Here is a 247,555-nt window from a genome sequence, read left to right as displayed (position 1 = left end):
CAATATGGGCCCACTATGTTTTTGGTCGGCGGACTAGAGATGAGATCTTAATTAGCATTGATAGTGAATGGTTTGGACCGTCCAAACAATGTGGGCCCACTTTGTTTTTGGTTGGCTGTCGACCGACTAGAGATGAGATCTTAATTAGCATTGATGGTATTTCAAAAGAGCAGGGGGTCTACCTTATTGAAAAGTGAGGGGGGTGTATTTGATGAGTTTGAAACTAGAGTTGAGGGGGTGTAACTGTAATTTTTCCTAAATTTCAAAATGTTAATTAAATAGAGAACAAAAGAGAGAGGAGGTTTTCTCACATGGGCAAGAGAATAGACTTGAGAAGGGATTGAGTTGAGATGAGAAGCCCATGTTGGAGGATTATAGGGTTTCTTGCTGAGAAATCCAACTTCCACTATCCCTCTCTCCATTGAAATATGGGTTTTCTTTCAGAGTCAATTCCTAACCTCTCAAAGCTCTCAAATGCAGAAGAAGCTTTCCCTTAAACTTTCTCAGGAATGCATATGAAGCCATGGAAAAGGGGGAAAAACAATATAGAATAAAACAGGAGAACCTTTGGTATTCCCACCACCAAACCGAAGCAGCCGAACAGGACGGATGACAACTGGGGTCGTTACGAAATGAACAAGGCTTAAAAAAAGGCTACTGATATTGGCACTATCATGTTTTGATAATTGCACTAACTCATCGAAAACACAAGCTTGAGCTTGTGCGATTATTAAAAGGGAAATCATATATTCTCCCCCTTTTCTTCCCGGGCCACCCTTTCTAGTGTAAAAACTAAAAAGAGTGTTCTTAATGGGCGGGCGATGATTTCTTCACCTCCTGTAGGACGGATGGGCGTCCCTTTTAATATGATTTGACGTCCAAAAACATTAAAGTTGCCCACAATTCACGTTAAAGGGGGGTGCATCGCTCCTAAGGGGGAGTGAAAAAATCATCTCCCTTTCTAATTCTTAAATACATTGGAGGGTGGCCCGGGGAAGAAGAATAGGGCATGAATATATCACTAGCGGAGTGATATATTTCCCCCCTTTTCTTCCCAGGCCAACCCCGTCAAGTGTCTTTATGACTACTCTTTTTGCACTACAAAGGGTGTCCAAGGAAAAAAAGGAGGTGAATGTATTATTTACCAAAAAATTACTGTGGGGTCCGCATATTTGCACTCCTGGCTGTTCCCTCGAAAACCATGGGATGATCCCAACCCTCCAATTCTCTCATAAATGCCTCGCTTGCCTCTTTGTATGATCCAAAAATTACCCTTTTAACATTGTTTGTTAAAAATATCTTTCTTGCAATCTAAACAAGTTGGAAGCCCTTTGGATCTTGGCGAGTAGGGGTGCAACTAAGGTCGGGTGGGGTTGCGTTGAGGCTGACCCGACCCGAGGAGCACATTTTCCAACCCAAACCCAACCCGACCCGATTTCCAACCCGGCGAGGTTCAACCCAACCCAACCTGACCTGAGGAACCCTTTTTTCCAACCCTAACCCGGCCCGACCTGAGTTCAACCCGACCCAACCCTAGTTTTTAAGCTTTAAAAAATAATCATAAAAAATGCCAGGTTTTACTTGGGTCGGGTTGCCAAACCCTCCACCCGAACCCAACCAAACTCAACCTAGGTTTCGAAAAGTCAACCCGAACCCAAACCCGACCTTTTTTCGGGTTGAATCCGTCGGGTTCGGACTGAACCCAACCCGAGTTGCACCCCTATTAATGGGAAGTGATATATTCATTCCTTTTTTTTTTTCACTTGGGAAATCTCCCTTCAGTGTATTTATGACTGCTCTTTTATACTCAGTCTGGCTGTCCCAAGTAAAAAAAAAGGGGGCGAATATATATCATTCCCAAAACATAATTATGGAAAACAATCCATGGAGAAAAAATTCTAGGGTCTTTCTAGGTTTGTTTTCCTTGAAAACAGAGAACATTTCAATCCACGGAATGGACAAGACAGTTGGATCATCGGATGAGCACAACTTTCAGGATGTATTGATGGACCCCCACGATTTTCTTGTGGGGGTCCTACAAGATTTGATATTAAAAATCCACTTATCTTTTATATTAAAAATTCATGTAAATTCATATGCAGGCCAACCCAAAAGAGGGGCCATATGTACGGCCAACCCATAAAAGAGGGGCACACTTGAGGGGGAGTGTTGAAGTATAAAATTATTAAATAACACCAACTCTAACAGCTTAAGCTTTTGGAGTAATTGGTTGTTTCACAAGGAATTGGCATAAAACAAGGATAAATTGGCATAAAACAAGGATCAATCATAGACTTCGCCCAAGTCAATTCCCTATTACGCAAGTCCTTATACGAGTCCTCATTCTCATCCGAGTTTTAAAACACTGCATATTACATACTCTCTCCTCTATATGACTAGATGATAAGAGCCACATACAACAATACATAATAAGGATAACAATAGCCATTAGCCAACCATAAACTGCCAAATTAATAAGCAAACAAACACAATGAGCCCTCTTGAAAGCTTATTAGCAAGGGCCTGTCTTCTTGCGTCGAACACGCTCCAGCCAATATTTGGTGATCTCTTCTTGTATGTCTCTCTCACTCTTCTTCACAACCTCAGTTTCATGGGCAGTTATGGACCGAGATGGAAACATATCTATCTCTTTCAAAACCTTCTCAATGTCGGAGATAAGACGCTCGGCTAAGGTCCTGCTGAAATCCTCTCTAATCACAACTCGGAGAACGGCAATGTGTTGGGCGTCCGCAGGCATTGTGTAAGCAGGGACGATCCATCCGAACTTCCTCAGACTCTCGGCTATCTCGAAGACAGTATGCTGGCTGCTGTCTTTAAGGGAGAAAGCCACAAGGGGCACACCCACCTCTTTAGAGACTACATCAAAGCGGCCCATCTTCTCTATCCCTTCTCTCAGGAATTTTGCATTGTCCATGCAGTTCACCATGATGTTCTTGTATCCCTTTTAACAGAAAACATATAATACATATTCATTTAGCTAGCTAGCCAGATAGATATAAACAGGGTTTTCTAAAGATAATGGTAGAATATAAGGATATAGAGTGGATCATCTTCGTAAGCGCAACATGTGGATTATTGATTGTGAGCTATGTGTGGACGCAAGAGGGTCAATGGACCATATTCATTCATTGTAAGAAAGCCAAGTGTGTGTGGAGCAAAATTCATAGTAGATTTGGAATGCGTGTTCCCGTCCAAACTTTTGGAGCTTTTGGAAAGTTGGCCATATGCTCCTTCGCGGCTAAAAGGTAAAGCTCTATCGAATGTAGTTTTTCTCACTAGATTGTGGGTGCTATGGAAAGAGCGGAATGCAAGGGTGTTTAGAAAAATCCCTTACTTTCTCTACACTAAGGTTCTAGCACTCACAATCTCATGGGTTAGGGCCCTTCACAACTTCAGGTTTGTCTCGGTGCGTGAGCTGTGGAGTGGTTAGTCAGAGGTGTGATAAACTTTTTAGCACAGGCTTGGCACACCCCCCCCAAAGCATAGGAGTCTTCAAGTTGAACTTTGATACATCAAGCTTGGGAAATCTTGGTCCTGCGGGAATAAGGGGTATCCTTTGTCACTACGAGGGCGTTACGAGTTGGGCATTTTCACGACTCATTGGAATCTGGACTCATTGGAATTACAGATTCCAATGAGGCGGAGATCCAAGCAGTGCATCAAGGAATAAGGCTACTAGATCCTAATATCCTTGATCAGGTAATTGTGGAAGGTGATTCCCTTAATGTAATAAAATGGCTAAGTGGAATTCTCGCTCATCCATGGAGGTTTGCATAGTGGTTTGATGAGATTTTGGATCGAGTGGCGGGATCCTGCATCTCAATTCACCGTGCGAGAAGATTGGCAAACAGGGATGCTAATCGTCTTGCCAGGGAGAGAATGGCTGAGGCGTCCTTGGATACTTTTGACTTTCTCCCCCCTTGTTGGTTGATGTTTGGTCCTGGTTTTTTCATTCTTTTTTATTTATTTATTACTTGTACTTTCCTGATCATCTCGATTGTCGGGTGTCTTCCGGTTTCCTTATTAATTCAATTGTTTACCATTAAAGAAAATAAGGACATACAGTGGGCCTTCCAATTTTGAGTCCAGTAATAAGTCTTAACTGATTATTGGACTCAAATTTACATTTAATTTTGAGTATAATTATCAGTTTTGTGACCTTCCACCCAAAATCAAGATCCCACATCCGAAAAGTGAAATAAATGGGCTGGCTTATAAGGACTTGGGCGAACTAGCTTTCAACAGTGAGTCCTACTTAGGTCTCAACGTTTTGGACTCACAATCAATTATCAAAATCCAAAACAAACCGGGCCTTAGCAATCTAAAATAGTGAAATTTCAGAACTAGTAAATTATATAAAAGAATTACCTCAAAGCCAAGTCGTATAAGCTGATAATACTGAGCAATTATCTGACTAGAGCCTGCAAGAAAAAAAAGCACAACATCCTCAAAACTTTAATAAATGGGTTTTCTTGCAAACTTTCGGCATTAAGAATGCAATTCCAATAGAAATGTGAGAGGTTTTGAGGGTGGTAATTTAGTTACACCTTTGGAGAAGTTGAGAGTGAAGGTGGGTTGATCTGCTCCGAGATAGTTGATGTGGAAAATAAGCTCATCAGGTAAGTCTTCTTTGCTCCTCCATACCACCCACCCAACTCCAGCATAAACAAGGCCATATTTGTGTCCACTGACATTGATGCTCTTCACCAATGGGAGCCTGAAATCCCATTCCAATTCCGGATAAAGGAATGGTGCAATGAATCCACCGCTCGCTGCATCTACATGGATTGGCGTATCCCATCTGTCCAATAATAACACAAATCAAGACATGGACCAACAAAAAAGTATACTGGGGCTCACATATTTAGATAATCTAAACCATTCAATTAGCAGTCCCCAACCTATTCCTCAAAAATCTTCTTCACATTAGCACTCCGATATTTTAAATTTAAAATGAATGGATTATGAAGTTTAAAATAACAATATAGAAATCTCCACAAATGAAATGGCTAGGATCATGCTATGGAGAAGATTTTCTTGAACTGGAGTGAGAAGATGAACATAGCTATTTTGGGAAAGGAAGAAAAATTAGAACAAATCACATCCAGAGGAATAAAAAAATGAGGCAGGTCACATGTATTGGGACAGGGGGCCAGGAATCTGACAAGGGTGTTGGGAATTCCTGTCCAAGTTCAATGAGACCAAGGTTTTAACCATTAAAAAATTGTTTTCTATGGTTGACAAAGAAGCTTTATAATTAACAATTTTCTTAATGACATGATTATCTTCACCAATAGAATAGACACAATTAAAGGTGACAGAAAAGAGGTTGTTGAAGGGGCTTTGAAGCATGACCCATTCATGACAAGTAATAACAGATAAATGGTCTAGATCATTTCACAAGTTGGCCCCACTTGAACTTGTATGGTAGTTCTTCACTAGTTCTTCAATTAATTATTACCCGGTTTCCTTGTTCTTTTGAGAGAGAAGATCATGGAGAAGCTTAACATCTTCAAACTCTCCAGTAAGAGTAGAACCCAAGATAGCTGCAACACAAATAGTATTCTCATCTACCATTGCCACTGCTTTTGTGGGGTCCATCACGTAATAACCCTCTCTAAGCTTCACTTCCTTCAATTCCACTTCGAAATATCTAGCAAATTTCTCCCAACAAACCTACCCAAATATCAAAATAAGCCAATCAAAGCCCAAAAATGGGAAATAATAATAATAATAATTGCTAAAATGCACAATGGTACGTAGTACACACCTGGACGTTTGCACCTGTAACTATGTTAGGTTTGTCGTAGGGTTTCCCTTCGGCCTTTCTCTTGTTCTGCCATTTCCTCTTGAATGCAAGTCCGGCCAACATTATCGCCTCCGACGACCCCACCGTCCCGACTCCGACTGCCGTTTCTCCGTCGCCGACAGGAGCGTGGAATAGGTTGGCTATCATATTCACGCACCGGTTCTGATAACATTAAAATAACACCCAATTAAAACAACCAAAATGCCCTCGTCCTCTCCAGACTTCGAACGGGGGTGCAACTCGGGTTGGGTTGGCCCGACCAGAGGAAGCCTTTTTCTTCCAACCCTAACCCGACCCGATTTCCGATCTGACGAGGTTCAACCCGAACCAACCGGAGGAACCCATTTTTCCAACCCGACCTGACCCAAGTTCGATCAACCTGATCATCCAACCCAAGTTTTTAAGCTTAAAAAAACAAATTTCATAAAAAAATGTCAGGTTTCACTCGGGTCAGGTCGCCAAACCCTCAACCTGAACCTGACCGGAACTCAACCCAAATCTGAATCCAACCCGAGGAACCCTTTTTCCCAACCTGAACCTGACCCGACCCGATCTGAACCCGGGTTTTTAAGCTTAAAAACAGAAATTTCATAAAAAAAAATGTCAGGACTCACTCGAGTCGGGTCGCCAAACCCTCAACGTGAACCCGAACTGAACTCAACCCGGGTTGGGAAAACTCAACCTGAACCCAAACTCAACCCGACTCGACTCTTTTTGGATTGAACCCGACCGGAGTTGCACGAACCAAAGTAGTGGTCCAAATGAGGTCATTCCGGTCATTTAGGAGATGAAATGGGGACGATTAAAAGCACGATGACAGGAAAGAAGATGGTACGCGGGGGAAAAAAAGAAAATGGGCCCATTTTCTTATCTTTATTCAAGAGAGACCAGATCGATTGGGTCCCACACTCCCACTTGCTTACAACTGGTCAGATCATGATAAGATTTCCGATCTTACTAAAATGGCACCAGGATTTGAAACACCGGAATTAAAATCTTGTTTTGTTATCTTTTTTCCCCTAAAATCTATTAAGATGATGAGAGAAAATCACTAACCTGGAGCTCAGTAGTGACTGGATATTCATCCATGTCTACATAGTTCTTGTTAGTTGAAGCCATGATGAGTTTATCACATTCGGGTTCCATCCAAGTAGTCACAAAGGAGGCCAAATTCAGCCTAGGATTCCCATCCAACATTAACTCATCGTTGATGATCTGATACGCAGCCTCCTTAGGAATCGAATTCTCAGGCATCTTGAATCTTTACAAATAAAAAACAAAGATAAAAGAAAACCAAGAGGAAGAAGAAGAAGAAGAAATCTATGAATGATTATAAAGGAAAGGAAAGAAAAGAAAAGGAAAATATGGGAAACGGAGAAGAAAAAGAACCTGGGTAGAGAAGTTTGGACATATCTTGATGCAAATGTGGAGTTCAAAGACTCGTTGGGTTGTGTGACCGAGACCACCATTTTTTTTTCCTCTCCTCTTTGTTATTCTTCTTCTTTCTCTCTAGGTTGAGTTAACCTGTTTTCTACAAGGGCTTGAGATCTGTTTGGTGTTTTACAAAAAATCAGAAAAGAGCTTCTAGGGTCGGAATCATTGAGTGGTGGATAATATATAATAATCGTGACCAACACGTAACGCGGTAGGTGTGGTTTAGACTTGAAGACATTATACTACCGACACCTGAAAGGAAGGTTATAGTAAAACCACAAAAGAGTTGAAGTAATTCGTGAGAATTTATATGATCGGTGGCAGTGAAAATACGTGAAGTCTGAAAAAAGTAGGTACGGCCCACTTTTTCCATGAACCAAACCCTTCATCTGGTTGGGCACAACATAAATAGGTTGTGCCCCAAAAATCATTTCCATAGGATGATCCTAACCCTCCGATCTGTAGAAGATTCCATAAATGATTTTGAAAATCTCCATTTTCAGATCAGTTAAGATTGGAGGGTTAGGATCATCCTATGGAAATGATTTTTGGCCACACCCTATTTACATTGTGCCCAAACAGATGAACGGTTTGGATCATAAAAAAAAGTGGGTCGTACCTACTTTTTTAGACTTTATGGAATCTTCTACAGATCGGAGGGTTATGATCATCCTATGGAAATGATTTTTGGCCACACCCTATTTACATTGTGTCCAAACAGACGAACGGTTTGGATCATAAAAAAAAGTGGGCCGTACCTACTTTTTTAGACTTCACGTGTTTTCACGGCCACCCATCATATAAATTCTAGTAATTCTTTACGTTTAAAAGAAAGGCAAACAAAAACAGTAAAGTGGGTGAATTTATCCTCAAACAAGGCATCATTAAGAAGGGGATTTTATTCGTTTGTGGGGATATCATTTCCCAAGAGTTTTGTTAACAAGGAGGGTCACAAGGGACATGGTGTATACACGTCTCCGTGAAATAGTGAGCGAGTATTGTCCCCTTCCTCCCTCAAGTCTATGTGGCAAGTAATATCTGATGTGGAATTTTGTTTGAAAAGTTAATCCTAAATTTTAGATTTTTCACCGCAAGCAAAATCGGAACGTTTCTCTTATAAGTTTTTCAGAATACGCAATTAACAGAATTAAGATTTCTAATAAAGGATCCATTAATACAATTAATACAGGAACGTTTCACAAACCTCGAATACTGTTAATAAAGAATCCCATTATATTTATAACATGAGGTATGATAGATGCAAGGGCCTTCTTTGTGCAAGGGCCGGAGGTGGATCTATTCAAGGGCGCTTCTTTAGCACTTTGCATAAAGAGGGTCCTTGCATCTATCATTCCTCTTATAACATTTCTAGATTTCTTTCACCAAGAGTAATTCGTCCTATCTTTTCTAACACTAAACTCACCCCCTCCTCTTCTCCTCTATTGCGTTATGGTAATGGCTATAATGGCTATATGTTAAGGTGGAACGGAGGGCGTAACGACAGTTAGGAATAAAGGCCATTCCCTCGAATCAGTGGATTGAGGATGCCTTGAATCACAAAGGAAATGCCCCAAGGATTGATCGTGTAGGCCACTTTCCATTTCAAATCTTCTTCATTCTCTGATTTCCATCAATGTTCGCCAAGCTTTCTCACATTAGATGGGGTTTTGAAAGGCCCTTTGAAATCTGTTGTTGCTGATAAATGCTTGGGAAGAACTTTGAGCGTGGGAATAAGCTAGAGCCTGAGAGGAAATGCGCCGGCTAAATCTCTTGATATGTGACCAAATCTCTGTTACGTGCCTAGATGGGTCCCACTATAGTAGAATAAATTAGTTTGGATTTAGGATATGTCAGATCTTACAAAGATCTGTTTATTTGATTGCTTGTACGGTAGATTAGGCAAGTAGGGTGGATTAAGTAACTAGAATTGATTTGGATACTAGCAAAGATTAGATTAGTCTTTATTAGTTATTTCCATTATTATCATAAGATCTTTCTAGATCTTTCTATGTTTATCCTTTGAGTGTTTTATTTAAACACTCATTTGCTTTTCTATAATTTATTGAAGAAATCATCTTATAAATTGTGTCTTTTTGTCCCTCGAAGTGGATCAAGAGGCAATCTCTAAAATTTACATTACTCCTTTTATTCCTTACTCAATATTTAAAATTAACTGCATTGATAATCAGTTTTTAAAATCGGAAAGAGATATTGCTACTTTTGTTTTGGTTTATGAAGAAATTATATGGTGACCCTCAAGTCCCTTGTTGGTGGTACATCAAAAGTACCAATCCAACACCAGCCTCTTAAAAAGTGGTTTGTAGTTGGATCGGACATCAAGGGTGGTACCGCCCACAAGGGATTTGATGGTCGGGCACTATATAAAAACTCTTGCTTTGTGTTTCCCTCTTGATTTCATTATTTACTAGTTGCACTCCCGTGCGATGCACGAGGCAAGGAAAAAATATGTTTTTAAATTGTTTTTCAAATTAAACAGTACATTGAAAGAGGAAAAAAAAGCATTGAAATTGTTCAAGAATGAAAAAAAAAATCCTCGAATCAATCAATTGTTTTGTAGAAAATCATTTTTGAAGAAGAAACATGGTGTACCTCATATAAAATAGAAATAAAAAACAGTGAGCAAAGATATTGCTGGAAACATAAAAAGAGAGATATTATAATACATGCAACATTATTATGGGGAGAGAGTGAGCGGTGGGCGTGATACAAATTACCTTAGATCAATAAATAAATAATCAAGTAATAAAGCCACCATAATCAGCATGCAAGATGAAACAAATCAAAGGTCCTAATGTCCACAGAATAATTTATCAGTATTAGTCTCGGTCAAAAGTTCTGAACAAAGTTTTGAACATTTGACAATAAATAATAATAATTAGATCAAAAAATAATAATTGCACTCAACCAAAAACAAATAGATGTTATCAAGTTTATAAATGACTTTCTAAAATGGCATAACACAAATGAAACATTAGTTTGGATTTCATGAAGAATACCCAATTCGTTGTTGATCTCTTATTGATGCTTCCTCATCTCCAACAGATTATGCAACTGCAGAAGTGAATATCTTAGCCATATAACTTTACGGAAAAAATTGTACAATTTCAATTCAAAACCCAATATCACACAACAGACTGTGGAGTTAAAAGGTATAAGGGAAAAATTATGGAGAAGAAACCCATAGAAACTAGAAAATTTGGGAATAAACCATGTCTTCATCAAAACAAATAAATCAAATATCACATCAGAATTGTCTCAAAACATTAATGAAAGGAAATTTAAAACGAACATACATTGCACCTTGTATTGTCGCCAGTTTGTTTCTTCTCACTGGAGGAGTAAAAAAAAAAGTTACAATGTAAAGGGAGAGGGAAAAAATGGGAGAGGAAAATTGAGGGGAAGAATTTGTTGGTGATTTTAAGGGATTTAGGGGGTGTTTAAGAAGGCTATAGCTCAGTAATAAATTGTGGGGTGGAAGAGGAAATGTTTTGAAGATAAACATTTTAGTCAAGAGAAGCCTTTTCTTATTCTTCTTTTAATAGAAAATCCAAAAAATTCCAAAATATCAAAAGAAATCGAAAAAAATATAAAGAAGGCCACGTTGAGCACTCACAAAAGCCTTTTCGCATTCTTCTTTTAGTAAAGAGAGATTTTGGAGGTTTTATCAATTAAAGGAGTATTAATGCCTAATTGAAGGAAAGATAGATTTTTGGAGGATTTATCTGCAAAATTAAAGGGGTGTTATTGGCTATTTAATGCAAACGTAGATGTGAAGAGAGAAATCAGCGATCTATATCAGTTGAAGAGACGTATACCACAAATTTTCAATGTAGACGATATAGGAGAGAGAAAGAGATATAATAGGATATTTAATAGCTTTTAATAGGAGATTTAATAGCTTTCTTCGGTATAATAGATGCTTTTTAAAATTGTGAGATGGAGGGGCTGACATGTGGCAGCACCACGGGCTTTACTTATATATATATAGGATTTTACCAGGCATCACACTCCTAATTTTATCCACATTACAATGCCTGGTTGTTAAAATTCTCATCTATTATGTATGATTTAATTAAGGGTTTACAAATCTATAATATACCAATTTCTTTGATTTAATGCCTTCTTTACAGGCTCAGTATCTACATAAACTTCCACCCGTTCTGACTTCTAACCCTCCGACGTCGGTACAATAAATTCTTGATGGTAAAGTTCTCTGTACTAAGTTTTCCATTATTTGAATGCTTTGATAAGCAATAATTACTAAGTTCTTCTATTATGTATGATTTTTAAGGATTTATAAATCTATAATATATCAATTTCTTTGATTTAATACCTTCTTTACAGGCTTGGTATCTACATGAACTTCCACCAGATTTGTCTTATAATATATCAATTTTGTCACGGCTGATTGTTTTAACAATTGATGGTTGTCATAATTAGTTGCCATAATCACCATCACTTGTTCCATAATCCCAAACTAACAAGGCCAAAGTGTCTAATAACAAAAAATAAAGATTAAAACACAAAAGGCTGTTTATAAAGGGCGATGATTTACGCACCCCTTGTATGTCAAAAGTCTGCCCACAATTCACGTTAAAAGAGGTGCTTATTACCCTAAGGGGGTGTGAATTTATCATCTCCCTTTATAAATTGTAGCGATGGAATTGACATCTTTTCACGTCAAACAGCCTCGGTAATCTCTAGAATTATAGAAAATCAGAGAGAGAGGGGGAGAGAGAGAGAAATGCCTTAAGGCAAGGAAAAGAAGGAAAAATTGAGAGAGAGAGAGAGAGAGAGAGAGAGAGAGAGAGTACCGTAACGTAACGTAACGCTTGAAAAACTTGTGTGAACTTGAGATGGAGATCCAAGAGACCGAGAGAGGGAGGCAGACCTTGACACAGTAAGATTGAGAGATTGAAATGGAGATAGAGAGAAAAGCATTCCAAAATCGACGAAATCTGTAAGAATCCCTAAAAAATCTCCTTGAAAAAGTCGAGTCGGTTGAGTTTGGTTGAGTTTTCCCAACCCGGGTTGGGTTTGGGTTGACGATTTGGGCAAGCCGGCCTGAGTGAAACCCGAACTTGTTTATGGTATTTTTTTTCGTAAGGTTAAAAACTCGGGTTGGGTCAGGTTGATCTCGGGTTGGGTAGGGTTCGGGCTGGAAAAAAGGGTTCCTCAGGTCGGGTCGAACCGAGTGGCACCCCTAGACCAATTGCGATATTGGAAAGGGATGCTGAATTGTGTCTTCACTAAAAGGGTAACACAATTGCATTAAAGTCATTTGCTCCCCTTCAAGAAAAATATGGAAATGGAAATTTAAGGGGACAAAGGGTAGTTTTGGAATTTTAAGATGCTTTGCAAGATTTTTTGAGATTTTTCAGAGTAGGCAATTGGCTCCACGCCTCCCTTGGCTCCATCTCTGCCTTGAAATGCATTCTCCGAAATTGCCTATCAAATCCCATATTTCAAAGAGAGCAGGTAGTTTGCGAGAAGGGGTTTGCTAGCGACCATTGCAGAAGGCATTTTGCGGACCAGGTGTTGCATGAGAGAGCAGCCACAGAGGCTATCTTTTTGTCTTTATTGATTTATTCGTCCTATGTGGTTGTCTCTCCTGCAAATCCCTTATGCGATGGTCTCTAGCAAATCCCTTGCGAAAACAGACCGCGCTTTGTAGTGACACCGAAAGAAAAAAAAACAAAAAAGAGAGTATGGATCCCCACCAAAGCCAAAAATTACGGTGAAAATGACAACATTGATGGTCATTTCTTCGACCAAATTGATGGGCATTTTCACTTTACTCATTTCAATTACCAAAATCATGGTCAAAAAAGGTTTTGTGTTGTTTGTCTCCCTATGTGTTATAGCTTCAGATTAGCTCTTTATCTTTAGGAAAAATTGTCAATGGGGGATATCAAAATACGAGAATTGCCACAATTTTTAAAAATTGTTAAGGAGGGTTGATAACCCCTTTTTAGAGACTTGATAACTCCATTTCGTCCGTCTCTAACAATTTTTCAAAAGTGTATCCGCCGTTGGCAATTCTCGTATTTTGATGTCCCCCATTTGCAATTTTTCATTATCTTTGAAACGGGATTGGTGGGATTCTTATATGGTTCAACTTTTGAGTCGTGGATGAGACAAATTAAGTAGACGTTGAGACCGTGATGGTACTCGTAATGAGGGGTAGGGCCAGCTAATTTTGGACCCTTTTGGATGAGATTAGACGTGGACGAAGACTCTTAGGTGCGAATTAGGGGTGCAAGTTTGGCCCTGACCCGCCCTGAGCCCGAATAGGGTCAGGGCTGGATTTTCTAACCCTGAGGGCGGGTCAGGGTTCATTTTTCTTTTTACCCTGACTCAGGTCGGGCGGGTTTTGGGTTAATGCCTCGGGTACAGATTTTCTAACCATCTGTGCATGTTTCTTTTGCTAAGGTTTTCTATTATCTTGGATTGATGTTTCTTTAGATTATTATTATTAATTGTCTCTGTTGCCCGCATGTTGATGAATTCATATTGTCTTATTTTGTTCCCTTTCTCTGTTTATTGATCATTTTGTTCCATAGATAAGTGGTTGCTTTATTTTTGGCACTCTTAACGGGTATTTGCACTAGGGTCAATTAGGGCCGGCCCTGCCCATTCAGGGCCAATCAGGGCGAGCCAAGGCCAGCACAATACCCTGTAGGGCGGGTAATGAGTTGAGGTTTTCCGGCCCTGACTCAAGGTCAGGGCGGGTCAGGGCCGAGATAATGGGATCCAGGGTTGGGCTAGGGTTTTGAAAAACCCGACCCAACCTGACCCTGTTGCAGCCCTAGTGCGAATGTTAGGTGATTGACTAGTTGTTTTGATAAACTAGATGAAATGATAGAATGATGGAAGTTCAGATGTATTGTACCCGAACAAGAAAATGGCACTTTTGCCCTTCGACTCCGTTTATTTGTTTCATAATTCTGGAAGGGAAATGTTATCTACACTACTGTATTTTGATGAGGGCACTCCTCACTTAATTAAAAGTACGGTATGGCCCCCACCATAGGATGATCCAAACAATCCATTAGATGGGCTACAGCCTAAATAGGTTGTGTGCCAAAAATCATTTCCATAGGTTGATCCTAACCCTCCGATCTACAGAGGGTTAAGATCAACCCTCTAACATTCTGATCGGAGGGTTAGGATCAACCTATGGAAATGCTTTTTGGGGCACAACTTATTTAGGCTGTGAACTATATTAAACAGAAAAGTAAAATAGCACAAATCAAGCCACAAGATAAACACCAAGATTTTACGTGGTTCGGCCAAGACTATTCCACTATGAAAAAAACAAAATATAAGGATTACAATGGATTAATCTCCAACCCACAAACCATAACCCTTTCCTTGCTTCTCAAACCTAAGACCATACACCAAGAGAAAACTGAGAAGAAAATCTACAAGAGGAACCCAAGAGCAAACCCGAGATAACTAAGAAGAACTCTCTCTCTCTCTCTCTCTCTCTCTCTCTCTCTCTCCTCTTCTCTCTCTCTCCCTTCTCTCTAGAGGTAGCCGACACACCTCTCACCAAGAGAAAACCCTCACTTGCAGCCCACGCAAGATAGGAACCGAGAGTCCTTTTTTTTTTTATGCCTTAGGTTTTTAAAAAACCTAAAAACATTACTATTTTGGTTTGCCTTCCCACCCAAGCAACCCATCCGGGTGGGAAATAAGGCAACTTTCCAACAATCTCCACGTTGGCTTATTTCCTAGCCACTTGAAGATTTTTCGTTGATGTCGCCACCGGTACGCTATTGCCGCAAACCACCATTGGCCTTCTAAAGTACCAGCTACACACCCTCGAATCACCTTGGTTATGACTCCTCCCGATTCGATCAACACGGCCAATGCATATGTGTAGCTGCCAACCCATTGACTCACCTAGTCAACCTTGGAGAGGGATCTCGATCCATCCTCCTCAACCCAGGTACTGTCATCCTCTCACCATCGTCTGCAACTTAGAAACTTGTATCTGCACCAACTGCGAAAGAGACCATATGTGTGCGTACGCCATTACCCTGTTTCCATCTAGCCATCGAGATCTTAGGAACACTAGTCACCGTGTCCCCAACCAGACAATATAATCCACCAAACTTCTCTCCTTTCATCAGAACCATATAGCCACGTGTGATTTTCATGCCTCCACCTACAACTGAAAACCTGCAACCCCTGGAATCCAACCGGCCAAGAGACACTAGATTATTCCGTAACTTTGGGACATACGCCACACCACGCAAAGTACGAACCACTCCAACTCCCATGACTTCACAAGTAGACCTATCACCCAAGGACACTACACCCCCCCTTGTCTCCTAGAACGTATCAAAATATTCCCTCCTGGAGCATACATGAACAGAGCACCTTGAATCTAAAATCCACTCATCATGAGGAGAAGCATGATTACTCGTAGAGATTGTGAGAATGTCTCCAAACTCTTCGCTCTACTCATCCGTTACCACCGCCACAGCATTCGTAGCACCATTGTCCGCCCGGTCAGCTCGCTTTGGACAATCCCGCTTGATGTGGCCATATTCCTTGTAACGGTAACATTGCACGCCCTTTCCGCCGATCCTGGATCTTGACCTACTGCCTTTTCCAGATCCCCTGTCAGACGACCTTCCTCTTTGATTCCCACCATGAACAACCAACCCGTGCTCTTCACTTACACCAAGAACAGGTTTCTCTCGCATCTCATTCGATAGAAGCGATGCCGTGACTTCCTCTAACTTTATTGTATTCTTACTATACAGTAAAGTTGTCACCAGGTTGTCATACGAATCAGGAAGTGAAGTAAGAAGCAAAAGGGCCATGTCTTCTTCCTTCAACTTTTCGTCAACCTTGTGGAGCTGATCCACAAGCCCGTTGAACACCGTAATGTGTTCCAGAATATCCCCGCTTTCGTACATCTTCAGCCCGTACAATTGCCGCTTCAGATATAACTGGTTGGCCAAGCTTTTTGACATATAAAGCTTTTCCAACTTCTCCCATAATTTAGGCGCATCTTCCTCTTCCATAACGTTAAACATAACGCTATCTGCAAGTCATAGTCGAATCATGCTGACCGCCTTCGACTCTATGTCTTCCCACTCGGCACCCGTCATCTTCTCCGCCCTCCAATCCTTTCCCTTCAACGCCTTCGCCAAGCCATGTTGAACTAGGATGTCCTTCACCCTCATCTGCCATAGGGTGAAACTACCCTTTCCGTCAAATCTGTCGATGTTGAACTGGGTAGAACTCGATTTTATCGCCATTTCAGATTACTTCGCACTTCTCAGTGTAGTGCTCCACCTCGAACAAGAATCTTCTTTGATCATCTTTCCTCCCCAAAAAATAGCTCTAATCGCGATCCAATCACAACACCCACGATTACTCCACCCGGCCTCGACGATCGCTCCACCTGAGCTTAGATACCACTTTGTTGAGAAAATCTGCCGGGCAAATCAATCCAATCATGCACAAATTAAACGGAAAAGTAAAATAACACAAACCAAGCCACAAGATGAAAACTAAGATTTTACGTGGTTCGGCCAAGCCTACTCCACGGGCGAGAAACACGATCTTCCACTATGAGAAAAACAAAATATAATGATTACAATGGATTAATCTCAAACCCACAAACCGCAATCCTTTCCTTACTTCTCAGACCGAAGACTATACACCAAGAAAAAATTCGAGAAGAAAATCTACAAGAGGAACCCAAGAGCAAACCCGAGATAACCAAGAAGCACTCGCTCTCTCTCTCTCTCTCTCTCTCTCTTTTTCTCTCTCTCTCCCTTACTCTTTCTCTCTCTCTCTTTCTCTCTCTCTCTCTCCCTTACTCTTTCTCTCTCTTCCTCTCTCCTCTTTTCTCTCTAGAGGTAGCCGACACACCTCTCACCAAGAGAAAACCCTCACTTGCAGCGCACTCAAGATAGGAACTGAGAGTCCCTTTTTTTTATGCCTTTGGTTTTTAGAAAACCTAAAAACAAAGAAAACCCTCTAAATAATCCCAGCTTTCATTACCGAAGGAATTTCTTCACCTGTTATAAAATCCAGGGCAAACCTTCAAAGGCGAGTGATTGGCACCCATCACAGAAGTTGTGTACTGAATAGAAGACCCAGGGCGCACTCCGGCCGGAGGCATTCATAGAGCCAGTACTCTCTCCAATGGCGAGATAACCACCGGAGAAGATGGCCCGAATCAGAAACTGACTTTCCGTCAAACGAAATAAACCAAACATGGTGACAAGCTAGCTGCAAACTTCATTTTTTGTGAAACCATATTTTTCAACGTTGATCACCTAAGGTCAATATTTACAATTTTTATTTTATGTTAGAAACGTAAACAAGTTCCTACTACACAAAAAGGGGAACATATGCACAAACTGCAATATTCTTAAGTACAAAAGAGACATCATCACTTGAAAGCTTATTAACAAGGGCCACAGGTCCTCTTTCGCTCGACACGCTCCTTCCATGTTTTGTCAATCTCCTCTTGGTTCTCTTTCACGCTCTTTTTCATCACAAACCCTTCTCCCTACCCACCATCTGTGAGATGGGCAACTATAGACCGAGAGTGGAGCATGTCGAGTTCTTCTAAGACGTTCTCCATGTTCGATACGAGACGCTCAGCTAAGCTCCGGCTGAAATGGTCTCTGATCACTGCTCGGAGAACGGCATTGTGTTCAGCGTCCGGTGGCAACGTATACGCAGGGACAATCCATCTGAACTTCCTTAAATGTTCGGCTATCTGAAAGACGGTAAACTGGCTGCTGTCTTTAAGAGAGAGAGCCACAAGGGACACACCCACTTCTTTAGAGATGATATTGAAGCGACCCATCTTCTCTATGCGTTCTCTCAGCACTTTTGCATTCTCCATCCAGTTCGATCAGCATGATGTCTCTGTATCCCTTTTAACAGTAACACACATTGTCATTTAGCAGCACACGAGAAGGGAGGGAGAAATTTTTAGGGGCAGGGATTATGAGTTATGACCATCTTAGACCCCACTTTTTTAGTCTTTTATACTACAAGAAATCTGTAATATACACTAATCAGTTTCTTTGCATTGTCATTAGTTTTCTTTCCAAGAAATTTTCTTATTTGAACTCCCTCCCTCCCCCGTTTCCAGTTTTTCAAACTTATGTGACTCAAGCATGATATGGTTGGACTATTTTAAACCTGATAGTCCTGATACTATGGTGGGTGGGCCTAACAATTTATAACCATGCCTAGCATGGATAAGGCCTACCATTTACACTTCATGTTTCTATGGGGTGGGGCCTATTTACATCTCAGGTTTTGATGGAGTAGGCCTAACAATTTATAACCATGCCTAGCATGGGTAAGGCCCACCATCCACCTCATGTTTCTATGTGGTGGGGCCTATTTACATCTCAGGTTTTGATGGAGTGGGCCTACCATCTCTACCGAACCATTTGCATGGTGGACCCACCATTTTACAGTCATGTATAGCATGATCCCAGAATATAGTCTTACGCATATACAAAAATGATAAATGATAGAATAGATAGGTAGATATTAGGAGATGAGGTGAGACTTGATTTCTAATGACTAAATAAGGGTGTGGAATATCTCAAAGGTGGTGGACACTCTAATGATGAATGGTAGAATAATATACAAGTTAGCAAATCCAAAGCAGGCAATATCAGAATCCAAAAGACTACCAAAAATTGTATTACCTCAAAGCCTAAGCGGATATGCTGAGAATATTGAGCAATTATCTGACTAGACCCTGCAAAAGGGGGGAGGGGGAGGACGGAGGGAATTAAAAACAACATTCTTAATTTTTTTTTACCAAATAATATATGGTGGTCAACTGGCTCTGAAGAAAGAGAAAAAAAAAAAAGTAGTCCTGTTTTGCTATTAGGATTAATCTCTCTTTCTTTTCCTTCTATTTTTCATTGAGGCAACTAAAGGGAGCTGATGGTCGCATTTTCAATAGAAATATTAGAACTTTTGAGGGTACCTCTGGAGAAATTAAGTGTGAAAGTTGGTTGATCAGCACCGAGATAATTGATGTGGAATATGAGCTCATCAGGTAAGTCTTCTTGACTTCTCCAAACCACCCACCCAACTCCGGGATAAACTAGACCGTACTTGTGTCCACTTACATTGATACTCTTCACTAATGCTCTGTTTGGATGCCGGTAATTCGTTGATACTCTTCACTATTGTCCACTTCCCAGCGGTCAAAGGGAGGATTAAAGGGAAGATCTAAAGCAGATCAGTCAACGGGGGATTAGGGGTGGAAGAAAGAAACATTGTTTGGTTTTTCTTGCAAATATTGGGGGGATTTGGGGTAAGGGCAAAAAGATCTCCCCAAGATCTTCTCCAAAAATTTCATCGATTTGAAGAAATTTGGAGAGAAGATCTTGAGCGTGCCACATCATTGCCCGACAACGCTAGTGGTCAAAGACCTTAAAAGGCAACCAAACAATCTCAAGAAGATCTCAAGAAGATGTTCTCCCCTCAATCTCCTTAAAAATAGGCAACCAAACAGAGCAAATGGAAGCCGGAAATCACATTCCAATTCCGGGCAAATGAAGGGTACAATGAATCCACCGCTCGCTGCGTCTACATGGATTGGTGTTTCCCACCTGTCCAATAGCATTACAAAACATGTCACAGACATGGGATGGTCTGGGCCCAATTAGAAGGGCCCACCATGGAGATCATATAGCATCGAAATTGTAACACCATTTTTTAGAAAGGATGGAAATTGTTACACCATTGAACAATCCCAACCATTCACTTAAAGAGGATTTGAAATGTTGATTACTGCTTAATTTTTTTTGGGAAATGAAATATTCTCCCGCTATTTTCTTTCCTGGGCCACCCCTTGTAGACTCACAGCCACCTCCATCACCGCCAGTCACCTCCATCTCTAACCCAATCATCATCTCCATCCCCATTTCTCTTCATCTTCCACAATCAGCGCTCCCACTTCTACTGTTCAAAATAGCCCAAACCCATTCCATCATATACATAAAAAAAGAAAAAACCCAAAGACCACTACCACTACCATCATCCATCCCCACTGCCTCTCTCTCTCTCTCTCTCTGCCTTTGTTGTAAAAGGAAGAAGAGAATCTCATATATTTTAGGGTTTGAGAGTTAATTTTGTGAAGAGAAGGTAGAGGTATGGTTTTAGGGTTTGAAAAATTTATTCGAGGAGTAAGAATGAGAAGAAAGATAAAGTGCTGCAATAAAATGTTTGAATTTACCGGATAAACGAATACAGATAATATCCGAATTCGAAAAATATCCGACGGATACGAATTCGGTAATAGATATTAAATATCCGTCAAATTCGAATCCGAATCCGAATTCGGACAGTGTATACTGTAATCGAATTCGGATATAGCCATATCCAATTCGAATTCGATCCATTTACACCCCTACTACTAGGCTTCATTGTATCTTGGAGGCAATTCGCGGATCCCCTTTGCACACTACTGGTGGGGGCGAATCTTGTCTTAAGGAAAGTGATATCACGCCTTGAAGCAACAGTCTTTAGTTTCTGTTTTCTATCACAAACAGTAGCCTCAAATTCTCCAACATTCTCGTCCACCATTTCCACTGCTTTTGCGGGGTCCATTATGTAATAACCCTCTCTGAGTTTCACTTCCTTCAATATAATCCACTTTGAAATATCTCGCAAATTTCTCCCAACAAACCTACACAAATATCAAAATAAGAGAATCAAACAAAGGAAACAAATAAACTGCCAAAATGCGCTTGGTGCTTAGTATGCACCCAAAGATACCTGGACATTGGCACCAGCAAACTATGTTTGGGTTATTGTAGGGTTTTCCCTATGCCTTTCTCTTGTTTTGCCATTTTCTCTTGCATGCAAGTCCGGCCAACATAATGGCTTCTGATGACCCCACTGTCCCCACTCCGACTGCAGTTTCACCATCTCCAACGGGTGCGTGGAACAGGTTCGCTATCATATTCACGCACCGGTTCTGAAAAAATCATTTGATCGGAATAGTGGAAGGTTTTGTGAAACAACCGATTACTCCAAATGCTTAAGCTGTTAAAGTTGGTGTCAAGTTATCTCAAAAATAAGGAAGACGATCCTCCTCATAAAAGGAAGAGGATCCAACGAACACAAAAAGTTCGAAAGAATCTCAAAAAGAAAAAAAACAAAACAAAAATATCCTGGGCGGATGAATGTAATCTAGTCCACCTAATCTGGTACGGTCCTGAGTGGGCATTGCCTAGGTATGGACTGGGTGGGACCCAGCCTGGTATGGGATAGGTTAAAGGGCCTGGCCTAACATGTTCTATCAGCTCTGGAGCTTTTGGTCGATACCTGACATTTGGTATTACAGCAGCCACCACGTCCTGTGTTCGAGTCACAGAAGGGGTGACCTGTGAAAAGAGCTACCTGAAAAAAAGAAAAAAAGGTGAGAGTGAACGCCGTCACCCGAGGACAGCGGATGTGGAAGCTTGGTGGACCCAGGCTGGTATGGGATAGGTTTAAAGGGCCTTGCCTAACGCGTTCCATCAGCTCTGGTGCTTCTGTAGTATAAGGTACCCAACATGATCCCAGTCGAGCAAGAGGATAGTTGTGAAAAAGAGAACACTGGGATTTAATGAATCATGGCAGAAAGTTAGAAGAAAATTAAATTGGCGGAAAAGCTCACAAAGAGCCCAACATACCCCTACGAAATTAAGTATTGAGCATTTTGATCTCTTAGGCTTAGTGTATGTCGCTTATGCTAAGCCTTAGTTCTTCTATCTTACAAGTTCCGAGTTAGGGATGGTTTTGAGCCTATTATTGCATCATCTTTCTATCTATAAAATAAAACCATAGGGGTCCCACCAAACCCCGAGCTTACCCATAAAAAAATAGTACTTGTTTCTCTTTTTAACTATCAGCTCTGGTGCTTCTGTAGTATAAGGTACCCAACATGATCCCAGTCGAGCAAGAGGATAGTTGTGAAAAAGAGAACACTGGGATTTAATGAATCATGGCAGAAAGTTAGAAGAAAATTAAATTGGCGGAAAAGCTCACAAAGAGCCCAACATACCCCTACGAAATTAAGTATTGAGCATTTTGATCTCTTAGGCTTAGTGTATGTCGCTTATGCTAAGCCTTAGTTCTTCTATCTTACAAGTTCCGAGTTAGGGATGGTTTTGAGCCTATTATTGCATCATCTTTCTATCTATAAAATAAAACCATAGGGGTCCCACCAAACCCCCAGCTTACCCATAAAAAAATAGTACTTGTTTCTCTTTTTAACTATCATGTCCTTACTAGGAAATGGCACCAGATTTGTGTGATAACAGAGGTAAAATCTTGGTTAGAATAAAAAAAAGAAAATATGAGAGAGGATGAGGTGCCTGGAGCTCAGTGGTGACTGGGTATTCGTCCATGTCGATGTTGAATCTGTGGAGAGAAAAAGAGAGTAGAATGCTTGAAGCATTTCGTACAAGGCATCAAAGTGGAATGCCGAGATCGCTGCTCCCAGCCCCTATTTACGTTGGTAAATATTGAAGGGTTTGAGTCGGTGATTGAGTCGGTTAAGTTAATGGGCTTAAGCCCATAACGCCCACTACACTTAGGTCCATTATCTATGGGCTTATATTGAACATATATCCAACAATCTCCTCCTTATGTTCTACATATAGCACGATCCATAGATAGAAAGTGTGATGTTCAAACAATATATTGAACTATCCACATTACATTATCATAAAAGATCTGTAATCCAATTGAAAAAACACAAATACTTTTATGAACAAACAAGAGTTTTATATACAATAAACTCAACCAAAATGAAGTTTCATATATACATGAACCTCACTCATCAAGATCCAAAAATAAAGTTTCACATATAAGTGAACTCTATACACATACGGAAAGAAGGCACTCAGTCTTTACAACTTTAGAAGATTTACTCATCATCAAGTAAGTCATCTTCATCAAAGTCAAAATCAAGATGCGCTCCTCCTTTTTCGCCAATCCCTGTGAATTATCACAATATGGATTTCATGAGAATGAATCCAACCAATTGTGTAAAACATAAATTACACACATGAATGGCTGAAAAAGTATCAGTATCACTCTCACCATAAGCATCATTGTCAAGTTTCAATAAAGAACAAGACCAAAATAGCTTGTTTTGCAAAGAACCATTCAATATAATTTTCAAGTTTCAATAAAGAACAAGACCAAAAAAGCTGGTTTCTTTTGCAAACAACCATTTCATGTTTTCATAAAATGTTAAGTCATCTTATCCATATTTGAGTCAAGTTGAATCATCAAGTGTGGAAAGTTCAACCCTTCCCAAACAGGCTAACCAAGTTTGAGTTAAATTGTATCATCATATGTGGAATGTACAACCTATCTCAAAAGAGGGTATATCATCAAGTGTGGAATGATATACTACAACTTTAAACATAAAGAAAAACATATCAAGTGCTTATCTAGGGCCATACAAGGAATATTTGAAAATTCAAATGAACATGGAGAATGTAGATTAAGTCCATAACCTGGATAATATAAGTTAAGTCTTTTCTATAAACGCTTTAACTTAATTTTCCTCTATCATTACAGATTTTAATCCCATTTCCTTTACAATTTTGAATGTTCGATCTTTATTCAATCCTTTTGTGAGAGCATCGGCCATATTATCATTCGATCTCACATCAATCAAAGTGATAATCCCTTGTTCAATGCGATAATTCAGCATGGCATGTTTCAGCTTAAGATGTCTCTTCTTACCATTAAAAAGTGAGTTCTTCACAATCGTAATTGTAGCTTGATTATCACAGAAGACACTTAAGGAATGAATCCTTAACCTAGTAAGTGGAATGTCCATAATCAGATTCTTTATCCACTCTGTTTCATCTGCAGCTGAAGCTAGAGCATAAAGTTCTGATTCCATAGACGACAATGCAATGCAAGTCTGTCTCTTTGACTTCCACGCAACAGCAGCTCCACCCAGGGTAAATACATAACCACTGGTAGACTTATTGTCTCTTAATTCTGAGCCCCATGATGCATCAGAATATCCTTCCAAAACATGAGGATGGCCACCGTAACAAAGAGCATAGTTTTGAGTACCCTTAAGGTATCTCATCAGCCTCATAAGGGCATCCCAATGCTCATGGCCAGGATTATTAGTAAAACGACTCAGCATGCCAACTGTAAAGGCTATGTCTGGCCTAGTGCAACTCATAACATACATGAAACTACCAATCAGCCTAGAATAATCTAACTGATTCACACTATCTCCTTCATTAGAGATCAGCTTCTTGGTATAATCAAATGGTGTCTCAATCGGTTTGCACTCACAACATCCCATATAGAAAGTAGTTTTTCAATATAATGGGCTTGGCTAAGGGAAATTCCTTGCCTTTCAAAACTTACTTTCATACCAAGAATGGTGTCAACAACACCCAGGTCTTTCATGTCGAATTCTTTACCCAAGGTTAGTTTCACGTCACTCACTACAGAGAGATCGGAACCAAGAGTCAACATGTCATCTACATACAAGCAAATAATTGCGACCTTATTCGACACAGAACGATAATAAAGGCATTTATCTGAGTAACTTGACAGAAACCCAAGGCTCTTTACTACTTTGTCAAATTTCCGATGCCACAATTTGGGTGCTTGTTTAAGACCATATAAAGATTTGTTTAATTTACAAACTTTATTCTCAAAACCTTTTATGACAAACCCTTCAGGTTGATTCATGTAGATTTTCTTTGACAGTTCTCCATTGAGAAAAGCTGTCTTTACATCCATTTGATGCACAACAAAATGCTCAATAGATGCCAAAGCAAGAAGAATTCTTATTGTAGCCAAATGACAGACCAGTGAGTAGACATCAAAGTAGTCTATCCCACTCACTTGCGTATAGCCCTTAGCTACTAAACGTGCTTTATATCGAGCTATAGATCCGTCAGGATTAAGTTCCTTCTTCAATATCTATCTACAGCCCACAGTCGTGGCCCCTTCTGGCAAATCGATTAGCTGCCAAGTTAGATTTTGTAACAGAGAGCTCATTTCATCATCAATGGCTTCTGCCCACAACAAAGAGTCCCTATATCTCATCGCTTCCTTATAGGATGATGGATCATTCTCTAAATGGTAGGTCACAAAGTCCTCACCAAAATTTTTGGGTACTCTATCTCTTGTAGAAACTCTTACAGGAACTGACTCAGATATCAGTTTGGGACAAGTGTCAGAAGTAACTGGTCCAGACTCAACTGGCAATTCTGTAACCACCTCTATATCGCCTGGTATGGTCAAACCCTGATCTCTGAGAAATTTATTCTCAAAGAAAACTGCATCTCGAGATTCTATAACCATACTGGTTGATAGATCCAAAAACCGATCAGCAGCACTACTTCTGCATCTCCTAGATAAACACAAGTGTTTGTTTTAGGTCTCACTTTAGGTCTCCTAGGATCTGGTATCCTTACATAAGCAATACAGCCCCAAGTCTTAAGAGTATCATATCTACAAGGATGTCCATGCCATAACTCAAAAGGAGTGGAGGAACAATTTGAGTGTGGCAATCTATTCAGGATGTGATTTGCAGTCAAAGCTGCTTCTCCCCAATAGCAATTAGGCATGCCGGCTGTCAATAACATGGAGTTTAACATTTCTGTTAACGTCCTGTTCTTACGCTCAGCTACACTATTAGATTGAGGCGAGTAAGGAGCAGTAGTTTCAAGTATTATGCTCTGAGAAGCACAGAATTCCTTGAACTCTGTCGAAGTGTATTCTCCTCCTCCATCACTCCTAACTCTTTTAATTTTCAGGTTCAGTTGCAATTCAACTCGATTCTTGAAAACTTTAAACTTAGCAAAAGCTTTATCATTTGATTTTAACAAATAAATATGACAATATCTTGACATATCGTCTATAAATGTGATCAAATACTTCCGACCACCTCTAGTAGTAAAACTTTTAAAGTCACAGATGTCAGAATGTATCAATTCAAGAAGTTGTGTGCTCCTAGAAACCTGACGAAAAAGTTTTCTAGTGATCTTAGTCTGAGCACAAATCTCACACTTGTCAAAATCATTTGACATATCTAAAGGTATACCATAAGTTTTAGCAAGTTGGACCATTTTCTTATAGTTCACATGTCCCAGTCTGTTATGTAGCAACTTAGGAGCAATCAAAGGTGGACTCACTTGACTAACAATCTCATTTGCTAAACTCAATCTATACATACCATCTATCAAGAAAGCACATCCAAAATAATAAGAGTTAACTGTTAAAGTTACTCTACCACCCAAGAAGGATGTACACATGCCAGCATTGTCAAGCAAACCAATGGAAATCAAATTCTTTTGAATAGTAGGAACTACTTTAACAACTTTTAAAGTTAGTATTTTACCTGAAGAAAGGGCCAGGTTCGCAGTACCAGTGTGAGTGCCCTCTACATCTGCTCCACTAGCCACTGTAACAGTCTCCTTTACTTGGGTAATATCAGTGAGAAGTTTCTTTGAGTTGCAAACATGACAAGTGGCACCTGTATCTAACCACCACTCAGAAGAAGTACTGGCCTTCCCTTTGTCCAACATGGCAACAAAACTTTTAGGCTCAGCCTTATCTATTATCATAGTAGCTTGCTTCTGTGGTGTGTCAGATTTAACCTTTTTAAGTTGCCTACAATCTGCAGCAAAGTGACCCCACTTCCCACAGTTGTGGCACTTGCCATTTTTCTTCTTAAAGATAGGCTTTTTGGCCTCCAACTTAGGGGTATCACTTTTGGTTGACTTGGATGACTTAGGAACTTTCTTGGGATATATCACAGTGTTAGCAGCTGACTGTTGCTGTCTAACAATTTTCAAGTTATTCCTAGCTTTATTCTCATCTTCGATTCGAATGAATCGTTTGAGATCATCCAATCCCACTTGCACTTTCTTTCTGTACATTTCTGTTTTGAAAGAGTACCATGCAGATGGTAATTTGTATATAATTGCACCCACCAGAAAAGGATCAGGTAAAGGAATGTTCTCATTGGCCAATTTAGATCTCAAAATTTCTAAATCAGATACTTGAGGAGTGATTTCCAGGTTCTCTTGGAACTTGAAATCCATGAATTTGTCCACAAGGTGAGTCTTGGACAATTCCTCCTCTTTCTTGAATTGAGTATCTAAATGATCCCAGATTTCTTTAGCAGTGTCTTTCGCTTCCAGGAACTGAACTCGGATCCTCCAAATGATTGAAGTTTGATCATCTCAAAGGGAATAACAGTCTTTTCCATTTTAATATTTACGAAAATAAATTGGAAATAGTGCACCTGATTGGCGAATCGCAAGAACCCAATCCGAGAATGGAATCTGCGCAAGAAACAGATTCTAGGCCGAGTTACAAGAACCAACTTTCCTTTTCAAAAAGGGTTTCAACAAGAATTTCAACCCAAAGCCACGGATGAAATTTGACAAAACCCCCAACGGTCCGCCCAGCTTCACCAATTTGGGTAGAATAGAACACGCCAAAACGAGTTTGAAGTGAAACAAACCCACGGCCAAAAAACAAGGGTTTCAACGAGAGTTCCTAACGGTCCTCGGGAGAGGAAACCCACTTCCAAATACGAATTTTGAGGCTTTTCAAAGCCAAGATATTTCAGCAATTATGTCTGAAATTGCAGAGAAGAAACCCCCAATTCGTCCGTAGTTGGAAGAACATTTGCAGAGAAGAAACCCTCAATTCGTCCGTAGTTGGAAGAACATTTGCAGAGAAGAAACCCCCAACGCCCTTTTTCAATCAAACAAGAATTAGGTTCAGATGCTTCAAGAATGTTGAATCTGTGGAGAGAAAAGGAGAGTAGAATGCTTGAAGCATTTCGTAGAAGGCATCAAAGTGGAATGCCGAGATCGCTGCTCCCAGCCCCTATTTACGTTGGTAAATATTGAAGGGTTTGAGTCGGTAATTGAGTCGGTTAAGTTAATGGGCTTAAGCCCATAAGGCCCACTACACTTAGGTCCATTATCTATGGGCTTATATTGAACATATATCCAACAGTCGACATATATAGTTCTTATATAAAGAAGACATGATGAGTTTATCACACTCAGGTCCCATCCACGTAGTCACGAAAGATGCCAAATTCAGCCTTGGATTCCCATCCAACATTAGCTCGTGGTTGTCAATCTGATACGCAGCTTCCTTCGGAATCCAACTCTCCAGCATTTGGAATCTATACAATCAAACAAAAAAGGAAAAGAAAAAGAAACCCATAACTGATTATGAAATAGAGATAAAAACAGAAAGACAAAAAGAAAGGAAAACGAACCTGATATTACTCTTTTTCAGTTTCTTTTCTTCTCTAGATTTTTTACTGAAAGATGAGAGAAGGGTCTTTTGTTGGTTGTTTTGGAAAAGAAGAGTGAAAAACGAATTTTAAGTCTAGTCGTGACGAGACCCTTTGAGCGAATCGAGAAAATGGCCGAATACAGGTGTTGCGATGCAGTGCTTTGAGTCATCGGTAAAGACCAAATCTGAGACAAGGGTGGCACTTGGGATTTCGGACACCAGAATAACTCTTTTGCGGTTGGTAAACATTATATTACACCCCGCTTTTCCAGCTTTTCCACCCCCTGCTGTTTGTTTTTTCTTGACAATTACTGCTTTAAGTTAGGCAGAAATGAGCAATACTTGCTCCAGACCGGTGTCGAGTAAGTTCCTCCAGCCGTGGTGGAAATATCAAATCCCCGCCTACTTTTTATTTTTAGAAGGAATTGATATTCCCACACCCCCACTATTAAAGGGTCCGGGGGAAAGTTCCTCCGAACCAGTCTGGAGCCAAGTTTTATTCCGTAGGAATTGCTTTATATTTCCGAAATAACATGTGAATGATGTTTTATTTGATTTCACGTGTGTCTAACGTCGTACGATAAAAAGACCAAAATACCCCTTCTTTCATTTCGGCCACAATGGACAACCCTCGTTGGAGCTCGGAAGAAGAGGAAAACGAAGAAGAAGTAGACGAGGAAGGGCGAGACGAAGAAATAAGGAAGGAAAAAGAAAAGGAATCGACATCAGAAAATGAAAGGTGCCAAAAAAATAGAAAGAAGGAGAAGGAAACCAGAATAAACATCAGAAAGATGGAAGATGACAAAAAAATGAAAAAACAAAGATGAAGGAAAATTTCAGGGTGATTGAGTTTGAAAACATTGGGGGCAAGTAGGAAAAGTTCAAGTCGTGTCAAAAAATGTTGGGTTGACTAGAAAAAGTTCGGTCCAAGTGAGTAAAGTTGGGGTCAAGTACAAAAATTTCAAGACGTGTCGGGGAAATATTGGGTCGTATTAGAAAAAGTGGTGTAGTATTGTGTAAATGACGGATCGTGTATGGAAAAGTAGGGTCATGTTGGGAGATGACATTTTCCCAACACAACTCGACATTTTTCCTACGCAACCCACTAGGATAGTGGGTTCGTTTGAAAAATGAGGAAAGGGTAAAACTGCATTGAAGGGATTCTTTTTCTTTTTCTCATATAGTGTTAATATAATGATTTTTTTTTCCTAACTGCATTTCCACCCATTTTGTTTAAATTTTTGTTGGAGAAAAGTCATTTCAATAAATAACAAAAAAGGGTTGGAGAGCGGGCTGGAAATATTATTTCCTTTTTAGATTTTCACCTTGGCGGGCTAGTCTCAACCCGAATCTGACGGGTTCAATCCGATTCTGACTTAGGTTGTGCCGGCATTTTCTCTGGTCGGGCTGGATTAAGGTTAGGAAATGCCAACCTGGTTTAAATTTGGATTGGGTTAGGATTGAGGACACAGGCAACCCGACCTTAACCCGAGCTTGGACTCTCCTAATTTATTGTGATTTCAAAATCTTGGAATTATGTTTTTCTTTTTCTTTTTGTATATATTTTTCTATGTTTTTGCCCCAATCCAACTCCAACGAACTTGGGGTGCAAATCGATCAAGACCTTTAACCATAAATTTGGGTTGTGTTCGGGTTGATTCCAATTTATTTTCTAGCAAAAGCTCAACCTTTATTTTCTAGCAAAAGCTCAACCTGACTCTACCCAAGTCGCACCCCTAACACGAAACCATTTTGTTTTGACCCAGTGCAACCCGTTTCAATTTGGAAAACCAGGTTGTGATAGGGTTGAGAGATTTAAAGGTACGCTGGGATAGGGTTGATCTCTCTTGACATGACCTCGGGTTCGGGATGGGGTTTTGAGAATATAATATGTCTACACCGTTGTAGACACCCCATTTTGACAAGGCCTTAAATTCCCAAAAATTAAATAAGAACTTCAAAATCTAGCGAAATTCCCAAATTCCTGAAGGCCTGGGCCCAGAATGAGGGGAAGGCCTGAGTCTTTGAGTATCTTATGGCGCATATTTCTGGGTAGAAATCCCCAGGAGGTTGTTAGTATTCTCGAGAATCCCCCTGCAAAATTTCAGGGCAATCGGGCGAAAAATGAAGAACAAGACGGGCGAGTGTGTGCCATCGTCAAAACTGGCTGTGCTCATATCATTCCCCTCGTCCGATACAAAATGAGGGTGCGCCCATGTCGGCCCATTGGTCAATCGGTGTAAAAATTCGGAACAGGTTAGCGCGGCTATCGAAGCAGGGTAGTATTGGTGCTATCTCTCTTTATTACGAAAGAGGGGGTTGAAAACAACCAAGTGAGGGTGCTCATTGATGGAAATAAAAGCAAGTAGGGCATAATGGCAATAGGGTAAAATCACCTTGTCCTAGGGGTATTTTAATAAAATGGGCATTACTTTCTTTGCAAGCAACATGCATGGGCCATTGGATTAAGAGATGAGGTGTAGGGTCTAGATTAGTTAGAACATTTTAGGGTTTTAGGGTTTCTAGAAAGGAATGCTTGTGGAGGAAGTAGATCAAGGGTGGAGATCACCCAAGGGAAGGAAGATGCCACATAGATGGTTGGGATTAGAGCTAAAGATTCAACCCTAAGTATAAAACAAAGAGATTTCTTGCATGAAAAGAGGAGATTCAAAAAAAAAAAAAAGAAAAAAAGGAGAGAGGGAGAAGAACCCACAGCCACCATCTTCTTCTCCGGCAAGCCCGCCGGAATCCGGCAAGCCTACAACCCATTCCATCTCCACCCTCCAACCTCCGGCCCAAACCACCGAAACCCATCTCACTCTTCAACCTCTGTAATCTCCCTCGTCCCTAAAAAAAAAAAAGGGAGAGAAAGAAGCAGAGGGGAAAACAGAGAGAAAGAAGCAGAGAGAGAGAGAGAGAGAAGCAGAGAGAGAGGAGCAGGGAGAAGAAAATCTTTCTTCTCCGGCGAGTGGTGCCGGAATCCGGCCCCCATTCCATCTCCGGCCGTCCACCATCTTCTTCTTCTTTTCTCCACCACCGAACCCCACCCAAACCATCCTCCTCCACAGCCGCAACCTCCACCCTCAGCCACCACCTACGAAACCCACCACCTTCCTCCTCCTCCACAGCCGCAACCCCCACCTCTGCAAATCCATCCACCATCAAACCAGCAAAGCCCACTCCGAAAAGTGCCAAAACCCACCACCGTCCTCCCCATCCCCAGCCGCAACCTCCGACCTCCACCATTACAGCGACCACCTTCTTCACCGATTGCCACCACCTTCCCACCGGAGCCACCTCTGCAACTCCTCCACCCCCAAACCCTTTTCGAAAGAAAAATAAAAGAAAAACCCATTCACCGCCACCTCCATTGACACCAATCGCCACCACCTTCCCACCGTCGGCCACCACCCCCATCGGCCACGATCCCCCATCTCCAACCCCCACCAATCCCCAACCCAAATCCCCCATTAAAACCCAAACAACCCAAACCCATTTCAAAAAAAATCGCCAACCGCCACCACCCACACCACCAATAGCCACCCAAACCCTTCGAAAATCCTCCACCATGCCCAACCTCCATTAAACCACCACCCCCACCAAGCTTCTCCACCGCCACCCCCTCTTTTACCCAAAACCCAAAGAAAAAAACCGAGAAACAGAGGAGAGAAAAAAGAAGAAGAAGAAGAAGAGGACCCACTCTGGCCGTGCCTCCCCCCCTTTTTGTCTCCATCAGCCACCACCACAACCCTCCCCGTTTCCTCCCTTCCACCACCCTCGGCACCACCACCACCATTTTTATTTTCTTTATTTTTTTTTAAAAAAAAACCCAAACCCACGAATCCGACCCACCGGCCCTCCTCTCCTCCCTCATCCCCATCGGCCACCATCACTACCGGCCACCCTCTGCCCTTTTCCCCAACCCATTTCAAAAACCCAAATTTCGTCTACCTCCCCCACAGCCGCCGCACCTCCCTCTCTGCTGTTGGCGATAAAAAATAAAAAAGAGAGAGAGAAAGAGAGAGAGAGAGAGAGAGAGAGAGAGAGAAAGAGAGAGAGAGGAGCTCGTTTTTTTTAAAATATATATATATATATATATATATAATAAAAAAAAGAAAAAAAGAAGCATTTTCCGAAGGGAAGTTCGAGCTCCACTTTCCGAACACTCCGACTCCGACCAACCCCGTTTTATCCACCGAGGCCCCATCTCCCCATTTCGTTGTCCGCCATCTGCTCTTCGCTTAGGTAACTCAAATATCTCATCCATTTATTTACTTTTATGTTTATTTATTTATTTATTTTTATTCTTTTGTCTTTCTAATGTTGCATTGCATATGTGATTGTTCGAAGTCGATTCTTGTTTTATTTAGCTTGGTTATTTTGGTGAACTGTAAATACGATTGTGATGGGTTTAAATGCTGTTTCATTTATTGTTTCAAATTTTGTGAAGCCTGATTCATTATCTCCTTGCGTAAGTTCACTTCCCTCATCATTGGAGTCGATACTCATTCCAAGCCCTCATTTGGTCTCCGTCTTAGGATTTATCTAAACCCCCTTCCCTTCCTGCCTTAGAGTCTTCGCAGGTTAAGGGATTTCTTCCTCTTTAGAGTCAGTCCTAGAGAGTTTAGGGGTCAGTCTTACCATCCTAGGGTTTAGGTGTCTGTCCTACCCCTGTAGAGTTTAGGATTCTGTCCTATTTAGGATTTCGTCCTTCCATCTTTCAGAGTCAGTCTTCAGCATAGGAGTCAGTCCTTCAGTCTTTTAAGGGTCTGTCCTATCATCATAGGGGTTAGGATTCTGTCCATCCCCTCATCAAGTCATGTGATTTTCATCCGCTCCTGCAAGGTATAGGATGCTGTCCAACCCTTGCAGAGTCGTGATTCTGTTCATTTTCCCCCCGCAAAGCATAGGATGCTGTCCAACCTTTGCGGGATATCAGGAGTCTGTCGTACCCTTATGATGATAGGGTCCTGTCTTCTCGTGTCAAAAATTCCAAAAAAAAAGGGGCATTTCAAAAACACTCAAAAACATCTAAAAATCAAAAACCTCAAAATCTCGAGTCATTAGGAGTAGTCAAGTCCGAACTACGGATGGCTTGATCCCTAGCTGAGGGGTACGTAGGCAGCTCAGGCGTGCTGCTGGCATCCTGAGTCCAGTCACCCTTTCTTTTTACACTATTTTCACACACCATTTTTGTAAATGTTTCCACAATTTCACAACTTTCACAACTTCAAAAACTTCTATAAGCTTCGAAACCTTTTAAAACTTTCCAAAACTACAAAAATTCTTCAAAATAACCTTGCAATTCATTTTTTCAAAAAGATCTTCCCATAGAGTTAGGAGTCTGTCCTAGGTGTGTGGGGTGTCTTAGAGTTAGGAGTCTGTCCTGATTGTGTTGCTTTGCTGAGTCCTGTCGTGTGAGTGTCCTCAGAGTTAGGAGGCCTCGAGTCGTGGTCGGTTAGACACTTAGTCGAGCCGATGGCTAGACTAGGACGCGCTTAGAGAGCCCATGGTTTTCCTTAGGACACACAGCCTAGTCACACATAGGGTGTAGGGTCCGCTTGCATTAGTTAGGGCATATAGGGAGTCCTAAAAATTACCATTCACTTGAACTTAAGAAATGGCGCAAGAAGCTTTAAAAACTAGTCAGGTCTAGTTGATCGAGTCTAGGATAGCGGTCCTAGAAGGTTAGGCATTGTAGTTTAGCATAGGTCGCCGAACTACGTTGGCTCTGATTCTTCCCGAGGCCGGGATACGTAGTGCAGCTAAGGTGGATGGCCATCTTGGTCCGAGTCAATTATCGCATTAGAGTCTAGGGTTTGTCATATTGTATGTTTTGCTGTGTTTTCTTGCTTTCATGTACAGATACTATACTTTTAGCTGTAGCATGCATGTGTTTGTCCACCAGAACATAGACACCAATTAGGCATGACACTCATAACCTAGCTATTCTTAGGTGTCATATCTTTCATTTCTTTTTGTATGTGCTTCTTATTCATCTCCGAGATATGCATGATTAGCTAGACGTTATCTCGGGGATATTCTTTCCCATTTCACATGATTTTTACCCAAAACTCTTCAAAGTTAATAATAAATGGCATAAGAGACCAGGTGCTCGCACTTGGGCGAATCGGGGGCGCCTAATCCCTTCCCCATTCGTCATCAGGCACGGACCTTTTATATCTCTGGTTATCTGTTGCGACAGAGCACAGCATGGGATCCAGGGCCCACTTCCTTGGATGGCGACTCTTTCTTTGTTTAAGGTGCCTCTCGAATCCGGGCTGGTCCCCGAATCGAGAGGTATCTAACTTCACATCCCCGCTCATGCTGTGAGGGGCACTCTTTCGAGAGTTCCTCGGCGGAGCTCTCCTTCACGTGGATGATCCCGAGACTCGCGTGGGGGCACGTCCCCCCGCCCCTCTCGGATCGGGGTCCACAGATTGGCGACTCTGCTGGGGAGTTTTTGAAACATTGCCTAACTCTGTAAAAATGCCATTTTAATTAATTTTGAAGAAATTTGGGTCAAAATCAAGTTAAATGAGAACTTTATCGTTAGAAATCCAGGGGCACCAAGTAGGTGCGTAACTAAAACAAGGGATTCACACACTGCACATCATACATTGTCATATTCTTTATTTCTTTCATTATTTTCATTATTGGCCTCAGGGAATAGATATGACGCGTACCAGTTGGGAACCGTTGTATCTATTTCCGAGCTATGCGCCGGAGCTGCAGCCGTAGACACTGGGTGTGCTGGTGTTCTACAGCAGCCGATGAGCAATGAACATACTTTGTATAATGCTGGGTGTGCTGGCATTATACATCAAGGGTATGGTCATAAGCATAGTACCCTGCAGAGATGCCTGGGCCCTACTTTTATTTCATTATATTATGTATGTATATATTGGTTGCTCCCTTTAGAACCAAAATTAGGGAACCCTTGCTAGGACACTATATATATGTACTCATATAGGACGAACATGTGCGACCAGCATATGTGAGCCTAGGATAGAAGTCAGCCTACCCATGTAGTGTAGAAGGGTAAGTCACACCGTGGTTACCCGCGCGTTTTCTAGTACATCACAAGCACTTTTGAGTCAAGATTATCTTGGCTCCGCTAGATCAGGTTAGGGCTGGTGCCCCTGGTCAGGATATGTATGTATATATGTACGTGTATGTGTTATATTTATTCTCAGATTAGGACATGTCTCCTAGATTAGGTTTCTGTATCTGTCGCAGTCGTGCATTCCTTCAGACCTGATCGATGACCCTTACTCTTGCTCGGTTGTCAGCTAGATCGTGATTTACCCTGTGATCTCTTATCATACGGTCACCCCGGTGTGTTGGGTTCATGTGTTTGAGTTGTTCTGATCCATTACATCAGGTAGAGTCTATTCCTTCTTTCAGTTTGGGTCTGGCCGACGGTTTTGTTCACCGCCTTTCATGGTCATGGTCCAGTCCTTGATTCCTTATTTTCCTGATCGGTCTTTGTGCTAACCTGTTAGACCAGGGTCTGTCTATCAATAGAATTTTCTGGTCTAACTATCAGCTACATAGTTTCATTCCTCAGTCTTCAAAATGGTTAATCATTTTCCCTGGTCTTTGTCCTGATCATGGTCTATGTTTTGTCTCCTGAGTGTACGGTGGTCTTGTTCCTTTGTACATGTATTATTCGCTGAGTCGATGTACAGTTTTGCCATCTTCTTGTGCATACCCTATGTGTCGAGTCGGTCGTTCAGATCAGGCCACCTTTTTACAATAGGTGTTCCAGGTCTGATCCATCCTATTGCACTCCTTCGATGCAGTCGATAGTATTTCTTTTACCTTTGTTGAGACTATATCTGTCGTTTTGTCTTCAGATTGTACAAATCTCTTTGGTATGTCCTGTTTTGTCGATTGGTTAGATCAGAACCCTCTTTTCCAGTGAGGGATTCCTGGTTCAATCAATCATATGTACATTCTTTCAGAGTCACCTGGTTAGTGGTCTATACTCGTCACTCTCATAGCCATGGTCTATTCATGTGTCATAGATCCGTGTTGTGTGTGGATATTACTCATTGGGTTAGATTTTCGCTACTTGCATGCTCTGTCTTAGATATGGTTGATGGCTTGTCCGCTGTCTCTATGACCATGATCTATCATTATCGATCCTCTTGATCATACAGTTGTCAATGTCCATCATCAGATTTGAGATCCAGTCTATGACCTACTTCTGTCATTTTGTGGCCGTGGTCTACCTTTCTGATCTATTCGAAAGTCTATGATTATTGATGAACAAAATCATTGTCACCAGTTGTATCCTTCCCATATGATCGGTCAAAATTATCCCTATTATTTCGTTATTCAGGGTTATCTTCCCTCTCTTCTGATCTTATCCTATCTGTGATTAGGTTAAATCATGTCGAACAAAGTGATGAGGGTTTGGATAAGTGAGTCAATTCGAGCTCTCCCGCGCGAGCGTGCACAGTGGAGTACGGCCGACAGGTTCATCAGCACGTTTAATAATTTGAGCGCATCCGGTGTGAATTGGCAATTTCTTCAAGCAGCTGCAAGACTCTGGGATCCTATTCTTCATGTTTTTCAATTTGGTCCCTTTGAAATCTGTCCTATATTCGAGGATTGGTGCGCCTTATTAGAACTCCCACCTGAGGGACTCTGGATCCAACCTTCGAGTGTAGCGTCTCCTCGTTCCCTTTTCTGTAAGCTTTTCGAGAACCAAACTGTTGATGCTATGCCCTATTTCAAAGACACGTACGTGCAATTCGATGACCTCATTGAGCGTTTTTCTAAAAACGTTGACCCTATTGATACCCGTTTTCAAAATTGTAGACGCAGTGCCTTAATCTTTGGTGTCCTTGCACGTCACGTTGTCCTTGAAGACTCCAGTATTGCCCCTGTGACCTTACTGAGTGTGGTCGATCAAATTAGTGAAGGAAGGAATCCTGTCCCACTCATGCTAGCAGAAACCTTCTCTGGGCTGGATCTTATCGCCCGGCAAGAGGTGAAGGATAATTTCCATGGGTGCGTCAAGTTACTTTATTTATGGCTCTGTGAAAAACTCACCATCCTTCGGCCACAGAGTTCCCTTCAGTACACCCTCAAGGATCATCTTTCGTGGCAACCAATGGCCAATAAACCCCAATCCATTGATGAGTGGCGTAATTGGTTGCAACACGTGGAGAAGGATCAATTTCACTGGGTGAGTCATTCATGCTTACATGTTATCACTAGCACCTGCCCACACCCATTTGTGTATCTTATGGGTTTGGAAAAGTCAACCTTTTATGCTCCCACTCGTCTGCTTTACCAGATCACGGGAAGTCCATGTCCTCCCGGATTTGTAACCCCTCCTCCTTGCGAAAAGCTTACTCCCGGTCTCATAAAGTCTATTGTAGCTGCTTGGGGAAACAAGGTTACCGCTAGGAGATTTGCTCTATCATCTAAAGTCCATCGAAAGGAGTTACCAGAAGAGCCTGCGGGAAAGAGAGCTCGGATCATGGAGCATTGAAGACCATCTTCATACAATTGTCATTTTAATTTCAAGTTTCATTATACTCATTTTGTTCCATCTACTTGTAATTAAAAGTGACATGTTTTATCAATCGTAACTACAGTTTGATTTGTGATCAATGAAAATGTGTTCTTTTCTATTTTTCTCGTCTTGAATTTACGTGAAGTGTTCCATCTCAATTATCAAATGTGCAATCTAACTTATTAACTTCCATTCAGGAGTCTTAGCGGGACATCATCGCTCCTAAGAAAGCCAATTCAAAATCGGCCTGGTCCCGTCAGTCTTCAGATTCCAGGCTGAATAGACTTTCTCTTTCCCCAGAATCCTTTACTTCTCCTGCGCCGCTTCTCCTTGGTCGTCCAGAAATTCTTTCACCCATTTCACTTGCATCTGAATCAATGGAAGGGACCGGTAACAACAGTCCTGATACGAATGAGATGATGAAGGCTATTCTTCTTCAGCTGAGTGCCATGAAGGATGATATAGCCCTCCTGAAAAATGATCGTCTTTCTACCTCTAAAGACCCGGCCAATCAGCAGCCTTCAGTTATACCTTCCGTTCCTCTTGTTTCTCCCAGGCCAGCTGTATTGCCTGGAATCGAAGACTTTGATGAGGGCCAATATGCAGCAGAGAACTGTCTCCCTGACTTGGGAAATCCTGATAAAGCACAGGATTTGGCCGACCAAATTGAGAAGCTGACTCGGGATATGGAAACCATGAAGTGCCAAGGTCCCAAAAATTTGGATATGTCTGAATTCATGATAGCTCCAGGGGTCGTACTTCCGCCCAAGTTCAAAATGCCAGACTTTGACAAATACGACGGAATGGGGTGCCCTCGTAGCCATCTTAAGTCAGTCATTCCTCTGTTGCAGCAGCACGGTTTATCCCCAGAGCAGATTGCTTTGGTGTTCCCTAGAACTTTGACTGGGACAGCGAAGAAGTGGTTTTTGCATCTGAAACCAGAAGAAAGCAGGACCCTTGAAGGTGTAGCCAACAAATTTGTCCAGCAATTCTCCATGGAAGAGGGGATTGACGTGACAAAAAGGGATCTGAAATCGCTGAAGCAGGGGCCCAATGAGACCTTTACTTCCTTCATTCGGCGATGGAGGAGAAAGGCAGCACAAATGACCCACAAGTTGCCAGATGACGATCTTATCAAGATTGCCGTCAAGAATCTTTCCCCCTTTTACTTTCCTCACATGTCAATCCAGTACTTCAATGACTTCGATCACCTGATCAAGACCGGGACAAGAATCGAAGATATATTAGCTAAGGGCGGCCTGAGAACTAGGACCTCCACCTCAGATGTCAGAGAGGGGAAAAGGCCTATGGCGCCTCCGAAGGAGGTTAACAACGTGAATACTGCTCGTCCAGTTAGGAGAGAAGGTCCCGGAGGAGTTCGTCCGGAAAGAACTGAGCCCAGACAATTCACCCCTCTACCCTATTCCCTATCTGTGGCTCTCAAAAAGCTGTTGAGGGACAAGAAGATCACTCTACTGGAACCCCGAGAAGCCCCAAATCCTCTCCCGAAATATTGGAGAAGGGATCAGTATTGCGAATTTCACCAGAGTGTTGGACATTTGACTGACAGATGTATGGCACTAAGGCATAGGATCCAGGATAAGATCGAGGCAAAAGAAATTGCGGTGGAAGCTCTTCCTAATGTCACCAGGAATCCATTGCCGACGCATGCTATGCCTCCTCCGAACGTCTTTGCCATTCTTACTGAAGAGGTTGTCCTGGACTATTCCCGTATATGTGCCGTTATTTCTGATGAGCCGTATATCTTGGGATGGGAATCCGATGATGAAGAAGTTAAACGCGAAGAGCCTTATGTCTTGTCCTCTACGCAAGAGGTTGGGGAATCCTCTGGATGCCCTTATGTCCTCAGATTCGAGGGGGAGGAAGAGAAGAGCGAAGTCCCATACGTCCTCAAGCTTGAGGATGAGGATTTGCTTCTGTTGAATGATCCCTGTGATGAGGTTCGCCATGTTACCCGTGGTGGACGTTTCTTTAAGCCCCCTGAGTTGAGAGCAGAGAATCCTGCTGAGATCGCCAGAGCAGTTGTAAACCAGAATCAGAGGCTGAGTCCTGAGGAAGATGAGGACATTCTGTTGAAGCAGCTTAGGAAGACCCAAGCTAATGTTTCTATCTGGGGTCTGTTGATGTCATCGCCTAAGCATCGTCAGGTTATACTTCGTGAATTGAATACAGCACAGGTGTCTGTGAATATAACCCCTGATGAGCTGGTTGGGCTCGTATCTATGGCCAGATCAGCTATGACCGTGTCCTTTTCTGACGAAGATCTGACTCCAGAAGGTAAGAATCATACGAAATCCCTCAGAATCACCGTCGTGTGCAACAAGAAGAAGGTGCCAGAGGTTTTGGTTGACAACGGGTCAGCTCTGAATGTGTGTCCTTTGAGCACCGCTACTGCCTTGGGGTTTGGGCCAAATGACTACATTCCGTCAGAGCAGGGGATATTGGCTTACGATGGGACCAGAAGGGATGTCATTGGAACTTTGGTCACCGAAATCGAGATTGGAGGTGAAATGTTTGACATAGAATTCCAAGTTCTGGATATCAAGACCTCCTTCTTTCTCCTTCTCGGCCGACCTTGGCTTCACAAAGTCGGAGTGGTTCCTTCCACTGTCCATCAGAAGCTCAAGTTCATCAAGAATAACAGAATTATCACAGTTAGAGGGGACCCAGAACCAGAGGTTGGACAGATATCCGAAGAGCAGATTGGTTCAAGCACCATAGATGTCAGTCTGACTGGGTTTTCACTCGAAGTTTCGACCATTACTATGGAAGAAGCTATGAGCGAAGAAATTCTGTTTATGTCCAGTGCAAATGCGCAGGTAGCCCGAATAATGCGCAAATATGGGTATATTCCTGGAACTGGTCTAGGGAGAAATCTGCAGGGTTTAACTGAGTGGCCGGAGCTGAAGGTCGCAAACAACCTGTTTGGGTTAGGGTATGAACCCACCAAGAAAGAGATCAGGGAAAGAAAGCAGTACATGCTGAAGTGGGCAGAGCTGCGTCGTCGGGGCCTAGAGCTGCCTATGGGACCATTCAGCCTGTTGATGAATGGTAGGTTCAGGAAAGAAGGAGCTGATCGCCCATTCTGTGGTTTCCCTGAGCCGTGGTTTGATGAGTCTGGGGAAGAGCTACCAGGCTTTGAAATTTTCTTCGCCGATGAATTGCCAGATGAGTACTTCTATGGGCAGATTACAGCAGTTGAAAAGCAGGAATCCGATTGGGCTGAGAACTTAGAGCCGCAGCTTCTAGACTCCCTCTTCGAGGTTGAGGCGCCGGTCATTGCTATGATCGGAGAAGAGGCGCGCTTCCTGAACCCTAAGGGCCGAATTACCCCAGCTGAGGTACCCCTTGATAACTGGACCTCTCAGGTCATTCCTCAATTAGTCCTTCAGCATAGTCGCGTTCCTCCAAAAGAGTCTAAAGTTTCTAAGTATGTGTCTATTTCCGAGTCAAATATAAAGTCTGTTATTTCTAACAATTCTTTGGATGCAGGTACCTTAGGAAGCTTAGGCATTCCTGGTGTGGGTGGCGAGTCCTCCGGTATAGACGCTGTCTATGAAGATGAGTCTGTTATAGAATATACCACAAGGTCCATACATAGTCCAGTTGAGTCAGGTGTCAACATTTCAGTTGACGATATAAACTTTTCTTTTGAGCATACTGTAAAGCCTGCTGTGGGCCAATTGATCAATGATGTAAATTTTGATTCTATGAATGAAATGAAAGACTCGTTTCAGTATCTTCCTGTCTCTGTTTCTGCTTCTCAAATTGATAAAACTAATAACAATGATCAAGACTCCCCCTCTTATGAGGACGCCGACGAAACTCCCCCTGAGATCAAACACATGATCACTCAGGAGGAGCAGCGTCGGGCTAAACCACTTGAAGAAGAAATTGAAACCGTCAACATTGGTGATGAAACCTTAATCCGGGAAATACGGATTGGCAAAACGTTATCCCCGGAGGAGCGTGAAGAATTAATCACTTTGCTTAAGGAATACAAAGAAGTTTTTGCTTGGTCCTATGATGACATGCCGGGATTAAGCGAAGACATTGTCCAGCATCGTCTTCCCCTAATCCCAGGTGCCAAGCCGAAAAAGCAAAAACTTCGAAAATTAAAACCAGAATGGGAATTGAAAGTCCATGATGAAGTCAAGAAGCTGTTAGATGCGGGCTTCATTCAAGTGGTTGAATATCCGGAATGGCTGGCTAACATAGTACCGGTGCCCAAGAAGGACGGAAAAGTCAGAATGTGCGTGGATTTCAGAGATTTGAACAAGGCGAGTCCCAAGGATGACTTTCCTTTGCCGAGCATCGATCTCCTGGTGGATAATACAGCTGGTCATGCTTTGCTATCCTTTATGGATGGGTTTTCCGGATATAATCAGATCAAGATGGCCCCTGAGGACATGATAAAAACTGCGTTCACCACTCCATGGGGAACATATTGCTACAAAGTGATGCCGTTTGGGTTGAAGAATGCAGGGGCAACCTATCAAAGGGCGGCTACCACCTTATTGCATGACATGATTCATAAAGAGGTCGAAGTTTACGTCGATGACATGATTGTTAAATCTAAGACTCGACCAGAGCATGCCGTAGTCCTGAGGAAGTTCTTTGAAAGGATCCGGAAGTATAAGCTTCGCTTGAACCCGAGCAAGTGTGTTTTCGGGGTTACTTCAGGAAAGTTGTTGGGATTCATGGTCAGCGAAAGAGGGATCGAGGTAGATCCTCAAAAGATCAAAGCAATCCAAGAGATGGAGCCACCGAGGACCGAGAGGCAGATCCGTGGTTTCCTGGGAAAGGTTCAGTACCTCAGAAGGTTCATAAATCAGTTGACAATGACGTGCGAACCCATCTTCAAGCTGCTGAAGAAAAATTCTCCAAAGAAGTGGAATGATGAGTGTCAGGAAGCATTTGAGAAAGTCAAGCAGTGTCTAACTTTGCCTCCTGTCCTGTCACCAGTTATTCCGGACCAGCCACTGTTGCTGTACCTATCTGTCACCGACACAGCTATGGGTTGCATGTTAGCCCAGCAAGACCCTGAGTCGAAGAAAGAAAAGCCTATCTACTACATCAGCAAGAAGATGCTGGAGTACGAAATCAAATATTCTATCTTGGAAAAGACTTGTCTGGCACTGGTTTGGGCAACTCAGAGGCTTAGGCATTACCTATTATCGAACAAGGTTCTCTTACTCTCACGGATGGATCCGTTGAAGTACTTGTTCGAGAAGCCCGCCCTCACCGGGAGAACATCCAGATGGTTGCTGCTATTGTCTGAATTTGATATTACCTATGTAACCCAGAAATCAGTTAAAGGGCGTGTGATAGCTGAGCAGTTGGCTGATGCGCCTGTGGATGAGAATGCAGTTCTGACGGCAGATTTTCCTGATGAAGAGATCATGGCTATAGAAGATGAGGTCCCAAGCACCAGGTGGTTGATGTATTTTGATGGTGCTGTGAACAACCGAGGTCAAGGGGTTGGGGCAGTGTTGATATCTCCGAAGAAAGAATACATCCCCGTATCCATCAAATTGCAGTTCAAGTGTACCAACAATGAGGCCGAATACGAGGCGTGCATTGCTGGTCTCGAAGCAGCCTTAGCTTTGCATATTCAAGAGATAGATGTTTTCGGAGACTCAATCTTGATCATTTGTCAGATCAATGGTCAGTGGAAAACAAAGGAGGATAGATTGATCCCGTATCACACGCATCTGGATTCCCTGGTCAAGAGATTCAAGAATGTTACATTCACTCATCTGTCGAGGACAAGAAATCATTTCGCGGACGCTTTGGCTACACTGGCCTCAATGTTAGATATCTCTGCATCAATGGAAGTTCAGCCTCTAGCAGTGCGGTTACAATGGGCTCCAGCGCATGTGAACGCTATAGAGATAGCAGCTCGATGTCCAGATGGAAAGCCATGGTACACTGATATAAAGAATCTCATTTTAGGCCAAGGGCACCCCCCTGAAGCATCAGGAAAAGAGCGGAGGTCTCTCCAGAAGTTGGCGGCTAACTTCATTATCTGCGGCAATGAGCTCTTCAGGAGGTCATTTGATGGGATCCAGCTTCTTTGCGTAGATGAAGATCGAGCAGCTAATCTCGTAGAACAGACGCATGAAGGAGTCTGTGGGCCTCACATGAACGGGAAGATGCTGTCAAGAAAGATCCTGAGACTTGGGTACTACTGGCCAACCATGGAAGCTGACTGCTTCGCATTTGTGAAGAAGTGTCATAAATGTCAGGTTTACGCCAACCTCATTCATGTGCCGCCTTCTGAGTTACATTCTCTGACTTCGCCGTGGCCGTTTTCAGTCTGGGGAATCGATATTATCGGAAAGGTGTTTCCGAAATCTTCAAGTGGGCATGAGTACATCCTGGTAGCCATCGATTACTTCACTAAGTGGATCGAAGCCGCATCCTTCGCATCGCTGACTTCAGCCTCAGTTGCCAAATTCATTCGAACGAACATCATCTGCAGATATGGGGTACCACATGAGCTGATCTCAGACAATGGATCTCACTTCAAGAAAGAAGTGGTACGCCTATGTGAGGAGTTCAAGATTAAGCATCACAAGTCCTCACCATACAGGCCCCAGACAAATGGAGCCGTCGAAGCTGCAAACAAGAACATCAAAACCATCATCAGCAAGATGACAGAGACGTACAGGGACTGGTCAAATAAGCTACCATATGCTTTGTGGGCTTACAGAACGTCGATCAGGGCCTCTACGGGAGCTACGCCATATTCACTAGTATATGGGATGGAAGCAGTCCTACCAGTTGAGCTGAGAATTCCTTCGTTAAGGGTAATGATGGAAGCTGGTTTGCCAGAATCAGAATGGGCAAGGGCCCGGTATCAGGAGTTGCAGATGATTGATGAGAAGAGGCTCAGAGCTCTGTATCATGTCCAGGGGTATCAGCGTCGAATTGAGAAGGCCTTTAACAAAAAGGTGAAGATCAGAGATCTCCAGAAAGGTGACCTCGTTTTGAAATCCTACAGGGCACCGGTCCATGATCCCCGAGGGAAGTTCAGACCAAACTGGTCGGGTCCTTACATTGTCGATGAAGTCCTGCCTGGAAAAGCCGTCAGACTCCTTGATCAAAATGGTGAAAAACTAACAGAACCCACAAACCTTGATCAACTTAAAAAGTATTATGCCTAAGACACCAGGAGGCCGTCCTTGGTCGATCTGAACTTCAAATCCAAAAATCCAATTGAAAAACAAAAGAGAAAAGTCAAAGACCGTTTGCAAACCCTTTGAGCCAATGAGCAAAATCAAAATTTCTTTGTCACCCTCAAACCAGGGGCATCTTTTATGACTTACGCCATAAAAGATGCAAAGCCTGAACTACGCCGTGACCTGATCCCTTTCCACAGGGTACGTAGGCAACTTGACAACGTCGGGTTCGCCAAATCTTTCAAAATTGCTGAAAGGAAAGAAAAGAAAAGAAGAAATCAAATCTTTCAAAACGGTTGAAAAGAAAAAAAAAAAAAGGGAGAGAACTTTCAAAAAGAAAAAAAAAGAAGTCAAATCAAAACAATCTCAACCCAAAGTCCCCAATAGGCGAACTACGCGGACCTGATCCTCACTCTTTGGAGGTACGTAGGCTATCTGGAAGGGTCCAGATTCGGTCCAGTCAATGCAAACACCCTGATCCAGTTCTTTCAAACCCTAACCCACCTAAAAGTCCTCCTGGTGTGATAAGGCAAAGTTTTGTGGAGAAACAGAAAAAAAAATAATAATAATGGAGTCTTAGACCTGTTAGACTGAAAACCCGAAAGGGCGGTCTAGGCAAAAGTTAGGGTCATTCGCCCGCTAAGCTGAAAACCCGAAAGGGCGGCTTAGGTAAAAATCAGGGTGCGGAGCCTGCTGGACGGAAAACCTGCAAGGGTAGGCAGTCCAGGCAAAAATTAAGGCAAGCGGTCCGCCAGATTGAAAACCCAAAAGGGCAATCTGGTCATGGCAGTGACTTCTCGTAAGGGACTAAATTTCAAAAGCTAGCAAGACTTTCATACCTGTATCGGCATCACTTCAAGGTCTGAATAGTGCCGGCAAGGCTTCCTTTGATATTCCTCTAAGCTAGGGGTTAAAACCGAGCAACCCAAAGGGTATAATAACCATGATGTAATACCAGAAAGAGGCGGAATCACCTTAAAACGCGGTATTCAAAGAGTTCTAAGAGTGGTAAGCTGTACCATCTTAAAACAATTATCAAATTGAGAAGCAGATTCAGTCTTTCCTGAAAGTCAGTCTTATAACTCGGTCGCGTATTCACCAAAAAGTCCTTTGTCAAGCAGTTGTCAAGGTCATTCTTTGTCAAGTCAAAGTCATGTACTCAATCGAGTCAAGCGTGTCCCAAAATGACCTGTTTGGTCCAGTATCCTTTCAAAAGCTGGGGTATCAGATACCAGAAAATGAAGTCGCATCTCCAGATGGCGAGATGACCTACATGGTCTAGAAGCGCGGCAAGCTCTCAGGCCCATTTGAAATTCCTGCAGCAAGCAGGAGGTTGAAGATGTGTCAAGCAGAATCAGTCTGCTTGGAAGTTGAAAACCATTGCAACCTGAAGTTCTGATAGCTGGCAGAAAATTGAAAGTATTTCAGGCAGAATCAGTCTCTTGTGCATTTTGAAAGCCTTTGAGGCCCGGAGCCCCTGCAATTGGCATAAAAGTGGTAGACCTTTCAGCAAGGGTCAGTCTCTTGCATCTTCAAAATCTTTGTAACCCAAGTTTCATAAAAGAAAGCTTGAATCTGTTTGAGTTTTGTTAAGACTCCCGAGCTGGAAGCGAAATTTTACTAGGGGCATCTCTTATGTCCTGATGAAAGTCAGACCATAAAAGATACCCAGCATGCATTGATGTTTGAGATATCAGCTTTAACAAATCAAGATTTGAGAAAACTTGAACACGTCGTTCAAATCAAATTTTCAAATTGGGAATGATCCCCCTGTTGATCTGTCAAGATGCTGTCTTCTCAGATCCAAATTCAGGAATGATCATGATGCTGTCTAATCACTCCGCTGTGTTCATCTGTTAAGATGCTGTCTTCTCAGATCCTACTATAGGTTTGATCATGATGCTGTCTAATCATTCCGCCTTGTTCATCTGTCAAGATGCTGTCTTCTCAGATCCTAATTCAGGTTTGATCATGATGCTGTCTAATCATTCCGCCTTGTCGATCTGTTAAGATGCTGTCTTCTCAGATCCCAATTCAGGTTTGATCATGATGCTGTCTAATCATTCCGCTTTGTTCATCTGTCAAGATGCTGTCTTCTCAGATCCTAATTCAGGTTTGATCATGATGCTGTCTAATCATTCCGATTTGTTCATCTGTCAAGATGCTGTCTTCTCAGATCCTAATTCAGGTTTGATCATGAGGCTGTCTAATCATTCCGCTGTGTTGATCTGTCTTCTCAGATCCTAATTCAGGTTTGATCATGATGCTGTCTAATCATTCCGCCTTGTTCATCTGTCAAGATGCTGTCTTCTCAGATCCCAATTCAGGTTTGATCATGATGCTGTCTAATCATTCCGCTGTGTTCATCTGTCAAGATGCTGTCTTTTCAGATCCCAATTTAGGAATGATCATGATGCTGTCTAATCATTCCGCTGTGTTCATCTGTCAAGATGCTGTCTTTTCAGATCCCGATTCAGGTTTGATCATGATGCTGTCTAATCATTCCGCTGTGTTCATCTGTCAAGATGCTGTCTTCTCAGATCCCAATTCAGGTTTGATCATGAGGCTGTCTAATCATTCCGCTGTGTTTATCTGTTAAGATGCTGTCTTCTCAGATCCAAATTCAGGAATGATCAAGATGCCGTCTAATCATTTCGCTTGTCCCAGATCCTAATTTCGGTTTGATCATGATGCTGTCTAATCATTCCGCTTTACAATCTCCAAATCCCTGAGTGGCTTAATTAGATGTTGTCTAATCATTCCATTTTGCAATTTGTGAGAGTCTGTCTCACTCCCCCTTTGAGAGTCCATCTCAGTTTTCTTTTCGAGATTCTGTCTCGTCAATCCATCTTATCATTCCCTCTCGATGAGAATCCGTCTCGTCGCGTCAATCCATCTTATCATTCCCTCTCGATGAGAATCTGTCTCGTCGCGTCAATCCATCTTATCATTTCCTCTCGACGAGAATCTGTCTCATCGATCCATCTCGTCACCCCCTTGCATCCCTTCCGTTCGAAATCTTGGGCCAGTCAAAATGTGTTGTCTGCTCGGCTTTGGCTTCCGTGCGACAAGCACACTCTGCCAAAGAGGGGCATCTGTAGACACCCCATTTTGACAAGGCCTTAAATTCCCAAAAATTAAATAAGAACTTCAAAATCTAGCGAAATTCCCAAATTCCTGAAGGCCTGGGCCCAGAATGAGGGGAAGGCCTGAGTCTTTGAGTATCTTATGGCGCATATTTCTGGGTAGAAATCCCCAGGAGGTTGTTAGTATTCTCGAGAATCCCCCTGCAAAATTTCAGGGCAATCGGGCGAAAAATGAAGAACAAGACGGGCGAGTGTGTGCCATCGTCAAAACTGGCTGTGCTCATATCATTCCCCTCGTCCGATACAAAATGAGGGTGCGCCCATGTCGGCCCATTGGTCAATCGGTGTAAAAATTCGGAACAGGTTAGCGCGGCTATCGAAGCAGGGTAGTATTGGTGCTATCTCTCTTTATTACGAAAGAGGGGGTTGAAAACAACCAAGTGAGGGTGCTCATTGATGGAAATAAAAGCAAGTAGGGCATAATGGCAATAGGGTAAAATCACCTTGTCCTAGGGGTATTTTAATAAAATGGGCATTACTTTCTTTGCAAGCAACATGCATGGGCCATTGGATTAAGAGATGAGGTGTAGGGTCTAGATTAGTTAGAACATTTTAGGGTTTTAGGGTTTCTAGAAAGGAATGCTTGTGGAGGAAGTAGATCAAGGGTGGAGATCACCCAAGGGAAGGAAGATGCCACATAGATGGTTGGGATTAGAGCTAAAGATTCAACCCTAAGTATAAAACAAAGAGATTTCTTGCATGAAAAGAGGAGATTCAAAAAAAAAAAAGAAAAAAAGGAGAGAGGGAGAAGAACCCACAGCCACCATCTTCTTCTCCGGCAAGCCCGCCGGAATCCGGCAAGCCTACAACCCATTCCATCTCCACCCTCCAACCTCCGGCCCAAACCACCGAAACCCATCTCACTCTTCAACCTCTGTAATCTCCCTCGTCCCTAAAAAAAAAAAAGGGAGAGAAAGAAGCAGAGGGGAAAACAGAGAGAAAGAAGCAGAGAGAGAGAGAGAGAAGCAGAGAGAGAGGAGCAGGGAGAAGAAAATCTTTCTTCTCCGGCGAGTGGTGCCGGAATCCGGCCCCCATTCCATCTCCGGCCGTCCACCATCTTCTTCTTCTTTTCTCCACCACCGAACCCCACCCAAACCATCCTCCTCCACAGCCGCAACCTCCACCCTCAGCCACCACCTACGAAACCCACCACCTTCCTCCTCCTCCACAGCCGCAACCCCCACCTCTGCAAATCCATCCACCATCAAACCAGCAAAGCCCACTCCGAAAAGTGCCAAAACCCACCACCGTCCTCCCCATCCCCAGCCGCAACCTCCGACCTCCACCATTACAGCGACCACCTTCTTCACCGATTGCCACCACCTTCCTACCGGAGCCACCTCTGCAACTCCTCCACCCCCAAACCCTTTTCGAAAGAAAAATAAAAGAAAAACCCATTCACCGCCACCTCCATTGACACCAATCGCCACCACCTTCCCACCGTCGGCCACCACCCCCATCGGCCACGATCCCCCATCTCCAACCCCCACCAATCCCCAACCCAAATCCCCCATTAAAACCCAAACAACCCAAACCCATTTCAAAAAAAATCGCCAACCGCCACCACCCACACCACCAATAGCCACCCAAACCCTTCGAAAATCCTCCACCATGCCCAACCTCCATTAAACCACCACCCCCACCAAGCTTCTCCACCGCCACCCCCTCTTTTACCCAAAACCCAAAGAAAAAAACCGAGAAACAGAGGAGAGAAAAAAGAAGAAGAAGAAGAAGAGGACCCACTCCGGCCGTGCCTCCCCCCCTTTTTGTCTCCATCAGCCACCACCACAACCCTCCCCGTTTCCTCCCTTCCACCACCCTCGGCACCACCACCACCATTTTTATTTTCTTTATTTTTTTTAAAAAAAAAAACCCAAACCCACGAATCCGACCCACCGGCCCTCCTCTCCTCCCTCATCCCCATCGGCCACCATCACTACCGGCCACCCTCTGCCCTTTTCCCCAACCCATTTCAAAAACCCAAATTTCGTCTACCTCCCCCACAGCCGCCGCACCTCCCTCTCTGCTGTTGGCGATAAAAAATAAAAAAGAGAGAGAGAAAGAGAGAGAGAGAGAGAGAGAGAGAGAGAGAGAGAGAGAAAGAGAGAGAGAGGAGCTCGTTTTTTTTAAAATATATATATATATACATATATATATATATATATATACATAAATATAATAAAAAAAAGAAAAAAAGAAGCATTTTCCGAAGGGAAGTTCGAGCTCCACTTTCCGGACACTCCGACTCCGACCAACCCCGTTTTATCCACCGAGGCCCCATCTCCCCATTTCGTTGTCCGCCATCTGCTCTTCGCTTAGGTAACTCAAATATCTCATCCATTTATTTACTTTTATGTTTATTTATTTATTTATTTTTATTCTTTTGTCTTTCTAATGTTGCATTGCATATGTGATTGTTCGAAGTCGATTCTTGTTTTATTTAGCTTGGTTATTTTGGTGAACTGTAAATACGATTGTGATGGGTTTAAATGCTGTTTCATTTATTGTTTCAAATTTTGTGAAGCCTGATTCATTATCTCCTTGCGTAAGTTCACTTCCCTCATCATTGGAGTCGATACTCATTCCAAGCCCTCATTTGGTCTCCGTCTTAGGATTTATCTAAACCCCCTTCCCTTCCTGCCTTAGAGTCTTCGCAGGTTAAGGGATTTCTTCCTCTTTAGAGTCAGTCCTAGAGAGTTTAGGGGTCAGTCTTACCATCCTAGGGTTTAGGTGTCTGTCCTACCCCTGTAGAGTTTAGGATTCTGTCCTATTTAGGATTCCGTCCTTCCATCTTTCAGAGTCAGTCTTCAGCATAGGAGTCAGTCCTTCAGTCTTTTAAGGGTCTGTCCTATCATCATAGGGGTTAGGATTCTGTCCATCCCCTCATCAAGTCATGTGATTTTCATCCGCTCCTGCAAGGTATAGGATGCTGTCCAACCCTTGCAGAGTCGTGATTCTGTTCATTTTCCCCCCGCAAAGCATAGGATGCTGTCCAACCTTTGCGGGATATCAGGAGTCTGTCGTACCCTTATGATGATAGGGTCCTGTCTTCTCGTGTCAAAAATTCCAAAAAAAAAGGGGCATTTCAAAAACACTCAAAAACATCTAAAAATCAAAAACCTCAAAATCTCGAGTCATTAGGAGTAGTCAAGTCCGAACTACGGATGGCTTGATCCCTAGCTGAGGGGTACGTAGGCAGCTCAGGCGTGCTGCTGGCATCCTGAGTCCAGTCACCCTTTCTTTTTACACTATTTTCACACACCATTTTTGTAAATGTTTCCACAATTTCACAACTTTCACAACTTCAAAAACTTCTATAAGCTTCGAAACCTTTTAAAACTTTCCAAAACTACAAAAATTCTTCAAAATAACCTTGCAATTCATTTTTTCAAAAAGATCTTCCCATAGAGTTAGGAGTCTGTCCTAGGTGTGTGGGGTGTCTTAGAGTTAGGAGTCTGTCCTGATTGTGTTGCTTTGCTGAGTCCTGTCGTGTGAGTGTCCTCAGAGTTAGGAGGCCTCGAGTCGTGGTCGGTTAGACACTTAGTCGAGCCGATGGCTAGACTAGGACGCGCTTAGAGAGCCCATGGTTTTCCTTAGGACACACAGCCTAGTCACACATAGGGTGTAGGGTCCGCTTGCATTAGTTAGGGCATATAGGGAGTCCTAAAAATTACCATTCACTTGAACTTAAGAAATGGCGCAAGAAGCTTTAAAAACTAGTCAGGTCTAGTTGATCGAGTCTAGGATAGCGGTCCTAGAAGGTTAGGCATTGTAGTTTAGCATAGGTCGCCGAACTACGTTGGCTCTGATTCTTCCCGAGGCCGGGATACGTAGTGCAGCTAAGGTGGATGGCCATCTTGGTCCGAGTCAATTATCGCATTAGAGTCTAGGGTTTGTCATATTGTATGTTTTGCTGTGTTTTCTTGCTTTCATGTACAGATACTATACTTTTAGCTGTAGCATGCATGTGTTTGTCCACCAGAACATAGACACCAATTAGGCATGACACTCATAACCTAGCTATTCTTAGGTGTCATATCTTTCATTTCTTTTTGTATGTGCTTCTTATTCATCTCCGAGATATGCATGATTAGCTAGACGTTATCTCGGGGATATTCTTTCCCATTTCACATGATTTTTACCCAAAACTCTTCAAAGTTAATAATAAATGGCATAAGAGACCAGGTGCTCGCACTTGGGCGAATCGGGGGCGCCTAATCCCTTCCCCATTCGTCATCAGGCACGGACCTTTTATATCTCTGGTTATCTGTTGCGACAGAGCACAGCATGGGATCCAGGGCCCACTTCCTTGGATGGCGACTCTTTCTTTGTTTAAGGTGCCTCTCGAATCCGGGCTGGTCCCCGAATCGAGAGGTATCTAACTTCACATCCCCGCTCATGCTGTGAGGGGCACTCTTTCGAGAGTTCCTCGGCGGAGCTCTCCTTCACGTGGATGATCCCGAGACTCGCGTGGGGGCACGTCCCCCCGCCCCTCTCGGATCGGGGTCCACAACCGTATGTAAATAGAATCGGAGTAAGGGTACGTGGGATTCTGTTGGATGAATCTTGAAACGAGTGACCTGCAGCAAACAAACTCAACTATATGGTTCGAACAAAATTGTTATTTCGACTAAGCAGTTATGGCATGACCCAACTCTACAAGTTCGGGTATTACTTGGGGGTACATTTTCCGGCGTTCATAGAAAACAGTTGGCAAATATGACATTTACTCAATAATTGTAACCGCTGGCATCTAACATAAATTCAGGGAAATGATATCAGCACTTCAATATTTTGATTCCTTGCTTGTCTTTTAGTATTTGATTGGCTTGTGAGAGCTTTTTGGGAATAGTAATGACCTATTGACAGCCCTTCAAATACTAAAAGACAAGCTAGTAGTGCGCGAATATCAAAATGTTGGAGTGTTGATATCATTTCGGAGCTCCTTTTGGATGCCAGAATTATTTTGGTTCTTGGGACTTTTGTGGAACAAAAAACTTGCTGGGAGATTAGTGGGAAAAAAAACTCCCTGGAAGTATCCCGGTAAAATAAAAATCCCATGTTTGGTTGACCGGACTATGGTGGGAAAAAAAAATCCCGGTAAAATAAAAATCCTTTGTTTGGTTGCTTGAACTGTTGGGAAGAAAAAAGTTCTTCTTTTGGTTATTTTGGTTCCTCGGATTTCGTGCGGGATTATTTTGGTTCCTGGGATTTTTTTTCCAGCTTTGGGTTTCGTGCGGGGTTATTTTGGTTTGTGGGATTCTTTTTTGCCCACTATATAACTAGCAACCAAACGTGGGTTTCCTGCAGAAATTCCACAAAAGTCCCAAGAACCAAAAAAAACCTGGCATCCAAACGGAGCCTTCAGATACTGCGATATTCAAGAGGTTCTGGAAGAAGAGAGCCTTCAGATATAGACATTTTAGAACCATTAGTAGCAGGTGTAGAGCATGGCTTGCAGCCTATCATTCCTGTGCGGCGAAGAATATCCAACGTATATTTGGTTTGAGTGAGAAGAAGGCCTGATGAAGAGCGTTTGGCCTCAACACCCAAAAAATAGTGAAGATCACCAAGATCTTTCATAGCAAATTGTTTCCCCAATTGGCGAATGAAGTTAGAAATAAGTGTTGTATTGTTGCCAGCGACGATAATATCATCGACATAGAGTAAGAGAACAATGGTGCCAACAGAGCAAGAATAAACGAACATGGAAGTATCTGCCATACTGCGACGAAATCCAGTAGTAAGAAGAAAGGAGCTAAACTGTTGAAACCACGCACGTGGCGCCTGACGAAGTCCATAGATGGCCTTATGTAACTTGCAGACATACTGAGGATGAGTAGCATCAATGAAGCCAGGGGGTTGGGCCATGTAAACCTCTTCTTCAAGAACACCATGAAGGAAGGCATTCTTAACATCAAGTTGGCGAATAGACCAACCCTTGGAGACAGCAACAGTTAGAATGGTTCTTATGGTGGCAGGTTTGACAACAGGGCTGAATGTTTCTAAGCAATCAATGCCAAGTTGTTGGTGAAATCCTTTAGCAACGAGGCGTGCTTTGTATCTCTCAATTGTACCATTACTACGATGTTTAATGCGATAGACCCAGCGACAACCAACAACATTCATAGTAGGATGAGGAGGAACAAGGGTCCACGTGTTGTTTTGAAGAAGGGCATTGTATTCTTCAGACATTGAGGCTACCCACTTAGGATCACGAGATGCTTGTTTGTAGGTGGATGGCTCAAGGGAATCAGACTCAAGGATGGCTACATAGGCTGATGGAAGAGGATGTTTGGTGGCAAAGTACACTTTGGGCTTTCGAGTACCGTCTTGAAGACGTGTGACCATGGAGAAAGACGTTATTTATCTTTTATACTTTAACACTCCCCCGCACGTGTGGCCCACTTGGCAAACACGTGGCACATGTGGTTCTACTTTGGGCCGACCATCGAATGTGAATTTTTGCTATCCGGGAGGTTTGAACTTGAGACCTTTAGCTCTGATACCATAAAAGGAAAATTGCACCTTGTATTTTGGTGTAGCTCTCAACGTGAGAAGCTAGCAGAATTCCATTACATTAAATACAAAGAGTAATGAGCTAGTTTCCTAAATAATAAAGGAAACGTTACAAAACCATTAATCTACTTTCCCAAATAATAAAGGAAATGTTACAAACGGGTCATTCCTAATAAAGAAGTAAATATTCTAATTGGCAATAGTTGCCATTTAGGTTGCACATGAATTCTGTCCATGATGTTACCCATTCAGCCATGACAAAATTCTGAGATTTCACTAATTCTTGGATTGATTTACAATAGAGCTCAAGGTGTGCTTATATTGAGCACATACATGATAAACATAGAAAGAGATCAAGCAGACTATGGAAAGAGATAATGATGGAATATTCTAATCTAATCTACTTACTAATTAAATCTAGCTGCCTATTCTAGTGGGTTGCCTCATTAACCAATTTGCCTAATCTCCCACAAGAAGATCTAACGGTGAGATCTACACCTAATCCAACGGTGGATCTCACATATCTTAACATGCCCCCTCAAACGTATAGGGATTGAAAATCGATATACGTTTGATTACAATAAAAATCTCCTATATGAAAAATACAAACCTCCACTTAAAATTCTCATAGGAAAATAGAATCCTATGATTTGAGCACGCTGAGGAACTTTGCTGATGAATATCCCTTGATCTTATAATATCCTGATGTTGTTGATGAAACGCCGCTTGTTGATATGCCACCAAGAGGGATTATAAAAGCCAATGGATCATAGATCCTAGAGAAGACTCAAGCCTCGATGGGCGAGTAAAATTGGGTCACTATGGACCGATGCCGGAATGGGCAAGAATGGGTCACAATGGACCAATGCCGGAATGGGCAAGAATGAGCCTCGATGAGCAAGATAGCATGGGTCGGCTTTGAATACCGATCCTCATGGAACTAAAAATCCTCCTTCAGGCATGCACTTCAAAATGAATGAAGCACCTCAATTGAAATGAGTCAATATTTCAGGCACGCACCTAAAGAAAGGTACCTCAACTGAAATAGGAGAAGATTTGAGAGATAAGGGTTTGAAAGAAAAAGAAAAAAAGATGAGCGACAACGAACGATAAATGATGCGGCAAAAATTAGTAACATTCTAACAAGCCTGGGAATGTTACGGATTTAGAAAGTGCGGGTGTAAGCATCAAATCTGAGGGCCTTAGATAAGGTGAGGTGGTAGTTTCCAAGAGAAAAATGGGATGAAAATATCAAATATGGGAGTGTAAATATTGCTAATGACAAAAGAGGATGTGTGCATAGTAAAATAAGGGTGCTATTGTGGCACATGACATCTTCTCTTTCTTGGGATTTGAATTCAAAGGGGTGCCACTATCATTTTGGGGTATGTTGGAGGGATGAAGGTGATAAAAAAATATAGGTGGTTCTAAAGTGCAGAGAGATAAAGGTAAGAAATGATGATGAAATGGGGTGCAGATATCATGTACATGAGTAGAAATTATTTGAAAGACATGAAATGGGGTGGTGTGAGAAAAATACTAGGATTTAATTTCCACCCCTCTTCTCTTGCTTTTTATCTCTCGGTCTTTTCTGACCTCCCCAAACAAAAGTAAGAACACCTTTTCCATTTCTTTTTTCTTTTTGTTTCTGTTTCATATCCTTCACTCACCAATACGTAATATGAGAGATGAGAAAGAAGAAAGTTGGGGACTAAGAAGAATGGCCTTTGGGTACCTCTGTCGAGGGTTCCAATGGATGAACAGCCAGAAGTAGGGCCAAGGCACAACTCCGAGGTTGCAAACGGGATGCAACAATTTAGAGATGCAGATCTCTAAATTGTAAGAGATGCAGATCTCTAAATTGTAAGAGATGCCCACAAGCTATTTGTAGAAGGGTCTAAGAGAGAAGTAGACAGAGAGAAAGGAGTTCGAGTTTGCAGCGGGAAGCCATGGGTTCTTAGATCTAATGGGGCCGGGCGGACAGCTAGATCCGCCGTCCGCCGGAGAACGGAATTGCTAGGGTTTTGCTCAGGCCAAGGGGATCGCTGGCTCTGATACCATGACAAAATTCTAAGATTTCACTAATTCTTGGATTGATTTACAATAGAGCTCAAGGTGTGCTTATATTGAGCACATACATGATAAACATAGAAAGAGATCAAGCAGACAATGGAAAGAGATAATGATGGAATATTCTAATCTAATCTACTTACTAATTAAATCTAGCCGCCTATTCTAGTGGGTTGCCTCATTAACCAATTTGCCTAATCTCCCTCAAGAAGATCTAACGGTGAGATCTACACCTAATCCAACGGTGGATCTCACATATCTTAACAGTATGATGAGGTTAAATAGAGAAATGTTGGATAGTATTTTCGTGGCAGGTGATTCACTCAACGTGATTCGATGGTTGAAGGGTAAGACACCACCCCCGTGGAGATTTTCACATTTGTTTGATGAAATGGATGATCTATTTTCGGGTTCATCTTTGGTTCTTAATCATGTGCGGCAATTTGTTAATGAGGAGGCGGATGCTCTGGCTAGGGGTGGGGTTGAGCGGTCGGAGATGGAGTGGTTTGATTATCTCTCTCTCTCTGTGATATTGTATTTTATTCTTTCTTTATGTTTTCTTGTCCTTGTTCCATGTTCCATGTTCCTTTGGGTGTGGTCCATCTCGGGCCCTCTCTTTTTTATTAGTATTATTTGTTTGCCATCTTAAAAAAAATAATTATAAATCAGCCAAAATGTGTTCATCTACTGAAGGAATTACGGTTGCGGATCACGCTTGTCTTTTTCTAATCACTACAATAATTGCACAAAATTGTTGAAAGATATTAACAAGCCATAAAGGACACAAAAGGCGTGCCGACACCCATTATTAAACTAAATATGAATAAGAAGCCATATATATAAAACACTACCATTGAAAAAAAAAAATCCATAAAACACACAAAAGAAGTGGTGTATACACCCAATATTAAGCGACATACGGGACACATAAGAAAAGCTTCCACACATCCCACTCGGCATTTCTTGCATAGAAGAAATTAGGGTTTGGAAATGGGCGTCCCCTTTACAACTGTTACAGGACAGGTGGCATGTGTCACGATGTAGTTGCTTACACTTCCAAGCAAAACCCTGCATTAAATAAAACTGATAAGAAAGGAGTATTGATAGTATGAAATAATTTACACCGAAATCTGGTGTATATTCGATGCAAGCAGTAATTAACAACTTACCCATTTCTCTAACAATGAAGGACCAACCTTTCATGTGGTTTTAGAAACAAAAAAAGAGCTGTTATATGGCAGGGCGCATTTATTTCCTTAGTAAATACATAAGCAATTCCATCCATAGTGGGGCCCGCTGTAAATCAAATGGTTGTAATGTTTCTACCTTAGGCATTATGAGGCATGGTCTACCAATACTGGGGCCCAGTAGATGAACGATTGGATCACATAATTGGTTAGACCTCACCTTACTTATGCCCTCTATACAGTGTATTTCCCAAGGAAAAGAAACAAAGGATAGGGAAATAGAGCTTATACTGGTGTACAAACCTTTTAATCTTCCCAAGACCTCTACTTCCAAGCACAAGAGAGTCTAGCTTCAGATCCTCAACGGCATCACAGAGTTTCTCCCTTGGATCACCCCATTAGATCTTTGATACCACCGTCACCTTTTCCAAATCCATCAATGAAAACAAATATAAGAGAAGGAAATTTTGCTAGGATTATCGAGTATACACAATTATTCAGTGTATCATTATCATTATCATCTACTGGCCCTCCACTCGATCTCCTTGAGATCTGAGATCAGAAACCCACTTCAGACGACAGTCCAATGTCTCGGATCACCAGATGGATTGGCAGTTTGGCAGATATAATACACAGAACTATGGTCTATAGTCTTTACACCGGATCCATTTAAATAGTTGAAAATTTTATATAACGTGTGGCCGTATAAACCTGTATTTTTTCGAAAAGTACAGTATGGCCCACATCAAAAGATGATCCAAACCGTCCATTTGTTGGGCCACAACGTAAAAGTCCAGCCTCTATAGTCCCTCTATAGATCGGAGGTTAGGATCATCCTATCGAAATGATTTTTGGGGAACAAGACGATTTGGATCATCTGATGGTGTGGGCTGTATTTAGATTGTGGCCCAACGAATGGACGGTTTGGATCATCTTATGATGTGGGTCCGTACCGTACTTTTTGAAAAATACAGGTTTATACGGCCACACATCATATAAAATCTCTAAAATAGTTGAAGTTATAATAAAATTGAGACAGAGAAAGATGATACCTGTTTTGTTCTTGACACTGTATCCAGAATATCTAAAACTTGTGGATCAGGAGTGAGTCCATACTGCTTTGATATGTTCACTTCTTTAAATTCTTCAAGAGGAACCAAAGCTGGAAAGACAAAGAAAAAACACCCACATTTCAAAAAAAAAACAAAAGAAAACGCTGAAAAAATATGAATTTGGAAAATATAAAGGCATAGAGAAAGGGCAGAGACGTGATCCCGTATCTTCCCATAGCTTCTTCTGAGGATGTTCAGATTTGCTAGACTGCACGTGGATTATGATGATACGATCCCCGCCGTCCACAAGATTATCAACGGCCCAGCAAAGTGCCGATTTGCTGCTCGGCGAATAGTCCATGCCAATCCCAATAGTTCGATTCTTTCCCATCTCTTTCTATATCTCTCTTGAAATGAAACGAATGGATTTCAGCTTGGTACCTTTGTGTATCTTTGTTGTTTTAAAGAAGATGATTATTTTTATATTCGTTTGCTACCTTGTTGTTTTTATTATTCTCTCTTGCCTTTATTCTTTAGAATTATTATACTTGCTTTACTTTATTTATAATATATTGATGGGTAAGTAAATGAGCAGAGCGGAGCCGAGCTTTGGGGTGTTCGGGCTCGGCTCGTTTAGTTTTTATGAAAGCTCGTGTTCGGCTCGGCTCGGCTTGAAATATTGTAGAAAGCTCGGCTTAGGGTCGGAAAGGCTCGTTAAGTGGAACGAACCAAGCTTAAGCTCGGCTCGGCTTAAGCTCGGCTCATCTCAAGAATGATAAAAACATACATATGTGGGATTTGAACCCAAGTCCCCTCTAAATCCAACGCCTTAACTACTCGGCCAAACTTTCATTTCTGATAAACAAACATAATCCAAGCTTTAAAGCTCGGCGCGACTCGTTTATGAGGTGGCTCGGCTGGATAAATTTAAGAGTATATGTAATAACATTTTATTAAAATATTGGAGTTACAAATTATTGATTTGCTAGGCAATTTCGCAGCTCACTTTTAGACAAGTGTGCAGCAGCATAGGCTCACTTCTTCTTCTTTTTGTCCTATTCATTCAATTCATCTGAGGTGGCTGTTCTAGATCTCATGAAATGGCTTTCCATGAAAGTCCCTAGCAAGTCCCTACATATTTTATATTACAAGAAAATAGTGGAGATGGGTAAATGAGGAGGTTGATCCTTTATCCCATAATGATGTTGATAGATTGAGTGTCGTGATCCTCGACAAGCTTTCTCCTTAATAATATTATTCTATGCTGTTCTTTTCTTTAGTTGAGTTTTTTTTTTTCTTTTTTTTTTTTTTTTCTTTTTCAACATAGGTGTCCCCATCCCCTTTGGAAGTAGGACTATTCCCTACGGATGCGCGCAATCGCCCATAAACCACGCGCATCAGGTAATCCCGGGTGGTGATCATAAGTCTCCGGGGAGCAAACCCGTGACTTATGCTGAAGAGCCAACACCCGTATGGGCAATTTTCTTTAGTTGTTTCATTTGCCTTCTTTGTTTTTTCTCTGACCTTCTCCGTTGAGGGCTCTTTATTCTTCCTTAATAATATATTCACCATTTAAAAGATCTTACGAGAAAATGGCACAAGATGAAAAATTATTCTTGAGAAAAATTCGTGCTATTTAGTGCATTTTTTGAGGCGAAAACAAAGCTAGAGATTTAAAAAAATGTAATGTATATAATAGGTAAAAAGAAATTTACATCTATAAAGGATTTAATAGCTTTAGAGGAATTTATTTGTATAAGATGTTTAACAACTATAAAGAAATTCACATTTATAATTAAGGTAAATAGTAGTTAAGGGAAACTTTATATTTATAAGGTTTAAAATAAACTTGGGGCGAGATACATTTAATTATATGGTCTTTAAAAAACTTATGTAAGAGACAGAGTCTTGAAAAGTCTAGAGTAGCAAAAGCTTTTCATGTTTCTACGACCTTCTGCAAGTTCCTAATAAAGAAGCTTCTCGTATTAAAAAGAGTGGGCTGCTGTTGGATCAAATACCAAGGGCGGTCCCTCATAGACCGGAAGTCCCTGATGAGGCCATAATGGAGTAGAACATCGACCATGCCGTGTCCAGTTAGGCATAGTTTTTTTGGCTATTTTATGCCAAATAAGGGGTTCTGGATATTTCGACAACTCATTCTAGACTAAAGGCGAAAAAAAAATCAGGGGTTAAAAAAATCAAATCAGGGGTTAAAAAAATCACCCGTACGATTTCACTGCTTTTTAGCAGTGAAATCGCCCTTGATATTTTAGAATTTTTTTTCTAAAATTTCTTGCTTTTCCAAAATGTCTTTACAAGGATGGATCGTAGTCATTCTCATCTTTGGAGATTTGCAGAGTTGATTGATGAGATTCATAATCATGTGGAGGGGCTTTGGTTTCAGCAGGTTCATTACTCGGCTAACAGCAAGGCAGATTGACTTGCCAAAGACGAAGTTCACATGAAGACCCTCGAGATTCTTGATAATCTTCAACTTTGATCTTTATGTATTTCATCTTTTGATTGCTCTTCCTTCCTTTGTATTTTCGACCATCTCGATCTTGGTAGGAGTGCAAATTAGGGTAACCAGACCATCTCTTAGGACTTTAACCATATCTCTTGAGTTCAATGGTGGAATAGATCTTAAAAGGAGAGAGCCCCCTCACCCAAGAAATAACAATGGAGATGATCTTTGTGAATATATGCAAATAGTAATCCTTTGGCTTGGTTCATGAACAACCATGCATCTCTCTTTATAAAAAATTCATATCGCATCTAACATTACAGCTCTCTCTATAGATTTTGCCTTTGGAGGGCCAAGGCACTCACAATCAACAATCCAAAAGTTCTACCAACTGGCGGGTGAAAACTTAGGACATCCCACACTTATCTAATAACGGACTTCATACCTCATTCATAAAAGAAGTAGCAAACAATCGGCCGAGTCACCAAACCCCACACATAATGGGCAATAGTCAATAATCCACATTTGGCGTAGAGGTGATCCACCGTTAGAATCTTATCCTAAAAGGCTGTCCGCCCAAACGTACAAACTCTAAGAGGACTGGAATGCTCATACCTTGGATGGATGCGAAGACTGCAAGGCATCTGCAATTTGAGAGTAGAAAGATTTTACACCAAAGATACTAAATGTGCTCCAGATCCAAACCCTTTTGTCGCTCCCAGATATGCAATATGGATATTGATTTGCCCCACTTGGTTTATATTGGCAGAGTTCTAATCTGAGTTTAAATTTTGGCCTATCATGTCAATTAAAAAATCTTTTCACTCACCCAAGTTAACAAAGAATTGACCATGTTAGTCATAGACTCGCTGAGTTAGGGTGCAATTTGGGTCGGGCCAGCTTAAGCTTTTACTAAAAAATGAATTTAAATCGAGCCAATTTTATAGTAAAATCTCAACCCATATTCTCAAAACTTGAACACCCCTAATTTGAGTTGACTTGTTTTATAATGGTTGAGTTCTTGTTTTGTTAGGGGTGCACCTCGTGCCGGGTTCAACCCGAAAAAATCACAGGTCGGGTTGAGTTGGGTCGGGTTCGGGGTGACCCGACCCGCATCAAAACCTGACATTTTTAAAACAGTACTTTTTTTTTCATTTTTCAGCTTTTTTTAGAACATAAAAACCTGAAGGAGAAAGATATCACCGTAGCCTGGGTCAGCCTGACCCAACCCGGCCCGAATTGGGAATTTAGGTTGGGTTCGGGTTGGGATATTAATTTTTCGGGTTGGGTCAGGTTAAACTTCATTAGGTTGAGAGTCGGGTCGGGTTGGGGTTGACGAATTTAGGGTTCGGGTTGGTTTCAACCCAACCCGAGTTGCAACCCTAGTTTTTGTCCCAGATAGGGACAAACTGTAGACACTGCAGAAGTATAATGCTAGCCTGGAGATTTTTGTTTTAATTGACTATTTGTAGGTAAGAGAATGAATGGTTAATTAGGATATCCATTCAATGATATTTTTGGATCATGCCCAATTCAATCCTGACACACAAGATTAGTGGCTTTGATCATCATATACATGCCACATATACAATCGAGATTGGCTCAAATCGCCGTCTTTGGTAGTCCCAAAATCGATAAATGTTCTCTTAGCTTCAATTGGGTTTCAATGTGAAACCAAATTTGGTAACGTCACAGAGCACTCACAATGAAAATAGAAGAAAAAGCATCTCACAGCCGCAAATGGCCTACTTATTTATCCACATATCAAAGTGGTCGAATCATCAATGGTTGAAATTTCTTGGCGCACCAACACAGACACCATGACGCGTTCCTCAACCACCCCACTTAAACTAGCATCATTACTTCCTCTTAGTAGTCTTTCCACCTCACTCTTTACTTATGCACCATACAATTATATATACGCATGCTCCTGTGTAAGAAGATCATGTGTGTGCAACTTCAACTTAACCTTTTGTAGTGCTTGTTAGAGATATATGGCCCCCAAATTGACTACCTCTCTATCAACCATGATCATCTTTTTGCTTGCTTCACAAGCTTACATTCGGGGAACAAACGCGGCTGGTGAGTGTGGGAAAACGCCGATCAATACCGCGGCTACGAGCTTGAGCCCTTGCTTGGGAGCTGCCGGGAATCTCAAGGCCAATGTCCTGCCGGCTTGTTGCTCGAGGGTATCGGCATTGCTGGCAAACTCACCCAAGTGCCTGTGTGCAGTTTTCTTATCGCCACTCGCAAAGCAAGCAGGAATCAACCCGGCGATCGCGATCACTGTTCCAAAGCGTTGCAATATTAAGAACAGGCCGGTTGGGAAGAAATGTGGAAGTAAGATTAGAAAATATCCTATCATGTTGCACTAGAAATTACCTTTGTTTAGGCCCTGTTTGTTTAAGATTATGACAACCGAACATAAATTTGAGTCCAATAATCGGTTTGGCACTCACAATCGGTTGTCTTAATCTCAAATAAACAGTGCCTTAGTAATCTGGTGATTGTGTAGATTTGCATAGGCCCTGTTCGTTTCAGATTGTGACAACAAACATTAGTGTGTTGCAGATTCACACTAGAACATTCATACATTAACGCTGTGTTTGGATTGCTTGAATGAGGAATCAGAATTGACATCATATTCAATCCTTCCTCAGAAGGAATGAGAAAAAAAATGAAATTTTAATTAAAAAAATTCTTTTGAAAATTTCATTCCAATTAAGGCAGAATCAGATTACCACCTCTTGGGTCAGGAAACAGATTCTGGCATTTTTTTATGCAGTGTCAGTTGCGCCCCTTTGATTCTGCTCTTTTTCACCAAATGCCAGATTTAAGCAGAATTGGAATCAGATCCCGATTCCAGAGCCTGATTTCGGCAATCCAAACACACTCTCTAAAGAAACTTTGTTAAACAGTAAACCATTAGAGAGTTTAGAAAATGCTTAGGTTCTAATTGGTTTTTATGTGGTGTTTTTCTTTCTAGGATACACTCTCCCGTGAGAACAGATGAGCTTGGACAGCGGCCATGAGGGCAAAGACGGAAGTTCAATGTTTTGAAAGATAGCCTTCTAAATAAAAGTTGCCATGTAGTAGTAGTCTGTGTGGGGATTGACCCTATATTACAATGGCAACATATATTGTGTAAAATAACTAAGTGGCATTTATGTGCTTTGCTGGAATTATGTTGACAAAAATATGGCCGATGCAAATCCAATGAGATATTTTTTATCATTTTAACATTTTTATACCATAGGGTTATTTTAGTCATTTCCACAACTTGGGGGTATTTTTGTCATTTTTACCAGTATGAGGTATTTTGATCATTTTTTAATGTTATGTGGTATTTGTCATTTTTCATGAATAGAGGCATTTTGGTCATATTTACCCGATATGGGGTATGTTGATCATTTTTATGTCATAAGGGTATTTTAGTCATTCTCCACAATTTTGGCGTATTTTGGTCATTTTCACACGATAAAGAGGTATTTCGGGAATTTTCCTTGACACAAGTATTCCGGTCATTTTTATCTGATCTGGTATATTTTGATCATTTTTATGTCATGGGGGTAGTTTAGTCATTTTCCACGACATAAGGATATTTTGGCCATTTTTACCCCTTATAGGTCAGATTTGGATTTATAAATAACCTCTCTCAAAATGAATTAGTAAATAAAAATTTTATACTAAAAATAATTTGAAATTAACGCGGATTTGCCTCAAATCCAAATCCGAATGTCAACAACACTTGCCAAACGCCAGATTTGAATTTAAAAGTCCAAATTCAAACTTCAAATCCAAATCCAAGGTGTATCCAAACGTGCCCTTAATTCACCCAAGGTTTCCCTATTTTCATTGCATGTGGTTTCTCTACTCGGAGGAAGTTCCACTTTTTGTTTTCTGTTTTTCGTCTGGGTCGTCCTAACTTTCTTATCAAGATTCTTGACATTTCATTCCTTCCTTCCATGGATCTAATAAAAACAAACCCGTTTTCATTAGTCCCAAGTAATTTCTCACATTTTTACCCAAATGATTCTCCATTTCATTTCGTCCCTTCTCTCTTTAGAAAGAGAAAGTTTCATCTTTGATTTTTATTTCATTTTTATGCTACTTCCTCTCATTTGATAGCCAACCCTTCCTGTAAATAGAAAACGAAGACTCTTTTCCGCCCCAAATCTCTCCTAAAAAAAGAAACTCCATTATTGAGGAAATTTCATCTTTGCTCCTCTCTCTCTTGACCCTTTACCTTTACACATGTATAGGCATCCAATAAACTCTCTCTCTATTTTTTTACTTGCGTTCTCGAGAAATAAAATCCCTCTTTTTTCCCAAGAAAGCTAAAATAGTGGTGTTCACTTGTTTTCCCGAGAAACTAATAGGATTAGGTGGAAAATGTCAAAAATGACATGAAAAATCCCACAAATGACGTGGAAAAGAGTCTTTTCTCACAAGTGTGAGAAACTATTTCCCACTATTTTGATGAGATTTGCTTTCCCAGGAAAACAAGTGAAAACAGATGGGCAAGCAGTTTCCGGGAAACCTTTTCCTGCTCCCGTGAACAGGCACGGGAAACCTTTTCCGGCACAGTTTCTCGGGATTTCTTTTCCTTCTGCCACGTCAGTTTCTTGGGAAACCTTTTCTTTTTCTTTCCTGGGAAAACAAGTGAACAGAGCCAGCTCTCTCTCTCTCTCTCTCCAAGCCGTGTTTAAATCTTTATCCCATAATCCCAATCATTATAAAAAAATATAATGTAACAGCCATGATAGTTTATTGAGTTTTATACGGTGTAAGCCGGTACTGTCCAATATTTTTCAAAAATTACAGTAGGAGCCACACCATATGATAATCCAAACTGTCTGGGCCACAATGTAAATAGGTTGTGCCCGAAAAAGCATTTCCATAGGATAATCCTAGCCCTCCGACTAACGGGCTTACACAGTATAAAATCTCATAATTTATATATAGCTTACATAAGTTACCATAGTCTTACCGAGCCAAAAAAAAAGTTACAATAGTCTGCTTTCTCTTTCAGTCTTTTAGCATAGTGTCTATTTTAAAATGACCAAGAATTGATATCGACAGTCCCTTTCCTTTCTTAATAGGTCTAGGCGTCTAGCACTCTACATTTTGGGAACTTCTTAAAAAGAAAAAGATATTAGTTATAGGAGGGGTCCACCACTTTGATGATCCAAACCGGCCACCTATAATGGAATCGACAAGGGTCGTCGATCATGGTGGCATCTTGATCTCCTACCATTCTTAGGATGATCAGCCTTTTGGGTAATACTTGTCTTCTATAGCCCTGACCCCGTCATTGATCTAGATCATTTGATCGTCAATCCCAAGATCTGGTACAGTCCAGTAACAGGCATGTACGTAATTTTCAGCCCTTGATCGAAACATCCAACCCTGGAACGGCTGAGATGTACATCCATATTCACTGGTCCCATCTACTAAATCCGACTTTTACTATTAGAACAAGAATCCTAAAATGTGTGGGGGGCTGGGTGTTAAAAGTGAAAACACCTTCTTACCACATCACAAGAAATAGTCCCCCCCCCTTTTAGTTTCCTTCTTTTTTTTTTCTCTCTTCCCGTGAGAGAAATATACTTCTTAGTGGGCCTTTTAGTTTCCTCCTTTTTTCTCTCTCTTCCCATGAGAGAAATATACTTCTTAGTTAGGGCTGTTCATTATTCGGTGTTAACCGAAATAACCGACTGAACCGATTTCGGTCGGTTATTTTGGGTCGGGTTTTTAGCCATTCGGTTCGGTTTTGGTTTCCAGTCTAACCCAAATTCGGTTCTCGGTTTTAGTGTCGGTTTCGTCTAACGCAAATTCGGTTTATCCGAAAAAAACCGAATTTGGGTTATTACTACAAGCGGACCAAGCGGTGCCAATTTATCGTCACCCAAAAAAAAAAAAAATACTCGAAGTACAGAACGTGCGTTTGAATAGTGGGGAGAAGTGTTTGGAAATCGCGTTTGTACTTTTTTATGGACGTGGAAATGATATTTCCACCCCATTTTGCAGTGTCACTTCAAAACATCATGCTTTTTAAACGATTGACTTTGATGAGTGCTGAGACACGTTTCAAGTTTCAGCAGGCATGTCTCACAAGGAGGGGTAAATTCGAAATTTGAAATCACCACTTCCAAGGCTAAAAATTATAAGAGGAAGTCTAAATTGAAGGGAGCCCTTGCAAAAAAGAGGTAAAAGGGCTCTCCCATTGGCTGCACATCACCATCATGTTTGACTTTTCAGCAGTTATTAATGCATGATGGTGATGTGTAGCCAATAAGAGAGCCTTTTCACCTCTTTTTTGCAAGGGCTCCCTTCAGTAAAGAATTCCCCAAATTATAAAGGAAAATGATATATTCACCCCTTTTTTAACATGGGACAGCCTCCACTAAACTAGTAAAAACTAAAAGTTGTCTTGGGCTGTCCCGAGTAAAAAAACAGTGTGAATTTAGTTTTTACTTTTCTATTTTCATTTTACACTAACCAGTCTAACCCTATCTCTTCTTATTCTCCTCCTCTCACATTCTTTTGTCTGGGTTTAGCTGTTTAGGGTTTTGAGGACCAGAGACTCCAGAGAGAAGGGGTATACTGCAACCGCAACCGCAACCGCGATCCTCATTTCCGACGAGTACCACGGCAAGTGGCAACCACATAATAACCCTTTGTTCTCTTTGAGTTTAGGGTTTTGAGGATTTGAATCCTTGGCTCTCGTTGTGATTAGGGTAGTGAATCTGTTCAACGGGGAATCTTTCAACGAATTTGATCAACAAATCGGTGCCGGATTTCTCTTGCTTTAAATTTCAGGTATTGAATATGTTCAACAAATTCCAGTTTCTGTAATTTTTTCATTCCCCCACCGCCACCCCCCCCCCCCCCCTCCCCCATCTTCCTACTTTTTTCTAGTTTTTGCCTTTGCACAAGAGAACAAAGTTCAAATTCGGTTTTAACCGATCTAACCGATCAACCGAACTCATAATTCGGTTTCGGTTAGGTTCGGTTCTTATGCATTTCGGCTACGGTTACGGTTTCGGTTGTGTGATTTAGCTAACCGAATTTTTTTCGATTAGTTAATTTCGGCTCATTCGGTTCGGTTAAAACCGAATGAAAAACCCTATTCTTAGTGGGTTGCTCATAAAAAAAAGGGCTTTTCAAAATGAGAGAGAGAGAGAGAGAGAGATAATAGACTTCTTAGTAGGGCTGCAACTTGGGTCGGGTTTTACCCGACCTGCATCGACCCAACCTGAAAATAGCTTGGGTTGGGTTCATGTTTCTCGGGTTTCAGGCCGAGCCGGGTCTACGATCCAAAAGCCCGCATGAATCTCGGGTCGAGCAGGGTTTCAAGGGGCCTAACCTGACACGACCCGAGTTACTTAAGTTATAGTACGCATTTTATTTCTTCTAAAACTTTGTTACTTTAAAAGTGAAAAGTTAAAAGTAAAACTCACGCACGCACGCAAGCAATCATAGGGATTCTTTTCATCTTCTTTTCGTTTCTCCCCTTTAACTCTAGGGTTTCAAGTTTCAACTAAATAGTTAATGCACTAAATAGTTTGTTGTTTATCTCATATGAGTATAATCATTTTCATTTGGTAATGCATCAATTTATTTTCTTTGGACTAGTTATTAGTTAATGCATTAAAGAGTTTGCCATGCTTGAGTTTTTCTACTTCTATGAGTTGAGTTGCCTTGCCAAACAAGAGTTTTCCTTAAAAAATTGCTTCAAGGTAAAAAAAACCCGACCCGACTCGAGATTTATCATGGGTAGGGCCGGGTTTGGGAATCGTGGCTTTTCTGGAAAAAAACCCGACCCGACCCGCCCGACCCGAGTTGCAGCCCTACTTCTTAGTTGGTGGCTCATCAAAAAACATGTAGGGATTTTCAAAGCGAGAGAGAGAGAGAGAGAGAGAGAGAGAGAGAGTGAGAAAGGGTTTTCAAAGCAAGAGAGAGGGAGAGAATAGACTTCTTCGTGGGTGGCTCATAAAAAATACATCATTTTTTCCCACCATAGTCCGGTCAACCAAACATCGGATTTTTATTTTACCGGGATGCTTCTAGGACTTTTTTTTCCCACCAATCTCGGATTTTTTTCTCCAAAAAAAAAAAAACCCGGCAACCAAACAGAGCCAAAGCAAGAGAGAGAGAGTAGAGAATATACTCCTTAGAGAGAGAAGGTGAGAATATACTTCTTAGTGGGTGGCTCACTGGCTCATCAAAAAACATGTGGGGGGTTTTCGGAGAGAGAGAGAGAGAGAGAGAGAGAGAGGTAGGAGTGGGTGGCTCATCAAAAACACATGTAGGGGTTTTTCGAAGCAAGAGAGAGAGAGAGAGAAAGAGAAAGAGCAAGAGGGTGGCTCATCAAAAAACATGTAGGGGTTTTCGAAGCAAGAGAGAGAGAGAGAGAGATTCCTTTCTTGTTCCCCAAGTTTACTCCCCTTTTAATCCTACAACTTGAAGAGCTCAAATTTATACACACGTTGCGAACGCGTATATTCCGCGAACACGGCCAAAGAGTGTATTTAAACAAGCATTTGCCGACACAGAGCTTCCTCACTCTTTCTCGATGGCCAAGACCCACTCATTTCCAACACCCAAATCCAAGCTCCCCATTCCAATTCCCCCTCGATGGATCCCAATCAGAGGCCAAATTTTAAAACGAATTATAGGCAAATTTTTCCCACCTCTATGTGGGTGTTGCACCAAAATTAAGAAGCCTCAAACCCACAAAGCCTTCGATTGATTGTAATTGGATTACCTCACTTTCCCTATTCCGTATTCCTTGTTTGTTCATTCCAACTCTGTTCATGGGTCGACCAGGAAATATCAAAATTCGGGACTGTGGCTGATTTTTCCTTGGAAAATTGAGGTGGAGAGCTGTTTTTCAGTTTGTTGAGTTTTGTTTTTCCACTTATTTTGGCGGTTTTTTTAGTGTGTTGTCTCTGTTTCACTGCAATGGGCTTCTCTGTTTTATTATCTTGTGGGGAATTTTCAAAAGAAAGGAGTGAACATATCAAAACAAAGGAGTGCACATATAATGTCTCGTTTTTTGCAGTTTGTATTTTATCTGAAAAAAGAAGAATTTTCGCATGGGTGGAAGATAAGGTGAGTTATCTCATGATGCTCTATCAGATGAACGGTTCTGATTGCACGTATGTGGGACCAGATTTGATCGTCAGCATTGATCTGGACTCTGGAGTGTTCGATATGCCTATTCGTTTCTGGTTAGAAATGTAATGCTGAGGGGCGCAATTATAAAAAAGAGGAGTGTGCGGATATTATTTTCTATATACATCTATTAATGTACTACTAAAATTGTAGGTAGCATTTATTCTTTCATTCTTTCTAGGTTACGAACTTACGAACGCAACCACCAGTTGACTTTGGTTTTCTTTTAGTCAGTTCTTGGAATGGAGAAGGGAAGTCATATATTCATCCCCTTCTTTCTACGTGGGACAGCCCCTCTAGTGTGTATGAGTATGACTACTCTTTTATACTAGAGACGTCTTACTAGGGTCGAGAAGTGTCAACCCTAAGCTAACCCGCTTTAAATCTCTCGACTGGGTCGGGTTGGTTGGAATGAATTGGGTTTGGGTTGGCCTGGGGCAGAAAAAAAAAAGGCCATGACCCTAAGATTTTGATATGACAATAAAATTAGGAGATGTGATGAGGGTCAGTACAGGGTTGCCCAAGGCCTCAACCGTATCCAACCCAAAATTTAATCGGGCTGGCTTTTTAGAACCTTAACCCAAGTCAACCCAACTGAAAATTGGGTTGAACCCATGGGCTATGGATTGAGCCCAGCCCAAGTCACACCCCCTATTGCATATTTATTGTTTTGAGAATGTTGTGTTTGTCCTCGCTTCTCTAGCTAGCATTCCTTAGAATAAAGATGGGAGTGACATAACTGAAAAGGGTTATCAAGTTTATCATTTTATGACAAACGCTGGGAATTGAACTTGCTAAGCAGGTTGTCCCACTATGCACATGGTAAACTAGGTATAACCTACCTTATATAACTTAGGTTATCCATCCCCTCTCTCTCTCTCTCTCTCTATGTACATACTAGTCCTGCTAGGATAAAACCCTCCTCTTTTTCTTCAAATGAAGAAACTGATGGGGTACGAAAAACAGCAACTAATGAGCTGTCGACATGTGACCCGGGAAGGGCCCACCACAAACCCAACTGCTGCGCAGGGGTAATTCGGTAATTGCCTAAGAGTGGGTGAACCTAAACCCACAAAAGGTCCGACACCTGTCCTGGGGTAGGTAATCCAACCACCCCAGGTCTCCCTCTATAAAAAGCCTCTCAAGGCTCAGAGTAAAGCGTAATAACTTCTAAGCTACCACTCTAAAAATCTGGCTCTGCGCTCCTGCTCATACTGACTTGAGTGTCGAAGGGCCCGTCTGGATCAACGACTCCGGGTTGGTCTTCTAACCTCGTGTGCTCTTGTGCAGGACTCAGCTCCTTCACTTCGGCTCCTCGGATCCTCCAGCTCAGCTCTTACATCACTGCCGTATCTGACCTCGTGTGCTCTTGTGCTGGACTCAGCTCCTTCACTTTGGCTCCTGGGGTCCTCCAGCTCAGCTCTTACGTCACTTGCATATTTGTTACCGATTTTAGGCCTAACAGATTGGAGTCATCCATGGGACTCAGAACTAAAAGCTGTTCGAATCCCCTATACAAAATGGCAGGGCGGAAGAGTGTTCGGGTACCAACTACACGAACTACCCAAGCTGTAGTACATCGCGGGGTTCGAAGTGACCGAATCGCCTCGCAGGTAGTAGCTCCCTCTGCAACAGCAGAGCAGAGCCCGACTCATTCAGAACACCTCAATCCCACTCCCACTCCGGATCAAGTGCAAGCTCTCTTCCAACAGATGACTGCTCTTGTCGATCAATACCAACATCTGATCCAAGTGCCTCCCCAGCATCCCCCAGAGGCCCCACGACCTGTACAGGAAAGGTCAAGTGCCCACAGGGGAGAGCCAGCGCGCCCTAGTGAAGACTGGACCCACCACTCCACAAGGCGAGTCCATCATTCCAGAACCAGGCAGGCCCATACAGAGCCTCGCCACCGCCAGAGGTCATGATCTTGCTCCGCGCAGAAGCACCAAGCCAAGGAAGACCGAGCGCCGCGGGAAAAATCCCGGCATCATCGAAGGAGTCCGGAAAGTCACTCCGGCTCCGCCGCGAGCCCCTCAGTAGAGAAAAATAAGTCGTTGGGCCGAGCAGACCGGAGGGCTGACCCAATGTTGCGAAGGATAGAAGATATAGACCACCGTATAGAAGAGCTGGCAAAGGATCAAGGCCGGCCCGCTGTGAAGATGTACTCAAGTAAACCTCCGTTCATCGATAATGTTATGAACGCGCCAGCACCCAGAGGGTTCAAAATGCTGACGGTTCCGCAATATGACGAAACCACCGACCCTGTGGACCACCTGGAGACGTTCAGGACTATGATGCTCCTCCACGGCGCCTCTGACGGATTCCTCTGCAGAGCATTCCCGACCACACTGACGGGCGCGGCCCGGGACTGGTACACAAGGATCAAGCCAAACTCCATCAGCAACTTTGAGGACTTTAGAGACGACCTGGTCCACCATTTTATGAGCAGCCGGAGGCCAAGAAAAACAACAGCATCCTTGATGGCCTTGCGGCAGGAGGATAACGAACCTCTGAAGACATTCGTCAGCCGTTTCAACAGAGAGGCTCTTCAAGTGCCGAATTTGGATCCATCAGCCGCCATGAATGCGCTCCTCGCAGGTGCCAAATCCAACGATTTCCACCGATCAGTTGCTCGCCAGAACCCGCACTCACTGGCGGATCTGATGGCAGGGGCTGAGGAATATATAGCCGTGGAGGGGACTCTAGCGGCCTTAGACTCAAACCGGAGGAGAACCTTTGAAGAAAAGAACCCTACCAAGCAGCGTAGGGATGATAAGGCTCCCAGAAGAGAGAGGTCCCCCAGAAGAGGGAAGAAAACTTTACCCCTCTTAACACCTTCCGGAGACACATACTGGCCGCGATCAGAGGAGAAGAATTCGTAAGGTGGCCGACCAAAATGATCTCCAAGGGAAATAAGAGAGACAAGTCGAAGTATTGTCGGTTCCACAGGGACCACGGGCATGACACAGACGAGTGCTGGCAGCTCAAGGAAGAAATTGAGCTGCTCATTGGCCGGGAATACTTGAAAAAGTATGTCAAAGATGACGGCCACAGAAGACAGCGCAGAGAGAAGAGTCCCTAGGGCCAAAGCCCTCGACGGTCACAGCCGCCCCCTGCGCGGGATCAATCTCCCCCGCCATCCAGTCCACGACCAGAGGCACGCCGATCCAAGCCAAAGGGGGTCATCAACACGATTATGGGCGGACCGGCCGCTGAGGGCACATCATCCGCCGCTCGAAAAGCCTACGCGCGCCGAGTCAATGCCGTGCACACGTGCGGTAAAAAGATGAAGACGGAGAACGAAATCGCCTTTTCAGATGCAGATCTCGACAACTTGATACTACCTCACTACGACGCACTGGTAATAACCATGCTCGTCGCAAACTGGGAGCTGAAGAAAATCCTTGTCGACAACGGAAGTTCAGCCGATATCCTATATTATCATGTTTTTAAGCAAATGATGATAGGAGACGACCGGTTGAGGCCAGCAAACTCCGACCTGTTCGGTTTCTCTGGAGAGATCGTGAAAGTAGAAGGGCAGATTGAACTCCCAGTCCTCGTCGGGGAGCTGCCCTGTCAAGCCTTCGCGATAGTCAACTTCTTGGTAGTGAGGGCCACCTCGGTCTACAACGCTATCTTGGGATGACCCGGCTAGAACCTCATCCGCGCCGTAGCCTCAGCATATCACCAGAAGATGAAGTTTATAACACCAAATGGCGTGGGTGAGGTCAGAGGAGATCAACCACAGTCCAGGGAGTGCTATGCCATGGCACTCAAAGGCAAAAATGCATCGGAATCGTTGCCGATTGACCTACTTGATCTGAGAGACGAAGCCCAGGTGACTGAACCCGCCGAAGACCTCAGAAAATACTATCAATAGCCTGCCGCCCGACACAAAAGCGGATGCCATTGTAGTTACGCTTGTGTGGATAATGAAAAAAGGCTACTGCTTCTTTGCAAAGTTCCGAGTTCCTCAGATCATGCCGCTGCTTGGTTCGCCCCGGCTCGTCTCCACAAAGACCGGGAGCGCACTCCTGGTCGGGAACGGGCCCGCGAAGAAAAACCAAACCATCTCAGAAACCCAGTTCACTAAAACTTGTGTACTCACCGCTTGGTTCGCCCCGGCTTGTCTTCACAAAGACCGGGACCGCACTCCTGGTCGGGAACGGGCCCGCGCACAAAAACCAAACCATCTCAGAAACCCAATTCACTAAAACTTGGGTACTCGCTGCTTGGTTCGCCCCGGCTCGTCTCCACAAAGACCGGGAGCGTACTCCTGGTCGGGAACAGGCCCGCGCACAAAAACCAAACCATCTCAGAAACCCAGTTCACTAAAACTTGGGTACTCGCTACTTGGTTCGCCCCGGCTCGTCTCCACAAAGACCGAGAGCGCACTCCTGGTCGGGAACGGGCCCGCGCACAAAAACCAAACCATCTCAGAAACCCAATTCACTAAAACTTGGGTACTCGCTGCTTGGTTCGTCCCGGCTCGTCTCCACAAAGATCGGGAGCACACTCCTGGTCGGGAACGGGCCCACGCAGAAAAACCAAACCATCTCAGAAACCCAGTTCACTAAAACTTGGGCACTCACTGCTTGGTTCGCCCCGGCTCGTCTCCACAAAGACCGGGAGCGCACTCCTGGTCGGGAACGAGCCCGCGCAGAAAAACCAAACCTACTCAGAAACCCAGTTCACTAAAACTTGGGTACTCGCTGCTTGGTTCGCCTCGGGTCGTCTCCACAAAGACCGAGAGCGCACTCCTGGTCGGGAACGGGCCCGCACAGAAAACCCAAACCTACTTAGAAACCCAGTTCACTAAAACTTGGGTACTCGCTGCTTGGTTCGCCCCAGCTCGTCTTCGCAAAGACCGGGAGCGCACTCCTGGTCAGGAAAAGGCCCGGGCAGAAAAACCAAACCCACTCGGAAACCCAGTTCACCAGAATGTGGGTACTCACTGCTTGGTTCACCCCGGTTCGTCTCTACAAAGACCGGGGTCAACAAAAACTTGGATGCCTGCTCAAAGTACCGTTCTGCTCGGAAACGAACTGTTTTACAAGTATTACTGGCCCACAGGGTTGAGTTAATCAATAATTAGCCAAAGGCAGACATGAGCGAAAACAGTGGACAGCGAAATGTAACTTCTATTCATGAAAAAGTAGGGCCTCGAAGGGCCATTACAAAAAGTAGGGCCTCGAAGGGCCATTACAAAAAGTAGGGCCTCGATGGGCCATTACAAAAATTAGGGCCTCCAAGGGCCATTACAAAAAGAATCAGGAAGCCGTGCCCAAGAGGGGAAAATGGGGAGCTCAAGACACCCCGTGACCGCCACCCCGTGAGGGATGTGCCCCCGGGACCTCTGCTGCTGCTGTGGTGCCCTGCTCGTCGTCGCCGACCACAGACGGATCGGGAAGGACAAGGCCCGTCAAGATGACAGCCGAGTTGGATCCCTTGACCTGCTCAAGGCAATCCATGAATCCCAGCTTGTAGGATTCAGTGGACAAACTAATAAGTTCGTCCTCTTTCTTCTGCACGGCCTCCTCAACGGCCGCTGTCTACCTCTCCCGGGCTCTTTCCCTCTGTGTATTAAGGGCTTCGGCGGCCTTCTGCTTCTGGGTGGCCATATCATCTTTGAACCGTTGTATCTCCGCGTCCCTCTCCCCGATGGACCTTTGGAGCTCGGCTGCCTCCTGCATCAGTTGGCCACACTCCTCCTCGGACTTAGTGATTGCCTCAGAAAACTTCCGGCTCTTCTCACAAAAGTCATTATAATACAGTCCGATCTGCAGGCGAGCACAAATAAATGATTACCGAGAGTTAAAAAAAATACCTGATAGAGTGAAGAGAAGATGGCCTCGTCGGCCGCAGCTGGAGGTTCGTTTAGAACCTGGAGCTTGTCCTGATTCAGGAGACCCTTGGTGACGATCTCCATGGCTACCCGGCTCTCACCCAGGCCGATGTCGCTCTTCTGAACGGCCCAGTTGGGCCGAAAAACATTATCCTTAGACTTCGCCTGGGCAGGGCGGACTCCGGTGGATGCTCCCCCTGACTTGGAAGACCCCGCTCCTCGGCCGTAACCACCGACCAGCTTCACTGAGGGCTTGCCCCTGGAGGACGCTGCGTCCTGGGTCGGAGCAGGACTCGAGATCTCTGGGGCTTTCCTTAGCTCCTTGCCTCACCTTCTCCAACTTGGACTGCGTCTACATCTCTGAAAGTCAACATGGACGAACAAAAACCGGTCAGGAGCAAAAAGGAGGAAAAAGAGTTTAAAAGCAAGACTAGCCACATACGTGCCGGGGTCACAGTACTAATGCCAAGCCTGACCAGAACCTCTTCCCCAGAGAATTCCGCACAATGAATGAGGCCCTCCCGGTGCAACTCCTCACAGACTAAGGCGAACGTTTCCATATCCTCGCCCTCAAGGAGTGGCTTGCGGCTCAGCACAAGTGTGTCTAGGGTATCCCATTTTAGAGGAACCGGCCAGGGCTCAGAAGGCTCTCTGTCCTCGACATAAAAGAACCTGTTCTTCCATAGATGTATGGAGGATGGAATGCCAGTGATCATTTTCACCTCAGGACGATGGCTAATGTAAATCCAACCCCCGTCCTTATGCCTCTTCAAGTGCGCACACATGCGGAACAACGGCACAGACAAACTTCTTTGAAGCCGGCCCTGGACGAGGTATATAAACCCGATCAGCGTCCTCCATGAGTTCGGCCCAACCTGAGCCGGAGCCAGCCCGTAATATTGAAGGACCGCGATGAAGAATGGATGCAGAGGGAACCTGAGCCCGGCCCTTAACGACTCGTCGTATATACAGACGTCGGAGCTGTCGTTGCAAGCCCTATCTCCCTCTATCGCGGCCCTCAACCCAAACCTTTGGGGAATACAGTACCTATCCCTAATGTCACTCAGCCTGGATTCATCAAGGATATTCTCCTCGTAAAGAGCCTGAACGTTGTATTGGGGATTGGCGTCCATCCTGGCCCTAGCTATGAGCTCAACGGCCCGGCCCGGGAGGAATGTTGTGGACGCTTCAGCGGCGTCGCTACCAACGCTCGCCTCTGCTCGGAAGTAACTATCCGTTGGGGGCGGAGTATTATTCAAATCCAAAATCACCTCGTCCCCACTATCTATGACCTCTACGCTAACGTCAGGACTCGCCATATAGGGGCCGGGAATCCTGGTCGGACTAGTTCGAGTCCTCTCCGACGAGCTAGATGTCGAACTACTAGAGGACCCGAACTCCCCTGAATCAGACCTAGAACCAGACTCAGAACTTGAAGCACTACTGGACATAAAGAACGCTGAAAGAAATCAAATAGATACACTAAAAGAAAGATTACCGGCCTGAAGAGAATGGCTCCTAACTCGTGGACGACCACAACCCCGGGCTATCAGAGCCGAACAGCCAGAGCAAGAAAAAAAAAAGAAAATGAGAGAAAGCAAGTGAGTAAAAGTGAAATGTGAAAAGTTAAAACCTCCTTTTATAGACATTGGCTTAAGGCGGTTTGCATTAATGAAAGGCACACGCTTCGAAAGCCCTTACATGGTGCCACGTGTTCCTCATTAATGAAGAGGTCACGTCCCGAGGCGGAAAACGCGCGTGCAATACAAGCGGAAAACGGTCGGTTATTTAAACTGCTTGAGCGTGGGATACCTTATGAGTAATTGTGTCCGGTCCAAACCGGACACAAAAACAGTCCGGCCCAAGCCGAACAGAATATGGCGCGTCCGCTAGACGATAAAAAAAATCTGCCCGGCCCAAGCCGGACAGGATATGACGCGTCCGCAAGACGACAAAAAAACTGCCTGGCCCAAGCCAAACAGGATTTGATGCGTCCTCAAGACGACAAAAAAATTTGCCCGGCCCAAGCCGGACAGGATATGACGCGTCCGCAAGACGACAAAAAACTGCCCGGCCCAAGCCGGACAGGATATGACGCGTCCGCAAGACGACAAAAAACAGTCCGGCTCAAGCAGGACAGAATATGGCGTGTCCGCTAGACAACAAAAATCAGTCCGGCCCAAGCCGAACAGAATATGACGCGTCCGCTAGACGACAAAAATCTGCCCGACCTAAGCCGGACAGAATATGACGCGTCCGCTAGACGACAAAAAACAGTCTGGCTCATGCCGGACACGATATGACGCGTCGGCAAAACGACAAAAATCAGTCCGGCCCAAGCCGGACAGAACTAGAAGACAAAAATCAGTCCGGCCTAAGCCAGACAGGACTTGCCTGGACAGATATTCCGGACAGATTCCCCAGGCCGGACAGACGGCTTAGCCGGACAGATTTCCCAGGCCGGACAGATGGCTTAGCCGAACAGATTTTTCGAACAGATTTCTCAGGCCGAAGAGACGGCTTAGCCGGACAGATTTTCCAGACCGGACAGATTTTCCGCTCCGCTTCCGGCCATCCCAGGCCGGGCAGACGGCTTGGCCAGACAGGTTTTCCATCGAGCCATCCCGAACACCGGCTCATTCTACCATTTAAGAATACAACTTCTCACACTTCCCCAAATCACTACAATGACTTGGAGAACTGGGGGGCAACTGATGGGGTACGAAAAACAGCAACTAATGAGCTGTCGACACGTGGCCCCGGAAGGGCCCACCACAAACCCAACTGCTGCGCAGGGGTAATTCGGTAATTGCCTAAGAGTGGGTGAACCTAAACCCACAAAAGGTCTGACACCTGTCCTGGGGTAGGTAATCCAACCACCCCAGGTATCCCTCTATAAAAAGCCTCTCAAGGCTCAGAGTAAAGCGTAATAACTTCTAAGCTACCACTCTAAAAATCTAGCTATGCACTCCTCCTCATACTGACTTGAGTGTCGAAGGGCCCGTCCGGAGCAACGACTCCGGGTTGGTCTTCTGACCTCGTGTGCTCTTGTGCAGGACTCAGCTCCTTCACTTCGGCTCCTCGGGTCCTCCAGCTCAGCTCTTACTTCATTGCCGTATCTGACCTAGTGTGCTCTTGTGCCAGACTCAGCTCCTTCACTTCGGTTCCTCGGGTCCTCCAGCTCAGCTCTTACGTCACTGCCGAATCTGTTACCGATTTTAGGCCTAACAGAAACCAAGTAACAAAAAAGAGCCCCACTTGCGTGGAGAGCCACTTGTGTGAGAAACAAGACATGAATCTAGGGCTGGCAACGAGGCGGGGCGGGGCCGGATGTTGGGCTCCCCTACTCCTTCCCCTCTTCGGGGAATTTTCTCCCTCCCCTTCCCCTCCCCACTGCGGGGATCGTGGGGAATCCCCCTCCCCTCCCCATGGGAAATATCTACTCCCCATCCCCTCCCCTTCCCCGCCCCGCATCCTTCAGGGACAATCACTTTACTTTCTCACTTTACTTTGTTAAATGTTAGGTTTAAAACTAAAGATTTGCTAGGGACAATCACTTCAGGCATGTTGCGGCTTGGCTGTTGCATGTGAGAGTAGCCACACAACCCACATAAGCTAAGATTTTGTCTTATTCATTTTATTAACATGGGGACAGAGGTGGTTGCTCTCAGATTCATTTAATTGATCAATAGTCCCTAGCAGATCCCTAATTCCCAATCCCACTTGCCAAAAAGTACTGTACGTGCCACACCATAGGAAGATCCAAACCGTCCATTTGATGGGCACACCATACTACCATAGGCATAGGATAATCCAAACCTTCCACTTGATGGGCACATTGTAGGATAATCCAAACTGTCCATTTGATGGGCCACAACGTAAATAGGTTGTGGCCCAAAAATCATTTCCATAGGATAATCCCAACCCTCTGATCTATAGAGGAATTGCATATTATGGTACCTTCTATAGATCAGAGGGTTGCAATCATCCTATGGAAATGATTTTTGGGCCGCAATCTATTTACGTTGTGGCCCATCAAATGGACGGTTTGGATGATCTATGGTGTGGCCTATAAAGTACTTTTAAATTGTAGCCTATCAAATGGACGGTTTGGATCATCCTATGGTGTAGCACATACATTACTTTTTGAAAAATAATGGACTATACGAGCGCACACCATATAAAATCTCATCACTCATCAGAGAGATGTTGCCTTTATTTGGGGGAGGGAGATTTTCAAAGAATTTAATGTTGCCTTACAGTGATGGTTCGATGGAGAGATTTTAGGGATTTCTAAGGGTAATAAACTAATATAATGAGGGACAATGCCCAATGGATTATGGGTAAAAGAAAACATAAAAAGCTATTTCGAGGACAAAACTGTACTAGTGAAAATTATAAAAATTTTGGGGGAATCTTGTAGATATGTTTTGATCCAAGGGGTTTCTAGTAGTTTTCCCAAAAAAAAAACACTTAAAAAAATACAAGAAAAAAATGGCATTAATGCGGGGCGGGGCGGGGCGGGGCGAACTCCATCCCCTTCTCCTCCCCTTCCCCGCACCGGGGAATTTTTTAAATTCCCTTCCCCTTCGCCCCTCAAATCGGGGAAACCCCTCCCAAGCGGGGCGGATCCCCGCTTTTCCTGGTGAAATTGCCAACCCTACATGAATCCCCACACATGATTATTCGATATATTATTTGATATGTGATGTTAGACTGTCATTGTTTAAAGGGCACATCAACATGACACGACCATCTAGGCTCACAGTCCTTGCGTTCGCTCATTTTGTTTTTCTTTACATTGAAAGTGAGGAGGTTTAGCTTTAAGGTTCAATAAGACTATATAATACATTTTATGTTCGTTTTAGTTCGGCTCATTTTTGAGTCCTTGTATCCCCCTTCATGTGTTAGGGGTTCTTCTCTTTGCTCTTCATGATGTACTTTTCTATCTATTTTAATACATCTCGTAGGGTCTGCCTATCCTGGCTTACCCATCAAAAAAAAAAACTATATAATACATAATGATTGGAGGCTTTTATAACCATGGAAAATACCTCCCTCTTTTTCTTCTAATAGAACAATTAATCAAACAATTAAACAAAAGACGAAGAGCCCTATTTGCGATGGAGACAAGACACTAATTTCAACACATAATTATCTAATGTGCAATGTCAACTATCACCGATATATCGATTATGAATATGACATGAGCCCCTTGGCTTCTTGTTTAATTTACATTATTACATAGGCAGCGTTCGGCAAGCATTATTTAGATTACCATTATTGAATTAAGAATCGGAATAAATTTTTTTAAAGCTTTTGGCAACATATTAGTATTTGGCAAACTCACATCTTAGTATCCACATTCCTATTTTCCTTTGTAGCCAGTGATAAAAAATGAATTTTAGATTCATTGAAGTTATAAGATATATGTATTATTACTCCAGGAGGTTGAGGTCGAGTTAATCCATGCTGAGATAGAAAAAGAAAAGCACAAATTAAAATATAAACTACATCTTAGATCCAATGAATCACATCTAAGAATCAACGTTCCTATTTTCTGTTTTAACCTAATGACGTTTGGCAGCGATTAAAAAAAATGAGTTTTAGATTAATGGAAGTTATAGGATATATGTATTATTACTCTCTGATGAGGATGAGGTCGAAATCAACAATTTTTTAGAGTTGATCCATGCTGCAACAGACAAAGATAAGCACAGTTTAGAATATAAACTACATCATAGATCCAATAAATCACATCTAAGGAAAGTGAAAGACTCCATGCATGTTCTTTAAAGTTTAAAAACCCAATCTAGACCCTCCATTAAGGGGACCTCACTGTGAAAAAAGAACATTGAGACAATTAATCCTGACCACGTGGTTAGACAGTTAGGCCATGTTTGACAACCATGAAAAATTATTCCATTGAATATTTGTGGATCCAACTATGTGAGCTGGGCTGGGAAAGGAGAGGCAGAGAATTGAGTGGGCGGGTGTAGAGATGTATCACAAATTCCTAAAGACTAGTGAAAAGAAACTAACTACTTAGAATTGGTATTTTGTTTTCTCTGTTTTTAGAAGCTTTTCACGCCACGCCCTCAAGTCTCTCGATCTATGGCTCATCTATCACAGCTGGCCACACAAATATTCCATGGAATATTTTTTTCATGGTGGCCAAAAATGGCCTTAAAGAACTTCTTTTCTGTTTGAACTGAACCAATGTATTTATATTAAGAGGCTTAAGACTTTCTAAAATCATTATTAATTAGTGGTATCTCTCTATGAGTTGGAAAGATAACTAGAAGAGATATTACGGCTATCTTCAAAGATAGAAACCCAGCAAAAAAAAGGATACAAAGAGTCTCCTTAAATTAAATAGAATCCCACATGATACACATGATTATGACCAAGTGCCTCTGAGGGCGGCTAATGAGAAGGCTGATCTGTTAGCCAAGAGGGGTGTGACTAGTGACTCTTTACAATGGTTTTATTATCTTCCCCCTTGATCAACCATGTCTTGTTCTGTTGATGTACGTTGTGTATTTTCTGTTTCTGCTTTCTTATCTTGTAATATGTTCTTTTGGGCTATCCCACCTCGGGCTTCCCTTTCCATTCTAATATGATTCACCATTTCAAAAAAAAAAAAAAAAAAAATAACCAAGTGCCTCTGATGTTTTTTCCCTATTTCTAGCCTATCTATGTCATTTATGCCGTTTTTAGATTACAGTAGACGGGGCCTTCAATAGGTGAATCCCACAACATCATTTCCCTTACCAAGTTATTAAGAAAAAAAGAAATTACTCACAGTATTAAGAGAAATGGGACGTAATGACAATTATATAATAACCATATGACACGGAATGCACATTTTTGAATAGTAAAAAAGAATGTATAGTGGAATTATTTGGTGTTCGCGTGTAGCAACATGTAATGGAGTGCGACATAGGTGCTTCCCTTGATAATTGATCCATGGAAAGCAACTTAAAATCTGTTGTCATTGGATTGGATCAAATATGAAGAGTGGGGCTCGCAAACCATAAAAAAACACGTACTATTTCTAGAGAGAGGGTTTTTATATGGTTTTTCCACGTACTTACTTGCCTGTATTTCTCAAAACCTACAATGGGTCAACTTCATTCCATGATCCAGTTTTTATATTGTTTTTGTGCATACTTGCCTGTATTTTTCAAAAACTACAATGGGTCAATTTCATTCTATGATTGGACCCTAACATAGATAGGCCGTGTCCCAAAAATCATCTCCGTAAGATAATCCTAAGCTTTGATTCAAAGGTTTAGATCATCCTATGAAGACGTTTAGGGCGCCAGCCTATTTACATTGGTGCCCAACAAATGAATGGTTTGGATCATCCTAGGAATGGTTCAGTATATTGTCTTAAAAATACATGCATAAGGCGTAGTCGGAGTCCCATTGGACGGCCGAAAAATACAAAATTAAAGGAATGATAAATGTGGTTGGATAAATTGGATAAAATGGAGTGTCATTTTGCGGTTGGGTTTTTCGTAAGGGCACTCCTAAGTTTATCATTACAACACTGGGTAGGCAATAATTCTAGCCATCTGATCAGTGGGCCCATAGGATTTGGACGTCGGCCATCTACAGTGGGCCCATAAGATATAGGACTTCAGCAACAATCAGTTTGGGAGAAGCTGGGTCCACTTAGGTGGCTCCTAGAATCTTAGGGCCCACCGGTTTAAGACAATGGATACCCCTCGCACTTAAAGACAGCCAAAACCATAAATACCACCTCTTCGTTTTCTGTTTCTCTTCTATTCTCTATTCTCTAATCTCTATTCTCTATTCTCAAAGAGAAGAGAAGAGAAGAGAAGAGAGCTCACATTATGGATTTCGAGCTCACCACCTCCAACACATTGTTCCTCAATCAGAAATAGATTTAGAAAGTTCTACCAATGCTCTACATACTCCAAACAAGCCTACCAGTTCGAGTTCTTTCTCAAATGAAAAGGTGTACTAGAATTTCATTGGTTTTCTTTTTAACTGTATTTATATGTTTATGATCGATTTGAGTTGGGCTTTTACATTGGGTTTGTGTTTTATGATTTGATTATGCTTTTGGGCAGGAAGTTGATGGTTGGAAAACTCTTTTTCTTGCTTATAAGACTCTTGGGATTGTTTTTGGTGGTCTTGTTACTTCTCCTCTATACGTTTATCCTTCGATGAATTTGAAATCTCCTGTGTAGGATGATTACTTGGGGATCTACAGCATCATGTTCTGGACTCTTACTCTCATTGGAATTGTCAAATATGTATGCATTGCTCTCAACGCCAACGACCAGGGTGAAGGTATATACTGAGAAAAATGAGGGCTTTGATTGCCTCCATTTTATCTCTAGTCATTTTTGTTTTGTGATATTGTGTTTCTTCCCTGAAATTAGGTTACCGAGATGTTTGTTTCTATGACTTATCATGTTTTCTCAACTTGGGTCGATTAGTCTAGTTATTTTGAGTATTTAGCCAATTATATTTTCCTCCATTTTATTTATTATCTCTAGTGTAATTTTGGGAAGTTATTTGATGCGTCTTCTCGAGAGATTATTAGGTTGCCACCCTTTTATCATTTCTTAAACATCATTTCCAACTCGTCCCCACTCTAAAAAAAACTATTGATAGTTTGATACATTGAATCATAGTTTTTAGTTTTATGATCCATAATTGGAGAAGTCTTGAATTTTGTCTTTATGCTTATCCAAAACTCTTGACAAATAAATACTTTGTAGCCCCCCCCCCCCTGACGGCTGGCTAACGTTTTCCCACCATTTGACCAGTCTCTCTCTCTCTCTCTCTCTCTCTCTCTCTCTCTCTCTCTCTCTCTCTCTCTCTCCACACACACAACAAGAACAGTTGGTGGGCCCATCTTTGAACAACATAGGCCCCGCCCATACCACACCATAGGATAATCCCAAACCGTCCATTTGATGGGCCATAAACGTAAATAGGTTGCGTCCCAAAATATTATTTCCATAGACTGATCCTAGCCCTCCGATCTAAATAGAAACTACACTTTATGCAACCTCTACAGATTGTAGGGTTGTGATCATCCTACGGAAATGATTTTTGGGGCACAACCTATTTACATTGTGGCCCATCAAGTGGACGGCTCGGATCATCCTATGGTCTCGACAGTATACTTCATTTTCAAAAATATGGGTGGGGCCTAAATTGGTACGAACCACACCATAGGATGATCCAAACCATGGACGGCTTGGATCATTCTATGTTGTGGACGGTACGCTTCAATTTGAAAAATATCAGTGGGGCCTACGATTGGGCCTTAATGTTAGTGTACGACCAACTCCATAGGATTATCCAAACCATGGACGGCTTGGATCATCCTATGTTGTGGACGGGGCTTAATGTTACTGTACGACCACAAGATGATCCAAACCATTCATTTGATGGGCCAACCCTTTTGGGGGCACAACCCATTTACGTTATGGCCCATCAAATGGACGGCTCGGATCATCCTATGGTCTGAACGGTACACTTCATTTTCAAAAATATGGGTGAGGCCTACATTGGGCCTTAATGTTACCAACCACATCATAGGATAATCCAAACCATGGACGGCTTGGATCATCCTATGTTGTGGACGGTACGCTTCAATTTGAAAAAATATCAGTGGGGCCTACGATTGGGCCTTAATGTTACTGTACGACCAACTCCATAGGATTATCCTAACCATGGACGGCTTGGATCGTCCTATGTTGTGGACGGGCCTTAATGTTACTTTACGACCAACTCCATAGAATGATACAAACCATTCATTTGATGGGCCACAATGTAAATAGGTTGTGCCCCAAAAATCATTTCCATAGGATGATCAACCCTACAATCTATAGAGGTTGCATAAGATGTAGTTTCTATTTAGATCGGAGGGCTAGGATCAGCCTATGGAAATGATATTTTGGGATGCAACCTTTTACGTTTATGGCCCATCAAATGGACGGTTTGGATTATCCTATGTTGTGGTATGGCTGGGGCCTACATTGTTCAAAGATGGGCCCACCATTCCACCAACGGTTTTTGTTGGGCCCACCAACTGTTCCTATTGTGTGTGTGTGGAGAGACTGAGAGAGAGAGAGAGAGAGAGAGAGAGAGAGAGAGAGAGAGAGAGAGAGAGAGAGAGAGAGAGAGAGAGAGAGAGACTGGTCAAATGGTGAGAAAGTGACATTTACGTTAGATCCTAACGTTAAACGTTAGGAAGCCGTCAAGGAGGGCGAGGGCGGGGAGGGAATAGCCTACAAGGAGGGGGCGGGAGGGAATGTCAGCGCCCTACATTTATTATGCGGGATATGTACATGGAATTGAGTGCAGGGAGACTTAATGGATTTTCCTCATGCATCAAATTAATCTTAGATGTGGAACCATGAAGGATGAAAATTTGGTGGTTCCAGTCAGTAGCAAATTGGTTTTTCATTATGACTCGCAAAATTCAATAATATGAACATTTCTATATTAATGATCATGGCCTAACAATGTTACCTAAAGGTTCAAGTCAAATTTTCTTGATCAGATTGAATTTGTAATGCGCTTTACAAGACAAAGTGATCTAGATAGAGAAATTCAGATCTAGTTCCAAGATAAATTTCAATCCGTCCAGTCAATCAATTTCTGATCAGTCCATCCAATTCCATTCAATTGCCATTAATCAAATTCTAATTCCGCTCAATCCACAAATCATAATCAATTTCAATCATTCGATCAATCCATCCATTTCCATTTCCAATCATTTGAAATTATGATTGATCGATGATACATCTCTCAAATCATTTCAGATCGTGAAACATCCCTTAAATTTATTTGGAGGGTGAAGTATCCTTCAATTCTGCTTTGAGGGCGAAATATCCTTTATGCTATGTTTGGTTGCGTGGGGTAGCTTGGAGAGTAGTGGAATAGGAAGTCAAAGGGAGGAGACAAGCATTTTGATTTGCCTAGAATTACCTCGGAAAATTGTGTAGTAGTGTTTGGTTGCGCGGCAAATACTCGGAGAGTAGGAGAAAAAGTAGGTGGTGTCATTACCAACATAGGGAGAGAAGAGAGAGAGGGGAAGAGAGAGAAAGAGAGAGCATCATTCCCTAGAAAATTCAACCATAATTCTTTGCTTTTCGAATAAGGGAAAAGACATAAAAGAACATGGAAAATAGTAAAATGACTTGGCTACCCTACTAAAACCAAAAATAAACGTAGCCTAAGGATCCAACAAAGCCGGTGTAGTGATTCCCAGGGGATGCTCCTGCAATGACCTGTTATCAATCCAGTGCAACGATGGATGACCTGTTATCAATTGGTGCAATGTTCTCACTACAGTGCAAGGGGTGGATGACCTCTTGTAATCCAATGCAACATGGATGACCTTTTGTCAATCTAGTGCAACGGATGGTTGACCTATTGTCGATCCAGAAGATGGCTTGCCATTCGGGCGGATCTGAGGTACGTTTCATCCTCCAAGTACATCTAATGCTTCGTTTGGTTGCACAAAAGCTTGGCAGCCGTCGGAATTTGGTTTGGATTTGGCATGCCATTCCATTTTTGGTTGCCAAAATGCATTGGACTCCCTTTGATTCCCTTGGATTTCTCTCATGTAATAATTATTAGGGGTAGTTTGGTTATTTTGATCAGTTATTCTTGGTTTTTTTTTTATCATTTAGCCTAAGTAAGAGCACATAGGTTATTTTACATTGTAATTGGCTACAAAAGCCAATTTTCCTCTCATTCCATTTAGAACTTTAGGGTTGTAAACTTTGAAATTGAAAATTGGAATTTGAATTTTGGCTCAGATCTAGATCTAGAGCTTCGCATTTTGTAGGGAAATTTTCCTCGAGCCACTAGTCTAATCTGGTGAGGGATTTCGACCCATCCGCTCCACCAATACGAATTGTCTCCTCCTCACCATTATCTCAACCTGAAACCTCTCTGCACCAACTGTGAAAGAGACCCTATGCGCGTGCATGCCACTTCGTTTCGAATCAACCATCAAGGTACTAAGAATATCATCTATTACCGTGTTCCCCACTACTTGATACAAACAGTTGCACTTCTCCTCTTTCATTAGGAGTTTAGGACTACATAGCCATGTGTATTTTTATGGCTCTACTTGCACTTGAAATCTTGCAAACCCTGGAGTCCAAGTGGTCTAGAGACTCTAGATTCTTTTGCAACTATAGGACATATGTTACACCACCCAAGTCCTCAACACTCCATCGAATATTCCGATCTTCACAATCCCAATTCCCATAACGACACGTCGACACAAGTGAGGACTCAATACCGGTCATTCTCTCTTTGAACATATCAAAATATTGCCTCCAAATAAAAAAAACATATCAAAATATTCCCATCTAGAGCATACATGAACAGAGCAATCGAAATCTAGAATGCAAACATCTCGAGAAGTGAAGCTATTTTTCTCTCTTGTCATGCTAAGTTATTGACGAGTGGCTAGAAATGATGAATTGCTAGTTGTGCAACTTATGAGACTCTCTCTCTCTCTCTCTCTCTCTCTCTCTCTCTCTCTCTCTCGTTATGCTAAGTTATTGATTAGTGGCTTGAAATGATGAATTGCAGGTGGTACTTTCGCACTATATTCATTACTATGCAGGCATGCAAATGTTGGCCTTCTTTCATCCAGACGCACAGATACAAACTCAGCCGCTTCAAATGCTAGCCAGTACATGAGCACTGAACAGCACAATAGGCTGGGGAAATTCTTTGAAGGAAGTGTGGTTGCACGAAGGGTATTGCTTTTTGTTTCGATGCTAGGCATGTGCATGCTAATTGGTGATGGCATTCTCACTCCTGCAATTTCAGGTTTTAACGAATCCAATCCTTATTTTTAGTTCAATCAAGGAGTTTTTTATAAGTAGTTTTAGAAATACATTTGCTTCCGCTTGAAACTTCAAATTTGTCTCAGTGTTATCAGCAATGAATGGATTGAGGGGACCAATTCCTTCCATCAATAAATGTTAGTATTGGTGCACATGTTTTTTCCTTCCAACAAAAGTTGAAATCTGTGTTTGAGAATGTGCATTTTGCAATTCACAGCTGCTGTTGAAGTTATCTCTGCTATAGTTCTGACCATGATGTTCCTTTTGCAACAATTTGGTACTTCACGAGTAAGTTTCCTTTTTTCTCCTATCATGGCTGCCTGGACACTCACTACTCCTATGATAGGCATATATAGGATTGTGCGTCACTACCCAGGTATATTCAAATCCTTGTCACCACATTACATAGTCCGTTTCTTTCTGCAAAACGGAAAGGAAGGTTGGCTATTGCTCAGTGGAACCGTCCTATGCATAACTGGTATGATACAAGCAGAAAGCTGGTTCCTCGCAAGTTATTTTAAAATATTTTAACCATTGACAAGTTTCAATAACATTGTTATATCAGGTGCTGAAGCAGATCTTGGCCATTTCAATAAGCGCTCAATTCAGGTATTCTGGTTACCACTATTAATCAGATATTGATGAGGCATCTTGTAAGGGTGGCCTTTTTACATTGTTTTCCCTTCACAGATGGCCTTCCTATTCACCATATATCCTTCTTTGGTTCTCACATACGTGGGGCAAACAGCATATCTGATCGAGAACCTTAATGATTACGGGGATGGGTTTTACAAGTTTATACCAAATCGTGTCTACTGGCCAATGTTCATTATATCAACTCTAGCTGCAATTGTTGCAAGCCAGTCATTAATATCTGCCACATTTTCTGTTATCAAGCAATCAGTAGTCCTAGATTATTTCCCTCGTGTTAAGGTGGTGCACACATCCCCCAACAATGAAGGCGAGGTTTACTCTCCAGAAGTCAACTACATTCTCATGATTTTGTGTGTTGCTATTGTACTTGGTTTTGGAGATGGAAAACAAATTGGAAATGCTTACGGTACTAATCTACTCCCAATCTGTTTCTTTTTTCTTTACATTGGACTAACGAAAATATTCAAGCAATGTGTCTTTTCATAGTCTTTGATACATATATACACCATCTACTAATCTATCAGACATCATTGCAGGTGTTGTTGTTATTCTCGTAATGCTTATCACCACTCTTCTGTTGACACTAGTTATGATCATAATATGGAAAACACCGGTGCTGCTTGTCGGGTCTTTCTTCATCATATTTTTCATACTTGAAGGGGTTTATGTAAGTGCAGTTTTCACTAAGATTCCACAAGGTGGATGGGTCCCTTTTGCTATTTCCATCATACTTGCCTTCATAATGTTTGGTTGGTTCTATGGGAGGCAGAAAAAGATAGAATATGAAATGACCCACAAAATCACTTTAGATAGTCTCAGCCAACTTCTGTCCAGCCCAGAAATCGAAAGAGTTCCAGGATTGTGCTTCTTCTACAGCAACATACAGGATGGGCTTACCCCTGTTCTTGGGCACTACATAAAAAACATGCGTTCTTTGCATAAAGTCACTGTATTTACAACTCTTAGATATAGAGTGGTTGCCAAAGTCGCATCAAATGAGAGAATTGTCGTCAAGAGATTGGGTCTTACAGGCTTATACGGGTGAACGATTCAGTATGGATATGCAGATAATCTTAATCTTGAAGGAGATGACTTTGTAAGCCAAGTTACCGATACTTTGAAGGCTCAGATACAGACAAGCACAGATGATTTATCAGCCATTGAAGAAGAGATATTGGAGCTGGAGAAGGCCAAACTAGTAGGGGTGGTACATGTTCGGGGAAAGGCGAGGTTTCATGTAGGTAAAAACTGTGGCTGGTTTGAAAAGATCTTACTCAGGTTTTATGAAGTTCTACACCATAACTGTAGATCAGCATTGCCTGCTTTTGGGATACCCCTTCCACACCGTATGGAAGTCGGCATGTTTTACGAGGTCTAAATGAAATATTCTTGTCTGTTTCGACTCTTGTAATCTAATATGGAAATTTGCATACATTTTATCTGTATTTTTATGTGGAGGTCCTTTTACTCTGCTTCAGTATATCAATGAAAGTTAAAGTAGCAGATCACGTGGTGGCCAAAATTGAGCATTCTTTGATAATGGGACAGCTCACTTTGTTTTCACTTCTCTAATTGGCTGTTAAGACTTTTTCTCATTCTCGGACTGGGCGAAAAGGGCGGAACAAAGTCGCTTACAGTGACTCCACTCTGTTCTGAAAATTAAGCCCAGATTCATGCCAATAGAGGATCAAGGGTCAAGAAAAGGAGAAACAGGCGGGATGGGCTGATTTTGAGGAACACTATTCTCCGACTTTTTTCTTCTCCGCAACATAATCTCATTTTATATATGAACAGAAAAACAAATAACCCTCCTAATTCCAGCACCTGCATGACTTCCTCTAACATGGTCAATTGACATTTCGTAGTGATGCGGCCCTCCTTGGTAACAATTACTGTAAGATATGATGCCCCAACAGCTATTATTGTCCCTGTTCTATGTGGCAAGATTGCATCAAACCGATCTACACCAAAATGATGTAGAGATGGTCAGCTCTGATACCAAGTTTGATGCAGTGCAGATTGGGAAATTCTGATGACAAATGAAACCTTCAATCACTAAGGAATTTAATCAACCAGTTCAGCACTTAAGAATACTCTGCACCTTAACAGCAGTTTCAGGCGATTTTTGGTCCATTGTGCCTTGGTGGTCATTGAAGCTTAGGAGTTCAAAAGTAAGGCTACAAGTTCAGAGCTCTTGAAGAGTGGTTCAAGAACCTACAAAGTTTCAAGTTGGTTCACATAGGGAAGCCTATCAGTAAAGAGAAAAGAAAATGGCCAGAGTAAATTAATGTGCACTCTGAGCTCTATCTCCGACTAGTGCCACCTTAGGTGCACTTTGGAATGAAGCTTTTGCACATCCCGTTTTTCCATTGGCAGTCACCTATATCTCTAAGCCCAAGCTTCGATTAACATTCAAAATAAAATGAGAAGGAAATGATCCTTTAACAAGACAGGTCGAAATCCAAATGACTGATGTTTCATTATTAATTCTGCTGCCTTATTATATGAACATGCAACTAATGTTCTGTTCTGTGTTGGTTATAGCATTCAAACAAATACGTCTCAAGCGCAAATATTACCCCTCGCCAATTTAAGCTACAATTCAGTTTTGCAAATACTTAGAATTGCTCTCTGATGTATATGATTAGCCTGCATTTGGATCTAAACGTAGTGTTTAGAAGTGGATCTGAATGTAGTGTTCTGTGGGAATGGTTCACTGGCACTGCTTGCGGATAAATTCACCCCCTTTAACGGTTTCTGTGAGAATGGTTCACTGCTTGCTGATAAATTCACCCCATTTAACGTTTTTCTTTGCCTTTAAAACTTAACGAAAAACGTTAAAGGGGGGGATTTTATCCGTCAGAGGGGGGAAAATAATCATTCCCCCAATTTTTTGCATCCTTCAGTCAGCTTGTATGATCAGTGTTTCCTCCCTATCCGCTCCATCTTTAGCTAACTTGTAGCTACGTTTGCAGGGTGTCTCATATACTGAAAAATAGGCGTAATTAGAACAACTAGGACCGAAAGCTTCAACGGCCCCACCGCTTTGTTACTTGCCCATGCTACGACGTTAGAGGAGTCACCTTGAATGACATTGGAGGGATCTCATGAATTGTGAATGTTGCTCGATGATATTGACGATCTGTCTGAAATCTTAAGTTGTGATGAGGTTGAAAGAATTATGGGTACTGATTCTGAACTTGAGGTGATGAGGTTTGTTGCCGCTGAAATCTGGACTGACTCTCAGGAGTGGACCGATGCTGAGTTGGCTCTGGAGGGACCACCTGCAAGCACAGAAATGCATCAGAAAGAGGGCCGGAGTTGGACTACATGGAGACTCTCCGATGCGTAAGTCAGACGCGAAAACCATTTGGGCGAGTTTCGTGGAATATCTCTTTCCATGTTTTTCTAGCTAAGAAGGTTCGTGGTTTCTAGAAGGGTTTAGGTTGTGAACTTATCATTTTGCCCTATTGCCTTTAGGTTTTCGAGTGCCACGTGCCAACTTCCTATTGGATGCCTTTTTTTACCCCTAACATATTGTCCCTCACTTCTTTGGGTCGCTCTGGGCCAAGGAAGCAGTATGCTCGGCTTGCTCTGGTCAATTTGCACTTTGGGCTCCTGGTCGGTCAGCTGAGCTCAATCGGTTGTTTGCATTGAGAGCTATGATTTGTTAACCTCCCGGCAAGCTCAACTGAGGTTGTTTGGCTAAGGCAGCTTGGCTGAGGGAGGTCAGTTTACTGGGGCAATTCACCTCGGTTGATTGTGGTAAGCCTCCTGAGTTTGTCCCCAAGGAGCTGTTGTACCTCATCTTCCTGGTTTGGTTTGGTTTGGTTTGGGACAGTTGACCGAGGTCAACTGAGTTCAGACTGAGAAGTTTATATCGGTCCACCTTGAACGGCTTGGAATTCAACTTCACTTCCTAAATCTTTTCATCAACTTTGTGGAATTAATATACAAGCCTCGTAACTACCGTCATGTGTTACAGAAGATTTCTACCATCATGTATTTTCAGCTCAGACAACTGCCACTTCAGATGCAATGGGTTGGCTATGTTTTTTTGACATGCATAGCTTCTCCAACTACTCACATAATTTCGACCCTAATCATTCTGTTATAATGCTAAACATAACATTATCTGTTACACAGTTAAATTGTAGCAACCCCCCTCGAATCAATGTCTTCCAACTCTACATCTTCTCTAATTTTCTATCCTTTTCCCTTCAATCCCTTAGCAAGTCTCTATTGAACTAGAGCGTCCTTCACTTTCTTTGTCAAAGAGTAGAGCTCTCCCTTTTCATCAAGTTTCTCATTTTCAAATTTTGAGGTTGAGCCCTTTGTCTCCATGTTAGATCAACACACTATAATTCCACACACTTGAAAGAAATTAATTCAATTTTGGTCGTCCAAACTCTCTGGTCATCTGATCAAATTAATATACACTACTAATTAGACCTGGCAAACGGGTGGGTCGGGCCGGGTCAACCCGCTGGTGATGCGGGTGCGGGTCACGCGGGTCGGGTCAGGAGATTACCCGCATTTTTGCGGGTCAGAATTTAGGTGACCCGCGGGTCACCTGCAAATTCAAACAATTGTTTATTTTGGAAAATTTTATCACTGGATTTTGATGAGGGGGGTATGGCCGGCACCGTGGGATGATACAAACCGTCCATTAGATGGCCCACAGCCTAAATAGGTTGTGCCCCAAAAATCATTTCAATAGGTTGAACCTAACCCTCCGATCTATAGAGGGTTAGGATCAAGTGATCAACCCTCTAACATTCAAATCGGAGGGTTGGGATCAACCTATGGTGCTAGTCACAACCTATTTATATTCTATGGTGCCAGCCATAACCTATTCAGGCATCAAACCTTTAAAAAATAGATTAGCATGACAAAATCACCATCCTTTGCATTAGAAAAAAAAGCCGTCTAACTAGATTAGCATAACAAAATCACCACCCTTAAAAAAGCCAAGTGACTTGCGTGTGCCCGCGGGTTGACCCGACCCGACCCGTGTTTTTGCAGGTTGGGTCACCCGCGGGTTAGTTTTGACGGGTCACTAAAACTTAGACCCGTGCCCGCAAATTTGCGGGTGGGTCGGGTCGACCCACGGGCACGGGTCGCTTTTGCCAGGTCTACTACTAATTGGTTAGGGCACAGTCTATTGATCTCCCATCATCTGATCATAGCATCAGTCACTCAATCAGTCTGATGTTACATCAATCAAAGTTTCTTTCATTTCCTCTCCCAATAGATCTGAACTCCTTTTGATTGATACACATGCTTCCAAAGTCAATACTAAACTACAAAGTTCTAAAACGAAGGTAACATCGTGACGAAACTTTATAAAATTCCACCTCCCAATAGAAGTTCCATCAAGCTTTCATAAATTTGTCATTCTTGATCGTTCTTCCTGACAATGGCTCCAACCCATCTTCTTCAGCTAAAGCCACTAGCCTGATGCTTTGTACCACTTTCTGGTTTTGAAAGGTAATCCATTGTTGTGCATACACACAATCAACATGGGACATGCACAATGAAATAGACAAGCAACATGATGCATACAAGAGTTTTACATTATTCAACAATGTTAATTTCTACAAAATTATCTTTCAAAAAAAAAAAAAAAACAATGTTAATTTCCTACATCCATGCACGAAAGAGATCATGATCTTCCACTATGAAGAAAATACGAAGATTAGACTGATATTTAACAGCTCCTCTCAACTGAAAGATCGCACACCGAAGTGGACTTTTTGTTCCGAAGTGGACTTTTTGTTAAAGATTTTTCAAAATCAAGTGTTTTTTGTCAAAACAATTTTTGGAAAATATTTTTTTTAAGTGTGTTTTGGAAAAGGAAAAACTTTTCTTTGGAAATAGTTACTTTTTGCAAGAGAAAAAAAAGAGTGTAAAGTAGAGGGAAAAGATAGTCCCGTACCGACTCGTAAGAAAGAAAGAGTTGAGCTTATAAAGCTTCACTCTTTCTTCTTATTTGTTTATGTGCACATGGGGTCTTAGCCGTGGGTCGAACCGCAGGACGGTGGAACGTAAGGTCCGCGCACGCGCACGCGCGGCGTGGGCAATGGGCTATACGGCGCTTTATTGGTGCTTTTTTAGGCGCACTTTGCACCGTTGGATCTAGACGATTGTGGATCGGTCTAGTGGGTGAGCCGAATAGTTCATAGGCCCATCAAGCCCAAGCCCAGTGTCGAATAGTTCGATTGGGTTGGGCTTTGATTCTAGCACAACGGTCGGCCCAGCGGGCCCAGTGCTCCAACGGTCAGTGGGTACGATCCATTGGGTTGTGTCCCTTCCCCAACGGTCAAGGATCTAAGGGGTGCGATCTGTACCATAGATGGATCATCTAACGGTTAGATGGGAGGACGGGAATTTAAATATCCCAACAGTCTCTCTAGGATTGATCTGGTTCGTTGAATCGCGTATGGGCGCGATCTAACGGCCAGAATTCAAACTGATCTGGAAAGACTCTATACAAGGGTGCTTTTCACACTGAAAAGTCACCAGAGGCTCTATAAAAGTTGCAGAACCCAGCCATTTCAAGATAAAATCGAATTTACCCATTTCTGGAAAAATTCTTAAGGCTTCCAGTGCATTATACTCTCTTTCTTGCTCCCACCAAAATTCGTTTTACTAAATTATTTTCTTATTGTTTATCTAATTACTGTTATACTGCAGTAACAGAAATTAGACTGATTCTCTCAGGCTTGTAAGATTCTAAGGGCATTTCGGATTTGACTCCGCTTGTGCATAGCGTCGTCAAATTAGTAGGACATTCCTACTGGCTTCATTGTATCTTGGAGGCAGTTCGCGGATTCCCTTTGCACACTTCTAGTGGGGGCGAAATTTGTCTTAAGGAAAGCGATTTCGCGCCTTGAAGCAAACTGGTTACTGTTTTTTCTTTCTAACAGATACAAATTATTTCTCCAACACTTTTTTCCTCCAATCACATTCTCTAAACCTACCTAATATAACTTAGAAGTCTTGGCGCCCTCTCCTAGTCAAGCTAGGATACAAGAGCAACATTCCTCATTTTTTCCAAACCATACAAAGCACTCCGGATTTTTTTTTCTCCTAATCAAACAAGAAACCAAGAAGAAAAAGAGCCTTACTTGGGTAGAACTCCCACTAGCATGGGAAACAAGACATCGATATCTACCAACCCACGATTTTCTTATGTGTGATGTTGACTAGCCTTGACTCATAGACATATCAATTATTAACATGACAAGAGCATCTAGGCTCGCTGTGCTTGTATTCCCTCAAGTTGTTTTTTCGTTTGATAATTACATTGAAGTTGAAGTTGTTATTCTTGTTTGATTTACTTACATTGAGTGGTCGTTTGAAAACATAGTAAAAACCCAAATTTTACAAGCTAAAACCTGAATTTTATAAGCTAAACTTCAGGATTGCAAAATCCAAGTTTTAGCTTATAAAATTCAGGTTTAAAATCCTTGTATCCAAACGGGGAAGTTTTGTTTGATGGTTCAAAGGACCATATAATATGTGATGAGTGCTTTTAAATTCATGGTAAAAACCTCCCTTTTTGTCTTCTACTTAAATAATTAATCAAGCAATGAAACAAAATAAGAAGAGCCCCACATGCATGTGTTGAAAAGTCCCATTTGCATGGGAGACAAGACACTAATTCAACATATAATTATCGGACATGAAATGTCTACGGTCATTTGTTTAACTGTCATTTCAATTATCAACATCATGACATGAGCGTCTAGGCTCATAGTGCTTCATTCCCTTGGTTGTTTTTCTTGTTTAGTTTACTTAGGTTGCACTTGGCAAACATTCTCTAGGTTCTCATTCTAGAATGAAAAATTGGAATGATTTTTTCAATGCCAACAGTGAGACAATCATAGGCCCTATTTGTTTTGGATTTTTAGAACCAATTGTGACTCCAAAACCGATTATTGGACACAAAATTAAGGCCCTATTTGTTTTGGAATTTGACATTTTAATTTTGAGTCCGAAACTGATTATTGATTGGTGGATTCAGAATGAAACGTAAACGTAAATTTCAGTCCGATAATCAGTTTTGGACTTACAATTGGTTCTCAAAATCCCAAAAGAAACAGCATAAATTTGAGTCTAACAATCAGTTTTAGACAGTCTGTTCTCAAAATCCAAACCAAAGAGTGGCCTTAGTTCTAGTCATCTTATATTAACAGACTTAGACTTGCTAAAAACATTATTAGTGGTCTCTATCTATGAGTTGGAAAGATAACCACAAGAGATATCACAAAGATAGAAAGCACTCAAAAAAGGATATAACGAGTATCAATAATGTTAGAATCCCACATGATTCACGTGATTACTACAACTGTCCCAACAGTTGTTCAATGAAACAATCTGACCCAAGTACCTCTGCGTTTTGCCGTATTTCTTGCCTTTGCAGGTCCTTTATACATAGTAGGTGGAGCCTTGTCTAGGTGCATCCCAGAACATTATTTCCCATTAGGGGTGTAAACGAGCCGAGCCGAGCTTGGCCAGGCTCGGCTCGGCTCGTTAAGCTCCAAAGCTCGGCTCGGGCTCGGTCAGGCTCGCGAGCCTTAACGAGCTTTTGTTATATTAAGTTCACACCCCTCATCTTCCCTGGACAGCCCTATCTAGTGTAATTCGACTACTCTTTTTACACTACGGGGGGTGGTCCAAGTAACAAATGGGGTTCCAAAAAAGAAGTGACATATTTTGCCTCTCTCTTTCACTCCCTAGACAACCCTTTTAGTGTATATATTAATATATAACATATATATTTAAATATATTAAATGCTTAAAGAGCCTTAACGAGCCGAGCCGAGCCTGCCTATCTTGGGCTCGGCTCGTTAAGCTTAACGAGCCTGGACAGCCGGCTCGGCTCGGCTGGTTAAGGATTCGAGCCGAGCTCGAGCGAGCTTCCGAGCCCGAGCCAAAATTGACACCCTTATTTCCCATACAATGTTGGTCACAAAGAATATACGAAAATACTCACCGTATTACTTACAAATTGTACAGTTATCACAAGGAATGCACATTTTGAAATACACACGCATACAGTGGGGCCCATTGCATAGGATGATCCTAACACTCCAATCTATAGAGGTTTCTATAATGTGCAGTCTCTCAACAGATGGAAAGGTTAGGATCTTAGGATCATCCTATGGAGATGATCTTCGGGTACAGCCTATATATGTTTCATACCAACAAATGAATGGTTTGGATCATATTATGAAGTGGGCCCCACTGTACATTTTGAAAAATCTCGAGATACTGTAGGAATCTACATTGGGACCACAAGATGTATGCCTCCAATCACAACAAACTCTTTATATGTATAATAATACAGTTTGGGAGACTGGGCTACTAACCAAGGTTTAAAATTTCGGTTTCGGTACCAGTTTCGGACCCTGAAATTTCGAAATTAGGCCGAAATAAATGACCGTTTCGGTTTTGGGTGACTTCGGTGTCGGTCTCCACCGAAATCTCCAAATTTAAAACCATTTACTAACTTCGTTTGCTACGAGAATATTCTTTCTCCTTTTTCTTCTGTCTTTTCCAGTGCCACATAAAAGATACGAGCCCACAAAGTTGGAATATAAATATTGATACATCTTTCCCGTTAAAACCGCCAAAACCATATATATGCTTTTTTTCTGTTCTCTGTTATTTTTCTTCTATTTACAGAAAGAGAAGAGAAGAGAACTCACATCAATGGATGTGGAGCTCATCACATCCAAACCATCCATTCCTCACTCAGAAATTGATTTGGAAGGTTCTGCCAACGGTCTCCACAGTTCCACTTCTTCCCCAATCGAAAAGGCGAGCAAGAAATATTAGACCACAAATAACATCTCTTGTGTTTTCATTTCATTGAATTTCTTTTTGAGGGTTTTTTTTTCTTAATGTTTCTGATGGATTTGAATTGGGATTTTATATGGGTTTTCTGTTTTTTGTTTTTTTTATTTTGCTTTTGGGCAGGGATTTGGTAGTTGGAAGACTCTTTTCCTTGCTTACAAGACTCTTGGGGTTGTTTTTGGTGGTTTGGTTACTTCTCCTTTATATGTTTATCCTTCAATGAATTTGAAATCTCCTGTGGAGGATGATTACTTGGGGATATACAGCATTATGTTTTGGACTCTTACTCTCATTGGAGTTGTGAAGTATGTATGCATAGCGCTCAATGCTGATGACCAGGGTGAAGGTATATGCTTAGAAAAAAGGAGGGCTTTGATTGCCTCCATTTTATCTCCAGTCTATTTTCTTTTGTGATATTTTGTTTCTTCTTTGAAATTAGGTTGCTAGGATGTTTGTTTCTATGATTTTTTGTATTTTTCCAACTAGGACTAGTTCGATATTTTGTCTGTTTTTTCCCTGTAATTGAGTTGTATTCCTTTATTGGGTTGATTGGTCTTGTTGGAGTATTTAGTCAATGATTTTCTATCTCTCTTTGCTTAAATCCAAAATGGGGTTTTTCTGAAGTTTGGATTCCTCTGGCTTGTTTATGAATCCTTCCCATTGTTATATCTGAGCCCTAATTTGTAATTTTACCAAAGATTATTTGCGGTTACTTCCCTCTTGTTTAGGAAAACTGAATATGCTGATGAATGATGATTATGGTTTTTACCAATGAAAAGATGAATGCTGATTCTTTCTGTTACATTCCTCTATTGTGTGTTTAGTATTATTTAATCAGTAAATGTCACCGAACTCATTGTTCAGATAAAAAAAGAAAAAGGAAACTTTGGAACCTAGTTAAAAACAGATCTACTGGTCTCTTTCTACATGATTTAAATCTTGAATCGTAGGTGTAGTTAGACTTGCAACATCATGATCTCAGTGTAGGGAATTTAACCGGGTAGAACTCACCCCTAAAAGCTAGCCTTTAAGGGAAGGGTGTCCATTCCCTTGTAACCCATCCTCATCCATTTCATTTATCCGATGTGGGACTATTTGCTTTTGCATGGAACCCCATCAATCTCCCCTTCCACCCGGAAGCAACGCAGACAATCTAGCCCCTCCAAGCGGCGGCAACGTGGGAACCACAAGATACTACACTGGGGTTTACGAGATCTTCCCTGAGGGACATTCCTGCCCTCAGAGGCAAACCGGGTTTACCACACCCTAAGCTCTGATACCATTTGTAAGGAATTTAACCGGGTAGAACTCACCCCTAAATGCTAGCCTTAAGGGAAGGTTACCCATTCCCTTATAACCCATCCCCATCCATTTCATTTATCCGATGTGGGACTATTTGCTTTTGTGTGGAACCCCAACACTTAGGATGGTTTCAAATGTATTCTTCAGAATTTATTTGATGATTCTGTCTGAGATTAATCTGTTGTCTTCTTTTTATCATTTCCTAAACATCATTTCCTACTCGTCTCCACACTAAAAAATCATTTCCTACTTGTCCCAGGGAAACTTTCATGACTTTTCTTCATGCATCAAATCAATATGACATCTGGCACCCATGAAGGACGAAAATTTTGGCGGTGGTATTTAGATCTCTCTAGTCAGAACCGAATTGTTTTTTCATGATGACTCGCAAAATGATTAATTTGCATACCTTGGATACTGTGCCTCTATTTATAGGACGCATTAGAGTCCTTGCTATTGGTTGAGTGCCTGCCTAATGTCCGTATCCGATTGGTTCCACGTGTGCACTCCTTATTGTTGGCGAATTTTACCCCCAACACAATATAGTTTCTGCATTCTCATTCATTGTTGATTAGCTCATTAACAATATGGCACATGCCTTCTCATGAATATGAATGAGATGACATTATTTGTTATGGAAAGATAATGGAAAGTCTATCACATCAGTATAAACCATCCACCTTATTGTATAATAGGAACTACTCTTAACCATGTCTCCTGAACTTTGTTAGAACTGCAAGAATGAAATAACATCCTTCAGTTGTAAATTCTCCCATGCAAGAATGATTCACCTCTTGCATCCAATGACAAACACATTTTGTGAATGAGAACCTTCTCATCTTGATTGTAGGGGTCCGAAATGATGAATTGCATTGGTAGTTTAGCTCTGCTCATTACTTTGTACGCTTACAAGTGAGGATATATGCAATTTTACGATCATCCAAGAGAGTATTTTCATAATTTAGTTGTGCAACTTGTGAGGCTCTCTCTCTCTCTCATTTATGCTAAGTTATTGATGAGTGGCTTGAAATGATGAATTACAGGTGGTACTTTTGCTCTATATTCATTACTATGCAGGCATGCAAATGTTGGCCTTCTTTCATCCAGACCCACATCAAATGCTAACCAGTACATGGGCACTGAAAAGCCCAATAGGCTGGGGAAATTCTTTGAACGGAGTGTGGTTGCACGAAGAGTATTGCTTTTTGTTGCGATGCTAGGCATGTGCATGCTTATTGGCGATGGCATTCTCACTCCTGCAATTTCAGGTTTTAAACAATCCAATCCATATTTTTAGTTCAATCAAGGAATGTTTGATAAGTACTTTTAGAATATATTTGTTTCCTCTTGAAACTTCAAATTTGTTTCAGTATTATCAGCAATGGATGGATTGAGGGGACCTTTTCCTTCTGTCAATAAATGTAAGTACTGGTGCATATGTGTTTTCTTTCCAACAAAAACTTAAGTCTGTGTTTGAGAAATGTGTATTTTGCAATTCACAGCTGTTGTTGAAGCTCTCTCTGCTGTAGTTCTGATTGTGATGTTCCTATTGCAAAGATTTGGTACTTCACGAGTAAGTTTCCTTTTTTCTCCTATCATGGCTGCCTGGACAGTCACCACTCCTATGATAGGCATATATAGCATCGTTCGTAACTACCCAGGTATATTCAAATCCATATCACCACATTATATAGTCCGTTTCTTTCTGCAAAATGGAAAGGAAGGCTGGATATTGCTCAGTGGAACCGTCCTATGCATAACTGGTATGATACATGCAGAAAGCCGATCCCCCGCAAGTGATTTTAAAATATTTTAACCATTGGCAACTTTCAATTAACTTCTTCTATATCAGGTGCTGAAGCAATGTTTGCAGACCTAGGTCATTTCAATAAGCGTGCAATTCAGGTATTCTGGTTACTACTATTAATCACATATTGATGAGACGTCTTATAGGGGTGGCCCTTTTTAAATTGTTTTCCCTTTACAGATAGCCTTCCTATTCACCATATATCCTTCTTTGGTTCTCACATATGCGGGGCAAACAGCATATCTGATCAATAACCTTAACGATCATGGGGATGGATTTTATAAGTTTGTACCAAGTCATGTCTACTGGCCAATGTTCATTATATCAACTCTAGCAGCAATTGTTGCAAGCCAATCATTAATATCTGCCACATTTTCTGTAATCAAGCAATCAGTAGTCCTAGATTATTTCCCTCGTGTTAAGGTGGTTCACACTTCCTCCTCCAAGGAAGGCGAGGTTTACTCTCCAGAAGTTAACTACATTCTCATGGTTTTATGTGTTGCCGTTGTACTGGGTTTTGGAGATGGAAAAGATATTGGAAATGCTTTCGGTACTAATCTACTTCCAATCTGTTATTTTTCTTTACATTGGGCTTATGAAAATCTTCAAGCAATGTGTCACTTCATAGTCTTTGATACATCTATACACCATCTGTACATCTGCTAATCAATTAGACCTTGTTGCAGGTGTTGTTGTTATCCTCGTAATGCTTATCACCACTCTTCTGTTGACACTAGTTATGGTCATAATATGGAGAACACCATTGCTGTTTGTTGGGCTTTACTTTGTTATATTTTTCATACTTGAAGGGGTTTATGTAAGTGCAGTTTTCACCAAGATTCCACAAGGTGGATGGGTTCCTTTTGCCATTTCCATCATACTTGCCTTCATAATGTTTGGTTGGTACTATGGGAGGCAGAAAAAGATAGACTATGAAATGACCCACAAAATCACTTTAGATAGCCTGGGCAGGCTTTTGTCCAGCCCAGAAATCCAAAGAGTTTCAGGATTGTGCTTCTTCTACAGCAAAATACAGGATGGGCTGACTCCTGTTCTTGTGCACTACATAAAAAACACGCGTTCTTTGCATAAAGTCACTGTGTTTATAACTCTCCGATACTTACTGGTCGCCAAAGTCGCATCAAATGAGAAAATTGTCATTAAGAGATTGGGTCTTACAGGCATATACGGGTGTACGGTTCAATATGGATATGCAGATTCTCTGAGTCTTGAAGGAGATGACTTTGTAAGGCAGATTACTGATAGTTTGCAGGAATACATACAGATAAGCACAGATGGTTTATCCTCCATTGAAGAAGAGATATTGGAGGTGGAAAAGGCGAAACTTGTAGGGGCGGTACATGTTCGTGGAAAGACGAGGTTTCATGTAGGTAAAAACTGTGGCTGGTTTGAAAGGATCTTACTCAGGTTTTATGAAGTTCTACACAACAATTGTAGATCAGCATTTCCTGGTTTGGGTATATCCCTTCCACAACGTATGGAAGTCGGCATGCTTTACGAGGTATAAATGAACTTTCCTCGTCTCTGAGTCGAATCTTGTTATCTAATGTGGAATTTTGCGTACATTTTATCTGCATTTTTATGTGGAGGGCCTTTTAGTTAGGTTCAGTATCTCAATGAAAGTTAAAGCACATGGCTTGATAATGTGACAACTGACTTAGTTTTACACTTCTCAAATTGGCCATGCTTTTACACTTTTCTATTTGCATATAAGATTACAAGAGAGCAGGGGTCCACATGGCATATATTTGTGGCCGAGACCATTGATTTGATCTTGGTATTAGTTTTTACATGCAAGCCCCATCTTTTTAAGATCAAATCAATGGTCATGCACTCCCACCCTCCCTAGCCCTCTCCCACCTCTAGATAAACTAATATTCCATGGAAAAATAATTCATGGTTGCCAAATATGGCCACTTGAAATGCTGGAAAAGTATATGTGTAAAATTTACTCCCATTTTCCACTTAAAAATAGTCGTAAAGTTTGTTTTTTGTCCATTTTACTCTGAAAGAAACAGTGCAAGAACTTCAAGAGACAAGCAGAACATCCGTAGAAAATTTTTCTTTACACATCTACATAATACTAGAGAAAATAAATGTTTTTGATGCAAGGCCATGACATTATAGGCCAGACCAGATTAATAGCTGGAAACCAATGCTCGAATTATATCTGTAGGGGACCTTGGCAGCTTGAAAATATCATTACAGAGATTTGTGACTTGGTATGTTTAATTTGCCCCAAAATTCAACACAGGTCTGCCAATGAGAAGGCTGATGGATTGGCCAAGGAGGGTGTGGAATTAGTTAAGGTTGATGTGATTCTAGGCTGGCCCCAGGAAGGTGTCAGATAATATTATGACAGCAATTCGAATCGGACTGAGTACTCTGTTTTTTTCTGTTTCTGGGTTTTGTATACTTTTAGGATTTTCTGTCTTGTATCTTGCTTTTGGGGACAGCTTTATCCCCTCGGTTGTATCTTTGTCTTCCTTGGAATGAAATCTGTTACCTTTCCAAAAATTAAAAAAATAAACCAATTATATCTCACAGAGAACTGAAAAGTGTAAAATCCATATCAGGATCATATACACATTCTATCTTGGAAGAATGTTATCCTATAAGATAATGAATCCCAGGGTGGAACAATAATCATAGCCAGAAGCAAAGGTTTCCAAAGGTCACAACAAACCATGAAAGAGACAACCATGTGTGTGTTAGAGAGAGAGAGGTAGATTAAATCCTTATTTTGGCTGTGTCAGACGATAAAAGAAAATACTTTTTATTAAGTAATTTATCCTAAAAATAAGGATACAATCATTTTAAACTCACTGCCTTTGAATGTGACCCAGTCATACTATTCTTACAAATCAGGAATTGTCCTTAACCTGAGACAGGCAAAGCTACTCTGAATGCAACTTAAAGAGAGAACACAAGCCATCAAATTATAGTCTAGCAACAATGGAATCTCAGACTTCAAACTGAAACCAACCCTATTGCGCAGTAAGACTGTTCATGGTCCTGCACAAGATCCAGAGGAACCTGGTTTAGTCAACCAAAGGAAAAAAAATCGAAGCTCCATTTCTTTAGACGTAAAATTGGGTGTGACACAAATTTTACGGCCAATTCATGGCGTAAGATTTGTTTAACACCCATTTTACGTCGAAAGAAACAGAGCCTAAATGTTTTCTAAAATCGAAATCAGGAATTAATGTAAAACAGGGCGTTGAATTAAAAATGGCCAACATACCTGTTGTGTCTATGCTTATTTTGGAGGAGAGCTTCAAAGCCAAACAGGCTGGAAGAGAGATGATGCCATGACTGGAAGTTAAAATCTGGTAGTAATACAAGGGAAAAGAGAGCAGGGAAGAGTTTGGCAAAGGGATGCCATTAGTTTTGGCCCAGCAGCAAACTCAGAAAATAGGGTAGCTTGTTAAAATAACATTAACAAAAACGATCCCTTTGGATCTTGGGCATTGAAGTCAAAGAAAATTTTAGTTTCTTAGAAGATGGGTTAGAAATACCTTGCGCCATAGCCGATCCTTTGAAGCTTGTAATCTGACGACATTCTTCGCTTTTTCGAGGACGGAGTCAACTCAGAAACGCCCCTTGTTCTTCTCTTCTCCTCACCACACAGTTTATGGGAAACCTTTCCTTAGACGTGAGCTCTCTTTAGGAAGAGTTGGAATTAGATGGTGAGAGGAAGAGGGACCAAGAGCCTTTATTTATAGGCCAAGAAAGCTCCCATAAAGCTTTCCCAACATAGCAAATTTGTTTGGAACCTTTCGGTCAATGTTAGCAAGTCTTTTAATGCTAACTTGGAGCCCAAGAACCTTCCCAAACAAAGTGTGATTAGTTACAAAAACCAAAGGTTGCCTTAATGCAAGGCCATTAACAAGGTTAGTAAGTTTAAACATAGAAACTTCTAACATAGCTTGCCACTACTATTATTCTTGGAAGAAAGCGAGGAGAAATATTATTACCATGTCATGCTGCTCATATTAATTACAACATATTTACCAACAGCACCGTCTATTGTCTTATTGCATGAAGGAAAACGTGCTAGATACCTTAAGTGAAAACAGTACCCACATTAAAATGTCCACGATCCTTCGACGTGCGGATATCACAAATTTCCAGAAGACTGACGGAAAGAAAGCCGACTTGGGGAATCAATTCTCACAATATGTTCGTCATCGCCTACTGATTCATCGCTCGAATAATCTTCAACATGAATTTCTTTCCTGCTTTTACTTGGTAAGGGTTGAGTAGAATTGATTGTGGTGAATCCTCCCCCTCTTAAGCTCTTTCTCAGAGTAGCTCCTTCTGATTTGACAGATACAAGTGGACGGGCAGATGTCGTGCTCGATAAAAATCTTGGATACGAAAGACTATGTGCGGCTTTACTTAGATAATTCCTTGAATGGTAATTCCCATGGGTGTCATTGATCTGCTGGTTCAAAAATCAAAACAACACGAGATTTTGTCTAAAAATAATAACATCAAAAGGCTATGGAAAACGAAACAAACAAAATGTATATTTTCAATAAGTGGAGAACACACCATGCTGCCATAGATGCTCAGTTGCATTGCCCTTGTGGAAAGACCATTTGCGTGATTATCAGTTCCATCCGGGTGCAGATGGTGTTGTCTTGGTTTGTAGACGTGCTCTGGCCAGCTCATTAGACCTTCATGCTCTCTACTCCGGCCGCTAGGGAGATCGATGGGATGTGAGACCCATGAAGCAGACCTTCTTGGCAGGGCCCCGCCAGCCTCGAATGAACCAATATCAAGAAAGATGACCCTTGCTCTTGTTTCAACCTGATATGTGGTTCCGTGGTGACAAAAACTTGCAGGTTTGGCACCTGTTTTAAACATAGTAACTATGAAAAAACCACTAAATTTTGGATATTAACAGGGGTAACATTTTACTTACTGGAGAATGATTCTCCTCATAGTGGAAGATGAACGAGTCTCAGGTTTCCAATAACTTTATTTTCTACTCTTTTTTGTGTGTGTGTGTGTAACTTTTGAATGGCATGAAATTTTAAACGAGAAAAATGGGAAATCCCGTGACCAAGGAGATCAATACTCAAGGGAAAATACGAGTCTCTCACAAGTACAAGCAACATAAAATAGCCTTCAGGGAGGGCGAAAGTCAAATAACTCTAAGCTCGCCTTAGATACCCCTTCTCTAGCTTGCCTATCGGCTTCTCTGTTTGCCGATCTCCTCACATGTTGAAAAGAAGTAGAATGGCCAACTACTCCATCCTTGTGTTATGGTCAGTGTTATCGATATAAAAATTGCGAAAATATGAAATAAGGTGATAAAAGTTCCAAAGCCTATTTTGAATTGCTATACTGTAGTTGAAATGCTCTAGAAAAGAATATATCATGTGAATATATTTAAGGCCATGTTTGGCAACTGTTGAGAGAGAAGAGATGAGAAGAAGAGAATGAGTTGAGGGCTTCTCCCTTCACTCAAGAATTTATATTAAGAGAAGAAAAGAGCAAAAGACAACTATGCCCTTATGACATAACATACACACAAACACACACATACATAGCTATCCAACACTCTCCCTCAAGCTGGAATGTATATATTACACATTCCCAACTTGTTACAACTATCAATAAACTTAGCTTTGCTCAATGGTTTGGTGAAGGTGTCGGCCAACTGATCGGCAGATCGAGTGAATGTAGTACGCAACACACCCTGCTGGATCCTGTGTCTAATAAAGTGGCAGTCTACCTCAATATGTTTGGTACGCTCATGAAACACTGGATTGTTTGCAATATAGATAGCCACCTTGTTATCACAATACAACTCTGCAGAAGATGGAGGAAACCCAATCTCAGATAGAAGAGAACGGAGCCAAATGAGCTAACTACAAGTGTGAGCCATGGCCCTGTACTCGGCTTCTGCACTTGACTGGGACACAACATTTTGCTTCTTGCTGCGCCAAGACACAAGATTTCCCCCAACATATGTGCAATATCCAGTAGTGGATCGTCTGTCAGCTGGAGATCCAGCCCAATCAGCATCACAAAAGGCCTCTAATCTCATGTGACTATGTTTCTTGAAAAGTAACCCTTTGCTTGGGGTACTTTTCAAGTAGCGAAGAAGATGCACCACAGCAACCCAGTGAGAAGTGCGAGGCTCACTCATAAATTGGCTAACTATTCCCGCAGCATAGGAGATATCAGGACGAGTGACAGTGAGATATATGAGCTTTCCAACAAGTCTCCTATATCGGCCAGGATCCTCTAATAAGTCCCCCTCTTTTGGGAGAAGTTTAGTATTTGGTTCCATGGGGGTACTAGCAGGTTTGATCCCAAAGGATCTAGTCTCATCCAAAAGATCCAACACATATTTCCGTTGAGATAGGGAAACATTTGTACCTGAATAGGATACCTCAATCCCTAAGAAGTATCGAAGACGACCAAGATCCTTTGTAGAGAACTGTGTCTGAAGGAACGTCTTCAATCGTTGAATGCCACAAGAGTCACTCCCTGTAATGATAATGTCATCTACATAGACTATGAGAATGACATATCCAGCATCAGACTTGAGGCTAAACACAGAGTGGTCTACCTCACATTGTTTCATACCATAGCTTATGAGAGAATCACTGAACTTGCCAAACCATGCACGAGGAGATTGTTTGAGGCCATATAATGACTTGCGAAGACGACAAACAGAGGAAGTGAACTCCCCCTGAGCAACATACCCTGGAGGTTGCTCCATATACACCTCCTCAACTAATTCACCATGGAGGAAGGCATTCTTGACATCAAGCTGATGAAGATGCCATCCATGATTGACAGCCAAAGATATAAGGACACGAACCGAGGGAATTTTGGCAACATGGGAGAAGGTCTCGGTATAATCAATCCCATACGTCTGAGTGTATCCTTTAACGACCAACCGCGCCTTAAGGCGCTCAACAGAGCCATCGGGAAGGTACTTGATGGCATAAACCCAGCAGCATCCAATAGGATGGACGCCAGAAAGAGAAGGAACAAGATCCCAAGTGTGATTCGACTGAAGGGCGCTCATCTCAGCATCCATAGCAGCACGCCACCCAGGGTGGGTAAGAGCTTCCTGTAAGAACCTAGGCAAGGAGACAGAGGACAAGGAAGACACAAAGCTGCGACAAGTAGGGGAAAAATGATCATAAGATACATAAGAAGATATAGGATGAGCCGTAGTACGAGAGCGCGTACGAGATGCAATGGGAGAGTCTAAGTGAGGGGCAGAAGGAGAAGGTAATACCTGAGAAAGGGACGGCAGAGTCTCTGGCTGGGACGAAAGGGGCACAGGTGGAACTGGAGGTGAGCTAGGGCGGGCACGACGCTGATAGACCTGCATAGGGCCAGAGGGGTGAGGAGGAGCCGGCAGTGAAACTGACGGAGAGGGCGCCGGGGTAGGGGTAGGAAGAAGTCGATCAGGAAGAACCGGAAGCGGAAGAGGAAGCGGGTCCAGAGACACTGGAGGAGGAGAGGTAGGACTAGGAAAATAAGGAACCGACTCAAAGAAGGTGACGTCAGCAGAGACAAAGCACCGACGAAGACGAGGACTATAACACTGATAGCCTTTCTGGGTACGAGAGTATCCCAGAAAAACACACCGCTTAGCTCGGGGGTCGAGTTTGTCCACACCAGGACTCGACAAAGCACACACATCCAAACACACGAGGAGTAAGAGAGAAATGGTCACCATGAGGGTGAAGAACCGAGAAGGGAGAGCGAGTAGCTAACACTGATGAGGGAAGACGGTTAGCAAGAAAACATGAAGTAAGAATAGCATCACTCCAATATGTTTTAGGAACATGCATCTGAAAGAGTAGAGTACGTGCCATGTCAAGAAGAGATCGCAACTTCCTCTCAGCAACACCATTTTGCAAAGAGGTGTATGCACACGAAGACTGATGAAGAATACCACGACTCGCTAAGAACTCCTCAAAACCACTCGAAGAGGAAAAATATTCCCAGGCATTATCTGTGCGTAAACACTTAGGAGGAGAATCATATTGAGTAGTAATTTCAGTATAGAAGGTGCGAAAAGAATGAAAAACTTCAGAACGATGTTTAAGTAAATAAACCCATGTCATCCGACTAAAATCATCCACAAATACAAGAAAGTATGTAAACCCAAAAAGAGACTTGGTCCTCGAGGGACCCCATACATCGGAATGGACTAACTCAAAAGGTCTCAAAACTCTAGATACAGGCCTAGAAGGGAACGACACACGATGGTGTTTCCCAAGTTCACATGATGCGCACTGAAATGGCCGAATGCTAGAGGAGACAATAGAAGTCTGCCGAAGGCGCTGAAGAGATGGATGACCAAGATGGCAATGCCACTGATAGGCATCGACAGAGTTACTCAAAATGGTGGGAGAGGGGTGGTACTGAAGGTGGTAGAGGCCGTCCAGCTCATGACCCGTTCCAATCGTCGCCCCAGTCAAGAGATCCTGAAAAACTCAATATAAGGGAAAGAATGAGACAGAGCATTTCAATTTTTTGGTAAGTTGACTTACTGATAATAAGTTAAATGGAGAGGTGGGAACACACAAGACAGAAGAGAGGGTAAGGCCCTCATGAGGGGAAATAGAACCCATACCATAAATAGGGGTTCTATTGCCATCTGCAAGAGTGATAGAGAGAGCCTGAGAAGGGAAGGACTGAAATGAGGAAAGAGAGTGGGAATTACCCGTCACATGATTGGAGGCCCCAGAATCAATGATCTAGGAGCTGGAGCTAGTGAGAAGTGACGCGGGCAAACTACCTGACTGGGCAACGGCTGCAGAAGGTGGGCGGCTGCTAAGGCAGAGACGCTGAAGCTCCTCATAATCAGCTCTGGAAAACTCAAAAGGGTCCTCTGGAAGGCCTGACCCAGAAGACTGGAAGGTACCATCAGTAAGGGATGCAGCAGAGAGGTGGGCAGCACGGGCGTGGCGAAGCTCCAGATGGAGCACGAAACAAGTCTCAACACAGTGATCATCCCTTTGACAGTGAGTGCAATAGGGCCGACCACGACCACCGGTACCACGACCACCACCCATCACACGACCACGACCACGGCCAAAGGAGCTGGTGCCACTACCAAAAGAACCAGTGTCTCGGCCGGAAGAAGTCACAATATCATAAGAAGCAAGAGCAGAACCCTCAGAAGGAAGCAAAGTGGAGGAGCCACCCGGGGCACACTGCTGAGCACGGGAGTAAATCTCTAAGAGAGAGGGGATGGCCCCTGAGCCAATCAGCTGCTGGCGGAATGGTAAGAAGTCCGGGCCCAGAGACTCAAAGTAGTGTATAGCCCGAAGCTGATCCCTCTGACGAGCAAGAATCGTCAGATCTGAAGTGAGGGGCATAAACACATTGAGCTGCTGGCATAGAGGGATAAACCTGCTGTAATGGTCTGAAAGGGATGAATTGCGACGCTCCAGACGAATCCACTCAGAGTAGGTCGCACAAATGTGAGTGAGGTTATCAACCCCAGAGAACATGGGAGCAGCATGGTCCCAAATATCCTTGGCAGTCGCCAAGTTCATCATCGGCCGAGAAATATGAGAAGCCATGCTCTGCCATAGCAACGTGCGAACCATCACATCATCCTGACGCCACCGGTCATAGGAGGGATCAGAGGAGGGTGGAGAACAACGCTCAATGAGAGAGACTCAGCCGCGAGCGAGAAGATAGGTCTCAACAGCCCTCCTCCAGGTAAGATAATTGGAGCCGTCGAGGCGCTCTGAAGACATCTGGGGAAAGGACTGCTCAACAGAGAGAGTACACTGTGGGATGGTAGCTCAAAGGAGAAGGAGCCCCTAGAGGATCAGTCACACTATCAGTAAGGGAGGGATCCGAAGTATCCGATGGATCCATCGGAAGAGAAAAGGCTCACGACAGCCCAAAAGGAGAGGAAATAGAAGAGATCAAAGGGAAGTCACATAATGAACTCCACCGGAGTGACACGGCCCCGAAGAGAAATGGGAAATGAGAACGAGAAGAGCCATAGTAGGACAAATCAAATAAGGAAACACAGAGTGAAAGCTATGGCCGTAGGAGAGAATAGATCGGAGCCGCGGAATAGGAGAGAAAAAGAGGGAAAACAAAATTTTAGGTCATTGAAAGAAGAGAAAAAAAGGGATTTAGGGTGGAGGTGTTGAGATAGTTAGGGATTTAGGGAAGAATAGGATGGTAAAGATGGGAGAGAGAGAGAGAGAGAGAGAGAGAGAGAGAGAGTTTGTTGTCATGGAGGGGCTGGTGAGGTGGAGGGGGGGAGAAAAACAGGGGATGAGGGAGGGGGCTGGAAAAATAGGGAACAAGGGAGGGGGAAAAGAGGGGCGAGGGAGGGGGGAAAACAGGGGGCGAGGGGGGGGGCGAGGGGGGACAGGGGGCGAGGGAGGGAGGGAGCTGGGGAAGAGGGGCGAGGGGCTGTTTAGGGCTGGAAAACAAGGGGGAGCTGGGGAAGAGTGGAGGAAGAAGATGGAGATGAAAGTCACCAAGGAAGGTCCCTAGGGCACACAAACCCTAGGGCTCTAATACCATGTTGAGAGAGAAGAGATGAGAAGAAGAGAATGAGTTGAGGGCTTCTCCCTTCACTCAAGAATTTATATTAAGAGAGGAAAAGAGCAAAAGACAACTATGCCCTTATGGCATAACATACACACAAACACACACATACATAGCTATCCAACAGCAACTATGAAACTTGTTTCCATGAAATGCTAGTTCATCAAGTGGTAAGGGAGGTGCAACGATGGTGGGAGAAGGAGAGACTTGAGGGGAATGGATGGGGAGAGCATGAGAAGTGGCAACAAAAGAGGGCAAAAAATAAATTGTATTTTGAGTGAATTTTTTCCTTAATTTTCAGCCTTTTCCTGCATTCTCCTAACTCAATCCCTCTCATCTCTTCCTCTGCCACCCTCCCTCACCATTGGGTAAGATAATCTTCAATGGAAAAAAAATCATGGTTGCCAAATATGGCCTAAACGTAATTTCACAATCATGTTTTGTGATGATAAATTCTGTGTACAATAAGAATGAAAAAGTCAAATTAAATAAACCATAAAAATTGTTTCAATTACCTGAGCTTTCTAAACTATGAAAGCTTAGATCTTCATAGTAAGGTAACAATGCCGCAGGAGATGAAATAAAGTCTTCTTGGGAATCTTTGGTTTTTATAAAGCCTTGTAAGACGAAGCCAATTGAATGTTCTCGTATTTCTATAATTTCTCCCCTTATGTATATCTTCATTGTCGACCTTTCAGCAATTAGGCCTCTTAATTCTTGCATTGTAATTTTCTCAAATATTTGAGGAAGCAAAAGTTTGGCTATGATTATAGCACTTTCCTGTAAACAGAGATCATAAAAATTAGAAAATTAACATGACAATGGGGGCCACTTTTGTGTTGAAAGACTGCTAGGCTAGGTAGTTTAATGCTTTTGTAAGGTAAACTTTCTCAAAGTTCATAAAACATTGTATCTAGCTGTTATGTGATATGTGTTAGGCCGAAATTTCCGATATAATAAAATATTACTATTTTTTCTATTACCGGATTTCAGCCGAAATTTCGGTTTCGGTCAAGCCAAAATTGGGACCAAAGCGAAATTTAAAACCATGGACAAAACAAATCATTAGTGTTGAGATTATTTATTCTCGAATCATGGAATTGCAAATAATTAAAAGAATTAATTGGTTTAAGATCCAAAGATCAGATCATTCAGCCACACCTATTCTCCTATATACATTCCATTCATTCACTTAGAAGTTGATATGCAAGAGAATATAGAAAACAGCATAAGTGGACTGAGAATAATCATAAAATACCAGTATAACTGCCATTATATAAAATAAAATAAAAACTATACCAGCCACAGGAATTCTTCAACTGCAGGGTCTGATCTAAGTACCGAAAGTACTTTTTCAGCTTCAATGAAAAAGCAGTGCACTACAGAATCGGTGATTATGTCACAAATATAAGGCTTTCCTATTAGGACTTCATATAGTCCGAGCGTACTTCCATGTGAAAATGTTGGATGCAAAGAGTGCCTATTTTTCATTCCCTTACTTGTCCACTGCACAAAAAAGATGTGATTATGTACCATGAATTTTTTACAAAAACGTACACAGTCCCCAGATTAGACATTTGTGTTTCAAATTAAAATTTACCTTAACTACTCCATTTGAAATAAGCCATATACCATTTGGTTTTGTACCCTCTGTATACAATGTCACACCTCGTAGCTTCATCGTTTCCTTTGTAGAAGCTGCAAGAGGCTCACGAGCAATAGAAGGAAGTGCTCCCAGCAAAGGATGAATGCTTAATACATCACTTACTTTTGGCATCTTTACTAAAGGAGGATTCCTTAGAAGTTTCTTCAGGTCAGTCTGTCAGGAAAATCACAAAAAAAAAAAAAAAAAATATATATATATATATATATATATGGTACCAAAGTAGCATAATATCAAGAATAGAAATCTTAATAAAAAGAGGAATGATAGAATGAAGGGTGGCCTTGCAAAAGCCAACTTCAAGGGCGCCCTCATTGGTCAATTTCAGCAAAAGTGCGTTTATGATGGCGGTGCAAAAAGTAGATAGCGCCATAAAAAGTGGAATGGCTTTGACTTTTGGGGAAATTGACCAATGGGGGTGCCCCTGTAGCTGGTTTTTGCAAGGCCGCCCTTCATTCTATCATTGCTCTAATAGAAATAAGCAAGATAAGAACAGCCCAATCTACCTGAACACCATCATGAAGCTGAAGCATCTCCTTGTTTTCCAACAATCCCGACTTCTCAAGATTTTGCACATAACCACTCAGATGTTTAAGTATTGAATATGTAACTTGCCTTGTCTTCACAACGCGCAGAACCTACAAAATGCAAATGTTCCATTGGGATAAAATGGAGTATCTCAACATCATTTACAAAAAGTGAATCAATGTGACAATCATGGTTGTAAATTTCAGGCAAACGGTCAAAATTTTGGATTTCGGTTGGGACTGAAACTGAAATCACATCAAACCGAAATTTCGGCCAGAATCCCAAATTTCGGCCGACGGAAATTTCTGTAATTTCGGCGGAGATTTCAGGAAAATATAATTTTATTTTCAGAAATTTACTTTTTTTCCTGAAATTTTGGCACAGTAATGAAATTTCATTTTCCCCCGAATTTCAGCCGAAATTGAAACCGAAATTTAAAACCTCGGTGGCAATATTCACTTATGCTGTACTTCAATGCAAATCGGGAATAATATGCAAAAAAGCTATGATTTGTGGACGCGGACATGAGTGTCGCATGTCGACACGGACACAGAGTGTCGGACCACAGCAAACCCCCAAAATTTAGAAACAGGGACGCGGCTAAAATAGAAAGTATATATATGATGCAACAACAAATATTAGTTAAGAAGAGCTAAAAAAGAGTTTATAATAAAATAAGAGTTAATAATAAAAGTGGTAAACACAATATGCAATAATAAAAACTAATATCACACTTGACACAGCACAAAAACATGTCCACACGCCCAAATTAAGTCTAACACTTGTAGCATTACATTTAAAAGTGTCCAAAGGAGTGTCGACACGGGTGGACACGCGTGTCGTGTCGGACACGGCAGGACACGTGTGTCAGCAATAAATTCAAAGTGTCGGCTAAATCATAGCAAAAAGGAATGAAAAATGAAATATCATAGAAATAATGAAAGTTCAAGAATGCACAATGAATCTCTGAATAACAAGATATCTTATTATATGTTTCCTTTCCTTTTTCCTCATAAATAAGAAACTTTAACGAAGAAAGGAAAATTAGTTACAACAGGGGCTGAGTTTGTTAAATACATATAGAAGATTGAGCAGTGTGTTAGCAGGGGTGTTCTTATCTGGTTGGCTTGTCGTAAAAAATGAGAATAAGAGAATTTCAACTCCGTCATCAGTTATAAGAATTCTTCTCTTATGTTTGCCAAAAATCACATACCGTGAACGTCTTCAACATCCACAGAATCATATAAATGAGAATAAGAGAATTTCAACCCCCTCATTAGTTCCAAGAATTCTTCTCTTATGTTTGCCAAAAATGCTCCAAAAATACTTGGATTTTGTCTTCATTAGATCCTGAAGGCCCACTATAACTAGGAATGCTAATTTACATCTCCTGTTAAACAGAATCTTCTTCAACCATGTCCTTACAAAAGAATCTTCAATCCTCCAATAAAAACTTGGATTTTGTCTTCATTAGATCCTGAAGGCCCACTAGAACTAGGAATGCTAATTTACATCTCCTGTTAAACCTCCAAACACTTGTTAAAATACTTATGGGCCTCTAATTGCTCAATGAGCTACCACGAAAGTTGAGCTGAAAGTAGCCTTTCAAAGTCATATGGAATTGTTGCCATTAACCAGAGCTATTTCGGCCACTTCAATGTAAGCCTGGTGTTGAAAATCAAAACACCCAAAATTACCTATAGAAATAATCAAATAAATACATGAATAAATAAAAAAGAAAAGGACTAATCTCCTTCCACCCCAAAGACAACATATCACTAACCTTGATGTCTAGTGATATCGTGACATCAATGATAGTTTTTTAAAAGAAAATTTCTGTCCCTGTCCTTTCACCTTCCTCAATGGCGGTGAAAGGCACTAACCCAAAGAATCTGTGCCCTTGCACCAAATGATTCACTTCTCCATCCTTCCAAACCACTGGAATAGACACCATACCATGGTATGAGGCGTCCCCCAATAATAGAAATGATACCAAGAAACAACTTCACCAAGAACAACCCATTATCCTACACTTGAACCGTCATGTCTACCCCAATCCTATGAATGAAAACCTTCTTAAACTTATCTAATAAGTTCATCACGACTAAGGTTTTAAATTTCAAACGAAATCCGAAATTTCGGGTTTCGGTCGAGAACGAAATGGAAATTGATAATACTCAAAATCGTCGTTTATTTCGGCCGAAATTTCGTTTATGCTGAAATTTCGTCCAAAATTTAAGGGATTTCACCCAAAAAATCTGGATTTTGATAATTATTTAATATTTTCCAAATAGGAGATAAAATAGCCAAAAAATTTATTTCATAGGATTTCGGCTGAAATTTCAGTTTCGGTCGGTTTCGGAGAGGACCGAAACGCATTCCGAAACCGAAATGTAAAACCTTGATCACGACGCGTAAGCTAAATTCCTTCCAAACTTAAGACACCACCTTATCCTCTAGCATAGCACTCTTGCGAACACTTCCCTCTAACTGACAGTCCGACGATGCAAATCCATAATTAGGTAAGTCTAGACAACCTACCTTCCAGAAGAAATAACTTAAAGACATGTTTCAAAGTTGCCCCCCCCCCCCCCCCCCTCCTCAAAATAAATAAACAAACAACACCCAACAAATACACTGTGCCTAAGTATCAGTTTTAAGTGACTTACATCTTGTTTCGAAGAGGCCTTTGAGTCCTACAATTGCTATTTCAATGTTTTTGTAAAGATTTCATAATTTCTAGTGGGTTTACAATTTTCCTTGAATGCGGTCCTTAGTCATCATCAAAAGGACACAAGTTTTCGGATAAAAATGTTCCATGGAAAAAAAATTTCGAATAAAAATTTTCCAATAAAAATGTTCCATGGAAAAAAGTTTTCGAATAAATATTTTCCATGGGAAAAAATGAATGAAAGGAAAGATTCACGTTTAGTATATATTATAAGGGATTTGCTAGCGTCCAACGCAGTAGGCATTTCGCGGATGGCCTGTTGCATGCCGCAGCCACCTCGTGAATGAAGACAAAATCTGATGAAAAAAGAACCCATGTGGCTGCTCTGACATGCAACGGGCCATCCGCGAAATGCCTTCTGCAATGGATGCTAGCAAATCCCATATTATAAATATTATGCTTTGAGGGTTTTCTAGATGCACTATTGTTATGTTTTGACAGTTGAAGAATTCAAAGCCCTTGCTCTTTATTTGTGATCTTTCATCACTACATTTAGTGTTTTCTACTTTTATCCAATTTATATGCTTGAATCTCAAATCTAGTCCCCCCAAAATTTTACCTGACAATCCTATAAAGGTCTAATGAAACTCAACATAACACTTCATCTCCCAACAGCAAGTCCTCGTATAAAATAACCCTATCTACACTCCTACCCTATACCTAATACCTATTTAGCTTGAACTCATCAAACACCTTCCATATTAAATGTGCCAAGACATCATTCAAAGCTACCACCTAACTATCCCACTTCATTTCCTCAGACCAATACGTAGCTACTAGCAACCTTCTGCAAATAACCTCCTCCTCTTCACAAAATTGTGATAGATATTTATCAAGAAAAACAACACTTCCACTCCTCAGATTTCCTTTATTTATATCCCTTAACAAATGGTATTTGGTTTAGAAACGCGTCCATAAAAATGGCTTAATTCCCCTCTCTTCCTAGAGAGAATCACATCGTAATCTCTCCATCATATCTCACTACACTGAATAATTTCATGCGCAACATAAAATAGATTGGAGGATTAGATAAAAGCTGACCTAATGGGTGTTAGTTGCCATTAAACAAATGATAATTACCCTTCACTCCTCTCTCTTCCTCCGGAGAGAATCACGTCGTAATCTTTGTCTTACATTCCCCTTGGTCTAGATCTTCTTATGCTCAGTGACTATAATGAAAAAAATTAATCGAGGATATAATTTTATGTCTTTCTTTTATAAAAAGATCTGGCAGAGGTCCGCCTAACCCAACTTGCCTACCAAAAAAAAGAGGTATTATCATGAGTGCCTCTTTTTTATACCCCAAAATGTTGGCAACTTCATCCATCTTTCCCTCTACCATCACAATTCCCACCACAATGCTCTTCAATAGATTAAACCCTTACACTAAGACCCCTTATCAAAAACCCTCTAAAATTCATGGTCACTCCATTCAAACAACTCAAAAGATGGTGTCATTTACAAGTTGAAGATGCCACATACACTATTCGTGTTCCCCACCTTAAAGCCCTTAATTAGACCACCTCCTTTCTACTCTCACTAAAGATTCTAGTTAGTGCCTCACAACTATCATGAAAAGGGTCACAAAGAGAGAGCACATGTTGTCATCCAACTTCTGTATATATTTTTCCAAAGCCAATTAGTTTAAGCACACATTGTACGGGATGCTAGCCCAATGTTATCAAATGCTTTCTCCATGTCCACCTTACATCCCCACCCCCTTGGAGTTCGAACCACAGTTTCCAGAGTGGGAAGCGAGTGTGAGAAGTGATGTGAGAAGCAGAAGCAGGAAGAGAGATGTTTAGAAAAGAGAAAATGAAGGAAACGAAAAGCTCCGAAGAAAATAAGGAGGAAACATATCGGAATCATTGAAAGTTAACATGAACCATGTAATAAGCCTCAATGAAAGTGAACAAGTGTATATAAAGAGTAGTGTTATAGTAGGTTAGGGAAGAAGGGTTCATGTAGGTAAGGATTACAAATGGTAAAGAAGACTTCACGACGGATTAGAATTACAAAAGTTTTAGAGATTTATAGATTCACCGATTTTATCAATGTAGATTTAATGTTTAGTTTTAGATAAAAGATCCACATAAGTTTCATTTGAACGTAAGATGAGTTTTTAAGTTTTGAATACACATTTTTTTTAAAATGCGGTCCTTAGTCATCATCAAAAGGAGACAATACTCTTTTAGGAAAAAATAATCACCTACCTATGAAGAATAATCTTAATTAAGAGGAAACACATAGGGAGTGTGTGGAAAGCACACTTCCCTTGAACTTGAGAAGCGAGAAGAACGTGTCTTCCGAAGTGAGCTTATCATCCAACTAGGTAGTTTCAGGTAACTACGGTTCCAACATTCATCTGCAATTGTATGCTATCAACATTCCATTTAAAAAATTTTCTCCCTTAAAGACCCCCTAATAAGGAAATAATAACTCCTAGCATGCCTTTCAAACTCAAGGCAGACTCATTAGCTATAAGCCCATGACTAGGCTAATAGGCCTGTAATCATTAATCCACACCGATATTTCTTATTTATGAATGGGCAGCAAGATCAAGATTCTTGTGCTCTTATTTGGACAGCCGTTCTAAAAAAAAAACCCTAAAAATCCTTCTCTTTAACAAGTGAAAATTTCATTTAAATGAATAAATAAGGCCAATGTTCAAAGAAACCCGTAATGACACAAACTTAAAAAAAAAACACCACACATAATGGATACGATTCGTCCCCTGAATATTAAAAATCCAGACACCCAAGTGGATCAAGGAGCAAAAATATGGGGATGCACGAGAATCACATGCAATTTATATGCTTGAATCTCAAACTCATTTTCATAAAGATCATTATAGAATTTAGCAAATGATTCCACTATTCCATCTCAATCTTCCAACTCCAACCACCTTTAGAATATTCTCTTAATGCAAACCCCATAGAATTAGCTATATGATAAAAATTAGTATTTTGTCGGCCTCTTCCAACCATCTTTACCCTTGTTTCTTTCTCCTCCAACTACTATCTTTCCATCTTTGAGCTCCCTCATACCCTCTCTTTTTATCCCTTCTACCAATACCAATAGGCACCCACCTCATCCCTTTATCTCCTAGGGCATCTCAGGTTGAGTAGGTTGTTTTCCTTTTTGAGTCAATCCTCCTAGACTGATCTCTATTCCATTGAAACTGAACCTTTTAGACTCTTGTGTTTTCACATAAATTTGAAGCATTCTCATCCCTCCAGTGACTTTGTACGCCGCACCCCTCCACTCTTCTGAAAGATCTTTAATATACAACCTCAAAACCACATCTTTTCAAATTTAAAAGGGTTTGTACCAATCCACACACTTGTGGACTCCAAAAAATATTGGCACATGGCCCAAAGTTGGGTGAAGCAGTGTGCTTTGAAACTCAAATAGAACTTAGCAGAATCATTTGTTAGAAAGCGTCAATCAAGGAGCCATTCAAAAAAAAAAAGGCATCAATCAAGGATGTTGCAAACCTGAGGGAATGTAACACGAACATCTTCCAAGAAATTTCTTGCTTCCTCTCCTTCGGATTCACTTTCATTAATGACTGTAGTAGCAATATCACTTTCACCTGTAGAGAAAGAAGGGAAAGCAAGTAGAAGAGGAAATTAGACATGGAACTTTTTCAACAATAAGAATACAAAATAAATATTGTTACTTTGGAAATAAGAATTACTGCAGACATACTTGATCAGAAAAATCAACAAGAACATTACATACATAAATAACATATAAAATAATTATGCATGAAAAGATTCAATATTCAAAAATAAAAACATCTATTCTAATTTTTATATTGCAAAATACACAATCAAAAAAGAATTAGAAGTAATGCAAAGTTGATAACTTTACGATTTCCTAAGATGATTCTGTTGGCAATTAGGCTTGCTATAGAGAGGCTCCGAGCAAGGATGTCAACTTCATAAAAATAATGAATTGGTACATAGAATAATCATGTCAATGCGACACAGTACTCAGAAACGTTATGGATCCTTCAGTTGGTCGAATAATTGCCTTGTTTCAAACATATGCCTCTCTATTCAAATTAACTATCATGTATTTTGCTCCTTAGTACCTTATCTTTGCAATTGTAACTGTTAAAGTACAAAATATAAACAACGCCTTTCTCCAACAGCTTAAGCTTTTGGAGAAGTTGGTAAGTTAACATGGTATCAGAGCCAAAGGTCTCGAGTTCAAACCTCCCGGATAGCGAAAATCCACATGCAATGGTAGGCCCAAAGTGGGAGCACATGTGCCCCGTGTTTGCCAAGTGGGTCACACGTGCGGGGGAGTGTTACAGTATAAAAGATAAATAACGCCTTTCTCCAACAGCTTAAGCTTTTGAAGAAGTTGGTAAGTTAACAGTAACATCGAGTAATATCTAAAGCTATATCCAGTTAATTTTTATGATGTATCCTTATAGATGTCTTGTGTCTTTATCTCATGGCATGGGAAACCCGTATCCAATGTTCTAAAAAGTGCTGGGCTGAGCTGGGCGGCTGACTGACCTCCCAGCGCCCAGGCTGCGCCTAAGCGTTTTGAGGCGTTTTTTATTTATTTTTAGATATTAATATATTTTCATAATATCTTGCATTTTTTTATATAAAATACAAATACTTGAATACATAACAATCCAAACCATTTTATGCATAAGCACTAAACATTAAATAATAACAAAAAGTCAAAAACGCCCAGGGCCTGGGCGGCCGCCTAATAACGCACAGGGCCTGGGCGGTACGTTTTTTCTGCGCCCAACGCCTAAGCGGCACCTAGGTGGCCTGGGCGGCCGTCTTTTAGAACAAAGCCCGTATCCGTATCTATGTCATATATTTAGGAAAATGCTGAGTCGTATATCCGTCCTCATGTCCATGTCTATATCTGTATCTGTGTATCATAGTTCCTAACTCAAGAAACAAGGTAACGCATATTCAGTGGAAGATGGTGAAAAACTTGATGGTTCATGTTCAATTAACCACTTAAAGGCTTGTTAATGTTGTGATCGAATAATGGCAGTATGGGACAAGTGTTCTAAAATAGATTTGGGTGAGAGTGAGACTCAACTTCTCTTCATTCAACTTAGAAGGGATACGTAGCTTATATAAAACCTATTTAACACAAATACATGCAGACAAATAAAGAATATATCATGAAAAATGACCTTGGAATGAGCAAGCATGATTCCAACCTCTTTTCATTAGTATGAGTACGACTGTCGGAATCCAACACAGGTATCAAGTATCGGATTCGAGAAACCTCAAAAAGAAAAATTCTCAGATTTACCAAAATATCTTAATCAATTCTCAACTTTTAATTTTTTACATAATTGTATGGCAATAAGAAGTAATATATCGAAACTTATAATAGGTTAAGTAAATATAATGTTTTATTTCCATTCAAAAAACTTACAATTAGGATGGATAAAACTTAACACATGCGGCAATTGTAAAGTTGTGGCAGTATTCAGAAGAAAAAAAAAAAGCAGATAAAAGAGATGTAAGAATTATCACTGCGAGTCCTAAAGTATTGGAATCTGACATTTGTCCAACACGGGTACTTCACACATTCAGAAGAATCTATATGACATGGATACCAACACATACTCCCCTTCAATTGGAGACTGTAAAACCACAATTTCAAGCTTGCAAAGTGTGAAACTACCAATTACTCCAAAAGCTTAAGTTGTTCGAGAAGACGTTATTTAATCTTTTATACTTAAAAACAACCCCCCCCCCCCACCCACCCACGCACACACACACACACATGTGGCCCTTCTTTTTAGGGTTGGTCTACACGTGGCACATGTGGCCCCTCTTTTGGGTTTGGCCATTGCATGTGGATTTTACTATGAAAGGAGGTTTGAACCCAGCATTTGCTCTGATACCATGTGAAACTACCAATTACTCCAAAAGCTTAAGCTGTTGGAGAAGGCGTTATTTAACCTTTTATACTTTAACACAAACCAATCATCTCCAATTACTAAGATGAGAATAATAAAGGCTCGAAGTCAAATCGAGATCTTCAAGTTTTGTGAGATTTCAAGTGCCCAGAGGCAGTCACTAAGGCTCCATCTAATTGTTTTCCTACCATGGGAAAGTGAAGTGAACTAGAGTGGAAGTGATGTCGAGTGAGGGTGGGAGCATTTGGTTGTAAAAAAATCAAGAAAAGTGAACTGGAGTGAAAATGGGTGCTGTTATCAGAACGATTAGTTAAAGTGGGTGCCAGTATCAAAACGATTAGCTAAAGTGGGTGCCAATATCAACATTGTCGGATTTTGGCTTGCTTTATCATGGAAAGTTGCACTTTCTGCTCAGCTGGGCCGGAAAGTGCAACAACTAAAAAACCTTGTCAGCGGGGCCGACGAGGAAAAGCGCAACATAGGATTGAGTTAGGGTTCTCCCCCTCACTCATGTAATATAAATAATAAAGAGTGAAGTACAAAGACAAGTATACCCTTGGGCATTACAATAAAGACCTAAAGACCTGTTAGCACTCCCCCTCAAGCTGGAATGTAGATATCTAACATTCCTAGCATGTTACAATTATCAACTAACTTAGCTCTACTTAAAGGCTTCGTGAACATATCTACTAATTGATCTGTAGATCTGGTAAAACACGGGAGATATGTAGCCTCGCTGAATCAAATCTCTAATGAAATGACAATCCACTTCAATATGTTTGGTCCTCTCATGGAAGACTGGATTCGTGGCAATGTAAATGGCGGATTTGTTGTCACAGTATAACTGAGCTGGAGAAGAAGAAGAAGGAGGAAATCCAATCTCTGAAAGTAAGAAACGTAGACACATGAGTTCCCCACTAGTATGAGACATAGCTCTATATTCTGCCTCGGCACTGGATTTAGACACAACATCTTGTTTCTTACTTCTCCATGAAACAAGATTACCTCCAATAAAGGTGCAATATCCTCTAGTAGACCGTCTATCAGCCGGAGATCCTGCCCAGTCTGCATCAATGTATCATTCAATTCTCTGGTGCTCATGCCTCTGAAATGACAACCCTTTACCTGGCGAACTCTTCAGATATCTCAATATCTGGAATACAACAGCCCAGTGTGAAGTGCGAGGTGAGCTCATATGCTGGCTAACAGCACTAACTACAAAGGTAATATCTAGACGTGTAACAGTAAGATAAATGAGCTTACCAACTAACCGTCTGTATCGCCCTGGATCTTCTAACAGGACTCCCTCCTCAGGGAGTAATTTCATATTCTTGTCCATAGGAGTTGAGGCAGGCTTGACTCCCAAACAACCTGTCTCATCAAGAAGATCCAGAACATACTTCCTCTGTGAGAAGTAGATACCCCTAGTCGAATAGGCAACCTCAATGTCTAGGAAATACCGAAGACGACCCAAATCCTTAGTAGAGAACTCTGTCTAAAGGAAGGATTTGAGCCTCTGAATGCCACCTGTATCGCTACCAGTGATAATGATATCATCGACATATACTATCAAAAGAACACAACCAGCCTGAGACTGAAAACTGAAGACAGAGTGATCAACTGCGCATTGCTTCATGCCAAAGCGAATAAGTGTAGCACTGAACTTCCCAAACCAGGCTCTCGGAGATTGTTTGAGACCATAAATGGATTTCCTCAAACAGCAAACAAGAGAAGATCTCTCCCCCTGAGCAACATATCCAGGAGGTTGCTCCATATAGACCTCTTCCTCCAAATCACCGTGAAGAAAGGCATTCTTTACATCCAACTGATGAAGATGCCAGCCATGATTCACAGCAAGGGATAGCAGGACACGGACAGAAGGAATTTTCGCAACTGGTGAAAAAGTCTCGCCATAATCAATCCCATATGTCTGCGTGTACCCTTTGGCAACAAGTCGAGCCTTAAGGCGCTCAACTGTGCCATCAGGAAGGTGCTTGACTGCATAAACCCAGCGACAACCAACGGGGCGAGCACCATATGGTAGAGGGACCAAATCCCATGTCTGATTGGCCTGAAGGGCCTGCATCTCAAGATCCATAGCCGCCCGCCAGCCTTGATGATCAAGTGCCTCCTGTAGAGTCTTAGGTAGAGAAATAGAGGACAAAGACGAAACAAAACTACGAAATACAGGGGTGAGAAAGTCATAAGACACAAAAGAGGAAATGGGATGAGGAGTACTGCGAGACCGAGTGCGAGAGGCAATGGGAGAGTCAGAATGTACCTCAGAAGTGGGGATCTCCGGCTGAGATGATGATGGCTCGGGCGAGGCTGAATGAGCAACAGATTTGGTCCGACGCTGATACTGCTTCAATGGTGGAGGTAGAGAGGCTGCACAAGGCGCTAACGTCGGCATAACAGTAGAATCAACTGTAGGGGAGGAACTGGACACCGGAGGTGTAGAAACAGGGATGGGATCAGGAAGAACCAGAAGAGGAAGAACAGGAATATGCGAGGAATCCTCCCGAAGTGTAGAGGGGGAGGGATCCAACGAGATGGACGGACTAAAAAATGACTGAGTCTCAAAGAATGTAACATCCGCCGAGACAAAGGATCGTCGCAGGTGAGGGCTGTAGCAACGATAACCCTTTTGGGTCCGAGAGTAACCTAGAAAGATACACCGTTCGGCCCGAGGATCCAACATATCTAATCCTGACCCAAGAAAGTGGACAAAACAGAGACAGCCAAAAACTCGAGGTGTAAGAGGGAAAGGGTCAGAGGTAGGACGGAGAATCGAGAACGGAGAGTTGCCACCAAGGACCGAAGAGGGAAGCCTATTCGCCAGGTAGCATGCTGTGAGTACAGCATCAGCCCAAAAGGCCTTAGGGACCCGCATCTGAAAGAGTAGTGTCCGGGCCCCATCTAACAATGAGCGAAGCTTCCTCTCAGCCACTCCATTCTGCTGAGAGGTATGAGCACATGAGGACTGATGAAGAATGCCTCGCGAAGAGAGGAATTCCTGAAAACCATTTGAGTAAGAGAAATATTCCTTTGCATTGTCAGTGCGAAGACATTGGATAACACATGAGAATTGATTACTAACTTCTGCATAGAAATCACAAAACAAAGAAAAAACTTTAGAACGATCTTTTATTAAATAAGCCTATGTCATACGTGAATAGTCATCAATAAAGACCACAAAATATCGAAATCCAAATAAAGAGGTAGTCCTCGCAGGACCCCATACATCAGAATGAACAAGAGCAAAAGGGTGTGAAGCCCGACTAACAGTCCTAGAGGGAAATGGCACACGATGATGCTTCCCAAGTTCACAGGCCTTACACTGAAAAGACCTAACAGATGAAGAAGGAACGAAGGGAATCCTGCGTAAACGCTCCATAGACGGGTGACCTAGACCGCAGTGCCACTGGTATGCATCGACCGAGCCATGTTGAATCGGATGGGACGGAGTGCAGTCGAGACGATAAAGGCCATCCACCTCACGGCCCGAGCCAATCGTCCTCCCAGTCGAAAGATCCTGAAAAAGACAATATGATGGAAAAAATGAGATAGAACAATGAAGATGCTTTGTTAATTGACTAACAGAAAGTAAACTGAAAAGTGACTTGGGGACACAGAGCAGAGATGATAATGTAATGCCTGGTTAAGGGGAACAACTGCCAACACCAGTGATAGGAGAGGTACTCCCATCAGCAAGAGTAATAGAACGTGAAACAACATGATGAAAATCATGTAAAGATGACTGGGTACCTGTCATGTGATGAGATGCTCCCGAATCAATAATCCAGGAGCTAGAACTAGAGAGGAACGAAGCAGGAGAACTACCTGGCTGAACAAGACCAGCAGTAGGAGGGCGGCTGGCAGACCTGAAACGCTATAGCTCATCATAGTCGGCACGAGAGACGACCATCTGATCGGTCGGAGTAGCCAGTGGTGTCTGTGAGGGGCTGTCAATAGGAGCAAGCGAATCTGGAAGGGCAAGATGTGCAGTACGGCTCTGACGAGGATATGGAGTGTGACGCTGCTCAGGATGGAGATCAAAGCATGTCTCGTGATAGTGACCCTCACGCCTACAATGAGTACAATAGGGCCGAGCTCGACCTCCACGACCACGCTCTCGGCCGCCGCCATGTCCGCCTCGGCTAGTATCGCGACCACGACCGCGACCAAAAATGCCTCCTCCTCGGGAAGGGCGGTCAGCGGCTCCATAAGCAGCAGGAGTCAAGACATCCACGGGAGTAGGAACAGTAATGCCAAGTGCACACTGCTGAGCTCGTAAAAATACCTCCTGAAGAGTGGGGTACAGTACCAGACCCAAGGATGTGCTGTCGAAGATGAGTGAACTCTGGTCCAAGACCCTCAAGGAAATGAACAACACGGAGCTGATCCCGCTGTCTAGCTGCCGTGGTAAGATCAGTGGTGAGAGGCATAAGAGCATCTAGCTGCTGGCAATAGGAGACAAACTGTCTGTAGTAATCATGGACTGTAGAATCACCGTGTCTGTGACCCATCCAGCGCGAATAAGTGTCGCAGAGACTGGCGACATTCCCCTCACCAGAATATAATGCAGCAGTGTGCTCCCATACCTTTTTGGCAGTAGGGAGATCCATCATGGTGCTAGCAATGGCAGGGGTCATACTCTGCCATAGAAGTGTACGAACAAGGGCATCATCTACATCCCAATCATCAAAGGTAGGGTCAGTCTCAGGAGGGGGATCACGACGAATAATAGAAATCTTTCGTCGAGCCTTCAGATATGTCTCCACAGCAATCTTCCAAGTCAAATAGTTGGATCCATCAAGATGGGAAGTGGTAATCGGCGGGAATGACGCATCCACCGAAGACAGAGACGACGACACAGCCTGACACAGCTGGGAACTAGTAGCCATAGCTAGAGTACGAATAGTAGGATCCTCAATATGAGGGGTATCTTCCATAAGAGACCGGGAAGAAGACTGAAAAGGACCAACAACGAGCAAGTAGAGCCAAGGATGAAGACTATAAGCAAGCTAATAGACCGCGGCTTCGTGAGGACAACATATGCATAAGGGAGGCATGAGATAGCCTCACGACATAAAGACAAAGTCGAGACAACTCCGAGCCACAAACATCGCAATGATGTAAGTACAAATCCAGAACAACAACATGAAGATAGTGATCAAGCCGAACAAGAAAATCTAGGGCATAACTATGACCCAAAAGAAGAAGAAGAGATTATGATGGATCAGATTAGGGCAAGGAAGAGTGGGGAAAAGAGGGTACTGTAGATATTTACTGTAGCAGTACTGTAGTGGGTACTATAGCGATTCACTGTAGCAGTACTGTATTGGGTACTGTAGCGGGTACTGTAGCAAAGAATGGAGGGGTTATGGTTAGGGTTAGGGATGGAGAAGATGGAGGTGGATGTTAAGGTTAGGGTTAGGGAAAAAAGAAGGAAAGAAAAGAAAAGAAAAAAAATGGCCCTAGCCATCCATGCCCTAGAGCTCTGATACCATGTTGAGAGAGGTAGAGAAAAGAGAGAAAGTAAAGAGTGAAAGAAAAGATTGAGTTAGGGTTCTCCCCCTCACTGATGTAATATAAATAATAAAGAGTGAAGTACAAAGACAAGTATGCCCTTGGGCATTACAATAAAGACCTAAAGACCTGTTAACACCATGCAACCAGAAGAGTGCAAGATTAACGTTCCAAGGAAGCAGATCAAATCCAAACATATTGCTTGATCACATCATTCAAACCAAATATTTCGACATTCAACCAGATGTAACCACAAACGGCACACATGGACTTTAGGAGGAACAAAATGCTAATATCACAAATGCTCTAAAAGATTCAGACTTTTCCCTTCCGCTCCACAACAGGAACTATAGCAAATGGGCAACCGTGCTAACGAGATCCTACAAACTATAGCTGTGGACCCAAAGCAAGGGGGAAGAAGTGAATTCGGTGACATGCATTAAAGAAATATCTAACAGAGGTTCTAGGACATGCTGACGTGAAAATTACAGTTATCTAGCTCTGGTTGGAAAGTCGTTTACTTACTAAAAATTAGTAAAATCCATTGAGGAAGTGCATAAGCACATCACTCTTCTTGTTTCTGGACCAGGGCACTTTCATGAGTTAGCAGCAAGGATTTAAGATTTGGTTTCAGTTTCGATCATACCCGAAACCGAAATTTCAGCCGAAATACTGTAATTCCGTAAAAAAAAAAAAACAAATTTCATTAATGTACTGAAATTTCGGGAAAAAAAACTTAAAAAATCACATTTTCCAGAAATTTTGGCCGAAATTACCGAAATTTGGGACTCTGGCCGAAATTTCAGATTTTGGTGATATCGGTTTCGGTCCCAGCCGAAATTTCGGTATTTTGGCCGAAAGTTAAAATCATGGTTAGCAGTGCACAGTTGAACATAATTCAGTGCTCCAAATAGAGCATGTATAAGAACCTTCCTAAATGCTCAAGTATCCAACCACATGGTATTGTTAATAACAGACAGTACGAGAGAAAAAAATTAGTAGCCATTGGAGATATTCCAAGTAATTAAGATAAATACCAATAAAGTCATGCAGTTGCCTCCTTGCGATTCTGTGTGAACGCAGAAATGCAGCACATATGCAACATGCAGATTCCAACCTTTCCACCGTAAAATATGTGGCCAGCTTTTGTGGACAAAAGCTTACTTGGAGAAACCTATAGTAACTTGGAAATTGGACATGAGATTTTAAACCTTTCCAGTCACATAAGGGCTCATCCAATACCAAATCGATAGCCTCATCAACTGACTGCATTAAAATAATTGCAGTAGTTTGGCTTATCCTTCCTTCATCAAGCATTCCCCAGTAAGCAGCTTGAACACCTGAAGTAAAAAGTATAAGTAACCTCAAATCCCAAAACTGAAATCTATGAATTTACTTCATGGAACAGGCTTATTTATTAGAGGAAGAGTATGTATAATAGTTCGATATATAATCAGTTCCCAATAGATGCTAACAACCATAAAATTGTTATACGTAGAGAGCATACTGAAATACAGGATGCATTAAATGGTAGCAATAGGATGCAATGGTTCACAGACTAGAATGTTGTGAAAAAACAATTTTAAGAATTTAAGCATTCATTAAAAAAATGTGAAATAGGCACGTAGACACATGGTTTTAAATTTCCACCAATACCAACACGAAAAAGAACTCTACATAATGATTTTAACTTCAGATCTTTGAATAATAACTTTCCTGATCTAAACCCTACCTCCATTCTAGTTCTACCATCTCTTTCTTCTTCAGTAGGATTTCCACCTCATAGCTAGGCTGTAGTGATTCTAGAAAGGTGTATTGCTGCCATCATGCATTATCACAGTGCCCACACACCAACCCTCTATTGGATTCAACATTACTCCCTGCAGTTTTTGAGTGGTTTCACAAACAATTTGGTGATCCTAATATGATTTAATGATCAATGAACACAGTTTCAAAGTAGAAATCAGATATGCAGTGACCCAAATTTAACAATTTATGAATTAACGGGAACAATTTATGGAAGGGAAAAAGAGACACACGCAAGGCACAATAAATGATGGGTTAGAATTTCTTGAGCCCAATAACAGAAGTGCTGATTGGGAAGAAGAGTATATTACAGAAAATCAAATTAAGCCATATTGTGTCCACTTAGCAAGAAATCTCAGGCGCGGAGTTGCAAGAAGTACAAATTGTTTCAAGATCTAGTGCAAAAGCTGAATATAGAGTTTCACACCAATTTGTTGGCACATATTGACTGGATAATAAAGATCTTCAAGAGAAATCCACAATAAGTATTTGTTTTTGTTGATATTCAAAGTGCAAGAAGCGAATATATGTAATTGAAACTTACCGTGAATACTTAGGGAAACTTAATGTGAGACTTAGCATGCAATGAATATTGAAACTTAATGTGAGACTTGCTTTTTTCTGATAGGTACACTGGCATTAACCCACGACCTCATGGTTGTAGCACTTAGGATTTCCAAGCAAGATATGGGCTCAAGCCTTGTGAGACTATAGTTTCCTAACATAAGAAAGGGCGGCCCAGTGCATGAGGCTCCCGCCATTGCGAGGTTTGGGGAGGGCTAGATGTACGCAGCCTTACCCCTGCTTTGCAGAGAGGCTGTTTCCGGCGACTTGAACTCGTGACCACCAGCTTCCTAACATAAGAAGTTAAAGTAAATTAGAACTTCCGGATCTTCCCTCCAATGAACAAGTTCGACATTCTAAAGCAAGCTTTAAATGCAAATAGACGCACCTTAGGTTAGGGACACATTAAAGGGAAAGGTTTTTTCTTTTCTTTTTTAATGTTCATTCTGTCATATGTATGTTAGCAAGAGTCAAATTAATTTAGGTATCTTGTACAAGGGGATATAACTAATTTAAATCTTCTAGGAAGACACACACATGTTAGGGATGACCCTGTGATGCAGGGTCGGATAGCGGCATCGGAAGCTCTCATATCAACGAACACTGTCTGTAGGGAAGCAGAAGCGAAACAGAAAAGGGGAGGGAAATAAAGAAAAGGGGTTGTGGAGAAGTTGGAAAAGGGCCCCTAAAAGGGTAGAAAAGGCACTTGAAAGGGATTAAATGATATTTAGAAACTAAAGGAAATCTGTAATGGGGAAGGTGGTTCTAGATGGAATCCTAAAAGTGATCTAATGGAGTGTTTAATTGAAAGTGAAATTTCAAGAATCAAGGCCTTGGAGGTTTAAGGATGGTTCTTGAAGGTTAAGATGTGTGGCTGTAATCGGTTAACAAGGATATTGGTTGGTGTAACAATTGGTCGGAAGATTAAAGGAAGATAAGTAATTGGTTACCGCCTTAGGAAGATCAAGAAGGGAAGTAATGGTTAATCAAGAATCAAGAACTACAAATTGAAGAAGGGGAAATTCGGTTAATAGGCTTGAAAGCTTGGACAGATTTAATGTTTTAGGAAGGCTTTGGGGCAATATTTATGGGATTTAATTGGCTTTGGGGCTGGTTTTGGGTATGCAGCTGAATAAAAAAAGGGAAGTATAATGATTAGAAGTTAAGTGAGAATTTTGGATTGGTGAAGGGGCAGTAACATGGTTTAATCAAGAAAAGTGGTGGCTGTCAAAGGGTGGTCTGAGAACAAGTTTGAAAGGGGGTAGTTTCAGGTGGCTTAAACATAGGAGACGGATGAGGGGGCGGTTAAGGATCTTGCCAACTGAAAGTTAGGTGGTTGGCTGGGTAGTTTTAGGGGCTGGAAAGATGGGTTTCGGGTTAGAGGATGAAGATCTGTTGATGTTTTAAAGGGGCTGTTGGGTGATGGTTTTAGAGGGGTGAAAGAGATGGCTTTATGGTTGGGTTAAAGGGCTGCTTGACTATGAAAAAGGGGTAGTGAGATAAAGGAGTAGGAAGTGGGCGGCTTTCAGAAAGGTTTGGATCGGGTAAAGAAAGTGGGCTATTTAGAAGATGTTGTTTGCGGGCTGTTTTGGTGGAGAAATAAGGCTGTAGGTGGAGCTACAACTGGGTTGAAACAAGAGTAAGGTGTTGATCGTACCTTGAAGAAGAATCCGGGGTTGATCTTCTGCGGGACGAAGAACTAGCAAGCAATGGGTGGCTTGCACTTTGACGATAGCAGCAGGTGGGTATCTCTTTCTCCGGCGACGGGACAGATGCAAGGAACAAAAGGAATATAAATTCCTAAAAACAAAATTTTATTTCATCAAAAGCCTGAAAATGTTTTACAGAAGTGCCTATTTATAGACTTCATAGGCGAATATTAATTCTACTCAAACTCTAGGTCCTACTTCTACTACAACTCAAACAGAAAAGCAAAAACTCTCCTACTAAAACTAGGACTTCTATGGGCCAATAGGAAATTAGGAAATTTCTAACAAATAAAATAGAAACTCCTAATAAATCAAAGAATCTTAAGCATTGTGACCAACGTGGGCCGTTGACCTGGTCGGCGTTGTGCGTTGTGATCTGATCTTCTGATGGTCAGCCTTCGAAAGACATTCCTCCTCCATAGCATGGACTTGATCCACAATCTGGATCGTCGGGTTGGTGATCCGAGGGACCTGGGCAGTCCGATCAAGGTTCTGACAATCTTTGCCATTGATCTTCCTGATCTGAAGAGATGCACCAGCATCAACCTGGCTATTGCGCCACATGTTAAGATATACATTAATAACTATTTTTTTCATAGTAAAAATACCCTTGCATTGTTACAAAATGGAAAACATAAGCTACTTTGGTACATGTGGCAAAACTACAAGGGATATTTGAGACGAACTTGACCCAAGCACATCATCGTTTTGTTTTCCTATCTAATTTAAAAAACCCTGCTACTCTGTTTAGTATTATTCATGAATGGAACCACATCATACTTCTAGATTTAATCAGCGATTTGAACCTGTCATTCTTTATTTCTTTTCTTCATTTTAGGGCTACCCTGTCCATGTTAACCATTTACAAAACCTCATATAGGGTGCCAGAGATATGAAAAAAGAGAACATTGTATTAAAAAAAAGTGTGGCTAGTAAAAAAATGAGCAAGTTGTCACACCCCGACCCCACTGTACTGCGGGAGGGACAGCTCTGATACCACTGTCACACCCTGACCCTACTGTGTAAATATTGTCCGGTTTCTGGGAGACCCTCCCAGGTTTTGTTTTCCAGCAGCACCAACCCTGCTCGACCCACTTCGCAGGGCCCGCCCCTTGGAGATGCTAAAAATGCGTTTATACAGGGAGAAGAGTTCACATGTATAGCCCAGGAAGTTTCGCTCCCTTTCCAAATGGAATCTTACACAAGTGCACTTACTATATGGCAATTTCAGTCATCTTAGGGAGCAATTTATTTGGTGATGGATACTTACGTGCAGTTTATCAATCAAGTAAAGCGATACATTTCTAATTCAACCTTTGATACATGTTAAATTTTGAAGAATGGCTCCGCACAGAAATCCACTTTTGAATTGATGGAAAGGAGGGATATCACTTAACATCTACAAGATCACAGTTATTCATTTCTGGGAGAGGAATGGGTTTTGGAAAGTTTAAACCATGTCCTAAATAAAAACAGTGAGATCCAACATATTATAAATGATGGAGAACAAAAGTCCTTTAGATAAAAAATTCTTGAAACAGATCTTTATCTGGAACTGATTTCTTCATTTTTTTTTAATTCTGCTCATTTGACGTGATAAGGCTGCGTACATCTAGCTAGGACTGTCAATCGGGCCGAGCTTGGGCGGGCCTGCGGTGCTCAAGCTCAACCCATGTCTATACAACGGGCTTCGGGCCGAGTTCGGGCCTAAGTAAATTAGAAATTTGCTTGCCCAAACTCAGCCCAAACTCGACAACGGGCTTCGGGCCGAGTTCAGGCTTGCCTTTCACCTCTTATTTTCTGCACGAGAAAAGACTAAGCCAAGCACAGAAAAGCCAATTTCATAGAAAGCCATTAAACTTGTTAGCTTTGGCCTGTGAGAAAAGCCACACCGATTGATTTTTTTGCCAGATTTTGTCTTATTCATTTAATAAATCTGAGGTCGAACTATAGCCTATAAGATATGATGATCCAAACCGTTCATATGGAGTGGGCTGAAGAGGGGCAAAATAAAGAAAGAAAAAAAACCTATTTAATGTCGAACTATAGCCTATAGGATGTTAATGTTTAAGTAACCTATTTAATTAATATCTACTGATTTTTAAGGGCATAAAAAATCTTGAAAAATTATATAGTAAATATATTATCGGGCCCGGGCCTATAACGGGCTGGACGACCCTTGATCAAGCTCAGCCCAAATTAGAGTTCATGCTTCAACTTTTGACCAAGCTTGGTTTGACTTGTTCTCATTTTAATTATGGGCGGGCTTTTAGCGGGCCGAACGGGCGGGCTTCGAGCTTGCCCATCCCGATTGACAATCCTACATCTAGCCCTCGCCAGACCCCGCAATGGCGGGAGCCTCGTGCACTGGGCCGCCCTTTTTCTTTTCTGGTCATTTGAAACAGCCTTCCCCTCTACTCCATTCACATTTTCTGATCATCCTTTTTGTCTGTAATAACAATTTCTCTAAGATAGCACTACAAAAAATTTTATAAGAATATAAAACTTGGTAAATACAACAATATTTTAGATTTGTTCTAATATATTTACATTTGTATAGTTTTCTCCCAAAAAGAATTTGAGAAAATGCAAATATTCGATGCTATGATTTTAAGGATTCTAAGGGAGAAAGACAACAACAAAATGTATAGAAACATTGCACCAGCAAAAAGCAAGTACAAATATCTGATCAAAATTAAACAAAGTTTTTTTTATTTTTTATGGTTGAATGAGCGGTGTAATTAGAGTACCCGATTAGGGGAATTCCTGTCTTCTCATATGTAACCATAGACTTTTGAGTATATAATACATATTATGAGAGGGAGAGTAATCATTCTTCTCTATTCTCTTTACTTTCTCTCTTCTTCCTCTCTCCTTCTTCTTCTATCCAATGGAGCTTCGAATATGGCGAACATGGTATCAAAGATATAAGTTATGAGTGTTTTTCGAAGAAGTGAAGCATCAACAAAAAACCGAAAAAAAAAAACCCTAGTTGGGTTTGTGGAGCCACCCCAACCTCCCTCTTCTCATCCTTCTAGCACCGCCCTCCCCTCCTTCTCGTCCTATCTTTGTGCCGCACCCACCCACCACCTATAAACCTACCGCCCCACCCCACACACTATAGATCCCTGCCCCCCGCCCTATCCTTCTGCCACCCCACCCCCAACCCCCCATAGTTGCAGCCCCACTCCCACATTCCCTTTAAATCTGCCCACCCCACCCCCACACCCTCCTACCCTCCCATCTCTTTCAAAAACCCACATTGGGTTTTCTGATCCCAATTTGTTGGGTTCTTTTTTTTTTTCTCATTCTTCAATTCCCATACCCTACCCGCGCTTAGCCTTTCATGGTGTGCGCTCCACCACTTTGTGCTGCTTGATTGATTTTTCTTCGGGCTATTTCATCGTCGTATGTTGTGTGTTCCGATGGGACTTGTAGTGCTCCCTTGGTCGCTCACTCTCACTATGTGGTTCACGTCTGTGTCGTCACTGATGGTTCTCGTCTGATTTGTTGGTGGTTGACAGTGTTGTCGGTGTGGTTTGGTTTGGTTTACTAGGTTGTTGGTGGTTCCTTTTAGTGGTTTACTTGCGTCACTGGCATTATGGCCCTTCCTTCGAGTTCATCTTCTACGAATGTTCCCACTCTCCAGATGACTTCTATTAAGTTGTATGGGTCGAATTACCCACCTTGGCGTATGGCAATTGAGACTTTTCTGCTTGGTCGTAGTAAAATTGAGTTTATAGAGCGTGATCCTCGCCCTCCCGATGATAAGTTCTATGCTAAGTGGCGCCAAGATGATGCTATGATCCGGAGTTTCTTACGGAATAGTATGAGACAAAAGTGGCTGGACCGATGATGTAAAAGACGAACGTGTTAACAATCTGACACTAGAATAGAGAGCCTCACGATATTTTACACACTGTGGTATGGACAGTCACTCTATTGATTTATGTTATGATCCACACCCCGAGTTGAAGCCGTAGTGCATTGTTGCCATTCAAATTATTCAATATATATGTGTATATATATTATTGAACATAATTGTTGAAATCAAAAGGGCAGGACAAGCAAAGATGCAGGAATGATGACTATTGTACCAGACTCTTCTCATGAAAAAATATAATATCAATTAATAGCCGAATAAAATAAAAACGGTACATAATTGCCTTAAAGCCAATTGATATATGTTTTGGTTTGCCTTTCACTCAGAAGCAACGTGTCATTAATGAAAGACAGAATGACCTATATGAGCAACCATTAACAAAGCTATTGCACTTACCATTTAGAAGACGCACCCGTATATCTCTTTTATTCATAATATGCAAATAATCCTCACTTTCTGATACATTGTGAGGATGCACCTGCCCTCCTTCTAAATTATTTAAGCATTTGATATATCTTCTCACTGTAGGCCAATCAGCAGGTCCTAGTTCTTCATCATCTCCAAGATCGCCAAAAGCCTCTAGCGCCTTTCCCAACATTTCATATCTAGTAAACTCCAATATGCGTATCTGTCATCATACCCAAAAAAAATATATTAAGAGATCAATACAATAACTACATTTTTCAAAATCAAATCATCAAATTGCATTTGGAAACGAGACAACAAAAACAAAAGATAGAGGTGTTTTGTGTGTGTACAATATATGTATGTGTTGTTTTGTGCGCGCGCGCGTGTGTGTGTGTGTGAGAGAGAGAGAGGTAGAGAGAGAGGCCTAACCCATTGCAAAGTAGCTTCCTTTGTTTCAAGTGAGGCCAGTCATGTATCCTAGTTTAAAACGGGAAAACGGGAAACCGGGAAACACTAACGTTTTTAAAAAGATCAGATAAAAATATAAGTTTTTGGAAAACGATACTCTCCTTTTCTTTAAAATCACCTACTGCCTGCTCTCGCAGTTGTATAGACTATTTTGTTTAGTTAAGAAAATGAGTTTTCTTTGGGAATCTGTCTTTCAAAGTATTCATCAATATATGAAAGCACTCTGTCAATATGAAACCCAATTCACTTGGTCGGGTTTCAGGATCTTCTGTTTCTATCATGGCAAAAGACAAGCAAGACTTGTAGTTTGGCAAGAATTTTAAGGCGCATATCTGTATCTTCATTTGTACATTTTAATTTTCTATTTTTGTTGGTAAGATGGACATTGTTAGATCCCCTATCAGTTATTAATTGAGATAAATCATTCTTAAGAATCATAATTTTTCCACTCACCAAAATCAAAATTTTAATCATTCGACAATAATTTTATATGAGAATAATTTGGAGTGCTTCTTTTGGTGGAAAATAGTTTTTTTCTCATTTTTTTGGGAGAAATGCAAGATAAGAATAAAACAAAAAAAGCAGAGATGGATGGTCATGGGGAGAGAGAAAAAGTCGCCTCTCACAAGTACTGGTGAGAGGGGGAAAGGGAGAGCATGATGAATGTTGATGACAAGAGAAACAGCCATCTTCTGTGTTGCTGCCTTCCCCACCCCCCCCCCCCCCACCCCCCCCCACACACACACACAGAATCATCTTCGCAGTTTTCTCTTTCCCCTTCTTTATTTTCCTCCTTTTTGAACGAAGAGTGGCCTTGTGTGGCATGTTTTGCTTGTTCCTACATTTTACCACATCCATATAAATTTACAAAAAGTAGAAAAAAATTTAAAAAAAATGCATGGTAACCTGGTTGCAAGCTACTTATGTGGCCCTCCAATAGTGAAACAAAGGAAGCCACTCCGCAAGGGTGCGAAGTGGATAAGCCTCCCTCCCTCAAAGCACACACATAAACATATTTATGTCTGCATTTTACATATATGCAAAGGTATTGATAGTTTAAAGTGTATCAATTGAATTTCATATCAAGAAGCTGCTGCATGTAGATTGTTAAAGTATAAAAGATAAATAACGCCGTTCTTCGTCAGCTTAAGCTTTTGGAGAAGTTGGTAAGTTAACATGGTATCAGAACCAAAGGTCTCGAGTTCAAACCTCCCGGATAGCAAAAACCCACATGCGATGGTCGGCCCAAAGTGGAACCACATGTGCCGCATGTTTGCCAAGTGGGCCACATGTGCGGGGGAGTGTTAAAGTATAAAAGATAAATAACGCCTTTCTTCAACAGCTTAAGCTATTGGAGAAGTTGGTAAGTTAACATAGATGAAAAGTAAATTTAGATATACAGAAGAAAACAAAACATTTAATAAAACTGAAAAAAATCTACTATGTAGCTTCACAACTAGCTGTCTACCATGAGGCGAATGGCTGGCAGTTTCTGACAAGGAGAAAATGGGCTCTGCTTCCACAGAGAGAGAGAGAGAGAGAGGTTAGGATCGAGATTCTCCAGATTCGTGGAAAGCTAGTGGACCTCTCTCCCTCCCTCCCTCCCTCCCTCTAAATGCAGCCAGTAACATAGTGAGCGTTTCATTTTTAGTTAGAACAAGTAGTTGTTACGTTAGCAATTTCAATTTAATCACACATTGAACCTAAGGAACACATTTCCTTCTTTTCTTTCCTTCTCCCTCTTTCTTCTTAGTTTCCTTTTTCTTTCATGAGATTTGTCTCAGAATACAAGCCAGTCACATAGAGAATGTTTCCTTTTTATTTAGAACAAGTAGTAGCAATAGTAGCAATTTCAATTTAATCTAAAATGCTCACATTGGACCTAAGGAGCACATAACAAGAAAGTTTCCAGTTGGCAACTAACACAGGACACCTTCAACACAGTACGGGCTAAACAATTTAGACTAATATCATAAGGAAGATTAGTAATGTTACCTTTGTTGCTGATAGCTTATCCATATCCAAAAGATGAAGGATGAACTGTGTAGTCGACCCATTTATAACAAGTGTCAAGAATACAATCCCCCCAGTGAAGAAAACAAACTGTAGAAGTGCAATTTTTTCAATTTTTATACCAAGAAAGAGTATCAATTTAAAACTCCCAAACTAATTTATCTGATACACGTTTGTCGCTCACCAACAACATACCAGTGTCCCCGTTTCTTGTTTGAAATAAGATGGGCTCAGTTTATCGCTCGCACGCTGTAAATCATACATAATAGTTAAAAGCACTACTACAGAGTTCTTCACAATAAATGCATTACAAGTATAGATTCAAACAAATAAATGGTTTTTCTCTTTTTTCTTGCACATTGTGAAACAAAAAACAATGCACGACAAACATGATATGAGTTGAAACATCTTTACAAAATGATTCAACAAGAACAAACAAAGATAAATAAATGTAGTGCACTAGCAAAAAATTAACATTGGATCTAAATCTAACGTCCGTATTTCACATTCTCCTCAAACATTCAAAACATATAACTGTCGATATACTTGTGATTCAACAATGTAAACAAATCAAGAAACAAGGAAGGAAGAGAGAAGAAGAAAGGAAGCGACAAGAGGAAGAGAATTCGGGGGTTTCAAAGTAAAACCCCATGACCCTTACCTCGTTAGAGTTATTCGGCCATGCTAACTTGTATGGTTGAAGGTGTGCTTCCATCTTCAAGCTGAGCTTTTTTTCTTTTCTTTTTTTTGAATGGTTCTTCAAGCTGAGCTTTTATACCATTTCTTGAAAAATTACATTCTTATAGCTACATGAGTTAGCATTGAGCTTGGTTTCATGTCCTCTGATAGAATAGAAAAGATGGTAGAGAACATATGGTGTCTGAATCAAAGTCCCTCCTTTTTATGAGTAAAGAAAAGGCTCCTACTGACCAAGCAACGGTCATGAGTCTTCCTAAGGAACATTACCCTCCTCTTCCGGAACACCTTCATTACCTTCATCAAATTCTTCCCCGTAGACTTGTTCTTTCCTGTCTCTTCTTGAGCTAGGGGCCGTTGCCAAGGTTGAGGATATTCGGATGAGATGTGTCCCATCTTTCCACATTGAAAATACTTCACATTGGATCTATTAGGGACTGTTTTTTATGAAGTCGTTTGTGGAGCCATGTAAGTACTTATATATGATTTAGAGGGCTAGAAATTACCTTGATTTGGACCTTGTTGGTGCACACATGAAGTCAATGAGAAAGTTGGTTGATTTACGCCTAGGAACGAAGGTCTAAATATCATCCTTTTTGAATTTCTTCAACAGATTGAGCCTTTAAACAGTCCCAAAAATATGGATGCGTAAAGCATCACGAATAGAAAGACTAAGAAGCCACTCATATAGGGCTTGCCAATAGTTGATGGGTAGGAATTTCTCTTCCATATATCTCTTCATCTCCTCCCAAGTAGTAACTGCTGGTTGGATTTCTTTTTTCAAGGAAACAATCCCAAGATCAGCTACAACTGTCACAAAACCAGTGACCAAACTTGTATTCCTTTCTTTATTCAATAAGTAGCAGATGACATATATACAACCATGGATTTAAATTTCGGTTTCAGACGAAATCCAGTAAAAAAAGGTTTAACAATAAATCTTAATTAACAACCAATATTTGGGAATTTTCCACTTTGAGGTATTGTAGCTTTCTCATAAATCAAGTGAGAATTTTTAAATGAGTTGTGGCTTATAAGTTCTGATAACTTTTAGTTATCAATAGATAAAATGTTACTACTTCAAGTTATCAAACAATTTCTACTTTGTTTTCTATCTTTTCCTATATTTAGTGATTTTTTGGCTTTTCCTCAACCAGAGGTCGTCCAAAACAAAAAGGATCTACCCCCCTCATAGGTATACACAAAAATTGATTCGCTAACCCATGGCTTGAACTCCCCATGAATCCTCATTGTGAAAATCAAGGTACAACACATATAACCAGTACAATTGATGTGAATTACCACTTTGTTTGAGAGAAGTGGCAACAAAGATAATAAGCATTCCATGCCTGACCAGAAAACATGCTGATGTCTACATTAAGGTAGCCGAAAGAAGTAGGTTCCATGGGATCCTTTCTGAGCACACATGATAGATATCTAAACAATACAATTGATGTGAATTACCACTTTGTTTGAGAGAAGTGGCAACAAAGATAATAAGCATTCCATGCCTGACCAGAAAACATGCTAATGTCTTCATTAATGTAGCCGAAAGAAGTAGGTTCCATGGGATCCTTTCCGAACAACACATGATAGATATCTATGCTCCATCTTGAGGAGTGTTAAACAGATTTAAATCCTTTTTATACTTCTTTTCTTTTGTTTCTTAGGTAATAAGTAGGAGGATATTGTTGCAAGTTCTCAGTATCTTCTTAGGAAGTTAATGAAAATGTGAGTCAAATCACCCTTTTCCTTCTTCTCAGATCATGTGTGCATCACGATAACTTAGAAGTTGCGAGTCAAATCACCCTTTTCCTTCTTCTCACATCATGTGTGCGTCACGATAACTTAGAAGTTGCGTAGATCTTGAATAATCAAGTGTGCCAATGTCTAGTAACATACAACTACGAGCCCTAAAAACCAAAGCAAGGCTCTACTAAAGATGAAAACTGTGGAGTCAAATCACCTCATATACACAATAAAATACATTCATAAAAACAAGATTTATCTTAAAGTGAGCATAAACAGCTCAAAGGTCAAGTTATTAAACATGGACATGTAAACAGTAATCTATATTTTCAGGACATAACACTATCATCTGCATTATCTCGGATGAAAAAAATGCTACCGAATATGAGCAAAGATAAGATTCCATTTACTTTAACAGATAGTGATAGTGACAATGCCACAGCCCCTCGCAAACCTGACCATGCAAGAATAATTGCATCTTTCCAGTCCAAACCGTAGCCAAAATAGCTTAGGCAAGGATACAACGTTCCAACAACAAGGATGCGAGAAATTTGAACTAAAACATAGAGAAGGATGAGGTAGCACCACGAAGTTCCTGAAAATATCCATATATAACAAATAAATAAATAGATTCTCTCAAAATGGACAATCAAAATCTCAAATCCAGCTACTTTTGTAACTACTAACATAAAAAATTTGAAAACCATTCATCATTTTCCCTCCTGAAATTTTAATGAGCACCAGAAGCTTTCAGTTCTTAGTTGTCAATTTAGAAGATGCAATCAATTATGAAAAATGATGGCAAACAATGCAACTAAACTAGTCTAGGGAGCAACTAAAAGCTGTGATACCAAGATACTAGTGAAAGCCCCACATATTGTGTGAGACACAATCCGAAACTAGTACCCGTACAAGACACTTCATGGATAGCTCTATGGATCAAAATAGCTATCACGTTTCAAACATATGTTGCTCTTCAAATTAATTGCCATGCTTTTGCTTGTTAGTCATATTTGCAATTACAACTTTGAGCATGTACCTTATAGGTACTGCTTTATATTTGTTAATTAATTCAAGCTTCTAAGCTAAATATAATTTTAACTGTTATGATATTGTCTATCTCATGGTAGGGGATACCCTCATCCGTATCCAATGTTTTGAAAATTGAAATCAAAACATGAATCGTAATAGGGGTCGCATCATATCGGATCATAAATCGTAAGATTCATTTAGAAATATATATATATATATATATATATATATATATATATGAGGAATGTGTTCGTGCGCTTGAGCTCTAACATCAAATGGTGCGCTTGAGTTCCCACAATTTCTGTGAGGATCCAAACCATTCATTTGCAAGGCCCTATCATAGATAGGGTGTGTACCAAAATCCAGCTCCATTGAATCATCCTAACCCCTCCAAAAGTGGAGGGCAAAAATGGGCAGATCTGTGGTCTGTCCATTTTGACCTCCACAAATGGATGGGTTAGGATGATCCTATGGAGCTGATTTTTTGTACACACCCTATCTATGTAAAGGCCTTTCAAATGAATGCTTTGGATCAACCTAACAATGTGGGCCACATGGGTTTGAGAGCTCAAGCGCACCATTTGATTGGAATGCTCAAGCTCACAATCCTTTTCCTCTATATATATATATATATATATATATATATATATATATATATATATATATATATATATATATATATAAATATAAATTATAAAAAAATTAAAGAACAAAAAGTAGCCAATTATTCATTTTTCATTCAAGTTCATTAAACCAAATGGAAACTACCATGATTAGCCATTCAATATAGTGATACGAATTGTTTGCTAAAAAACTTGACTCATACTAATCATCTATTTCTCATCCAAACCCATGCATATTGGATAATAATCTTAAAAATAAAAAAAGACACAATCACATCAATTCTCAAAGTCTCGAACATCAAATGACAAATATCAATCATAAAAGACTGGAGTCGTTGGTCTTGTCCTCGTTATAGTTGTATCCCACCTCAATGTAAGTAATGCCCTCAAGCACATGCAATGTGCTTGAATCAGTGTTTGCAGATGCGGTGCAGAATGCGAACGAAGAAAACCCTAGTCGACTCAGCACTACGCATTTGAGTACTCAATTGACACAGCTGAGTACTTGGTTGACCCGGTCATAATTTGGAAGATTCAAAGGAGTTTTTATTGACTCTCTAGGGCAAAACGTGGAATGCTGATGGGGTGCAACGAGGAACGCGGCCAAGGTAAAAGGGAGTCAACTCGGGGGAGTCGACGCGGAAGCGGGGGAGGTTTAAAACCAAGGAAGCAGGAATCACATCCTGCATCAGGAAATTGTGATTCCCCATATGCTAGACTAGCGCTGAAGTTGAGGATCCCAGAGGGAGACTCTTGGCCTCGGAAGGGGCGGGACCATTGTCCACAGAGTCGACTGATGCATCTATACTATTGAGTTGAGAGAGAGAAGATGGGACTAGTTAGCTACTCCCGCGGGCCCTACTTACTTAAAGCTTCTCTCCTCCAGGAACGTGATTCGGAATCAAGAATCTTAACGCTTCCCTAAAAAGTGGGACCCGTGCTTCCCCAACAACAGGAATTGCGCTTCCCTAAAATGGGAATCAAGCTTCCCCGTTGCTTCCCAGCATTTTAATTTTGTGAGAATCACAAAAATGGGAAACACGCTTCACGTCGCGCTTCCCCCGACCCTTCATGCTTCCCGCTTCCCACCATCTCGGGAGCCTTCGCTTGCCGCTTCCCGCTCTGGCAACCTCATTTAAAACTATGGCTTGCATGTTTCGATTTGTTTGAACTCCTACTCCTCTGTCTTCTTCCTTTTAATAAGAGGGATTTCGAAGGCTTCTTGTGATGTAGAAAGGAAATGAGGTCTTTCGAAAGAAAGTCCTATTTTCTTTTAAATAAAACCTAATTTAGATAAATCGCATGAATCGTACGATTTACGATCAAATCGTAAGATTTATATGAATTAAAATTCAATCATACGATTCAAATAGTTATGCATAGGATTTGATTTGAATCGTAAATCGTAAGATTTTCAAAACAATGTCCGTATATGTGTCCTACATTATGGAAACAGCCAAGTACTATCGTTGATCCGTGCATGTCCGTATCCATATCTGGGTATCACATACTAACAATTAAATAAATCAAAAAATTTTGTTTAAATTCAAGAAAAAAATATTAAGTGACAACTGATTAACTCTCTCTCCAAAAAAAAAAATTCTCTCAAACTAGAATGACCTTCTTTGGTGATTGTATACACCTAAGCTCACAAGAGATGATTTTCTAATACATGTCAAGGGCAATAAGGAGAAACTTAGTAGAGCAAATGGTTCAAAACACAAGCATAGTGTAGGATTCGGTTGCAGGCCTCATTAAGCTTGACTTAACACCTGATTTACGAGGAACCATGGAAGCCAATACATACAATGCCCACCTATCCATCCTAAAAGAAATAGAACTACATTTCCCAACTACAATTTTTAAACACCTTATAAATTGTGATCTAATGAGATTAGGAGCCCATCTCCTTTACTGCTGAAGGTACTTGCTAGCAGAGAGTATATTACAAAAAGAACTCATGAACATAAAAGCATATAAAAAATTTAATAGCCCAAGAAATGTACCATCTTTTGGATAACAATGACTTAGCCGGCATTATGGTTTAACCACATTCTCGATATTTTCCTAGGGCCACCTTTCTAAATTGCAAGTTTGCAATACAAAATACAATTACAAAGAGGTAATATGTGTTGACAGTTGGAGAGGAGAAGAGGGATGAGAGAAAGAGTGAGTTAGGGAATGCTCCCCCTCACTTATGTATTTATAAAAAAGAGAAGAGTACAAAGACAAAAGTGCCCTTATGCACATATACACCTGCTAACACTCCCCCTCAAGCTGGAATGTATATATTAAACATTCCTAGCTTGTTACAAATGTCACTCAACTTGGCTTTGTTTAATGGATTGGTCAATATGTCAGCTAGCTGATCCATTGATCTCGTAAACAAAGTGTGTATCTCTACCTACTGGATTTTTGAAGGATGAAGTGGCAATCTACCTCAATGTGCTTAGTCCTCTCATGGAAGACTGGATTTGTAGCAATATGAATCGAAGTCTTATTATCGCAATACAACTAAGAAGGAGAGGAAGGGTGGGAAGCCGATTTCTGACAAAAGGGAGCGCAACAAGATGAGTTCTCCACTCGTATGGGCCATGGCTCGGCTTTCTATTTCTGCACTGGATTTAGCTATAGCATCTTGTTTCTTGCTTCTTCACGACACCAGGTTACCTCCTACGAAGGTAGAATATCTGGTGGTTGATCTCCTATCAGCTGGAGATCCTGCCCAATCGGCATCAGTGAACCCTTCTATTTTCTCATGACCATGCTTCTTAAACAACAAGCCATTCCTTGGAGCACCTTTTTAAGTACCTAAGAATCTGAAGCATCGCTGCCCAATGCGAGGTACGAGGTGAAGTCATATACAGGCTGACCACTCCAACGGCAAATGATATGTCTAGGCGAGTGACTATGAGATATATGAGCTTGCCAACTAACCTCCTGTATCTGCTAGGGTCATCTAAAAAATCTCGTCTTTCTATCCAAAGTTTCACATTCGGGTCCCATGGGGACAGAAGCAGGTTTCACTCCTCTGAGACTTTGCCAAGGTAGAACATGCAAGATGGTGATAAAGTCTTCTTTCCTTCCATATTTATGCCTCTAAAGCGATGTTTGACGTAATCAATAGAAGGGCTCGACTTTTCTGAAGAAGAAGCGACCAGATAGTTCCCTCTCTCTCCGCCCGTGGTTCTGTTCACGTCTTTGAGGTTGACCGGGAATTGGAGCAAGAAATCTTTCTCTTTCTCCGCCGTCTGCCCCACCACCTATTGTTAAGCCAAGTCGATGGAACGAATCATTCTCACCCGATGAATTCCAGTTTCTCCACCGCTCCCCGGTTTCGAAGCTTCGGCTTGACCGCCTGCTCAATCAAAACCTGGGCTTTCTGCAGTCAGTTCCCATCCACCTTGCCTGCATCGAAAGCTTTCCAAATTCAAAAAGAAGGTAACCTGTCTCATCTAGTAAATCCAACACATTCTTCCTCTGTGAGAGGGAGAGGCCTCTACTGGAATAGGCTACCTCAATGCCATGGAAGTACCTAAAGGCGGCCCAAGTCTTTGATGGAAAACTCTCTTTGCAAGAAAGTCTTCAGCTTTTGTATCCCTACTGAGTCACTTCCAGTAATGATAATATCATCAACATAAACTATCAAGAGAACACATCTAGCAGCAGACTGATGGTTAAAGACCGAGTGATCGACAACACATTGCTTCATGCCAAACCGCATGACAGCGTCATTGAATCTCCCAAACCACGCTCTAGAAGACTGTTTTAGGCCATAGATAGATTTCCTCAAGCGACAAACTGAGGAGGACATCTCCCCTAAGCAACATACCCTGGAGGTTGCTCCATGTACACCTCCTCGGTGAGGTCACCACGAAAAAAAGCATTCTTCACGTCTAGCTTATATAGATGCCATCCTCAATTGACGGCAAGAGGGATCAAGACTCGAACAGAAGGCATCTTGGCAACTGGTGAAAAGGTCTCTGTGTACTCAACTCCAAAGGTCTAAGTATAGCCTTTGGCAACCAAGTGCGCATTAAGGCGCTCAATTGTCCCATCAAGTAAGTATTTGACGGCATATACCCAACGGCAGCCCACCGGTCGAGCACCCGGAGGTAGAAGAACCAAGTCCCAAGTGTGATTGGCCTGAAGGGCGGCCACCTCAAGATCCATAGCAGCACACCCACCTGGATGATCGAGGGCCGCCGGCACTGACTGGGGCAAAGAGACAGAAGACAAAGAAGACACAAAACTGCGAAACATGGGAGTGAAACAATCATATGGAACAACAGAAGAAATAGGATGGGCAATGCTATATGAACGAGTTCGTGAAGCAATGGGAGAATCTGAAGCAACATCTGGAGAGGGAAGAAGAGGTAACTATGAAGTAGAGGTCGGGATCTCTGGCTGAGAAGGAGATGCCTCGAGCGGAGGGTGATGGGCGGCAAACTTCGAACGCCGCTGATATGTCTTCGTAACAGCTGCAGTAGGACAAGCAGGGGCCTCTGGCGACTGCAATGAAGATGAAGGTGGGGCCACTGGATCCGGAAGAACCTCTGGCACCAGCAAGGGAGGAGAAGGAGATGCCATTGGACCTGGAAGAACAGGAAGAGGGATCTCCAAATCAAGGGTCATTGTACTACCATCATGAGTATAGTAAAGTAAAGATCGGACTCAAAAAAGGTGACATCGGTATAGACAAAAGACAGACGTAACCGGGAACTGTAACATCGATAATCTTTCTGAGAACGAGAGTAATCCAGAAAGATGCACCGTTCGGCCAAAGGATCCATTTTATATAGGTCAGGACTAAGGTTGTGAACGAAACACACACAACCAAAGACCCTATGGATGAGAGGAAAGGGATCGCGCTGAGGATGAGGAATGGCGAATGGGGAGGCACCACCAAGGACAAAGGGGGGAATCCTGGCGGCTAAGAAGCATGAGGTGAGGATGGCATCACTCTGATATGTCTTGGGGACCCGCATTTGAAGGAGAAGAGTGTGGGCCACACCCAATAAAGATCTCAATTTGCGTTCAGCAACACCGCTTTGTTGAGAGGTGTAAGCACAAGAAGATTGATGGAGGATGCCATGAGTCGAGAGGAAATCCCGAAAGCCATTAAATGTAGAAAAATATTCTCGAGCGTTATCAGTGCGCAAACATTTTATTGTGCAATTATATTGATTAGTAACCTTAGCATGAAAAGTGCAAAAAGCCTTAAAGACCTCATAGAGGTCTTTAAGTAAAAAGAGTTGTGCAAAATGGCACTGGAAGGGCCACAGTTCAGACGATAAAGCCCACCAACCTCACGTCCCGAGATCCTGAAACAAAAAATAAGAAGGATAAAATGAGACAAACCAATTATGACTTTTTGTAAGTTAGATAACTGAAAGTAAACTAAGGGGGGGCTTAGGAACACATACAACGGAGGATAAGGTAAGTCCATAGTGGGGAGAGATACTGCCAATATCAGAGATGGGAGTAGTGGTCCCATCAGTAAGAGAAAAAGAATGAGAGGTAGTGGGAAGGTGCCGAAATGAGCTAAGGTATGAGGAATTACCTGTCAACTGATTTGATGCCCCGGAATCAATGATCCAGGAGGCGGAGCTAGTAAGGAGAGAGGTAGGGGAACTACCTGGCTGGGCAAAACCCGCAGTAGGAGGGTGACTGCTCAAGCGTAGGCACTGAAACTCCTCAATAGTCACCACGAGATAGAAAACTGTCATTAGCAGCTGTCGGGCTGGCCGTGGATGAGGAAGCCGACACATCAAAAGGGCCAGGAGCAGAAATATGGGCAAAGCGGGCAGAGGGGGCTGGGCGTGGCTCGGGAGGAGGACGGAGCTCGGGATGGAGGGCATAGCAAGTGTCAACATGATGCCCCTCCCTTTGACAGTGAGTACAATAGGACCGGCCACGCCCACCCATACCGCGGCCGCCACCAAAATCCCAGCCACAACCGCAACCTCTACGAACCTGACCGTGGCCAAAGGTACCGCCTCTGCGGCCAGGACAATCACCAGTAGCATAGGTAGCAAAAGCAGATCCCTCACCAGAGACAGCATGAGTAGAATCATCGACGAGGCACTGTTGGGCCCACGAATAAACCTCCATGAACCAGAGCCAAAGATCTGATGTCAGAGATGCAGAAAGTCAGGGCCAAGCCCTCAAGGAAATGAAGAACGTGCAGCTGGTCCCGCTGGTAGGCCAGTGTAGTCAAGTCCGAAGTGAGGCGTATGAAAACATCAAGCTGCTGGCAAAGAGATACAAACTGACTGTAATAGGCAGAGAGAGAGGCATCACCAGGTCGAAGATAAATCCAATCCGGATAAGTGGCACAAATGCTTACGAGGCATGGTTTTAAATTTCGGCCGAAACGAAATATTTCGGTTTCGCCACAAACCGAAACGAAATTCACATGAAGTCGTTTCTTTACAAGATTTCATAGAAATTTTACCGAATTTTCACTGAAATTCCGCAATTTCAGTCATTTTGGACTTTTTTACAAAATTTCCACCGAAATTTTAGACATTTCGGTTGAAATTAAAAAAATAAACGAAGATTTCGGCCGAAATTTCGGCCCGAAACCGAAACATTTCGGTTTTGGTGGTGGCCGAAACCGACACCATAACCAAAATTTAAAACCTTGGTATGACTTTGTCCACCCTAGAGTAAAGAATAGCAGTACGGTCCTAAATTGTCTTGGAGGTCGAAAGGCACATCATGGTACCAGCAATATGAAGGCTCATGATTTGCCAAGGAAGGGTGCAAATCAAAGCATCATCCTGCTCCCACGGAGCATAACCAGGGTCGGTGGAGGAGAGAGGGTCTTCACGAATGTATTTGACCTTACCACAAGCAAGGAAGTAGGTCTTGATAGCCATCTTCCAATTTAAATAATTGAACCCGTCTAACTTAACTGTAGTCATCGGTGGAAAGGAAGTGTCCACAGACGGAGCATAGGTAGATGAAGAAGGGACCGAAGGTGGAGGAGTAGCATGGGCCTCATGAGATGGGCCGAGAGAGGAATCTTCAATAACGGGAGAATCCATGGAGACAAATGGTGAAGGCTACACAACCACAACAACGCAGGGTAGGAAATAAAGAGAGAATACTAGACAAGTCTAAGAAGAAGACCGTGGCCCCGATGGAGATCAAGAGGGCAAGCAGACATGATAGAGCTTGCCATACAAAGGAACTAGCGAGAGTGTAAAGCAGTCGAAGCCGCGGAAGGAGATTAAAAGGAAGAGAAGACGGTTTAGCCCATAAAGGGGATGGGTATGAAGGAGTAAAGGGGTATTAAAGGGTAAGGGAGAGGAGGAAGAAGGTGTTCAAGTAAAGGAAGAAGGAATCGTAGAGGGCGTGGGGTTCTTCGAGAGTGGAAGAGAGTGGAGGGAGGGGTAATCGCAGGAGGTGGGAAGGGAGGTTGATCGCAGGAGGTGGGGAGGAGGGCTAATCGCAGGATGCAATTAATATGCAGGAGGTGGAGAGGAGTAATTGCAGGGAGTGGGAGGGATGGCTAATCGCAAGATGCAATTAATATGCAGGGGTGGATAGGAGTAATCGCAGCGGGTGGGAGGGATGGTTAATCGCAGGATGCGATTAATATGGGAAAGGGGTAATCACAGGCGAGAGAATGGCGATGGGTTAGGGTTTGGGGTTTTAGCGTGGAGGGAGGAGAGGAAGAAGAAGAGGGAAGAGAAACAATGGTGGTCCCTAGGAAACCAACCCTAGGGCTCTGATACCATGTTGAAAGTTGGAGAGGAGAAGAAGGATGAGAGAAAGATTGAGTTAGGGAATCTTCCCCCTCACTTATGTATTTATATACAAGAGAAGAGTACAAAGACAAAAGTGCCCTTAAGCACATATACACCTGCTAACAATAGCAATAAAACCAAATTAGCATCAGATTCTAAAAAAATAAATTGTCTTGAAAAGAAGTAAAAATCCCAGAAAATACGATGCCAAGTAACAAGCCATCAACTATGGCAAGTATTCAACTCAAACTCAGCTTTATCAAATCTATAATTTGGGTTAAATATGTTACTTGAAGCATGTTATGAATTTCTACGTACCAATATAACATACAATCATATTTACACATTTTCAGCAATATCAGGATCATTATATGGGATAAATTATTGCATAATACAGTCAAATATCAAGATTAGAATTCAAAAGCATTTCCACCATACATGCAGACATGCGTATGCTGATGGGAGTGTCCTTATTGCAGGCTCCCCATGGATAGATCATAGCACAAAATTCGACTGATCGGATGATCCTACCATATTTTTGCAAGTTAAATGCAATCCCCTTGTTATTTTTATTTTTTTAACCATCCATTTGCAAACCACAGATTGCAAATTTTGGGTCATGTGATTGTGACCGATGCATGTTTCTGGATATGAGCAATCAATAGTGGGCATACAATTTGGACACAGTTTGGATTGACATACACGGCAAGCCCACATGTATGTTGGTTATGGGCCTGGTTAACAACATAATGATTTGGCTGAGTATGTGATACATTCTGATTATAGCATAAAAAGTGGTATTCACAAGCAACTGAAAATACCATCATTCTGAAAATGTTCGTCACTGTGCAGAACGCCTTCAGCAATAACAACTCCACTGCCAAATTATGAAAAAACAGATAAACCATTAAACACATGTCCCATGCTATCGAATTAGATTTGAATTTCGAAGTAAATAAAAGCAACAGGAGAACTTTTCACTTATTTTTTGTTAAAAGAAATCATAAGCAAAAATCAAATTGCATTGATGTAAGGCCCAGAATGTATCTTTCTATTTTCAGGTGGCTCATACGAAGAAAACTGTTAGCTTTCAAAACTACCAAGTTACAGGGCAAATATTGTGATTCCATCCCCGAGGCAGAAGAACTACTGAGTACAAATTTCCTGATCCTTAAAAACATCGTTTGCATATGTTACCATAAACTTTCAAGATGACATGTTTCATTTTGTAGAAAACTTTCAAGATTTTATAGGATTTTCACTGAAATTTTCTGACTAAAAACGATATGTTTCATTTTGTGGCAGCCAGCATGCATACTAAAACCAAAATTCGAAACCTTGTCAAAGAGTGGCAGTCTCGGGCATAAATTAAAATTTTGGAACATGTGCGTTCTAATTTAACAAATGGAACCTGAAAAGAAGAATTTTTATCTCTACACATCCCCCACCAAAGTTGTTGATGAAGCCAGAACAAGATTTGTAGAAATGTCACTCTCTACAGTTTTCTAGAAATTATATAATAATCATATCTGATGTACCCACAAAATATTTGTTACCATGGCATACAAGGAACAGCAAATTAGTGTGACTGCATAGTGGATCTTAAACACAAGATAGTGACATATAAAAGGAACCCCAATTAAATACTTACCTTAAGATGAAAATGAGCGTATTAGCAATGTAGGCAACCATTTCCCTGAAAAGAAGATAAAGAACAGACTTAACACGCCCATAATTCAAAGCTTCTTTAAAGAAAATTCAATTTATGTGCATACCTAATATCACATTCTCCACCAAGATATTAAAGATCTGATAAAGCACACCACTTTATTCTAACTGAACAGAAATAGCAATGGCAGCACTTGCTTTTTCCAAGCCTGAGTATCAGCCAGCCCTACACTCGATCATTGTTTTAAATTTGGGTCCAAAATTTCGGATTTCGGCCGAAAGTTGGTCATTTTGACAGAAATTATAAAAATTTTGGCCAAAATGACGGAAATTTGAAAAGAAAAAAAAAAATTGGTTTCGGTGCCGAAATTTAAATCCATGCACTCGATATAAAATGAAAAGCAGTGGTAGAAGATATCTAAGTAAAAGCAAAACATAAACATTGCTTTGAACTTTGAAGGTTCTCTAGGCTTTACAAGGTTTCAGGGTCACTTTTCGACCGTCAACATGATTTTAAAAATTTTATTGAAGAAATGTTTGTTCGTCACTTAACCTCACTCAGTACAGTCCGGTCCATGTGAACGCATCCTGCTTCCTTTTCTAGAAGGAATAAACTCCTGTGTCAGAGTATACCAAAAGAGAGGAACCAGAAGTGTTCCATTCACCATGACAGATCAGCTGATCCTTCTTTTAGTATTTCGTCCATTCACCATGACAGATCAGCTGATCCCTCTTTCAGTATTTAGTCTTCAAAGTTCTTGCCCAAAAATCATTTCCATTTGTGAAGAACCCCCACCACCAGTATGCCAATAAGGCCGAACTTCAAATGGAAGTACTTTCTATAGCAAGACCCTCATCGACCTTAGATCATATCAAGAACCAACCTACTAATTGGATTTGTTTGAATTGTGAATTTCCGAAAAGCCTGATTCTCCCTCACTCTCTCTCTCTCATATATATATTAGTATGTTTCCTAACCTGATTGTGCTGATCTCAGCATAATTTTTGAAGGTTTCTTTTTTTTTTTATCAATATCTAGGAAGTGTTGATGTGAAGTGCAACCTGTGGGTAACAAAGAACAAATATATATATATATATATATATATATATATATATATATATATATATATATATATAGAGAGAGAGAGAGAGAACGGTTTCTACACAATCTACACACTAGCTTAAAATACAGTGGGGGCCCACATTGTTTGGGTGATCCAAAGCATTCATTTGATGGAACTTCACATAGATAGGGTGTGCCCAAAAAATCAGCTTCATAGGATCATCCTAACCCTTCGAACCGTGGAGGCAAAAAATAGACAGATTTGTGAAGGTTTATACACATCCATTTTACCTCCACAAATCGTAGCGTTCGGATGATCCTATGGAGCTGATTTTTTGTGGACACCCAATCTATGGGAGGGCCAATCAAATGAATGGTTTGAATCACCCAAACAATATGCCCTCCACTGTATTTTAAGCTAGTGTGCAAATAACTTATCTACACTTGTGTGTAGAAACGTTCTCTCTCTCTCTCTCTCTCTCTCTCTCTCTCTCTCTCTCTCTCTCTCTCTCTATATATATATATATATATATACATATATATATAGAGAGAGAGAGAGAGACAGAGAGAGAGAGAAAACGGTTCCTACACATATGTGTAGAGAGTTCTCTACACACTAGCTTAAAATACAGTGGGGGCCCACATTGTTTGGGTGATCCAAGCCATCCATTTTAAAGACCCTCACATAGATAGGGTGTCTACAAAAAATCAGATCCATAGGATCATCCCAACCCTACGATTTGTGGAGGTAAAATGGATGTCTTTAAACATTCACAATCAGTCCATTTTTTGCCTCCACAGTTCGAATGGTTAGGATGATCCTATGGATCTGATTTTTTGTGGACACCTATCTATGTGAGGGCCTTAAAAATGAATGGTTTGGATCACCCAAATAATGTGGCCCCCACTGTATTTTAAGCTAGTGTGTAGATAACTTATCTACACATATGTGTAGGAACCGTTCTCTCTCTCTCTCTCTCTCTCTCTCTCTCTCTCTCTCTCTCTCTCTATATATATATATATATATATATATATATATATATATATATATATATACATATCTGTGTGTGTTAGTACGTTTCCTAACCTGATTGTGCTGATCTCAGCATATTTTTTGAAGGTTGATTTTTTTAATCAATATTTAGGAAGTATTGATGTGAAGTGCAAGCTATGGGTAACAAAGAACTCCTATAATAGATATTATCTCCTTCAACAATTTAAAAATATGGAGTGGAATACAAGGGCGTTTCTCTAAGACCTAGGATAACGCAAAGTATTACTGTTGGTGTTTCAAAAAGTGCTTCCACAACCTTGTTGCAATCAAGTTTCTTGTTTCGGTTTTGGTATCCATTTTAGTCGTGATCTTAGATATAAATTCCGTTCCGTTCCGGCCGGAAAGGACCGGAATTCCGGTTCCGGACCGGATTCCGGAACGGAATGGGCATATTTTCCATTCCGGCCGGAATTCCGGTCGAAATTCCGGTTTCCGGCGGAATTCCGGCCGGAACGGGCGGAATTCCTTGTTCCGGCCGGAAATGCGGAAAAATTCGAAAAAATTCGAAAAAAATTACAAAAATGCCATTAAGGCCGTTGGAGAGTGTATTTTACAGATTTGCCCTCGTTTTATGACCGTTTTATAGTTGTTGGGAGGGCATTTTTCGTCTTTTTCCAAAAAAATCGAAATAAAATATAAAAAAATCCAAAAAATTACAGAAATGCCATTATAGCTGTTGGGGACTGTTTTTTTACAGATTTGCTCTCGTTTTATGACCGTTTTATAGTTGTTGGGAGGGCATTTTTCGTCTTTTTCCAAAAAATTCGAAATAAAATATAAAAAAATCCAAAAAATTACATAAATTCATTTATGGTTATTGGGGAGTGTATTTTACACATTTGCCCTCATTTTGTGACCGTTTTATAGTTGTTAGGAGGGCATTTTTCGTCTTTTTCCAAAAAATTCGAAATAAAATAAATAAAAAATCTCAAAAATTACAGAAATGCCATTATAGCTGTTGGGGACTGTTTTTTACACTTCTACCCTCATTTTATGACCGTTTTATAGTTGTTGGGAGGGCATTTTGATTTAGATTTAGAGATGATATGAGATGTGGCTGGCAGCTGGCACTATGTATTTGGCTTTTGTTCTTCTATGTTCTACTTTTTTATGTCAGTAGTTGTATTAAACTTTGGTTTTTAAGTAATAAATATGTCTTTTAGTTCATTTAAGTGTTTCTTATATTTGTCTTACAATTTCTAATTTTTTAGAATTTTTTTCATATTTTTAACTATTTTTTTCGACCGGAACGCCGAACGAAACGGCCGGAATACCGGAACGTTCCGTTCCGGTAGCCAAAACGGAACGGCGACCGGAACGGAATTTATAACTATGGTCGTGATGGAAATGGAAAGATGTCGGTTTCAGACGGAAATTTTGGTGGAAATTCGGTAAAATTACAGAAACAAATGGACACATTTGCAAATGATAGAAATTTATGATGAAACTTTAGGAAGGACCTAGAATGAGCACAAACACACACTAAAAGCCATCACATTAGCAAAAGAAATGCCCATAATGGTTTAAAACATCAAAAGCCTAGTGACATGCGTGACAACACTCAAAAACCATCACATTAGCAAAAGAAACACCCATAATGGTTTAAAACATCAAAAGCCTAGTGACATGCGCTGTCACGCATGTCTGATAATTCAGTGCATACCACCTTTCACATGTAATTCATAAAAATATTTATACCACATACACGTAGTTTATATGTAATTGGCATAAATATAATTATGTAAGTTAACACATTGTTACAGTACCACTAATACACTTACGGTTTTAGTTTCTCTATGCATTTCGGTTCGGTATGTGTTTCAGGGGAGATGGAAACGAAAATATTTCAGTTGTTTCAAGTCAGTTTCAGTGGAAATATAATAACTATGGCTGCAACAGTCTTTTTTGTAGCTCGGTCTTGAGACAGAATTATTACTAGTGTCAAAAAGTATCTCTCCAATCCAACCTTTTGTGACTTGTTCCGTCCCAGAAATTGATGTAATGTTACAGGAACTATTTTTCCAACAAATAGATAACTCTAACCATGGTAGGATACATTCACAAGTTGGTTCTAGTTGAACTTCGACAAAAGCAAAGAATTTATCCACAATGAGAAAAGTGACAAGCATCTCACTGGTTTTAGCCGTTCAATGGAGTAGTCTTCATATGTTGGCCCTGCCTGTTTAGCTTAAGCGACTTAAGGGGATAAGCCACTCTCCATTCTCAAGATTATAAGGATTGCTTCCTTCAAGGAAATTTATATCAAAATTGAAAGAAACAGAACATGTCCTTCAAGTGTGTAGGAAAGAAAATTACTTTTTTTTTTAATGGTAGCAAGAATATATTAATAAAAAGAACAGGCGACATAGTTTGTCAACCCAAAGGATACAAGGAAAATACAAGAAAAGAAAATGAAAAAAAAAAATACAACTATAGGAACAGCTCAAGGAGGCATAGAGGATCCATCTATTCTATCCAAGATTTCATCAAAAAAGTGAGTGAACCTCCAAGGAGGGACCAAAGATCCCCTAAGTCACCGAATCGTGCTTCGGGAGTCCCCTTCCACAATCACCGTAACAAGACACTCCTTGTCCAACCGAAGAATACATTGATGAATAGCCCTGACCTCAGCTTCATTAGCATCTACGCTTCCAATTGGCCCTGAGAACGACCAAATAACTTCCTCTCTATGATCTCTAAGAAAACCTCCTATACCTCACGGCTAGGGGTGGCCAACCGGTTCGGTTCTCGGTTCTCGGTTCATTTTTTTTCGGTTCTCGGTTCTCGGTTCCATGAACCGTAAGAACCGAACCGAACCGTAGTACACAGTAGGACCGAACCGAACCGGACCGAAAATAATCGGTTCGGTCCGGTTCGGTTCTTCGGTTCTAATGGCTAATTATTAATTATTAATTATAATTTATAAAAACTTTTAATTAAAGTTATAATATAAGTTACTTTCTTATTATAAGAATAGTATTAACTATTACTTATTAATATTATAAGTAATTTATATTATTAAGTATATATATAATAGAATATAAAAATATTATATATATATTCAAAGTTCGGTTCTTCGGTTCCGGAACCGAACCGAGAACATTAGACCCGGAACCGAACCAAAATTTTTCGGTTCTTCATCAGTGGAACCGAACCGGACCAAAAATATTTTTTTACAGTTCGGTTCCGGTTCGGTTCTTCGGTTCCGGTTCGGTTCTTCGGTTCTGGCCACCCCTACTCACGGCCCTGGATTTCCTATACTAAAGGGGAGGCTGATAATGAGAAAATTAGGGATTTATTGAAATGAAATTGTACACTGGAAACATATGCCGGATTTTTAGATGGTGGGGTCTCCATTGAGGACATGAATTCTTTCTCTGCAATCTTATTGCTAAATTCTAATAAAATTTATTCTCCTCTTGAAAAGACAAAAAAAAAGTACAAAACAGCATGCCCAGTTATCTATCCTCTCCAAACTCACACCATACTCCTTTTCCTGAAAAATGAAGAACCGGATCTTTCATAGAAAAAAGTTTCCCAAATCAAGTGAACATTTAACAGAAACTTGTCCTATTGAGCAAGAACTGAAATTTCGGCTTTGGTTTCGGTTTCGGCCTCATCCGAAAACGAAATTTCGGTGGAAATTTCAGTGGCAAACTGGCAATTTCGGTTTCGGTTTTAAATTTCAGTCCCGGCCGAAATCCGAAATTTTGGTCAAAATTTCGGTATTTCGGCCGAAATTTAAAACCACTACTGAGCGACATCAGCAAAGGTAACAGAATGAAAAACATACCAGAAATGATGCAAGCTTTGTTGACTATCGCCCTTGAAAGCTGTTCTAGCAACTGCTGCATAAAACCTGCTGGCACAGTATTATGTGAGATCCAATATGAGTGCAAATGATTCCGCAAAAATAGTTTTAACGTACATCCCAAGAGTCATTACTGCCAGGACACCGGAAAGCTCAGCCACATCTTGAGCCTAGCACAAAGAGATGGTTTTTTTTTAGAAAAGAATAAAAAATAATTTAAAAAAAACTATCTTTTGCAGCAATCTTAAATTAATAATGGGATCTTGGTACATTAAAATTTAAAAACATAAATAAAAACGACACAATACAAATAAGCAAAAGAAACTAAATAAGCGATCTTTCCTGGGGCTTCCTTTTAAATGGGAAAAATATTGGTATCCAGGGATTAGTAGTCCACCTCCTTTTGCATCGGAAGACATCAAGGGACCTCTTTGTGTTTTATGTGGGTCCCCTTGTTTTGCAACAATGGGGAAGAGCGGACAAGCACTCCATGAAGTACCAAACTAGCCACTTTTTCCTTTGTTGGCATAGGAAAAAAATGTAATACAATCCTATGGAGCACCATTCTGACTTCTAAGCTGCACCACACCTTTAGAGCCTTAGAGGTCTATATTATCACATAAAGAAAACAGGTTTGGGAAAACATATTATCAAATTATACCATTCTGACTTGTCAACTATACGATGACTCATTCTATGCACAAGCATTTCTGCCAGTTTCATTGAAGAATGTAAAAATAAGTTGTAGCCAAGGTTTTAAATTTCGGTTTCAGGCTATGATTTGGCTGACACTTCGAATTTATTGCCGACTCGCGTGTCCTGCCGTGTCCGATTTGGACACTTTTACTTGTATTGCTGGAAGTGTTAGACTTAATGTGGGTCTGTGGACATGTTTTTGTATCTCGTCAAGTGTGACATTCTGTTTTTTTTTAATTATTGAATATTGTGTTTGCCTCATTTAGACAACTCGTATCCATGTCGAAACTGGACACACAAATCCTCATCCACAAATCATGATTACATAAACTTTTTATTTTAGCCGTGTCCCCGTTTCTAAAGTTTGGAGGTCTGCCGTGTCCGACACTCTGTGTCCGTGTCGACACATGACACTCGTGTCCGTGTCGACACATGACACTCGTGTCCGTGTCCACATATTATAGGTTTCAGGGTAATTTCGGTCCTCACCGAAACCGAAATTTTAGCCGCAGTAAAGGCGCTCGAAATGTCATTTTTTTGGGGGGCCGAAATTAATTTCGGCTGAAATTTTGTAAAGGAATAAAAAAATTACCCGAAATTTGGTCAATTTTGGCAATTTCGGTTTCGGCCGAAATTTAAAACCTTTGTTGTAACAACTAACAGGTATAAAATATTTCAGCGGAAGATCATAGTGCGACTGGAGGCAGGAGGCATATAGAAATTATGCCGGGCAGCTGAAATATATCATTATCTATACATAAATTCTGAGAGATATTTGAAGAGACTTTCATAAAACAACGATAAAGTAAACTTTTGAAATTCAAACAAACAAGCCAACTACACGATACAAACTCACATCAAACATTCCTTATCTAGCTCATGTTCTAATATTTTAAGGCTTATATAATCATTAAAAAATATAGAGAGAGAGCATGGACTAAGGCCTGTAAGTAAGAAAATTTCAATCATTTAGACATAACAATCAGCCATATCAAATGCAATATCACAGTTTTGGGGGGCTCTTACTGTAAAATAAGCAATGTAGCTCACAGCAAGTGTCAATGCAATCTCTATTACGGTGTCATTGAAAATAAACCCCAGCCACAAAACAGATCCTATTCCGAAAGCAAGACCAACAGCCACACTGGAGCAAGGAAAGAATCTTATAAGCAAGATCATATTCTCGCCACCTACATTTGATCCAAAATTGAAATGGTACATACGCTCCGAGTGAAACTTGTGTTAGAAATTTGATAATGGCTCCTGCACTAAAGCTCCGTCCAAGGACCATCTGATAGAATAGCTGGTATACCACAATAGCTGTCCTGGAAATATAAGGAAAATTCTTTAAAAGAAGGCTAATGTGTCAAGGATGATGTTAATATCTTAGGCTTTAATGATCCAAAAAGTCTAATATACGCATCAGGGATTCTCCTGATAAGAAAATAGTAGAAAACATACCCATCATTCATCAAGGATTCTCCTTCAATTATTGTACTCAACTTTTTGCTTGCTCCGAGCTCTTTCAACAAAGCCACAATAGCCACAGGGTCAGTAGCACTCAGAAGCCCTCCAAGTAACAATGATGTCTTCCAGCTCCAGTTATATGGGAAAAATAACTGTTGCATATTTATTGCAGGATTATTACAGAAACACGGTAGCCTCCGTCTAAACAATATGTTCAAAACATACCTTTAATGCAGTTCCAAGACAAAAGGTCGATATTAGAACACCAGGACCTGCAAGTAGCAGCATCTGTACCATGCACCTCTGCGCAAATAAAACAAATGAGTCTATATGTAATGAGAAGCAAAATTAAATCAAACATCATGTGTACTATAAGTTTCTTTCCTAATATGCTAATGGGTAACAATTTTAATATAGAGGTTATGACTTATGAGGCATAAAATACAAGAAACCTATAATGCGGAGCCTCCAAGATGAAATGATTTGACATAGAAAAAAAAAAACTTGATTAGCCAGCTCATTGGCCTTAAATTTCCCTTTTTACGAACATGAGAATAAAAAACGAATAATAAATAAATGAAAAAAGGGTAAAAAGATTTTAAAAATGAAAAATGGCAAAAAACCCTTTTGTAATAAATACCAAACACTTCATCATATATTGTGACCTAGAACCGTGTAAAGATTATAAGTGTGTTGTCATTAGTTAGTTTGTAGGAATATATTCATCATTTTCCATAATTGCTAGATCATACAATTGGGGCATCAAAATAGAAGAAGTCTTCAGTGGCAGGCTAAAAAATACAATGGAGAATGAGCTGAACAGATAACAGATGACTCTTTGGATGGTCACTGAGAATTGACCAACAAAGTGAATTGGAAAGGCAATATCAGCCTGAAAATCATAAAATACACCAGATAGTTCAACATTTAAGGTCTAACAAGGTGTTTACTATCTTGTCATCTTTGATATTGGCCTGGGCAAGGGGATCTACAACATACTTCAACTAGCTAAGAATATCTCCAAGAAGCAAGTCATCTCCAACCCAATGCAATATATGTTAGATATAAAAGTTCTTTCATGCAAAATTAACCCTGAGGCGCAGTTATTGATTTCGTTTCGTTTCGTTTCGTTTCGTTTCGGCAGAAATGTTCTGTTTCATCCGGAAAACCAAAACAGAAAGCCCCTATGTTCCGTTTCGTCCAGCGTTTCGATTGGTTTCGATCCGTTTTGGATGAAACAGTTTTTTTTTTCTCCTGTCTTCTCCTAGCCTCTCCTTAGTTGTCTTGTCTTCTTCTTACCCCTTCATCCATTTACTTAAGATTTATATGTAAATAGTGGAACACCCCTCATTTGGATTTATTAAAAATAGTTTTAAGACCTGTTTCTAAATGGATAAAAAGTCAACTTATCTAGTTCTAGTACAAAATTTCGACATTTTTCGGTCATTTCGGCCCGGGTCAAAATCTTAACTTCCAAACGATGGGGTATTTTTTTGGTTTTAAAAATTCATAAATTCTATCATGTCCAAACATGATTATTAAATTCCAAAAGTCCGGATAAAAAATTCTAATAACTTGGTCTCTAAAAGTTTTTTATGTAAATGTTGGATCTTTGCATGTTATGATGGATTGGGTTGCAGATGATGGCCCTGTTGTTCCAATTTTTAGTTTTTTTTTATTTTTCGAATTTTTTTAAATTTTTAACTGTTAAAAAAATTCCCATGGTCATAACATCTTTTCAGAAACACCAAAATGGCCAAAACCCTGAAACATTTCGTTCCACCGACCAAAACGAAAAGGCGAATGAAACGAAATCGATAAATAAGCCCTGAAAACAAGTTGTAAGATCTCCAATACAAACACTACATCTAGTAATAAGAATGCCATCCACATGCACCAATGATAAGATAGATCTGGCTATAGTAAGTTGAAAAAGTGATAACGTGGACTTAAAGGAACCCAGCTACAACGACAAGACAAGTGAACTTGTAACATGATTGAAATGCCTATTTCCGTTCATACTAAACTTTCCTCATCTGAAAAACCAAGAAGTGTCAAAGTGGAAACCCAAGGACAGGACAGGTGACACTTAAATGCACTTTTAGCAGCCATATGATAGATATGCCAATGACAAGCTACGCAATGACTAGTCAGGTTTCGAACAACTTACAACCAAGTCACTCAGATGCTAAGACACAAATACTGGTATGGTACCGACATGAACTTAAGGAGTTTAATATCAAGACTCGTGTACTGTGTACATATGCATGCCATATATTTATCATAAATACTACACATATTTAAATATTATAAAAAACATAATAATTTTCTAGTAAAGAGATGTATAACTTACCGTTACAACTGAAAAACTGTATTACATCTTTTCATGTATAATATAATTTCAAAAAATAATTACTCAAAAACACATCCTCATACGAGCAAGGTGTCCAGGTGCCTACATGTCGCATTGAAACGAATAACTTCCAAGAAGACTACTGTTTATGAGTTTCAGAACTCACCCATTGCACTTGATAGGCAACAGTTTAGCCGAGTTCAAAACTTTAAGTTTGGTTGTCTCTTTGGAGACATTCGATAAAATTGGAACAGTACAAAGAAGATTAGCATGCCCCTGCGCAAGGATGACACGCACAAATCGAGAAATGGTCCAAATTTTTCAATTTTCAAAAAAAAAAAAAACCTTTAAGTTTGGTTTAACATTATCTAAGAACAATATCATCAATACATAAATTAAACTATTGCAATAAATAAAAAGAGCATGCTTAAGTTTAAACTTAACCCTCTCAGTAAATATGATATCATATGCACAAAAACAAAATAAGATAAATTGAAACAGTTCCCTAATATCTCAGCCTAGATACTGTCTTAATTTACAATATGTTGAGGTTTCTCAAATTAAATTTTAAGGCAAATAAAGAAAACAAACCTTTATTTGGTGCACTTCCATCGCAAAGGAGCTCTCGAAAAGAAGAGCAGGAAGAAAAACAGATAATAGAAGATTGGGGTTAATATTTGCCCCTGCACAACGCTATCAGACCATTTAAGATGACAAGTAAATGATTATGGGACAATAGTCTCAGAGAATCCAGATTATCTACATACTAGTCACATAACAGCTAAGACTCTACTACTTGCAATAGAAACCTATATCTGTGGAAAAAAAAGACAAGAATTTGAACTTACAAAGACGAATGCCTGCCCCCAATTTTCCCAATCCATGACTAGTACCATATTCTGCAAATCAAAGAATCAACCGTTAAAGTTTTATCATCTTTCGCTAGCTCGCATCTTGAGTGACATAATAACGAAGGGAAATATCAACAGTTCAACACTACTATGAATCATCTTGGTCTCAGTCGCTGAATAACCATCTCAATTGTGAGTTTGATTGTTCATTGTTCTTCAGAGAAGATGTTATATTCAAGAGCTTATGAAATTGCCAACTTACTCCCAAATCAACTCTATTGCGTTCCAAACTTATTTCTAACATTCGAACTATGAAACTCAACAATAGAATTAGGATTATATAAATCTGAAAGGTAACTTTTAATCTTCTCCGTTGATTGTAAACCCAAAAAGGTACTATTTTCATTAAAAATCAACTTTTGACCCTTGGATCAGTTTCTCTTTCTAGGCTATCTCTTACACGAAATTTAAACTCAAAGTTCAGTCTCACATTTCTCTCAAGGGTTTTTGCTCAAAAATTCTCAGCCCATATAAAGGCTTTGAAATCTCAATAGCAAGACACATCAACTTTGCCCTACAGCCCCCCAGCTTGATGCCAAGAAACAATATAATCCTCTTACAGGAGCTTAGAGACTGCCAAGAAACAATAAAATCCTCTTAGACGAGCTTAGACTTCATATTTTTAAGACTTGGCTCCAATTCTAGGTGTTGATTTGGATGGGTTGCTAAGCAGAAACTTCATGCTCAAAACAAACTTCAATTACAGGGAACTTTCAATCATGGTTTTAAATTTCCACCGAAATGTTCCCGTTTCCATCCCCACTGAAACCAAAACCGAAATGACTGAACTGAAATGCATAAACCAAAATTCATAAGTGAAATTTGGCAGGTACTAAATTGTTTTGACATGAGTGACAGTTGCATGTAATTAGGCGTTTGATGTTTTTAAACCATCATGGATAGTTGTCTCGCTCATATGAGATTTCATATAGTGTAAGCCCTTATAGTACCTTATTTTTCAAAAAGTACTGTACAGACCACATCATAGGATGATCCAAACCGTCTATGTGATCGAACACAAAGTAAATAGTTCGTGCCCCAAAAATCATTTCCATAGGATGATCCTAACCCTCCGATCTAGTATGCAGCTCCTCATAGAATCATTTACAGCATATAAAATCTCTCCTTATATAATGATTTCTAAGTGCGTATTTCTGCCTTTCCTAAAGTTTCATCTTTAAATTCTATCATTTGCACATGTTTTCATACGTTTATTGAGAAATCTGAAATAAAAAAAAGGGTACTGACCGAGAGATCCTAGGGCAATGCCAAGAACGAGAAGAGCAACAGTGTAAGGGACTCTAGAACCACGAAGAAGATGCCTAGAAGCGATTCCTAATACCAAAGAGACTCCAACAAAAATTACAGCATCATCTGGACTAGAAGAATTCTCTTCTTCTTTAGTAGCACTAAAAGGGATTGGCCCTTCTGAAACGGCTGTCATTTTGTTACGCCCTAGAAAAATCTCAGAGACTGAGATGGAATATAGAGGGAAATAAATAGAGAGAGGAGATCCAGAATAATCGGTTTTGACTGAGCAACGGGTGATGTCTAGGATGTTGAAAGATATTTATATGGGGTGCGAATCATCCTACAGGGGGAGCGAATTTATTACATCCCTATATAAAGTCTACGATGTTTTTTTAAGATTGAATAATGGTTAGGTTTTTTCGGCGTAAAGTTAAAAAGCAATTTGATATCCCTCAACTTGCAAAACAAGGTTGGATCATATATTGTTAACCTACCGACCGACAACTTTGTTGAAACATGCCCAATTAGGCACAAAGAAATAGAAAGAAATAAAGCATAAGCATCAGACGCACACGAGCAAGAACATGATCTTACACTAACATTCTCACCCCCTCCTGTCTATTTTTTATGCATCTATTAGAGGGATTAAGGTTTAAGCACCCAAGGGATCTAGTTTGGAATACCAAGTTTGTTGTCTCCAGCCCCTAGAGATGTACTAGGGTTAACGACTGGTTAATGTACTCTAGCCCATGTAGGCCTACTACACCGGCCTATTATCGTATTGGGCTTATATTAGAACATATATGGATTATATCATATACCCAATAGCATCTCAACCCATCTCTCTTGTTTCCATTTCCTTGGAAATGACTTCATTTTCAGGAAGAGACAAAAACAAGCTGCGTGATGGGGTGGAAATGCGTCTCATAGGACTAATTTTTTATGGGGCAACTTGCATAGGTTTCACATGGCTTTACCTTATTGTTTTTTCTTAAAATGCCAAAGCTACCACTCCCATGCCACATGGCGTGAAGGGATTTGTTCGTTTCACTGTCAGTTAGGCAGCCGGTTTCATTTTTCCCTCAACAACACATAAGCAGATTCATTTTTCCCTCTCAGTTAGGCTAAAGTATGACTGATATAACTCACTGAGAGAGAAAACAAGCCAAAACATGTGGTTGACTGTCATAATATCTTATAAGAAAAGCACCATTTTCTTCTTAACTATATGAAGTTGATCGGGTCCATGAATATTGTTGGCCTTAACAAGTCCGGGTAGTATACTTCCCGTGATCCCACCTTCATCAGATGAATCTAACCTTGGATCAACATTTATGAAAAAGACATCCTAAAGGGGAGCTGATATTTCCGCTTCACTTTTAGACTAATCCACTCCAACTCAGAGTGGATTGGTCTGAAAGTAGAGTGGAAATATCCAAAAGCATAGGGGAGTTGATATTTCCGTTCCCCTTTTAGACCAATCCACTCCAAGTGCCAAGTATGCATTGGATCACGACCGTTTTCATTAATCAACACAATTATGTTAACTATTATAAAGAGAATCCTAGGCTATTGTCTCTATCGTGACCCTAAAAAAAGTAGTATTAACCATCTACAAAGTAGGGCTGCAACTCGGGTCGGGCGGTTCGGGTTTTGGAGAACCCAACCCTACCCGAGAAATATCTCGGGTCGGGTCGGGTCGGGTTTTTTTTTCGAAAAACCCACGATTCCCAAACCCGGCCCTACCCATGATAAATCTCGGGTCGGGTTTTTTCACGTTGACGCAAATTTTTAAGGAATATTCTTGTTTGGCAAGGCAACTCAACTCATAGAAGCAGAAATTACACTCACATTACACTTGAATCAAACAATGATGTAATTACACTCACATCACACTTGAATCAAACAATGCTGTAATCAAACAATGTTGTAATTACAATCAAACAATGCTGAATCAAAACACTTGAATCAACTCAACTCATAGAAGCAGAAATTACACTCACATACAGTAACAATGGGTGCGTGGGTTCACTTTTAACTTTGGGATAATTACATTTACACCCCCTCTAGTTTCTGACACATCCACTTCCACCCCTATAGTTTAAAACGTGACAAATACACCCCTGTAGTTTCAATTTGTTTAATGTTTGCCCCCTCAGCTGAAGGTTCGTCCATAGATTGAAGGGTTAGGATGATCCGAGGGAGCTGATTTTTTGGGCACACCATATCTATGTCAGGACCCATCAAATGAACGCTTTGGATCATCCAAGTAATGTGGGCCCCTACCCGAATCCACACTACCAAAAAATCATCCAAATAATGTGGGCCCACATTGTTTGGATGATCCAAAGCGTTCATTTGATGGGTCCTGACATAGTTAGGGTGTGCCAAAAAAATCATCTCCATCGGATCATCCTAACCCTTCAATCTATGGACGAACCTTCAGCTGAGGGGGCCTACCTTAAATAAATTGAAACTACAAGGGTGTATTTGTCACGTTTTAAACTATAGGGGTGGAAGTGGATGTGTCAGAAACTAGAAGGGGTGTAAATGTAATTATCCTTTTAACTTTTAACTAACAATAGAAAAAAATGTACATACTATAACTTATGTAACTCGGGTCGGGTCGGGTCGGGCTCCTTCAAACCCGGCTCGACCCGAGATTCATGCGGGCTTTTGAATGCTAAACCCGGCTCGACCCGAAACCCATGAAACCTGAACCCGACCCAGGCTATTTTCGGGTCGGGTCGATGCGGGTCGGGTTTTACCCGGCTCGAGTTGCAGCCCTACTACAAAGCCATAATTACCATTTTTTAATAGAATGAGAGCTGACCCTTAATGTCTGAATTAATCCAACTTGTAAACAACAATTAAACTATATCTTTATGTGAAACATGGACAGGCTGAGTAACAGAGAGTGGAACCGAACAAATCCCTACATGCCACATGGCACAAGAAGGGTAGTCTTGCCAAAACAAAAAACCAGGAGCTAAATTTTATACATGTGTGTGACAAGGGTATTTGTTAGGTTCCATTCTCGGTTCCAACTGGGTTACCATATCAAAACTGGAGGAATGCTTCAATCGACCTTACTAAGCTACCAAAATATCCTTTTTAATGCTGAATATTTTATTAAAGAAGAAAAACAAAAACTTTGAATTTTTTTTGAATGGTGAATATTTTTTTAAATCTACGTTTTTTTTTTTTTTTTTTACTATGGGTTTCAATAGAACTTTAAAACTTCGGTTTTTTATTTTTATTTTTGGAAAAATGATTAGAAAAATGTACTTTCTAACTAAAATTGTCAGAAAAGAGGGGTGATTTCTAAATTCTCAAAGAAGATTTGAGGGAGAAAACTTAGCCAATTTTTGGGTCCACAATACCCTTACATACCTCACGAAGTTAACCCATCCAATCATTCCTTTTTCACATTTTCCAAAGGCACCTTCTCACCTTATTTCATTATTACCACCCAACAAACCTTCTTCTTCAACCTATTCTCTTCTCAAACAAATGAAAAAGCTTCCATTAAACCACTTCTCACAGTCCATAAGAACTTTCCATTATTCCATTTTAGCTTATTCAATCTCTTCTCTTCTCAAACCAATAGTATAAAAACCTTGTGACCTTGGCAAAGTTATCTTCTCAAAGGATTGTAAAACCCTCAAAGCCATAGTTTAAAAACATGTTCTTCAATCTCTTCTCTTCTCAAAGCCAAACCTTGTATTTAGAAACCTAGGTTCTTGTGATCTATCTATGATTCCATTTCGCATCAAATTTAAGGTATTATCTCCCTCTTAACTTTGTTTTTTTTAAATAGAGGTTTAGAGTGATAAATAGTGGTTCTTATAGTCAAAATAGTGGTTCGGAGTGCTAATTAGTGTTAAATAGTGGTCTGTACTGTTAAAACAGTGATTCGGAGTGGCAAACAGTGGCTCTAATTAACTAAATAGTGTTTCTTAGTGTTCAAATAGTGGATTGGAGTGGTATGTAGTGGTTCTTAGTGTTTAAATAGTGGTTTGGAGTGAAAAATACTGGTTCTTAGTGTTTAAATAGTGGTCGGGGGGCCTAAATAGTGGTTCTTTAGATTTGAACTACTTGCTAATAGTGTTAAATAGTGGTTCTTAGTGTTAAAATATTAGTTTAGAGTGTTAAATAGCGGTTCATATGGGTAAATAGTGGTTCTTAGTGATAAATAGTGGTTCATAGGGGTAAATAGTGGTTCTTAGTTATAAGTAGTGGTTCTGAAGTTTTAAAATAGTGGTCCGTAGTGTTAAATAGTGGTTTTATTTAACTAAATAGTCGTTCTTAGTGTTTAAATAGTGGTTCAGAGGTATTTAATGGTTCTTAGTGCTTAAATAGTGTTCAGATTGGTATTCAGTGGTTCTTAGTATTTAAATAGTGGTTCGGAGTGGTATTTGTGGTTCTTAGTGTTTAGATAGTGGTTAGGAGTGCTCAATAGTTCTTCTTAGTGTTAAATAGTGGTTGGAATTGTTAGATAGTGGTTGTAATTAATTAATAGTGATTTTAAGTGTTAAAATAGTTGTTTCCAGTGCTAAATAGTGGTTCTCAGTGTTTTTAGTGTGAAAATAATGCTTTAGATTGTTAAATAGTGGTTCTAAGTAACTAAATACTGCTTGTTACTGTTAAAATAGTGATTCTTTCGTTCCTATCATATCCTTACAGGGTTTGTGAATATGGTAGAGCGAAGAGCTTCCTTTATCCTCCATGTTGATGGATGCTTGAAGGATGCAGTATCCTTCGAATACATTTGCGGGAAAAGGATGCCTCTAATAGTGAATTAAAAAATTAAATTCTTGGAATTGGAGACCCTAATTCACAACAAAATTGGGACTGTAGGAGCTGAAGTTGTATTTTACAACCTGTTGTAAAAAGAAGTAAACAGGTCGACTTGAGGGTCGACTTTTCCAGTGCATTTTACAACCTGTTGACGTAAGAAGTAAATAGGTCGACTTCTTCAGTGCAATTTAAATCTGATGGCATAAGAAGTAAGTGGGTCGACTTGAAGGTCAACTTCTTCAGTGCATTTTACAACCTGTCGACATAAGAAGTAAGTAGGTCGACTTCTTTGGAAAAAAAAATATCCCAGCTCGGTATGTCTCACTTAATTTCATATAATTCAAACGGACAAAGATGAAAGGGAGACATATATGCCACAAATGGATCCCACAAATAGGTCCCACACATTTAAATTAACAAACTTTAGAGATCGCCTTTCATTTGGATTGTTTATACATCTTCAAATCACCACCTCTAACACCATCACCACACCAACTACTCCCTATACTCTCCTTTCGTTTACAACCACAATTATCTGATGAACTTGTCACGACAAACACGGAATTTGCCCAAAATGAACATACAAACACTAAAATTGATGAACATGTTTACATTTTTTCCTGTTGAACATGTCAACCACATTACATCAAGGTAAGAGATAAACGATCGATACTTTAAAAGAACTTCCCACAAGAATTAAGCTAACTAAATACATTACATAACACATTCAAATTTTCTCATCCCTAAGGTTCAACGACTGGATGCACTCATGAAACTTCGAAGGGCAACATCTAGATGTAATATATTTTGCGTGCAGAAAAACACAATATCATAAAAGCATAAACACTACAATTCTAAATTTTTTTTTATTGGTAAACTCTAAATTGATGGAATCAAATTGACGGAATAACAATGCTTTTAGCCAACCATTATGTCGGGAGATGCTACAAGGTCCGTAGAAGTAATCTACAAAAAAACCATTGTAAAATACTCAAATATGTCAAATTATGGACGGCAAGATTCAATAACAGAGTATCAAACACAAAAATTAAAAAAACCAATCAACTGGAAAGGTAGATGGAATCCAATCCAATGAATCCAATCCACTGGTAAGGTAGATGGAATCCAATTTAATGAATCCAATCCACCGATAAGGTAGATAGAATGCAATCTAATGATTCCAATCCACTGGTAAGGTAGATGGAATCCAACTATTGAACCACTATTACAACTATAGAGGCCGTTGAACCACCATTGAACCACTATAGAGGGAATTGAAACACTATTGAACCACTATTACAACACTAGAGGGCATTAAAGAACTATTGAACCAGTACTGAACCTATATTACTACTATAGAGGCCATTGAACCACCATTGAACCACTATATTAAACAACTATTGAACCATTACTCAACCTTACAACTACTATAGAGGCCATTGAACCACTACTGAACCACCATTGAACCAACATTCATTGAACATCCATTGAACCACCATTGAACCACTATAGAGGCCATTGAACAACTATTGAAACACTACTCAACCAATATTACAACTACTATAGAGGCCATTGAACCACCATAGAACCCATTGAACAACTATTGAACCACTACTCAACCTTACAACTACTATAGAGGCCATTGAACCACTACAGATGCCATTGAACAACTATTGAACTACTATTCAACCTCTATGGGTTCAGAACCAATATAGAGGCAATTGAACCACTACTGAACCACCATTGAACAACTATTGAACCATTATTACAACTACAGAGGGCATTCAACAACTACTGAACCACTATTGAAACACTATTACATCTATAGAGGCCATTGAACCACCATTGAACCATCTTAGGGCATCTATAGTGGTTCTGAACCCATAAAATCCATCAATAAAGGTCTCCTTCAAGCACAAAAATCCTTCCACCCATGAAACCCTAATAGAAGAAACCCTACATATCCCTACATATGTTTAAAATCGAATTAGGGTTTTTGTTCTTACAGTTGAAGATGGAGTAGGGCGCTGGTGACTGTAGGTTTCACTTTGCCGCCAGTAGGGTTCGATTTCTCCGACAAAACGTGGTGGAAGAGAGAAGATGGAGTGTGTGCAACCCCACCGGTTGGGTTCACTTCGCCGCCGGTGGGGTTCGATTTCTTTGAACGTACAGCCCTACAGGTGGAAGAGAGAGGACGGGTTGGGGTTTGCACGGAGAGAGGACGGGTTGGGGTTTGCACGGAGAGAGGACGGGTTGGGGTTTGCAACGGTTTGGGGTTTGCAGCGGGAAGGCGTAGAAAGTAAAAAAGAAAAGTAAAAGGTGAAAAAAATCAAAATGAGGTATGTCAGGGTATTGTGGTCCGAAAATTGGGTAAGTTTTCTCTCTCCAACTTTTTTTGAGAATTTAGAAATCACCCTCCCCCCTTCTCTCTTTCTGACAATTTTAGCTAGAAAGTACATTTTTCTGATCATTTTCCCTTCTTTTTATTTTTTAATATTGTTTTCAGCCACTTGTTTATTTGGTTACCGTTAAACTAATCACTTTATTGATGTATTTTCCGACATTTCTTGCAAGTCAAAAGGAAAAGACAGTTGAAAATACCCAAAACAAGTGATTGCAAATAGCATATTCCTGCTAGCAATTATTTATGATTGAGCTCTGAGGTTAAACTACTTTCATTTTAATTCATGCTTCTTGCTTACAAAGGAAAAACAAAAAATTTGTTTTGTCAAATTAGACAGTTCTATAATATTTCACTTCAAAGAGCACCATTCCCCTTTTGAATTGAGGCAAAGGGCAGTGTTATTTTAAAGGAACCTTATTAGTCCAGCCACTTATATGTTCATCTGCATGCGAGTTTCCATAGAGTTACCTCAAGCCTAATTCATTACTGTTTCTATATATTGTCCCTTCCAGGACAGGTCTATCAACATCACCATTTGTGGGCTCAGGTTGTGTTTGGACATACATCAGAATGTAATTTCAGTGCGGGGTCTTCAACTAAAGATAACAATCCATGGATAAGCATAGCACAGGAGCCCTTTTGGCTGAAGACAACAATCCATGTATGGTAAAGCTCGTGAAAGATGGGAGAGGAAGGAGGTTCCAAGTTTCACGTGTATGTGGATAAGATTTTGGTTTTAAAATCCGTGGATTATGGACAACCTTGAGATATTATTATCCACCATTTTTATAGAATAGTTCCTTTGCATTTTTGTATTATCCATGGTTTTGGGATGAACCAAACACTAATTGGCAGTTTAATTCACTGGTCAAATAAAAACCTTTTTTGACTTGGGGAAAAGAGTAGTCACAAATACACTAGACGGGGCTGTCCCAAGTAAAAAAGGCAACGGAGTTAAAATATCATTTCCCTCTTCAAAATACTTAGACAAAGACTAAAAGGAAGTGTTACCAAGGATTAAAAAGGGTAAATTTTGGGCATTTTCCAGATACGTCAAAAGGGTTTACAAGTTACAACTAGGAAAGTTTACTGACAATGTTTGATGTTAGATCTCTAGAGAAGTGAGTCCAGACGCAGAGCACAAGAGGAATGAAAAGCACAGGAAACAATCAGATAGTCTGAACATTTCCCTTAAACTACATGTGGCTGCTAATGAAATTGATGCAATGAAAAATTCATAAAGTCAGTGTCATACCAACGTCAAGTTTTCAAACCGTGACTTAGGGGAAGATGTAGATTAGACAGCTTGTGGGTCTAAAACAAATCGTCGATTAATAGAATGAAGGCTATCAAGAAGGTAGCCAGGATCATTTTCATTACAAGGAAACAAAGGGAGAAATAATCGATGTGGATGATATAGAAGACTAACTGGGTGTAGGTAAACTAATGTCTTCAAAAAGTAATTACATACTACAATAATAGGCCTACTGGTGGGGTCTAATAGTCTTATAGGGAATTTGTAATTTTCCTTCTGTCAAATATCAGTTCAAATAATTCCAACTAATATAGAGATGAGAGCTGTCCACTTACAATGTAGAGTTCAATGATGACGACTGGCAGGTCCCATGAAGAAAAAGATTATGTGCACGGACTGGATTCAGTTAAATCACTCTTCCTCAAGGACTAGTATTGTTGTTGGGGCTGTCACATATCAGCTCTAATGAAAACTCTTAGTTAAATCTCATGGATATTAATAACCATTGTAAAGTGGAGATATGTACAGAACTCTATTTTCGCCTCAACAGGTAGTTTACCGAGACTGCTATAGTTTGCTGGTACTTACAAGACAGTTAATGCCATTGTTACAAGAGAAATTGTGAGAATCATGTGTGGATCTAATCCTGCAAGAGAATCTCGTAAATATCAGTTCTTAGATTGAGCTCTTTGTCGCGCATTACTTCTTGGAGATCTGAAAGCTCTTTTGTGGTTAAGATCGTATGCAGTTTCAGAAACCCATCAAGCCAAAGCTTCTTTGACCTAGGAAGAGTTTACGAACAGACGGACGATTAGCTTTGAGAAACAATGAATATGCTAGATCATTTCATCAGATGAAAAAATAAGTGTTATTTATGCAATATGTCCATAAGTTATAATAGATCTAGGGCGATGATATTCCCCCCCGCCCCCCTTCCCCCCCCCCCGAAGTAGGCATGCACCCCCCTTATAAGGTGATTTGAGGTCAAAAAGTGTTAAAGTTGCCCACTGTTCACGTCAAATCAGGTTATAAGTGGGGTGCATGCGTAATGCAGGGGGAGTGAAAAAATCATCTCCCTAGATCTAATGTGTTTTCAAGTTGCACATTAATGCAATTTCAAATTCACCTGGTTGAGAAAAATTAACATGTTACAAAGACAACAAATATGGCTGGCTTTCATTTTACTTAATAAAGACCTAGAAGTCAATAATGCATGCATAGCTAAAAAACATGGAGTTAAAATTCAAGGAACCTGGAAACTACAAGTGGTCATGTAACTCTCCCTTGTGTGGTGTGGTACACAAGGGTGGAGTCCTAGTCATAGCTGGTAACTGTTTTATCATCAGAAGAGTCTAAGATACTGAACATGCTAAAAATTGTAATGTGGATTGAGAAGGGATTTTTCCATCATTTAAGGTAATACATTTGGTAAATAGAATGGTGCTCCACAAAAAATGTGGAACCATCCAAAATGTACTACGGATTGAGAAGGGATTATGCATAACATGATCCTAGGGAGAGAGAGAGAATGGAGGGGGAATGGAAAGCGAATGGGTGCTAAGAGGGTGAGAAGTAAGAACACAAACAACATAATGGGTGATCTGAAAAGCTGATACTAGATAAGATGGTCGGAGACGGTCGGAGGACTGGCAGTGTTCCTTTTGCTGTTACCAAAATTTCAGATGGTGAAAAAGATGTAGAATATGTAAGCAAGATAAAAGAAAATCGGCCTTGCTGTTTAGGGGAGGAGTCGCGTCTAAAGGGAGATTAAAATCAGAGGTAGGTTCTACCCATGGAAACTGCTGCTCTCCTTGTAGGTACCCTAACTTCAAATATAGGGATAACTGCCGCTGATGTCGCCGGCTTAGGACATCTTCCTCTTGGGTACCCCGTGCTCGCCCCTTAACTCGATGGGAGGGGAATCTTGGTGCGAGCAATTGTTGGCCTGATACTGGTACAATCACCTCACAAGAGGTTGGGGGTAATCTGACTTTAACCATCACGCGTAGGGAAGTAGAAATCTGGATGGATTCTCTAAAAGCGTGTTTGATAGGGAAAAAGAAAGACCACAAAGGATCTTTAGAGGACATCTGAATTTGGGCACAAAAGCTTTGGGACATTCCATCCTTACAGTGCCCCTGTACCTTGGCAGAGGATGAATTCTTGTTTATGTTCGATTCAAAACTGCAAGCCTCGCTGGTCCTCTCCAAAGGCCCGGAAGCTCTAGGAAATCATTTGAGCTCCCTCTCACCGTGGAATAAGGAAGTTATTCATGGTGAGAAACCTTTGTGGGTTAATTTTTATGGTATCCCATTACATGTTTGGGCTGTATCTACAGTGGAGGCCTTAGGGAATCTTTTTGGTAAGGTCCTGGAAATAAAGATGGAAGGTAGTCACCAACACTGTATGAGCTTTGTTTCTGCCAAAATTTTAGCCCCCTGATGGAAACTTTTTCGGTCATTCGTTAAAATTAAGGATCTTGATCATGTCTATTCTATTGGGATCGAAATTCTGAAAAAATTAGGCGGCTATTTTCCGACTAAATCCCCATCAAGCTCTATGAGTTTGGATTTTCCGCCATTGCCGCCAACAGAAGTTCATCTGAAGCCTTCCGGTGAACTTTCGTCCCCTATTTTAAATTCAAATTTTGAATCGGTCCTGAGCGTGCCACCCAAGGTCGGATCTGACATTGATACTGGGACCGCCCTACCTGAAAGTGAGTCTTTCCAGCCTTTCCTTAGTAGGATTCATGTCAATTGACCTTCCTGCCCCTAGGCGGAAAGCATCGTGGCTAGACCTATCTACCAAGTCGAGCAAAAAAGGTGCCTATCAAGTTAAAGCAAGGAATATTGCCTCTGGCGAGACCACCCCTAGTATTAATCTCAAGGCGAGGGTGGCAAGATCAAAACCTTGTTCAACCTATTTGGCGAAGTACGTGGGTGCTATAAGGGGGCTCAATACCAATCGGCTCTCAAAGCCTATCAAATTAGCTTCCCATCTTCCCAGGGTTGGATTCGCTTTCAGATAATTCACTTTTAAGCCTTTGCCACTTGTTGATTTTGGCGGTTTTTTCGGGGGGCTCACCTCTTAGTGTTTTCTAGGTGATGCGAGGCCTTTAGGTGCATTCGTGGGGTACAAGCTTCCTTAAAGTTATCTCTTTTTGGTAAATGGAAATAGGCTATAAATTTCCCTTAACACGCTAACCTAAGTGTCGTGTCTTCGTGTCCTGTAGACACTTCTCTCCTCCCTTAGCAGTTGTCATTATTATAAAGGGGCGGGATTTTTAAGTATGGGCGTCTAGGGCATCCGGCGTATAGAGATTGAAGAATCTTCAACCAACATGTATGGATAATGAATCTTCGTCGTCCTCTGGAGGTAGGAATAGGAGGTATCTCATGGAGATTATGGTACCAGAAAGCATTCTCATGAGAATGAGAACGATGATCTTTGATGCAGAGAAGGCCTTTATCACTAATCCGACCCACAAAGAGTTATTGGGGGATCTTCTCCGAAAGCAGTGGGAATTATTTAACCTAGAGGCTGCAGATCGACCTTACACCATGTTTAGGCTTTGTGGGACGGATTCCGTCAAGGATACCCATTCGCCATTGTACGATCATCCTTTCTTCCAACTGATGCTAAGAGAGGAAAGGACTGCGTGGCGATTGAATTGGGAAGCCAACAGGATTGTAGGTATCCATTTGGTGGAAGAGAGGATTGCCAGCAGAGAAAATCCTGTATTTTTGAATCGGTTGCCAGAGCACCTTCTCATTGACATGCCGGATTTTTCAATCAAGCAAATCATGGAGGAGTTGGAGAAGTGCTCGGCCTAAGAGCTGGTTATAGATCTAACAGGGCGTCCTGAAGGGGACAATCGGAGATGGAGGAAGGACTGTGGGGAATTTTGCAAAGAAATTGTGCATGCCAACGAAAAGTCGAAGGAAGGAAAAGATGCACAATTGGTTCTGATTATCTTAAGGCTTCTCTCTGGTTAGGTATGCCCACTCCAGTGCTCATTGATAATTTATAATGCCTACTCGTCCCTCTTATTTCTCTAACTTCAATGAAATATGTCACTTTTCAAAAATAAAGAGGGTGAGAAGTGAATTTTTTTCAGTAAAATAGGAGTGCTAGTTTTCACTTCAAGGGGTTTGTGGCAGCGGAGAAACAACAAGCCCCTCTGGCGAGGGTCTGAGGGCCCAAGCCCTTCGTGTTCCTTTAGCAAAGATTTCTGCAGTTTCGGGTCAAAATCCGGCAAAGATTTTTTAGGGGCCAACGCCTTCACAGGTCCCCGAGTGGAGTGCTTTGAGGGCCCAAGCTTTTCGAGTTCCTTCAATGGCCCACAATCTGGGACATCTTAAAGCACTCGCCCTAGCCACGATCCGGCAGAAAACCGGAGAAAAACCGAAGGTAATAGGGTTAATCGCACACCTTTGGGTGCGGTAAGGCGCGAGGACTGGGCTTGTCCCAGTTGTGGCAACTGGCAACAAAAATTTTAAATGGCGGAATAACTGTCGGTGGTGCCACCATGAGAAGAAGAAATCATTTTCGCCAACTACCACTCAGATAACGAAGCCATCGTCCAAAGGAAAGGGTGGCAGTTGGCCGGATTCCGGGATCACGACTAGTTTGGAAGACGATGTTCCGGTCATCTCAATTTCTGGGAAGGAAGTGGACGAACGAAGACAATTATTGAAGGCATGCCTGATTGGCAAGATAAAGTAGAAGGACTGGAACCTAGATGATTTCTGGGACTGGGCGAAACGGTTCTAGGATCTTCCGTCCCTTACCAAGCCCTGTATCCTTGCTCAAAACGTACTGCTTTTCATGTTCGAGAATAAAGAACTGGCCTCCAAAATTATGAAACTGGGGGTAGGGCTTACGGCACTTATCCCCTCTCTCTTTCAGTGTGGCAGCCAGAGTATCCACAGGGGGTGAAGACCTTTTGGATCAAATTCCTTGGGATCCCTCTCCATGCGTGGGCGATTTGACGGTCGAAGCTTTGGGAAGGATATTTGGGCGAGTCCTAGAAACAAAAATGGAAGGAATCCATGGCAAATATATGAGCTTTGCCTCGGCAAAAATTTACACCACTGACCTTTTGTTCTACTCCGGATCCGTAATGCCTTCTTTGACATAGGCATTGAAATTCATAAACCCCAGCCAACGGAGAAGACATCGACTCTGGTGCTACCAACTTCTACGAAGGTAGCATGCTGCCGGGTGGAAAAGTCCATGGAGTCGGGCTGGCCGCCGATGATGACGGACTACAACACGTGTCGGATCCCTAACTAGGGGAGGACCGGGAGGTTTCCGGTGAGCCCGACTTCAAGCTTCGTTCCCGATGGCGGTAGGGAGATTGATGATGTGGCGGCTATTGATCACCCTGCCACATGGCACTCTCCAGTGCAGCCATTGGCTTGCTTGGACCCCAATCTCTCCCGGGGGGAAGGGGACATCATGTGTATTCAAAATTAAAAATTAAAAATTCAAACCCATACGTCAAAAAAGAACGGGTTTCCCTATATCATGCTAGCAGAAAAAGCACCAGTGACCGTTGAAGCTAACCTGCCCAAGTTTAACCCAACTCTGGTTATTAGGGAGTTTGAGAACATTACCCTTTCTGGCCTAGAGGGTCCACCGCTTGTGGAGCTTCGTGTAAAAGCATGTGACAAAACTTTATCCGCGAAAAACTCTTGGAGAAACTAGTTGGGGCGGAAAAATAAATCCCCTATGTACCATACCCCTCGAGGTCTAAGGGCGAAAGCTAAAAGAGCCTTGGGTATTTTGAAGAATGGCGTTGCAGGGTCTCCTCCCATAGGAATGATAATCAAAATCAAGAACTCAAACGGAAAGGTTTTTAGGGAGAGGAAGGCTATTAAACACGCCCTGAGGAATCAGAACTAAGGAAAATATTTTCAACAAAGTTACTCTTCGAAGGGTGACAGCAACCGGTAATCAATGTCCACCCGAATACCTCTCAGGCAAACGGGTCGAGTGGATTGCTGGAGAGGCTGACCTCACTTTAACTTCTTTCCGAAACTGTGAAGTCCTCGGTTGAGAGGACGGGGGAGCCATTGGGAGCTTCAATCTCCGCTCTCAATGAAGCTGGGTTTCTGGAATATCAGGGGATTGGGGGAAGATCGAAAGATACAAGCGATTAGAGATTTCGTACATCATCGGCAGCTAGATCTGGTGGCAGTGGTTGAGTCGAAAATCATGGGAGTCACAGACAATATTATCAACAAAATATGGGGGAGGAATCATCAGGAATGGGTAGCGAAGGAAGCGATGGAAACGGAGGGAGGAATTATCGTAGCTTTGAAGGAAGGGAAATTTACTATGGAAGAAGTAAGGGTGGGACGATTCTCTGTTTCGATTATCTTCACATCATCGAACTAGGATGTGAAGTGGATGATTACGGTAATCTATGACCCGGTAAGGGCTAAGGAGAGGAACAGATTATGGAGAGACCTCCTAACTGTTCGTCAGGGATGGCAGGGCACGTGGATTATTGGTGGGGATTTCAACACAATCCGCTTCCCATCGGAAAAGAAAACCCCCAAACAAAATTACTACTAGTATGAGAAACTTTTCAAATTTTATTCTCAATAATGAATTGATTGACTTGCCACTGCAAGGAGCGCGATTTACATTGTCTAACAAGTGGGACATTTCAACAATGAGCAGACTAGATAGTATCCTTAACTCTCGGGAATGGGAGGTACACTTCCCTCTTATTAGCCAGAAAGCGTTTCCTCGGTTGCTGTTGGATCATAACTCCATGGTGCTGGAAATCTCAGAGTTTTCTGGGGGTCCACGGCCTTTTAAATTCAACTTGGACCTTCTAAAGATCCCAGGTTTTGATGACAAGGTCAAGCAATGGTGGGACGAAACTAGCGTCCAGGGGTGGAAGGGGTATGTTCTATGCATGAAATTGAAGGCGTTGAAGTTGAAAATAAAAGAATGGCAGAGATTAAGCGATGAGGAAAAAAGACAAAGAAAGGAGGGTTGTTCTGGGATGCCCAGAAGTAAAAGGTGCTGATGGACCTCTTTCGGTCGATGAAAGAATGGAAAGGGTGAAGCTTCTGGAGGAGCACGAGAAAATCGTGCGTAGGGAAGAAATCAGATGGCGGCAAAAGTCTAGGGTCACTTGGCTCGAAGAAGGTGACTTGAACACTAAATTCTTCCACCGGGTAGCAAACACAAGGCGGAGAATCAACACTATCACTTGTCTGAGGGACGGGGCTATTATGATTGAGGATGCCAATTTGATTAAAGCAAGGATTGTTAATTACTATGTAGCACTTTATACAAAGCCGGTAGAATGGAGGCCGAAGTTGGGCCAACTACAATTCAAAACAATTCAAAACAGTAGTTACCCTTGGTCAACGCATTCTGATTTTACAGCGGAGGAGGTGGAACAAACGATCTTCTCCATGGCCAAAGACAAAGCCCCGGGTCCGGATGGGTTCCCAATGGCTTTCTTCCAAAAATACTGGGGAATAATGGAGGAAATCATGACTTTCATATTTGAGTTCCAAGAAAGGGGGATTATTAGTGAACCAAAAAAAGCTACTTTTATTGCACTGATACCGAAAAAGGAGGGTGTTATTCCTTTGGGAGCTGAATCACTCTTATCAAAGCAGCACTTGGCAAATATGCCAATCTACTTCATGTCACTATTCAAAATACCAGTTAAGGTGGCTCTGCGAATAGAGAAATTGCAGCGAGATTTCTTGTGGAACGGAAATGGGCAAACAAAGAAATTGCGATACTTAATGAATTGGGAAAAGGTAACAAAGGCAAAGGAAGATGGGGGATTGGGAATAGAAAAACTAAGATTACGGAACAAATCTTTATCAGGCAAATGGCTGTGGAGGTATGAAAATGAAAAGAGAGCACTCTGGCACCGAGTGGTAGGATCCAAATATGGCTCAAAATGGAAAATTGGAATGTAAAAACACCGGCAACTGGAAAGGAATCAGGCAGTTGGAGATTTGGCACATACGAATGCGGAGGGAGAAATACAGGACTTTCAAAGACTCCTATCGCAGTTGAATTCCGAATACTGCTCGGTTTTCAATACAGACAAAAGAATATGGACTCCTGAATCTAATGGTGAATTTACGGCAAAATCTTTTTTTAAGATTTTTAAATGACGAACAAACTACCGCTAAAAATCGCATCTAGAAATCATTTGCGCCTCCAAGAGTGGTGGCCTTTGGCTGGACGCTGGTGCACAGAAGGATAAATACTTGTGATCATCTGAAAAGAAGACATATTAGCTTAGCCAGTATATGCGTTCTCTTTCAACAAGAAGAGGAAACGTTGGATCATCCGATGCTGCACTGCCCTTACTCTTACCAACTATGGTGGAGAGCAATTGGTGTGTTTGGTATGTGCTTGGTTTGTCCTGGCTTAACTACCTCACTCCTGACTAACTTTCAGAGAGGCCTCTTCGGTAATACCGGTCGGATACTTTGTTCCACTTTCCCCTTCGCCATTGTCTGGAATATCTGGAAAGAACGAAATTGACGGATCTTTGAAGAAAAGAGTAAGACATCTCGGCGACTAACGACGGACATCAAGGTAGAAATAATTTCAGCGGCCAAGGTAAAAAAGAGAATGGGGTGGATGAGCTGATAAGAAATTGGTGGTCAATCATATGGGATAGACGATCAGAACCAAGCCGAAGCCGAAATGGAGAGACACACCGAGTGGCTGGTTGAAACTTAACTTCGATGGGAGCTCCTTATAGGTAATCCTAGGAGAGCCGGAATTGGGGGAGTCATTAGAAAAGACAGAGAGAATATCATTATGACTTTCTCAGGCCAGCCGGAATATGTGATGCAAATGAGGTGGAAATCAGGGCACTACTGTTTGGTTTGAGATGGGCTTACGAGAACCACTAGCGGTCATTAATTGTCGAAGGTGATTCAACAAATGCAGTGGCGTGGGCTTCGAGGGATTCAAAGGGACCACGGAAATTACAAAACTTAATTGCGGAAGTAATTGATTTAGTAAGATCTTTGGATCCTAGGATCGAACACCGTAGGAGAACGGCAAACGAGATGGCTGATAGCCTAGCTAAGGCGGGAGTGCAAAGGGATGAGATGTTAGTTGTTTCATATCTGTAACTCCTATAAGGTTTGACTGTTTTAAATATTATCTTGTAATCTGGGGGGGGGGAGGGGGCATCTTGTAATATCCTGATTATAATAAATTGTCATTTTTCAAAAAAAAAAAAAAAAGAACTTGAACGTGGGAACGTTTTTGGAACCATCCAAAAATTTAAAAGGAATCAATTATGAATAAAAAGGGGAACAGTTAGATCACATTGTTCTGCAACTGACTAGATAGCATCAGAAAAGAAGGTTAGTGTAGAGGAAATTGCAAGAAACATGAGGAGACCACAACTTCTACCTCAAAGAAAGACTTAAATCCATAGGGAAAATAAAGGAAAAACAAGTTATATTTCAGAGATAGAACTGATTTAGTTCGGGTTACAATTCTTTACAAATGTCCCTAAACTTGACTCATAATTGATATCTCTTTCGTGGGTATTTTTGCGATAATCCAGTGCTCAGTCTGCATAGCGAATCTAGACATTGTAGAGCTAATTCCAACGGCATATCACAAGCTTTGATACAACAGTTGGATAAAAAATTATGCTCGGTTGAAGTTGGTACTCTTTGAATTGCCTTCTTTTGATCTTGCACAGTTAGAAACTCATTGGCATACTGTTCTATGTCAGTCTCCCTCACTTGAAAAATATTGATCTCAAGTTAATCTCTGATTAAACTGCCACCACCTTGTTATGAACAGACAGTGGCGATCATCAACGGGCCCTGCCAACTTCTATTCCTCTGAGTTTCAATAAGAGAGGGAGCGGATTCTACCATCTATTCTAGACGCTTTAACAACCCCCCTCTCTCAATTTGGTGGGTGGTCGGATGGTTCAACGGTGGTACGGTGAATCAAATCGGTACCATGCATGCCTCTCCCTCGTTAGTACTCAACCAAATCAGAAACAATAAACTTCGGAGAAATGGGTATTGCTTTAAGGAAGCTCAACGACATAGGCACTGTCATTGATCTTCTTGATTATTTAATAAGGTCCAAACTTTCTGATTCTTTAGATTGTTTTATGTATCCCCCAAAAATTGTTTTTTTTTGTGGACGAACCATCACAAAGTCGCACTCTTGGGACACTTCTAAGTATCATGTGTTTGCTGCATCTTCTTTACACGGCTTGGCATTGGATCCCTCAAAAAGCTTTTTAACATCTTTATGTACAACTTGAACCCTATTTGAACCCTATCGGCCATGCTCTTTACTTTGATGCTCATGCCAGGTAGCTTTGGCAAATCCACAAAGTCCAGTTTACACCTCGTCACATGACCGTACACAATCTCAAAAGGAAACTTCCCCTTAGAAAACTTGTCAACCACCACAAATATGGAATCCAGCTGATCAAACTTAGGCTTAGAGAACCAGCTGATCAAACTTAGGCTTAGAGAACCAGCGGATCCAACATTGGCTTTAGAGAAAGCCAGCTGAATAGCTGCTCCTGGAAACTTAGTCCTCCACAAAGCAAAAAACATAAATCTATGCAAACGGCTCATAGGAGTGTCTTGGTCGCTCATCTAGGTAAATCTGGCTATGGTGAGAGGGAGGTCAACTAAGGCATGTTTGTTCACAAAATTGAAAAAAGCCACAATACTTGAGAAGAACTGCTCCCTACCCATCATCTTTCCCAAGAATATTGAGACATTGAAGTCACCACCAATGGATCGTGGGTCCTGACACCCACGGTTGTAAATTTCGGATTTGGTCGGTACGGAAATGGAAACATTTTAGCTTCAGAGGAGATCTTGTAAAATCATGGAAACGTATGGAAAAACAAATGATGAAATCTTTTAATCTTTTAAAAAAAATGCAAATGATGTAATTTTAAGATGAAACTTTGGGAAATGCTGGAATAAGCAAAAATACATACTTAGAAACCATCACATAAGCAATAAAACCATCCATAATGGCTTAATCACATCAAACACCCAGTGACATGCGTTGTCATGCATGTCTATAATAGTAAAGTCAATAAAGAAATACAATGGAATGAAGTATAAGAAAGTATAATTACTGACTCCTCATAATTTGGTAACTTCAACCCCATTAACAACTACTTGTGAATCGTTTTTCGGCCTACACCCTTTATCTCAAGTTTTGGATCGAACGAATCCATTGACACAAATAGTTCTTGGGCGAAAATCGAGTTATTTGGGTCCTGGAGGATTGACAGGACGAACTGCTAATCTGAAAGCGGAACAAAAGACGGGGAAAGTCAACCGTCTACCAAAAAGAGATTCAGCAATGTTGAAGAGACAATTATCTCACCTGCAAACAATCAATCCCCCCTCTAAGGGCCCCAACTCTATGTCAATACCGCATAGAGTTTCGATGTATTATTGGTCCCATACCAATATGACATCCCATGCATAAGATACAGTTACCACATAGAGTTACGAGGTATTATTGGTCCCATGCCAATATGACATCCCATGTTACTTTGTTGTGCAGTCCTACCAAATATCATTCTCTACATTAATGAAACGAAATGAAAATAATCTCTTTCCATTTTTTTGTCGTTCCGACCATTTCAGTCGAATTTTAGGAATTTCGGTCGTATTTCGGGAATTTGAGTCAAATTTCGGGAATCTCGATTGAATTCCAGAAATTTCAGTCAAAATTAAGGGGAAATAACGACATAAAAGGAAATCACATAGATTTCGTTTAGGTGGGGATGGAAATGGAAATATTTTGGTCAATTTGAAGAAATTTTGAGGAAATTTAAAACCATGTTGACACCTGCCATGAACCTGATCCATCCCGGACGACAAACTCCTACGAAGATCAGCAATATTAGACCCATACACCCCCAAAAACACCCATCTCAAATTGTCGGAGACTCTCCTCGTTAAAATAGCGACCAAATAATCGCCTTTGATTTCCCCCTCCAATGGCAACACAGCATCATTCAATGCGAAGAGAATGTGCCTCCACTTTCAACGAAATATTACATGTATGACTTTTTTTTAACCATTTATGAATATAAGAGGAGTTCAAATATCAGTTTTAATTTGACCATATAAATAAACAATTAATTCCTAACAAAGTAGAACATGTTTCACTTGTTAACAAGCAAAGATACTAGAATCTTATATGCATATAAATGATTTAGTAATGATTTGTGTTAGATAACCTTATGAGCTCTTACCAAGGACAAGCATGGATGGCTCTAAAAAAAATTCGTCTGGCTGCAGAAAGGTTGTTTGCTAAGTGGACCTCATATGCAAGGTAGCACCGCCACAGTAATACTGACTTCTGCAACCTATCATTTGACAATGCTCTTTCAAACAACCCATGTACCCTATGCTGGGAACCTGCCCTACCCAACTCAAATGACAATGCAAAGAGCCAAACAATAACAGAGGGTTTCCTGTGAATAGTGAAGGAGCACAAAACATTGTTATTCCAACACAATAGAATAAATTCTACTGAAAATAATGATGGCATAGGAATTACCATATCATGATTCATATTCCATTACAGTAAACTGAGGAAAATGTAAAATCCATTGTGAAATGAAAAATCATTAAAAACCAGCATGCATGCAATAAATGAAGAGCGATCTGGCCAAAATTTCATATCCAAAATCCGGACCAATGTGCAATCTTGAAAAATATCATATGAGCATGGACAAAGGAAGGTAACTGCTTTTGGGAGGCCAATTTATAAGATCAGACCCTCATTATTTCTGGGCTCTAAATGTAAGAAGACGATGACCAGCTTTCCTGCTGGGACTGATAGTTAGGTTGTTGACTAATAGTTGATATGGTCAATGGAGCCCCTTCTAATCTTGTGATGAAGGTAAACTCCATCACCAACTCTTTTTTTCAGGAAAGTGAGGCACCTTTAGATCCATCTTGAAGAAGACTTCTTGTTTTTGCTACCACTTAATCCACCAGCAGATCACCTGGTTTGAGTGGATCACAACAATGGTGAAATCCATATAGATGCTGTGCATGAAATCTGATCTAACCTAAGCATCACAATTCAGATGGAAAAGCTACATTTGAAATATAATTTACAGAAAACAAGCAATATATAGTTTGAAAGCAGAACGCCCACGAGATGCCTTCTTAGAGTAAGAGGATTTCACGTCTCTAATTAGTGCTATTGTTTCCAAAACTCGGAGGAAACAAAAGAAAACATGCTGCTCTAAGAAACCGTACAGAACTACCTTTTTGACAAAATTAGAGTGTGTTGTCGGTTTCACAGCATAAAAAATATGACATATTATAGAGATAGACACATAGATAGATATTTATGCACTACAAAAGCATTTATAATGTTATATCGAGCATAAATACTATAAAATTCTATCACTAATTTGAAGTATATAAATACATTGATATTTTTGGTTTCGACCTTGGCCGAAATCCCAAAATTCGGGGGAAATGAATTAAATATTTATTTCGGTAATTTAGGCCGAAAATTAGTAAAATTTTGAATAAAAAAATCATTTTTTCAGTTCGAAATTTCGAAAGTTTCGGGAATTTCATCGAAATTGATAATAAAATAATAATATTTTATTATGTTAAAGAATTTCGAACGAAATTACAGAAATTTCAGGCCGGGTGAAATTTCAGTAATTTCGATCGAAATTTCGTCCCAAAAATCTGGAATTTCGTGCACAATTACCAAATTTTGCTTGAAATTTCGGGATTTTGGCTGAAATTTAGGTTTCGGAAAAGTCCGAAATTTTAGCCGAAACCGAAATTTAAAAACATGGTCCCAACCGAAATCCGAAATTTCGGTATTTCGGCTGAAATTTCAAGCCCTGTATAAAACAAGGACGTGTGTTCAATCCACGCTCACCGCATTCACCAATGCTTCCCTCTTTTAATACAGAATTTACCGTTAAAAAAATTGATATAAAACGCTACTGCTCCTTAAATACTCAGACTCCAGTATTACAATGTCCCACTCCCAACACCTGTTCCTACATTGTTAATGGCATCTGGAAGCCATCCCCGACTTTTGGTAGTGTCAGCATAAGGGTGCTTTGACAAGAAGTCCATGTGATGCCTGGTTTCAGCTAAAGATGTTAGGAAGCACGTTTTAACAGGGTAGCATAGTGACCATTTGAAAGTGAAACTGATCTGCAACTCCTACTTCCATGATACTCGACTCAACTAAACCCAACTAAGCCTTTGTCCCAAACTAGTTGGGGTCGGCTAATGAAGCCTTTAAAAATTTTCATGAAGAATGTGAAAGGATCTACCGGGCTGAAATTGACCAAGTCTAACCGTGACAGGCTGACACTAGTTGGGTTCGTCTACATGAATCATTTTCTTCCATTCTATCCTATCCAATGTCAAGTTCTCTGCTATGTTCCTAGCCCCCAAGATTCTGAGCCGTACAACATGGTTGGCCTCACAGCTGTCTTAGAAAACTTTCCCTTCAACTTGGTAGGTATTTTACGGTCGCACAGAACTCCTGAAGCATGCTTCCACTTCAACGGTTCAACCAACCTGCTCTTATTATGTGGTTAACATCCTCTTCAATCTCTCCTTCCTTATGTAGGATTGAACCAAGATAGCGAAAGATATCCCTCTTAGGTACCTCCTGTCCAGTCATATTTACTACATCCTCACCCCGCCTCCTTATATTACTAAAGTTGCACTCCATATACGCTATCTTAGTCCTGCTCAGTCTAAAACCTTTGGATTCCAAAGTAGTTCTTCATAACTCTAACTTAGCATTAACTCCTGCTTTGGTTTCGTTAATTAATACAATGTCATCTGCAAATAACATACACCACGACACCTCGTCTTGGATATGCTCCGTAAGTTCATCCATAACTAGAGTAAAAAGATAAGGGCTTAGAGTTGATCCTTGGTATAGTCCTATTGCAATTGGAAACTCACTAGACGTGCTATCCATAATTTTGACACTAGTTACTGCTCGATCGTACATATCTTTAATCATATCAACATATTTAGTAGGCACTTTTTCCCTTTCAAGGACCCACCACATAACTCTCCTAGGAACCCTACCATATGCTTTCTCCAAATCAATGAAAACCATATGAAAAACCTTTTTATTTTCTCTAAATCATTCCATTAACAGCCTAATCAAGAAGATAGCTTCCATAGTCGATCGTCCGGGCATGAAGCCAAACTGATTCTCTGACACCTTAGTCTCTTTTCTTAGTCTATGCTCAATTACCCTCTCCCAAAGCTTCATGGTGTGACTCATTAGCTTAATCCCCTTTATTCTTATAAATAGGTACTAATGTACTCTTCCTCCACTCATCAGGCATCTTCTTAGTCTTTAAAATATTGTTAAATAATCTAGTTAACCAAACCAAACCCACATCACCCAAGCATCTCCAACTCTCAATAGGAATACCGTCAGGCCCCATAGCCTCACCTAATTTCATCTATTCTATAGCTACTCTTACCTCTGATGTTTGAATCCTACGGACAAAGATTTGTAACATCAAAATTGCTTTCAAGTTCTCACAAATTCGCTACGGGTTCTCCATTAAACAACTTATCGAAGTAACTTCTCCACCTCTCTTTAACCTCGTTTTCTTATACTAGCAATCGTTGATTCTCGTCTTTAATGCATTTTATATGATTCAAGTCTCTACTCTTCCTTTTTATCATCGTAGCAAGCTTGTAAACATCCTTTTCACCATCTTTCGTCCCTAACTTGTGGTACAAATCCTCATAGGCCTTGCCTCGAGCTTCTCTTATTGCCTTCTTAGCTTCTCTTTTAGCCAATTTATAATGCTCAATGTTCTCCTCATTTCTACACTTACACAAACATTTATAACACTCCCTTTTAGACCTAATCGCCTTTTGGACCTCTTCATTCCACCACCATGTATCTTTAGACGGCAGCTCACTCCCTCTAGATTCTCCAAGTACCTATCTAGCCACTTTCCTGATATAACTAGGCATCTCGTTCCACATAATATTAGTCCCTTCGTCACGACTCCAAGGTCCTTCTTTAAGCAGTCTATCCTTAAACATATTTAGTTTTTCCCCTTTAAGATTCCACCACCTAGTCCTCGGATGTCTAACATCTCTATCTTTTCTCTTCCAACGTTTAATGCATATATCCAACACCACAGGCCTATGTTGTGTGACTAAACACTCCCCGGATATGACTTTACAATCTTTACATGCAGCTCTGTCCTCTCTCCTAGTGAGGATAAAATCTATCTGGCTATAGTTGGTACTTGGTATCACTGCTAAAGGTTATCAAGTGTGAATCTCTTTTCTTAAAAAAAATATTTGTTAACATTAAATCATATGCCATTGCAAACTCCAAACTCCTAATTCCATGATATGATGGTAAAAATGCATAGGATTAATGGATGTTATATTTTAAAAAATAACAATGAAAACAGACTAAATAACAACTAAACACTACAACTGAGACAGATATTCAATTATAATATACATAAAAATCAGGAAAGCACATTAAACATAACATTCTCCAAAAGGTTTCTCAACAAAAGGTTCCAAATAAATGGCACTTGATAACATATGAATACTTTCTGCACTGATCTACACCCACCCACCCACCCACACACACACACACACACACACACACACACACACACACAGAGAGAGAGAGAGAGAGAGAGAGAGAGAAGGATCTTACTTGTTACAGTACTCATCGAATATCTGCCGAAGTTTGTTGGGTACAGTATAAAGACAGCTGACTTCTATTAAAGCAGCAAAAAATTTTGGATTATAAGGGTATATCTGCAACCCTTGCAAGATGGTATCCCACACTTGTGAGAGTTTTGATTGCTTAAGATGCTCCTGAAGCATTTCGATGTAATGGTTCAACAAAAATTCAAGATGACAACTCTGGCTTCTCCTTTCTGAGATTAAGTATCAATATTTAATCAGTAATGAGGCCGGAAACATAAGAAAATTAAGCATTGAAAAGTTGTATTCAGCATGGGAAACTGTAGTTTTGAAATTCCCATTTGAAGCACTTCTAATTTGTTCGGTGGCAACATTTACGTTTAAACAACCCAGAAAGAGTGCATGTGTGTTTGTATATATAACTCCAAGGATGGAATAACAAGGTTTTAAATGTCAGTTTTGGTGGAAATTTCGGCCGAAATAATGTGAAACTTTGACAAAAATACGGTTTTTATAAAATTTCCACCGAAATTTTTAAATAAGGGCGACAATCGAGGTCGGAATTTCTTTCAGGGATATCCTATAAAAATCTGATTCAAAGTACTTTCGGTTTTCGTCCAAACTGAAACCGAAATATTTCGGCCGAAATTTAAAACTATGAGTATGTAAATGGTAAATGTATAACATATCACTAGGAAAACACCAACAAACTATAATCTGTGAATTGAAAACACACTTGCTAGCTGTGGGATAAGACAGATGGTGTCAGACTCAGAAACCTCAGACAGCAAAACAAGATAAGAAGTCTGTACAGATTAGCAACCAAAAAGTGCAAAATAGGACATGTATGACAACCAATGTCAAGAACACATGTCAAAGTCAGCGACCTCAGATAACAAAACAAGATGACAGACCAGATTACTTACCAAAAAATGCAAAATAGCATACGAGAAGCAATGACAAGTATAGGTATTTAGTCCACATATTTTCATTTTTCATGTCTTCTTTTCTTTTCGCAAAAGCATATTACGTTCATGTACTCAGGAAACCATGAAATATATGCATATTAACTAATAGACATGAACTATTATCGGTCTTGCTTCCTCCGTCTCAGCCTCTTAACCTCTAAGGGAGTTACGTGTTATTAATTTCTTAATATCTAAAACCAATGTTAACAATACTTAAATCCCATATATAATATTCATAAATAAATCTCGAGTCTTCGCAAAAAAAAAAAATGGACAGCTCAATGTAACAAATTACCAATGTTAACAATACTGAAATCCCATATATAATATTAATAAATAAATCTCAAGTTTTTGCAAAAAAAAAAAAAAAATGGACAGCTCAATGTAGCAAATTACTGTTTGAAAGATGTGTAAAGAATCAAGCTGTTATGGAAATGTATAATAGAAACAGGAAGTTATAAAGAGTTTTCGTTAGTCTAAAAGAAAGACAAATTTGGTCACCAACATGGTTTTAAATTTCAGTTTCGGAATGCATTTCGGCCCTCAACGAAACGGAGATTTCGGACGAAATCAGGTACACAATTAAAAATTAATATTTTATTCAATACCAATTTCAGCAGAAATTTCCGAAATCCGAAAGTTTGGGGAAATGACTATATAATTATAAAAATTGAGATTTTTGGGTTGAATTTCTCGAAATTTTGGACAAGATTAGAAAAACATGAAATTTCGGCCAAAATTCGGTACCGTTTCAGGTATTGGCAGTTTCAGTTTCAGTGTTGACCGAAATCCGAAATTTCGGAAATTTCAGATTTCTGCCGAAATTTAAAACTATGGCCACCAATAATCCTCTAAGATCAACCTAGGTGGTCAGGGTTAAGGTTAAGGGCAAGTTTCTGAAGAAGTTCGGCACAAAAATAAGGGCTGGATGGTTCCAGAAAGATGGCGATGGCTGTGTAGAAATGAAGAGAAATAAATAAGAAAGATGGTGAAAGAAAAACAGCCCTAACTTATTTTAAGTAAAAAGGCCGTTCAGTAGGGATTGACTAAATAATGATGGCATGAAAAAGGGTTATGTGTTCGGGTATAAAGCACAGAAATGAGATGTCCAACATGGCAACCCCATGAAATCTGACAAGTGGTGGTTACTAGTTTTAATTTGCTTCACAAGCTTTTATTGGTCATGCAATCTCTAGCAAGGCTGACAAATACAGCACCAGGTTTCCTCAATACCTGGCTTTATCATTGGCTCGCTGGAAGTTCGAAGACAGCAAAAAGATATGTCATGGAAGCAGACATGGTTTTTGAGCTGAGGGAATGACAATTTAACAAGCTTTCTTCAGAGAAAGCAATCATCTTCTCTGGATTGAAGATGGACATTTTGATGTCCAAAGAGTTCAACGATTGTGCCCCTCCTTGGCATCATTTACATGCTTTGGAGAGAAAAATTTCACCTCCTGAGCACTGCTACTGTCTCGTGGAAGCTATCAAAGACAAGCGGAGGACTAAGAGGTGGAGCCATTTGTTTAACTTTCGTATCTTAGGTATTTAGTCCACTTTTGTATCTTCTCATCTCTTTTATTACTACGAATTCTAATTGCCAATAAAAAATTTGATAAAGCCCATAAACACCAATATAGTGACTGGGAAATGAAGAATACCCGCCGAACCTGCTTAAATGCTCCCACTAGCATGTAAACATTTCTGAAAATTCGAAAAATGCAGCCTATAATTATACTTATGATGAAAAAATATGAAACTACAGTAACATAAGACCTAATGCAGTACAGCTAAAAGAAAATGGACAAGCGAATTGAACAAGAGTGGAAAAAACCTGGAAGCACCATGGAAAAAGCCTCCTCAAAAACAGTAGAACCAGCACCCCACCCACTAGTCAAGTCTTCAAATAAAGCAGCTGAACAGATGAGAGCAATAGACCAATCCCTTACATCACCACGGGCCCACACAATTCGTAAGTTTTTAATTTGTTCTTTAAATCCCTGCCGTGCTCTCAATAATTGTAGACTTGATGCTTGACACTTAAAAGGCGAGTATTTTACACCCATTCCTAAGCAAGATAGAATGTAAATTGCACGTAGTGGAGATGATTCCGTATTACAGCCAGAAGTATAAGTGTTGAGCTCCATTTCAGAATACCAGAAGTACAACAGGGGTGCATTTTCTTGAAGACCCTGTGCTCCATTAAGTTCCAAACCATAAATATGAAACTTGTAGATAGGCATAGTTAAAGCATGGTAAATAAAGTCCAACTTCAATCAAAATCAGGTCAAGAGCAAGACAGTACAATGATAATAATAGTGCATCTTCATCTTTCAACAAAATTCACATGCAAAAATAAGATTCACATGGCATCCAAGCAGTTCTGAAGCAACAAATCCATCTAGAAAGCTAGAGATGTTACTTCTGTAAAGATAGAGAGAAAAATAGGATGACAGACAGAAAGAAACAAACACAAATACAGATTTACTATCAAATTATATATTCAAATAGAATAGAATCGATATTCATAAAGGGGTTGTTTGGAATTTTGAAAAATGCTTAAAAACTTGGACGCGAGCAAGAACTCAGACGGAAAAAGGAGTTGACTCAAGCGAGTCAATGATTGGCACAGTCAGTTTTTCATCAAATCATGAAAGTAAAGGACATTCTTCCATGTAAAATAAGGTTTTGATTTACCTTGGAATTGGAGGGCAAGAGTAGGCCTTGGTAGAGTCGATTCGGCGAGTCAATGATGACTTGAGAGTTTTTAAGCAATGATATGGATCCACCAAAAATTATTTTCAGGATAAAAGACATTCTTCCATGGAAAAAAAGCTTTTACGATTTGGTAATCTCATTTTCCACCGATTAGAATTACAGAGGAAATCCCATTTCCATGGAATTTGGATTACATTGGAATTCTTTACCTTGCATGTTTCGAGAAACCCATTCCTAAAATTTGTCAAATAGCATTGCCTCCCTGGGTTGGGGTCCAATGCCCAACCAAGTGGGGTTTGGATGACATGGTCGAGCGTAGGGTGTACCTAAAAGGAGCTAGCAGGATGAATTTGTGAGCCCACCACCAAAACGGACGAAGTCTGTTTGCACGTTGTGGTGGAGGGCCAGTCCCCTACTAAGCATAGTTTACACTACATGACATGGGCCCAATGCACAACCAAGTGTGGTTTTGTGCCACATTTTAGCAGGCCTCGGCATTGGAAACCATCAAAACCTGCTATGGGGTGCAACCTGAGCCATCAGCCATAAACCCAGGCCCAATGGACAACGAAATGTGGTTTGCATCACATTTGTCCGGACCAACATCTAGAACCAAAGAATTTAATCCCGGACCATTATTTCCCACCAAGCCTTTATAACAGATGTCTCAGTTAGAACTACCCAGTTAACCCAGACTACAGGAATGCAGAAAAAAATTAGGGATTAGTTCGATATAGCCTCCCATATGAGACCTCTTTATACATATGGCACCATCTAAACTATCTAGGCGGAGGAGTTAAGCAATTACCCATTTTTTAGCAAATAATTTCCATGGAATGCCAAGAGGGAATGCCAACCAAACAACAGAATAGAGTTAAGCAATTACCCATTTTAGAATCATGATCTGTTGGTTCCTCTTTCGGAAGGACTCATTTAAGATTTACAATTAAGATCAAATTGATAGAATCAATGTTTATAAAAGAATCGTCTATGACTCAATCAGCTTTCTTACAAATCGTGGAACCAAGACGCCAACAGAACTCTTAAAAGAGACAAAATTGTTAATATTCTGTAAGACAAAAAGGAGTTCCTCTCCCAGGAAGACTCTTATACAAATAAGAGTCAAATTGTTTATCCTCTACGACTCAATGGAGTTCCTCTTGGGAGAGGACTCATTTACAAAGGAGTCAAATTGTAAACATTCTCTATGGCTCAAAAGAGTTTATTCTTTTGGAAGGACTCTAATACAAAAGAAGAGTCAAAGTTATTAGGAATTTCTAAGACACAAAGGAGTTCCTCTCCAGGGAGGATTCTTTTACATTAAGTCAATTTGTAAATATTCTCTACAATGCAAAAGGGTTCCCCTCCCAAGAGGACTCTTTTACAAAAGAAAAGTCAAAATTGTTAACATTCCCTACGACTCCTTCGACTTGAAGGAGTTCTTCTCCCAGGAGGACTCTTTTACAAAGGAAGAGTCAAATTGTTAACATCCTCCGCAACTCAAAAGAGTCCTCCTTCCGAAGGGATCCTTTTACAAAAGAGTTAAATTTTAACAATTCTCTATAAATCAAAAGAGTTCCTCTACAAGGAGGACTCTTTCGAAAAGAAGAGTCAAAGTTGTTAAGAATATCTACAGCTCAAAGGAGTTCCTCTCCCGAGAGGCCTCTTTTACAAAAGAAGATTCTATTTGTAAACATCCACTACAATTCAAAGAATGTCTACTCCCAAGGACTGTTACAAAAGGGGTTGTTCAAGATGCAAAAAATATATATAAATTCGGAGAACTCCGAGTAGGATTCCTGAGAAAAATATCTACAGTCCCACTCTACGGACCTTCAAAAAAAGCATCAGGTTATTTAATTTAAATTTTCTTTATGCTTTGCAAATTATTTTAAATCTCTTGATGAATAATTAGAGGTATCTTCTTTCTTCAAAAAATTGTAATTAATGGGCATAGTTGTAAATGTCGATCGAAACTGGCATGAAACGACCAAAAAGCATTGTTTACATCTCCACTAAAACAAAGGTCGACATAGATAATTCTTTTTGAATGATAGGTCGGCATAGATAGATTGCGATAACATTTCAGTCATGTCGGCCGATGACCTGCCAATTTGATAAGTAAATTATAGAAGTCTTTCAGGAGGTCCGCATCAATGACCAGTCAACAAGCTTTAGATGTTCAAACACACAATTACACATCTCAGTTTGACGAGTATTAAGAAAAGATGTTAATGTTAATTCATTATTTTCAATTGAAGGATGCCAGGGGCCAATACACTACCCCAGCCACAGTCGCTTTTTTACATCTAAACCGTAAAGACAGTTAAAAATAGGGGATTTATTTGGTGGTTTCAATCTATAAATTTACATGCATTGGGGGTGTTATGAATCAGGAGTCAGGACTAAGCATTCCTATTTTCGCTTATCATGTGTCATGCAGCACGATATGTTAGTCAGTTCCGCACATCTAATAAGGGTACTTGTGCCTTCCCTAAGTAACCATACTAGCTGTATAAACATGTACAAGAACAGAAACAATTACTCAGTTTAACATCTATTTTTATATTGAAATGTATATTCAAATTTTAAGATTCTTTTTTATTTTTTGAGGAATGTCATTTAGCATGCCTATTGCCATTGGCACATCAATCAATTACTCAGTTTCACAACTATTTTTATATTGAAATGTATATTCAAATTCTAAAATATTTTTTTATTTTTTGAGGAATGTCATTTAGCATGCTTATTGCCATTGGCACATCGAATAATTTTTTTTTTTTTTTTGGAATAGTGCACATTGAATAACAGTTACCTGGTAACAAAGTAATTTACGAAGTTTAACCCCATAATCAAAACCAAAGGTGTAACTAGATCCCATATCATATGAAGAAAATCATTCAAAAAAATATTTTGAATCTTACCAAGGAGAGCCCTTCTAAAGAGGACAATGCCATGTCAAATACCTTCCTCGCAAGATCAATATTCCCTGAAGCAGCTTCCTTTCTCGCGTAGACTCCACAAAGTAATAAATCCTATCATAAGAAATTCAAGAATAGTAGCAAACAACTGGGAAAAATAATGAGCTAGAACATGACAATGGCACCAATAGGTAAATATAAATTAAAAATAACTCAAGTCTACTTACACTGAACTAATTGATAAGGTTTGAAATGGTAAGAAGATAAGGTATCCATAGAAAATAAAACGCTGTTGAATTGTCTTACTCATAACTTTTTAAAGACTTCAAAAAAAGGGGAAAAATAAGCATTTCTGCTAGGAAAGCTAGGACACCCAGGAGACACCCAGCGCACAAGGATTGCCAGTCCCAAACCCTAACGCCCTTCCCAGGAATCCCCATATCAATTTCTGTTATGTCAATGAACAAAATTATAATTGCGGATTGAATAGTAGACTTTTTTGTACTTTGGAATGGGGATGCAACTGTATTCTTAGGGAATAAAAGATTAAAGTGATCATTCAATGTAACCGTCGAGTTCACTTAAAAAAGTGATTGTCTTGATCTTTTACATGGATATGTTGTTATCACTGAGTGGTGTTTGTCTTGATCATTTATATCTATAGAGCTCATCGAATGGTGGTTCACTTGATGAATTGCAAAGATTTGTTGGCATCAATGTGAAGCATTTTTCCTTGATATTTAGCAAAAGCAGAAAGTGAAAGCAGGAAACAGGAAGCAGGAAGCGAAAGCTCTCAGGAAGGTGGGAAGTGGGAAGCGGGAAGGGTCGGAAAAGTTTTTTTAAATAGTTAAATATTTAAAAAAATAGTAAAAAATTATAAAAAGTAATTATATGAACCAAATATTTTAAAGAAAAAACACTTTTTCTTAAAAGATCCAACATTTACTTTAAGGAATCACTATCAGCTGCAATGCATGTGTTGACAAGGAGTGGCCGTCCCAAGCCCTAACGCCCTTCCCAGGAATCCCCATATCATTTTTTGTACTAGAACTGGAAAGTTGGCTTTCTATCCTTTTAGATCTGGGTCTTGAAACTATTTTTAATAGATTCAAATGGGAGCTATTCCCTTATTTACATGTAAATTATAAGTAAATGGACAATAAAAATAATAAAGACATTTACTTAAATGACTTTACATGATACTAAGAAGAGGAAGCGAAGAAGACCACCAAGAAGAGAAGAGGACCAGCAAGAGACAAGGAGGGTAGACTTCCCATAGATTGGGAATAATCACATTTCCCATAGAGTGGGAATCGCATTTCCAACATTTCTGAAACGGGATTCCCAAAAATTGGGGATCAAGAAGATTCCTGTTTCCGAATCGCATTTCGGGGAAAACGTGATTCCCCATTCTGAGGTGAGATTCCTGCTTCCTTGGGTCAAAATACCCAAGTGTGGATTTACCCAAGTGTGGATTTTTTTTTTTGTAGGTAAATCTCTAGCATCACTTTAAAGAGTGTGCAACATATCTGACTATAAGGCTTTACTTTTCATTGTTCTCATAAATTAGATTTCCGGAGTTACAATGTTAAATCAATGATAGTCTCCAATGAAAATAAATTGATTTCTAAGTTATAACAATTAACTCGACGGCTACATCATGATCAAGATGTGGGACTTAAAACATTAGTGTTCTATTTGGATGCAAAGGTGGCCGGGAGATTAGTTGAAAAAAAAGTCAAAACGAAGTAGACAAGCATAGAAGATGTATAGAAGAGTAGTAGAAGAGTGATAAGTAGTGTTTGGTCGGGCTGCAATCCTCTAAAAGATTGGTGGAAGATGTAGGGGTGTCATTACCAATATAGAGCCTTGTAGAGAGAGAGAGAGAGAGGGGAGAATAAGACAAGACCTTTTCTACTCTTCTTCCACCAAAATGGTGAAATTTGGTTGAAAGATTAGAGGAGGGCATATTTTCGCCACATGGGCGCCACGTACGATAAAAGGCAATCATGATGTCTGGGAGTCAAATGGAATTTCATTGAAAATTTGGTAACCAAACATGCTTTGGAAGATGTCTAGAATGATCAGCCTTTGGCAACCAAACAGAGCATAGGGGAACCGAAATGCCTTGCACGTTGGGGGGTCCAACTATCTTCAAGAAACGGCATTGTAGGGCACCTCTAAGTCGTGATTTAAAGTTAACAGATTAATTGATTGACTTGTATATGATATTGTTGAGGAAACCATGTTTTTCCCTCTAAAAATATCTCTTCATCCCATTATGATCTCATCAAATTGGAACCCATGCCTCTTGGCTATCAATGCAAAATGGAGCTTTGGATGAATGGAAATCACATGTGAAAATGGGAAAAACTAAATCTTAATGAGTATTTAGAAGGAGATAAGGAAAAGTTTCTTTACTAGTGGTTGACCTTAATAGATCTATCAACCTTAGTTAGGTAGTCTATTTATAACAAAGGATGCAAGTAAAGCTAAAAGGTGCCATTCAATAGCCCTCAACTAATTCAACCTGGGGACATCAATTAACCCATAAATAGAAGGTGATTCAAAGAATATTCTGTTGAACTGTAAGAAAACACCCATTTAAGTTCAAGTATGATATGGTCACAATATCAAAACAAGTATCAAAACCAGAAAGCCTTTCATATGTCAATCAAACAAATATAATAGATTAGCAGATGTGAGGATGAATGTGGGCTTGGTAAATTATGTCCATCCGATAAAGATTAACCTATTTTCATATTGCTTTTTAAGTTCTTCCTCTGACAATACTAGTATTTTTTTTTATTTGGAATCATTGGTGCCCTGTTTCCACCTTAACAATAATGGTAGTACCATTCCCAAAAAAAAATGTTCAAGATTCCAAAAGGATGACATGTTGCGCATTCTAGCACAACCAACTAGCTACTCCACTAATGAAATAGAAACACATCCATATTGATCTGGAACAATCCTAGTGAACAAATTACGCACAAAATCTTTTGGCCAACTTCAATAGCAATTTCATCATTCAAACCGAGAGGTAGTGATGCACCCCTTTTTATGCTTCAGTAACTGTACAAAAGTTTTTTTTTAGAAGTGTCCATGTCGAACCTCAATCTGAATAATTTATTACATAAAAAATAAATTGCATCAAGCAAGAAATTACATCAAGATTCAAGGACCAGCTAATTGTATCTCAAGAAAGGTATATCCATACCAGGCTTAAGTAACAAATATAAACAACTCCGAAAAGGGAAGTAAGTCACGCAAAATGTAATGAAGAAGTTTCAAAAGTGGCAGTAACTCAATTTCTGGGTGCCAAATGCAAGACTATGAATCATTATAGACTGAAAACAAACATTTTCAGAGAGCAATGAGAAACTTAGTTGCAATATATTTTAAATCGCAAGAATGGAAAACATGTTATCTTAAATGTGAGAATATTGCGTCCAAGTTGCAAATAACAGAGCATACCTGCCGATCATTTTTCAAGAAAAACAACTCCCAAAAGGGAAGTAAGTCACGCAAAATGTAATGAAGAAGTTTCAAAAGTGGCAGTAACTCAATTTCTCGGTGCAAAATGCAAGACTATGAATCATTATAGACTGAAAACAAACATTTTGAGAGAGCAATGAGAAAATAAGTTCCAATATATTTTAAATTGCAAGAATGGAAAACATGTTATTGTAAATGTGACAATATCGCATCCAAGTTGCAAATAGCAAAGCATACCTGCCGATCATTCTTCAATAGGAGTTTGGCTAAAGCCCGTGATGGGTTGACAGAACTGGGTCGAGATCTCATTTGTGTCACAAATAGCTCTTCAGCAACAAGAACAGCTTCTTCCAGAATGTAATTACGAGGGAATGCATTTAGACAAAGCAATACTGCATTACGGACGAATTTCATGAGATTAGTTCTTCTAGATACATCATTTGAACTACCCAACAGAACTTCCAAGCTGAAATTGCACGAGCTGCTTTGAGTCCTAGTTACCACTTCATGCACTTTCCTCAAATATTCTAAAATAGAATCAGGCAATAACTCCAAGCTGAGGATGCTTTCAATCCAACTTGAACTGTTTGTGCACATTCTGCAATCAGAGGAAAGATGTTCTATGTCATGCCCAATAATAAAGAAACATGTAGTCACATATGACATATATATGCCCAACAAAACCAAAAGAAACAGACATGGGTATTGAATAGATTATGCACACCAGAACAACACGATTGGGCCGAATACTCAGTTGACAAGGCTGAGTACTTGGTTGATGTGGTCATAACTCGGGAGAGTCAAAGGAGTTTTTATCGACTTTGTAGGGCAAAACATGGAACGCAACAGCAAAATGCGGAATGCGGGCAAGGGAACAGCAGTGTTTTAAAACGCGGATGTGGGTCCAAATGCGGCCTTAGATCCTAGTCAGCTCGGCATGATGCGGTCGAATAATCGGTTGACATGACTGAGTACTCGGTAAACGCTGTCAGAATTCAAGAGAGTCAAAGGAGTTTTACTGACTTTGTAAGGCAAAACGCAGAACGAGGCCAGGGCAAAACGCAGAACATGGCCAAGGCAAAAGGGAATCGACTTGGGGGAGTCCACGATGATGTGGGGGAGTTTTAAAACTATGATCCGAACCCAGTTCTCAAGTGCATTCTTCCAAAGAATGGCAACTTGTTACTGGTTTTACAAGTACACTAAAATATCACTTTTGTGAGACATCAAGTCCTTAGTCGATATCCTCATATTAATGCTTGTTGATAATGTCAAATGTCATCTTTTGGGGAATAAGAACGAATTTTCCATACAGCAATGGTTTATGACTTAATACACAGACGCGTGAATAAATTTGTTAATTAAGAAGTATCTGATTCACGAAGAATAGTAAAACATAGAAAACAGACACGAGTTTTAATATGGCTGCGTGTAATCAGGGTGCCACGCTTTGATAGTTGATCCAACAGTCATTTTTTAAGAGGCTGTAGTTAGATCAAATATCAATAGTGGCACCTATGTCATATCCCCATTACACGCAGCAACGAGCGGACACCATAAAATTTCACCACACAAAGACCTGCATCTCTGAATGAGAAACATGGAAGCCATGTACATAAATAAAGAACATATAGGCCACATATGTCCATGACTAAAAATATGACTGCTAAACTATTTCACATACCAAATGAGAAGGGCATTCTGTTTGGGAGTAGTATTAAATAGAGGATTTTTGGGAATGCTCATCAGAGCACTTTTAACAACCTGCTTTTGCGATGTGGATGTGTGTGTTTTTTCTTTTATTTGGGTGGGTTTTTTTTCCTGTTGGTGGGGGGAGGATGATTAACTTTTGGCACATGTAATGCTGGTGCAAAATATTCCCAAGATATTCCAAAACTCAAATTGAGCTAGAAATGTAAACTAAGAATGAGATTATTAACCAAGCAGTGTCGTATAAGGCGTTGCAACTATGCCATCTAAATTACAACGAAAGGACTCGCTGATATCCAACAAAAGCTAAATGCCAATCACAGAGTGAAATGGAACCAAATAGATAGTAATATAGAAAACTACAAACCCTTGAGAAACCTTTCCACCAAAGAAAGCAATGAATTGGGACACCAAGCAGAAACGGCCCTCCTCTGAGCACAAAGAAAATATGTACTCGTGGATGTCTTCAAACAAGATGGCCCTCAAAAGTTGCTCATCGCCTTCTCTGACTTGAGCATCATCAGTATAACCAACCCCTGCAACGTGACAATAACCTTCAATTAAAAAGAAATCAAATAAGGGAATGAAATGCATCGACATAATTCATGGAAATTGACAATAAATAAAACATATCCACCCTGAGATTTAATAACATACAATCATCTGTAAGAGGAAAAGAAATAAGGAAGCACCAGAATGTTCACGCACAGGCATCCATTGCTCAGAGTCCCTTGATGACTCTTTTTCTGACCATCTAATCCAGGTAGATCTGTCTTTGACCACACCATCAGCATCAGCATCAATACTAATACCCAGTTTTTTCAACAAAGACTCAATATCGTCATCTTGCTTGATGTTTTCAGTCTCAATATCCACTCCAGTTCCTTCATCGCTAACATCATCTGACAAAATTTCGTTCTCATTTCTCATTTTTTTATTTCTGGATAGGGGTTCAGACCATCCTGTCCATCCGCCCACTTCAGTTTCTTGTGAGGGGTCCTCTGAAATAACATTCTGCCTATTTTCCTCCTCTGTTTCCAGCCATGCCGACCACCCAAGTGCCCCATCTTCTCCAAGTCTTGCACCATTACCATTCCAAAAGTGCTCAAACAGTTTTAGTTTGCTTTGCTCGGTTAGGAGTAAAGAAGGGGAAAATAAACTGTACTCCATTTCGGCTTGAAACAACCCGGTTGCTACCTCTTGGTAACCAGTTTGCCATTCAAACCTGCAAAGGCTAATAAATACATCAACTAGACCGAGCTCCAGTTGAACAAGAATAGGATCTGTCACCTGTGATTTAGCAGTTTGATAAACCTGCATCTGAGACACGGCATAAAAACCATATAAGTAGCAATGGTTTATAATAAAATTCACAACGTCCTATCACCCTGAAACCATATAGTCAAGAAAATGCTTAAATGATTCCTTTTCACTACTTCAAAACTTAAAATTTCCAAAGAGGAACCATTGTGATTTAGCAGGTTACTAAACAATTTCATCATAGCCTTCCCGCATCCAAAAGACACAAGTGGGAACTCAAAATCAATGGGGCTGCTTGACAGCATAAAAAACTATTTCTCCTTGGAAGAAGTCATGGAAGAGTGTCATCAAACTCAACTTTGATGGAAGCACAATTTGCAACCAGGTCCAGCAGCAAATGGAGGCACTTTGGGTTAATAGATGTGATGTCTTTCTTGCATTCTTGAGCCCATTAGGAATCAAAGATTCAAATGAAGACTGACACCCATGCACCCCTGGAAAGGTTCAAAATCTTTTCCACAATTTTAGAAGGGAAACAGCTTGTTGAATGAGATACTTTTAATAATATAGTGCAGACATTGAAAGGGAGTCCGGGTCATTGGAGGGTAGAGATGGAGATATCGTCCAACCACATATTGCCAGAACCTAATGATATACCAGATGGTTTAGCTAGGGAAGGCAACCTATTCCCACTCTAGTTGATGTCCTTTATTTTTAAGTTATATCTGTCTGATCACTTTGTTTGAGAAAAGGTTCAACTCCTAGACATAGTTGTCAAGCTTGTACGAGTCAACTCACGAGTCGAGTCGAGTCACTTGGATTTCAAGTCGAGCCGCATGGTTGACTTGCCTCTGTTGAAGACTCATCCAAGTCGTCTGGTGACTCATCCGAGTCGAGTCACTACCAGATGGTTTAGCTAGGGAAGGCAACCTATTCCCACTCCAGTTGATGTGTTTTGTTTTTAAGTTACATCTGTCTGATCACTTTGTTTGAGAAAAGGTTCAACTCCTAGACATAGTTGTCAAACTTGTACGAGTCAACTCACGAGTCGAGTCACTTGGATTTCAAGTCGAGCCGCATGGTTGACTTGCCTCTGTTGAAGACTCGTCCGAGTCGTCTGGTGACTCATCGGAGACGAGTCACGAGTCGTCCTATTCGTCTGTTAAATTATTAAAAGATGATGAAAACAAATAAGATTGATGATGGTATTATGCAGCTGAGTGCTTTGATGTTGAAGATAATCCATGAACGACAGGATAAACAAATTCATAGACATCTTCATGCAACGACTTATCTTTTAAAACCCAATTAAGTTTTAATTTTATTATTATTGATAGATTTTGAATCATTAATGATTAGTTTATTATGATGAGGGCCTTCACTTAAGAGATTATTGAGTTCTTTTTTTCTTTTTCTTTTTTGGAACTTGGATGGTTTGAAATTTTTTTGTTTTGATGGTTGAAAAGTTGAAACTTAGAACTTAATTATTATTGTGCCTGCAAGTTACAAGGATGTAGTTATTTATATTTTTGGCATAGTGCTTTATTTATGTGCTATTGGTTATAGTTTTTACATGCTTCATCTTTTGATATATAATTATAATTTTTCAACTAAATTTTTGTTCTTGTCCAAAACTCTTACGAGTCACAAGTCGAGTCGAGTCATGAGTCATAAAATTAAGAAATCGAGTCACGAGTCAAAATATTAAGAAATCAAGTCACGAGGCGAGTCACGGGTTGACAGAGACTAATTCTCAGCTTCTAGCTGAAGGTGACGGCAAGTCAGTCCAATTACTATTATTTAGGCTAGGGCACACTTTTCCATCATCATGCAGTTCTTGTTACAAGGAAGGATGCCCAGAATGGTTGTAACAAGCTCAATGTTGATGGAAGCCTGATAAGCAACAAAGGCCCACCAAGTTTGAAGAGTTTAGGAAAATAGCAGGGGATGTTAAGGATAAATTTTAGGGCTCATTAGGTTTTCAAGGTTCCAACAGAGGAAAGGATAGAGCATTTTTGGAAGGCTAAAGGAAATTTAGTAACATATTAGGAAGATAATTGCTAACTGAAGGGGATTCAATTGTAATAAATTCGGCCTTGATGCGAACTATGGGCCCTTAGAATTTAGCTTACACCATTGATGGAATTATGGATTCCGCAAGTGATATCACAATATACTTTGGGCACATTTAGCGTTAAGAGAATGATGTAGCAGATGCTCTAGGTCAGAGATGTTGTGTTCAGGAAGGAGCTATGTAACAGGCAATCTCTGCAACAAGTATAATGTTTACATCATCTTCTAATCATTATTAATTAAGTTTAGTTGTCAAAGAAAATAACTTGGAAACTCTAGTAAAATGAGTTTCAGACTTTCAGTCCTACTAGTTCATGTGTTTCTCATGCAGCACCGTGAAGAAAAATTGAGGAAAGGGGAGAGAAATAAACGAAAGGGAATAAAATTAGAAGAATAGGAGAAGAAGAGACGAAAATAACCTCAAGAAGAGACGAAAATAACCAGAAGAATAGACGAATTTAGGGAGAGAAGAGAAGAAATCATAAGAGAGAAGAAGAAAACCATAATTAGAGGGAGAAGAATCTTTATTCAATATCAATAATCATCAAAAGTTTTAAAATAAGCTGTAAAGAGGCCTATATATAGGCAAATAACCAACCTAAGAACTAGAATCCTACTAAAACATGAACTCTTAAAGAAGCCTACTAAAATAAGAACTCTAAACAGAATAAACTGCCTAAAATGGAAAATAAAATCCTAAAAACTAAATAACATGAAAAATAAATTCCTAGAAAATCTTAAGGGCAAATATGCCTCTTATTTAGGCCTAAAATCTCCATCAGTTTCTCAATTAACAAACCAAGGATAACTAATAAAAAGCAAAAATCAATGAATAAATCAGCAGGTGATACTGGATCAAGGGTAGTAAGGTGGCCGGAAGAAAAGTCTAATGCAACTTCCATCAACCTGGTCATGGCTAGATTTTCTAAGATTATTCTGGACCACCATCTGGTAGACCTTCCACTTCAGGGAGGTAAATACATGCTCAAGTACAGAGGTTGAAGCTATTCTTAGTAGGTTTGGCCATGGCTAGATTTTCTAAGATTATTTCGGACCACCATCTTCACCTTCTTCATGAAAATTTTCTAAAGGTTTCATTAGCCGACCCCAACTAGTTTGGGACAAAGGCTTAGTTGAGTTGAGTTGAGTTGAGTTGTATTTCAGACCACCATCAGGTATTCTAGTTGACCTTCCACTTCAGGGACGTAAATACATGATCAACTGCAGAGGTTAAACCAATTCTTGGTAGGTTTGACCGGCACCTTCTATCTTCGGAATGGGAAGAGAATTTCTCACAATCTGCTTCCACATCTGATATCCTATCATGCCCCCATTTTGTTTCACAGATGCAGATCTGTGTGTCCAGCCCCATTCAGATTTAAGCAACTATGGCAGACACATAAGGAGTTCAAATCCAACCAGTTTAGTGGCAGCCCTGGGACCATGCTGTTTCGTAACCTCAGATCATTAAAAGATCAGTCTAAGAAAATGGAACTAGGAGCATTTCAGTAATTTTCCGACTAAAAAACATTCTGCTAAGCTGGCAATTGAAGAATTGGATAGAAAAGAAGACGTAACTCCTCTGTCTGCAGAAGACAGGGCCAACTGCAAATGCAATACCCTGAAAAAAGAGTGGAGAAAGATTGCCGACCAAGAGATCTTTTGGAACCAAATATCTAGGACATTATGGTTGGCAGAAGGCAACTAAAATTCCAGTTTTTTCCAAAAAAACTGCCACCTATATGGTGTGGGTGTGTGTGTACCATGTTGGGCAAGGTAGCGAAGCTAATTTGTAATGTAAAAGACAACAGTGAAACGTTAAAAGCAGAGAGAGAGAGATCATTAGGAGCTATTATCCACCAATTTTCCTTTATATGAATCCGATCCATCGCCCTTGGATCTATAGGAATATGCCTCCTCTATCTTGTACCAAGGCCAATCAGCCCGAGATTAAATTTTCAAAAGAGGAAGTGAGGAGAGCTCCCTCAACCTTCACAAAGAAAAAGCCCCGGTCTCGAGGGTTTTTCTGTCAGTTCCTTTCAGCAATTGAGAGACTTCTGAGCTAGACTTAATGAAGGTGAGATGGACTATTGAGCCAGACTTAATGACGGTGATAAAGCCCCTGGTCTTGATGGTTTTTATGTTAGTTTCTAACATGAGGTATCAAAAAAAAAAAAAAGTTTCTAAAATGAGGTTTAACAAATCATTCATAGCCTGAATCCCTCAGCTTAGAAATGCTGAAGATATAAAAGAAAGTAGATTGATATGCATGAAAAGCATCGTCAAGGAAACTTTAGTGACGAAATATTAGAAAGCTATGGCGAATCTTGTACCGGTTTAAGGGAATGGAACACCCACTTTGTAGGGATATCTCCTTTTCTGTTTTCCTCGTAGTCTATGTTTCTGCTTTCTCTTGATCAATAACATACTTGTTTGACCATTCAAAAAATAATAATAATAACATACTTGTTCGGAATAAAAAATTAGATCAAGGCTAATCCAGATCTATGTCACAAATATCTCCGATATTTTCAAAATATATCGTTTTTATTGCGAGATTTTGATAAAACGACAAAATCCCGAACTAATCCTGAGATTTAAAAATATAGCGATATTTTCATTTTTATCATAAAATATCCCAATAATATCGCGATATTATCCCAATATTTTTACGACATTTTTATTTTATATTTTTTTCTTACATTTAATATTTTATATATTTTTTAAAGAATTTTATTTTTACCATTTATTTCCCGATATAAACCAGAAAAAATTAATAAAAATTAATATATCCAGAGATTTTCCCTTGCCGAGAAATTCCTGAGAACGACAAAATGTCGAGTCACTATCGAATTCATGATCTTTGATGTGTAGGAGAGTTATCTCAGAAACCTTGTACTCTAAGAACTAATTTGATTTCATATTAATGAGACATTATCATAAATGTAAAAAATAGTCATAAAAATTCCTTAAAATGGGAAGTTAGTAAATTCAATTAACTCATATTTCCAAAAATCTGAATACACACTGAGCGGTTAGAATTTCTTCAACAATATCATAGACAAATCAAAGATAATTGGGAGATCATATCAGTCAGTAAAAAGAGAGAACTAAATGCAGATAATAGAGAACCTGCTTACACAGCTTGTTACGTGCGGCAGATAAAGCCTGGAGAGCAGAAGCATATATTTTCCTCACATCGGAGACCTTAAACCTGGAGAATTCGCCTTGACAGATGCGCAGGAATTCTTTCCACAAATTACAACTGCCAGAATGTTGCATGAGTACTTTTTCCCATCTTTCCATAAAGATATCAGAGTTGTCCCTGCCTTGAAAAGCCCTTAGAAGACAAAGTAGCAGTTCTTCATTATCTGGGTTGAGTTCAACAGCCTTTTCAAGTATACTTATCTTCTTCTCAAGTGTCTGCAAACGAGCCGCTTTTTGTGGCTGCTTACCTGCAACCTTATCCTGATTTTGAATAAGGAAAAGAATTCACCAACGTTGAATTGTCCCTCTAAACAGGAAACTAGTAAAGTGGTACACCATTCCCAAAAAAAAAAACCCGGTAATCATTCAAAAATCTTGCTAAAGAAAAAAAAAACAATATAGTTCCAAGGAAATTAATCTGCTCCCTATTTCAAAACCTTGTAATCATCTAGTGAGAACAAAAACACACCTGGAAATCAGCAAAGGCCACCCACACTTTTTCATCGTGTGGGAATTCCCTGGACATCTTGTTAAACTCCTTTGTTCTGCGCAGCACTTCATCTTCCCAGGATTCCTCCTGTTCTGCCATTGGGACTGATCCACCATTACCATGTTTATCAGAAGCTTGCAATGTAACTAAAGGAATAAATTCTCCAGGGAATGTGGAGGATGACTCGGCAGCAATAACTCGTGCGCGCTTTAAGTCCTTACGATGTTCTAAAGCTAAATATTTTGAAGAATAATAGCGCCCTCCTTCTCTTAATTTACGGTCTAGGTCTTCAACATCTCCATCTGCATCCAAGGCTGAATTCCTTTGTTTCCACTGATACAAAACTTGAAAAGAAAGCCCAGATAAATTTATGGGACTGTAAATCCTGTACCGTGCAACATCCATTCTGCAATTTTTATACAACATTGTCAGAAAAATAAAGACAGGGACAAGTGACCAGGTTGAAACTACTTTCATTCAACAAAAGCTGCTACAGAACAGAAAAACCCACCAATGAGATGAAACACAACATGGGACAATCACAGAAACTATTTTCTATCAAGTATATACTTCAAATGGCTTGTCTAGCAAGTGACAATAGAATACAACCTAAATGGCAAAGAAAAGCATTGAGCATGTCAACATTGTCAACAAGCAGAACAAGCAGTATCAGAAGGCATGTTAGCTACTGTAAATTCAAGTGGTCAGAAACAAGATTAGTTTCTTTCAAAAAAAGAAGTTGTTTTATTAAAAATCAATCAGGCACAAATGATTGTGGATTCTGTAGTTCAAAATCGTCTAAACTTGTACGAGAATGGCCCTTGAAGGTATAGAATACCATTAAAGAGTCATGAATATGGATATTTCCGTGACCCCTAATCAAGTGAAAAATGAATTCACAATAAAATAACACCCGCTAGACACCACAAATATACAAGATCATAGATAAGGTATACAATTACAAGACATGATTCACACAGTTCGAGCCAAAGTCTGCAAGCTCAACCATCAACATTATTTCTTCGAATACATGGCCAGCCTCTCTATTTCATGTTGTCCCTTTGCCAAGGTATCTTCCATAGAGGGATTCGATTCAGAGTGGGAGACTAGGTGAATATAAGGTTCAGGCTAGATAAATGGTGTGCCAATAGAATATTAAAGGATGACTTCCATATGCTCTTTAGTGTGGTAAATGAGAGTAATGTGGCAGTTTACTTTCACAAAATCAATGGAACTATGGACTTGAACATAGCATTATGAAGAAAAATTTTCGATTGGAAGATAGATGGCACAGCCTCTCCTCTGTCCAGAATCAATTCGAACTATTTTTTTTTTTTTGGATAGGTTCAATTCGATCTATATTAAGAAACAAGAAAAGGACAAAAGAGTTTGGAGATAGACATCCATCCATACTTTCATTCTATTATCCTTTTTTCAATCACCTGGGCCATTCTCCTATACTCTCCTGCTTGGAAAGATTGGAGAGTTACAGCTCCTTTGACGGTTAATTCATTTTGTTCGACAGCATGCCTCAATAAGATACTGACCGTTGACCACCATCGCCACAGAAATAAGATCACTGCTAACAATTGTGTGTTATGTCTAGCTGATGTTAAGTTTGTAGCTGTTTTGGGAGGAAATGAATAGAAGAGTTTTCACAGTTGTCTTACAGAGAGTGCGCAACTTAGATAGGCAAAAAATTTCTATGGTTTTTTTGGGCATCGATCCTTCCTACCTTTAGAGGAATATTAGTGAGTTCATACCACAGGTCATGGAAGGAGATTAGGCAAGATGCTTACAGGAGGGTCCACATCCCAAGTGGGAACCACCCCTTCCTCGAAAGTTGAAGCTAAACTTCGACAGCTCGAACCTTGACAACTACGGCCCGGTTAGAATTGAAGGATTATTGAAGATGCACATAGAGAGGTGTCATTGGAATTTTCTGGACCAATTGGTATAAAAGATTTTAATCATGCAAAAGTTCAGGCACTTCTTCGTGGTATTATGTTGTTGGATCAGTCACAGATGGATTAGATTATTATTAATGAGGGAAATTTTCTCAATGTGACCAGATGATGTCAGAATTTTGCAGAGATTCACAGATGCTATAGAGATACAGAATTTTTGGAGGGTCAGATAGAGCTCAACATGTCTAGTCGTCAACTTGGATGCAGATCACTCAACCGTCTTCTTCTGGTTTAGGAAGATCTTTTCTTGCCATTGAAAGTACGCCCTTGGGAACACCTAGACATCCACCAGTCAGTAATGCTGCACACCTTGACGAATCCACATATTTGGCAATGCTTGTTTATGGATGAGACCGGGAGGGTTTGGAAGATCATCGATATTGTTACCAGAGAGTCATTTTCATTATTTCAAAAGCTTATTATTTGATGACATCTCGACTGCCGATTGTTTCCTTGTTCCGGTCTTGGTTGTTGCTTTCGTTCTGATTGCTTTTCCCATGTATTTCTTCTTATTTTATATTTCGTTTTTCCGCTATATGACCATCTCGGTCATGTGTTTTATGAAGGTTATATAGATTAATGAAAAAGGGAATGCAGATGAACATCCAGAGGTAAAGATAGCCCCATAAACAACAAGTCTCTAGATCCGCTCGATTAAGTATTTGAATCCTTCCTAGCATATCAATAATTGTTTTTTTAATAAATACAAAATTTCATTAAAATAATGAAAAAAGTACAGATTTTACAGCATTTCAACAAATGTTACCAGATCTTTATAAATAGAGTTGCACTTTTCTTTTTTTTGAAATGATACAAATAGACATGCACTTAATAATGGTTGGACAAGGTTAATTGGCAAAATCTAGTAAGAGGAAACTGATCTACACCTTTCACCCTCCATGAGGACCAATAATGCTTGACTAGATCTAATTATTACTAAAATTGCGTCCCTAACATGAGCAAATAACCAAGATATTTCCAAGGCCATATGCCTCAATCAAACACAATGATTTCTCATTTGCATAAATAGAATAGAATTCCACAAAAATACCAAGAATTATGCACCTCTTGCCATTGGCACATTCAGTGATGGTTACATGAAACAAAACCATTACATCATCACATATCGTATTCAATTGTACATGAATTAAATATCCTCATTATAATATGTTGTTATGAGATATGGTGACCCTCATCAAGTAATGGTTATGGAAGAATTTGGAAACAAGATTTTGGATCCTCTGAACAAGCACTAGAAAGTGGCAACATTCCTTGGACTTTAGGGAGGGGAAAGGTAATAGGATCAGCAATCAAGGTTTTAAATGTTGGTTTTGGTATGCATGTCGACCGTCTCGAAAATGGAAACATGTTGGCTTCTTTCATATATTTTGGTGAAAATCTTGTAAATCACGAGAGTTTATAGAAATGCCTGCAAAAGACGTAAATTTAAGATGAAACTTCTGGAAATGTTAGAATACGCACAAAAACATATTTATAAATAATATGCAAGACAATCATTCGTAATGACTTAAAAAGAGCATACACCAAAAAACCTAAAGAAATTCATTAACGCACATGTCTGGAATGGAAAGGTTAATTCTAATATGAAAATGTATACAACCAAACATACATATGCTTCAAATAAGTAATAAATATTAGAACATCAACGACCTCCTTGGTAGCACTTTCTTGAACCCCATACAAGAACCAAGGTTTTAAATTTCAATTTCGGTGTCAATTTTGGCCACCACCAAAATCGAAATATTTCGGTTTCGGTGGAAATTTCGGCCAAAATCATTTAAAATTAGGTTAAAATTTTCGGTATTTTTCTAAATTTCCAAGGATATGCCTAAAATTTCGGTGAAGATTTCAGTAATTCAAGTGGATAAAATTTCAGAGGGAATTTTGTAAATAGGGATGAAAGAAGAAATTTCTTCCGAAATTTTGGCAGATACAGAAAATCCGATTCATGGTAAATTTTGTTTTGGCTTTGGGTGAAACCAAAATATTTTGGCTGAAATTTTGGATTTCGGCAGAAATTTAAAACTATGACAAGAACATTAGCTACCTCCATTTATCTCCCGAGTGAAACCTAAAATTCTCAAGAAAACCCTAACCCTAAAGATGAACTTCGAAATAACAGAAATAAATCAACGACCTCCTAGGTAGCACTTTCTTGAACTCCATACAAGAACATTAACGACTTCCATTTATCTTCCAAGTGAAACTTAAAATTCTCAAGAAAACCCTAACCCTAGAGATGAACTTCAAAATAAAAGTAATATATCATACCTGTAAAGGCATCCGAAAGCCAAATTATCGCGATCGCCTCTCGTTTCAAAGTAATAATCCTTGGCCAATTTGGAATCAGAACCAGCCCAAGCTTGAACACCAGATTTTCTCGAAACATAATCGGACTTCTCATCCGATCTCTTCCTTCTCTTTTTCTTCTTATGCATATATCTTTTCTCACGTTCAAGATCAAGATCTGACTCCGAAGAATCAAGAAAATCATAGGAAGGAGGCTTTGAAGGTGGAATTTGAATTTCTTCGTCATCTAGCCCTAGATCGTATTCTTTAGAAGGATCGGATGTGGTTGCTATGGTGGAGACATCGATAGTGAAGCTGGAATTGGAAAGCCATTGAGGGTTTTTTGAGGTGTTTTGTAGGGAAGAATCTGTGAGGGGAAAGAGAGGGAATAATGAGGGTTTTGGCTCCAGTTCTTCAGCATTCTCTCCCGCTTCTTCCATTTTGGACAACAAAATAACCCGTCTCTACTTGCTTTGTGCCTTTTATCATGTTCAAGTGGTGCGAATTATCCTATTGGAGGTGCGAATTTATCCATAAAAAGAATTTGAATAAATTTTGTTAAAGTTATCTTACTTCATCTGTTAAAAAATGTATATGTTTTTACAAATTTTTTTACTTACCAAACTTTTCCAGTAAATTCTTGTAATCCAAACAGGGCCAGTGAATTCATGAATAGTAATATGAACCGGTTCACAATACAATACCTCAGCAACCTAACTAGGTAGCTCTAGTTTCAAAGGTAGTTAGCAAAATATATGAGGGCACAACAAATGTTAAGCCGAACAGTAGGGTTTAAAGAGTATAGCTCAAGGGGAAAAAAAGGTATTAAAACTAGAATGACAAAAAATAGTGACTAAAAAATAAGGGTTTAAAAGGGAGAAAAGTATGGACTCGGGTGCAAGTTTCGAGAAATTATGGATTTCGGGTACCTTTTAAAACAAGAATCAAACACGGGTGATTCTTCAAAAAGGAGTGGGGAAAATACCCCAATACCCTTCTGACATCAACAGAAACGTCCTTCAGCTTCCTTTTTCATCACTGCCCATTAAATTGGCGTGTTTCACTAGGCATCTTTTGGTTCGTTGAATGTGTATTTGAACCCACATAACCTTGGGTTTGTTTCTATCTTGGCCGTCAGAAATAACAAGAGACAGATGGATGCTTTACACGTGTTAAAAAAATTTTTGGAACGCTGACACCTCTGTACACAGCTGGTTTGGTTTGGATTTGAAATTGTCCTCTGAACCCAGAGTCCCTTGGGTTCGTTTAAATCTTGGTCGTCGCCAATATGCATAGACAATCAGATCCACGACACGTGCACATCAATATGGAACGGTGGCGTCTTCTAACAATACCGTCATCTCTCTGTTGAGATTCCGCCGGCGTACCCATTATTTTCATTGGCGTACCCCTTAATTCTGCCGACATACACCATATTTCCGCCAACGTACTCGATACGTTTGGAACACATATTTGAACTCAGAAAATCTGGCAGCGTACTTGATATTCCGGCTGCGTACTTGATATCTTTGAACGGTGGGTGTTCCTTAAATCCAGCGGAATAGTTGATATTCCGGCGGCGTATTCTATACGTTTGGAACACATATTTGAACCTAGAAAATCAGGCGGCGTACTTGATATCTTTGAATGGTGGGTGTTCCTTGAATCCGTCGGCGTACTTGATATTCCGGTGGCGTACTCTAGAATCCGGCAACGTTATTAGCCAAAAGAGATATTAACGTTGCCGTTCTCAACCAAAATAGATGTGTAAAACATAATCATGGAGGATGTGGGTGCACCACATGGCACCCCTCCTAAAAAAACGTGAAATCTCTCTATAAGGTGATATATTTGGATTGTAGAAAAAATCTCACCATATCCCAAGTTTTTAGCAAAATTGTTTCTATTACTCAATATGCCACGTATAATTGCAAAATTATTTCTATTTATTGGAGAAAAAATCTCCACTATGTCCCATGATTTTAGCAAAATTGTTTCTATCTCTCAATATCCTACGTATATTAACAAAATTTGGGCGAATTAGTTATATTTTGCCCCGTGTGACGGGTTGTCCACTAGTATTCAATGACGTAGTCGTTTTCGCCTAAAAGATAAATGAGAAATAACTTTAAAGATAATGATTGACGTTGGGTTGTAAAATTGTCAGGAAGGGCAACCTATGACGACGCTATTGATGTGAAGGGTATTGGGGTCTTTTCCCCACCCCTTTTTGAAGAATCACCCGTGTTTGATTCTTGTTTTAAAAGGAACCCGAAATCCGTAATTCCTCGAAACTTGGGCCTCATTCCGTACTTCTCTCTTTAAAAGGACATCTCAGTAAAGTGAGACAAAACTTGTTTTTGATACATCCAAAATCTAAATATATTTGTCATTGAGAAAAGTACGGAATGTGGGCTGATGTCTAGCAAAAATACGGATTACTGGCGCCTTTTAAAACAAGAACAAAAGGCGGGCTAAACTTTGACATTGGGTTGGAAAAAGACCCTGATACCCTCCTGACATCAACAGAAATGTCATTCAGCTTCCTTTTTCATTACTGGCGTGTTTCACGAGGTTCTTTTGGTTCGTTTGGTATTTGAACCGACAGAAACCTTGGGTTTGTTTCTATCTTGGCCGTCAGAAATACCTAGAGTACGATGCATGGCTGACATGTGTTGAAATTTTTTTTGGAACGCTAACGGTGGCGTCTTCTCAACTCTCTGTACCCATTATTTCCGCTGGCGTACTCATTATTCCCCTCTCTGTAACCATTATTTCTATCGGCCTACCCATTGGCGTAACCATTATTTCCGCCGGCGTACCCATTATTTCCACTTACACCCTATTTCCGCCGGCGTACCCTTTTATATTCCTGCTGCGTACTCTATAATCCATAACCATTATTTCTATTGGTCTACCCATTATTTCCGCCGGCGTACCCCTTGATATTCCACCAGCGTACTCTATAATCCACAACCATTATTTCCGTTGGTGTACCCATTATTTCTGCCGGCGTACCCATTATTCCCCTCTCTGTAACCATTATTTCTATCGGCCTACCCATTATTTCAACCGGCATACTCTATATTTCCGCTTACACCCTATTTTCGAATTTTTTTTCTTAAACCAGTTCCTAATCTCTCTCTTATTGTTAGGTAAAGTTGGATGATCCTAATCGTCCTATCTACAATGGGATTGTTCGTTATAGAAACCTATATAGATCTGAGGGTTGAGGTCATCCAATGGAGATGATTTATGCGGTGCATCTTATATATGTTGTGGCCCAACAAATGAACGGTTTGGATGATATTTTCACTCCCCACGTTCTCATCTTTTAAGATCGTTTGGTACGTTTTAAGATGATATTTTCACTCCCCCACGCTCTCATCTTTAAGATAATGATTGGACGTTTTCAAATCTCATCCATCTGGAAGGGCAACATACTAGGACTCTTATGATGGGTACGCCAGCGGAAAGAATTGTTATGACGATAGAAATAATGGGTACAGAGAGGAGAAGACGCCACCGTTTCATATTGATGTCCACGTGTCGTGGATCCGACCGTCTATTCATACTGGCGACGGCCAAGATTTAAACGAACCCAAGGACTCTAGGTTCACAGAAGATTTCAAATCCATACCAAACCGACTATGTATAGAGCCGCTAGCGTTACAAAAAGTTTTTCAACACATGTCAGGCATCCATCCTTCTCTAGGTATTTCCGACGGTCATGATAGAAACAAACCCAAGGTTTTGTCGGTTCAAATAATAGACGAACCAAAAGAACCTCGTGAAACACACCAGTAATGAAAAAGGAAATTGAATGACGTTTCTATCCATGTCAGAAGGGTATCAGGGTCTTTTTCCAACCCGATTTTGAAGATTAGCCCTTTTTTTGTTCTTGTTTTAAAAGGTGCCCGTAATCCGTATTTTCGCTAAACATCAGCCCCCATTCCGTACTTTTCTCTTTGTCATTACCTATCACCAAATTCTACAAATCTAAACCAACAAATCTGTAATATTAAAATCCAATTGTACGGTCAGCCAAAAAAATAAAAAAGGGCACATGGGCCAACCCAATAAAGGGGGCCACACTTAATGAGGGAGTGAGTATAAAAGATTAAAAAACACTAATTCTAACAGCTTAAGCTTTTGGAGCAATTGGTTGTTTCACAGCTTCAAATCCCAAACCTAAACATGAACCGATGAACCAGGTAAGATACTCTGCCCACTTCGGGAGAAGACCAACTTTAGTCTAAATCCTTGGGAAAGCTTTTTCTTCTATCTCCATCAATAAGTAACCCATGGAGTCTAATACAGTTCCTATATAACCTACAGAAGGTTGCTCAGCGTTTCAGCCAGAAAAAATATTCAAACACAGGGAAAGAAACAAGAAGATTAACTGTGGTTAAATACCACAAAAAAAAGAAAAAAGAACCAGGTGATACAAAATTTCATATTGGGCCACTCCCAATCCAAAATTCTGAAATTAGAGACAAACAAAACCGTGTTCTAACCCAAGTTGTCATTACATTTCCATATAGCCATTACTAAAGAGTTAAAAAAATAATCACATCATATACAAGAGGGCAGATTCCCTTCCCAGCAAAATAAGAACCCTATGAATATTTGGTGCATGCAAAAATTACATTCTACGGTACAGCAGGTTAAGATACAACATGGGTTGTAGGCACAGAAAGACTGTCACAAACCAAAACGGCTTTCCAAGAATCAGAAGACCCATGTAAAAATGTGGCAAGCGTGGGGCCTCTGTCATGAAGCAAGAACCATTAATGTGAAAATAGTTGATTCCTGATCTCAAATGAAGTAAGACATTGTTCAAAGGATGATATCCTGCATGTTTCACGACGAGATGGGTTCATATGGATAGGAGAGCCATGGATGTTTCAGAGCTTCTGATGCAGTTGGGCGCTTTTTAGGGTTTATTTCAAGGAGATGGGCAACAAAATCAATAAAGCCTTGATCCCCCATGGGCAACCTGTGTCGTAAAGATGTCTTTTTCGGAATCAAGTATTCCAGCCTGTTTGTGTCCTGGAAAGAAAACATTGGGCCAATATGAGATGATCAAATCAAAACATTGCTGATATTCATGGAAAATGCTTTTTTCCGTTCAAAAAAAGTCAGTCACAAAGTGGATGCTTGCTTGGTAAAATTCAAGTTTATCTGGGGATTTCTGATACTGTGTTACCAAAGTTGGCACCATAAAAAGATTTTCATTGAAGTGGAAAAATGAAGCATTTGAAGACTGCAAGCATCATTCACTCTGGTAAAAAAACACACATGATATACACACTATAATGGGTGCAGCAGGCAATGAGACCCATTCTGCATCACAATAAGATCAGTATCCATCCACTAGCAGTCACATTGCACACCCCAATGAACATACACATAGTGAGTTTTAACAAGGGCTGGTGAGACTAATTACTTGTATCATTCAGTAAAGCCAATGATTTTAATCGAACACATTAGATTGGTTATTTCGAAATATAAGTACTCTGCAACTACTTGAGAAATATGTGCTGAATGAACATTTCTTAACCAGCATTATGAAATATGAGTTGATTAAATTAAAACATTGCTGATATTTATGGAAAAATGCTTTTGCCACTCAAAAAAATCATGGAAAAAGTTTTTTTCTGTTCAACAGAAGTTCACAAAACAGAACTGGTTGCTTGCTTGGTAGAATTCAAGGTTATCTGGGGATTTCTGATAATGTGTTACCAAATTTTTCCTTTTTTTATATTTTGAACAGGGTATTTGAGGACTGCAAGCATCACTCACTCTGATAAAAAAAACACACCATATACACACTATAATGGGTGAAGGCAATGGGACCCATTCTGCATCACAAAAGCTCCAGAATCCATCCACTAGCAGTCACATTGCACACCCCAATGAACATACACATAGAATGTGTTTTAACAAGGGCTGGTGACACTAATTCCATGTATAGTTGTATCATTCAGTAAAGTCATTGATTTTAATCTAACACATTAGATTGGTTATTTTGAAATATTAAGTACGCTGCAACTACTTATGAAATATGAGCTGAAAGAACATTTCTTGACCAGTATCGAAAATGCTAGAACAAAATATTTTAATCACTTCATTCTTAATAACTTGTAACAGAATATTCTACAAGAAATGTGAAATGAAAAAAAAAAATCAGTACCTGATTCCGCTCATAAAGCATATGATTCTTTGAAAAATATTTGTATGTATCTCGTCCCTTGGCAAGCATTCCCTGCCCAATTGTGCCTATGATTCCAATCACGCGTGCAAGTAATGTTGCAGGTGAATCATTCTGAAAGAGAACCTGTGCCAGCGTGAACGAACTTTAACCATTGATGCCTATGTTTATCAATTTGTATGATATTGATAAATACAATGAATTATATCATGGTCTAAAATCTAAATCTTAACATATTACATGAAATGAAAATTACAAATATTTTAACTCAGGTTAACCAATGGTTCCAACCATCAAGCAGATGTAGGAGTGCATCCCAGTCTGGAAATAGCAGTTCTGGAAAAATTCAGAAAGAGTGAGAATTTAGGAAGCATCTAGTGGTGGAATTATTTGTAACAGTAGTAGCAAACATACATTTATCAAAGAAACACTTGAGGTTTGTTACAGCATAAAAGATTAAATAACGCCATCTCCATCAGCGAAGCTTTTGGAGTAACAGGTCGTTTCACATGGTATCAGAGTAGGAGAAGATCTCGGTAACCCCGTCCCTCGGAGAAGATCTCGTAGTTCCCACGTTGCCTCCGCGTGGAGGAGAAGATTGTTGGGGGTTCACGCAAAAGCAAAAGGTCCCACATCAGTAAAAGTGAGTGGATGTGGATGGGCTTATAAAGACTTGGGCACCCTCCCCTTAACGGCTAGCTTTTAGGGGTGAGTTCTAGCCGGGTCTCAACACATGGTAACACCGTATCAGAGCCAAAGGTCCCGAGTTCAAACCTCCTTGCTAGCAAAAAAAAAAACCACAAGCAATGGCCAAACCCAAAAGAGGGGCCACATGTGCCACGTGTAGGCCAACCCTAGAAAGAGAGGCCACACATGAGGGGAGTTTTAAAGTATAAAAGATTAAATAAAGCCATCTCCATCAGCTTAAGCTTTTGGAGTAACTGGTCGTTTCACAAGGTTCAAGCTAACTCTGCTCTATCATGACAATGCTGCTCTTTTACAGAGAGAATGAGTGTTGCACAACCCAACACAGACATGCATAGTCAGGAAGCGCTTAACATGCCAACTAAGCCGACATACACCCAGCAGCACCAGAGATCAAAAGGATTTCTTTATTTTTTGGCCAACCAAACACAGCTAAAGGCTGATGTGGTTTGCCTGACCCCTACATTTACCTGACGACAGCCTGGATCTTGGGCTTCCAAACAGATCCTGAGGGATTCGCTATCAATGTTTCTGAATTCTTGGCGGATTCTAGTCCATTGGACAACTAGTGAAAAAACAGGCTGGCTCAGTCTATAGCAGCTCCTGACTTTTCATTTGAAGACCTTTTTGTTCCTTTCCTTCCAGATGGCCCATAAAGATGTTAGGAGGAATGAACTCCACAGTCCTTGTCCTCTTCTAGGCCAAGGGGTGAAAGCCCAACTCTCAAAAAGGTGTTCATTATTAACGGGGTAAATCCACGCTATGTCAAAAAGCTGAAGCACAAATGACCAAATTGCCCTTGTGAACCTGTAGTAAATGAAAAGATGGTCTACCGTCACACCATCCTAGAAGTATAATGATGAGGATCAGATTCAATGAAGCTCACATTTAATTGATGAGGATCCTGTTCTAATAGAAAATGTCTGATCCACTAGACAATCACAAGTAGAAGTTTAATTCTGCTTGTGATCTAAGTTGAAAACTCTCAGATCAGAACAGTCATCAATAGAGGAGATGAAGGATCTTTGTACTCTTTTGACTCATTAATGGCAGAAATCAGTTTAAGCTACAGGGATATGGAACGACAAAAGGCAGATCTATATTCTAGAAACAAGAAGACTGGAATTACACAAAGAGTAGAAGCATTCTTACTGGGAAGAATCTCTAGACATCCATGAAAAAAAATACAAATCTAACTTCTCCCCAAAAGGAGCTCCACACGATCACCTTTTAATTCATCTTCAAAAAACTCCTCAAAATGGCAGACCTTCATCTACTTATAGAAGAAATGAGACCTTCTAGATCCTTCCATTTGCTGCCAATCGTGCTTGCTTGTTGGCTGATGTGGCTCGCCACATGGCAGCATGGAAGCTGCCCGATGTGGTCCCTCTTTGCTTCAAATGATCCCATGTCATGTGTCAAATATATAAGGTTGGTAGTTATAAAGAAGTGGTCCCAAGCTCCCATTTGATGCCGCATGTCCTCTTGATAGGTGATCCCCGAAGCCTCATCTCTCTTATTACCATACTAACCTCTCACTCTAACCACCCTATTACCCTTAAAACACCCTTACTAATGGAAAGAAATGGCAACTAACTAAACTACGGGTGGTGCCCAAACGCCTAGGCCATTTTAGTCCACATCATATAAGGCGCAATGATCCACCAAGATCATTTTTAGGCTCCGAAGGTGGATCTACTGTGAGAATTTTGTTAAAACATATCGTCCATGCAAAGGCACTAACTCTGAGAGGAACAAGAATTTTGCAGACTTTGAATGTTGGTGAGGGTACAGTCACTGGCATAAGGCAATGATAGAAAGAAAAAACAGAAAAGATTCCATTGGGTTCTTGGCCCAAATTCTTCTGTCACTCCTAGACATGGACTTAAATTTCGGTTTCGGTTTCGCCCTTGGCCGAAACCGAAATCCGGTAATAAAAAGTATTATTTTATTAATTTCCAAATTTCGGCTGAAATTTTGGCCGAAATTTTGGAATAGTAATATTTTAAACGAAATTTTGAAATTTAATTTTTTTTCTTTTTTTTTGAAACGGTGGCAGATTTCATTAATAAGAGGGCGACTGAATAAGTACACCCCAAGGAAAAACATTAGAGACAAAAAATACAAGGCACAAGAAGAAAAAAGTGCACCCCACTTATTTGAGGAAAGAAATCAGAGAGCTCTAGACTCTGTTTATCCACTCCCTCCCTACTTGTCTCATTTGCCGATCTTCTTACATGCATGAATGGTAAGGAAACACCATTCAGCCTATCACGGATCTCATCAAAAAATTGAGCAAATCTCCAAGGGAGGACAAAAGAGCCTCTAAGCCATCTAATGAACTTGAGACTCTCCCTCTACTATTATTGTATCCGGGAGATCCCTATGAAGATGAATAATCCCCTGGTGAGCAGCTCTAACTTCCGCTTCACTCGCATCTGTTACCCCAATAGGTCCAGAAAAGGCCCAAATGACTTCGCCACTGTAATCCCTTAGAACACCACCTATACCTGCTGGCCCCGGATTTCCCATACTAGACCCATCAAAATTGAGCTTCAACAACCCTTGAGATGGGGCCTCTGCCACTGTTGAACAATAGAGGGTCTATTCTTTGTATTGAAACAAATCTCCTTCCACCACTCCCATAATGAATACGCCGGAACAAATCGAAACAAGGTAAGGGATTTAGCCCAAGCAATAGTTAAAGCAATGACTTTGGTGAAGAGAAAGTGTGACGATTTAGAGACCCCCTCAAAAACTCTATCATTCCTATCTTTCCATAGAACCCACATTGTAGCTAGAAGAGATAAAGACCAAAGAACTTTCCCTCTTTTCTTCCATGGGACCACTGACCAATTTTCGAATAACCCTTGAATAAAGGATGGGAATACCCACGAGATTTGGTAATTCGTGAAATTTTGGATTTTGGCCAAATTTCGGTTTCGGACCCAACCGAAATCCGAAATTTCAGATTTCGGACAAAATTTAAAACCATGCTCCTAGAGCACGCATCCAAACAATCTAAAAAAACAGACATCATGTCGATTTCTGTGTCAAGAAAGTCACTGTGATGTGCCTTTCTATAGTTAGTACTTAGTAGGCTGGGGCACATCATATATGGGTCTAGTGGCATCTTTTGTAATTACTAATACGTGAGAATTCAATATAAAGCAAGCGAACCAATAGGTTGGATTTCAACTTCCATGGAATCTTTCACCACCCTATTCTTTCTTCCTTCTCTCGTCTTCCTCTCTTCATTGTTGCTTCCCTTCCACACGGTTGGATTATTAAAAGCTTCACATGATATCAGGGTGCGGTTGATCTTGAACAAGATTCAAGAGGTATGTTCATCAATTTGAAACCCTAATTATCCATTCTTTATTCTCTTGTCTTTTGGTTCTCCCTTTCGCTATCGAATCTGAGACCTTGGACTAACTCTCCTCTCTCTTTTCTCTATTCTACTGTCTTTTGGATCTCCCTTCTGCTATCGGATCTGAGAGCTTGGACTTGCTGCCTTCTCTACTATCAATGAGGTTGCATCATGGATCTTGCGTCCAATACAAAACCCTAGAGTCATATCCACCACTGAATCCTTAAACCTAACCACAAACCTATTCAAACCCTAATCCCTTCAAAACCCTAGCCTTAATCCAATTCAAAATCCTAGCGTAGTTCTATTTGAAGCCCTAGCCTTATTCTAATATAAATCCTAGCCCTAGTTCAATAAGAAACCTTGTTCATAGTCCTATAGTCACGATCCTATTTGAAATGCCATGAGGTGATTTCTGTTTGTTGTGCACTAGAGCTGTGTTCATAAACCAAGAAGATTGTTCGTTATATCAAGGGGACATTAGCAGATGTTGTGTTCATTTCAGCTCAAATACATCTTAATTGGCATTCGTGCCTATTCAGATGGAAAGACAGTCATGCTGCATGTATTAATTGGCTTTTAATAAGTGCTAAAGCTAACACTAGGATTTAGCATTAATGCCTATTCAAGGGGACATTAGCATATGCTGTGTTCATTTCTATAACTGCTAATGCAATCCTCCGCTAGGATTTACTGCAAGCATCCATATAATTTAAGATGGAAAGACGGTCATGCTGCATGTATGAACTGGCTTTTAATATTTATAATGTCAGTTACAAAACATGGAGGAAGAGATCTACCAATCTATACATCTGGGAGTATCAACTAAACTTCAGACTATAACACCATATAAGAAAGAATGCTGATGAGGTATTAATACATGCTGGAACAAAAAATTCACAAAATTTCAGCACCCAAAGCACTTGATAACCCACACAAGAAGTGCATTTAAGAATGGGTGCAACGTACATTTCCGGTGCAAAGTTCAGCCAAGATACAGCCAAGTGACCAAATATCTATCTTCTTATCATAAGGAAGGCCCAAAATAACCTCGGGTGCACGATAAGACCTAGATTGTACATATGAGCACAAGTGATCTGTCTGGAAGCAGCTACTGCCAAGGTCAATTACTTTTACTTCGCACCTACTGTAACTCTTTACCAAAATGTTCTCAGGCTTCAAATCACAATGAATAAGACCAAGACCATGCAAAAACTGAACAGCCTCCAAACACTGAATGGTAATTGACTGCAAGAGGAAACTTACACAACAATGTCATAAACCAGCAGTTAAAAGAGAAAATGCAAACAAAGCATTTTGAACTTTAACAAAAATCCAGTAGCATACAAACCTGCAGCCTTGGCATTGTAAAGTAAACCTCTCCTCCAGATTCTCTATTGAATTTGTGAAATTCATATAAGTTCGCCTTGAGAAGTTCACATACAATCAACAGATGCTCCTGCACAAGACAAATGACTCAGCTATCGACTCAATGCCTGCCATGATGGATAAGAACCAACAGGCAACAGAGGCAATATATATATATATATAGAGGAAAGTGTTGGTGAGCTTAAGCTCACCAAACTTATGGTGCGCTTAAGCGCCCAATCACATGGGGGCCCACTTTGTTAGGATGATCCAAAGCATTCATTTGAAAGGCCCTTACATAGATGGGGTGTGTACCAAAAATCAGCTCCATAGGATCATCCTAACCCCTCCATTTGTGGAGGACAAAAATGGCAGATTTGTGGACAAACAATGTCTGTCCATTTTGACCTCCACAAATGGATGGGCTAGGATGATCCTATGGAGCTGATTTTTGGTACACACCCCATCTATGTAAGGGCCTTTCAAATGAATGCTTTGGATCATCCTAACAAAGTGGGCCCCCATGTGATTGGGCAAGCTCACCAAACTTATGGTGCGCTTAAGCGCCCAATCACATGGGGGCCCACTTTGTTAGGATGATCCAAAGCATTCATTTGAAAGTCCCTTACATAGATGGGGGGTGTACCAAAAATCAGCTCCATAGGATCATCCTAACCCCTCCATTTGTGGAGGACAAAAATGGACAGACACAAATCTGCCCCATTTTTGTCCTCCACAAATGGAGGGGTTAGGATGATCCTATGGAGCTGATTTTTGGTACACCCCCTATCTATGATAAGGCCTTGCAAATGAATGGTTTGGATCACTCCCCAAAATGTGGGACCCATGTGATTCAACAGTTTCCTCATATATATATATATGTGTGTGTGTGTGTGTGAGAAAACTGTTGGTGAGCTTAAGCGCACCATTTTTTGGCTGCGCTTAAGTTGTTATAACGCCTCCCATTCGTTTAAATGTTCGGGTCCCGCTAAAGCGCACCAATGGGAGGCGTTATAAGAACTTAAGCGCACCAAAAAAATTGTGCGCCACCAACACTTCCCTCTCTCTCTCTCTCTCTCTCTCTCTCTCTCTCTCTCTCTCTCTCTATATATATATATATATATATATATATATATATATAGGGAAAAGTGATTGTGAGCGGCCCCTCATATAAGCTTATATGAGGTGACTGCTAAAAACATGGTGGGCCCACATTTTTTGGGTGATCCGAACCGGTCATTTGATAGGCCCTGACGTAGATAAGGGGTGCCCAAAAAATCAGCTCCATAGGATCATCCCAACCCTTCGTACTGTGATGCACAGGTAAGTGGGCAAATTTATACCCACTCATTTCCCCCTCTTTCACCTCCACAGTTCGTAGGGTTGGGATGATCCCATGGAGCTGATTTTTTGGGCACCCCCTATCTACGTCAAGGCCTATCAAATGACCGGCTCGGATCACCCCAAAAATGTGAGCCCACCATGTTTTTAGCGGTCACCTCATATAAGCTTATATGAGGGGCCGCTCACAATAACTTTTCCCATATATATATATATATATATATATAGAGAGAGAGAGAGAGAGAATGGTTTCTACACACAAGTGTAGATAAGTTATCTACACACTAGCTTAAAATACAGAGGGGTTCCACATTGTTTGGGTGATCCAAAGCATTCATTTGATGGGCCCTCACATAGATAGGGTGTGCCCAAAAAATCAGCTTCATAGGATCATCCTAACCCTTCAAACCGTGGAGGCAAAAAATGGACAGATCTGTGAAGGTTTATACACGTCCATTTTACCTCCAAAAATCGTAGGGTTGGGATGATCCTATGGAGCTGATTTTTTGTGGACACACTATCTATGTGAGGGCCAATCAAATGAATGGTTTGGATCACCCAAACAATATGCCCTCCACTGTATTTTAAGCGAGTGTGTAGATAACTTATCTACACTTGTGTGTAGAAACCGTTTTCTCATATATATATATATATATATATATATATATATATATATATATATATATATATATATATATATATAAAGGTTTCTAAGCAATACCCCAGATAGCTTATCTGAGCAAGCTCATATAAATAGGGTATGTAGCTACGTTGTTTTGGTTATGTGACATATCGATTCTATAGGGCCTAACATAGATAGGGTGTCCCTAAGAAATCATCTCCATAGGATCATGGTAAGCATTGATTTGTGTAGGTTTAAAATGGACCTATAGAAAACGGGTCCATTTTGTGCTTCTACAGATCGAATGGTTAGGATGATCCTATGGAAATGGTTTGTTAGGAACACCCTATCTATGTCAGGTTCTATGGAATCAATTGGTTGGATGAGTCAAACAACATGGAAGATGGTTTTTTATAGTGGCTTGCTCAGATAAGCTATCTGAGCTATAGCTCAGAAACCTCGCCCCTATATATATATATATATATATATATGAGAAAAGTGTAGCTACACATACGTGTAGCTAACTTAGCTACACCGACGCCTTAAAATACAGTGAGCCCCACATTGTTTCGGTGCCCAAACCATTCATTTGATAGGCCCTCACATAGATAGGGTGTGCCCAAAAAATCAGCTCCATAGGATCATCCCAACCCTACGATTTGTTGAGGCAAAAATGGACGTGTAAAAACCTTCACAAATCTGTCCATTTTTGCTTGCACAGTTTGAAGGGTTGGGATCATCCAATGAAGCTGATTTTTTGGGCACACCCTATCAAATGAATGGTTTGGATCAAGGAAGCAAGATTCTTCCCTGGGAGCCTTCGATTCCGGCTTCAATTCCCGTTTCGATTCCCGCTTTCGATTCCCGCTCTGGCAACCTTGAGTAGGATTCTTCCCTGGGAGCCTTCGATTCCCGCTTTCGATTCCCGCTCTGGCAACCTTGGTTTGGATCACCCAAACAATGTGGGCCCACTATATTTTAAGCCGTCGGTGTAGCTAAGTTAGCTACACGTATGTGTAGCTTCACTTAACACTCTCTCTCTCTCTCTCTCTCTCTATATATATATATATATATATATATATATATATATATATATATACATAGAGAGAGAGAGAGAAGGGTTCCTGCGCTCGAGCACAAATCAGCTTATCTGCGCTCGAGTGCTGCTGGAAACAGGGGTGGTGGGGCCATTGGGGGGGTGATCCAAACCATTCATTTGGAAGGCCACATCATGGATGCGGGGGCCTACCAAAAATTAGCGCCATTGGATCCCCATAGTGTGTCCATTTGTGGGGCAAAAAATGCACAGATACTGTTTGTCCACAAATCTATCCATTTTTGGCCCCTCAAATGTGATCCATTTAAGCTGATTTTTGGTGGACACCCTATCCATGAAAGGGCCTATCAAATGAATGCTTTGGATCCCATAAAAAATGTGGCCCCACCCTGTTTCTGAGCGCGGAAACCATTTCCTATATATATATATATATATATATATATATATATATATATATATGAGGAAAAGGATTGTGAGCTTGAGCGTTGGAACCTTATGGTGAGCTTGAGCTCTCAAACCAATGAGGCCCACATTGTTAGGATGATCCAAAGCATTCACTAGAAAGGGCCTTACATAGATAGGGTGTGTACAAAAAATCAGCTCCATAGGATCATCCTAACCCATCCATTTGTGGAGGTCAAAATGGACAAACCACAAATCCGCCCATTTTTGCCCTCCACTTTTGGAGGGGTTAGGATGATTCAATGGAGCTGATTTTTGGTACACACCCTATCTATGATAGGGCCTTGCAAATGAATGGTTTGGATCCTCACAGAAATTGTGGGACCCATGTGAATGGTGCACTCAAGCGCACCATTTGGTTCCAATGCTCAAGCGCACGAACATATTCCTCTATATATATATATATATATATGAGAAAAGTTGTCTTGTGCTACAGCGCAGGGAGCTTCCCTGCACTTTAGTGGTTTATAAAGCCTCCCATTGGTTTGTATAGCGGGTCCACAAAAAGTGACGAATGGGAGGCCTTATAAGCCACTAAAGTGCAGGGGAGCTCCCTGCGCTGTAGCACAAGAACACTTTTCTCATATATATATATATATATATATATGAGGAAATGGTATATATGGACAGAAACTGTTTCTACCCATTTATTTTTTCCCTCCACAAATGGCAGGGTTAGGATGATCCTATAGGGCTGATTTTTGGTACACACCCTATCCATGGAAGGGCCTTCCAAATGAATGCTTTGGATGCCCCAAAAAATGTGGCCCACCCATGGTTTGTGCAGCCATGCACAGATAGCTTATCTGTGCAGCTGCACACAAACCATTTCCTCACATATATATATATGGGAAAAAGGTTTATGAGCTCGAGTGCTAATAAATCATGTGGGCCCACATTTATGGGGTGATCCAAAACATCCATTTGGAAGGCCCTTCCATAGATAGGGTGTGTACTAAAAGTCAGATCCATAGGATCATTCTAACCCATCCAATAGTGGAGGGGGAAATGGAGACACTTTTTGTCCACAAATCTGTCCATTTTTCCCCTCCATAAATGGAAGGGTTAGGATGATCCAATGGAGCTGAATTTTGTGGACACCCTATGTACGCTAGGGCCTTCCAAATGAATGCTTTGGATCACCCCAACAATGTGGGCCCACTCTGTTTCTGCACTCGAGCACAGATAAGCTTATCCAAGCTCGAGCGCAGGAACAGTAAGCCTATATATATATATATATATATATACTAGCAAAAAACCCCATGCGATGCACGGGCCGACAAAGAATTGTACATACCACATCATAGGTTGATCTAAATCGTCCATGTGATGGAACGCAACATAAATAGGTTGTGCCCGTAAAATAATTTCCATAGGCTGATCCTAGCCCTCCAATCTATAGAGGTTTCGATAATTGTTGTTCCTCTTAAGGTGCTCAGAATTCGTCAATATTTTTACAGGTGTCCTACATTCGTAATATCAAACTTTCCGTAATTTGACCCCCATATAGTGAATAAGGAAAAATAGTTCCCGATTTCCAACCCAAATTCAGGTTGAACCCGACCCGCGTGGGAACATCCAAGTAACAACGATGGTTTCAAATTATATATAGTGCTAATGTCCTCACTATCATATTTTATAATGGCACTACTCACCGTATTTTGATGATCACACTCCTCACTTTATTAAAATGTACGGTATGGCCCGTACCATAGGATGATCCAAACCATCCATTAGATGGGCCACTGCCTACGTAGGTTGTGCCCCAAAAATAATTTTCATAGGTTGATCCGAACCCTCCGATCTATAGTGGGTTATATGTTGATCGAAACCGTCCATGTGATGGAACACAACATCAATCGGTTGTGCCCGTCCAGGTTGATCCTAGCCCTCCAATCGATATAGGCTGATCCTAGCCCTCCAATCGATAGAGGTTTCCATAATTGTTGTTCCTCTTCAGGTGCCCGGAATCCGTCAATATTTTGCAAGCGTCCTGCATGCGTAATATAAAATAGTTCTTTCGTCATTGTCATATGTCTTTACCTCTTCTTGGTAGTTTTTTTTTCGTAATTGTCATAGACCGGTGCCCTAGGTTGGTACTTTTCGTATGTAGATTACGATTTTACCCTCAAATAATTTCTCATAGAGATAGATGTTAGATATCAGGAAAGGGGTTAATGGTAAAAGAGTAATGCTGATGTGTAAATCTCAGAGAAAAAGAAAAGAAATTCCTTTTTTCTCTAGCTATATAGTAGTAGATATATATATATATATATATATATAGAGAGAGAGAGATATAGAGAGAGAGAGAGAGAGAGAAAATGGTTCCTACACATATGTGTAGAGAGTTCTCTACACACTAGCTTAAAATACAGTGGGGGCCCACATTGTTTGGGTGATCCAAGCCATCTATTTTAAAGGCCCTCACATAGATAGGGTGTCTACAAAAAATCAGATCCATAGGATCATCCCAACGCTACGATTTGTGGAGGTAAAATGGATGTCTTTAAACCTTACAAATTAATTCATTTTTTGCCTCCAAAGTTCGAATGGTTAGGATGATCCTATGGATCTGATTTTTTGTGGACACCCTATCTATGTGAGGGCCTTAAAAATGAATGGTTTGGATCACCCAAATAATGTGGCCCCCACTGTATTTTAAACTAGTGTGTAGATAACTTATCTACACATATGTGTAGGAACCATTTTCTCATATATATATATATATATATATATATATATATATATAACGCAGGTGGAATATTGGAGCATAACAAGGAAATACAACGAAGAAACAAAGAAATGTACTTTCCATAAACAAGTTCACTTATATATATATATATATATATATATATATATATATATATATATATATATAGAGAGAGAGAGAGAGAGAGAGAGAACTGTTGGTGAGCTTAAGCGCACCAAACCTATGGTGCGCTTAAGCTCCCCAATCACATGGGTGGGGGGCCCACTTTGTTAGGTGATCCAAAGCATTCATTTTAAAGGCCTTATGATAGTATGTCCATTTTTGTCCTCCACAAATGGAGGGGTTAGGATGATCCTATGGAGCTGATTTTTGGTACACCCCCTATCCATGTAAGGGACTTTAAAATGAATGCTTTGGATCACCTAACAAAGTGGGCCCCCATGTGATTGGGGCGCTTAAGCTCACCAAAAGTTTGGTGAGCTTAAGCGCATCAACAGTTTCCTCATATGTATATATATATATATATATATATATATATATATATATATATATATATATATATATATATATATATATATAAAGTAATGCAAAGAACAACGCAGGTGGAATATTGGAGCATAACAAGGAAATACAACGAAGAAACAAAGAAATGTACTTTCCATAAACAAGTTCACTTTTAGAGAGCACCATGCCAAGAGATGCAGCTTATTGGAGTATCACTGAAGCCAGAAATTTTAAAACATTGGCCTGCAGGCTACAGATGTGATAATAAAAATTCCAACATCTAAAGAGAAGTTTTTTTAGTGTGCCACCATGTAATGTAAATAACAAAGAGGCGCCAAATTCTTAAAACATTTCCATCCAACTGTATTAAAGAGAGATCCTTCAAAGATCTTTGAAGGTAGAAAAGCAGCCAGAAAGAATTCAGCTTAAACAGTGAAGTTTTCATGGTGCTTGTGCATCTATCATAGTCAAACCAAATTACTCGTACTTTTAAGATTGACTACAGAAGTATAATCAAATCTATTAATGACAAGGAAATACACTTTTAATAGCTAAAGTTATTTCTTGGTTATGATTTTGTTAACTTACCAACTTCTCCAAAAGCTTAAGCTGTTGGGAGAATGGCGTTATTTATCTTTTATACTTTAACACTCCACCGCACGTGTGGCCCACTTGGCAAACATGTGGCACATGTGGTCCCACTTTGGGCCGACCATCACATGTGGAGTTTTTCTATCCGGGAGGTTTGAACTCGAGACCTTTGGCTCTGATACCATGTTAACTTACCAACTTCTCCAACAGCTTAAGCTGTTGGAGAAAGGCGTTATTTATCTTTTACAAACAACCATTGGCTAGTCCACACTATCCCAGCCTCCAATACTCCTTTTCCAACAATTTACAACATATTTTGGCTGGTCTGGTAGTATGGCTGTAATTTGGTTATTATATACCATCAGCTCCAATAGAGCTAAAGTCTTGCTGCGTATAATTTCAACACAAGGATAAAAATAAGTCTTAGATTACATAAAAAAGTCTAAAATATTCCTTCAGATTGCACTAGAGATCCCCATGAACAAAGCTGGGATCACGTTAAATCACTTTCAATAGATTCCTAAACAGGCGTTGAAAATTTGACTAGACATCTGGAAAGGAACGGGGACAAAGCGAACGTTAAAACCTTGAAAGCGGCAGCAATATCTGATGATAGCATGCCCAAAACTCCAACACATCCATAATGGAAGTCTCTTATGCTCCATCCAAGCTAGAGACCTTATGTAGAACAAAAATACGTTTGCCGCTCTGATACCAAATTATAATGAACAAACCTACGATTGGCGCTCTGAAACCAAATTATGATACAGCTAATAATAGAAATAAAATCCAAGAGTCGATGTGTAACTCTTGATTACACATTGTCGACAATATACATCAAATCTGGAATAAAATAAAAGGTAAAGTACTGCAGAAAATCACTGGAACTAACCTTTCAGTGGATAATAAATCAATAGGATAAAAATCTTCTGCACAAATGGATTTAATATTGGTTGACTACAATTGTTGATCAAACCGCATGAAAAATCTGCTGAAAATTACTGTATAAATCTTTGAAAATGGAGTCTTCCTATCCGAGAAAACCCTACAAACAAGAATAGGCAGCAAAACCTTACACAAAACCCTAGCTTTTTTCTTTTTCTTTTTCTTTTTTGAATGGTCCTAGCTGTTTTCTTTCTTATTCCAAATAAACAAAAATACCCAAAAAACTAAACTAGATTATGTGCGCATGCGCGTGCGTGCGTGTGTGTGACACACACACACACAGAGAGAGAGAGAGAGAGAGAGAGAGAGAGAGAGAGAGAGAGAGAGAGAGAGAGAGAGAGAGAGAGAGAAGAACTAAGAAAGCTCCAAATCATAAACTCCACTTTGACAAAAATACCCTAACTTAAACCTCCCGAGAAACCCATGAATAGTGATGTGAATTGTGTGAGAGAGGAGTGAAGCATCTCTTATTCTAATTCACTTATGTGACTTAAGTGAAACTTACAGAAAATAGCTATTACCCCTATGACTTAAAACCATATGCATCAAGTTGTCCTACATTGATGTGGGTTTCATCTACGTCATAACTGGGCTCCAATCCTAGGTCACGGAGCCTCATGCATTCTCGAGCTTTTGTAGGATTGAGAAGAAAAAAATAAATCTGAGTCTCTTAACAGTTTTCAAAGGGTGGAGGTAAATGATTTGGGAGGGAGAGTTTTAAAGGAGCATCAAAGACCCAGATATTATTTGCTTTACTAACCTTGTTTCGAAGTTAATGGAACAAACATTTATCAAACAAGTTATACATTAACATAAACCATAAACAAGAGAGTGACATTGAAACATCAAGGTAATTGAACTTCACTTACACGATAATAGAAGTAATCATAGAGGCGTAGAATATGGTACTTGTCAGCTGGATCATTCTTGTTAACAAACTTGAGAAGCTTTATTTCGTCAAGGCTCTGATCAAAAAAGTCCTTATTGTTCTTTATAATTTTCACGCAAACATCCATGCCTGTGTGCAAGTCGTGAGCTTGAATAGCTTTACTGAATGCAGCGGATCCTAGAAACTCAGTAACATGATAACGACCAGCAATCACTGAATTTAGAACGACATGGAAGTTTTTATCCTCTTCGAAGCCAGTTCTGAAAAAAAAGAAAAAGAAATGATCAGACATAAAAATGTCTGGAAAGAAAACAATTGGATAAACACTACAGGGGAAATGAAAACCAGAAATTCCTCTCCCTGTACACACAAAGAACAATGGAAGGAGCAACCCCCAGCCTAAAAGGGCGGCCCAATGCATGAGGCTCCCGCCATTGCGGGGTCTGGGGAGGGCTAGATGTACGCAGCCTTGCCCCTGCTTTGCAGAGAGGCTGTTTCCGTGAATCGAACCTGTGACCACCACGTCACAATGGAGCAACCTTACCGTTGCGCCAAGGCTCGCCCTCAGCAGCCTCCAGCCTAAGTCACAAATATCGTTCTCAGAAATTTCTCGACAATGGAAAATCTCGGGACGTATTAAATTTATTTTATTTTATTCAGATTTACATCGGAAAAAACCGATAAAAATAAAATTATTTAAAAATATTTAAATTAAGAATTATTTTTAAAAAAAAAATACATCGTAAAAATATCGTGATATTATCGCAATGTTATCATGGGAAATGAAAATATTGCTATATTTTTTTAAGGGAAATGTTATATTTTAAATTAAGAAAAAAAAAATCGTAAAAATATCGTGATATTAACGCAATGTTATCATGGGAAATGAAAATAATGCTATATTTTATTATTTTTTAAAGGGAAATGTTATCAGGACAACCATAGTTTGATATTTGCACAACCCAGCTGTTTTTTCTTCTTTAATTGGCCTGTGAGAGCTTTTTGGTAAAGGTAATAACCTTTTCACAGCTCTTTAAATACTAAATGACAAGATGGTTTGTGAAAATATGAAAATGTGGGTGTGCTGATATCATTTTCCTTTTTAAATTCTAGGATTATTTCTGGATTTTGTCGTTTTATCAAAATGTTGTGATAAAATCATTATTATTTGAAAATGTCAGAGATATTTGTGACATAGCCTCTAGCAAGGAAAAAGATTTTAGCAGAAAAAACAGTGGAAATAAACAGAAACAGAAATAAGGACATATAATATACTAAAGCAGTCTCTAGATGGTTCAAAGAAATTGAACATATAGTAAAGCATGCCTGTTTTTCCTATGCACAATCCTGAGATTAAAGGTTTCAAATTCGTCTTCCTGAGCCCTTATCTGTCTCACTTGCTCTTGCACCGCAGCTGCTTCTTCGTCTTCTAGTGTTGTCCCTTCATCATCTTCTCTCGCAATACTTGCTTTTTCATCTAGACCTTTCTCGACATGCTCCCTTTCAACATAACCATAGTTTGAGAGGGTCGTAGTTAAATTTGTTGATCTTGCCACATTAGCAATATTTTCATCCCTAGAGCTCTTCGCAGGTGAAGAATCATTGCTTCTCCGCCTCCATGTCGAAGGCATCTCAACAGTCCCTATCAAAGCATTCCCATAATCATCTACTTCCTCAATGTTCACCACATTGCTCTTGCTTGACCACAAAGTTTTACAAGAGTCACCCTCCACCCCATCCCCATCTCTCAAAGATGGTGGGAAAGAAAACCCGCCATCGCTATAACCAACTCCAAGTGTACCCTTCTCAGGTCCCATAATGTACGCATTTGTATCACGTTTAGCTGTCCCTCTTTTATCTCCATTTAACCTTTCAATGAAACTCTTGTGTGTGTCATGTTGAAAATACTCTAAGTCCCCTTCACTACTTCCTCCAACCAAACTTTCTCGTACTTCACTACCTATATCAGCCGCATCACTGTTGATTCCCACACCAATAGACCTAACAGAACCATGTTGATCATCCTCAATGCAAAGGTCATCTGGGCGAGGCCGTTCACACTCATTTAAAATTCTCCCATTACTTAACATGATGAGTTCATTAGTCTGAGTAACAAAGCCCTTCCAAACAGGTTCTGCCCGCATCAAATTTAGTTCTTCTTCATCCATCAGTTGCCCATCATATTGAGCTATCAAATCATTTTCATTTGTTCTTCCATACATTGTGGGCACCGAAAGCGCTAAAGGGTCCTCCGAAGCAGCAACTTGTTCAATATTTTTTGAATGAAAATATTGCTCGCCAGAGAAGTAAGAATCCTCCTCAGCAAAAGATTGGTCATCATCCTCATCTTTTGTGGGACCTCTTTCCGGCTGGTCTGGGATACTCCCACGGCCCGTACCCTTTTCATTGTCACTTGGATAATCAATTTCATGAGCGAGAAACCAGGCCTCATCTTCAATAGGCTGTCTCATGTATCCAACATCGTCGTCATCATCATATTCATCAGAATCCCAATACTCATTTGGATAGTCGACGGATTCACTCAATCCATCACCAACAGTTGCAAAACCAGAAACTAAATCAGAAGCATCCTCCGCAATTCCCTGGCTTATAGATAGCCAACTATTCCCAACCGTTTTTTTTTCACCTGTTTCCAACATTTCTGGGATCAGAAGTTCATATTGCAATGATTAAAGGGCAATTAACAGTAAAAGAAATAACCTAATGTGCATACGATGCTAGAAGTGGTTATAATGGGGAATACCTCAGGACTATTGCATGCAGATCATAACATTTAATAAAAAGTTCAAAAAACACAAGAAATTACATCAGGGTTCCATGTAGGGTAACTGATGGTTCCAAGAAAGAAAAACTAGAGCTTCAACTTTATACATAAATTCTCATATTTCTCATTTTCCAGTCAACAGAAAGATGCTATTGTATACATACTAGAATCACTAAATCTGAATGTGATCTAAATATCAATCATACTTAAGGCATAATATGTATATACACACACACACACACACACACACACACACTAGTAAAAAACCCACGGGCCGACAAAGAACTGTACGGTCCACGTCATAGGTTGATCCAAACCGTCCATGTGATGGAACACAACATAAATAGGTTGTGCCCCAAAAATCATTTCCATAGGCTGATCCTAGCCCTCCAATCTATAGAGGTTTCCATAATTCCTCTTAAATCGGATGGTTAAGATCACCCTATAGATTTTTTATTAAAAAACCATAAAGGAGGGGGGTAAGATTGAAATTATGTGGCTTTAATGGGTGCCTTTGTTAAAAAGCATAAAGGAGGGGGTAGGATTGAAAATATGTGAGTTGAATGGGTACATTTGTTAAAAAAAGTCAAAAAAAGTGATGTGTAATTCTCATAGACTTTTTAAAAAATTCAAAAAAATCTCTTCTTTTCTCTTCTCCTATATAGTATATAGATATATAGAGGAAATGGTTTCTGCGCTCGAGCGCAAATAAGCTTATCTGCACTCGAGCACAGAAACAGGGTGGGGCCACATTTTGGGTGGGATCCAAAGCATTCATTTGATGGGCCCTTTCATGGGTAGGGGGTCCACCAAAAATCAGCTCCATTGGATCACCTTAGGGTGTCCACAAATCTGTCCATTTTTGGCCCCACAAATGGACACCCATTGGTGATCCAATGGAGCTGATTTTTGGTAGGCCCCCCATCCATGATGGGGCCTTCCAAATGAATGGTTAGGATCACACCCCCAATGGCCCCACCCCCATGTTTCATGTGGCAGATTTGGATGGCAATGCTTCTTTTGCATTTTTATTGGAAATCAAGGCAAATTTTACAGCTGAAAAACTAGCTACTTATGTAGCTTACAGATCATACTTGGGATTTTCTCATACTGGGTTTAATCTTCCTGGGTTTAGCTTTGGACTCTCCTATGGCCAAACCCTCTTTATCTTCCATTTCTTCTTGCCAAATCGGATGACCAACCTGCGACCTCCTGAGTTTGGCTCTCTAAGACAAGTGTTTTCTCCATTATTCTTTCCATATTTTCTTTTATCTTCTCTTCCACTAATAGAACTAGAGCTATCAGAAATAGCCTAATCAAACTGGACATAGAATTTAGATTTACAGATCAGTAGGCTACTCAAATTCACCAAGCTTTCTAGGGGGTTTCTCCAATTATGACTGTGAATCCCCGGAAAACCAAGGGATCTAGAATGACCTATCAGACAAAATAAGTAGGTTTTCTCTCTCCGGTGATGTTCGTGAATCCTCGGGAGACCTCAAGAATTCACAGTGAGCTCCCACATAGTTTCACCTTTTTTTCTTGTGTAGATTTTCTGTCCAGACAGAAATTCCTTCTTCTTCTTTTTTTGTTAAAAGCAAAAGCACCAAAAAGATGATGATGACGACGTCCCGTGACTCCCTAGTAAACCCTTTGGGACTACAAGCAAGGTTTAGAAAATGGGACCCCAATTGGGGCTTATTAAGAAGAAAGGATTCTCTTTCTTTTTTCATGTACCATGTTGTATAGATAAAAAGCAAAAATTAAGGCTTTAGCCATTGTCATTGTTTGTCCTATGCTTGATTCCTGCCCTTATTTTTCATATCCATTAATATAAGTGGATCTAGGATCATACACTCAAACTTCTTTTCTATAAGAGGTACAGTAGAATAACAACATAAAATCAAAATGCATATTAGTAATTACAAGAAAATGTTCCTAAGCTATAGATTATGTAAGCTTATCTAAGCTATAGCTCAAAAACACATGTGGCCCCACATTTTTTGGGGGATCCAAAGCATTCATTTTCAAGGCCCTTCCATGGATAGGGTGTGTACCAAAAATCAGCCCTATAGGATCATCCTAACCCAATCAAAGGTGGAGTGGAAAATGGACAGACACTGTGTGTCCATGTTTCTGCCCATTTTTTCCCTCAACAGATGGCAGGGTTAGGATGATCCTATAGGGCTGATTTTTGGTACCCACCCTATCCATGTAAGGGCCTTCCAAATGAATGCTTTGGATCCCCCAAAAATGTCGGGCCACATGTGTGTTTGAGCTATAGCTTAGATAAGCTTATCTAAGCTATAGCTTAGGAACACTTTCCTCTGAGTAATAAGTTAAAAAGGCAAGATGATGATCTGTTTTTAAAGTATCTGAAATAAAGGCCAAATATCTGTGGTACATACCAAGTCGATAGGAGACATTACTGGTATTTTGGAGCGTCCATAGGGTCATGGAGAAACAAAAACACACATATAAATGGAACTTGTCCATCTTCTAAGACAAACCTCCTAAGACTAGAAAGTACGAAAGTAATGGGGATAAAAGAAAAGTGGAGAAAATTTACGAATGGTCTCATGCAAAGCAATCAAATAATTGGTCATTTTCTATTGTTCCTAAAGTAATTCCACGAAAAGAAAAACTTAAGGCATGCATGAAATGCAGAACAACTACCATATGTCAACTACCATTCCAAAAAAGAAAAAAAAAAAAACTACCATATATCATACGTGGAAAACTTATTGTGGACAAACCTGAAGGGCTGAGTTCTTGTCCAATTGGAACATCAAGAAATGATCCGATCAAGAAGGTGTTATCGGCACTCATGATCTTTGTTCCAGATCCATGGCGATCAACCTTTTCCTCCCAATAAATGTTTACTGACTTGTCTTCCGACTTTAGTTTAACAGGAGGCAGCCACGGTAGCTCTTCCTTATGATTATCAGTGATCAGTGGCAAATCTAAGATCCCAAACTTTTGTTCTGAACTTCCGTGAGGCTTCCCAGATAATGAAGATTTGCTCACCCCCACCTCATCAAGCTGCCCTGTGGCTGTAGACCTGGTATTGTTGCTATCCAACTTCCATTTTCCTTCATTTCTCCTGTCACCAAGAATACTACCATAACTGCATGATGCATCCCCAGTAGGGAATGGGATAGCAGTCTTAATGGAGCAATCTTTCCACGGTTCAGATGAAGACTGAGAGGGTCGCTCGTTTATTGACCACGGATTATCTGATAAGGGATTTTTAGAGTAAACATTGTTAGGTTTGCCTGCTTGATCGAGTTCCTTACGCTCCATTATCTGATTCCTATCGTGCTTCACTTCAACCTTGGCTTTGCCCGTACTTCCGCGCCATGAAATTCTCTCTTCGCCAGACATATCCGGCTCGGTGCCATAGCTTTTTCCAGGATTCACCATCCCAATTGAATTCCTTCTCTCTGAAACCTGAACAGGGTGGGACTTCGGCTGCCCACATAATTGAAGCTCAGAAAAATTACCAGTAATTGTGCCAGCATCCTTGGAAAAAGGATTGACAGGACCATCACTGGAATCAAAGTTCCAAGGGTACAGATCTGTCATAGTGTTCTCAGAACCATTATAGAACACGAAACTTTTTTCACTTGCCCCGGCAAATTCATTGAGTTTATTTCTTTCTGCAACAGACCCAGATGTCGATTTGCTCTCAGACCCATTTGCCACGGTTCTGCACTCAACTTCTTTAACAATAAGCTCTCTAGAACTCTCACAGCTTTGATTGCCAACACCCTGATGTTTTATAACTGTTCCGCCGACTTTTTCTTCTTCCTGAGTACTACTCGAATCCTTCTCATCTAAAATTGGTTTCTGAATGGATCCATTTAAATCCGACCGGTTACCAAGCTCCCCACGCAAAGCAGCCTCGGCTCGCATAAATCGATTCTGCCTCAGGAAATCCAATATGGCATCGACTGAGTCCGCCATTTCTCAACCGCTGATAACTACCCAGCAGTATCTAGAAATAAGAGCTAACAACGCCTGATAATAAAACACCAACACATTTTTTTTTAAAAATGCAATTCCAGTCACAAATTACTTAAATCCACATTCTCAATCTCAAATTACTTAAATCCACATTCTCCAGTTCATGAAACTGCAGAAAATCTGTCAAAACAAAAACTAAGAAGAAAATAGCATATATTTTCTACAAATTACTTAAATCCGCATTCTCCAGTTTATGAAACAGCGGAAAATCTGTCAAAACAGAAACTTAAAGAAAAATGGGCAACATTTTCTACCATAGTTAATAAAACCCTAATGCAGAAAGAAGAGCTAACAACGCCTGATATTAAAATGCCAACACATATTTGAACCAAAAAAAAATTGTAATTATAGTCTCAAATTACTTAAATCCACATTCTCCAGTACATGAAACTGCATAAAATCTGTCAATACAGAAACTAAAAGCAAAAATGGGCGACATTTTCTACAAGGACACAGTTAATAAAACCCTAATATAGAAAGAAAAATGCAATTCCAGTCTCAAATTACTTAAATCCACATTCTCCAGTACATGAAACCGCAGAAAATCTGTCAATACAGAAACTAAAAGCAAAAATGGGCCACATTTTCTACAAGGAGACAGTTAATAAAACCCTAATATAGAAAGAAAAATGCAATTCCAGTCTCAAATTACTTAAATCCACATTCTCTAGTTCATGAAACTGCAGAAAATCTGTCAAGAGAGAAACTAAAAGGAAAAACGACCACATTCTATACACAACCGTAGTTAATAAAACCCTAATGTAGAAAGCCCTATTTCATTACAAAAACCCTAATGAATCCGCCCCATTTTCAAAACAACGAAAAATAAGACCAGGAACACGGCAAATCCAACCCATTGATTGCGAGATCGGCAGCATAAACAGACGCTAGAAACCTACAAACTTCAGAAAAAAACAAAGAAATGAGGACGAAAAACCCTAGTTTTGCGCACCGAATTCGAACGAGAAAAACCCTAAATGAAAAAAAAAAGAAAAAAAAGAGTAGGTAAGTATTTGAATGAAATCGAAAAGAAAAATAAGAGAGAAGGACTTACAGATCGAAGGAGAAATTCCATTAGAGGGGATGAGAATCTAGGGTTTGGTCACGGTTCTCGTTGGAAATAGTTATAGAACTCATCGCCATCAAAATATTACAGCATTTTCACAGTTTAAGCCCTGGATTTTCTCCTTCTGATCCAAAACCTCTCGAATAGGGGAAAAATATGGCGCTTTGATTTAGGTACTGATGTTGGCACTACAATGTTTTGATAATGGGAATAACTCACTTTGTCTGATATTGTTTAACCAGCTGTCGAAGATATTACAGTTCTTAAGCAGCTGTCGAAGATATTACACGATTCCCAAACTCTCGGCAGCCAATTAAAAAGAGATGACAAAATGAGTTCGTTCCTTTATCAAAACATACATTGTAGCGCCAATATAAGTAGCCTTTATGTATTCGTTTCATTTTTATTTTGTTTCTTTATTCAAACATTCATGCGGGCCGCCTCAACTCGGTGTCTCACTGTCTCGCTCTCAAAGATCTGTCCGTCCTTACATTGAGAGATGATAAATTCGCACCCACTGTAGGATTATTTCCACCACTCGAACGTGATTTGACGTCAAAAAGCGTTAAAGTCACGTTACGAGGGTGTGAATAATTCTACAGGGGTGCGAATTTATCATCTCCCCTTACAATTCATTTTATTTATTTATTTGCCCGGCCTCGTTTCTTGATTAAGTCTCGTTTCGGTTGTTTTCTATTGAAATGACGGAATTATCCTTATGTTTCCTGCGGGGCCAACTGGCGTACACTTTAATTTATATGGTTTCTACATTGTTCTCCATGAATAGGAGGATTACGACCATCCTAGGGAAAAGATTTTCTAGACACACACACGCTATCTACATCATAGCCTAAGAAATGAATGGTTTGGATCACTCAAAAAATGTGAGCCCCACTGTATCTCTGAGATACACGTGGCCGTCCATAGTAAAAAAAATTCTTCCAATACCTTGGGGTGGGTCCGACCATCTCCACGCAAATCGATGCATCGAGTGGGGGCCACCATTTTACACCCATGCATAGCATGGTGAGGTCCATTTCATAATTGTGTTTTTTTTATGGGGACTGGCCCACCATTGTACACATCGAGTGGGACCCACTATTTGACAGCATGCATCTATGCATGGGCTGAGAATGCCGGAAAATATAGTCGGGGTTCTAATAATTAACGCTTCATTAACTTATAATCTCTTGCGTCTTATTGCTCACACCGGGACTGCGGTTGCTCCTAAGGTGTTTTGGTGGTCGTAATAACCATGGACATGGTGTGGCAATAGCAAAGGCACCAATGGAAGATGGTGTTTTGGTGGTCGCACTAATTATTGGCAATGGCAATGGGAGGCTATCGACTTTTCTTCTTTCTAGTTGACAGGTATGAAACCTAGTCGGCCATAAATGTAGACTTTGGGCAAAAAAACAAAGGATTGGGCGGAGGAAGTACCATGTGAGCAGGGTTAAGGAGCATTGGTGATCGACAATACCCATCTGATAACTAAAACTTTATAATACTTAATATAAAATGCACCCACCAATAATATTAATTATTAGAGCTCTAATTGTAATCTTGTTTTATAATCCAAATTTATAATGTTTGTAGTTATTAGAAGGCATGCATAATGAATGCGAGAAGTACATACGTAATGAAGTTTATCTTGGAGATAAATGGTGTTGGATGGAATAATTACAAAATTGAAGGGTAAATACAGTCACCCAATATGAATCAAGGACAACAAGAATTCACTATGGTTGAGATATAGATTGAGCTAAGTAGGGAGAAGTTCGACTGGTGTCTTGTTGGGGTCAAGTCGGGAAAAGTTCATCTCGCATTGGAAAATGCTTGGGTCAGTTCCCGACGCGGCCTAAATTTTTTCTCAGTTGGCGTGGGCTTTCCTACTCAGCCCCAACGTTTTCCTAGTCAACCTCACCCTATTTCAGCTAACCTGAACTTTTCTCGACTTTGAGTCCTGTTGGGTATATGATATAACCCATGTATGTTCTAATATAAGCCCAATAAGATAATGGATTGGTGTAGTGGGCCTACATGGGCTAGCGTCCATTAACCAGTCTTTAACCCTAGTGTATCTATATATAGGGGCTGGGGGCAACAAACTTGGTATTCCAAATTAGATACCTTGGGTGTAATGCTTCAAGCAACCTCTTGTTTGACCTAATTACCCCAAGAATTTTGGTGAGGACTTTGTAACCTACCATTTGGAGAATGATCCATCATCCTATTAGGAAGTGATGAGATCTAGGGACTCTTTGTTGTGGGCAGAAGCCATTCATAATGAAATGAGCTCTCTATTGGTAATCTAACTTGGCAGCTAGTCGATTTACCAAAAAGGGCTAAGACTATGGGCTGTAAGTAGATATTTGTATGTGATTATACAAAGTTTATTATGGTCTTAATCAAACACCTAAATTGTGACATCAGAAATTTGACAAAGTTGTAAAGAGCTTTGGGTTTCTGACAAATTACTCGGATAAATGTCTTCTTATCATTTTGTGTCGAATAAGGTCATGATGATTTACTTGTATGTAGATGTTGATTCTTGTTTCCAATCTCTCTTTATGATGAGTTATGTGAAACTAACCTTGGGTACATAATTCGACATGAACAGACATGGGTGTTGTTAACACCATTCTTGATATGAAAGTAAGTTTTTAAAAGGCAAGGAATCACCCTTGGCCTAGCCCATTATATGAAAAACTACTTTCCTTTTGAGGATGCAGTGAGTGCAAACCGATTGAGACACAATTTTAATTATACCAAGAAGCTGATCTCTAAGGAAGAGACAGAGTGAGTCAGTTAGGTTATTCTAAACTGATTGGTAGTCTCATGTATGATTTGTGTTGCACTAGGCCAGACATAGCCTTTATAGTTGGCATGCTGAGTCGTTTTACTAGCCATCCTGGCCATGAGCATAGAAATGCCCTGTGGACCCCGATCCGAGGACGGTGTCGAGGGACGCGAGATCCTTCCTGCAATCCTCTAAGATCTCCACAAAGGAAGAGAGCTCTACCAAGGAACTCTCGAAACTGCTGCCACCCTCACAGCATAGCACGAGTGGCGATATAAAAAGAAAGAGATATGTCTCGATCCGGAGCCAAGGCTCGAAACCAAGACATACCTGAAATAAACTCAGAGTCGTCATCCATGGACACGCCATGGAACCAAAACAAATGCTCTGTTTGCAATGGATAACCAGAGATACAAAAGGTCCGTGCCTGATGACGAATGGAGAAGGTCCGAAGAGCGCCCCCAATTCGCCCGAGTGCGAACACTTGGTCTCTTATGCCATTTATTATTAACCTCGAAGAGTTTTGGGCAAA

The 247,555-nt window shown here is 40.5% G+C and overlaps 8 protein-coding genes, 1 non-coding gene and 2 pseudogenes across 14 annotated transcripts; 4 read left to right on the top strand and 7 right to left on the bottom strand.

Annotated features, from left to right (window-relative positions):
* Positions 1 to 2,283: 2,283 nt before the first annotated feature.
* LOC143863262 (glutamate decarboxylase 4-like) lies at positions 2,284 to 7,465 on the bottom strand. Its single transcript, XM_077373938.1, has 7 exons — positions 7,220 to 7,465; positions 6,887 to 7,091; positions 5,792 to 5,992; positions 5,483 to 5,697; positions 4,569 to 4,822; positions 4,390 to 4,442; positions 2,284 to 2,962 (listed from the first exon to the last, which is right to left on the bottom strand). Exons 1-7 carry the CDS (start codon positions 7,297 to 7,299, stop codon positions 2,513 to 2,515), a joined length of 1,458 nt encoding a protein of 485 aa, XP_077230053.1. The 5' UTR covers positions 7,300 to 7,465; the 3' UTR covers positions 2,284 to 2,512.
* A 10,258-nt stretch (positions 7,466 to 17,723) lies between these two features.
* LOC143863685 (glutamate decarboxylase-like) lies at positions 17,724 to 28,486 on the bottom strand (annotated as a pseudogene).
* A 29,428-nt stretch (positions 28,487 to 57,914) lies between these two features.
* On the bottom strand, positions 57,915 to 59,842 carry LOC143863753 (universal stress protein PHOS34-like; annotated as a pseudogene). The gene is made up of 4 exons (XR_013240967.1): positions 59,537 to 59,842; positions 59,321 to 59,430; positions 58,572 to 58,690; positions 57,915 to 58,149 (listed from the first exon to the last, which is right to left on the bottom strand). The product of XR_013240967.1 is annotated as a universal stress protein PHOS34-like (transcript).
* Positions 59,843 to 63,717: 3,875 nt separating this feature from the next.
* Positions 63,718 to 65,026, top strand: LOC143863631 (Bifunctional inhibitor/lipid-transfer protein/seed storage 2S albumin superfamily protein). Its single transcript, XM_077374356.1, has 2 exons — positions 63,718 to 64,124; positions 64,771 to 65,026. Exons 1-2 carry the CDS (start codon positions 63,779 to 63,781, stop codon positions 64,785 to 64,787), a joined length of 363 nt encoding a protein of 120 aa, XP_077230471.1. The 5' UTR covers positions 63,718 to 63,778; the 3' UTR covers positions 64,788 to 65,026.
* A 19,616-nt stretch (positions 65,027 to 84,642) lies between these two features.
* LOC143863822 (putative potassium transporter 17) lies at positions 84,643 to 92,493 on the top strand. The gene is made up of 8 exons (XM_077374594.1): positions 84,643 to 84,796; positions 85,032 to 85,134; positions 89,416 to 89,658; positions 89,762 to 89,812; positions 89,893 to 90,153; positions 90,241 to 90,284; positions 90,366 to 90,735; positions 90,866 to 92,493. Exons 2-8 carry the CDS (start codon positions 85,059 to 85,061, stop codon positions 91,372 to 91,374), a joined length of 1,554 nt encoding a protein of 517 aa, XP_077230709.1. The 5' UTR covers positions 84,643 to 84,796; positions 85,032 to 85,058; the 3' UTR covers positions 91,375 to 92,493.
* A 7,454-nt stretch (positions 92,494 to 99,947) lies between these two features.
* On the top strand, positions 99,948 to 105,792 carry LOC143863264 (putative potassium transporter 17). The gene is made up of 9 exons (XM_077373940.1): positions 99,948 to 100,157; positions 100,317 to 100,539; positions 102,539 to 102,763; positions 102,866 to 102,916; positions 102,998 to 103,258; positions 103,348 to 103,400; positions 103,483 to 103,852; positions 103,989 to 104,824; positions 105,578 to 105,792. The coding sequence occupies exons 1-9, from the start codon at positions 99,981 to 99,983 to the stop codon at positions 105,587 to 105,589; spliced, it is 2,208 nt and encodes a 735-aa protein (XP_077230055.1). The 5' UTR covers positions 99,948 to 99,980; the 3' UTR covers positions 105,590 to 105,792.
* Positions 105,793 to 106,075: 283 nt separating this feature from the next.
* On the bottom strand, positions 106,076 to 167,511 carry SOS1 (sodium proton exchanger, putative (NHX7) (SOS1)). 4 transcript variants are annotated; one of them, XR_013240846.1, is made up of 26 exons: positions 167,246 to 167,511; positions 165,935 to 165,985; positions 165,678 to 165,769; positions 162,959 to 163,036; positions 162,728 to 162,885; positions 162,490 to 162,591; positions 162,293 to 162,410; positions 160,688 to 160,740; positions 160,553 to 160,618; positions 154,626 to 154,670; positions 153,796 to 153,851; positions 143,973 to 144,157; positions 141,313 to 141,366; positions 141,100 to 141,207; positions 138,625 to 138,856; positions 131,304 to 131,606; positions 122,312 to 122,409; positions 116,062 to 116,193; positions 115,493 to 115,711; positions 115,192 to 115,398; positions 114,408 to 114,672; positions 107,881 to 108,182; positions 107,388 to 107,767; positions 106,842 to 107,150; positions 106,568 to 106,652; positions 106,076 to 106,338 (listed from the first exon to the last, which is right to left on the bottom strand). XR_013240846.1 is itself a non-coding variant. In XM_077373939.1 (23 exons), exons 1-23 carry the CDS (start codon positions 167,439 to 167,441, stop codon positions 107,444 to 107,446), a joined length of 3,444 nt encoding a protein of 1,147 aa, XP_077230054.1. In that variant the 5' UTR covers positions 167,442 to 167,511; the 3' UTR covers positions 107,224 to 107,443. The 4 variants fall into 4 exon arrangements, 1 of the variants encoding a protein (XP_077230054.1); XR_013240847.1 differs by lacking the exon at positions 167,246 to 167,511 and having other exon boundaries at positions 165,678 to 165,779; XM_077373939.1 differs by lacking the exons at positions 106,076 to 106,338; positions 106,568 to 106,652; positions 106,842 to 107,150 and having other exon boundaries at positions 107,224 to 107,767.
* LOC143863265 (uncharacterized) lies at positions 111,047 to 113,546 on the bottom strand. The gene is made up of 2 exons (XM_077373941.1): positions 112,034 to 113,546; positions 111,047 to 111,794 (listed from the first exon to the last, which is right to left on the bottom strand). Exon 1 carries the CDS (start codon positions 112,923 to 112,925, stop codon positions 112,068 to 112,070), a length of 858 nt encoding a protein of 285 aa, XP_077230056.1. The 5' UTR covers positions 112,926 to 113,546; the 3' UTR covers positions 111,047 to 111,794; positions 112,034 to 112,067.
* On the top strand, positions 165,307 to 165,408 carry LOC143864076 (U6 spliceosomal RNA). Its single transcript, XR_013241079.1, has one exon. It is a non-coding gene; the product is annotated as a U6 spliceosomal RNA (small nuclear RNA).
* An 8,659-nt stretch (positions 167,512 to 176,170) lies between the features above and the next one.
* Positions 176,171 to 216,040, bottom strand: LOC143863910 (uncharacterized). Of its 2 annotated transcripts, XM_077374693.1 has the most exons (11): positions 215,551 to 216,040; positions 211,271 to 211,697; positions 210,727 to 211,062; positions 204,954 to 205,581; positions 204,629 to 204,797; positions 202,789 to 203,149; positions 199,057 to 199,167; positions 195,249 to 195,606; positions 192,454 to 192,679; positions 187,988 to 188,209; positions 176,171 to 176,489 (listed from the first exon to the last, which is right to left on the bottom strand). In XM_077374693.1, exons 1-11 carry the CDS (start codon positions 216,006 to 216,008, stop codon positions 176,348 to 176,350), a joined length of 3,438 nt encoding a protein of 1,145 aa, XP_077230808.1. In that variant the 5' UTR covers positions 216,009 to 216,040; the 3' UTR covers positions 176,171 to 176,347. The 2 variants fall into 2 exon arrangements, 1 of the variants encoding a protein (XP_077230808.1); XR_013241025.1 differs by lacking the exon at positions 192,454 to 192,679 and having other exon boundaries at positions 176,351 to 176,489.
* Positions 216,041 to 220,010: 3,970 nt separating this feature from the next.
* Positions 220,011 to 244,363, bottom strand: LOC143863520 (uncharacterized). The gene is made up of 8 exons (XM_077374204.1): positions 244,212 to 244,363; positions 241,888 to 243,151; positions 237,673 to 238,993; positions 236,327 to 236,606; positions 227,209 to 227,316; positions 226,827 to 227,105; positions 221,765 to 221,908; positions 220,011 to 220,620 (listed from the first exon to the last, which is right to left on the bottom strand). Exons 2-8 carry the CDS (start codon positions 243,095 to 243,097, stop codon positions 220,432 to 220,434), a joined length of 3,531 nt encoding a protein of 1,176 aa, XP_077230319.1. The 5' UTR covers positions 243,098 to 243,151; positions 244,212 to 244,363; the 3' UTR covers positions 220,011 to 220,431.
* Between the last annotated feature and the right edge of the window lie 3,192 nt (positions 244,364 to 247,555).

Source organism: Tasmannia lanceolata, unplaced genomic scaffold (assembly GCF_043159265.1).
Source record: "Tasmannia lanceolata isolate RefF3 unplaced genomic scaffold, GAP_Taslan_0.1 ptg000044l, whole genome shotgun sequence".
NCBI lineage: Eukaryota > Viridiplantae > Streptophyta > Magnoliopsida > Canellales > Winteraceae > Tasmannia > Tasmannia lanceolata.
This window is presented reverse-complemented; position numbering and strand designations above follow the sequence as displayed.

Coding starts and splice junctions, on each gene's coding strand:
- SOS1 (XM_077373939.1), bottom strand. CDS start 167,441: ATGACAGCCGTTTCAGAAGGGCCAATCCCTTTTAGTGCTACTAAAGAA. Junction 144,158..153,795: donor CGAACATTTTCAGAATGATG/GTATTTTCAGTT, acceptor GGATATTTTCAG/GAACTTCGTGGTGCTACCTC. Junction 141,208..141,312: donor AACAAGAAACGGGGACACTG/GTATGTTGTTGG, acceptor GCACTTCTACAG/TTTGTTTTCTTCACTGGGGG.
- LOC143863910 (XM_077374693.1), bottom strand. CDS start 216,008: ATGGAAGAAGCGGGAGAGAATGCTGAAGAACTGGAGCCAAAACCCTCA. Junction 211,063..211,270: donor TGGCCTTTGCTGATTTCCAG/GTGTGTTTTTGT, acceptor ATTCAAAATCAG/GATAAGGTTGCAGGTAAGCA. Junction 176,490..187,987: donor GCCATCCATGCTTGTCCTTG/GTAAGAGCTCAT, acceptor AACTCTTCCTAG/GTCAAAGAAGCTTTGGCTTG.
- LOC143863822 (XM_077374594.1), top strand. CDS start 85,059: ATGTTCTGGACTCTTACTCTCATTGGAATTGTCAAATATGTATGCATT. Junction 89,659..89,761: donor TCTCACTCCTGCAATTTCAG/GTTTTAACGAAT, acceptor AATTTGTCTCAG/TGTTATCAGCAATGAATGGA. Junction 90,736..90,865: donor ACAAATTGGAAATGCTTACG/GTACTAATCTAC, acceptor ACATCATTGCAG/GTGTTGTTGTTATTCTCGTA.
- LOC143863265 (XM_077373941.1), bottom strand. CDS start 112,925: ATGGTTCGCACGTTGCTATGGCAGAGCATGGCTTCTCATATTTCTCGG.
- LOC143863520 (XM_077374204.1), bottom strand. CDS start 243,097: ATGGCGGACTCAGTCGATGCCATATTGGATTTCCTGAGGCAGAATCGA. Junction 236,607..237,672: donor ATTGTGCATAGGAAAAACAG/GCATGCTTTACT, acceptor CTTTTTTTTCAG/AACTGGCTTCGAAGAGGATA. Junction 221,909..226,826: donor CTGAACTTTGCACCGGAAAT/GTACGTTGCACC, acceptor ACGCTGGCACAG/GTTCTCTTTCAGAATGATTC.
- LOC143863631 (XM_077374356.1), top strand. CDS start 63,779: ATGGCCCCCAAATTGACTACCTCTCTATCAACCATGATCATCTTTTTG.
- LOC143863264 (XM_077373940.1), top strand. CDS start 99,981: ATGCTTTTTTTCTGTTCTCTGTTATTTTTCTTCTATTTACAGAAAGAG. Junction 100,540..102,538: donor TGCTGATGACCAGGGTGAAG/GTATATGCTTAG, acceptor GATGAATTACAG/GTGGTACTTTTGCTCTATAT. Junction 103,401..103,482: donor TCAATAAGCGTGCAATTCAG/GTATTCTGGTTA, acceptor TTCCCTTTACAG/ATAGCCTTCCTATTCACCAT.
- LOC143863262 (XM_077373938.1), bottom strand. CDS start 7,299: ATGGTGGTCTCGGTCACACAACCCAACGAGTCTTTGAACTCCACATTT. Junction 7,092..7,219: donor GTCCAAACTTCTCTACCCAG/GTTCTTTTTCTT, acceptor TTATTTGTAAAG/ATTCAAGATGCCTGAGAATT. Junction 2,963..4,389: donor TTATACGACTTGGCTTTGAG/GTAATTCTTTTA, acceptor TTCTGTTAAAAG/GGATACAAGAACATCATGGT.